General features: G+C 37.4%; 13 protein-coding genes, 3 non-coding genes and 2 pseudogenes across 20 annotated transcripts; 7 read left to right on the plus strand and 11 right to left on the minus strand.

The window, feature by feature from the left end:
* Nucleotides 1–1,454: 1,454 nt before the first annotated feature.
* LOC113052127 (apoptotic chromatin condensation inducer in the nucleus-like) lies at nt 1,455–20,432 on the minus strand. Its single transcript, XM_026216470.1, has 17 exons — nt 20,260–20,432; nt 19,309–19,374; nt 17,494–17,605; nt 16,995–17,071; nt 14,914–16,446; nt 14,593–14,651; nt 8,150–8,285; nt 5,693–5,738; nt 5,172–5,299; nt 4,748–4,903; nt 4,053–4,212; nt 3,796–3,941; nt 3,137–3,244; nt 2,673–2,780; nt 2,196–2,553; nt 2,008–2,105; nt 1,455–1,927 (listed from the first exon to the last, which is right to left on the minus strand). The coding sequence occupies exons 1-17, from the start codon at nt 20,395–20,397 to the stop codon at nt 1,604–1,606; spliced, it is 3,753 nt and encodes a 1,250-aa protein (XP_026072255.1). The 5' UTR covers nt 20,398–20,432; the 3' UTR covers nt 1,455–1,603.
* Nucleotides 14,749–14,849, minus strand: LOC113052564 (small nucleolar RNA U6-53/MBII-28). The gene has a single exon (XR_003277068.1). It is a non-coding gene; the product is annotated as a small nucleolar RNA U6-53/MBII-28 (small nucleolar RNA).
* Nucleotides 16,607–16,709, minus strand: LOC113052566 (small nucleolar RNA U6-53/MBII-28). The gene has a single exon (XR_003277070.1). It is a non-coding gene; the product is annotated as a small nucleolar RNA U6-53/MBII-28 (small nucleolar RNA).
* LOC113052565 (small nucleolar RNA U6-53/MBII-28) lies at nt 17,271–17,370 on the minus strand. The gene has a single exon (XR_003277069.1). It is a non-coding gene; the product is annotated as a small nucleolar RNA U6-53/MBII-28 (small nucleolar RNA).
* Nucleotides 20,433–21,116: 684 nt separating the features above from the next.
* Nucleotides 21,117–33,007, minus strand: LOC113052128 (embryonal Fyn-associated substrate-like). The gene is made up of 8 exons (XM_026216471.1): nt 32,840–33,007; nt 31,840–32,110; nt 28,492–29,853; nt 28,235–28,357; nt 25,051–25,938; nt 24,639–24,713; nt 23,775–24,026; nt 21,117–23,529 (listed from the first exon to the last, which is right to left on the minus strand). The coding sequence occupies exons 2-8, from the start codon at nt 31,849–31,851 to the stop codon at nt 23,347–23,349; spliced, it is 2,895 nt and encodes a 964-aa protein (XP_026072256.1). The 5' UTR covers nt 31,852–32,110; nt 32,840–33,007; the 3' UTR covers nt 21,117–23,346.
* A 1,957-nt stretch (nt 33,008–34,964) lies between these two features.
* On the plus strand, nt 34,965–39,506 carry LOC113052129 (dehydrogenase/reductase SDR family member 4-like). The gene is made up of 9 exons (XM_026216472.1): nt 34,965–35,409; nt 35,717–35,841; nt 36,034–36,211; nt 36,668–36,769; nt 38,045–38,115; nt 38,213–38,264; nt 38,371–38,505; nt 38,830–38,885; nt 39,242–39,506. The coding sequence occupies exons 2-9, from the start codon at nt 35,774–35,776 to the stop codon at nt 39,354–39,356; spliced, it is 777 nt and encodes a 258-aa protein (XP_026072257.1). The 5' UTR covers nt 34,965–35,409; nt 35,717–35,773; the 3' UTR covers nt 39,357–39,506.
* A 240-nt stretch (nt 39,507–39,746) lies between these two features.
* On the minus strand, nt 39,747–44,574 carry LOC113052131 (TERF1-interacting nuclear factor 2). Its single transcript, XM_026216474.1, has 7 exons — nt 44,261–44,574; nt 43,628–43,830; nt 43,280–43,378; nt 43,026–43,121; nt 42,651–42,761; nt 41,255–41,375; nt 39,747–41,134 (listed from the first exon to the last, which is right to left on the minus strand). Exons 1-7 carry the CDS (start codon nt 44,289–44,291, stop codon nt 40,863–40,865), a joined length of 933 nt encoding a protein of 310 aa, XP_026072259.1. The 5' UTR covers nt 44,292–44,574; the 3' UTR covers nt 39,747–40,862.
* A 309-nt stretch (nt 44,575–44,883) lies between these two features.
* LOC113052132 (cell death activator CIDE-B-like) lies at nt 44,884–47,756 on the plus strand. Its single transcript, XM_026216475.1, has 5 exons — nt 44,884–45,072; nt 46,054–46,168; nt 46,438–46,587; nt 46,816–47,009; nt 47,117–47,756. Exons 1-5 carry the CDS (start codon nt 45,047–45,049, stop codon nt 47,256–47,258), a joined length of 627 nt encoding a protein of 208 aa, XP_026072260.1. The 5' UTR covers nt 44,884–45,046; the 3' UTR covers nt 47,259–47,756.
* LOC113052130 (zinc fingers and homeoboxes protein 1-like) lies at nt 47,387–53,192 on the minus strand. Its single transcript, XM_026216473.1, has 2 exons — nt 52,430–53,192; nt 47,387–50,620 (listed from the first exon to the last, which is right to left on the minus strand). Exons 1-2 carry the CDS (start codon nt 52,718–52,720, stop codon nt 48,761–48,763), a joined length of 2,151 nt encoding a protein of 716 aa, XP_026072258.1. The 5' UTR covers nt 52,721–53,192; the 3' UTR covers nt 47,387–48,760.
* Nucleotides 53,193–67,938: 14,746 nt separating this feature from the next.
* On the minus strand, nt 67,939–69,668 carry LOC113052133 (urea transporter 2-like; annotated as a pseudogene).
* Nucleotides 69,669–79,391: 9,723 nt separating this feature from the next.
* On the minus strand, nt 79,392–84,715 carry LOC113052134 (synaptotagmin-4-like). 3 transcript variants are annotated; one of them, XM_026216477.1, is made up of 5 exons: nt 84,607–84,715; nt 84,363–84,490; nt 82,837–83,699; nt 81,640–81,760; nt 79,392–80,735 (listed from the first exon to the last, which is right to left on the minus strand). In XM_026216477.1, the coding sequence occupies exons 2-5, from the start codon at nt 84,394–84,396 to the stop codon at nt 80,425–80,427; spliced, it is 1,329 nt and encodes a 442-aa protein (XP_026072262.1). In that variant the 5' UTR covers nt 84,397–84,490; nt 84,607–84,715; the 3' UTR covers nt 79,392–80,424. The 3 variants fall into 3 exon arrangements, with proteins under 3 accessions (XP_026072262.1, XP_026072263.1, XP_026072261.1); XM_026216478.1 differs by having other exon boundaries at nt 84,363–84,514; nt 84,607–84,674; XM_026216476.1 differs by having other exon boundaries at nt 84,363–84,673.
* A 2,984-nt stretch (nt 84,716–87,699) lies between these two features.
* LOC113052136 (prefoldin subunit 3-like) lies at nt 87,700–93,551 on the plus strand. Its single transcript, XM_026216480.1, has 6 exons — nt 87,700–87,828; nt 88,121–88,245; nt 88,499–88,565; nt 88,767–88,865; nt 91,578–91,716; nt 92,776–93,551. Exons 1-6 carry the CDS (start codon nt 87,748–87,750, stop codon nt 92,850–92,852), a joined length of 588 nt encoding a protein of 195 aa, XP_026072265.1. The 5' UTR covers nt 87,700–87,747; the 3' UTR covers nt 92,853–93,551.
* A 594-nt stretch (nt 93,552–94,145) lies between these two features.
* LOC113052135 (ras-related protein Rab-39B-like) lies at nt 94,146–99,534 on the minus strand. The gene is made up of 3 exons (XM_026216479.1): nt 99,140–99,534; nt 98,194–98,420; nt 94,146–95,758 (listed from the first exon to the last, which is right to left on the minus strand). The coding sequence occupies exons 2-3, from the start codon at nt 98,406–98,408 to the stop codon at nt 95,332–95,334; spliced, it is 642 nt and encodes a 213-aa protein (XP_026072264.1). The 5' UTR covers nt 98,409–98,420; nt 99,140–99,534; the 3' UTR covers nt 94,146–95,331.
* A 1,235-nt stretch (nt 99,535–100,769) lies between these two features.
* LOC113052137 (ras-related protein Rab-38-like) lies at nt 100,770–108,840 on the plus strand. Of its 2 annotated transcripts, XM_026216482.1 has the most exons (4): nt 100,770–101,314; nt 103,920–104,200; nt 104,316–104,509; nt 107,470–108,840. In XM_026216482.1, the coding sequence occupies exons 1-3, from the start codon at nt 101,122–101,124 to the stop codon at nt 104,499–104,501; spliced, it is 660 nt and encodes a 219-aa protein (XP_026072267.1). In that variant the 5' UTR covers nt 100,770–101,121; the 3' UTR covers nt 104,502–104,509; nt 107,470–108,840. The 2 variants fall into 2 exon arrangements, with proteins under 2 accessions (XP_026072267.1, XP_026072266.1); XM_026216481.1 differs by lacking the exon at nt 107,470–108,840 and having other exon boundaries at nt 104,316–104,726.
* A 1,535-nt stretch (nt 108,841–110,375) lies between these two features.
* LOC113052138 (phosphatidylinositol-binding clathrin assembly protein-like) lies at nt 110,376–152,342 on the plus strand (annotated as a pseudogene).
* A 5,613-nt stretch (nt 152,343–157,955) lies between these two features.
* LOC113052140 (cysteine and histidine-rich domain-containing protein 1-like) lies at nt 157,956–163,491 on the plus strand. The gene is made up of 11 exons (XM_026216483.1): nt 157,956–158,269; nt 158,934–158,983; nt 159,136–159,192; nt 159,628–159,782; nt 159,925–160,028; nt 160,813–160,865; nt 161,992–162,062; nt 162,268–162,370; nt 162,456–162,575; nt 162,694–162,756; nt 162,939–163,491. The coding sequence occupies exons 1-11, from the start codon at nt 157,990–157,992 to the stop codon at nt 163,251–163,253; spliced, it is 1,371 nt and encodes a 456-aa protein (XP_026072268.1). The 5' UTR covers nt 157,956–157,989; the 3' UTR covers nt 163,254–163,491.
* Nucleotides 163,492–164,111: 620 nt separating this feature from the next.
* On the minus strand, nt 164,112–219,544 carry LOC113052141 (diacylglycerol kinase delta-like). Of its 2 annotated transcripts, XM_026216484.1 has the most exons (29): nt 219,192–219,544; nt 217,282–217,517; nt 180,111–180,221; nt 179,942–180,022; nt 179,648–179,752; nt 178,720–178,852; nt 178,368–178,474; nt 178,082–178,207; nt 177,737–177,839; nt 176,998–177,157; nt 176,650–176,758; nt 175,842–175,981; nt 175,679–175,763; nt 175,425–175,510; nt 175,212–175,311; nt 174,805–175,009; nt 174,368–174,466; nt 173,396–173,492; nt 172,523–172,630; nt 172,271–172,367; nt 171,895–172,002; nt 170,950–171,063; nt 170,397–170,531; nt 169,412–169,572; nt 169,106–169,220; nt 167,201–167,290; nt 166,969–167,085; nt 166,092–166,206; nt 164,112–165,867 (listed from the first exon to the last, which is right to left on the minus strand). In XM_026216484.1, exons 2-29 carry the CDS (start codon nt 217,456–217,458, stop codon nt 165,815–165,817), a joined length of 3,237 nt encoding a protein of 1,078 aa, XP_026072269.1. In that variant the 5' UTR covers nt 217,459–217,517; nt 219,192–219,544; the 3' UTR covers nt 164,112–165,814. The 2 variants fall into 2 exon arrangements, with proteins under 2 accessions (XP_026072269.1, XP_026072270.1); XM_026216485.1 differs by lacking the exons at nt 217,282–217,517; nt 219,192–219,544 and adding an exon at nt 187,329–187,608.
* A 9,475-nt stretch (nt 219,545–229,019) lies between these two features.
* LOC113052540 (G-protein coupled receptor 12-like) lies at nt 229,020–231,584 on the plus strand. The gene is made up of 2 exons (XM_026216951.1): nt 229,020–229,493; nt 230,302–231,584. Exon 2 carries the CDS (start codon nt 230,304–230,306, stop codon nt 231,300–231,302), a length of 999 nt encoding a protein of 332 aa, XP_026072736.1. The 5' UTR covers nt 229,020–229,493; nt 230,302–230,303; the 3' UTR covers nt 231,303–231,584.
* Nucleotides 231,585–238,460: the final 6,876 nt, after the last annotated feature.

The following is a 238,460-nucleotide window of genomic DNA, read 5'->3' on the forward strand; positions in this document are numbered from 1 at the left end:
CACGTTCAACATCATTCGGCTGCACAGATCGATCGGTGTATGACATCAAAGTACCGCGAAAGCAGACGGATCTGCTTGCTTTTAAACGCCGATTGATCTGCGCGCGCGCCACTTCAAGCCGAACAAACCTTATGAAAAAAAAAATGAAAAAAATGAAAGCATATCTCAATCTATCTATACACATATATATTGCGGGCCTGTGAAAACAATCAAAATAGGTCTTCCATAACCTCCCTGTCTTAAAATACATTTTCCACACCTGCACCTGGATTTCACTGCTGACATGACAATCTTCAGTGTAGCATTCACTCAAACTGCTGCAATTATTCTTAGCATTTCAAGAAAACACATCACAAAAATAGAAACAATTTCCTTCTTATTGTTTTATTATTCTTTGTACATTCTGCACATTCATAAAGAAAATAATCCAAAAAGAGAATCTTTTGAAATGGATCTTCAAAACTACAACATTAAAATAATATTAAAAGGCCTCTTGCTATCTTCTCTATAAAGGTCAATTTTATACCTTGTCTGATTCAGAGTTGAACAGTAAACTTCATAAGACCAGGGAAAAGAACAGAGGAGGGTGGAGAAGAGAATCTAACAAATGAATCTACAGTGTGGTTCATAGCATTGGAAATTCAGTAGTCATTTTAATAAACTCAGACCTTATGAAAAAACCTTCAGTGAGATCAGCGTCAACGGCAGGACTGACTCCATTAACTCACAACAGTGGTCCAAACATGTGGATAGGGGACTTTTAATTTAGAATTAAATATATTTGGAAATATATTAATTGAATCTGAATACAGTGGCTAAAAAGAAAAAGAAATCCCATAATTACACAATGAATTAATGACCCTATAGCCTTAAGTGGCACTAGTTAAACTATGAATAAAAGACGACTCCGGAATGGAGAGAGGGAAAATATGACTCATATTCTCATAGTTTCTTTTGACTTTGTGAGCTTTAGACAGCACACTAAAACACACACATCCATAAGATTATTTTTTTACTTTGAACATAACTTTCAGCAGTCCCTCTATTGGGATAAGTTCCGCTTCAGTTGAGATTTATGGAAAGACCAAAAAAAAAAAAAAAAGTTTAAAACTGAGTGACTGAGACGTGTGCAGGTGCTGTGAAACACTGATGACATAATTAGGAAAAATAAATGTTAAAGGGATATAAAAAACAAATAGGTTGTCTTTCGCCCTCATGTTATTCCAAACCCATTTCTTCTATGAAACAGGTAAATATTTTATTTTTTCAGCAAAATTACTTTTTATTTTTGGCAATACAAATAAAGTGTTATTCCGACTTCATTGTATGGACAAAAAAAGCTGAATCATACACATTATATATATATATATATATATATATATATATATATATATATATATATATATATATATATATATATATATATATATATTTTTTTTTTTTTTTTTTTTTTAAATACCTTATTTTCCATAAAAAACATGGGTGAATAGATGACAAAACGTAATTTTTTTTTAGGGTGACCAATCCATCATGCATTCATCATCCTTGGAGCTGTCACCATGCTGACGACTCTGATCTTACAAACCCATCCACGCTCGTGCACTCAGTGTCGTCTGTCTCTGGAGGTGTTGCTACGGCTCTGTGAGCGTCTGCTCCCCACTACAGGTTTGGAGTCGCTACCGTGGCCTCTGTGGCCGTCTCTCCTCTTTTCTGCCTCTCTGCCCCCTTCTCTCTCTCTTTCCTTCCCTCTGTCTCGCTCTCCCTCAGTTGAACGTCTCACAACACCTGCATTACCACCCTCTCTATCGCGACCTTTTGCTCGCTCTTTCTGTTCTTCTTGTTTTTTGTCTTCTTCCTCCTGGAGTTCCTTCCTCCTCTTCTCTCGCTCCTTTATGCGCTCAGCACGCTCTAGAGCTCTTTGTGTCGCCTGGGAAAACAGCAAGGACTTAAATTAAAAGGAAAAAAAGAGGGTTCTGTGTGATTTCGACTAGAGGAAGTAATCCTAACCTGTTCATCTGTGAGGGGTAACCAGTATATACAGGGAGCTGCTTTAGTTTTGTGGAACAGGTCATCAAGAAGCTTTACAGGTGGCTCTTCTGGTTTATCTGGAAAACAAAGTGGGAGACAATGTAAAATAAAGTCAAGACAGAAGAAAAAGTGACATTAAACACTCCAAAAGATTTAGTTTTCCTCACCCTTCTTCTCTGTTCTCTTCTCTTTGCTCTTGCCTCTCTCTCTGCGTCTTCGCTCTCGCGATCGTGACCTTCTCGTTCGGTCTCGGTCTTCCTTCCCGAAGTCCTTGATTTTATCCCGGTCCCACTCCCGCTCAGAACGGGTCCTCTCTCTCCTCTCCATCGCTCTTTCCCTCTCTGCCCACTGGTCTCTCACAGCTAAGGCTCCTCCGTCTCGCTCTCTTTCTCGTTCCTTCTCTTTTTCGTGATTTGCAGGTGGAAGTGGGTGATGGGCGGCAGGGCGAGCTGAAGTTCCTGAGGCGTGAGGGTCATGACCTTCAACTGCACGGTCACTGGACACGATACCTTTATGGAAGTCCAACTGAAGATCGAACAAAATACAAATTGACAAGGGTGCAGAGTTTAATTAAAATACTGGAACATGAGAATGCCAGACAGCAAAGAAAGCAAATGAGGTAGATTTGTGCAAATTTTTCAGACCTCATCCTGCTCGCAAAAATCCACACGTAGTACTTTGGGATTACTTGTAGGCCATTTCACACCATGCAGTGCTTCTCGAGTGGCCACAGCTTCCTCTACAGTGGAGTACTGAGAGAGAACATGACAGAATGGAGGTTAAAAGAAAACTAAAGGCACAATATAATATCTCTAATGAACAATGAGATTATATCAGAAGAGGATAAGCAATACAAAATGAATAAAATTCACTACTGGTCAAAAGTTTGGGGTCAGTAGGATTTTTTTATTCAAGTCTTAGATGCTCACCAATGCTGCATTCAAACAAACATACAGAAGAAAACAAAGTAATAGTGAAATATTTTTATATATATTTTTAAATATTTTTCACAATTTTCTGCTATTACAAAAAAAAGTCTTTCAAAAACAAAATTTTACAGACTCCAAACTTTTGAATCACAGAAATAATAATAACAATTATAACTTACTGTGACACAGCAGTGAGACTTGATCTTATCAATCCAGAAACCCTCCTCCACCAATTTACCTGTCCGATTTAACAACTCCTTCAACTGCCCTAAGGTGAAAGGTCGCACCTAAAGAGGAAACGTTCAGATCAGGGGTCAAAAGAGCAGTAAATCCTCTAGACTCAATCTCAAAACAAAACATATCTGATCTCAAGTAGATCTCAAGGCCTGCCACAAAAAGATTTTCCAAAAGGCATCGACTTTATTGAATAAATGAGCGCTGTACGTTTCAGTCAAAACGCCACATGGGTGTTTTTATATGAATGTATCTTCGAAGGGAACCGATTGTCTTCAGAAGTTTCGATGACATTTTCATTTAATCTTTCTTATGAAGCCTGATAAAATAGCAGTTGTTTACAGCCTTTACAGGAAGCTGCTAATTCCGCCACTCCTAAAGTGCCTCCTGCTGGCAGATAATGAATCTGCATTTTAATCAGCCCGTCTGCTGTTTTATAATTACATTATATACACTTATATTTTTTCAGGGGGAAGTGCTGCCACACATTTGGTTCATTCAAGTGCTGTCATTCATATGGTCATATTATTTTACATAGAAATTACATCCCAACATTATAGTAAGACAGTGAACAGTGAAATGAGCAACCTGATCTAGTGCTTACCAGATTGTGGACGTGTATGATGTTGGAAGTTTTTCCGCGAGGAGGAGAGAGCTGGCGACCCGTCCGTATGGGATCATCAATAGTTATGGACACGCCGGAGTTCTGCTGACTGATGGAGCGGCGAACCAAAGAATCACTGGGAGTGACTGAGAGAGAAAAAAAACAGTTATAATCCTGCTTGAAGAAAAACAAAAAACAAAAAAAAAAACCAATGTTAAGATTACTTAAAATGAAACTAGCAAATCATGGCCGGTCACCTTTCTTGGACTCGCCGTCATGTATTTCCATGGAAGCGTCAGGGGAGCTCTCCTGTTTCCTTTGTTTTTCTGTCTCTCCTTTAGTCCACTTCTGCTCTTCTTCATCCTCCTCCTCCTCCATGTCTTTCTGCCCATTCTCCTGTCCATCAGATGGAACAATCTAGACCAAAGTTTATTGATACAAAAACATTCACTGAATATCAGAGTGCTTTCCTACAAAAATATTCACTCTTCAATTAATAAGCCATTTAACTTTTTAAAAGGATTAAAAGCATGTTTAAGGTATTTCTGCTATACTGTGCAGCAGTCTGCACTGTTGTTCATAGTACCAAAGACAAACCTTAAAGGGATAGTTCACCCAACAATCAACATTCTGTCATCATTTATTCAGCCATTAGTTATTCCAAACCATTAAGAGTTTCTTTCTTTTGTTAAACATAAAAGATGACATTTTGAAGGATGCGGATAACCAAACCAGTGGAAGGTTTCCACTGTATTTTCACAGTATGGATTTATTATTATTTTTATAAATACTATGGAAGTAAATCAGGCCTAGCAAATTATCATTTGTTTTAAGGAGAAGAAATACATTCATATAGGTCTGAAACTTGAGCGTAAGTGACAAAATGATCATTATTGGGTGAACTATCCCTTTAATATTTGTTTTGTCAGCTACAAGCCATTGTCCTGCTCACCTGTGTCACTGTGCGTCTGATCTTGAGTCCCTGATCCTCCTCTGGTTCCTCTCGCTCACGAGGCCCGGATGAGTCCTCATCCACAGAGAGACGCCCCTCATCTGGGTGCAGCTCGACCACCAACTCCTGTAGGGGCTTGATGTCTGGAATTAGAGTCTGTAACAGAGTTTTGTAGTTAAGTAAAAGAGCAAAGTTATGTAAAAATACTCTTATGCAGTACTATTAAACATAAAACTGACAATTAAATTCAGTTATCAATTTTGTCCATACTATACAAAGTCCATATATTTAAGATTTCCGCTCAATTAAACTTGAGAATACTGCAACACTGAACCTGTAACACTGAATTTTAGGCTGTCAAAAACAGGTAGTGATTCACCATGTATCTGTTAAGGTAATGTGGGAGCGGTCTTGGATAACTTACCTTCAGCGATTCAGTGGTGATGCTGATTGACGGCTTCTTGGCAGTGACTGCTGTACTAGAACCCCATCTTCTTTTCCTGCTGGCTCCACCCACTGGCTCTGCCTCAGACGACGCTATTTCTGTTTTACCTAGTGCCAAGGAAAATTAATTACAAAATCGCAAAACCTAGAAACAGATACAGCTGTAAATGACTGGTAAAGGAGCATAGCAAAGCATATAATTCCTAACTGACCCTGTAAGCACCTTTTTCAGTGGAATGGTCTTACAAATTAATTCAGCTTCAAGCATACTTGAGCGAGCGTTATGCATTATGTACATCACAAGACGTTGCAATAGACTGGTTTCAATAAAGCCACATGAAGGAACGGACAGATTTTGGTGGAATTGAATTTATTTTCACTTTATTTAACACTTTGTAAACTACTTGAAGTCAGCATCCTGCCTAAGTTACTGGTTACTGTTTTAAATCAAGGGTAAAAGGGTAAAAGGGTAAAAAAAGGTAACATTTTGAAGACACTTACTGCTGAGGGAGATCTTGCGGGCAGCAAATGATTTTACGGTGGAGCTCTGAAATGAAATAGAAAGAAGGAGAAACAAGATCCCAGTGGATGTGTGGAGGAAGAGACACACACACACACACAGAAACATTGGGAAAAGGAGGGGAACGAGAGAAAGGAGAGGGGGAAGAACAGATGCACAGCTATCAGTTACACCAATAATGTACAGATGCTTTGACAAACAGACGCTTTGAGAATCCCATCATTATTATAAACGGTTTCTGAATTTTAAAATCCCTTATATTTGCTATTGCTTTAGTTTTTACTTTAACATGACTTCAACTTACACATGCTTGACCAAATTCCCTACTTTCCCATATATGCTGTAAAATATATGATAACTAACACCCTCTAACCTCACTGTTAATAAAGCAATAAACCTTCTTTCCATTTTAAGTTATTTAAAAACAAATACATCTTGGGAAAAAGGGTTTTCCTGGTACCATTGACACCTGATTCCTCTCTGGCTTGGCTATGGCCCAACCGCACAGCAGTGTGCACTGTATCTAGGCAACAAAGGTCCAATCAGAGGAGTCTGCGGAGTGAGGGCGAGATACGATCACAATTGAGCATGCTGATTGGCCGGCTGACTGGAACTGCACTTTTTCAATGTTTCAATAGCTGTTTCTGGCTGTTGTGGTTGGAATTGTGATTCAAATGGTCTTTGAAAAAGTCTTTAAAGTTTTTGTTGAATGTTCAGGAAGCAACGGAAGTCTGTGGCAAAAAAAAAAAAAAAACTCCCAGTGTCCACGCTGGCTGGGGAGACAGCATCCACACTATGAACCAATAAGAAACACATGAAGTTTGACCAGCCAAAAGTCTGGTAATAATCTGTCATAGCATTTTATCATCTGCATCAAGTCCTTTGTACACACAGTGTGCCATCCACAAGTTAATCTGGGTAACAGCAGAAACAGGAAGGCTGTTTTTTGTTTGTTTTCAATTAGCCTGGAGCATAAAGTTCTCTGAAATATCCAATGAAGTCCATTTGTATTTAAAGTGTCAAGAGAAGTCCTTTAAAAAAATACAAAAAGGCTGTTGACAAACAGATGAGACTCAAAACGAAAGGAAAAATTGTTTGTAGTAAATGAATCCATAAGTCTCGCTTCATTATCTCAGACTGTTCGACTCACTGAGACCAGCCTACAGGCATGTGAGAAACAGCAGATGTCTGTGTAATCAGTTCATATCAGTTCAATCGAGTACTGAAGTGTGAGCAAAAACAGCAGGAGGCATCAAGACAGCTGTGTTCCCATCATTCTGGCAGGAGAAGTCCATCTGATGCTTGCGTCTGACCAGTGTAAACGCTCTGAAAAATGTCTCTGTTGGTGAGCATCACTCTTTCTCTGGCATACTACGATTGACGACTGACGCCTCCCGCGTCTCACCAGCTGTTTCAGCTTCTCTTAAGCAGTCCCATCAGGAGGCCACATCAGTTTTGTATGACGAGGCAGTAGCCAATGATCCTGCAGGTTCCGTCAGGCTAAGTGTGCAGTGGCGACTCTGGGGGCCTAGTTCAGGTACAGCTGAGATGCTTGGGCATAGCGGGGCAGGTGATGGAGGTGGCAGAGGAGAAGAGGTGGTGGCAGTATGCAGGTACCAGTATGAGCAATGGAAGAGGGGAGGGCACCTTCACAACAAAGCAATCAATGGGATTTTAAACCACAAAACAGTCATACTACCAGATCCAGAGATAAAAAGAGAAAGGGAACAAGAGTGAGAGACACGGGCAGAGAGAGAGAGAGAGAGAAATAGCTGGAAAAAGAGAGGACAGAGAGAGACTAAAGCCTACATCTTAAACTACATGTTGCCAGGCTCTATCATTCTGCTCACTACAACTCAAATACACACTGCACTGTTTAACTAAACACTTATGGCAAAATATATGATAAGGAATTGTTTTATAAAGGGGTGACTTTAGATATGCAACTTCTCAAATAAGGGTTATTAGTCTGAGAATGTCCCGAAAATCAGTTGTCTCTCTAAACTTTTATAAAGCACCACAATTAAAAATATTTGTTGAAATAAAATTTGTTTGTCTCTATCACTTAGGTGGTTGATGGATGGCCATTTTAACTCGTCTCAGCAGGATTTACGTACAAAAAGGCTTAAAATCAAACTGTTAAACAGCACTTTAAAAATTAGCACTGATTCATCCACGCACAATGACCTCAACAGTATCTAATTTCACACATTATTAGGCAAACGCATCCCCCAGACACTGCTGCTATGGAGTAAAAGGAAAAAGAGAAGAGGATAATGGAAACAGAAGTCTTCTATCCAATCCTGAATTAGATCTAAAGACAGACAATACATTTGAAAAATCACTTGAGCTAGAACTGCCTTATAGACTTCAGTTACCCCTGCCCATATTTCAGGGTTATAGTTTCCACTGGTTCTTTGTTCTGTGGGCCTTCTTACCTCCTCTGGGCGGGTGTTGCTGGTCTCTGTTCCCTGGTGGTCAGACTGCTGTATAGCGCGCTCTGAAAGAGAGCGGCCCTCCAGTTCCATCGCAACTTGGCCTGCAGGCTCAGAGAGAGCTTCCTGCTTTACCTCCCTAGAGAAAGTCACCGAACAAGAGAAAGAGACAGAAAGAGAGTGAGGGGTGAGGTGGCTGAGGCTGGGGGATTTGGGTCACTCTATAAATAACTGCTGGGTTAAATGACTCTCACTGCCAGCGTAACGCACACATACATAAACAAGATGGTATATGCCATGGTAATAAAACTTGAAATCATTGAGGAAAAAAATCTAATACATATGTATCTTTTTAAATTTGTAACCAAGGTCTGTATACACCAGGGCTAGTCAACTCCAGTCCTAGAGGGCCAGTGATCTGCATAGTTGACTTCCAACCCTTATCCAACACACCTGTTCATCATTTTTAAATAGTCCTGAATATTAGCTTGGTCTTGTGTGTTTGATGCTAGACTCTGCAGGAGCCAAGTATTAAGGCTGTGACGGTTAACGCGAAAAATATAATTTATGCATACAGCAAATAATTTTGTGTTGGGCAGTGGACCTTTTTGGGTCTGAGCATGGCTGATGCCTTTGACGAGAAGTCGCATATCTTGTATTCTTATTATCATCAGGCTAGTAATACCATCTAATATCAGAGCTTATTAGCGCCATAGATCTTTTTCTGTGTTTTTACTGTGTTGTGTGTTATGAGTTCATGAATGCTGTTGCCAATCAGAATTGTTCAGATGAGTTATCGCTGAAACCAGTTGTTGTTGTTCAGTGTGTGCACTCGCTGATTGAATTCTGCTCTCTCATGCAGATGTATGTTCAATGCAAGTATAAGAGATCCATTCATCATGAAGTGTTGATAGCTTCACTGATTATAACAGGAGTGTTTTTGTACATAAACTTGTGCTAGACTGAAGTCAGTGATGTTTTTTTTCTGATGGTAATGTTCTCATTTTAACTGAGGAAATATAAGCATTATTAGTAGTAACATTTATAGTAGTAACATATTAATTCAATTATGTTAAATAGAAATTCAGTCATATTAACCCTCTCAAGGCAGGTGTTGCTGATTTGCAACAGTTAAAAACTAACTACCTTATTACTCCAGATACATATTATCTGGAGTACTAAAAACTTGTTACTAAAACTTAATTTGAGCTTGAGAAGGTTAAAAACATTTTATGACACCACATCCCAACATTAGGCTGCTTTTAGCCTTACCCTGGAGTTGTTTCACTCTCACGCTATGAAACTAAGTAAATAATTTAATTAGCATGATAATATTGTGTGTCAGTGAATGGAGCACATCGCCCAACACTAGTAACAAATAACTGCAAAAATATGAATTAAAAGACCGGAATATAAATGCAGTGCATTTATGAATCACAATACCACCAATATGTAGTACAATATATACAGTAAAATCACAACAGGTTAATAATGTATTCAATGCATGTCTTTAATACATAAGTTAAATTATAAAAATCAACCAAATGCCCCCTTGATATTACAGAGGTTCTGCTTTGCAGCCCTTGAGCTTTTCACCAACTAAACTTCCATGACGGAGGAGCATCACAGTCTTAATACACTACAGTTCAGTTTGGGATCAACAAGATTTAAGAAATTAAGACTTTTATTCAACAAAGATGCATTAAATTGATCAAAATTGAAAGTAAAGACATTAACAATGTTACAAAAGATTTCCATTTCAAATAAAAGCTGTTCTTTAACTTTGTTTAAAAATCCTTAAAAAAAAAACTTGCACAATTTTCAATATAAGAAAAGTTTGAGCATTAAAGGATCAGAATAATTTCTTAATTATCATGTGACACTGAAGACTGGAGAAATGACTGCTGAAAATGCAGCTATTCCATCATAGGAATAAATGACTAAGTTATTTAAACTTCTTAAAAAATAAACAACCTTGTCAATGCCAAACCTGTGAAAAAAATAGTGTTCATCCGATGACCTTCACCAGCTCTCAAAATAATAAAACTGTTTAAACACATAACAGACTTATCTGAATTGTATGCAACACTTTTGATTTAATTTTAAACCATGGCACACAAAGTGCTGACAGGGGAAAGGTTTCTCTGGCTCGTGACATTCCCGTACCTACAGGTGATTCAATCGCATTCATTGTTCTGTAGATAACCAATCTCTCTCACACATAAACAAACACCTGTGCACCGCACCTAGGCACCGTGGTCTCTACAGAGACATCAGCCATGGTGCCATTTGCTCTGAGGAGGGAAAAACTGCCTCTGGGTTCTCAGAGCACAAGGCTTTCCCTTTGTAAAAAAGCAGTCAACACATGCTGAGGGAAAGGGGGACGGGTAGCCAGATCCCCCACGGATAGAAAAGCCAAGCTCTTACAATACTTAACATTTACACATGAATGCAAAGTTGGCAAGCACCAAGAGGAAAACCTGAAAGACAAACTCAAACTGAACTACAGCAGGCTCAGAGTTCATTTTCCACGCATTAAGATGCTTTGTAACAGTTAATGAAGAATACTGTATTCGGACCGACTTTGTCAGACTGGCATTTTCAAAGTTTGATCTCTTAAAACACATTTCTGTTATTTTCCATCACTGATGTCATTGGTCACATCCCCTTTTCCCCTTGAGGACTTTCAATGCCTAGCATATAAATACCATATGATTTGCTTTCCTTCAAGAGAAAATAGTTGAAACCTAATACACAGCTCTATGCAGATCATGAAACTTACCTTACCAGGCTATTAATTTCAGCATTAAGTGACAGGTATACTACGCCTAACAGCTTGCATACCTTTTTACACAGTTGAATCGGCTTAGATGAAATGCAACCGGAGTTAACATTGTTTTATTCATAATTTGAGATGTTGCAATCTTTCTCAAACAGGCCATCGTGGACAAGGTTTCTCTAATAATAATTTAAGACTAAAGATACATAACTCTCTCATGACTAAAAACGCCCGAGAATCGCCCACATCTTTAATGAACCCAAGAGCCTGAACACTATCCCCTGCCCCCAACATCATGACGAAAACGCCTGCATTTCAAAATCTACCGAGATACAATATCAAAAGCATTTTTCTGTGCACCATATGCGCCGTCTGATTAAATTCGATCATTTTGAGGGCAAAAATTTAGCGTTAGGCATCTCACTGGGCCTTAAATAGCGAAGAGCGCTTTATAAACACCATCTAAAATGAAATAAAACTATATTTCGTTTCACATTTAACTAAAGTCAACACAAGGACCACCGTATAAACACAATCGCTCTATCGATTAAGCTCATATTAGAAATGTCTATCACCTAAACGATGTGCCGAACCAGCGACGGAGGGTATTTCTAGAAACCGCCTCTCCTTCTCTCAACCCTTACCCGTTTTTGTTGCCGTCCGACAGCATTATGTCAGGCTTTAACCGGGACCGCGACGGCCGTTTATACCGGTTCTACCTGTCAAAGATGCGTAGCAAGAAATGTGAGAAGCGGACGCGCAGTGTTTTTTTTTTCTCTCTCCCTCTCTCTCTTGTGCAATGCGTCGGCACAGTCACGGCGTCGCTCACAGAGCAGCCATATTGAGCAGCACTAGGGGAAGTATGAGAAGTACGAACAGGACCCCCTCCTATGAACAGGCTGTCGTATAGAACGCCTGAGTAAAAATACAACCGCCCTCATATTCCATATTTCGAAAAGTCAAATTAACTATTACGTGGATGGGTTTTAAAGTGTGTTAAAATTACAGATAAAATAATAATTTTCTAATTAATTAAAGTTTCTTACGTTTAAAATAAACATTCAATTTGGTTTAGTTTTTTAGGAAAAACTAAAATTGTCATTATTTTTATATACTCCGTCATTTATAATTTTCTCACCTTCGCGTGGTTCCAAACCTATACACATTATTATTATTATTTATTTATTTTTGAGAAGGAACATTTATATTTCTTCTGCAAAAAATATTGGTAAACAAACCGTTCTCTCTATTGCATGGGCAAAAAAAAAAAAAAAATGCACAGAGACATTTCTTAAAATACATATTTTTTTATGATGTACTTTAGAAAGAAAACCATACAGGTTTGGAATGTCAAACGTCTGAGCAAATCAGACTATATCAATTTTGTGGGTGAATAATCCCCTTTTGTCCAATTTCTGCATACATTTACATTACTTGTGATCACTTTTTTTTTTTTTTCAAACTGATAACTGATCCACACTTACTGGAAACATTTGGTTGTTTGTTCTGCTGCTAAAAGGGAGGGATACACCAGGTACCGAAAAGCAGTGGTTCAAATACTTCTCCCATTGCCTGATCATTTTGCTTAATACATTATATATACATTTTTTTATCAGGTTCTCTTTATTTGGTCACGTCTTTAAGAACTGATCACAGTGTGTGAATCACTTCAGAAATCATGTTATATAAACCCTGGAATCTATAAACATCACTAGTATATAAAATAAGGATAAATTTATTAGGATGCTGTTGGTTTTTATTTCTAATTATTCATCAGAATTGGTGGCCAATGCCATAGTCAGGATCACAGGTATAAAGAAAAAAAAGGTCAGGTAAGTGCGTCATAAAATCTAACGGCTCTTCACACTGCATTGTTAACATTGCTGAAAGCATTAACCAATATACTGTAGCATTATCTCTCCTACAGAATAAAGAAAAGACGACCAAGAGTGACTTCCATCTGCTGGATGTCCTGGTGAGAAGGCCTGAATGAGTCCAAATGGGCAATTTCACTAAACTATGCATGATAACAGACGGCAGTTTTAGCTCATGCATTTCTGAGCTTGCATATGCTGGGTGGTCCTGCATTTAGACTATGAATCCAACGATGGTAAATGGGAGACAATGGTTCTGAAAATGTGTGAGGTGTGAAAGACAGAAACGTGTGTGAATTGAATGGCAAGCATCCCACACATTGACCAATGAACTTCTGTGACTGTTCCAGTTATTTGAGCTTAATAGAAATTAATTTAAAAAACATTACACAGATTAAATATCTACAGAGCATACACATACATAAACATTTCTCATAAAAGTTTTTTTGCATGATCATTGAAAGCATAGTTTTTGTTTTGTTTTTTGCATTACATAAATACTTCAAAATACATATGTAGTAGGAACAGAAAGACATTCAATTATTTTCCTAAATCACAGATGACCAGAAAAAAAGTCAAAAATTATTTATTCACAGCTTATTTATAAATAAGCTGCATGGTTGAACTGAAACACACTGAAAGTGTTGTGTTTTTGTACTTGTATAATGCAATGTAACTAGAGTTCAATCGATAATGGGATTTACCAATACCAAACAGGTTGGAACCACACTGGCAGATACAGATGAATCAACTAATTCTATTAATCAACTTTTTAAAATTGATACTGAATGAAAACTATAATAGTGCTTCACTATTAAAACACACACAAAAAAACATACGGTGTAAATAAATAAAAATATGAATATTAAATATCATATAGTGATCATTATGGTTTATAGTTCATTAACTAATGTTAACAGACGCTAACATGTAAAAATATATTAGTAGATTTTTGAAATTAACACTAACTAAATGGCAATCTTTAAATCTATACACAAAGGCCATTGCATTGAAATGACATGCATATGACTAAGAGTTAACTTGAAAAATGATCAAAAAAGCAGCACAGGAGTTTGAAGTCCAATGTAAAAAAAAAAAAAAAAAAAAAAAAAATGGAAAGAGAAGGTGCAATCTATATTAAAACTCTCTATATGAATCATACAGGTTTTATTAGAGCCACAGAAAGACATACGTTTAGCTGAAAAACGTAATACACAATTTTACTCCCTTGGGTGAAGTCATTATGTACATTAACAACGATTTGTGACTAATAAAATGTAATTTAATAGAAAACTTTGTGAATGGTGCTCTGTGGCGTGACATGGTCATTATTCAAATCAACACATCACCAGCCCATGAGAACGCAGATACACAATATTATCATGCACGGGTGTGTGGGGCAATCTTCTTTGCCTTGATAGCAAACATACTACTGTTCTTTTTCCACTAATGCAGCATCTAGTCAACAAATTATTTTCTTAGCAATGTCATGAAAACGTACTATAGCATAGTTTTATACACACTGTTTTGATGTCTAAATCTTAAGATTTAAATCTGGTGTCTGAAGTGTCTTGGTCTCTGCAGTGTCACGTGTCAAATCAAACAGCACCAGCTCCCGTACTGAATAACGCAAGAGACCGTTTCAGCCTTTCCAGCCGCGGATGCAACTCAGAAAAACTATCGGCATGAATTTTTTCCGTTAGCTGCATGAATCCCCTATCGGTGCCGATTAATCTGCAAAACCGATATATAGGTCGACCTCGAAATGTAACTGTATGAAAGACTTTACTGACCTTGAAGATTGAGCCTTTTTTTCTTCTTGAATATCTTCTCTTCTGTTCTCTTTTTCGTCCTGGTTGGAGTAAAGCAAGACAACTTCATCAAAATTCATATTAACAGTGACTTCATTCCATTAAAGTACTTTTTTGTTTCTATGAACTCTCTCTGTTTGTCCTCAGATCACACTTCCAGTGTGAGAAGTTGTGCTGAACTCATGTACACCCAGTCAGACTGGTGCATCAGTATTAGCATGGCAGGCTCATCATCAGAACACAGCAAAGGCAGAAGTAACCAACAGAATTAAAATACATGGATTTGATTAGCCAGTTACATACCTTTTTTTTGCTGGGTGGGCTGGGTTTATTCTGTGAAGGACAGCTTGAAGAACGAGAGGATGATGATTCTGAATCAGAGTCAGATGATGATGCCTGCTTTGGCGTTGAAGAGCGTCGTTCACTAACTTTTTCTCTCAGTGAACGGTCCCTTGTTTCATCCGTTTCTCTTTCTGCAGATGTAGAGTGAGGAGATTTTAGGGCCTTTCCACTTTCCTCTGCTGGTTTAGGTGGCTTTTTCTCTACAACTTTCACTTCTGTGTCTTCCTCGTGTTTTTTTGAATCAGACGTCGTTGCAGAGGCTTCTGTCTCCATACCAGTATCTTCAGAGGACTTCGGCCCTGATGTGAGGACTGACATCTGCTCAGGTTTGGAGGATGATGCAAGTGAATCAGGTGGTGGAACCTCTGAGAAAATGTGTGGACTTCTAGGTGGGAGAGTGGTGGGTGACGTCAAATGGAATGGTGCAGAGGTCTCATCCACTTTCTCCCTTTCCTCACTTTTTTGCTTACCTCTCCTCTGCTCCAAGAGTCCAGAGTCTTGAGCATCTTGTTGAGCAGGGGGCATTGTGGGTGCTGACACAGACACCCCTGGCCCGACAAGCTGCTGAGCGGAGTCTTGCACTTCTGCTTCACCATCTTGCTGCTTTTCAACTTCCATCTCTCCTTCTTCCTCGAGCTCTACCCTCTGTGCGCCAAACACACCTTCAGATTCCATTTTGCGGACCAGCAGGCTAAGTGGTCCAGGTCTGCGTGTGCGTGGTTCTGGGCTGCTGGATCTAGAACTGGAGCTGGACTCCTGTCTGTTGAGGGATGGAGGAGAGGCCACGCCTGCCCCTGGGGCAGCACCTTCTGCTAGGCCTGCTGGCTCATCTTGGTCATTTGGGCTCTGTTTGGGAGTGTCGGGGAGTGGGAAAGAGAGCTCTGGAGGTGGGGATGGGGGAGGAGTAGGCTGACGGAGCTGCAGAGGCGGCTGGTGGACCGGTTGAGGCTGGGGAGGGATGTGCTGTGGTGGCTGAAGCTTTCTGCGGGATCGTTGGGGGGCTGCAGCTGGTGGAGTGTGAACAGGAGGAGTCCGGATGCTCTTTTTTACATGAGAGGTAGGACCCCACTCATTATTATCATCACTGTCATCATCATCCTCATCACTGTCATCACTATCAACTTGTGCATAAGCTGCGGCCCTCGCAGAACGGCTGAGCTGCAACACTGAGTGGGCAGGACCTGCTTCGACCGGGGCCGTTCCCTCTCTCTCTTGAGAACGGGGCATCATGAGAGGCAGGCCTTGACGCTCAGGTTGTCCAACCACGCGCACAGACAAGGAGGCGACTGCACGTGGAGGAGAGGGTGTTGCGACCTCTTCGTGCCCAGGAGGGAAAGAAGGATGCCGTATCCTTCCAGCTTTGGAGTCAGCTGACTCTTGAGACACTGGAACAGGGCCTGTATCCAACCTGTGTGATCCCATTAACCCAGGGTCCTGTGGCAACCCTCCACCACCCGATTGGGTTGCAGACAGATGAGAGTGTATGATGTGATGCTGAAAACAATGTAAATGAAAGATCAAACACATATATAAAAGCTGAGCAGATGTTCCTACACATTCCATCTCCAATGATTTATTCAGTAGTTATAATGTAATGTAATATAATAAGCAATCGGATTATGACAGTTTAACAGTCCATGAAAACTGCCTAAGATTTGTTTAGAACCCCTGCAAGTTTAGTTGAAATGACTGACACCCAGAGTGACACAGTCAAATTCTGGTGCATCAGTATTAGCATGGAAAGCTCATCATTAGAAATACAACATGAGAATATAAGACTATCTACTGTTTCAACATGATTGCATATATGTGGTTTGAATTCTGACTGCTTGCAAAGAAAACCAATGTCGTCATAAAAGGTAATGTTTGTTCTGGGCATCTGATCTATACTAAAGCAAATTACATTCCACAAATTAAATCAGCCTGTGTATTTGCTGATCAAATAAATCTGATAGGGCGCACAACTGTACTTCTCCAACTTATACATTTCTTTGAGCAAATATTAAGATAATATAAGTCAGTTTTATACAAATTATGCTTACTTTATCTGGCAGAAAAGAAGTGCCATCTTTGGTTGTCGTGTGTTCATCCGTCTCAGGGCCAGCAGGACTCTGTGTCTCTGAAAGCAGCATATTGAAATGGTCATGCTTTTTTTGAAGGTGAAACAATGTGCACCTACAATCTAAAGTGTCCAAAAATTGAAAGCATACACTCACGAGAAAGCCAGCATCGTTAATGCACAGGCACAATAATGCACAGGTAAAGAAAATTAATTTAAAAAACATGACTGTTTGACAGCCATTGAAAACCACCTAGTATTTCCTCAGAGCACACTGCAAGTGTGAGAAGATAAGCTAACTCACGTACACCCAGACAGGCTGGTGCATCGGTATTAGCATGGCAGGCTCATCACTGGAAACACTGAATTAGCATAGGCAACTTCAAACATAATGCTGTATCACTATATGTTAAGAATCCCAGCACAGATGGTGTAGTCAAGTCCGTGTTATAACCTGTATATGTACATGTGAGTCTGCTTACCATCTGCCTCGGTGGCCTCTCGAGCTTCTCTCTCCAGTCTCTGTCGGAGGAGCTCCTGCTGTTTGGCCAGGTACTGCTTTATAAAGCTGTTCTGACTCATCTCCTCTCCAATCTGATACACACACACAGAAGCACACTCCAGTCAAGGTCATCTCATTTACAATTCCTGAAGCCAATAAGCATGACAAGCTTGCAGTTAGCATGTAATAGATGTTCAGAGGCTACGTGACATTTGTGGGATTAATTTATGATATAAAGGGAAAGCAATGTCTTCATAAAAGTTTTGATGGCGGTTTCATTTTATCTGAAAAAGTAGCATTCGTGAACAGAGATTTATCTTCTGCTCACCAAGCCTTCATTTATTTTATCCAAAGCACAACAAAAACAGTAACAAAAGAAAAAAAAAACATTTTTTTACTATTTAAAATAATTGCTTTCTATTTGAATTTATTTTAAAATGTAATTTATTTCTGTGATCAAAGCTGAATTTTCAGCATCATTACTCTAGTCTTCAGTGTCACATGATTCAGAAATCATTCTTATATGCTGATTATCATTATTTAAAAGAGTTGAGTAATTTTTTTCAGGATTCTTTGATGAATATAAAGATCCAAAGATCAGCATTTATATGAAATAAAAAGCTTTTATAACATTATACAGTATAACATTTAAAAGCTTGGAGTTAGTATGATTTTTTTCCTTCTTTTTTGGAAAGAAATCATAGAAATGAATACTTTTATTTATCAATGATGCTTTAAAGTGATTATAAAGACATGTATAATGTTACAAGATTTCTATTTCAGATAAATGCTGTTCTTCTGAACCTTTTATTTATCAAAGAAACCTGAAAACATTATACTTCAACATTCAACACAATATTAAATGATTTTTGAGCAGCAAATGATAATATTAGAGTGATTTCTGAAGGATCACATGACTGCACTAATGATGCAAAAAAATATAGCTTTAAAAAAAAATCACAGGATTACATTTTTTATATTTTCAAATAGAAAACAGTTATTTTAAATAGTAAAAATGATTAAAAAACAATGGTAAAAATAGTAAAAAAACAACAACATGTTATTGTTTTTGCTGCATTTTGGATCAAATAAATGCAGGCTTGGTGATCAGAATAAATTCTTTAAAAACATCAAAAATATTTGACTGTTAGGGTACATTAGCCTATAGTTTGAAGTTAAAGATATTAATATTAATCAGGGCAGTCTGAGACGATTATTTGACAGTGATTTCATATTTCTTGTTCGCATGAAAGCTAAATAAAAAAAAAGTGAACATTCGTTTATTTGTGCCGGTTTTTATTATATAGTTTTAAATGAGGTGTCAGACTTGGCAAATTAATGTTTCATAAGTTTGTATGCACAGACATCTGTTGTGGGCGTTCTTGGCAGTTTTTACTAGGCTTTTTTATGTGTGTGGTTATATCGATATCGGAATATCGGTTTCATATCGACCGAAAATAAGAAATATATTGTTATATAAATTTTGGCCATATTTTCCAGCACTAATTCATCAGATGCCAGCCCTACTAAATCCATTATGCAAATATGTATTTTATCATTTTGGCCATTTTTAATCGTACTTAAAGGCCTTTTACACACTAAAAAGTATCCACTATCAGTAATATAATACAGGCAACAACTTATGTGCAACAAGTCTTAACAACGTTGATAATTTGCAAGTACGTTTTTTTATGAGGGCTGAATTTACAATCTAGTACAGTTCTATATTTGACTAAAAACGATAACTCTATAAAAGACACAAATGGGAAAAAAAGGGTTTATATGTCTTTCTTACCTGAGAGTTGGGCTGAAGACCAATGTTTTGAGTAGATGTTCGTTGGAGATTCTCCAACATAAGAGCCTTCAAACAAAGCAGATGATGCACGTCAAAAATACAGCTACAGAAAATATGCCTGTAACACCTCAAACTCAGTAAACAGTCATTTTCGTAAAACTATCGAAAAACTAACGAAAACTATCTCACTTAAATTACCCGAGCAGCACAGCATGACTGCTTGCGTCTCGATAAAAGAGTCAGCGTGTAGAAGGGTCTCTGAATAAAGTGTTTATATCAGAAGTGGGCGGGGCATTAGCCTTTCAAATTATTCACATCGATAGCACATACTTAGCAGATGACTCTGTTAATCTGACAATTTACCGGTCGTTATGCTAATCGTCGATGGAAAATAGGAGCTGAAAGAAAAACACTCTCTTGCTTGATTTGATTTTGAACGAGTGAAAGAAGTGTGAAAGACTCCGACCCCCTAAAACGCAGCATTTAAAACCAAATTAGTTGAGTGATTTAGTTAAAATAGCCCATAGGAATTGCCCAAACTTGATTATCGAGCGTGAGTATCATTTGTAAATTGTAGAAACAGACGATAATTTCTACCATGTTTATAAACGTTGTGCGAGTGTCAGGCGCGCGTGCGTCACACTGACAAGCGCGCGCCCCTACTGCAAACACACGACGCGCGGGCACGATGCCAACTCTCGGCTTCTCATGACCCTCAGACTGTTTAAAAAGCATCCATATTGCTGCATTGTTTAAATTACGTGTTATAATTGCATACGTAGTGGGAAACAATTGCTTTGCGACGCGGTAAATGATTCAAACTAGCCGCATGGACTCGACAAACATTCCCGCTCTCGAAGCGGCGATACTTGGCCTGTCGGTCGGATCTCGTCTCTTAGTCAACTTGACAGCAAGCGCACGATTTTAAGCGCACCCTTTGACCAAACTTACCCCTTTCAGCCGTTTGATAAGTGCATTTTTCTGTCCACTTTTGGCGAGCCCTCTCTGCTCCAGGGCGGTTTTTAAATCCGCCACACGGAGCGAATGAAGCGGTTTGCCGTCTAACGTAACATCCTCGAGCTCCGCCATTTTGCTTCACTCGGGTGCTGCGCTCGAACTTCTGGGGTTGTGGCTACTAGACGGGATACCGCACAGACCGGAAGCTAACAGTACATTTAATTTTCTACTTATTAGATTGTGTTTTATTAACGTCTACACCAATCCCAACCCTAAACCTACCCATTACAAGAATGCAAAATTAGTAATTATTGTTGTACAGTGTAAGAAAAAATACGTTATATTGATGTGCGCATGCCCAGTAGTTTCTGCTGTAAACCATCGAGTCTTAACTTCTGGGGTCGTGCACGAGCGCGTCACCACGTCCTGATCTCTAGAAGGAAGGGCCGGTAGAATACACAAAAACAAATACAAGTGGCCGCACGTTCATGAACGAAGCCTTCTGCTAGGTTTCTTGTGAACTGCATCCATTTTATTTACAGCAACAGTTTAAAATTGCACTACATAGTCCTTTAATGTTGTGACCCCTGTGTCCTTTATAAGTCATTCCAAGAAGCACGCCTAATTCAGTTTCTAAAACCTCCCTAAATGGTTTTACTGACTTTTTTTTATCTGGTTGGTCTGGAAAACCAGTCGGTAGAAGAGCTGAACCTCAACTTGGCCCGACTGTTGAAGTAGCAAAACCAGCAAAGGCTGATTATCCCCGAATCATACTAAAGCATAAACATTTTAAACAAGAAAAATAAAACAATTTAACACAAGACAACTCAACTCAAATAACCACAACTTTGTTCTGTAACAAAAATGTATTTTCAAGAATCATCTCACCATTTGACAAGTACCAAAGACTCCCTCTATGCCACCTGTGGAGTGTGTCTTACAAACAAAATCTCAAAATGAATATAGACATACTGTAAATAAGCACAAACTATGCATGTCAAAATACATTCTGGTACCAATGAAAAGAAAAATCACATTCTTAAAGCAAACTTTGAATTATTAATGCAAAGTTGCATGAAAATCCCTGTTATGTGTGCATATTATTTCTGTAATAAACAACTTAAAGCCATGCAGGCATTTGATTAACAAAATATAATTATAAAGGGCCATCAATTGAAAGCATTACTGCAAGCACTTAATTTAAGAGCTTGAGACGAACAAGATAAGTGAGTCTTCTGATAGGAACGCTTGCTTGAATATTTGTAATGTAGTTATTTTGTACACACGGACAGGAGAGCTTTGTGTAGCAATACTGATGAAGTCCTCCAGATGGCGCCTCGAGTTAACGAACACCCCAGCACCAGAGTAAACCAAAAGAAACACATTTCACAAGACAGTATGATTTTCAGCATCGTAAATCCTTAAAAGTTTTTCCACATTTGTATTTTTTTTTATCACTATTATTTGAGTCATATCACATTTGCATCAGGTTTTTTCTCTTCTTACTGCTGTTATCAGTCTCTCTCGATTTATTTTCTTTTATTGAAAGTCATAAAAACATTATCGCAGAGTTTTTCTTTTGCCATTTGAGAAAATGTGAATGCAAAAAATATTTGTGGTATTCTACCTTTGTTCAGGGTTAACCGAACTATGACGGCTTACGCTTCTGAGAAGCCCGGAAATGTGAAAAAGGTCAGTTTAATTAACTTAATTGGACTTTTTAGTCAAAATTCCACTGCATCCATTGAAATAAGACTGCCAATTTTTTTTAAAAGGTCACTTTTTCAAAAAGGCAGTAATAAAGGGAAGGCTACTTGAGATGTAAACTATGACTTTTTTATAGCTAAATTATTAAATTGCAAGAGTCAGTAACTGCAAATATGCAAGGAACCAGTCAAACCGAACCGAAGAGGAACAGCAAGAATAACACAACAGCATTGCACTGGTGGCCAGCATGTCGATCCTGAATATAAAAAGAGATGAGGGTATTTCCAGACAAAGAGGGGGGAAGGAGACAGAAAAAGAGAGCAGATGGAGGAATTAACAGATGCAGGAATGGGCTCTGAGATACAGACTATGAGGGCGTCCTGTAAACACGACAGTACATTTATGACACCGACTTGATTTTTCATGACAGGTGGGAAACAGGTGCATGTTTCAACCTGTGTTAGCACTGTTCAATGGGTAAGATACACAAGGTTCATTCTAATTAGAACCAAGCCTGTTTTGAGTACAAGATATTGTAAGCACTGGGATTTCAATGCCCACTATGGAAGCTACTAGATATATATTGCCATTTTCAGAAATGCTGCATAGCTTATTTAAAAATAGCATGTGAAGGAAAAGTGGGAGTGTGAGAATTACGGGAAGAAAAAATAAGGGAGTGAAACAGAGTGTGAAGAAAGAGGCTGAGTGGACCTGACAGACAGGTTTATCTTTAAATAAGCATTGTGAAAAAAAAAAAAGATATCTCTCCCAAAAATTCAATACATCGTTGAATCTCTCATTTAAAAAGTAGTGTTTTTCTTCATGTCTGTTTAAATAATCAAGTATTCCTTCTTTGTTAAACGTTTGAGACTAGGTTAGTCTGATCTCTTTTGGTTACATGTGCAGCACAACTGAAACCTCCTGGGCTGTCAAATTAGTCACTTCAATCTCTATAACATCAAGGCCACTTCACATTTACTAACAAACTGAAAAATTAGAGCAGTTTACGAGAGCACCCTTAAATACAGAAGACCACTTTTACCGAATTGTTGTCAATATGATTAAGGGGACAAAATAAAGCTATTCAAATGTGCCTGAGGTTGCAAACATCTTCAACAAAACATCCATCAATAAGTTATTTAAATGCATAAGTGTGCTTGGCACCAAAAAACAAGAAAAAAAGACAGACATGTCTAAAGTGTTAAACCCAAAAGATACACTCCAACGTATACTCACCGACCATTTTTGATAATTTCATCACTGTTGAACTAATACAAGCAGTGACATGCTTTTGATGCATCCTCAAAAAAACAAAAAAATTATTAAGGCATTCCACTGTGAAAACAATAAAGGTTCACACGCCCACAAATAACATCAAGATATCTCAGCTAATCGCTGCAAAAGCCCAGAGAAGCCAGCTGCATGCTGGAATAGATCGGCTACTCTGTCCACCATTTCTTGCGTAGCAGGGACCGAAGGATAATTTTGGGCTGCACCCTTAGTTGCCATGACAACAGCCTTCAGAGCTTGGCAGAGGCGTCCACTGCAGCTGGTGACCTGAGGACACAAGCAGTGTGTGAATGTGTTTAAATAATTTCATCTGTTTTGCTGGAAACTGACTCGTCAACATGTTTACCAAAAGCTTGTTCACTTCCCAGACTGTTCATGTTTACTACTGCCCTTGGGTTCTCGACTATGACTCACAATTTGATTGGTTTTGGCGTGAATCATTAAGTACATTCACTTTTGAACAGAACAGAAACGTTCAATAACTTTTATAACCAGAGTATCTATGTTCTAACCTTTGCTCTGAGGTCTGAAGAGCTGAGAAGCCTTGCAAGTGTATCCCCAATAAAGACAAGTTTGTGCGCAGTCACAATGAGACTTTTCCCCCTGGACACGAAGACTCGGGGTGGTTGGTTCCCTTGGACACTTGTGAACAGGGAATCGATGGCATCGGATAGGCAAGTAAGATGAGAGAGACTTTGGTTGGAGTAGAAGGAGAGCAGCTCTGAATCTTCCAGAGACAGAGAGACTGAAGGGGAAGGACTCAGCTGGAGAGAAACAGAGAACATAATTCATGTAAACATACAAAACACTGTCTATAAAGATACCTAAAAATCCATAATTAGAGAATTACACTCTTTTCATTAGGCTTGGAGTAGTTCAACTATGATTTATGATTTATTTGTGTTCCTGTAGCTCAACTGGTAGAGCACTGCGCTAGCAAGCAAGCAAGCGCAAGGTTGGGGGTTCAATTCCCCGGGAACACATGATATGTAAAAATTAATAGCCTGAATGCACTGTAAGTCGCTTTGGATAAAAGTGTCTGGTAAATGCTTAAATTTAATTTTAATTTAATTTTTTTTTAATTTATGAGCTCGGTTGTAGGTTGAATTCTTCCAAAATTTAGAAAAGATATCTTCTATCTACACAGGTTTATAGGTTTTTTTAAATATAATAAATATTGGCTTTTTTATATCACTGAACATGCTGAAAAAATAGTGAGCAAAGTACAGATCAAATGTACATACATTTATGTCCAAAAGTTTTTTTTAAGTGTTTTTGAAAGTTGCTTATGATCAAGAAGTCTGTATTTATTGAGTCATTAAATGAATATCGATTTGTGTGAGTTTTGGGAGTATAACAAACAATCAAAGACTTACTTTATTATCAGTTGTGGTGATACGCTGTGAAGAACTGTGCTCTGTATGGGTGTCTGCTAGAGGCTCTGGCTTCCCCTAAAACAACAACAAAAATGTAAATGTCCACAAAAAGAGAACTGCAGACCACAGAAATGTTTCAACAAAAGTGAATACAGGCACCAAAACATGAACAGATAGTCAAAACAGAAGAAAATGAATGAATATGACAGAATGATAAATCCTGAGAAAATTTTAAATGTTTGGCATTAAAGTTACTGTTGTTAACCAATGTTTTTTTATCTGACAAGTAAAGTGCTTCGGCTCTTTGCCTGATGAACTCGTGTGTTAATACTTGAATAAAAACTGATGTAAAAAGTGGGAATATTTACTCTTTTTTTTGGCATTATATCCATGCATAAGACAGGTGTCTAACCTGCAGTTTGACGTATCCCACACTATCACCTACAGGATATGAAGGCAGGGCTGTAGGAGTCAGGCCAATTCCTGCATACACATTCCCTTGTTCCTCATCCTCCATTCTTCCCACAGTCGGGGCTAAAGAAACTGATGTCGGGGGCAAAGGGAAGGCTGCGGGTGGTGGAGGCGGCAGGGGTCGTTCCTGGATCCAGCTGCTCTTCCGTGATCCCATGTCCCCTGTGATCGGTTTGACCTCTGCCACCGGCAAAGCAGGTAGAGGTCTCCGGGACAGAGGCTCCTGGGAAGGTAAACGAGGTCGCACTTGACTCTGTAAAAGGGACACGGAGTCTTCAAGGGCACAGCGGACCATCGGGAGCAGACCGTCGGCTGGAGGGGCAGTGCCACACACCGAAAGGGCAGGAAGGAGGTCAGAGAGACGGGACCATGCCTGCTGGAGAACTAAAGGAATATCACCAACATGCCCAGCCTTCCAGACAGAGAGGATCTCAGTCAATGCAGAGGCGAGGTCACTTGATGGGGTGGTGGTGACAGAGGCAGAGGTCAGGGCTGATTGGACAAGAGCAGAGAGAGACGCTTTCCACTGGATGTCCCCAGAGCCGGTGCTTGACACAGATAAACGGCATGTCGGGATTTCTAGAGTGAGGGCAGGCATGTCATAGATGCCTCCATCAGGTTCTGACACATCTGCAGAAGTTAAGTCTGGCTTTCTAGGACTGGAAATTGAATAGGTACATCCATTTACAGCAGTTTCTGCAGTTAATCCCGGCAACTCGCTTGCCTCCAATGGTAAACCATGAAGACTGGGAACACTGTACACATCCTCATCCTCTGCATCTCCAGCCAAAGAGGAGGAATTCAGGGCCAGAGAGGGAACATCATAAATCTGAAAAATATGAAAGAGTTACTCACTGTTTACTAATTTTAAAGAGTTTTAATTTTTAGAGTTAAAACTGATTTTGGATCCAGAACAGACATACATATATATATATATATATATATATATATATATATATTGATTAAGAGTAAAAAATCCCTTATTAAACAATTATACAGACACTACATGTATTTACTTTACTTTTACTGATTCTCTGCACAAGCACAAAAATCCATTGCTAAGGATTCAGTAAGGATTAGTAAGACAAATGACAGAGGGAAAGGAGAGAGGAAGACGGTGGGTGGAGGACTGAGTAGAGCCACATGGGTCTGGCTGATCTGGGCAACGCGACAGGCGGCTGTGACTTGTGTGAACAAGAGAAAAAGTGTTACATGGGATTAGCTCATAGCAGAAAAAAGGTGTGGTTTAAAAGCAAAGGAACAGTAGAGGAGTGAGAGAATGACAAACAGCGAGAGGAAAAACAAAGGAGAGATTCTGTGAATATGTGGAGATTATGTGTAAATGTGCACAAACTCTGATACTTAAAAAGTAGATTTTTTTTATGCAAATGAATTTCAAATACACATTCTTTTGAACTTTATATTCATCAAATAATTCTGAACCGTGAAAATGTATTTAGCATCAAAAAAGCCTGTTAAAATGATTCCTTAAAGATCATATGACACTGAAGACTGGTTGCTAAAAATTAAGCTTTGCATACAGGGTTTCTGCAGGATTTTTAAGCTCAAATGTAAGATCTTTTTAAGACCTGCTCAAATAAAATGAATACCATATGAGCGGGGTTGGGCAATGTCTATAGTACCATATTAAACTGTAAAATGCACAATTAACAGTTCAGATACAAGTTTTCACAATAAGTTTTATAAAATGCTAAACTTTACATTTCAGCCTTTAAAGTCAAAAGTATTAATTTTTATATTAATTTTAACAATTATTATCAATAAAATATTATATCAATTAAATAATGTAAATTAGGGGCTATGCGATATCGACAAGAAAATTATATCGCGATCATTTTCTGGGATTTTATAGATAACAGTAATTAGATAATATTTTGCTATAGAGTGTGTATCTTATCTCTGATTGTGCTCCTGAATTTTTTTATATTATTCATCTTCTGTGTGGTAAGTTCACAGCGATAATAGAAATTAATCATTTCCAACTAGTTTTATGGCCATTTTTACCTTTAAGCCATTTTTCTAAAAGTGTGCACCATCTTTTGAGTCAAATTCTTGCATTTGGGCTTTTACCAAGCAAATGAAATCACTATCAACAAAACTGATCTTTGCAATGCAGAGGAAACACCGAAGAGGCATTACAAGTGTCATTTAGATGCATTTACACACTGTTTAATGCAGTTCTGAGGAACATGAAGTACTTTAACTTTTAATATATAAATAATGTTTAGATATTTTAAACATTAAACATTGAAAACTGACGTTTGAAATTGTAAAATTGTAAGTTTGTAAGACCGAGTTGAAACTCTGCATGTTTGCAGTTTGAAAACATGGGTCGATTGTCGCATTGGTCTGAACTCTGAACAAAACAAGTTTTATTGAAAATGCTCATTCATTCTGCCAGCAGGTGGAGCATTTGGTAGAATATAACTGTTTCAATGGTAACAGCAGAACACAAAGTAGCACAGCACCGAACTTCAAACGTGCAACACTCATGTTTAGTTAAGAAAATCATAAGGTTAGCCTTTTGAAGTTTAATCGTCACATTCAGCCATATCGCAATTCTGCTCTTTCCATCCCCAAATTTAAGACTTCTTGAAATCATAATTAAGACTTTCCTGTACAATTTAAGACTTTTAAGACCTTAAATTTGATACAACTAAATTTAAGACTTTTTTTTAAGACCCGCGGAAACCCTGATATAACATAAAATATTTTTAAAAAATTATTTCAATTTAAAAAATATTTCACAATATTAATGTTCTGATTCTATATTTTTATCAAATAAATGCAGCCATACTCATATGGTACATATGAGACTCCAATACTTTTATACACCATCAGCTAATGAACACTGCTAAATGAGTGGCTCACAGTCAGTCTCAATGTACCACTTTTAAATGTGTGGCAGTCCAAAAGATAAATGAGAGCTTGGTAACAAATCTATCGTATGGCTTGAAAAGTCATTGTATGAATACTTCTATGGTGTTTATTGCCTGTTTTTTTGCAGCTAGACAACCCCTATCCTCAGTCACTTTTATTGTATGGATAAGAGCAAGATCAACATTCTGCCTAGCATTTCCCTTCAGTGTTTGATTTCTTCTTACCTCTGAGGCTTGGTCAGTGTGTAGGGGTACAGCGCGAGGGGTGTTATAGATCCCATCATCCTCCTCGGAAGGCACTTTAGGTACTGGATGCTGCCACCTATTTGTTGGAGGTGTATCATATACCTGAAGAACACAAGAATAAGCATCAAAATCTTATCTCACCATCTATTTCATCATCTCTACTATCTCTTTAAAGAAAACTCATCCATAATCTACAAAACTACACCTCTTTCCAATCAAGTTCTAATTTAGCTCACCTCCTCACTGAGTTTCTCATCCTGAGAACTTGCACTCTCCCTCTTGGTCACTATTTCACTGTTCTTCTTCATCTCGTCCACTTGCATGTGTCCATTTATACTTCCCTGTCTCTCTTCCTCTGGTACGTTTGTCTGTGGGGGTGCAGGGTTGGCCAGGAGAACAGGTTTGGTAGTTGGAACTGAGTTAGATTGAGGTAAATCCTTCCTGGTCACACTTCTAACAGGAGGTGTTGGCGGAGGGGGTTTGCGGCCAAAGTTTGGGGACCCTGGTACTCCAGACTTTCCTTGACCAACAAGAGGAGTTGAAGTAGTACCCTTTTGGGATCTTTGGGCAGAGGGAGGTGTCTGCTTAAGATACTGGCCTGGTGTCGAAGCTCCAGACACTCCTACAGTTCCAGCGGGATGTTTGCGGTCAGATTGAGGAGTCCTTGATATAGCATCCCGAGGTGGAGTTGGGGTTTGGTACTTCCCTGGGGCATCCAGGCCAGTCTTATTCTGAGAAGGACTAGCAGAAGAAGATGGGCTGCTTTTGTGTGCAATCCCATTCGTAAGTTTTGAAGTCATTCTTGGCACACACTGTCCTGCAACTGGGGCACCACTTGTAGGACTCTGATATAAATTCTCACTGGCCAATGCAGCAACAGCTGCTCTAGGCACTAAGTAGCATCCATCAGAGCTACTGGCCCCTGCATCTCGTGGACTTAAATACCTCGCCTCTTCCGCTGTTTCAGCAGCAGACCTGGGAACAGCACTTGGAGTCAGGTACACTGAATCGGATGTCAGTGCACCTTGTGATCTGTGTTGTGCTGCCACTGGCGCAGGGGAGGTGGGAGTCTGGAAGAGGGTCCCTGACTCGCCACCCTGTTCTCTAAGTGAGGGTGAACGGGGTCGTCCCGCCACACCCACATCGCCCCAATCTGGACAAGGCCTGGTTCCGGAACTAGAATGTGATTGTGGCCTTCCTCCATCAAGGTGACATATCTCCCCAGACCTGGCAGGGGCAGGAGCAGCCCCAGGGCTCTGGTACACCCCTTCAGCTAAGCTGGGTGGTGTGAGATACACCCCCTCTGAATCTTCAGTGCTCAGTCCATTTACTCTGTCCTGCTGGCTAGTCGATAGATGGACCGAGTCCACACTAGGAGCTCGCCGGGTGTCTGTAGCTGTGCTTGATGCTGGAGTCTGTGCAGTTCGGAGGAGGCATAATCGGTTGGCAGGGGCAATTCCTTGACGGCCATGTAGTGAGCAAAGCCACCACCCCGGTCCACCGTCCTGGTCTAGTACCATCAGGATATCACCTTTGCGGAACGCTAACTCCTCTGGGCTTTCAGCGGCATTGTCAAAAAGTGCCTTTGCAAGCACTGTCTACAAGACCAAAAAAAAAGAAAAGAGGAGGAGGAGGAGGAAGATAAGAAACCAAGACAAAACTTTAAATAAATCCTACCAAGACAAAAATCACCTCTGGACTAGCTGCTTAGTCTAGGTTTCTAATGAACATGGCATTGTACTCTATGAATATTGCTGGCTCTGTGACAAATTGCTCATGTTCCTCTATTGTAAATTGCTCTGGATTAAAGCGTCTGTTTAATGCATGAATGTAAACATAAAACCATGGAAGCAAAACATAATAAAATCCTGCATAAATAAAAAAGTGAGACAGACAGAAGAAAGGCTTTAAACAAGTCCTTCAATGGGAACAGGAAAGGACAGCAATTGAGAAGGAGAAATTATTATTTCACTAGACTGCAAACAATATAATTCAATTATTGTTTTTATTCAATGTACTCAGTTGAATATATCTGAGCCTTTAGCTGACTCTACTTCCACAGTATTTGAGCTGCATTGTGTTAATAAGGCAAGTCAAAAACAGGAAACAACATAGAGCAGTAGACCCAATGTCCTGCAGAGTTAAGCTAAGACCCTAATTAACCACACGAGGAGCAGCAAATCAAGCTCTTCACGAATGCATGATTGGGAATAAGGGTTGAAGACCTATGATGTAGAGGATCTAACCTGGCCACATCAACCAGGTTCATCAACCTGTGTAACCAAATCAATTTGTCTTCTCTTTTACTTAAACAGAACTAGCACATCATCATGACAACATAAGGGAAGTTTAAGGCCATGGTCAACACTAAAAAAAAACCTAATGAGTCTCATAGTTGACTTAAAAAAGATGGTCAGTACATAGCAATTTAATTGCTGACCTAAATTCTCAGCATACATAAAGTCTACAGAAGAACTGCTCACTTAAAGGCTTCAGAAAGGGCAACGCATATGATCTGTACAGTTAGAGTGACATTACAAAAGCAATGGGTTGCCTCAAGGTCTTTTGTATTCAGAACACCACACTACTGCCTTCATGGGTAAATCAATATTGATAGAGAGAATGCATAAGTAAGGGCAGAGGTCTGTGATTATGGGAAAGAGAGAATTAGTGATTAAGAGAAAGAGGAGCTGAGTTGATGAAAATGAGGAAGTCTCGTGGGGGTGGGGCTCAACATCTTGCCCCCAGTGTTAGGTCCTTTTGTCATCCCCTTTTATACCTCTAAATCTTCCTCTCATTGCCCCCAGGGGATGTGGTGCTCTGAGGCAAGCTGAGCCCCAGTTCCCCCTTCTACATACTAGCAGGGGATATGAATATTAAAGGGATAGTTCACCCAAAAATGAACGAGTCAATCTTTTGTTCGTTATCTGGCTGGGCTCGGTGTTCATCTTCAGTTCTCTCTTCACAGCAGGTCAGTCAATGTACTGTTTGAGTTCATGCATTACTCTGGGAATTTGGTTTGTTTGAACTTAGAGGGAGTGTCAGCCACATTAAAAAAGTTAACAGCTTAAGTCATTTGTGGATTAATGCTTATTGGAGAGGCGAACCATTTCAAACGATTCAGTTTGATTTGGTGAACTGGTTCAAGTAGAACTGGTTAAATTGAATGATTCGTTCGCAAACCTGATATCAGTACATTGCAGTGAACTCTCTCACAACAGACATGGAAAAGAGAATACAATGCTGTTGTAGTTGTAGTTTTTGTTATTTTTGGGCAAAATGTATTTTCGATGCTTCAACAAATTCTAGCTGACCCTCTGATGTCACATGGACTACTTTGATTATGTTTTTCTTACCTTTCTGGACATGGACATTATACCGTTCACTCACTTTCAATGGAGTGACTGAGAGCTCTCGGACTAAATCTAAAATATCTTAAACTGTGTTCTGAAGATGAACGGAGGAGGTCTTATGGGTTTGGAACGACATGAGGGTGAGTTATTAATTACATATTTTTCATTTTTGGGTGAACTATCCCTTTAAGGACTGAACAGTTTTACAGTGGTGACTTAAAACAAACTTACTGATAGAGACATGACTGAAGCTGGGTCTCTGCCGTTTTAGGATGCGTTAACTCCACATGTGCTCTCCACAGAGGCTGTGTCCCGTTTACATGTGCACTGTGTGACTCATCTGTGTGTTTTGCAGATCTGGTTTTCCATTAACCTGAACCGTGCAGTGGTGGTAAATAGGTCTTTTCTATCCAGAAAGATCAATTTCTCAAAAACATGACTGTTGTCCTTTGCAGTTTGTGACTTTCAACACATATGACAATTGCCGCCGCACACATTGAACCTGGAGGATCAGAATAAATGATTTTAGATCAATAGCACAGTAGTGTGTTAGTAACACAGAGTTCACTTTAAGAAACAGTCAGCTGCAGCAGCTAAACTAGTCAGACCAGCTGTGGGGCTCCACCAATGAAGTTCAGAAAAAAAAAGATCTTATTTCATGGGAATTTGTCTGTTAACTTTTAAGTACAGCTGTAATGTGGTATTTAAATTTACCCACCCTGATTGGACAGAGTATTAAGGGGCTATATGATATCATAACTTAGTAATTATTAGTTAATATAACTGGAAATATTTTACCATATTTGGTCATTAATGTTTGTTTATACATATAAGTAATGAAACCTAAATAAAATCACTTAAGCAGCTGGTTTTAAAAACATATTTTTTTATTAAAAAGAGGAATAGTAATTTTAATAGATTAAGCTGCACTAGGCTGCAACAGAAAAACATAAATCAAAGTCCTGAGCCACGTTTCGTTTTCCATTCAAGACGTCTCAGTGTTTCTCAGTGTTTTTGCAGGACAACCCCAATGAAACAAACAGAGGACTAAAATAAAGAAAACAAGAAAAGCTCCCATTCTCCGGCTTAGCCAGTGCCAAATGCATTAGGCATATAAATAAACGTTCTTTCAAAAAACGACATGCATTTTAATTCAGTCGCAAGGACGCAAACAAGCGGCGATCATACAGCCAGTGTAAAATTTTTACTAAATAAACAATGATCGTCTTACCGTTCACATTTCTAGAAATATCATCTGGAAATACAAAAGTAGAGTCAAAAACCATATCTTCTCAAAAGACTGTAATGCACGGCTGTTGTTGTTCTTTTCTTTCTTTGGGGATTGGCGTCTCGCTTCGCCCTACCCTGGCCTTCTTGGTTTTGAATTACAGTTGAGCGCATGTGTTCACTCCCCCTACAGTGAGCACAACACAGCACGATTCCTGCAGTGCTTCACGCCCTCTAGTGGAGGACTATCTATCTATCTATCTATCTATCTATCTATCTATCTATCTATCTATCTATCTATCTATCTATCTATCTATCTATCTATCTATCTATCTATCTATCTATCTATCTATCTATCTATCTATCTATCTATCTATCTATCTATCTATCTGGTCTTGTTATTTTTGTCCACTTATGGTAGTTGTCATAATGTAAATTTTATTTGTTTTACCAACATTGCCAAGTGCTGCTTCTGAAGGTTACAGCTGCCTCTAATGTAAACTTCTGTCCAGAATTACATCAAACAAGTATAAATATTTTTCTAACTAGGATGTCCTAGGAATGTCCTCTTGATGGCTCCTTAGGATGCTTCTGTCACACCATAATAAAATAAAATAAAAATAATAAAATAAAATCGAATGCAATGTAAAGACGTGTTGTGCATTAGCTGGTATTCAATTACCTGCATGTAAAATAAAAACTGAAAATGTATAATAAAGCGAATATGAAAATGTATAGGCCTACTAACCATGATGAATACAAGCCTTTTTGAAAACTTTTTTTTCACATTTCTAAAAGATGTATTATGTTATGTGATTTGACTTTCACTGGCTGTGCGGTATACATGCTCTGATTCAATGTGCTGGGCAACTGTTTAAAAACATTAGATAACAAAGAGGACATCAGAGGAATTTAAATAAGAATTTAAGTTTTTAGTGTCTAAAGAAAAAAATGGCCACAAAACCCAGAAAGCCATTTAGATGATCTAATCTGAACATGTTCAGCATAATAAGTGTCATTATCTGAGATGGGTTCCTGTGGGCTGTAACCACATTTCTTTATGCTGCTTAGTAAGATTTACAATTTATAATAAAAACAATTCTAAAATACCTTGACCAACAGGATTTAACAACAGGAACTGCATGTTGAACAAACACAAAGTTTTTTTACAGAACAAATGGGCAGGGTCGTTGCCAAGGTATTTAGTGCTGTTTAAATATTTGTTGACCTCATGACGTGCAACTGATCAAGAAAGACGACGCTCTTCTGTTCAGCTCCAACCATATCTTATTTTTTACTAAAAGGACCACTGCAGTGATAAATGTAAAAATTGTACAGGATAAATGCTGGACAAATGCTGGTTTTGCACCTGCACATGTGCATACAATTTTAACAATAAACAATGTGATCATATAAATCTAGTGCAATCTACAATCTACATTTAGTGAGCTATTATAAGTTTACTTGAATTGAAATAAAATACTTTACTAATATAATATCAATATTAGATGGATTAAAAAAAAAACGAAGGAGTAATTTCATTTTAATCAATAAAGATTCATTGAGACTACCATCTTCCTCAAGAGGGCGCGTGAGGGCTGATTCCTCCACTGACCTTATTCTGTTTTTTGTAAACTAAAATGTGAACCATTTAATCCCAACTTTTAATACGTTATTTTACATATCAATACAAATATCGCTTATAAATTTATATAATATTAACATACAAATACATACATACATACATACATACATACATATACATATATATATATATCCAGTCAACCATCCAGTAATCACACTTAGCTGTGACCAGCGCTGTAAAAAGTTACAGGCACCACGCAAGCAATTGACTCATATTGACATATACACGCAGCTCCTTTAGCGGTCTGTGCAATAGCAACACAATAACACCAGATTAATGATACCAGAGAAACATTAGTAGCCATCGAATTGCAGATTGTCAGGGATTGTAAGAGGCGAAGACTCAAGTGCAGACAGATGAATATTCTTTATTTATAAATGATTAAAATAAACAAAAACACAACTGAAACCACCCCGAAGGGGAAAAAAACACATGGACTTACAACTAGACATAACACAGGACAGCCAAATATAAAAGCCATGAACCTACGCGAGACATCTAAACGAGCACAGAACAGAAAACACAGGAAGCTTTTAAAGGAAAGGCAATCAGTTTTGGGGAAATGGAGTCCAGAGGAAAGGGAAAACACAGGTGGAGCAACTAAACAATAATGAGGTAACAGGGTGGGCGGGGTCAGAAAAAGACAGGAGAGAGCACATGGCACCAAACAAACACAACACTTACAGAGACAGAAAGACAGAAGACTGTGACACACATACGCTGAAGAATGAAATAGGATAATCACTATTCAGAAGCATCTTTCCAGACCAATAATAGACAACTTCCGGACTGTTTATCACCGCCCTTTCTCAGAGTCACTATACGTATTCTACCAGTTTGTAATATTTCTATGGTACTGACGTAAGAGAGGCGTGGATTTTTATTACTTGCGAAGGTCCACCGGAACAACAGAGCTTCTCATCTCGCAGGTAATGCTCTATTTCTTCTTACTAACCTATACGTCACAATTATTTTTCATAATTTAGGAAGATTTTGTGCAGTTAGCTCATTAGTGCAGTTTAAATACTGTTAACGTTGAGCAGCATAACTTACTGGTTTCTGAAGTACTTCACCTAAGCACTTTCTCACCTCAACTGCCTGTCACTGAATGTAATTAATGTTAACGGGAAAACTGTTCTGTCCACCTATAACTTTTTCTCAGTATGACCTTTAACCCACTTTCCTTCATAGTGCTGTAGCAATTATTATTCAGACTCTCTCTCGGTCTGTCCCAAGGCAACGTTGAATTCTGCAACCAGGTGCCTTTGGTCAAATCCTGTTGCTGGCAGAAGAATGATGTCCCATCACATATCACCTAATTTGTCAGGAAGAGTTGCTATAGTAACTGCATCCACAGATGGGTATGATGCTTTATTTCCATTCTTAATTCAACTGTTCTTTAGTTTCAGATCCTTTAAACAAAAGGGTGTATAGCTGTCACAGCAATGTAATAACTGACAATGCAACTACTAAAACATATGTAAATATAAATTATGCATCCTAAATACTTATATAACATGCTGACAGACCCTTGTACCCACTGATCGTGTCAGGATTGGGCTCGCAGCGGCGGAGGCTTTGGGTCAGAGGGGAGCACATGTGGTCGTGAGCAGTCGACGTCAGGCCAACGTTGACAAGGCTGTGTCACTCCTGCGCAGCAAAAATATAAAAGTTATAGGCACCACATGTAATGTGGGGAAAGCAGAAGATAGAGACAAGCTCATTAATTTGGTGAGGAGTTTCTTTATCACTCTTTTTAGCAAATATTTAGTTAAAACTTCATGCATAGGAATATCTGTTATAATCAACCCAAAAGGACTGTGGAAACTTGCAAATGTATAATATGTACATGATTAGTAATATGCATTGCTAGGAACTTCATTTGGATAACTTTAAAGGTGATTTTCTATATATATATATATATATATATATATATATATATATATATATATATATATAAACTTTTGTTTTTTTGCACCCTCAGATTTTCAAATAGCTGTATCTTGAACAAATATTGTCATATTCCAACAAATCATACATGATTGGAAAGCTTATTTATTCAGCTTTCATGTGATGTATATACATTTCAATTTAGAAAAATTGAGTCTCGGGTTTGTGGGTTTTGTGGTCCAGGGTCACATATATTGTGAATAAATTGTATTTAAATGCTGTTACTTTTTATTGCAGACAGTTGAACAGTGTGGTGGTGTGGACATACTGGTGTCTAATGCAGCTGTGAACCCATTTTTTGGGAACATATTAGAATCCACAGAAGAAGTCTGGGACAAAGTAAGTTATTAGCCTTGATAAACTTTTTTTTTCTATAATATGTATACACACACTCACGGGTCACTTTATTATGTACATCTGTTCAATTGCTTGGTAACACAAATTGCTAATCAGCCAATCACATGACAGCAACTCAATGGTTGTTGGTGCCAGACGGGCTGGTCTGAGTTTTTTTTTAAACTGCTGATTTACTGGGATTTACACGCACAACCCTCTCTAGGGTTTACACAGAATGGTCCAAAAAATATAAACTATCCAGTGAGCATCAGTTGTGTGGATGAAAATGATAGAAAGGCAACAGTAACTTAAATAATAACTCGTTAATACCATCTCTGAAAACACAACACGTTGAACCCTGAAGCAGATGGGCTACAGCAACAGATGACCACATTGGGTGCCGCACCAGTCAGCTAAGAATAGGAAACAGAGGCTACAATTCACACAGGCTCACCAAAATTGGACAATAGAAGATTGGAAAAACGTTGCCTGGTCTGATGAGTCTTGATTTCTGCTGCAACATTCAGATGGTTGGGTCAGAATTTGGTGTAAAGAACATGAAAGCATGGATCCATCCTGCCTTGTCTCAACGGTTCAGGCTAGTGGTGGTGTAATGATGTGTGGGATATATTTTCTCGGCACACTTAGGGTCCCTTAGTACCAACTGAGCATCGTTTAAACACCACAGCCGAGCTGAGTATTGTTGCTGACCATGTCCTTCCCTTTATGTCTACATCTTCTGATGGCTACTTCCAGCAGGATAACGAACCATGTCACAAAGCTCAAATCATCTCAGTCTGGTTTCTTGAACTTGACAATGAGTTCACTTTACGCAAATGTCCTCCACAGTCACCAGATCTCAACCCAATAGAGCAGATTTGGGAAATGGTGGAATGGGAGATTCACATCCGGTACAGCCGACAAATCTGCAGAAACTGCGTGACACTTACGTCAATATGAACCAAAATCTCTGAGTAATGTTTCCAACACCTTGATGAATCTATGCCATGAAGAGTTAAAGTAGTTCTGAAGACAAAAGGGGGTCCAACCCAGGTACTAGCAATGTGTACCTAATAAACTGGCCAGTGACTGTGTGTGTGTGTGTATGTGTGTGTGTGTGTGTATGTGTGTGTGTGTGTGTGTGTATGTATATATATATATATATATATATATATATATATATATATATATATATATATATATGTGTGTGTGTGTGTGTATATATGTACGTGTATATGTATATATGTGTCAGCACTGACATTTGATTTATGTCCACAGATACTTGGAGTAAATGTGAAAGCTTCTTTCCTTCTGACCAAACAGGTTGTGCCTCACATGGAGAAAAGAGGGTGAGACAAGTGAAAAATGTGAGGGGGGAATAGAAAACATAAGTATTTCAAAATAAACTTTATATCGGAGTCTAACTTTGGACCTTTTAATTTTCAGGGGTGGGTCAGTTGTGATCGTGTCTTCAGTCGCAGGGTACCAGCCAATGCAAGTATGATGTTTACTTGCTCTAAAGTTAATAGCACTAAAGTGGTTTTCATTAATTGGGTTTCAGCACTAGTTGTGCGCTCACCTTACTGTCACTCTTTGACTCTTAGGGTCTGGGCCCCTATAGTGTGAGTAAGACCGCCCTGCTCGGTTTAACCAAAGCACTTGCTCCTGATCTCGCCCACAGTAACATCCGGATCAACTGTGTTGCTCCTGGCATCATCAAGACGCGTTTTAGTGCCGCTGTAAGGATTTCCTACACATTTCACTTTCAAAGCTTCTTGGAAACTCAGGTTACACTTTATTTTAAGGTGTCCTTGTTACAGTGTAATTATACGTATAAGTACTGATTAATAAAACAATTAAAAACATGTACTTATTATATGGATAGGGTTTGGCTTAGGGTTACTTGCATGTAATTATGCAGAATTCATTCTTATTTTAATAGTTAACACATGCAACAAGGACACCTTAAAATAAAGTGCTACCGAAACTTGTCTTTGATTTATAACATCAATTAGTCTTTACAATATTCATCTGTATAACCCTGTGCTTCTGTTCTTCTGTAGCTGTGGGAAAATGAGAGTGTGCTTAAAGATGTCTTGAAACAGACAAGCATAAAAAGGTTTGTCAGTTTGCGGTCAAGACAATGAATGAAACTAATACTTTAAACTAATAGTACCGTGGCATAATCACAACTATAATGTCATGTCTGAGAATTGCATTATCAAGAGTAGGAAACTAAATTTTGCCACTAGCATTATGTACCACAAAAATATTATATATTTAATATTATGCACCACTGTTGTTCGTTTATACAGTTGACTGCATGATTAATAATGTCTTAAAAAACATCCCATTATCTGTAAGGTAGCATTCAAGTAATTGTACACAAGCTATTCCTTCATTTTCATAAGCTTTCATTTGTTTGTTGCTTTCTGGTGCAGGAAACCTGATTCTTATGTAATGTTTGTCTCTTAGACTTGGGCAGCCAGAAGATATAGGTGGTGTGATTGCCTTCCTGTGCTCAGACGAAGCCTCATACATCACCGGAGAGACTATCACTGTAACCGGAGGCATGAACTGCAGACTGTAAGACGAGTGGCACAGAGGCAGGAACAATAATCATGTACTTGTACATCTGAATGAAACCTTATAATTCAGTGACCCACCACATTTGTAACAGCTGATGCAGAAATTCATGTTTACTTTTAAATGTAATAAAATGATTTGTTTTTTGTGCTAATTTTGTCACATTCATTTAGTTTTCTGAAGTATAGTTTCCAACATATTTCCACCAGTGAATTGAATTTTCCAGTCGTTTGGGTTTACTGCCATTATTATTTTAATAATAATTTTTAGATTAGCTTAAAAAGGAATTAGAAATAGGAACTAGCATGACTGAAGATATTTTCAAATTTTCTCTAATGGAGGGCACCTTGTTCAGAATGATTAATTTCCCTCAAAATTAACAAACATCTAGCAGCAAAACAAAATTCTTTATTAAAATATTACATATAACAACAACAAAAACAACATCATTCTACATGATACAGATAAAATAAAAATAAAACAAATGTTTATTATTATTAATGCACACTTCCTAAAAGCAGGTAGGTTTCATTGGTTACAATTGTACTTCATGACAAGTAACTTCAGATTTGTAAATAAAATCTAAGACTTATGACTAATACAAGTATTGTCTATAAAAGCAAACTGCATCAAAGTCTAAGCAAGAATGATGTTCCAATACAACTGCAATGTGGAACAAAACACAGGATTCCAGAACTCCAGCAGTGTGGGCACATATGTACCATTCTTTGAATGAATAAAAGTAGTCAGATCCAAACAGTTCAGGGACAGATTAAACCTAACCCCTACATAAAAAGGGTTTGGAAAAGATTAATATTGAAAAGCCTTTTTGTAAATGATCACTTTCATGTTGTTTAGGAGTTAATTTATCAGCCTAGTGCTTATAAATAGCATTTTTTAAATGCAATACAGACTATGCAAATTTGTTTTTAACATAATATAGGGCCACAAATGATTTATATTTTGTGTGTGTGAACAAAATATTTGTGAACTTGCTGTAGCTGTGATATTAGCTTGGTTAAGTTATATTAGTGACTAGAGACATTTATCACACAAAAATCTACCTGTAATCTACCACAGAGCTGGTGGAGCAAATAGAAGTTCTTAGGGAACCAAAAATTTGGATAAGAATGAATTAGAAAATACTGCACAAAGAACTACACATTTTTAAAATAATAGCTAATTATAATAATTATTTCAAATAAACTTCAAAATTCCTCTGCTCGATGGTTTCTCGTAGTGAAATATTTCCTTGTAAAATCTTTCCCTCTTTTTTCATCTCACATCAGTCTTTTTGGGAACTTTGTTGGCTCTCACTATTCCCCTTCTTACTGTTTATTTGTTCTTAGCTGCCCCCCTCCTCCTCTTCTTCTTCTTCTACTTCACTTCCGGATGAATGACTGATCACTGTGACCAGCATATTCCTGACAAAATACTCCTCATCAGGATCCTTCTCAAAACCTGTTTTTTAGAACATGATCTTTGTTTCGCTTCTGGTATTTCTGGACATTTAAGAAGCTGTTTCAACTTCTTGTCCTAAACTTGCTACCCTCTCCCTTTTTTTGGGGAGATTGTCATTGGAAATGGACCCAATAACTGGTGCGACCTGTGACTGGGCTTTCTTCTCTGCTCTGTGAGAGGTACTGGGTGTTGACGGGGCAGGATTTGTGACCCTGTTGCATAAGGAAGTGGATTCTGATTGGATTGTCTGCAACACTCTACCAGAAAGACGGAGGGAAAGGGAAGACAGGATCACATCCCCAGAAGATGACAGAAGAGATGCTGAAACAGAGAAGGAAAGAAAAACAGAGGATGACAAGACCGATGCTTACAGGCATAAAAAAAAAGAATTCAAGCTTTTGTTTCCAGACAAGCAATGACTTGATGATCTCCCAGGCAGACCTGAGCCGAGGTGTCCAAGGCATCTTTCATGCTGCAGCAGGGTCCTGAGGAGCTGGGGCTGCGATGCAGAGCGCGCACACTCCTCCAGAACAGCAGGGGAACTACTGAGCCACGAGACTGTCTGAATAAGACATCACAATACTAAAATGGTGAGCATGGAGCATAAACAAAACCGTGGCAGCAGCATTAGCTCTAGCAATCAGCATTTGACAAAGCAGGGCACTAGTCAGCAAGTGCACACTTGAATACTTTAATCAGGCAATTCACTTCTTTAATTTGGCAAATTATAAGCAAATATGTGTAAAGGACCATACGTGGAACTCACGCTTTAAAATCTCATTTTTTATTATTGAACATTAATTACATGATATATAAAGCATTAAAACATTTATCAAAAGTTCACATGTAAAAAAAAAAATGTATATTAAGGCAGTGTGCCAGAAAGTGTTTCAAACTTTCTAAATATTTTAGACAATTTTAAAAAAATAAAAAAGTAAACAATATTCGCATGTGACCCCCCCCCCCCCCCTTACTATTATGCCATGACAGCACCAAAAGTTAATTTCATGGCATGAACAGAGCATCTTAAATTACAAACACAAACAACAAACAACTACAACCAACTCTAACAGCAATGGAAGAAAAAAAAAGATCTGATATAGACGGTTTCAACGGCATCAACATAAACAAACGTTAATGCGCGTGAGCGCTTTTGTGGACCTAACTTAACTTCCTGTAGACTCCAAATAGTATCAATAACAACAGCCAAGTCCCTCTAGAGTAGATATTTTTTGATAACAAACAAAATGTGTTTTTTGTGTGGATCAGGCGGACTTAATGAAAATGATAATTCATTCTTTGCCAGCAGAAGATGTTTTAAAGCATAGACATAAAGCGCTAGAAATAGAGGTTTCCCCAGTAACAGCTGTAAACGAAGCAGAGCTACGCTCACACGCTGCTTTATCACGCATATAACATGCAAGTCTTCCTTCAGAAATACAGCGATATAAAAACACCCGTACTTCGTTTTGATATTTAAACAAATGTAAGGAATTATTATTATTAAACGTGCAGTACGTTACGTAACGTTATGTTACTCATGTTTATTTAACGAAGCCTTTTTGAAAATCGATCAGTTTTAAAATTGTGGTGAGTCTCCAAAAATAAATAAATGTATGGGAAACACATCCCGCGGCACAGCCACCTGAGCCCAAATTCAGTCTACTCATCACCTTGCCTTTAACTGCGTTTGTAGATGTCACCGCAGCCAGACCGATATACACAACACAGACCGGAAGTTAACTTAGGTCCAGGCGCGTGCGCCCGATGAAACGGTCTATACATAAAGCCAAAAAAAAAAAAAGGGTTTTGTTCTGAACCTTATAATGAATTATACCTGAGCAAGATCTGGAACTGGTAATAGTTTATCCAGTCGAATTAGAAACTCCAACAATAATTTCTGTAGATTGGCCACATAGTTTCCTCCATAGTGAAGATGGAATTCCTCCTGGAGTTAAAGACAAAACTATGTTTGTGTACATGAATAAAAGTTTGCATTAATTGAAATGTCTAGGCTTTTACCAACAAGTGACAGATAATTTAGAAATGCCCTCTGTCACTGACAGACATTTTATACTATATCCAAGAAAAAAAAATATATAAATGAAAAAAAAAAAAGTTTTAAAGCACTCTCATGAAAACATATCAGGTGAAAGATGTGAATGAGTATTTGTGGAGCAGTTCTCAGAGTTTTTGTGTTTGTTTGTTTTACCGTGAAAAACTGTTTTCTGGCTGCTGCATTCTTCAAGAGAGAGTACACCAGGGTCTGGAAATTGCGTTTAGCTTCTTCCACCTTTTGATCCTTCATCTGAGGATAAAAGAAAGGTACAGTACTTGTTGTCACGTAACTCTTGTGAAATTATATCCAAAAACACTATTTAACTTCTAAAGAAGCTAGATGAGAATAAAACTGGAAAACATGATGAGACAAACAAGACACTGCACCAGTGTCAGGGCCAAACTCACCTTTCCGATGGGAATGGAGGATTCTAGCAGCTTGTGCAGCTCCTGGAGGACACGCTGAGCATCAGGAGGATCTGACTGACGAAGCTCTTCCAAGATCATCTTAGGTTAGCAGGATAAAAAGCAAAGAAATCTCTTTACCATTCACAGACTAAAAACCTTTGAAAACAACAAAGTTTCAATTTATGACGGAGACTACTTCACTGAACCACATGTAGCTTTAACAGTAATGGACAATGTACAGTGCATGTGTACATAACTGAGAATAACAAAGATTGCAGCATAAAAAAAAGTACATGCTACTGGTGTTTTTTCATATTTGATGCAGGCAGTACTTTTCCGTAATCTCACCAGTGCCCGCAAACCAATTGTCAGCCTGGCCTGATGTCTGTAATAGAGCAGCCCCGGGACAGTCTCGCAAAGTGTTGTTATGGTCTCCTCCAGTTTCCCATAATGCACTGTGTCTCTCTGCAGCATCACTTTCCACATGGCTGCGGACATCAGGCGTAAAGATGGAGCGATGAGCTGCAGTGCTGACAGGGGTAGAGGGGCGTCTGTTGAAAATAAGATCTGAAACAATTAGAATAAGAAATCTGTACTGCAACTCATTATCATGATTCATTATCATCATGTTATCGTGTATATATATATATATATAGAGAGAGAGAGAGAGAGAGAGAGAGAGAGAGAGAGAGAGAGAGAGAGAGAGAGAAAGAGAGAATTATTTTATATTTCAGCATGACAGTTCTCAAAATGTCAAGTCAACTACCCATATAGACATTAATTCTAGATATTAACTGCTCTGATATTCACTTCTATAACTAACGTTAGATGTGTGCTTTACAGTTAACATGTTAGCTGGACTAAATCTGCATACAAATTCCCTTACATCTAAAAACAAACCCACTACAGAGAAACGCATAACATACGATAATTCTTCGTTTAATAGATTTTTACCAACTAAGTTACACTGCACAGACCCACCTTCATTCATTGTGTTAGTCGCTGTTTTCATTGCCTCTCTGTCCAGAAAATAAACAACTCTGGTGTTCTGGGAATCGCTTAACGTTATTTGATACAGCTCGAACTAGAAGTCATCAGCAACATTTGTTTGAACAGATTTCTGTCCTTTGATCTATATTTACATCCAATACGCCACGATTATAAAAACAACTGATGATTCATAAGAACGTAATGATGGTCGCGATAGGAATACATTTCTCGCGCCAAAATGACGAAATGCTGTTTCCGGTCTGAAGAATGTAAAAAGGAGAGCATCTTCTTCTTCTTTTTTTTTTTCTTTTTTCAACTTCTTAGGGACAAATTTATTTATTTATTTATTTGTATTATTATTAAAACAATGCCTGGTTTCTTTTGCATTTTATTATAAGGTGTAGACAAAAAAAAAATGGCTTTCAAAATAAAGGTCTTCCGATTTTAAGTACTGTAGAATCCCAAGGAAAATTTACTTTTACAACGCTAACCAGCCTCCCTACCTACATCATTCCACATAATTCAAACTTTGGCTCCTAAACACACAAGTGCAATCTGCGAAGAGACCTTGCCCAATGACAAAGGCAATCATGATAAATCATCCAGCAAAGTCAAAGTCCACTTGGCTAGCATCACACAACACATTATTGTCAAAAAGATATTCTCCAACACCTCTTACTCAGTATCACTAGTTTACCTCAAACGGTCAAACAGAGGCAGAAAGGACTGTACACAACTCAAACAGAGGTGACAGGCAGAAGACCTCAACCACAGATCATGGAAACAACAGCCTCCCTGTTCAAGTGAGTTTAGTAATATTATTTTGTTGTTTATTCAATATACTGTTGTTTACAATATGTCTATTTATCTTCTGAAGTATGCTTTGAGTAAGACAGCCAGATTTACATTTGATCGAAGTTCTTAGTAAATATAAAAAAATACAAACTGACATATTTAGTTTAATTAGTCTTATCAGTCTCTGTCCTAAGCTTTAACATTGGACTTTAACAGTTGGTCTCTCTCAGGACATTTGTTTAATTCCATTAACAGCTCTTTAGATAAGACAGAGTCTGATTACAGCCACGTGCTGTATGTGCTTGTCCCACTTTTAAAGCAGTCATTGATTATTCTAGGAAAATCATTATTTACACATCCTCATGTTGTTCCAAACCTCCATGGGTTTCTTTCTCTCTTGGAATACACACACTCACAAAAAAAAAAAAAAAAAAAAAAAGGATTTTGAAGAATCATCTTGGTCACTTTTATCAGGTACTTTTGTTTTCAAACTTCAAAATATGTTTTTAGATTATTTTATATCATTATTCAAGTAATATGTTAGTGGTAATCTTTCGTTTTAGTGAGCAGTGATCAGATCAGTCTGATTTGTCACTTTATGCAATGCTTCCAATTGTTTACCAATTTAGCCATAATTATTTTCCCCTTGAAAATGGCAAGAACAGCCATGTGATTTACAAGGAAGTCAGTAAATATCAAATTTAGATTTTTTTCTTTACAAAGCTTTCACATGGCTTCATAAGACTTGACATTTAGTATATACAGTAAGCCATATGAACCAAGACCAACAATACAATTCTTCAAAATCCTTCCAAGGATGAAAGCCATACAACATGAGGGTGAGTAATTAATGAAGCATTATCGTTCTAACTTTTCCTTTAAGTGGAGTTCTTTTCTAAATTGACTCTTGACAAAACCACCATTTTTTGAACTCTATTTTGTCTTTGACATTTTGTCTCCCCCTCATTGCCCACGGCTCTTTCTCTCAGGACAGTGTCCCGGCGGGTATGGTCGCCCCCTCAGCGTCCATTCAGAGTCTGTTCCTGGAACAGAGAAGTCAAAAAAGGAGTCACTGCTGGAACTCTAGAGGAGCTCAAAGAGAAGGTTGGAAATAAACATCATTCAACTGGAAGTTTTGCCGCTTACCTAAATGGGCTTTAATGTAGACACATTGGTTAAACTCACCTCTAGGGCTTTGGAGTGGTTTTGTCTGTGTGTAGCGCCCCCTGCCCTATGTTAAACAGAAACTCAACCAGTTTTCTAGATGTCCTACAATGTCCAAGATACAGACATTGATCATAAACATTTGATTTGATTGATTTTTGGTGCATTTGAACATTGTGGGGCATTTTGTACTGTGATTCTTACCACAGGCAGCCCAGGCTCTCTTGATATCTACTGAGCTGACTTTGGTGTGTGAAGAGGATGGGACAGAGGTTGACTCTGAAGAGTTCCTCTTAGCCCTGCCAGACAACATCGTTTTCATGGCCTTGACACCTGAAGAGATCTGGAAACCTCACCCTGTATGTGTATTTGTTTTTTTTCATCTTTATACTGCTTATCTGATTGACTTCTTTAACATTAGAAAGGTGGTAGTGTGCATCACATGTATTCTTATCACACATCTTATTATGAGGCAAAAATGAAACTAAATCAAAGACTTTCTTAAGGTTTCAGTCACTTATGAATGTTGTGTCATTTGTATTATTCAGGACCTTATCTTAACTTCTTCCAACCCTCCTATCTCCTAGTTACGTCAAAGGGGTGGAAACAATCCAGGTGATAGTAAACCAAGGACAGGAAAAGACATTGCTCAGATCACCTTTGATCTTTACCGTACGAACCCCAAAGATGTATTCGGCTCGCTGAATGTGAAAGCCACATTCAAAGGGCTCTACTCTGTCAGTGCAGATTTCCAATGTATGGGGCCAAAGAAAGTCCTGAGGTAAACAGACTACAGATGGAAACGCTTAAGCACTTTAATGGTTTGTTTTAACATTTATTTGTAAAGAAAAATACTGAATTGTATCCTACATTACTGTTGTATCTCAGGGAGGCCCTCAGAGTCATGTCCACTCTCCTCCATGCTGCTGGACACTTACTGATCTCATCTGCTGCTGTGATTCGCCGTATCATCCAAGGGGCGGATCTTCTTCAAGCCCAGCATGACAAAACTATCAAGTATTGGGAATAACTAGAGAAACTTGGAATTTATAGGACATGAATCTGAGATCAGGAAAGTAACTGAGGGATGATTTTTTTTTCTGGAGGTTTTTTTCTAAAATATTTCCTAGAACATTTTATATGATAACTCGATGGTTCTTTTTTTTTTTTACATTAATGCATTAGGTATAATGAATGAACAACAATTTTGTAATATTAATTAATCTAGGTAAATGTTAATTTATACACCACACTTGGTGATAATTTATTCCTCTGATGGTAAACTGAATTTTTAGCAGCCATTAATCCAGTCTGCAACATGACATCTTTTTCACAAATGATTCCAATATTTCTTATTAATGGGAATCACGAATGGAGGTTCAGAAGAACAGCATTTATTTGTTAGTTGATACCTAATACATTAAATTGTTAATGGTGTTTATTGTAAATTGTACATTGTTGGTTTAACGGTAAATTGCTCCAGGAAAATGCTTGTTTCTATGAAAACTGCTCTTTAGGAGTGATTTTTTTTTTAATTCTTAGTCTAGGACCACCCAGTGTTACTTCTGTGTTTGACCTTCTTTATAAATGTTTATTTCAACTTTCCCATTCAATATTTTTATGTAATAGACTGTATAATTTCATCTTCCTCATTTTGTAAGTCGCTTTGGATAAAAGCATAAGCTAAATGATTAAATGTAAATATTATGTAAATACAAAATTGTCATAATAGTGAATGTTTAAGAAAAAAAGAAAGATTAAATATTAAAATGTTTTAAGATCAATTTATTAAGTAAAACCAAACTGGTACAAAAAGCTTCAGCACAAAAAAAGGTAAGTCTCTCTAGCCAGCTTACTCAATGCATAGACTAAGAAACTCCATATAGTGACTACTCAAGATTTTAATTAGTCTACAAATTATATTATTAATAATAAAATCACAAGTAATGAAATTGATGGGGGATGTGTTGGAGGAAATAAAGCACATAAATTATGTAGTATTATGTCAGCACTATGTTTCCATCAAAGAAACATTTCTGTAGCACACTGTGGATCTAAAAGATTGCAGTTATGTTTATAACCTTAAATACAATTGACTTTTGTAAAAGCAAAAATCTACATATCTAAGCTCGAAGTGCAACTTAAACATGAAAATGGCAACACTCATGCATTCGCTCTGTTGAGTCACACTGAACAGACCTCTGATAAAACAAGCTACATAAAATGCATTGTACAGTCATTCAGTGCCTTGTCACATACAATTTAGTTTGTTACTTTAAAGGTAGATATTCTAATACTAAATATTTTTGATTCAAGTAAGATGCTTAGTTTTGGAGTTACATATTGCATAACAATGTTGTGAGAGGTTCTACAAGGCCCTGGATCATAGCATTAAACTGGGATGGAAATATCCAGACAGGTTAAAGGAGAGAAAAAAGGTTTTGTGTAACATCTTTGGCAGTGATGTGGAATTCAGTTTCCGTTTATCTGCACAGCTACAAATGCCATCTCAAAATGACTTTGTTTCTGAGGTCAGAGTTCACCCTCAGGCAAAACTGGGGTACTTCCCGTTAAAAGTTCATTCCATGTTGCGGCTTTGCCCCCTCCACCTTGGTTAATTAATGTAGAATCACCCAAACTCAACCCAGAGCCCATCTTCTCAAATGAAACTTTCCCCCTCGAATAATTCCCACCCCTTTTCTGCTGTTCCATTATAACTTCGATGATACGTTCCCTCTCCTCTGACGTCATCCAGCGCATCTGATTGTGTTTGATATGATAACGTGTGTCTCCGTACCACTGGATAATCTCTGTCCGCGTCAAACCAGTCTTCTTCTGGAGCATCAGGTAATCGTCGCTTGTGGGCCACTGGCAGCGTAGGAAGTTCTGCCGCAACATTTCCAACTGTTCCCTCGTCTTCTTACGAAGTCGCACGTTCGGTTCTACCCGGCCACGGAGGAATGACGGAGAAGGCGAAGGAGAGGGAGAGACGTCTGCAGAATATTGTTGAACGGAAGCACTGCCGTTATCAAACTCACCTTCATCACTTACTTCCTCCTTGGTCTCATTTGATTGGCTTACTGGTCCCTCATCGTCAGCCAAATCTACATCAACCTCAAACCCTGCCTCTGTGTCGTCAGCCTCGTCGTTGTTGTAAAAATCATCACTAGGTAGAACATCGTTCTCCTGCTCAGTGTGAGAGTTCTGTTGCACCAGCTGGGAAGACCGATTTTGGCCTGCAAGCTTGACTAGCCATGCCCTTCCATTTTTGCGAAGCTGGTAACGGCTGTCTGCGAACCATTTGCGAATTTCTCGCCGATTTAGTCCAGTCATTTTCTGGAGCCGCTGAATTTCGCCGTCAGAGGGCCAAGACTTCTGTACAAAACTGCGGCGCAGGGCCATCAGCTGTGCTTTAGTTTTTTTCCCTGGTAAGCAGGGTATAGACTGTGAAAGCTCAGGAAACTCAGGGTACGACATTGCAGCGTGTTGGACGTTCAATGTTGGACGTCCAAAGGAATCGCGCAGTTGGACTCCAGTATTGTGAGGCGTTAGGTTTCTACTATCATTTTGGAATTGAAGATTAACTTGAGGAACTTGGGATGCAGGTCCATGACCGTTTTTGTACACAACATTAACACTGTGCAACTGCTGCACACCGTTATTGGATTGCGAAGTATTATTCTGGCTAAAATGCAAGCGGTTTCGGACATTGGTTATGTGCTGAGGAACAGTCTGGCTGGGTTTAGGCATATGGTCTCTCTGACCTACATGGGCATTTGCCGCAGATGGCGGTATAAAAACCTGTTGAGATTCATCACGTCTTACACAATCCTCCTCGTCGTTTATTTCCACACACTCCTCGGCAAATGCTCCTTTCTGAATGCGCCACAGCTTGCGCCGTGTCTCTTGGATGTCGTCGTCAGCCCAGCTGATCCCATAACGTACCCGCTGCATCATGAACCAGGCTTTAACACGCTCTGGCGGTAATGCACACTTTCGAGCTAGAGCGCTTGCCTCCTGCGATGTGGGGTATGGGAATGCATTAAATGCTTCTACAAGATCTGACATGGCATCCAGCTCGTGGACCTGCTCCGCGCGCACCCAGATAAGCTTTAACCCCTCGGATACCAATGGAAGACAAACCAGGTTAGTCTGGTTGTGGGTAGATGTGCCAGAGGAGACCGTTTGCCTCTTTTGGCAGGACTCCTTAGACCCTGAAGAGCAGGGTGACTTCTCCTGAGGTAACTCGGGGGATGAGATCTGTGATTCTTCAGGAGCAGGTGAGTCGTCCATCTTCTCTTCCTGTTCTTTGGGATCCATGGAGGATGAGGTCTCATTTGAGTCCTCGGGAGTGTGAAGAGAAGCAGATTCTGTTCCCTCAGTGGTGACTGGCTGAAAGGAATGAGATCAAGAAATATGAATACAAATGTTACTTTTGGAGAACCTCCAAATGTACAAAAATTAACTGGTTATTTGTGAGTAATTAATGACCAAATCACATATGCATAACAGGGGAGAAAAACGATTGCGATTTCTGTTTTATGTCTACTTTAAAACTAGACAAAGATATGTGAGAGTGTGCTATATTATAAATATTGACATCTAAAGAGCAGGCAATGTGCAGTTTGATGTGCAGTCCTAACACGAGTAGAAGGGCAGTTTTTTTAAAGCACATTTCAAAAGCACAGTATAATTTATTTATTTTTTATTAGATATTTGAAAAATAACAATGATCAAAATTAGAGTGCACTTACAGATACCTCATACGCCACATCCACATGAAGCCAGAGCTTTTGCTATCCAATCTTTTTTTTTTCTTGTTCTCTTGTCTCAAAAAATGTTTCCGTACATATGAAACAGACTTAAAACTATGTATTATACATGTCAGAGCGGTGCTATAATTCTGCCACAGAGATACACTAAAAACGGTAAGAAGACTTGAAGCATGCACATAAACCTTGCACGCTGTATACAAACATTTTTGCTAAAGTAAAGCGAATAGGCTCAGTTGTTTCTGTAGCATTAACACAAGCATGTAGTCCGCTGTTGTTGTTGTTACGTGACTAGGGAAGGGTTAAGGCCAAGACGTGGGTTGATGACATCATCGTTTCACAGAATATACGGCCTGGGTGTACACATGAAAGTGCAAGGGTGTCATTTTCAGATTTATTCACTCTGGGAGAAGAAAGTGTCATGGTTTGGGGGAAGTTTTCTGCCGCAGGAGTTGGGCCTCTTATAAAGCTACATGGCAGGGTGAAAGCAAATGTTAAGCAGGACTTCCTTCAGCCACATGCAGTTCCTTCCCTGCAAGCATCTCCCAAACACCCTGCAATTTCCATGCAAGACAATGACCCGTCACATTGCAAAAATGGGTAAAGCTGTAGTGTGAGAAACTAGTGATGTCCTGCTGCCTGAGATGTGTTAGGTCACTCAAAGCAGGGGCCTCTACACTTCCTACTACTTTCTGACAGCTGTAACCCTCCAAAACGTTTATAATTTTGATCTCTGTGTTTTCCACAAAATAAAGTTTTTCCTGAACAGCCTTGGTTATGCCAAACATGTTGGTGGAACAGAGGTATACAGCTACGGGTGGAGTCATGGCCTAGTGGTTAGAGAGTTTGACTCTTAACCCTAAAGTTGTGGGTTCGGGTCTCGGGTCGGCAATACAACAAGTTTGGGGCCCTTGAGCAAGGCACAAAACCCCAACTGCTCCCCCGGCACCACAGCATAAATGGCTGCCCACTGCTCCGGGTGTGTGCACTCTGGATGGGTTAAATGCAGAGCATGAATGTCACACTGAGCAACGAAGATTAAAAAAAAAATCTTGTTCTAATAACATCTCCACTGTATGTATATATAAACTGCTAATTTTGTTCCAGGTTTTACAGCTATAAATTGAACAGCTCAAAAAATGCCATTCCTTTGCCAGAAACAATAATCAATCACAGTACAATAGTTAAGGTAACCTAAATATCCCATACACATTAGCACTTTAATAAGTAAACTTAAAACCCATAGGAGAGATGGGGCTATTGCATTTACCAAGTTTAAATAATTTATAATAAACACTAACATTCCATTTTTTTTAAAAAAAGGAACTGGGTAAGGTCTATATTTTTGGACAGTAATGTTGATCCTGGCGACCCAAACTCATGACATGCACATCGTTAAATACTGACAAGAAAACAACAATTTACTTACTTTATCCTGAACAGTGCTCTTGTCCAGGTCACCATTCAAGCATTCCAGATCATCCTCTGGCGCATCACCGCACGCGCTCCTTGCCGAGTCAGAGAGACTGGTGACCGGATGAGCGGCGTGCAGGTGCTGACTGAGACATTTCACGTCTCGCGCTTTATAACTACAAATCCGGCACTCGTATGTATCCTTAACCGTCTTCTCCCCGGCATCTCCTCCATGATTTTCCGCTGAGTCTGGAGGTGAAGATAGCGTACTTGTGCTCTCGAGCTGCGGAGCTGCACAATGCTCCATGGCAACCTATGCACGAGCGAGCCAAGACGCAATTCATACAAGCGGACACACACTAGACAGCTAAAATCCTCCCGCAACAAAGTCGGTGTGCAATACCCCCAAGGATGCAACGTGTTTTATTTTGAATAAAACAATCGTACACGGACTCAACATGCAAGAGTTGAAGGCTGAATCCTAGTTTATGGTCACACTGGTCTGAATATGGAACAAAGGCTGGCTAGCCAGCGAGCTAGCACATGAGCTTTCGTGCTGCCTTCACAGATGCATAAAAAGTATAAAATAAAAATAATAATTAGGCAGCTCAAATGCAAACCGGTATATTTATTATTTTTCTGATGTAGTTACTTAAGAAATAAGGGAATTAAAAGCGTCATTCCCTGCTGATCGCACTAGTCTTCGGGTCGCACCACAGTAGCCCAGAAAGTAGCCTTGAGGTTTGGTTTGTCGCATCCTCCGAGTGTGAAGCCAGAGCGGCTTCAAAATAAAAGTTCATTGACAGCCGCTCTCTTTTCTGTTTTTGCGATGGTAAAATAGCTTTGCATTAACCAAACACTAGTAACTGTATATATACATACACATTTGCACACATACATACACGAATAAATAATACTAATTATTAATTAATTAGTAATTATAAATGTTACTTTTTTTAAATTAATTTAAAAAAAGAACAGGTTATATCTACTCAAGAACAATTCTAACACGGATGTCCTCATCTCGGAAAAAAAATACATTAATTAGAGGTTAGTCTAGCATTTATAATTTGCCTTACGAGAAAACCACAGCATAGACAATGTGTGTGTGTGTGTGTGTGTGTCAGTGTGATTGTACATAGGTATACACGTGATTTGTTACTGAATGGCATTTTGATCTATCGATCTATCTATCCATCTATCCATCCATCCATCCATCCATAGTTAAATAATTACACACACATACATAATTACACACACATACATACATATATATATATACACACACACACACACACACACACACACACACACATAATATTTTTGGCTAATGTATAACTTTATTCTAAATATACATATTTAAAATGTCAATATTTTAGATTTTCTGTTTTACACTATGGAATTTACTCCACATTGACATGTTGGTTGCCAATTATGATAACTTTTTGTATTTTTAAAGGGAAAATTGCAGAAAAATTGCAAAGAGATTTTTATCTAGGGCAAAAATAAAACAATAAAACAATAAAACCATTTTTTTTAAATCACAGAAATAAAATATAAAAGCATGGTAAGAAGTTCTCAAGACAGTTTTAATGTGAACTTTATATCACAAAATCATCAAAAAAATCATCCCATGGGACATGAAAGTTCAAGTTAAAAGTCTTTATTGGTAATAGTGCATATTTTGTGCAGTATTCATAATCTTTATTATCTTTATTATCTAAATCTTTATTTAATATTTAAACAAAAATTAACTGCTTTTATTTATAAATAAATTTAAATTCATATCACATCATATCTGCATGGTCCTAAAGATGATCTGAAGCACAGGTTACTATGGAGGGAGGTTTATTGTTCATTGTTTATTGTTCTTCTCATAGTGGTCACTGATTCCCTGAGATAACATGACAATAAAGACATTCATAATATTACAAAAAAATTATGTGACACTGAAGACTGGAATAATGGCTGCTGAATATTCAGCAGGAATAAATTTTATTTCAAAGTATATAAAAATAACATACATTTTTCATATATATATATATATATATATATATATATATATATATATCAGAGGGGTTACAAGGATGTCATGTTTGGGGGGGCATTTGGCTTGTTTGGGGGGGCAACATAGACAATTGAAAATATCGGCACAAAATTAAGCTATATTACACACAATCTTTTTTAATGCATATCTTTTTCTAAGCCAGGAACCCAGAGATAGGCACAGGGCCCCTATTAGACTATAGGGCTATCACATAAAAGTTAAACCAGGTCAACAGATATGACAGATTCATATATATAACAGATCACGGTGTTTGCCTGATAATGAGTGACAGGTGTTTGCTTGTGAGAAGCGTGTTACACGAGTAGGTTACCGAGAAGGACAAGAGAGTTCTTTAAATGAATCTTCACGTTTGTATAGACAGGAGGTTAATTAATTTGTTTCTTCTTTTAAGCTGGTCCAGAAGTAGATGCTACTTTTAGGGCTGAAATGCTTCGTGAATTACTCTTAGTAAAACACATTAGCAGTCATTATTTGTAGGAGTTTCTCTTAAATTCACCAGTTAGGAGCTACTTGTAGCCTCTTATAAGTTTCTTTGTGAATGCGGCCCCAGGTAAAAATTTTTTTTTGATATGCTCATTTAAACAGTATGAGAACAGTATTTGAATATTATTCTCTGGTTGTAAGTGGCTTTGGATAAAAGTGTCTGCTAAATGAATAAATGTAAACACGTAGGCCTAGAAATATATTAGGCTACAGGGTGTCAGGAGATTTAGAGAGTTGAAATAAAAGCTATTTTTGTAAAACTATAAGAATTTCAATTATGATATGATTAGCAGAGGCAACATAACTTTTTTTAAATATAGTTTCATTTTTTTTTTTTTTTATTATTAGTGGTGCTTGCCATAGGCAAATATTATTATTATTTTATGGGGGGTTGGAGTCTATGGGTTTGGTCTCCCACAGGGCTGGGTGATATGATAAAAATCGAACAATTTATTTATTTATTTTTTTCAGAAAATACCATGATTTTATCCTGATTCTTTGTCATGTTGGTTTTTCTATTTTGCAAGCTGTTTGAGCATCACAGCCAAACTAATTTCCCTATTATAAAGCCTTTTAAGGTAACAAAATATGAAAGAGTGTGGCAGATATTTAGGCCAAAGTGCATGGATGAAAATCTTTGTCATTATTTTATCTTTGTTATTAAAAAATGAGAACAAAGATACACATTACAAATACAGATATTATACAAATAAAGTGCTTCATTTTCAGGTACAAGGGGTGTATTTAGCAGGAGCATTAAAAAAATGTAATGAACAGATATAAAAATAAAAACTATATACACTGATTCCTATTAAAGCAACTGAATTAAAGTTTTTCAGTCAAGAGTATAGAGTATTGATTTTTCTCTGTTTGTTGTTTCATTAACATATAATTCACCCAAAAATTTAAATAGTGAAGAAAAAAAATCTGAATGAGTTTCCTTCTTCTACTAAACATAAACTATATTTTGAAGAAGGTGGGAAACCAAACAGTTGCTGGTTCACAGTGATTTCCACAGTAATTTTCCCCCTACTATAAAAGTCAATGTGGACCAGCAACTGTTTGGTTATCCTAATTTTTCAAAATATCTTCTTTTGCTTTCAGCACAAGAAAGAAGTTAATGTAGGTTTTGGACAACATGTGAGTGTATAAACAGAAATAGAAATAGAACAGAAATGATAGAAATAAAATTTTAGGGTGATCTATCCCTTTAATTCACACGGCAGCATGTAGCCTACTGTCCCTTTAAGACCTGCGCGCCTCTAATATTCAGAAAATGCATCTGTTTCTTTCAGTTGTTTACTTTCGTTTTAAACATATGAGTCTATACATAAACCTTGTGTGTTTTGACAGTATTAGCACACAACATAACTTAGTAATCAGGCACAGTTCGAAGGGCTTTTTCGTTTTCGGGCCGCACTTTGTGCTCAGAAAAACCGCAAGTCAGAAAAGGACACGAATTAAACGTTTAAATAACCAGTAAGGATTTAAACAGATGAAAAAAATGTGAATGAGTTAACTGTGATGTTAATATATGTCGCAGTATATTAATCCCGCTGGGCCAGAACTGCAGCTGATAGAATGTGCGCAGCACACAATGCAACGATATTTCTTCGAAAGCAGATTGTAGAGACATTTTTATCGCCCACAACCAAAACTATTAACATCCTACCCTCGGCAGAAATCGAGGACAAAATCAGGCTGTTCAGCTGTCAATGCACTTCGATCCCAAACGCTGTTTTGGGTTGGCAAATCTAATTTTCTTGCCACCCTTTGGCTTCTGGACACGCCACTGCTTTAAAGCTCTGCCAGGTAAACAGCGCGTACCCCCCAAACGCGCGCACTGTCAAACAGCGCCAAACTGGATTTTTGTTGGATCAGACCCATCTGCAAGCTATGGAAAAATATGCACAAAACAATCCACTTTAAAGTTTTAATTTATCATCAGAGGGACAGATCATTTCTCAGGGGAGGCAGGGCTTATCCTAGGGGAGGCATTGCCTCCCCCAGCCTCCCCCTAGACACGCCCCTGATATATATATATATATATATCACAATATTACAGCTTAACTGTATTTTTGTTTCTTTCTAAAACATATACATACAATTTGTATATAGCAATCGAGTAAGGGAAGAGTCCCCCTCCCAACAACACGTATCGTTACGATCTGTAGTAGCCCGTGCAACCTGGCCGATTTTGGACATTAGCCAACTTGGCATTTGGCCAACTTTCCCTCCCACATGAACCACCGTAAATTCAGGTAGGGTTTGACAATTAACAGTCCACATGGGTTACCTTTTTTCGTCCTTGGGAAATGAGAAATAGGACAACACTTGCCCACTATTAGAACAATTTATCATTGCACACCTGTGAGGCATTTTTTTCCGTTTTAAATTTTTACTGATATTTAGCACTATTGAGCGTGACATTTGTTTGTGTTTTTTAAAGTGGCAATACTATACCATATGTATCTGGTATTTCCTAACACAAGAATAAAAAAAAAAGTACTCAAATTCAATTAATTTTCCTTTAAATTTCACAGTACATACATAACAATAGGCAGATAAAAGTGCCAGCAACCAAAAAAAAAAGTTGCTGAGTTGAAAAGAAAAACTTAGGCGAAAAAGTCCGCCTTAACATTCTGATCCCGCTGATTCTGATTCGGATGCCATCAATCAGTATCTCTTGTCATAGTCAGTCCTTCACTGACCAATCAGCATTCATTAGTAGAATGCTAGCGTTGTTATGGGCAACAACAACTCAACCTGTAAGAAATCGAAAGCACATAAGTAGGCCTACTTTTTCTTTCAACTTTCGACCTATAAGCCATGTTGAACTTGCAAAACCCACAATCAGATCTGAGATTTCTCGACGGCAATCGGGTGAAAGGGACAAATTTAGCCCCATAGACTCCCAGTCATTTTGCACTCATGGCGATCGCCCCCAGTGGAACTCTGATGGAACTGCAACCAAAATTCGGTACAATAGGACTTAATAGGGAGTGGGAAGGCTCTCCGTAGACGGGCTCAAATCCAAAATCAAATCCAAGATCAGATTAAACAAAAATATTGCACTATGATGATCTGCAATTTTAGAAGGTTCTTTAAGCATTTTCATTTAGGAGAATAACATAAAATTGCACTTGGACTGATTTGTTTTATTGTTAAATTATTTTGTTTGTAAATATTTTATTTAGAATAGCACAAGCCACAGTAAAAATTGTTAAAATACATATTACAAAACAAACGATGATGTTGGACAACAGGATGGGGCTTCAGTGAAATGTAGGTACTCTATGTATTTACCCTGAGAGTAGGCTATCAGAGATTGTCTGTAGGCATTTTCTGTGATTATTTTATCATTTCCTGACATCTAGTCACATTGGACTTGGTATAAACTGGTCTTTTGGCTTCCTGGCTAAGGCTGAAGTTATGACAAAACATTAGAGACAAAATGAGAATTTAATCAGTATTCAGTTTGCTTTTCTTACTGCACCATGCATGTGGAGCTTTTATTGGTTCACATAAACCTTTGGCTCTGCTTTTGGGGATAATAAAACTTGCTCTTTTTATTGAGAGTGTCTGTGTTGCAGCTACTTCTGGAGCAAAAAGCACAATATTTCTCTTTTGTATTCAATACGCACACTCAAGCTATGGACAGACTCACAAAGCAGAATCCTGAATATTGTCATGTCTCCTCCAGTGTGCTGAAGGGGCCCTGACCTTCACTAGGCCTCCTATATGATTAATGAATCATGGTGCATCTCGCAAGCCTTTTTATAGCTCTTTCTTTGAATTAACTCTCTTTTTCGCACACATACTGACAAATCTTTTGAGAGGCTAAATTACTGTAAGCTCTAGCTTTTACACACACACACACACTCTGTACGCACGTCTGTCCACACATTTAAATAATATGCCTTCTGATCTTTAACCAGTAGCTTTTTTTAATCGCCATGGCAATCATAAAAGAAACATAAATTAAATCTGCTTTGCTATTGTTTGAGACTATTTCATTGATTTGAGATTGTTTGCTATAGTTTTTGTATGTTTATGGTAAAAGACATTTGATTTTGAATGCTTTACTTTTCATACATTTTAGAGCACTTTCACTATTTTTGCAGGTTTTCTTGTTGGAATAGTTATATGTGTGTCGAAAGATCTCAGTTTTTTAATATTTAATGTTAAATAGATTTTATTTAATGTTTTTAAGGATTATGGTACAGTACAACTGCAGTTTTTGTAATAAGGGAATAAAATGTGTTTACAGCATCAATAAACCCTTTCCTTTCTCATTCTTGGTCTCCTTTGTGTTTATGTTCCATAAGCATTTACATTAAATTAATTTCACTGCTTTAGTAATTTCTGATATACACAATTTATGAGACCTCTATACATCGGTTGCATTCGTTCTGCCCACAGACCATTGCTTGTATGAGCGCAATTTCTGTTCTGGTGAGGTTACTTTTTCAGTAGCGATTCTGTATTCTTTCAGGATTTTCCACTCTGAGCAACAGCATCAGCGTGCCTGTAAGAGTAGCAGCCCAACTCGTGCCTGTAAGAGTAGCAGCCCAACTGCTTGCTGGGAGACCCTCCTGCACAGAAGAGAGGGAAACAAACAAAAACTGTCCAAATACAGAGGGTGTGCTAGACAGAGAGAGAGATAGTGTGTGTGTGTCTACTCATAACTCCTAGCAGGTTGCTCAAGGCGATGTCTGTGTAAGCTGAAAGCAAGGCTGCAGAGAGAATTAATAATTTAGTCGCAGAAAAAATAACTCTACAAAAGACCTGTGTCTGTGCATTACTCACTGCTTGCAATAAATAAGAGATGTGCTCAGGCTTTTTAGGAGTTTGGTTAAATCCCCTAAAATAATGTTTGTGCCCTGATGAAAAAAAAAATGCATATCCTGGTTAGGTATGTTATGGTACGGTATTTTTGGGATGCCAGTTGGATCTGGTTTAAGTTGGTCCTTAACTGGTCATGTGCTGGTCCTAAACTGGCCAACCATTTTTTCAACAGATTCATACAAGCTCAAGATACTTTCACGTTGTATTCTACAACATAAAACACACCAGTTACACCCCACTCATGATTTTTTTAACTGTTAAGTCAGTTGCTAAAAAAGACAGTTGCTAACAAGTTTCTAAATGGGACTACAGTAAATACATTAAATGCCATCATGCCGAACAGCTTATCAACTTACAGTATTTTCCAATCGTAGTGTATAATTCATAGTACAATTAATTTTAGAATAACCAATCAATAGTTTCACACATTTTATATTGTTGTTCGATAATTTGTTATTTTGTAGTTTTTTTTAAACATTATTTTCGAGTTTGTAGTTCTGAACCAAGTCATTTGTCAAAGAGCAATGTATTGTGGGTAATTTCAGCCATCAGAATGTGCAAGGATCCACACTTCAAAATCGAACTGAAATAGTAGAACATCTTCAGATTAAATAATCTTTAACAGATCTTGCTGATGTTCATGTGCTATCTGGTTATTTTTGTAACCCAAACCCAGAAACAAGTTATCCTTTTAGCATTTTCAGCTTCATTGTACTTTTTTTTAATGGGTTTTTGGCTGAATGCCTGAAAAAAAGGTCAGAATTTTTTTTTTCATATGTTCTGTGACATAAAATACATCAGTTACCATTTTCTAAGCTTTTATATCCCTAAAAAAGACGTTGCTAACAAATGTCTGAATGGGACTACAGAGGTTGCCTTGGACTTTTATAATTTCACTTTTGCTAACTATTCCTGCTCAATCTTTCAGGGATTGTTTTAAAATAAAGACTGAAAGGGTTAATGGTGGTGATCTTGAAGTCATGTGACCATGGTGTAGTTTGTTTATAGCCTATGTTTAAGTTTTTACTTCTTGTAATTGTATTTAGACCTCAGATTCATAAAAGATGTGCTCATTTGAGAAGAGTTTCATGATCAACAAAACATGTAAGTGATTACACACTAAATCCCCGATCAGGCATTTAGGAAGGGGGCTTTGGTTTGTCTGGTTAGCAGTTAACCCCTGCTGGTAGAGCTATGGTCTACTGCACTATTATGCTAGCAAAATCCATGGCTCTGGTGATCAGCTAAAACTAGTTTGTCTCTGAAACAGAGTGGCTAGTGAGTGACTACAGCATCACCTTCTCCATGACTGCATGTGCTGTCTGAGCAACTGCCATTGAGATGAATATGAATAGGAATGCTACCGGATAGCTCTCTTCAGGTATTTTGACTTCCTTACCATGGTTGTGTTCAGACTGAAATAATAGCATACTGCTAACTCTGTCTTGCATGGGCCGTGTTGCCTACTTTTATGTGAACCTGTGAGTAATGTGCAGCAATAAAGGTTTCAACTTGTATTACACTACACTTCATTATTATGTGTCTTATATGATGTACTGGTATTTTGTAAAATAATTTTTGCTGGTGTACACAAATGTATTTAAGTGGTTCTTGATTGTAGTTCTGATAGTGAACTGAAGGTGGCAATGTATATTCATTACTGAATATAGTTTTTGGTCTACAGTAGCTGCCCTCATGTTCCTGTCCAAGCCTTCAGACTTCACTAAACGCCCACCCTTCCCTAGAGCTTTCTTGTATTGTAGCACGTCTTCTTTCTCTCTGTTTCTCTTTGCATTTTTCACAGCATGAATCTATTCAATAAAACCCAAGAACCCGCCTTTAATGGTATATGATATTTTTTTTATTTGCATGGCCACATGCTCACATTTGATAACTTCTTTGCCTTATTAGCAGGCAGGGCTCTGGAATTAATATTATTCAACAGTATTATTTTGGAAAAATAAATTTGCTTATATATGTCATCATGAGCATTTTTAGCACCCTTTTCCATTTTGATATGGTTTTTCTGTCTGGATCCACATACTGAACAAGCAAATTTCACCCGATTCTCACTGACAGAAGATTAAAATGCACACATGTTATTCAGCAGTTAACCTTCAAAAAGAAAGCCGTGTTCACCTTCCCCTCAATTTACCCTGTTTTTTATTTGAACAGCAGCATTCAGAACATGGATTGGCTTTCAAGAGCTCTTGCTCTCTCAGATGATACATGGAATAACACATATACCATTCGTTTTTCTTGCCCATAGCGCAGCTATACAGAACTGGCTCCTTTCAGTAAATGAGGTTTAGTCTGAATCATTCATTTGCTAAAGAATTCTATCTATCTCTCTGTATGTCTGTCTGTCTGTTTGTCTACGTTCTAACTGAATACATTTCATTTAATTTGGATCCTTGACCATTTCATTTAATTTGGTGTATAGTGTAATAAAGATTTGACATGAATATAGAGATGTTCAGCATATAAAATATACACAATTGTACTAACAGTACATTATTTAGCAAGGACACTTTCAATTTATCAAAAGTGACAGGAAAGACATTTATAATGTTAAAATGCTATTCATAAAAGAATTCTGAAAGAACCGATATTGTTTCCACAAATATAGTCTTCAGAACAACTGTTTTCAACACTGATAATAATAAGAAATGTTTCCTGAGCAGCAAATCAAAATATTAGAATGATTTTGGAAGGATCATGTGATAGTTGGGGTCACTTCATCTACAGCGATATCGTTGACCTGATTGCAAATAAATGCACAGACACTGTTTAAAATGAACAGAGATGACATAACTGAATTCAATGATGAACTGCCTTTAACTATCATTTTGCATTATTGACACACTGTTTTCCTAATGAATGTTGTTCAGTTGCTTTGACGCAATGTATTTTGTTTAAAGCACTGTATAAATAAAAGTGACTTGACTTGACTATTGAAGACTGGAATAATGGCTGCTGAAAAAATAGCTCTACCACAGGAATAAATTACATTTTAAAATATATTCAAAAGTTATTTTTACATTGTAATAATATTTCACATTATCACTGTTTACACTGTATTTATGTCTTATGAGACTAGCAATCCCCATACATCTCCCTTACACAAATCTTACCATCCCCAAACTTGTGTATATAAACGGCAGTGTATATAAAATTAATGAAGTGTAAGTGTGTGTAATGTATGTATTCTTTAGTCTTTAGTTTCAACAAGGTTAATGAAATATATATATATATATATAGTTAAAAAATAAAAAAAATATATTTTACTATTTTATAAAAGGCCAACTTACTTATGTATGCATTGAAATGAAAAAAAAAAAAAAAAAAGCTCCAGTGGGAAACATTTGAATGCATCCTTCTGACTGTACTTCTGGGACTCTTTGTTTCATTGTTCTGTACTGAAGCACTCCCAGTAAAAGGACTGCTGATAAAAGAGCTCGGAGATGAAAACCTAGCATCAGCAGCAGAAGGAAGGACACACCCAGAATACTCTTTCCCATCTGAACAGGAAAGCAATGTCACCCAGGAGGCTCATACCGTCTGTTCACTCTCCTTTTCTCTCAGATATTTGCCTCCTTTTTATAAATAAATGTGTTTTTTTGTTGTTTTTTTAGCATGACATTAATCAGTTTGCATGCTTTTTACATTCTCACACAAGCAGCCTGTTGACAGGTTTACAGATCTCAAGCTGTTACAAATTGGTAAACATCCATAGACGACATACTAATTATAAAACAGATTGTGTTGTGTGGAAAATTTCAATTTCTACTGCGATTGAGTGTCACTTTAGATTTGAAAGATTGCTTCTCAACCACACACAGACACAATCTTGAGTGCAGCAGAGGATCTGGTCTTCATTTCCAACACAAATGCTGTGAATCACAAAGCATGCAATATATATTTTTTAATGTTTTCATAACTAATCTCTGATCCAGTTATATAACGCTTACAATGTACTGATATGTGCTTTCTATGCAATTCTATCACCTATATTCAACATCTGTGACCCAGAATGGATTCATTGTATTCCTAGTTTCAGTATCACCATGGTTACAGGTTGGTTTTTGTGCATCCGTGTGTGCAGGATCATCAGTAGTGCGCCCGTGCTGTAACTTCAGTGGATTTATACTATGAGTCATGTAGAGAGGACAGCATGAACAGCTTGTCTCATTATCAGTGCACCACACCTCATGCTGCGAGTCCCTAGTCAGTTTCGATTTAGTGAAATCTCTAGATAAACAAACATGTAAACCACTTTTAGTCTATTGCACTTCCTTACGACTCTTCCTACAATTAAACCAAAACCACTAAAGTTAATATGTTTGCTGTGAAGGGTCTTGAGAATTAATTGTAGACTTAATTAATTGTAGATTAGAGGTTTTTATGTATGGTACAAAAGGAGTGACATGATACATAATTCAAGTTTGATCAGGTCTGCTGCCAGGTTCCTGAGCATCACATTCTTTAAAGTGATGACACTTAATGTTCTCTAATTGTGAATGATACATCAGTTATTCCATTTCAAACCGCTCAAAAAATTTACTTTCAGCTCATGAGGTGGCCAATCACATGACCAGCAATCAGCACAGCAGAAAATCTCTGGAAATCTTGTAAAGAGTGTCCATTTCTCTGTAGGCTTCTGACTGGTAAAATACAGATGTAATCTCATACTGCAGTAAGAGAGAAATTCTACACCAGGGAATCATTAATCAATAAAAAAAAGAGGAGAATGGGATGGTAAGATGAGTGGAGGAATAAGTATTGATTAAATGGTGAGGATGTTTAAAGTGTGTCTTCAGATCTTTGTGAAGTTCCCACAAGGCTCGTTGGCACGTCTACCCCCCATTTCCCACCCCCTGCTGCCCAAATAATACAACTTTTGAAAGTGTGATTTTGCCCAAATAAAATAAGAAAATCAATGGGCATTCAAAAATGAATTGAGAATGTCTTTTAATTTCAATTCCTGAATTTGCAGGTATCGTATAGGATACAGAAATTTCAATCTAATTCATTGAAACAGTACTTTTAGTCTAGAGAAGTAAACTGTGGATGTGAGAGAGACCTGTGGTGGGTACGCTCTTTACACTACTGTGTGGGATTTGTTTTTTCAAAAATATTTTTCAGGCTCACTAAGGCTGCATGTATTTGATCAAAAATCCAAAAATCCAAAACAGTATTTTCAGCAGCCATTACCTCAGTCTTCAGAGTTACATGATTCTTCAAATCATTCTGATTTGCTGCTCTTGAAACATTTCACATTATAACATGAGACCTAATAAAACAGTTATGCTGCTTAATGTTTTTGGAAACCATGATACATTTTTATCAGGATTCTTTGCTAAATGAAATTAAATGTAAACAAAACAAATTAACTTTGAAAAGAAATATTTAATAAGATCATACATGCCTTCTGATCAATGTAAAGCAGCCTTGCGGAATGAGAGTATTAATTTCTCTCAATCAATCAATAAAATGATATAAATAAATAATTCAGATCCCAGATTTTGAACAGCAGTGTATGCACCGAGGGCCCTGATGTTCAGCTTCCTTTATCAGTCTCAGAACGTCCGGTCAGAGACTTTAGAGGCCCCTGACAGTCTGAGGCACTGGCTCCGTTGGCCCCATCCATAATCCAGCACTGCTTTCTCTCCTTCTGTCCAACTGTCTTTTACGGTTCAAATCTCTAGCAATCTGAACCCTTTCCAAATTAAATGTAAATGTTCTGCTAACACACAAACAGGGCAAGAGAGAAGGAAAAAGTCAGAAAAGGGTTTTTTCCTTTCTAAGATCAACCCCCTCATTACTACAGGGCATAATAAACAGCTATCGGACATACATGGATAACCACAGGGTCCCTGATAAGCCCAGACACTTCCTGCGCCTTTATGGAAGATTACATGAGAGCTTTGAAGTTTGTGAGTGTGAAACACACTGCAGGGGATGAAATGAAAGTGTGTATTGCGTGTTTGTGGGTGTTGTGCTGGGGATGAGGTACCTTACATCAGTCTCTTCTACCTACTCCACACACACACACACACACACACAGTCTATTCAACCTCTTTAGTGTCTTCGATGACTCATATGTCTCTGTACAGCTGTGTATAAAAAATAAAAGAGAAAGAAAGACTGTGTCTGTGTATACAAGAGAGTAGATGAGTGAAAGGGTAAAAACACTGTCCATGGTCTGGTAAACGCAACAGTAAAACTGGACAATTACCTTGCGATATGTGCAACTAATCATCTTCTGCAATGTAGGCCTTTGAGGAAATCTGTTTGCAGGCTGCTTTAGCAGAGTAAATCACAGCTACCCAACCAGAATAATCAGCACAAAGCCCTAGATAACCCAATATTTACACAACAATGTTTGACTCATTCTGTTCATGCATTTATCTCAATTCCACATCATCACAAACCATCATGCACATGCTCCAAAAAAATAATTGACTATATATTGCTCAGATGTGTCTCTTTCATAGCTCAAAATCGTTATCATATTATGTTTATAATTAACTTAGGTTACTTGTTAAATCAGATTTCCATTCAATCTCTTTGGGGTCAAGGTGAAACGTTTGAGATATTATTTCTGCAAAACACTGTTCTGCTGACATTCGATCCAGTACGATTTTATTGTTTTTGAAAGCCGCTTATACTCACCAAGGCTGCATTTATTTGACCAATATAAAAACAATATTGTAAATGATTTCAAATAACGGTTTTCTATATTTTAAAAAAATGTAATTTATTCCTGTGATAGAGCTTATATTTTCATTCTAACATGCTGACCTGCTGCTCAAGAATTTTTTTTATCAGTATTGAAAACAGCTGTGCTGCTTAATACTTTCCTTTGCCATTACATTAATAAATTACATTTAATAAAATATATTAAAACAGAAGACAGCTTTTTTTATTGTAATAGTCTTTCACAGTTTTACTGTTTTAATAATATTTGTGATCAAATAAAATGAAGCAATGGTGAACATAACTAACATCTTTCGAAAACAATTTTTGATTAAAAAAAAGAATCTGAATTTTTTTGATAAATAGAAAGTTAAAGAACAGCATTTATTTGAAACAGAAATATTCTGTGACATTATAAATGTCTTCTGATCAATTTAAATCATCCATGCTGAATACAAATATTAATAAAAAAGATTACGTTAAAAGATTGTTTTGGCAACTTTTACAAGTACACAAGCATATAAATTAAAGTCTTGCACATTTACTGATATATATATTAATACTGCTATTATACCCGTTATAATGTTGTGCATGAATCATTTGCGGACTCAAGCTAGATATAATATGATCCAATATTAAAAGCCTATTTTAATGTGCTTTTAACTTTGCTGCTTTCACATTGAATATTCATGACAGTGAGTGATAAAAACAGATACAATATAACCAAATTATCTTCCATTATCTCTTTCAGCCCTGTGCACCCATCATTACCAGATCAAGCTGTCACCATGAAGACGTGGTAAAAGCACAGATGCTATTTAGTGCATAAATATGTACGCTATAAACAGACCATAACAGTCAGTTGCTTGCTATCTATCTATCTATCCGTGTCAAATATATGTCAAAGAAAGCGGACCAGCCAAATGCGACCTAATGTAATGCCATAAATAAGCAAGAATAAAGCATCAAAACACACACCACTTTGTTTTTGTGAATTGTAGAGACATTCAATTGGCATAATGGTTTTTAGCTGTACAAACCATATTTTACACCAACCCTACAACTAAACCTCACAGGAAACGGTGCACATTTTTACTTTCTCAAATAAACTCATTCTGTATGATTTAGAAGCCTATTGAAAAATGGGGACATGATGTAATTTCCTCATAAGTCACCCTCTGCTTGTAATACCCATGTCATTATAAAAATTTGTGTCCTGAGGTCACAAAAACACACGCAGGAGAGACGTGAAATGGCAGGATGAAGAAGATGGATGGAGGAAGGAATGGACCACTGTGTGTGAAGATAAATGTTTAAGATAAAACCTAATCAATAAGATGACAGGATAGATATTGCATGAATGGAAAGTAATTTGAGTTTTGTATGCGTCAATGCTCATATTTTTTCTGTCATTCTGTTTCTTCCTCTCACTTGCGTGGAACATGGAGCTGGGTGTGGTTGGTGCTCTCTGGCGCCTCTGGTGGCTGTGCAGGATAGTTTGGAATAAATGGGGTTTGAAGTGCAAGTACAGACCAGATACAGCAGGACGACGGTGTTAAAGGGGAAGATACTCACTGGTAAATCCCAGTGGGCCAAAAATGAAGCCAAGCTGCTGTAAAGAAAGGCTCTAAGACAGGTAAGAAAAAGGTTGTTTGGATTTGAGTGTGTCAGCAGTTATTTTGTGTTTGTTCTTGTGAATGTGAGAAGTGACAGAATAAGGCGTTTGATATCAATTAATTGGCTTGTGTGTATCTTACGTTGCAGCAGAAGCCAGCAGTGCCATTCTCCAGCAGAGCTCAACAGTTCCATCAGCATTCCATTGAAACCATGAATGCCACTGGAGACTTCACTGCACACACACGCATGTGAGATCAGAATCAGCATGAGCTTCTCTTCTAGCCACTCGTGTCTTGTGCTTAGATAACATGGGCTTTTCACAACACCAGGGGTATCCTTAGATTCAAACTTAAATGCAGATACAGCTACCGTATGTGTTTTCTGTATGCATGACAATGTTTTGTGTGTGTGTAATAATATTAAATTGAAGACAAATTAAGATTTCAGCATGAGCACTGTAGTCCAATTCCTGAAGAATGGCTCTCGAGCCAGTTCTTTTTTTTGTTTGTTAATAGCAAACTGCAATAATAAATCTGATTCCCGCACAAAAGACTGATTCTCTTCAGTAAATCAGTAACATACAGTGTTGCAAAGTACTCTAACTCTTCAACGAATGACTCTTATATTGTTCTTTTTAACAAAAACAAACTGTGTTATCAACAAAGTCTAATTCCCACATGAATGGCTCTTATGAGGTGGTTTGGTCTTCTGAGCCAGTTGTTTAACTAATCAGTAACATTGATTTACTGCAGAATAAACTGTATTCTGACTCATGTATCCATTCTTTTTTAACACAAGCAAACAGCACATCCAATGATGTTACTTTTATGAGCCATTCTTTTTATTGAATCAAATGCACAGCAAAACCAGTGAAGTTCAGTTCAAGAAGGAGTGAATCCGTCAAGGAATTGACCAGTTATTTTTAGAGAATCAATCGACAAAATTAGGTCACAAAAATTCTGTGAAATGTACTGACTCGTACTGCTTAGGAATTGTATAAAATGTATTTTTTAGTTTGTTAAATGTGCTTTGTTAAAAATCATCTCATCATCAGTTGAAAATTGTTACACTGCTGCTTGTCAAGACTGCAGCTGTAAAAGCAGTTTGTGTCCTCGAGGTTTGTTTTTGTAGGTTTGCACCTTGTGTTTTGGTGTATTCTGTAATAAATAATATATGGAACATGTTTTTTGCTTGTTTGTTTTTGTTATAAGTATGTTTTTTGGTTCATGCTTGGATGCCTGAGTATACATTTACTTTTGCATGTTTTGGTCGTTGTACTCCTGTGCAAATATGGGGGGTGTAATTTCTCACCAGTCCTGACCCAGGATCATAGCTGTGAAGGTGGAGGTCTAAAGGCCGAGCATCCCCAGCAGAGCCTGCCAGGGGCTCTCCAGCAGCAATGCGGCCAGAAACAGACCTCCACTCGGGGGTTGTTTAGCAGAATCACACGCAAGATCCCACGCAAATAGCACTCAGCCAGCTGTAGTGGGTAGGATTTATCTGGGAGAGAGAACATAAGAGAGAGTTCACCAAAAATTATGTAAACATTTATACTCCTGTAGTTTCAAAACTACATACATTTTCTTTCTTCTGTGGAAAACAAAAGATGGTTAGCAGAATACGTCAATAACAGAGACTGATAACATCTTCACATAGAAGGTGCTGGGAACTAGGACTTGTCATCATCATCTCTGTGGATTCCCAGTCTGTCCATTGTCTGAGGTGTGTGCAGTCCTCGGTCTCTCTTATGATCTCCTGTGAACCCAAGCTATGGTTTTACTCTCCTCATCTTCACTAAAGACTGATATATTGACTTTAATACTCACCTACCAGTACTATCTACTACACTTGCTGGGAATAAACTACTGTTGTGTTTTTCTTTTCCTCTGTGTGAGTCTCTTCCCGTAACATTTCCCTTTTTTTTGTGCACTTAAGGGTTGTTCTGTATTGCGATTAATTGCAGCGTGAAAGAACATCTTTACTTTTTTTAACACTTCAGTTCAAATTTTCTCCTTTATTTAAATCAAATTGCCTACAAAGCCCCATCTTTTTAAGATCTAAAAACTAATGATATAATACACAACACAGCCCCTAGCTCTTAAAAAATGAATAGACATTTACTTCATTCATGTGTTTGTATTCTGTGAATTGAGTGTATCATTTGTGAGCCCAGACTGCACCTGCAGTTGCATTATGTAATCAGCAGTCATTGCTGAAAGAAGGACCCACAGTTCAGTGTCTTCGACACATCTGTTACATAATAAAAGAGAGCTGTCAGAAAGAGGTTTACATCTTTCAAGGGGTGAGTTAGCAATTTGTAGTCTTAGTAAGTCTATCAACAAAATGACAAACTTGTTTTTGAATTCTATAGATAGATAAAAACTATCAATTATTTTACATAAAATTTTTTCACTCTCCTAAATCTCCAGTGTTCAATCAGAGGTTTAATTATTGACTGCTGTCATGCTGATTTACTGAGTGCAAGCAGAAACCAGACAGAAATACAAAGATGCCTACACAAGCACACAGAGAGAAATAATAAAGAGGTAACTGTCCAACTTCTCACTTCTGATCCTGTTTAGGGATATTGAATAACATAAAAATACAGTCGCCTTGACAATCACAGTCTGTCTGATTCACCTAAAGAAAACCAACTATTCACGTTCAGGTCTACATGAAAATAAAATAGATGTGTCAGTGACTCTAGGCATGCGTGAGTATCTGAATTATATGTTTTCCCCAAAATGCTTTCATTCCTGTCTATATAATATCAAAAGAGCAGATGAGAGCAAAAGAGTTGTTTTCCAGTCTCACTCTCATCCCTGTTCACTTTTTTAAAACTCTTTTTTTCGGTCATCAATTTCTCAGTAAGTTCATCTGTATGTGTGTGAGGGTTGAGGCAACCCAGAAGTAAATACGCCCTTCCATTGATCGATAGTCACTCTGACTCAAAGTCTCTGAGGTTCTGACTGATGAAGAGATGGAAGGAGTGAGGCAGCATGATATGTTGTGTAGAAAGTGTTAGATAAAAAGATTAAATTAAGGGTTCAGAAGAGACTAACTCATTTACAAATGCATTACAAACTGATAAGCAGTTATAAATGCATGAATAAAAAGGGTGATTTCAATACCTGCCAAATAGTGAGCATTTTTTTTACTTGCATGTTATGAATGCTTAACATATTTGTTCATACCCAGGACCCATTAAACTCAAAACCAGTTCCTGATTTATTTCATGATGCAGCAAAAACACACTATTATATTGATAGTGAGACTAAAGGGTGTTGAATTGATGGTTTTCAAATTTATACATTTACTATGTTGCTTACCAGAAGCTACTTAGTCTTACCAATGACCAGTTCATGATGCCCATTCACAGCAATGAGAAAAAAGTATATCTTTTGTTTATCAAGATGAAATGATCTAATGTTTTTATTTTATTTTTTATTGGGTCAATATTGGTTACCTGTGAACCTTAATGTGGAATGAACACCTTTGAGTCATTAATGAGAAATCATGCATTAAATGTGAACTTTTGTTGTTTTGAGGTTAGTATACATTTTTCACATGCTAATGATGGCTTAATATATATAACAGATTCAGTGTATATGTTTGGGTGTGTGAGGTCTCTGTGAGTGACACAGAGGACACTGTGATCTTGCCATTAGTGTGACATTCTCCTTGTGTGGAAAAAACTGGTCGATGCTCGCTCATTTACAGTGTCTCACGCACATTCACAGAGGCTCTAATTAAGGATGCACAGACTGTCTGGCCAGTTGTAGATCATTAGCCCTGCATGTGCTGGAGTCAGAACACAATTATCTGGCTGTGTAGTGCACTGGTCTCATAATTTGTGCTCCAGTTCACCCCATCCTCAAAGATCTGGGTAAAGCTGCCATGCATGGGAGGCCTCCCTAAATGTACAAAGATCAAAGAAATCCACACTTACATTTGTTGCTTGGAGGTCACAAAAATACGTGGAAAGAAGTGCACATGCAGAACGCTTTCGGATATTAACCCTTTCTCAATGCCATGTGCTACCAAACAACATTAAAACATGTATTACTGTAATACCCCTATCATCACAAAGTTCTTTTAAACAAATACATAAATCTCAAATCTATAACAAAGTACAGCAAGTACATTTATAAGTCATCCCAAATTATCCAAATACAACTATATCAACTAAATATACATATATAGCCTACCAATAATGATCTCATGACTCCAACAATAATTCTTAACATCAGTTTTTGTGTATACTAGGGCTGGGCGATATATCTAACGATACGATCATGCGCATCTAGTCAGTAAATCTGGTTCAGTGATCAACACTAAATCGCCATCACCTGCTTTCAAATGGAGTGGCATTTAATAGACCGAGCCATAGATCACTGACAAGCTACGATATATCGCATTCCTTAGGCGATTAATCTGGGATAATGAACATTTTAGGTTTAGGTTTTTTGCTTGACTGCAGAACAACTCATAGGAGCTGGTTTAGTGAATCAAAACATTCCCCAATTCTCAACCAAATCCAACAAGTTTTTATTAATATGTTAACACATTTTCCAGTTGTTTAGCAATGTTGTTTAATATATAGTTCTTAAGTGTACTAAAAGATACAGTAAGGAAACAGATCCAGGGCTGGAAACATTCTCTCTGATCCCAACTCACAGATCAGTTACAAAACACATTGCAGATGAGGCTTGGAGGGCAGCCTGGGGTTTAGAGTGTTTATGTGAATAGAGAGGAAGTAAATAATCCCTGGGTGAGTCTTGTTGATTTGCCCTAGCTCTCTCTTTCTCTGCTTCTTCATCCTCTCATATTTCTGTTGACTGATAATGTGCTTTCCTTGGAAGCATTGCTGCCTGGTATTCAAATCACACACTATTATTATTATAGCAAGACTTATTTACCATTTTATATGTGTGTGTGCTCAGCTGTTTGTGTGCTGGTGTATCATCCATCATGTCTCCCTGCGTTTTGTGGGTGCAGTAACAATTTGTCATGTCACACTCCTGCCAGTTTGATTTTGGCCCACCAGGCATACTTTCTCCCAGTCACGACTGCTCCCTCCTTTTCTCCCTCCTTCCATCCATCCATCCTCCCTCCTTCGTTCATTCACCCTCTCCGTCTCCATAACAACCAAAGGAGTTTAGCCTTGACAGTTCGGTGGAATGGGATCTTTTCTGAGCTGTGTTCAGTAATTCCTACTTACGCACACACACACTCTCTCAAGTGCAATGGCTCTGTCTCGCATTCACTGAGACTCTGAGGCAAAAGCCCTTGTAATTCCTCACCACTTCTCTGCAGCCTGTATTCCTCATCCATACCGCCTCTTTCACACACACAAACACAGAGTTTATGTATTTTAGATTATATTTGTGCTGACACCTGCTGAAGTGTTTGATCCGTGAGTGGGATGAGTTCATCTCTGAATACTGGGTCAGCATAATTCATACTTCTCCCGCTGAGACATGACACTACTGTTCCTGGTCTGCAGTGGTCAGTATCTATCTAAATCTTCTGTATCTTAAATTGCTAAAGAAATTCATGCTGGTTCTGATGGAAACGTGTCAGATTACAGTGTATTGCAGTTTTTATTTTTTTTTGCATATGGGGCTGCATAGCTGCATACCAGTCAGGGTGCCCATACTGACCCCTGTACACCTCTGAATGCGCCGACAGTGGGCACTTTTGGATGTTACACACTGGATGTTACTTTGACACGTACCACCTACCTATATTGTTGCAAACCATGTACACCTTTGACCAGCAGGATATTGCACCTTGCCTGCCACAAGGCAAAAATGGTTCAGGAATTGTTTGAGGAGAATAACAACAAGTTTGAGGTGTTGACTTGGCCTCTAAATTGCCAACATATCAATCCAATTGAACATTTGTGGATGTGCTGAACAAACAAGTCCGATCCGTGGAGGCTCCACCTCACATCTTACAGGACTTAAAGGATTTGCCAGATACCAGAGCACACCTTCAGGGGTCCAGTCCAACACAATATTAGGAAGGTGGTGATAATGTTATATATGTATACACAGGTACTTCTCAATAAATTAGAACATCGAGGAAAAGTTCATTTATTTCAACAATTCAACTCAAATTGCAAAAGGAGCCCCTACCAAGTACTGAGTACATGTACTTTCCAGAAGGCCAGATTTTTTTTTTACATTTGTTTTATGAAGTATTCTAATTAGTTGATATTGTGAATTGGTTTGTTAAATGTGAGCCAATATCATCACAATTAAAAGAATAAAAGACTTTGAATTTATTTAATACAGGAGTTTCACAATTTGAGTTGAATTACTGAAATAAATGGACTTTTCCTCGACATTCTAATTTGAGAAGCACCTGTGTGTGTGTGTGTGTGTGTGTATATATATATACAGGTCAAACTATTGGCCAAAAGATTGAATTTATACTTTTACAACTATTTATACTTTTTACAACTATCTGTTAAGTCTCTTATGCTCACAAGGTTGCATTTATTTGCTCAAAAATAGCAAAACAGTAATATTGGGAAATATTATTATAATAAAAAAAATATATATTTTTACTTGAATATACTTTAATAGATTACTTACTTCAGTATAACATGATCTTTCATGTAAAACTTTTCTAATATGCTGATTTGGTGCTTAGTTATTAATAATTTTTGGTGCTCGTGGTTTTGATTAATTAACTTTTGGGGCGGACAGTTGTAAGGGAAACAGGTTAGTTTTGCTCAAAGGGAATCATTTAAGATTTTAAAGGTAATTTGGACAGCATCACTGTTTTATGGCTGATCACGGAGTTGGCCAGCGATTCACTGAACGAGCCGTATAACGGAATCTGCACTGGATATTAACATCCAAAATATAGTGAAAACACTTAATTAGCACAGTAACAAGATCGGCAGTTTAAGACATTAACATTGAAAAATCGATTAACTAATCAAACACATAAACTCTCATAAATCATACACACTCATACATTCATACAAGTTAAAGAAAGAGAGAACGTGAGGAAAAAATTAGTTTAGTCTACACAGTCATTGCCAAATGGTTAGGGAGTCTGATTCATAACCCAAATGTCATGGATTACAGCAAGGTTCCTCAAATCTTGCCCGGAGAGCCAAAGCACTGCAGAGTTTATTTCCAGCCCCGATCAAACTCTACCACCCTCTGAATTTCTAATGATCCTGTGGACAATGATTATATGCTCAGGTGTATTTGATTATATTAAGAGCTAAACTCTGGGTTAAATGCAGAGTACACATTCTGAGAATGGGACACTTGACTACATACATTTCACATAATATTTTTGATTCTTTGATGAAGGATTTTTTTTTTTTTTTTATCTCACACACACCAAATATTTGAATATAATGTATCATGGTTTCAATAAAAATATGCAGCAAAACTGTTTTCAAATTGAATAATAATAAGAAATGTTTTTTGAGCACCAAATCAACATATTAAAATGATTTCTGAAGTATCATGTGATACTAAAGACTAGAGTAATGGCTGCTGAAAATATCCTATATTATTTTGTAAAATGGTTCAGGTTTCATCTAGCCAAAAGCTACAAGGATTCATCATAAGGAATTCATAAGTTATCTACTGAATTCATATCCAGACACTCTTGTGAAAGGGCTCGAATTAAAGGTGTTATTTATGTATTTCCTTTGGGTTTGTATGCTGGGAGAGAAGAATGAGAGCCCTTTCAAAGGTTCTGCGGTTGTTTTATTGCCATTGCTGTTGAAGGTCATGTAGTTTCAGCAGTATGAGTCAGCATTCTGCTCCTCCAGTGGCCCATCATGCACCTGGACACGTTCACCTTTAGTTAAGGAAATTCTGAACAAAAAATGGCAAATCAGTTTCATTCGGTTTTCATTCATGATTTTCCATTCATCTAATTTGTCTGTAAAATCATGGAGGCAACGAGAGACAATGCAGGGACACAAACTTCCAACAAAAGTGATTTATCATACAAAGTGAAAAATATTGACTTTATCAACATCATAATATGCATTAAGACAGGGTTACCCAAACTGGGGTAAATTAAAGTACTGCAGGGGGTTTATAAATAAAATAAAGATAAGACAAGATAAAAACAAAATAAAACACCTAACATCTGAAATATTTTATTAGTCTCATAAGTGGCATAGAGATGCTTTTGTCCCCAAATTCAGAAGCATAGATTATAAGTTTATTTACATGACCATTCTATATTGTGCTTTCTGTATTCAATATGACACACAGTAGATTTTTTTTTTTAGAAAAGAAAACTTTAAAAAGAAAAAGGAATTAGGGAAAATCAATAGATTATTAGAATAATTTACTGCCATTGTTTCATTTAAAGTAACTGCAATCTGATGAAAAGCATTTTACAATATGTTATATAATCTAATTACAAGTACTTCATTTTTGGAATCTGGTTGTGTAATCCAGATTACATGTAAAACACTGTATGTAATTAAGTAGATACACCTTGAAAATACAAGTCTGCATCTCTCAAGTAAAAATACACCCCTGGCTCTCTCTGCTCTCTGGTTCATTTCTGCTGATCTGAGACCAGTTTTCCTTTTTCATTCATTTATCTGAATGGATGACACAGTACCTTAATTAGCATTTTTAGGTCCTACTCAAATGAATCTCCTGAGCTTGTGATGACAGTCTCTGGGGAAACACGCCTGTGAATGAGAGGCTGTGTTGTGTGTCAAAAAACATCAAAAACGTGTAGTTTTTGTGCACAAATGCAACATGACTATCATGCAAAGTGTGTCATCAGCGAGTTTTATTTAATACCTCAAGGCACAGCTGTGTGTGTGTGTGTGTGGCCTTAGCCTGGTTTCATCTTATTTTCATCCATTTAATAATTTATTTCTTTGTCGAGACAGTCATCGGCTGCTTGGAATACCAAAAAGTCAGAGAGCTGACCTCACGTTCTTCAGGTCTCGTACATCTCACATCACCCTAATATTTCATCAGCTTCCTCCATCAAATAAACTGCTGACAGACTCAGTGTTCTCTCATTTTCTTTATCTCTTTTTAGTCCTTTCCCTTTGCCTTTATCTCTCTCTCTCTCTTTCATTTACACCGGTTTATGACCATGTCAGTTCCAAAGGTTCTCCAGTCAGACAATCTTCCAATTCTACCTGCACTTATATATACTTTTTCTGTTTCTTTCCTGTTTTTTCTCACTTTTAAATTCTCCACTCCCCAGTTTCATTCAAGCTTTATTGGTAAGACAAATGACAGCAATTTTGTACTGCCAAAGATGTAGCAGTTAAGACAATAACCTCCCTGCTTTATTCACTTGCTCTCTTTCTCAGCAAGGACACAGCAATCCTTCATTCGTCGTTTCATGATATACTGCCGCATTTAAAATGCATTTCCCTTACATCTGAGAACTATATAAAAAAAAATCCCAGCGTGCACACACACACACACACACACACACATACAATCTGAGCTGATCCACAGCTTGATCTCACAGTTCCCACAGAGCTGGACGGGACAGGGTGGGGACTTGTGTCTGACTGCAGGAGGTGCTCTCTTATGTGGACGTGACTTGTCTTTTCAGATACTAGCTTTGTTCCAAAACCCAATGAGTTGCCCACATATATAGCATTTAATGGATTGATCCACCTTAAAAATGTATATTTCATCAACATTGTTTTACAGTCATATTGTTAACCTGTATCCTGTTATTTTCTGTATCATGTATTTTTTAAAGATGAACTGGAAGGAATAGATGGAAAAAAGCATTCCTCTTCTTTGCATTTCGCCTCTGTTCTAACTAGCTTGTTTTAGTTGTCTTTAAAGCCTTTAAAACCTTCATGCTTTAAAACACTTAAATCTATAGCATTTTACACTTTCAAACAAGTTAACATTCAATGTCTTGACAGACACTGGTTAAAAATGACAGTAGAATTTCTTAAAATATCAATTGATTTTATTTCTACTTAAATTCTAATCATTTTAAATGAGTTATTCATTTGATTGTTTTTATTTTATTGTCAATGAAATATGAAGAATATTTTGCTTTTGAGTATTTAGATGCAAGTTACAGTCCAATATAATATTTATGTGTTCAATCCATTTAATCAAATAGCATGTTGCATTTAAACTTATATATAGTTTACCTAATACTTGTATATGTGTGTACTTTTATGCTTAAAAAAACTGTTGATAGATTCTTGTCTTAGCTCTTTTTTGACAATATTCTTTCCTTTTTTTGCGCAGACAGGTGTGAAGACAGATCTGTCTGATGGGTTTACACACACACACACACACACACACAGACTTTTCACAATTCCTGTCACTTTGATTTCCCACTCTCATACCTGTCCTCTCACTTTTGACATTTCTCTCTTTGCCTCAGGATGACATTTTCTTTAACTGTCACACGTGTATATCTCTACATTTCCTTTGCGTTCCAAATATCTTTTTAATGATCAATTATTAATCTTCAATACATTCAATGTATCTTGTACATAAATTTGACTAATTTACTAAACACGACTGCCTCTTTGCATCTTTATTTTGAGTGCATGTGTGAGTGACCATTTTTTCCACTCTTGAGTCTCATAAGGCTACATGAACCCTATAACGAGGTAATTTAGTATTTATAGTACGTGTGGGTGTACTACACGTTGTTACTAACACATGTTCTGAGAAACCTGGAGCACTGACACATCCGTGTTGTATTCAGTGGACTGATGTTGATGCTAGGAATAGAGCTTTCACTCATTTTGCCACCAGTCCAAAAGAAACAGAACATTCTGGGCCTTTTTGACATTCCAAGCCTTGGCAGCCCCCCCCACAGGTTTTGTGAGGATAGAGTTCTTTTGATGTCATTAACCAATGGACTTTAACTTTGATGACTGCCTTCAATTAAGAAAAAAGGAGGGAGGAAAATATAGCATTAAATGAAATCTTCTGTTCACCAAAAACAGTTTAAAGTAATTGTTTATATACTTTAGTTGATTCATGCAATGCTGAATTTTCAGTAGCCTTTGTTGCAGTCTTTAGTGCCACATGATACTTCAGAGACCATTCTAGTACGCTGATTTGGTGCTCAAGAAACATTTATTATTATAATCAGAGCAATGAAAATGGTTGTGCTGCTTAATATTATTATAAAACTTTTTTCAGGATTCTATTCTAAGAAATCTCTTGTAATATTATAAATGGCTTTACTGCTAATTGTGATCCCTTTAATGCATTCTTGTGGAATAAAAGTATTTTAATTTATTAAAAACAAACCAAAAAAAGTAGATTGGCAGCTTGTTTCCCGAGAAAATATTACATGTATGTACATTACATCATCGCTCTCTTTTTCACTAATGCTAATCACTAGCATTGATTTGACTGTGACGTAAAACCTCTGACTCAGACTTCCTAACACAGTAAATAACATTAAAATGGACATTGCTCCATCAGATGTAATGAATAAAGATTAGCTAATTGACATAGGAGACATACTATATTTCTTTCTCTGAATTGGATGTTTTATAGTAATACACAAATACATCACTTCCACCGTTGTGCTCACAGTGAAGAAAACAACATTCTGTCTCATACTCCACTGGAACTGAACTAACACACATACACATTTATATAGACACACAGACAGACACATGCACACACGCTCACATTCACACACACGCTGCATGCGGTCCTGGTCAGTTTGTGCAGTCGTCCTGCATTAACACATCTGTCTCTGCATGTTTGTGCCTAATTTAGGCTGCTTCCACACCTTGTTAACATTCAAAAACCTCAGGCAAAAAACACAACAACGAACCAATGTCGAGAAATCAAGTATAAAAGGAAGAAAATAAATGAATTTTAACATCTGAATAAACATAAGATAAAAGCATCTTTTAAAAAATAAAACAGATCATTCGGTTAATTTACATCATCATCACATTACCAGGATTTTCTTTAATTTTATCGCATAATGGATTATTATTATCAGTGGGTAGAGAAGAACAGCAATAGCAACATGACATTCGGTACTGCACAAAGTGGTGATCGATCAGGTTTTGAATGAAGCATGAAGAAAAAGCGGCATCGGGCATCTGAGACAGTCTTTGGAATCATTAATTGGCAGGGTTCAGATGGTGCCTCCCCCTTTAGAAGAAGCCCCGCCCCAATGATATGAATTGTATGAGATCAGCTGATTGACAGAAGACATTACTCGCGTTAAGTCCACAGTTCAAATCCTGCACACTCAACTATGAATTTCTGATTACAGTTCCTGGGCATCTGTGGGCATGGGACCCAACAGAGCTAGTCTTCGGACAGCGCGTGCCACTTCGCGATCTGTCGCCGCGGGTGGTCACAGATCTCGCGCCAGTGCTCGCCAGCAGTGCCAGGGGACGAGGTGCCCAAGAGGAGCCGGCCAATGACAGGTGTACGGGACATCCTGTCGGAGTCCAGCAGGAGGAGCTCCACGCTGGTGTCTCGCAGGCCACCTTCCGAGGGCAGGTCGAAAACGAAGAGCTCGTTGAAGACGGGGTTGGGGGTGCACTTTTTCACGTGTGTCTTCTTCTTACACACTCGCTTCTTCCCCTGGAACAGGTTTACCTTTACATAAGGGTCTAAAAAAAAAGACGGGAGGAAGAGAAATATACAGAGTGAGACAGAAATCAATACTTCAGGAAAAGATACATTATGCAGTGGGAGATCACACCCCTGCTGGACAAATTGTTTTGTGAATGGACAATACAGCTTAAGAAATGTTAATCATGGTTATTATGTTTGACCAAACTGAAACCATAAAAAAACAACGATTACTTGAAATTAAATAAATGTAAAATTAAACAAATGTGTAAAAATATATTATTAATTTAAAAATGTATCACTTTTATTTAGTTTTACTTGACGTATTAAAATAACTGATAAACTGAAATAATTATATGTAGACAGAAAATGAATAAAAATGATAAAACAATAAAATTACAAAAACAAATACAATTAAAATGGAAAATATAAAAAATTAAAAAGGCTAAATATGAATGAAAACTTTGGCAGTACCTCAGTGGTGCTAAAATAATACTGGTACTAATAATATATAATATATAATAATAATAAAAAAAAGATCAGAGGTTCTCAACCAAGGGTAGGGTCCTTGGCAAATTTTCAAGGAGAACACAGGATGATCTAATATTATTTAAATGTATATATGTCACAGTCATGGACTTTCTGTTCCTGTTCTGTTCCTAATGTTTGAAGATTTGTGTTGGATGTGCCCTTTTTCTCCCGTGATCATTAAAAGAACTCTTTAGATATATATTCTTCCTCATACGTTTCATTTACACACCAACATGTGTGACAATATATTATTATTACTTGAATTAATATGAATTGGTATTGTTATTGATATATTAAAACAATCTAACTTCATTCAAATGAAACAATCAAAATGTAAACTGCAGTTATTATTATTATTTCCCTCCATAAGTATTGTTTTTCCAAAAAAAGACAGCTTCTATCTGATCTCACCTGAGGGTCCATTGGAGTCAGTCTTGGGCAGATGGCGGGCTTTCAGTACCACCACAGTCAGAGTACTTGTGGTTGACTGATAACACAGGGACAGAAGTAGCTCTCCTCGACCAGCACTCCTCTAACATTACAGATAAAGATGAAAAAAGAAAGACATTTATTTATGTTTTTGTCTGGTCTGGACACAATTAACATCACAAAGCCCAAAACTTTTTCTTTTTTTAAATTTCTTTTATAATTTCACATTTGGGAAACTAACCCTGAGCAAGTAAGAGAAGACAACTTCTAAGTGCATTAATGTTACGAGAAACTGACTGTGAATCATTCCCTTGGCACAACACCAATGCATGACTCCAGTTATGTGTGAACACGGCAACATGTTGCCTTGGCAACACATCAGCGGGGTTCTGCTGCTGCCACGGCGATGACTTGGAACGTCTCTCAACCAATGAGGCATAATTATGTGTGTTTAACTATATGCAGCCGCAGTCACCAGTGAAAGATAATAGCTTCCCTTTCAGCTCAAATGGAGTGAATTCTTACTGTATGTGCATCACAGTAAATTGTGTTGCCAAAACAAGATTTTGTCAAAGATTATGACTTACTGTTACTATTCTGTTCACTATTCTTTTAATAAGGTAAGTGGGCTTTCAGTTTGTATCAAAGTTTTTGTTTATACATTTAGAAGGGCATTAAATGTGACAAGAAAATTGCTAAAAGGTTAGTTCTATCAGCCTAAATATATGGAGTCAGTCTGTAAAAGCAGAAAAAATAGAGTCATGTGTGGTCCATTAGTGGGTCAATTAAAAATTTACAACCTTTGGGCCTTAAGATGGATGGCAAAGATTATTGACCCAGTGGATAAACCGATACCATTAATTGTCTCTTTTTCCAGGCCTGGGAATGTCATTGACTGTCCGCAGTAAGCACGACCAACTACTGACTGTCTATACAGTCGCATGAGCTGGGACGGGTGTGTTAAGACCAAAAAAAAAAAAAAACTAAATTCTGCCAACTCTTCCAAAGGTACATGCATTTGCTTCCATATTATACTCATGTATATATATATATATATATATATATAAAACTTGGTTGTTATAAACAGTTCTTATATATACATGTATATGTATGCATATTTTGTAGTATGTATTGTGTGAAACATTTCATCAAAAGACATATAATTAAAGCTATTCTTACCTTGACGTTCCTTTTAATAATGTCTCGACTCATGAGGATGCGCCCCTCAGACAGGTTAATGTCCGTCAGAGGAACGAGGGTCTCTCCGATCACTTCATCTCGTGAAAAGCGGTCGAAACTCAGCACCATGAAATGCAAAGCCAGTTGGGAAACCCGTGCATATGGGATTCCATAGAAGCTGAAGGTCTCGTCGAAGACTGGGTCAAGAGTCTTCCTCAAAACACGTGTCTTCACCTTGTGCTTCTTCTCAGGCAGCAAGGTCAGCTTGATATAGGGGTCAGAGGTCAATGATTGTTCATCCGTGGGAGACAATCCATGTGCCTCCTTAATGTGAACCATGAAAGCCTTCTTCTCAAAGTTGTACTCAACCGAAAAGTGGAGGGTTCCGAGGCCACCCTCTTTGTCCTGAGATTTCTCCACAGCCGGTGTTGGTGTCTGACTGGACAGAATGCTTTCTGGAGTGCTAGCCTCCTGATTATCACCTGGCCCAGAACCAGCCTGAAGAGATGGGATGTCCAGGTCTGGGGAACTACGCACTTTGAGTTGGAGGGTTGGTGGCTTGGAAGTGAAGTTCCCATTAAGATCTCGTTTCTCCAGGTCCAGATGGAGCTCTGGCCGTCCACTGCTGGGACTGAGGGTCTGTTTTCCATTGGCTTCTGATGTCTTTTCTCCTCCGAAATTCTTCTTTCCATTCAGACTCTCAGGATAGATGTCAACCCCCTTCAGCATGTGGACAAACTTATAGGGTGGGGTCTTGTTGCTAGCCTTGTTGGCTTTGCGCTGACAGCAAATCCATGCAAAGATGGAGACGCTGAAGACCAGGCCAAACACACTCACCACCGCCACGCTCACAGGAACCTCCACTAATGAATAAAACAGGACAATTGAGAAAGAAAATCAATCATTTATTTACTTCTTTTATAGATGTATGTAGACTTACTTTTGCCGTGACATATTAAAATACCTTCAACCAGGAAAATATTACATAGATCTTATAAAGTTATTTGCATCTGTGTTGATGATGTCAGCAGCTATAACATAACAATGTGACACCCAAAATAAAAATAATGGCAGTCTTTCGTTCCCAAACAAGGTCTCAGAGGGCACTTTCTGATAAATCGTGTCAGAGATTACTATTATATCATTTACATAGAACTGTATATTTCGAGTGCAGTTCAGTAGTGTCTGTGAATCCGAAAATGTCCGTTTTCGTGGTGGGTGCAGCACCTCTCCAGTCAATAAGCTAAGGTGCCCTGTCAGCGTTTTGTCTTCCTCTCAGAAAACAAATCAAATACTCTTCTATGACTAACGTTATCACCGAAAGCTTCAGACAAACATTCTAACGCGTTTCAAACATTTTCATACACTAGTGATGTCATAAGCTAGACTAGAGCACGCGCCTGTTATGCTCGCGCATCAGGGAAACGCTGCGATACTGTTGCTGAGCCACGTTTCCAAAAATATAACAACAATTCACAAATACGATTTGTTCACCGAAAACGATCAAAAAACTATTATTTACTCACCTATATGTGCTTCTTCTGTCGTCAGTGGTGCCATTGTGCACGCGCTCTGTCCAAGGTCCTGAAAAGATGCTTTGGCTCGCGCTGCCTCTCACGATTCTTCACTGCGCGTTAAACTCGCCCGTCTTTGGCTTCAGGCGGAGAGAGACACAAGACTGAATAATTTAATGGTTGTAGTAGATTAAAAATTTAAGCCTGTTTCTTGTTTTTATCTAAAATAAAACAGAATAAGCAAGATTTTCCTCACCCGCCCAGTGCTGATACTCTCTGCGCTATAAGTCTGACAAGCGACGCCTCTCCAGTCCCCTCCCCTCCGGTGAGTTCATCGCTTCTGACGCACTTCTGACCAACTGCCCTGAGCACTGATACCGAACACACTCCTGTTAATCATTGTGAATGCCCAGGGTTTATGGTGTCTGTGCTATCTGAAGAGGTCCAGGTGATATGGTCTTTGTTGTGGTTTTGTTAACGGGAAGGACTGAGCTGATGACTCTTAATTTTATTTGTTAAAGTGCACACAGGTTCACAAATCACAGGCCCATCACACTATTTGAAACGATTAGTAAATTAACTTTTTTATGTTTCCTGGAAGTGACATTTGATCATAATAACGTGGGTAATAAAAAGCTTTCATTATTAATCTGAAGTTGTATTTTATATGCAGGGAGTCTGTGTTTAATCAACAAAGATTGTAATCTCTGCTTTTTTATTGAAGCACACAAACATTAAAACATATGGAATCACAAATTTGATTTTATTATTTTAATCTACTGACTCTCTTAGTTCCTATTCATATATATAAAAAATACAATTTAAAACAATCAACAGAAGCTCCAGCTACTCTATTAGCAACCAAACTATTTTGCAGGTAAGCAGATTGGTTGAACACAGTCTTCCATGTTGCAGAATTTATAGTAATTTTAGCCTGAAGCAATATATGCTCAAGGGCAAGGCTCATAGCTCACTCTCTGACTCAATCAGTAGCCTTTTGATTAGCAAAACTACCATTGACTTTAGTCAGGGTACACATTCTATTTCATTTTTGTGCAAGAAAACCAGGCTGTGAGGGACAGATGTAAAATCTGGTGTTATTGTAACAACATATGTTTTCCAGAATTTTTTACATTTTTATTTTTGTATTTTCAGTGTTGCATTAGCTGAGCATTAAAAAAAAAATATTAACAGCATTCAAAAAAAAAAAAAAAAAAAAAAAAACACTAATTAGCAAAAATATTTGGCGTGTACACTGACTCCACATCAGACACATCTACTTCATTTTAGAATGGTATCAGTTTTATTGTGGTGTGGGAAATGTATCAATGAAACTGTTCTTTTACAGATAAAAGCACTTTCATGTTTATGCAATAATTTGCTTATATCTTGATAGTGTTTTAGACAGAGATATTTTTTTAGATCTGTGGTCAATATCTCAAGTGTGGTCTATCAATACCAGGTAGTATATTGTACAAATGTAGAATGACTTCAGTATAATTTCACTTTGAACATAAGTTCCACATTGTTACATTCGACTCCACCAGTTGGGATGAAAGTAACACATAGGTGGGTCAGAAGTAAGTGTTACTCTTGGTTTTATATACAACACATGACTATGACTTTGTTTATATGTAACTGCAACCATACTGACATATTTTTTTCCTTTATCTTTGCAAAAAATTATTAAATTACATTTTCATTTGAAATTTCAGTTTAATCAAATGTTTCAAAAGTAACCCGGGAGTACAAATTTTTATTGTTTAGAATATTTGATTTATTGGCAATGTCAGTCCATTTTATAAAACATTTTTTCAACAATATGAACATTTAAATGTAGTTAAATTAGCATAATATAAATTCTCAACATCATGTAACAGTAGTTTCCATCCAGTTGTTTTTATGTGTAAATTCAAAACGTGCATAAAAACATCTGGATGGAAACTCTTCAAATTCATAGGTGGAGGTGGAAAAGCTATATGTCTAAAACCTAAATGGTACTAAGGTAAATGGAAACAGATTGAGTGAATAAATGTTGACATATTCCTGACTGTTATGTCCAGAAACGCCCTTTCATAAACATCTGGCTGATTCAGACCTCTGTCTATGATTCTGATCCTCCATCTTGGCATATTCTGTTGGTATAATATGACATAAACATTTTAATTTGAGCCGCAACACACAGAAACTCATCTCATTAGCAGTGGGACAAAAGAAACACTTGTCACTGTAGCGAGACTAAAGTAACAAGTGTTACTTTCGTCCTCAAAGAAACTCTTGACATTTAAACATGATTTACTTTTATACTGAAATATAAACTTTAGGATGTGTTACAGCTTTAATTTACCTTTAGACATGCAGAGCACATGTAATCTGTATTACATAATTATTCCAAAAATGAATTAAATTACATTTTAAAATTCTCTGAATCAGACTATAGTTACTTTTTTACTGATTACATGTAATTCACACAATAGCAATAAATTATTTATAATTTATTATAATTTATTGATTTTCCCTAATTTCTCTTTTTCGTCTTTTACATTTGGGTTTCTTAGCATATCAACATTAACCAACATCAGCTTCTGATGAACACGTGAATTTTTTTTTTTTTATTTAATCATGTATTATTTTGTCTTTGGAAGACTTTTTTGTTTTTGTTTGTCAGCCAAACCCCTCTCACCTAATATATTTACTTAAATTAGCACTGAGATTTTAAAATAAATATTTTAATAATAAAATGAAAGCTCACATCTGCATATTAGCCTACAGTTAATGGTCACATGACGACATGCAGGCAAACATTTAAAAAACGTAAATTTTTTACTACGTATTTTATTTTGACTGATGCTATTTTAAAATGATTTGTTTTAATTTTACATTTTTACGATTTAATTAATGATTTACATTTTCATTTTTCACATATCTTGCTTTCGTCCTCGCTCCCCCATCATTAAACACTCGTTTCTGACGTTCTGTTGAATTGCATCGTTTATGTATGCAGAACAGAGGGATGACTCAATATAATTTAAAATCAAACCATTTTATTTATCTACTTTTTCATGCCAACCCTAAATTTATGAGATCACATCATCAACTGCATGCGTCATGGCCAGCGCCTCGCGCTTTTTCTCTGGCTCGTTTGGGCGACACTGACATCTGCTGGGTGATTTGCTAACTCAAGTTCTACAAAATCATCAGAATTTGAACTTACATAACATTAAAACACATTTAATGAGATAATAACCAGAATAAAACATCGGTTGACCCTCAAAAGACATCAGTGGCTCAGCGTTAGAGAGTGAGAGATGCCTTTCACTTTTATTATGCATGCAGCGCTCGTGCGTAAGAGCAGCGGGCGCGTGCGTAAAGAGGAAGAGCCGTAAGTCTCTCCAAAATGGCGACGACCATAGAGACTGGCAATGCAGGAGCTGCAAATAAGAAAAAACACCTCGGAATCCCAGAAGCAATATTTGTGGTCAGTGGGAATATGGAATATAGCTAATTTTCTCATCTGTGTTTTCGATAGTTTCTCGTAAAAACAGTTTGTTGTTGTGTTGGTCTTTAAACGGCTTTCTTAAGTAGAGAGCCCTGCTCTTCTCCTTATAAGGCTGCAGGCTTTGCTTGCTCATGTCTTGAATGTGCACTGAGCGTTGGGTGACAGATAACACACGATTAACCAGTATTTAAGTACTTCATATGATGTAATTAATTAAGGAAGCCCATAAGATGTCGTTAATGAGATGTGAACTGTAACTGTGGTTCTGTAGGAAGATGTGGATGCCTTCATGAAGCAGCCGGGCAATGACACAGCAGACGCCGTGCTGAGGAAGCTGGATGAACAGTATCAGAAATATAAATATATGGAGCTCAATCTGGCTCAGAAGAAACTCAGGTTTGGTTATGATCTGTTCTATGCTGTAGAATTCTGTTCTATAATCCGTTCCTGTGTCAATGCTAAAGGATGCTCCTCCTATACATATGTCTCTACCGGTTTCCTTGCACCATTGTCGACTAGGGTTGTTCTTTTGTTATAAGGAACAAATAAACAGCGATTTGCTGCTTCATTTTTTCATAACCCAGAGTACACAAAATATCGTCGCTAATTCTACTTGACTGATATTTTTTTTTTATTCTGTTTTGCTAAGGTTGAAAAGCCAGATCCCACAAATCAAACAGACATTAGAAATCCTACGGCACATGCAGAAAAAGAAGGTGAGCCTTTCACAATTCTTTACTTCCCATATATTCATATAAGCAAATGGCTGGATAGAAGCAAATCAGATATCGACTCTCTAATGCCTTAAAATGTTGCTTTTAAATTAGTGTACTTTTTAATTATTGTTACCTCTCACACTTTGTCTCATCTCTTAATTTTCTGTTTTCCTGTTCTTATTTATGCACGTCCAATCACAGGACACTACAGATCCCATGGAGACACACTTTCTTTTGGCTGATAACGTCTATTGCAAGGCCTCTGTCCCACCCACAGATAAAGTGTGTTTGTGGCTTGGGGTAAGTGTTGACTACTGTGTTTCATTGTATTAATAGTTAACATGAAAAACAAAAAAATGATCACATTTACTCTCTTAACCACCTGTTACATCTACAGAAACAGATGATTTGCAGACAGATAAAATCAAGTGCTTTTCTAGGCTTTATTGTAGTACAATATAGTGAAAAGTTTGGACACATGTCCCATTTGTTTGTCCAAACTTTTGGCTGCAATCAGCTCTGGTGGCTGTAATACCAGCTTTAATGCGGTGCAGACATGTGCCTTTCTAACGTCACTGAATCTGCTTTTAAAAATGAGCCATCCATTCATCCATATCATCAAGCAAAACTAATGCTGGGTACACACCAAAAGATTTTTTACATCTTATAAGATTTTCAAAATGTGAAAGACCCCAGACATGAGGATAAAAAAACAAAAAAAAACGTTTTGCTCCTATAGTGTGTGGTGTGCCATGATGTGAAAAAGACAGCACACAACACACAAACAGATTTTCAACAAGAGTCTCGACTGTGAACACAAGAAATCTCGCAAAATCCTGCGAGACTTCAGAATAAGCATGACGGATGATATGCAGGAAGAAACTGCAATGATAGTGTTTGGAATGATTTTGTACACGACACGTTGTTTAAAATTCGTGCTGTTGCCACAAATGAACAAGCTGATCCTCCATCTCTGCTGCCAACATCAATTTCACTTTGTACTGCGCCATGACTGCTTCAGTCTTCCATCATCTCGCTTTCTGATTGGATATTGTTTGCGTGGGTTTGTCTTCAGGGTTACCCCCACACATCAGGATTTCTGATCGTAAATATTAAACATTGAATATTTATTATTCACGATCGGTGCGGCTCCGACATTCTTCCGATCAGGTTCAGACGCTCTTAACACATCTCACACCAAGGGAACATCTGATAAAAAATCTCTAGAACCATCAAGATAATCGGGACATAACTAGGATTGTTAGAAGGGGGAAATTGGCCCAAAATTAGCCCGATTATCTTTTGGTGTGTACCCAGCATAAGAATTAGACAATCAAATATTGGTGCGGTTGAGTGGTGGGCAGATCATTTGAAGCAGCAGACTCGGATGAAGTTTGAGCTCATCCGCGCATCTCTACACTACAGTGGGTCACCAGTAGCAAACATACTCGACGTGGAGCGTACTCTGCTGGACAAACTAAGTAATTATACCATTCAGAAGCATTTAATCTGCGTTATATGTTTGGTAAAAAAAAAATATATATATATTCAGCATATTCGCCGATACCAATAATATCAGCTGAACGATATATCGGAAAGGCCTCTAATTCTAATTGTTGTATTTTTATTTTTTTATTCACCGGCCTGATTCAATGAGAAACACTTCTAACTTTGAAAATATTACTGTTTTGGCATTTTAAATGTTCAAAGCATTGCTTTTTACTGCCTGTAGTTTTTGCAATTTTGCTAACTTTTGCTAAATACAAACAAGATACGATCAATAATTGGATAGCTAACAAATATAAAATTCTAATGTTGACAAATCGGAGTACTATTTAACCAATTTTTCAACTGAATCCTACATAAAGCATACGTGTCTGCACAACTATTGTGCAGCTCAGTTGTGTTGTAGGAGGGTAGGTAGGGGATTGTACAGCTTGTGCTCCTCTTGAACTGATGAAAGTGTTTGCATGATTAGCCGTGTATCACATACCTGTCTATAGTTAGTCTGTACTTTTGAATTACATTTGGTTTTGTAACACCTTAGTTGGAAATTGGAAATTCAGTCCAAATTGAACTTGAGAACTAAAGAGTCACACAAAAGCGGATACCACACAGCGCGTGAATAGAGCTGTGTCCAGAAAAGGAAACCCAGATAAAAGATCACCAGAAAGTAGAACGGAGATATTAGAGATTAAGGATGTTTGTTAAGTACATTCAAGTAATTAATATAATGTTAAACTTTCAGTATCCATGCCTGTATAGTGGATGTGCAAGAGCTGATAAGCATTGCATGTGGCGGCAAAGATGCGCAAGCTTGTCGAGTGAATATCTCTGGAAAGTTTGTAGTTCGATCGGCTATTTCAATGAAGTAAAATGCGCAAGTTACTAAAGTTATTTTATGGTAAGGAGAGGCAGGATGTGAGAGTGAGTCAGAGAGCGCGCACTTCTGTTGCATGAACCTGATTGCCGTTGCTCCATTAGCGTATGCATTTGCGCGCTTTAAAGGCCACGTACAGTGCACATGACGCAAATTACATCACCAAAATAGTATACATACTCGTATAATGTATAACAAGTGGTTCCCTGCATTATTTTAGGAAAACGTTGTGTGATTACAGTAATGAGCTGCTGCAATGGAGCAAATTAAAAATTTACCTTTAAAATTAACAGTGAAAGTAATGAAAGCTTATACAATACATTTTAACAGGTATAATTAAGAAATATGTGTTTGCTTAACATGATTCATATTATTATTATTTAGTTTCTCTACCCAATATATATAAAAAAAATAATACTGTGAAAATATTCGTATCGGCAAGTATCAAAACTGAAAGTATCGGACTCATTCTGTGGAAAAAAAAAAAGAAAGAAAGAAAAAATTGGTCCCTAAAAGTCCCTAGCTTGGATACAATATTTATGCTAAATGACAAACACTCAAATAGCTTATTGAGCTTAATTGATATAAAGACAAACTATCTTACAGCTGTGGTTTTTGTGTTTGTGTGCCAGGCTAATGTCATGTTGGAGTATGATATTGATGAGGCCCAGGCGCTGTTGGAGAAAAACTTTGCTACAGCTTCCCGGAATCTGGACTCTCTGGAAGAGGACCTGGACTTCCTTAGAGACCAGTTCACAACCACCGAAGTCAGTATCCTTAAACCATGGCAAGTGTGTGTGTGTGTGTGTTATATATACACGCATACATACATATAATCCTTTTTTATTTATTTATTTATTTTTTTCAAATAATTGTCTTTGTTGAAAATGAGTTTGTCAAACATATATTCTACCATTAAAAAAAATTGGGGGCTGGCAAGATTTTTTAATATATAAATAAAAAATACATTGAAAGTGTTTTTGAAAAATATAATTACAATTTAAAGTTTTTTTTTTTTTTTTTATATAATCTATTGATGACAAATCTGATTTTTCAGCAGCCATTACTACAATCTTCTCTGTTACATGATCTGGCTCAAAATCATTTCCAATCATCATCAATGTTGAAAACAGTAGTGCTGCTTAATAATATTTTTGTGGAAACATTCTTTGATTAATAGAACAGCACTGATTTGAAATTAATTGAATTTTTTGTAGCATTATAAATGTATTTTTGTTAGTTTTTCTCAAATGAACACGTAATATATTATTCTTTTAAAAAAAAAAGCTTACTGACCCCAAACTTTTGAACGGTAATGTATCTGAAAGAGATTAAAATGGTCAGTATTTCAATTTTTTGATGTGGAGAGCATTGAGACATTTCCTTTTGTTGCTTGTTATTGACTCTGTATTAATGAATCTTGTTTAGATTTAACATTAAAGCCAGTTGTGAGAGAGATGAAGTTATGCTCCGGCTCCAACACCAGCACTATTTTGGTGGAAAAGTGCAGATATTTATGTATGTGTGTTTATGCGATCAACGAGTGAATCATGTGGAACATTCCTCATCAAAATTCAGATCACATTCACTGCCTCTGCAAACTGTTGTGTATTTTAATGGTTAGTCAGACATTTGTTCGGCATCTGTAGATTTCCTTCAAGGAAGGACTCTTTGGTTAAATCAGATACAGACCATTCCACCTATTCGGATCTGTTTGTGAAAGATTTCTTGAAGACTCTTGTGTCATCAAAGTGTAATGTTCTTTTTAATTTCAGTGTAAGGAAATACTTGCCAACTTTTTCAGATCCACCTTAACCACTACTCTCACAGATATGGCACGTGTTTACAATTGGGATGTCAAAAGAAGGAGCAAAGACAACCTCCTTAAATCTGCTGAGCGGTCCTAGAAGAGGAGGCCTAGTTTGGTCCCACCCGAATTCCTTCCGCATCAGAAAATTCACCCCCCATGTATCTGTTTGTACCAACACCAACTGTTATCTATTGATTTATTACTTTTTAAAGTATTTTTTCAAGTAAAAAGGTGAAAAACATCAAACAAAATTAATAATGGTAGTTTTCTTTTTTTATGATGGATTATTATCTGTTTCAGAGGGGGCTTCTCTCCACTGGTTCTACACATTTGTCTTCCTCTGTGCTCTTTTTTTCCTCTGATTTGTTGTTTGGGAAACATATGAAATTTCAGTTCTGTTAAATCAAAACTGTTTAAACTACTATGGGCCTCAAATTTCTTTCTGTGTAATTTTTCTTGCCAGACCTTGCAGAGATCGTTGTCAAAATCCAGCATGCACAATATCAGGGGGACATCCGGTTTAATTTATCACCCTCTCTTCTCCTTTACTTCCCTTTTCTTAACACTTCCTTCTCTGATGTCAGTTTTTTCATCTCTTGTCCTTCATCTGTACTTATTTGTCACATTGTAGCCATTAAACACTGAACAGATAATGAAGCAATTTGGGAAAAGGCACAAAATCGATGAAATGGTCTGTGTTTTTAATCTGCGTTTAATCAGCTTTTTATAATTCCTGATCTGATTGAGCTTCTGACAGTGATTGAGATTAATACAACTAATTAAATATGTGCCTGCAGTTCCATCAATTTCTTTCTTTCTATGACAATCACTTGTGCACTACTGAAACTACTAATGGTGTCTTGATCTTCTATTGCCTTTCAATTATATTTTCTTGCAGCAACGCAACTGCTGTACTGATAATATCATAATTTAACTGTAAAATGACCCTTAATTCCAACAGGTCAGGGGTGGAATGTTAATCAAGTTATAATAAGCAACCAGAACATTTTTAACATGTTACTTTAATCTTTAGTACATTTCATGTTCCCTTGATAAAGAGGTACAGGGTGTCTCAAAATCACTGAAACAGAATCAGTAGTGTTTGTACAGCCAGTCTTTGCAAATCCACATCAGCCACAAAAAGCTTACATAGCGAGCAAGTGGTCAACCCAATCCAAAATCCTCTGGTTCTTCCCTGAGACCCTGTCTCAGCCATGTTTTGAAATGGCTTCATGTTATCCAATAATGTAAAAGATTAACAACTCAGCCAGTTTTGCACTGTTATGAACTGTATAGACACATATTCTCCGATTTGATTTTGAGAAACATAGTGGATATATATATATATATATATATATATATATATATATATATATATATATATATATATTTTGTAGAAGTAAAAGTGAAGAGCAAGTCATTTAAAAAAGTAAAGATGTTATAGATGAATAAAGTTAGGGTTAAATATGTGGCGATACAAGCTCTATAGATGGAGATGTCTTATGTGAACGTGTGAAAGGTCAATGGCCCTCACTTCAGTTAGAAAACCTATGGGAAGAGCTTTCTTTTTCACATTAGATAGTACAATCTCAGGCTGTAACACTCAGAAACACTCTTTGGGATAAAAGGTGTAAAAGATGTACATAACTACAACAGGTTAAGGTTTCTTTGTAATTCTGGTGAGCACCAGAGGCGTTTTGTGGCAATGTGTGATAAGTGAAATTATAATATTTTTAAAATGATGCACAAATGTATTAATCCATCTGGGGCTCATGGATGTGCTTCCAGTAATCCCTTATGAATCTTTCCGTTAGATCATAAAAAATTACCATCTGGGTGATATGCATTATCATACCATGTGTCATCCGTATCTCACCATTTCAATTACAATTGAAAACCCTTTTTTACATTTTTTTGTTCATATGGGATTCATTACAGATCATGTGTTTTTCCACTCTTGGAATTCTTCATGTAGTATATTGCAGTATATCTCCTTGCCTTTGTCTTTCATTTTACTAAACTAATCAAACACTTCACACCTTCAGCGATCAAATGTTTCTGAAGTCTGAAGTTTTTGAGTCGACAGAAATGTGTATCCCAGCTTTGAAGACAGCAAGCAAAACTTGTGTTAGTCAGTTATCTCTCCCATGAGACAACCAATAGAAGATACTTGGAACAAGCTTATTCTCGATATTGGAGACGTCCAAAGCCAGAACATCTTTATTTGGGAAGTCAAACTTTTGTGGCTCAATAGAAAGAATTACAGATGTGCAGATATAGTTTTTGAATGGCCTTTCAGCAGGAGTTCTGCAAAAGTATTTATTTTTTAACTAAGCTTCCATTCTTATCAGTTCAAGTTGGCCATATACAAGATTGTGTGATTGAGGAAAATTAGCAAAGTAGTATAGAAAAGTGAAACAATGTGGTATAGTGGGACTCATTTAGGCAATCAGCAGGCAGGAAAGGGGTGATGTCATTATCAGTGAGTTGAAGACTGACCCTGTGATTGGAAGAAGCGTTTCTTTTGTCCACCAGGGCCCAAATGTTTGATAGGTACCAGGGTGTTGATTACAGACTCAACAGAAACACCGACGATCGCCCTTTGTCACTTCTTCTGATGAATGCACTACGTTTGGTACAAATCCACTCTTCACTCCCTCCCAACCCTCCTGGATGGTAATCTCCCCACTCTTCACCAGCTCAAATATATCCCGTGTTAGCTCTGTAAAAGCCCTCTCCACGTTTATGGCGTCGCGTGCTGAAGTCTCCACGTAGCGCATGCCATATGCAGCTGCTAGCTTCTCGGCCTCTTGCCGGCTGACCTGACGCTGTGGCTCCAGATCACATTTGTGACCGACCAGCAAGAAGACAATGCTGTGGGGCTGCACGTGGCTGCGTGCCTCCTCTAGCCACTCGTGAACGTTCTGGAAGGAGCGACGGTTGGTTATGTCGAAGAGCAGCAGACCTCCCACTGAGTTACGATAATAGGCTCTGGTAATAGACCTGAAGATAAAAAATAAATAATGTTCCTGAATTTAAAATGACATAGTTCACAGAAGGCAATATTGCAATTCAAATTTGAATGTGAGAAAGTAGCATTTCATAGGCATGAAATGTATTTTCTGAAAGCATACTATTGAACTGATTGTGAACAATTCATCCATGTATATGTAAAAACAAAAAAAAGTTAAATTTTTAATCAAATGGTCAATGATCTTTCAACAGAATTTTTCTTAGAATTGTCTGCAAGCTCAGATCTGCCTCCATCCAAAGTGATTTTGTGTTTTGCAGATTGCTGCTTTAGTATTGTAGATTATTTCTATACTGAAAAACATAATGAGCATATTGTAAGTTTTAAAGGGTTTTCTTGCCAAAAAAATATAAGAAATCAATATTTACTGTACAGTGTTCACCCTTGTTCTTCATAATCTCTGTAATTCGCTCTGGTATGCTGGATATTAGCTTCTGGGCCAAATCCTGACTGATGACGATCCATTCTTGCCTTATTAGTTCTCAGGGTTGATCACAATTTGTGGACTTTTGCTTGTCCAGTCACCTTTTGAGAACCAACATGGGACTGAGATCCGGGGATTGCCTGGACACTGATAAAAATTTCAATGTAATGATCTTCTTTATCACTCTTGCTTTGTGACATGGTGCTCCATCATGCTGGAAAATGCACGGATCATCACCAAATTGCTCATGGATCGTTGGAAGAAATCGCTCTTGCAGGACATTTTGATACCATTTTTTATTCATGACAATGTTTTTGAGCAGAATTATGACAGAGCCCTATCCCTTGGTTGAAAAGCAACCCCACACATGGTCTCAGGATGCTTCACTGTTAGCACAACACAGGACTCATCTTTTCTTCTCCAAACAACTGATTTTCCAGATGTCCCAAACAGTCAGAAGGGAGCTTCAACAGAGAAAATAACTTTCACCAGTCTTCTGCTGTCCAATCCTTATAGTTCCTGCAAAACCAGTCTGTCCTTTACGTTTTTCTTGAAGAGAAGTGGCTTCTTCGGTGCCCTTCTTGACACCAGGCCATTGTCCAAAAGTCTTCGCCTCACTGTGTGCAGATGCTCTTAAACCAACCTGCTGCCATTCCTGAGCAAGCTCTGCACTGGTGCTGACACGATTCTGTAGCTCACTGCTCTGGAGAAGATGGTCCTGGCGCTTGCTGGACACTCTGGGACGTCCTGAAGGCTTCTTCACTGCACTGCAGTCGAACCTCTCTCCTTGAAGTTCTTGATGATCTGGTAAATGATTCTTTCAGATGCAATATTCTTTGTAGCAATTTCCTTGCACGTGAGGCCATTTAGATGCAAAAGTTTTCAGCTCCGTTTGGCTTATTGGTTAGAGAGTTTGACTCATAACCCTAAGGTTGTGGGTTTGAGTCTCGGGCCGGCAATACCATGACTGAGGTGTCCCTGAGCAAGGCACTTAACCCCCAACTGCTCCCTGGGCGCTGTAGCATAAATGGCTGCCCACTGCTCCGGGTGTGTGTTCACTGCTGTGTGTGTGGCACTTTGGATGGGTTAAATGCAGAGCATGTATTCTGAGTATGGGTCACCATACTTGGCTGTATGTCACGTCACTTTCACCTTTTCAGTTTAGAAACAATGTGAATGAAAACAGCTTAAACAGCAAACTTTGCAAAATGCTAAATTTATATCACTGACACAACTTTTGGCCATGAGTGTAGATAGAAAGACAGATATATATGATATTTGAAAGTGCTGAGAAATAAACAAATGATGTGTGTATGACAGGAAAGGAGACAACAGGAAATGTAAAACTGCAACAGGAGGCAGAGATGAAAACAAGGTAGATGAAATATGTGTAAAAAGGCATCAGAGTGAGACTGTAAGAAAGGTCTGAGCTTGTGTAGGTGTACTGCTGGGAACGCACTGAGCTGTGAAAGATGCCTAAGGGCCTCTAGAGTTACTGACATCACTTTTAAGTCAGACATTTGTGACATTGTAGATGGCAGTGCTTCACCAATATTTATATTTCCTGTAAGAGTTTTGTAAAATCTTTTTTTGGTAAAGAAACCTTTGAGCTACATTCATTAGTAAATAAATATAGACAGTATCTCTGAATCACCTATAGGGCGAAAAAAAGAAAAATCAGTGACGCGTGAATCAGTCTGTCATCAAGTCTGGGAGAAATACATCAGCATGGATACCATGGAAACACCTATCATGGTCATATTTGACACTGTAAAATCAATAATTAAATATGTAAAATAATGTGCCAATCTGCATAAAAATCTTTCTGAGCTAAACAGTGATATAATTTACATAGACAAACATCTTTATGGAATAAAAATCATCCACCCTATGAACAATTAATACATTATTGGACATTTACAGTGATGCAGAATCATGAGAAAGGTCTAATATAACATAACCCAAGACAAAGATTTACAATACCTGAAGCGTTCCTGTCCTGCAGTGTCCCAAATCTGCAGTTTAATGCGTTTTCCAGGTTCGATCTCCACCAGGCGGGAGAAGAAATCCACCCCTACCGTCGGGTCTGACACCTGTGCGAAGCGGCCTTCCGTGAATCGTCTAATTAAACACGATTTTCCAACAGTGGAGTCCCCAATAACAATCAGTCGAAATTGGTAAAGCCAAATTGCCTCCATGTTTACTCAGGTCTGTCAAAGCAAAAAGGAGAGAAGTAAATTAGATGCTTCCAAATCTCATGATTTCCAAGGACAGAAAAAAAACAAAAAAACATTCTTTATTTTATTCACCCACATTTTATGTCAGCTTGCTTTAAAAGTTTACTAAAAGGAGTTAATAGAGCAAATTTATCTTTAAAATGATTGAAACCTCTTCTGAGAATGTGTTGTGCAGGTTACAGTATCTCTGTACTTGTTTTGTGTGGGAAGGAAGTTGAATCATCCATTCAAGTTTGATCATAACGCCTACATCAGTTATGATAAGGATCTGGTGTTTATTCTTTATCCACCACTAAACTTTTGTAAAATATAACAAATATATACAGCCAATTCTATATAACTGGCATACTATTTTAGAATTAAATTAATGCTGTTTATCGGTAATGGAAATATATACACATAATAATTTGTTTTAATGCAATGTTTTAATGTTTATATATTCTAAGTCATGTGCAGGTTAATGAATGCAACCTCTTTAACAGTTAACATGACCTGTACTGACAGTGTGTGATCCTGTTAGATTACTGAGATTTCACTGAGGCTCGTCTGATAGCTGGACTAGCTGACTATCGTTGGCCTTGTCAAAATAACGACTAGCCAATACTCTCTGTTCTATATCTATAAAACAGACAACTGTTAAAAATAGCGTTGTCTTTGTGTAGAGGATCCCTTATTAGGTGCTCTTTACTTACGTTTTTTATTTGGTCGGTTCAAAGCTACCAAACGGCAGATTCCATAATCTTTAAAGGATTAAAGCCTCTTTAGAAACCGCTGGATGAAATGACGGAGATAAACTATTCACACATGCCGATTAATAAACAAAACATTCGTCTCTACATAAAACAAAACAAACAGGTGCAAACCACACTGCGCGTGTAGGCGGTCTATTTTGCTTGGATGTTGCTAAAGATCAGTCGGCGTGTTGTTGAAATGATCCCTGCCTGCATCAAAGTCGCGTAAAGTCAAAGATTTTTGATCCACGTCATTTTTTGAACCACGCTTGGAAGATGGAGAAATGTTTGGATGTTTTTTTGCTGATGAAATGGAAGCGACAGCAGAAGCATCATATAGCCTGACTCATCCCGCATCAGCACCAGTACCACAATCCTCCTAATAGCAGCCACAGGCAAATCCGTTCATAGCCAAAGGGCGCCTTAAGATAAACAGAGGCCCCTGGCATTATTAACATTTATTTATTTATATTGGATGTCTTGTTATAATTGTATATGTTTTTGTTTTGTATATATATACAAATATATAAAATAATAATATATTATTATAATATATAATCACATATATTAGAAATAATATAATATATGTGATTATGCAAATTGACTCAAATTCACTCTTGGCGCTTGTGGAGCAGCAGAATTATAGTCTTTTACATCAAGTAAACATTACGTTTTTACAGGCATTATACGAAGGTAATAATAAAATAAAATGCAATCTTTCCTGGTTGAAATTTTTGTTTACAGGTATGATTTAAACACCATAAGTTACACAAAAGACGAATTTTAGTAGACCGAAATATCACTTCGGAAGTTGGCACAAATGTGGACTCACATTGGTGGTTGTTAAATACGTTTTTATTTTGAAACATGCCGTGCTCACGTTTAATTAATTAAATCATAGCATAAACTACACAGAATAGCTCTCGTGCTAGGTTTCTTTACTAGCAAGCATTCTGCTCACAGCATATCGGTGTAAACTGTAGGTTATTACAAGCAGGGTGTCGCTGAAAATGAGTGTGTGAGTTTGTTTACAGAATGCTTTTGTCACTGCTGCAAATTCCCATATACACAAAATAATTATTCGAAAAGTATAATTTACCTGGAGCCAGTAGGCATATCCATAGACATTCAATATTTTAATGCCTTTCCTTGACTCACTCATGTTGTTTCATAAATAATTTTATGATTATCTCTTGGAACATATGAATTTTTTCATTTGATATATTTTCAAATAGATCGATGATCATATGGTTTGAATTAGACTTCCTAGATTTCAATGTTTAACCAACCTTGCTTTTAACTGAAAAGAAAACTGTCCCACTTTTCCTGTTGATCTACCCCACTTCTAAAAAAGAACATCTAAACGAAACTTTCAGTATTACATTGAAATTATTTTAGATATAAATTTACATTTAGGGCGGTTGAAATATCACAAAAAGTAAGCTTAGTCTAGTCTTCTCCGTCTTGAGTCTACTATGTTCCTTTAGGTTTAATTCAATGTCTTTCTTATGCGCCATCTATTTCAGGTTTTACGAGCAGAAGTAAACCAGTAGCCTATGACGGGAAATGTAGTTTACAGGTGATTCTCGATACTAAACGCTGGACCTTCTGGAGTTCTTTCCTAGTCTTAAAGTTCTTGAACGGATCAGCGCTACTGGATATTTGGCTCGAAAGACTCGACCACGGATCCGCACGTAGCTACACTACGAAAAGTTGTCGACAGGCGAATAAAGTGTGAAACTTCTCACCTCTCGAAGAAACGCTTTTTTGACAGCTGTTAGGCGTGCGTGCGTCTTCAGCTCCAGCGAAATATTACGATCTTCGAAAACCTAGACGTGGAGAGTACTTCGACCAACACGACTTTAATTTTACGTTAATAATAACAATATAAAAAAGCTTTCTTTCTTTTGGACAGAATTTGTCATGTAGTTTAGACCGCTGAAATGCAGCAGGAGCGGCTTCTCAAAGTCCTAGTCATTGGAGATTTGGGTGTGGGGAAGACTTCCATCATAAAGCGATATGTGCATCAGGTTTTTTCTCAACATTACCGCGCGACAATCGGTGTTGATTTTGCTCTAAAAGTCCTGAATTGGGATCACCAGACAGTCATTCGACTGCAGTTGTGGGACATTGCAGGTCAGTTACTGAAGTTATGTATAGTTGTCTTTACCTGCAATGTTAATGTTTGTCACTTAATCTAAAATGTCAATAGGCTTATGCAAATAAATGAGCATATGGGAAGTTGAGAGGAGCCTTCAAGTGATATGACGTGCCATACCGCGTCAAAAACTATTCTATATCCTACATTTTCTGAATTTTGTAGGCTATCTATATTAGGCTATCCTTGCAATTTTGTACCTTAAACTAAAAGATCATGCCCGTGGTATCTGTCAGCTATACATTTATACATAAAAGGCAGCTATTTCAGTCAGTTAAGTTTAATTGCTTGTCTTAAATGTAAAAGCAAAGTGAAATCTGCAGTGATTAGTTCATTGTAGTTTTTAATACACTCTGACTTAATATTTACTTTTAAAGAAAATTGAGCAAAACTCACAAAATACAGTGGAAATTATATTTTTGTGAATTGGACCGAACCAAAACTGTTTAGATAAAAAGGTGAGATTTAAATTTAGAAGTTTCAGACCTTTGACCATAAGTTTCCAAGTACTGATGTTTTATTGACCATCCAAAGTGGAAATGCACTACTTATTCAGATAGTATACAGAAAGACAGATAGCGATACATAACTAGAGTTATGCTAGAGTAATGCTTTTAACTCTTAGCTCGAACAATGTCATTACATGCAGTCCAAAACATGCCTTGTTTGAGATTTTCCTGCTCTCTGCTGGAGTATGTGACCTCACAGTGGTATGAATCCCTCTCTGTGTCTATATACTCAGAATAAACTGAAGCACAGGGTCAGGAATGTGTGTATCATCTCTCAAGTTCATATTCACTGGTCTTATTGACTAGTGACTCATGGGCTCACTGGTATTGGTCTCATGTGAAGGTCTTCACATCACCTATTAGTGAAAAACACTGTAAGTACTTTACCTCTCTCTCACGCATAAAGAAAAAAAATCACACCAGCTCCAGGACAAAACATTCCCACAGTGCATTTAATTCAACATGGCTGACATATTGGAAAACTCAGTCAGGTTTACATAACTCTAAAATCTCTCTCTCTCTCTCTCTCTCTCTCTCTCTATCTATATTTAGGTTAAAGGTAACAACAATAATGTTAAATTCACAAAAACTGATAAGATTTAAATAAAGGTTTCTATCAGCATAGTCACAGACTGAAATTGAATTTAACTCTGGATGTGTGTATGACAGTCATCCCTAATTGAACACATTAGTTTTCTGACCTCACACAAGACCTCATACAAGTCAAACTTCAAGGTACTCCACTGTGAAACCTGAATATTAACTGTGAAAGTCTCGCTGCCTCAGTTCGCCTTCATTTTTAACATGATAATGCATTAATACAGATTAGGTACATTTAATATCTTCCACAAAAGAATGGTTCTCCTTGTAAAGCCTTTCCAATCCATTCATGTTCACAATTTTTTCTATGTGGTGCTATGAGATCAGGATTAAAATGTATGTAACTTCGATGATGCAAGAGTTGGAAAAAATCTGGAAACATTGGAGCTAGCGCACCGTGGATTGTGTCATAAAGAAATGTAAAAGTTACCAGACTAACTACAAAGACCATTTATTGACATAATATTGAATGATTTGATTCAGTTTGTTTCAATTCGATTAAAGATACAGTTAAGCAGACATAATAAACGTTTATGATTACAGATTGTGTTTGTAATGATTACAGTATAGGGATGTATGTATGATATGTAGGGATAATAATGTATGCTGACAAAAATGTGTGTAGAAAAATCATCACATCACTATAGGCCTCCCACCAACACGCTTGGGCACAATTAGTTAACTGTTTCCAATTATGAACAGGTCAAATTGTGAACCGTGTTTAAATGGAAATGCATCTGTCTGCTTTGACAGATTTTTTAAAAGAGCATAAGGATTTTGCTTTTCCAGTGTGGTCAAGCACATGTGATATGTGAAATGGATGGATAGATGATTATGTTGTCTGCAGTCAAGGAATCCATGCACATTTGAGTAGTCTGGTGGAGGAGTGTGTTCAAGTTAATGTCTAGGGTTAGGCAGTTTAAGAAAATGAAAAATATTGTGAATATATTGTGAGATAGCTCTTCTAGACCACTATAAAAATACAAATAAATAAACAAAATAAAACATTTTAAATTAAACCTTGAAGGTATAGCACACAAATAAATTAATATTTGCTGAAAATATACTCAGCCTCAGGCCATCCAAGGTGTCGATGTGGTTGTCTCTTCATAGGAACAGATTTTGCTCACCAATGGATCCTCTTGTAGTTTAAACATCTGCTAAAAACATGACAAAAATACACAATCCACATGGCTCCAGTCCATCAACTAACATTTTTTAATTTCAAAACACTGCTTCGGGCCTCTATCCATAATTTTGCTTTCTCCAGTGAAAAAAATCATCTTGTCTAAATAAAGACGAAAATATGCACAGATCGAGCACCATATACAGAGTCACAAGTGAAAATAGTTCTAAATAAATCAGTTGGATTTGTTGAGAGGACAACAGGGGATAGACTTTTGGGGTGAATTATTCCTTTAAATATCATACACAGAAACTAACTTAAAACACTTTTTTTCTGATTTATTCTCAGGGCAGGAGAGGTATGGCAACATGACACGTGTGTACTACCGAGAGGCCGTGGGGGCACTGGTGGTTTTTGACCAGACCCGCGCCTCCACCTTCCAAGCAGTGCTGAAATGGAAAAAAGATCTTGATTCTAAAGTTGCCCATGGAAATGGGCGTCCCCTACCAGCTGTCCTGCTGGCCAACAAGTGTGACCAACAGAAATATGGTTTGTGTTCCCAACTGCCCAAACTCGAAAGTTTCTCTAGGGACCATGGATTTGTGGGGTGGTATGAGACTTCTGCGAAGGTACTGGTTATAGGTTATATATTTGATTATATTACCCTTGCTAGTCCCTCGATGCTTGTTTGAAAAGACACTTCTTATTATTACAATTCATATCATTCCTTCTTATTTTTAACAGGACAACACGAACATTGATGCAGCCATCATGTGCCTTGTAGAAAATATAATGGCCATTGAGGATGTTCCTGTGGAAACGGACCCTGGTGTACTGATCCTGCCTGCTTTTGATTATAATCTAAAAGAGCGCAGTGACTCTAAATGTTCTGTCTGCACAACATTCCAGTCCAGCAAAAACCCACAGTGAATTATAGGGTGAGATGATGAAAAGAACACAGAACAGAGTGGGAAGGAAAAATATAAAGAGAAAAAGAGAGAAAACGGTCACACCCTTTTTTGGTTCTTCAGATAGTGCTGAAGTAAGCCTTTGTGGGAAAGAAAAGACCATGAAGCCTTAACACTTACATGCACTAACATTTACACATACCAAAAACTATAATGTCATCAATAAAACATGCAGCGTTTACACAGAGTTTTCTCTGATAAATACTTAACGCTATAGACTCACAACTAAATAAGGCTCTTGTGGTTATACTGCAGCAGAAGAGCAGCGTGCGCACATTTGCCTCTACTTTGTGTCTGTTTAAGACTTAAAAGACTTTAAGTCTGCATCCTCAAAATGTGTGCATGCATTTGCGATTACATAGCATAGGGGTGGGCTGTTTCTAACACAGTCTACAACAAGCGTGTACACTGAACGGTACTTGAGGTTCTAAAAACACAGTTAAGTAACTAGACCGTTGCTGCTCATCAACCTGAGATAAACTTGGAAATTTAGGCAAGATGCAGACCATATATGGCAAGACCATGTAAACCGAGAGCAACTAGACAAAATACTCTCTGTAGTGCTTTCTTTAGAGATATGAGTGCACAAATCATTATGATAGATGAAATTATTATTTATGTTGTATGAAGGTTTATATCAGAGATCACGGGTGATGTAAGATCTTCAAATGATAGTGAATTAAATTCAGAGTTAAGCAGTCATGTGCCAGCAAGCATGCAAAATGAAATCCATTAGTGTGAATAATCAGCAGTGGATTCACACAGTCAAGTGTGTGTGTGTGTGTGTGTGCACATAAGCACATGAAAGCATTAGCATCAGACAATTAATTGCACTGAAGTATCTCAGCAGAAACCGAGGAGGCGCGTGACTAGTGTTTAAATGTGTGACTGGATGTTTGAGTGTTTTTTATGTCATGACATACATGCTTACTCTCTGCTCACAGCAGTTTGTTTACCATGTATGTTTTGTCTGACATGCAGAGGTTTTTCTTCAGCTCCTATCATCAATGCTTCATTGCATAATGTGATGCCCACAGCTCACTTACTAAATATGTATTACTTTTTGACATTTTGTTTGAGGAAGTGTTTTGGATTGTGCAATTATCTGTATAATGTCACATCTCACAAAACAGTAATCAAATGTACGTTTTCTCACTCTCTCTCTGCTCTGCTAGTCCTCTTTGCCACATAACAGTCTGCCACATGGTACATGTATCTAACAGTGACCTTTACTAAACCTACTTTTTATTCAGCATACAGGATGATGACTGATTTTAAGGCAATTTATATGTGACAGTTAAATATTTCTGGAAAAAAAAACTATATACATAAACTTAAATGAGAAGCTTTAACCATTCTTTACTATGTTTTTTTCTCACTTTGTTTTCTATGTCCCCAGCCTTGCTGTATTAGCATATTTAACAATTTTGATATAATAATAAATATTACAGTACATAAAAGGTATGTAATTACTTTGGATATTTAGATTTTACTGGACATAATATTAAAAACATTAGAAACTTTGTGACCAGATTAGCCTGTGCAGAAACCGTGTTAACCATAATTCATTTTAAAAGGATGTACATTTCTATGAATGATAATATAAATAATAGGCTTGTCAGCGGGAGACGATTTTAAATAGTCAGCCCACCTACCATTTTATAGCCTACAGCAAAGAACTGATAAATGAAAACTGGTTATATCAGAGCCATGTCAATTATTATACAGCCTGTTATATTATGATTATAAAAACACTTGACTCATTAAAAAGAAAGAGCATATCTAACGCCTGAAGAAGTGCTGTATTTCCAGCCTTGGCCAATAACTGTATCTGAGAGCATCCTCGGCGAATGTGTATTGATCGCTTCACATGTGGTTTAGTTGTAGCGGTGAGGATTCAGCTCCTTCGACTCTCCAGCAGAAGGATGCGATAGAGTCACGGCGCGTGCTCGTTCATGATATAAGGGAATTCCGTACAAGTGCTTTGGACAGTCAGCAAACTGTTACCGGCTTTCGTGCTCATCGAAAGGTTAACGACTTTCGGGACCAAATCACCTTTGAAAAACCACCGGGAAGAGAGGCTGTGAAAGATGTTTTCCTGAAATCAAGTTTGAGCAGATATTTTGGTAAGCAGCACACTTAAAAGGGGCATTATGTCAGAAAGGGTTCATTAAAAGTAAACTGCAATTTGTAATAATAATAATAATAATAATAATAATAATTAAATGGATTTAAAAAGCTAGATGTTTTTCTGTTTTCCAAGGATGATACAGCCCGGCGGTAAAGTCTCCATAATGCTGTGGATGAAGACAGAATCGGTTCTTCTTTTTATTTTTCCATTGATTACAGGTATGATAGGCTAATGCCTGACAGGATCCCGCTTAACATGTTGTTGCGTTTATTACTGCCTTTTATTAGGTTGCCAGCTGTCTTGCTCTCTGTTTATTAATATTAAATAGTTAATTAATAATACGTGGTATTTAAAAAAATAAAAGTTGTAGCATGCTGTTTATTAACTAAAGTGTTAATTCCCCAAGTATTTCAGCTACAATGACAATGACACGAAAGACCAAACATCAAAATTAAAGCAAAAAATTAATCTCTCCATTATTACATCTCTAAAATAATATAATCTGAATCCTACTCTACAGTAAGCTACACACTGAGGGGCATGAATAGCCTACAATACAATATGCAAAAAAGATGACCTTAGCCTTTTAAGGTATATTAATTAGATACTTTATTGTGATATGACTGGGACTGATTATATAAATATACAATGTGCAATATAAAATACAGTACAAAAACTAAAGGTAAAGGTGGTTTCAATGCATTAGGTAAAATATTGCTAATAGACTGTGATGCTATGATTTGACTAATGAATAAATTGCTAAATAAAACTAACAGCTTGTCTCTTCTCAATTTACCAGCCCAGAACTCTGAACTACCTGCAGTAATGGACAGTGACATGCTCAGTGAATTTGCTTACCAACCGGGGCCATCGTACCTGAGTCTGATCCTGTTGGCTCTGACCGTGGGACTGTCTGGCAGTGTTTACGTCTGCGTGCTGCGGTACATTTGCACTGGCTGCTTCCAGCCTGTAGTTGTTGGACCTGAAGACGAGAGCATGTCAGGAGTGGTGTGATAACAGCTTTTGTTTGAAATAGTGTGTGTGTTCATGACTGTGAGTTTAGTTTTTGTGCTGGAGCACTTATGTTGGTCATCTTGAGTAGTTTGAGCAGACGTTCATTTTCAGTGCAAGGCTTTGCTGTAATTGGCACAACCTTCATTTTTTCCCTTTATTTTCAAACTAAAACAGCAATGTTTCATTTAGACATCTCGGAGAATCTCTGATTGATGAAATGTTGCAGTTTTATTTGAAAATAAAGGGAATGGGCCTTGTTGAACAGTGTGCAGTTTTTCCCTCATTTCCTTTCATGTCTGTTTTGGATGTGCATATTTTTGCCTTTTGTATGATTACACATTGGTTGAGAAAAATCCCTGAATACGATGTTTTTATGTTCCCATATTTCTTATGAAACACTTATAAATCATTATTTTTCATTATGTATATAAAGAGTTTAACACATCTTAAGGACATCAGAATTTTAAAAGTGTAAGATAATAAATGGCTTGTCACTTGAGATAAAAGCATCTGGCAAATGCAGGCTCTAAAGCCTGACTGTATGTTGGCAGTAAAAGCTTTCATTTAGCATCCACGGAGTCATGCATTTGACTATACTAATGACGCAAATGTTGACTGAATGAGAGGGAGAAGTACACCATTTTAGCAGGCTTTCCATGCTCTCTCAGTCAAGAGATCTCACTCACAAATCCTCTCCTTGTGTTTTTTATGACACAATCTGCAGTACCACACACTGAACCTTAAATGAATGTATAAAGAGCTTTTGTAAAATCAATTCTGAAGCAATTTGGAAACCAAATTTTCTAATTTCTTGGTTCAGATATTTTAGTTATTTTTAAAGATTTATAAGGTGATGCAGAACAGTTCTAAGAATAAAAAATTCAGTGCAATTTTCTATTACATTTATAAGCAGAACCATATTGTGTTTTTTTCCATGTCAACATCTCTTGTTTAAATAAGTAGGATGCTCCCTGAGGAAGTGATCAGTTGCAGAAACCGTTGCCAAGGGCTACTGCTGGATCCAGTTGCCATGGAAATAGTTCCATCTGTTTTCCTCTAGATGGGGCTGTCACATCATCTGCTGTCACATAAGCAGACTAGATGTTAATTCTGCAGACCAGTTTAACGTTTTGTGTTTTTCCAGTGTCAAAAATATTAATGTTCATTGAAAATGCATTGTCTTTGTTCATATGAATATCACACCATTTATATGTTCTTAGTAAATTTATAGTAATTTTGTTTTAATAGTAGCTTTGTCAGTGATGTAAAAACCTAAAACACCTATTTAAAAACAGGTTTACCTTGTTAAATGTTTTTATCTTTGTTAAGCATAGCCTAAGAGCTTGCCCTGACATCTAGATAGAGTGTCATCAATTTTTAAAGTGTACTATATATAGCCATTTGTGACACAAGTGAGCTATTTTGATGTTAGAATAAGACTTGTTTTCATGCTTCTCCCAAATGAAGTCAAGGTTTGACACCATTGTGGTTTCATTTTTTCAACCACTTCCTCATAGAGAGAGGTGTGTTTTAACTGTTGTACTTCCCTTCTGAAACCTTTTCTTTTGCTTACCTCATTTTTGACACACTTGGTTTTAATGCTTTAGAAAAGGTCACAGGTCATCACTTTTTTTTTAAATTCATGGTCATGGGACATGTGTTTTAAAATTTCAACACACTCTTTCTGATCTTCATTTTGCTTCATTTGGATGTCATAATACGGTGAATAGCACAACACAGTCAGTCAGCCATTCACATGTGAATAGACATGGACAAAGTGATCTGAAAGCTTTGTTGTGCTTCTGAAACAGTTGGATGTCGTTTCCAGAGAGAGACACAGACAAAGTCACATAAAAAGGTTGACTGAGTCATAATCTTTTGAAACATTCCGAACATATTTATACTTCAAAAGATCAGAATGCAAAATTCAAACATCAAAACTTTTACAGTTAATTGCAGCATAGCCTATAAATTTGTTAATACTAATCTAATACAGTAATACATAATCACCTTTAAATTCCCTTACGTGATTTATAAATTAATATAATTTCGATATCTGAATAATTTAGAATATTTATACAAATACAAGAATATTTCAATTAGTGCTGTCAATTTATTTGTGTCCTGTGCATATTATATATATATATATATATATATATATATATATATATATATATATATATATATATATATATATATATATATATATATATACATATATATATATATTATACAAATTTGTATCATATACAATTATAACATTTTTCTTTAATATATATGTGCTTGGTGTGTATTTGTATTTATATATACATAATAAATATACACACTTTTATTTTTGGATGCAATTAATCGCTATTATTCACTTGACAGCACTATGACCAAATCTGATTGGCTGATTGATCTCATTGAATGATTTTGATCCTTGCAAAAAATATTAAATGCCGTCCAAAAAGGAATAATATTGTGCTTAAATTACATTACTTTAAATGCACGTAAAAAAACGTTTAATAAAAATGTGTAACCTAATATAATATATATTATATAATAATATATAATATATACTTGGAATCTCCAGGGGCATTTTAGGCAAATGGATCAGCTGTCAAGAAAGGATCACCACAAGAGTGCAAGTAAAGAGTGGCGACGCTATTTCCCACGAGCTCGTGAACGCCGCTCGCTCCCGCCCAATCAGACTCCAGCTCGTCGTTCACCTGATCACAGCGAAGCCATTTTGTTCTGAGCTGCTCCGCCAGCGCATTCTTCAGCAAACCGGAATAACGTAGAGCTGACAGTTCGAACCACAGACACCGCGTCAGACAGGGGTTTTACAGCTACACCACCCCTCATTCAGTCCCGAACAGCTCAACGTCTCTCGGTCTCACCGTAGGCGGAACCGTGTCGTATTCGCGGATTAAGGGAGACTTTAAGCGGGACGGAAGGGAAGAGAACCAGGCATCCGGTTAAAGACGCGCTGGCTCACCGAGCTGGAGTCCAACTTGAGCCGGACACTTTCAGCTGTCCGCGTCGGGATGCGTGCTGGACTTGTTTTTAACAATATTTACCAGTCTTTTTGAAGATTTTGTGTCATCTAGGAATAGCTTAGGCTCGCACGGGATTGTTTTTTTTTGTTACTAGGGTCTAACATAAGGAAACTGGAGCACTAGTTCAAGTTCAGATGTGATATATCTACTCAGCTGGCTGGGCAGATAGTTTAGGTTGTCGATTAGATAAGTCGCCTACATAATACTTTGGTTTATTTACCGGTATAGTTGCAATGTTTTGAGTTGATTCAGCTTTCTTAAAGTCTCTCGTAGGATTTGGTTTATATGTCTATGCATATTTCTCGCAAGGAAACCTGTCGGAGTTACTGACTGGTTAGGTCTCGGTGCCAATATAATTATTAGGTTGATAAAGACAGGAAAAACCACAGAGCAGATTTGCCTATCTAATCTCAAACTAGTCTGCTGTGCTTCTCATATTCACTTTGTTTTCTTTTACAAGGTCTGTATTGTCGAGGCTCAAGCTGGCTGACAGGTGATATTTTCTGCCTGAATCCTCTGAGCTGGCCTCACTGATAGCTATGACATTTTCCAACAGTTGTTTTGTATCTTCAGACTTCAATATTACAAGTATCTGCTCGTGGTGCCAACGCTGTAGGAGTAATTTTAGCTAACAAAAGCTCAGATCGCCCCTCCATATCAGTCACGGCTTATCTAGTTGTGACAGTTTTACTAGTTAGGTCACGTTTTCCCTTCATTTTTTGCTACAAGTGTATGAATTAGTGCCAGTTGACTTTGTGGCTGGTCCGAAACTTACCAAACTCATCAGTTTGTATCAAGTGTATTTTTTGTAAAATCGTCAACTAGATCTTAGTGGAAAATACACCTTTGCGGCCAAACCAGGTCAAGTGTAGTTGTCATTTTTCGTATCTCAAGAGTTGAATAACAATGTCAGGACAGTCCATCACAGACCGCATCGCCGCGGCCCAGCACAGCATGACTGGATCAGCCATCAGCAAAGCCGTCTGCAAGGCCACAACGCATGAAGTCAGTGGACCCAAAAAGAAACACCTCGATTGTGAGTATACCAAAAACACACAGTCTCTTCACAGGTAGTCTTGGGTGCTTTTTAAAAGCTCAAAGTCTTACCGTGTCCCTGGCATGCAGTTCAACATCCTCAGCTGTCTGGACACCGGTGATGAATTGAAACGTGCTTGTGATGGGAATGCTGATCTGTCTTTAGACACGTCAGTTCGAGGAGCTGATGCCACTGTAAAGTGGTTGTATACACTCATTCATTGGATTTGTGACTCATTTTAATTTAATACAATGATCTATGTCTTATTTCGGAAGTGTTGTGGAGGTTGTCATCATGCAATCAGCCTCGATCTATTAATATCTGCTTCATAATAAGCAGCCGCTCCGGCTTGAATCAGTGAAAGTAGCTGTCGGGGATTCTTATGCATCGTGTTTGAAGTCATGTGTGCGTAATATCTTCACGTCTTGTTTGATCTCTCTTTAGCAGTAATCGTCGAGACATTGTTGGAGCGGTGAAGGTTAGGTGTGTGTGCAGTGAAGCATTGACTCAAATGATTCTTTTGACAAAAGCAGAGTTAATGCAGAATGCACGTCAGTTTAATCCTCGCAGTGTTTGCAGAACACAGCTTCATGTTTAGTCTAGATTTGTTTCCTGCGTCAGCCACCTGTTATGCATCCTAGCAGCTAGAGTGTGTTGAGCAGCCTGCTTCGATGCTTCTGTTTTAATCTTGCAAAACTGCATAACACAATGTTTGTCGTAACTAACTCAACAACACAATTACTGAAGGTCATGTGTTGCTTACTTCCTCTTTTTGCTCAAAGCTGAGAAGTATTAATCATCCAGAAACATTACTTGCTTAAGCCGGTTCTTGGTATTGGGTAATTTCGGAAGTCTGACGTATGTTGTTTTGCTTTCACACAATACATCACAACTATGGATTACGGATGGGTTTGGATAAAAACCGGGAGGGTTGTGTCTGTCTCATTGACTGCCAAGTAAAATACACTGTCAAGGTTCAGAAAAGTTTATTATTTTTTTGTTTTGTTCACGTTCAAAAAGTATTCTCGTTACTTCATAACATTAAGGTTGAACTACTGAAGTCAGATGAACTATTCTGACGATGTCTTTGATACTTTTCTGGACCTTGACAGTGTATTTTACTTTGCAGTCAATGGGATAGTCACAGTGCCTTTTATGGGTTTGGAAAAAATTTCATTTTGGGCTGGAGTAGCCCTTTAAAGTTAATCTTTAAAAATATCTTTGAGTAACCCTGTTAAATGTAATTTTTAGACAACCGCAAAAAAAAAAAAAAAAAAAATATATTATATAATTCATATTTATATTTCTAATGTTTCTAAAGTTTTTGCTCAAATTCATTTGATGCATGAGTTAACTTTTTTTATTTAGACAAAATTGGATGCAATTATCAGTTATATTTGCCATAACTGTCTTAACTCAGTAGTTTAAATCTAAATTTGGGGCGTCAGCTTGCACTAGATTTCATTAGTCCACTGGGATACAGTGTTGAAAGAGCAATAACTAATAGCTTTGGGAAAAGTGTGCAAGGTTTTTAGCGTTATATTTTTGACAGCTGTTCAGGAGGTTTATTTCAAACTATTAGTAGAAAGTAAACAAAATATCCTCAAGCACATCTGTAGATTTTATTGCAGAGTTGCCCACTCCTTAAAAACGTAATAAAAAAACAAGCTGTATTCTTTTTAGCTAATGATCATTTAGCAGCTTGCCGCCTAAGTGGGTTGAATTTGATAAAAATAAGATACAGTAAACTAGTGGTTACATATATATATATATATATATATATATATATATATATATATATATATATATATATATATATATATATATATAAACGTGTATTTTAGGTAGGTCTTTAAAATTCTCTTCTCGCAAGGCACTGTTTCTTTGGTTATTGCGTTGCATCTTAGATAATTTTTTGAGTGCCTTGTCACAAGTGCTGCTTTCTCATGAAGCAGAGGTTAAAAATAGTAAAAAAAACACACCTTAAAATCTTTGCATTCTTTTCCTTTCTATTGCTTTTAATCTAGTTGTCTTTGAACACAAAAGTATGTCATATAAACGCCCCCAGACTAGTTTAGGAGAAGCCAAAAGCAGCCTTATTATTGTATGGGTCTTCGTTAAGTCTGTCTCTCAGTAAACCCACCACACTGATTGATTTTGAATGTAGTTTTGCATGTCTAAACCAGACTTTACAGCCATAGTCAATAATCATGAGACTATTCCACTAGCAGAAATCTGAGTCTGGAGTGTGTCAGGGTTAAAGGTGAAGTGCTGCTGATTTTGAACCAGACCACTTAAATGATGCTGTGCAGCAAAGACAAAACAGCCATTGTCAAACATGTCTGGGAAAATACCACCCAGCCTTTCAGAATACAGATTAGCCTTCAGGATGCTCGGTCCACTGCTCCACAAGTAGCTTTTACTTATGAACTCATTGTAATTTTGTGGATGATGGATGTAGTATTGCTTGAGAACCAAGTAAGGAGAAATAGACTCAGGAGCTATGGTACTTAAACTGATAAAGAAGGTGGATGCCTTTGAAGCACATATTCAGTATCAGTAATGGAGTTTTTTGGGAAGGAGAAGCAGTTGATCAATGTTTGTTGAGCATCATTCAGCACGAGGACACAACTGCACCACTTTAAGAGAGCTTATATATGCTGCATGACACATTGCTTCTGTTCCCCTCACACTTCTAGTGCTGATGTGGCCTATTTATAGCTGCTGAGGGCCTTTGGTTCTGTTTGATAGCTTGTTTTGTACCTTATAAAAGCCCTTGGCTCCTCTTCTGACATCTCCTCTGCAAAACCCGGGACTTTATTTATGACGCATCTCAGGGGAGTGAATTCTCAAAGCTCTTCTTTTTTTTTTTTCATTTCCATATGTGCAAAACTGCATATTTTCTAATTCGGTTACACAACTATAATCTTTTATTGCATAAAACAATTATTAACAGACAGACCCAAATATATAGCATAATAACAGGACGTTTTAAGTCTGAGGGTATTTATACATGCAAAATCAAATAAAACTATTAGACTTTCTTTATGCTAACCCAAAGGACTTGTGGTCCAAAGGTCGCAGGTTCAAGTCTCTGTACCAGCAGGGTTTGTAGGTGGGGGGGATTGAATGACCATCATGCTCTTCCACCCCCAATACCATGACTGAGGTGAGACCCCTGAGCAAGGGTTCACGGTGTGTGTGTTTGTCTTAACTACTCAATGCTGTGTGTGTGCACTTGGATGGGTTAAACGCAAAGCACAACTTCCAAGTATGGGACAACATATTTTAAATATTTAAAAAAAAGTTTTAAATAAATCTTTAAAAAGATTTCACTAACCAACTAGTTGCCATTCCTAATTTAAATATGCCGTTTTGGACCGTAGATGTTAATGTATCAGCTTTCATGCTTAAAGACATGAATGAAATTTTTTCAAATTTTCGTTGCCTTAACATTTTCTCAGGCTGTGTGAGAAATAGAGTATTGACTGATCTTATATATTTGCGAGGCTTTTTTGTTCTTTTCAATATAGACTAAAGCTTTACAGAATTCTACAAGCTGTGCTCCCAAGTTGCTGATTAGTTGCAAAGCTGTGCTGGTGAAAAAGAGGAAAAAAAGAGAGAGAGAGAGAGAAATATGGGAATGACATGTGAGGAATAGCTGCGGTATTCCACAGGACTGTGCCACTGAACTCACTGTTCAGGAATCCCAAATAGACCCTTTTACAAAAATGTCACCGTCATCACATTTAAGTTCTCCGAGTGCTGATTGAAAACCGACCTCGTCTCACCACATCTCCACTTGAACGTTAGAGGACCATCCGCCAAACCGACCCCAGATAAGCATAATTTCCTTTTCCAGTACTTCGCAATCACAGGAACAAGGCCATCAACACACAGCTGGGAATGAAATGGAGGCAGAGATACAGACATTGCAAACAAGGTCTCAAAAAGGAACCAAGCTATTTTTATTTTGAGGAGAATTCTCCTTGCTATTCTCCTTGAAGCTAGCTGAAGCGCTCATTAAATTCAAAATGGTTTGCTGTTCTTATCTGCAGGTTACTGAGGTTGGCATTTGTTTTTGAGTATAGAGAAAAATCTCTCTGGAGGTCCTCTAATCTTAGTGATCAGCTTTTCCACCAAGGAAACCATCTTTTTATTTATTCTTATTTTATTTATTTATTTATACATTTTTCTCTGTAATCAAGCTTTTCATGCTAATAAACTTTCATGCTTTTCTATCGGAGTACCATTTTGTCAGTAAACGGCTGCACCCTGCCCAACAAAACTTGCCAAGTGGTCACATTGTTACCTAATTATTGTTCTGAATTTGAAACCCGTTTCTTGTGGTTCCTACAGATTCAGAACTTGAATCTTAGGGCGGTTTTTGCTTTTAAAGCAAGGACAATAGTTCTAGGGTGATGGAAGCTCAAATGCTCATTGCTGTTGTGAGAAACAGCTAGTCAATACAAATATTGATGTCTGGGTCACGAATTGATACATTATTTTAATTTTGTTTCTTCTGTTGTGATTATAACTGTGAAATCACAATCTTTTAGTAACAAGTTTGTCATTCATCTTCTTTGGACTTCACTGCTTCGGACAAAATTAGTACTGAACTTGGAGCCATAAAACTAGTGTAGAGAGTTGGTACACAATGTTGTGTGCCGTTGTTCCAGAATGTTTATTGCAGCACAAAAACTCAGTGGACTTGCACTCATTCAATTAAAAATATAGATTTTTTTTGTCTGAGACTATATTGTGCAATAAAACATTGCAATACATTGAAATGTCAATTCCAGCTCCATTTTTAGTGCATTATGGGCCATTTCTCCTGGAAGCAGGGGTCATGGAGGACTGACCTGGAGTCAGTGATTAGTACGATTGGAACAGGTAATTAGTATGGCAGCTGTGATGGTTCAGAGGTGAGCACCAGCTACACTCTTCTGGCCGACAGCTGGACAGATTGTCAGGCCACCTGGACAATTTACTTCCCCGTTCACACACACACGCACACACAGGAGAGGCGTCCTGCCAAACTTCCTGTGCCTCATCAAGGCTCAGTCCTGATTAATTTGTAAGCCTGGGCACTGCAGAGAATAATCATGCTGTGAATCAAAAGCACTTTAAGTTGTAATTTCGCTCATTTTTCATTCTTGCATGGAGTTGGTTTTAAATCCAAAGCAGTCTCTGCCTGCCAATTATGTCAGTAATATGTGTGCTGGAAACCCAAGGATGTTTTGAGCCTCTGTTATCTCCAACTGGTGGCAGGCTCAGCCTGGTATGGATGTTTCCAAAGGGTTTCATTGTCTGTCAGTTTAACAAATAAGACTTTGACACATGCAGAGTGAAGATGGGTGATCTCATCACTCATAGCCTCTTCATTTACTGCCCTGCAGTGACATCACTGGGCTACGATTTTCTTCCACCTCTTTTCTTGGATTTGATTCTCACTGCCGCACCTCATTTCGTGCACCGGTGCACACATCTCAGCATGGAGCCATGCAGGTGTGTGTGTTCGTAAGGGATAACGTGGAGATGTGATTGTCTGTTTTAGTGCAAGGCTATCAGAAAGTCTATTTAAAGGCTGCGGTGTGAAACACTACATTTTCTCGGTTACTCTTGGAATCTACTTTTTTGATCATAGTGTGTGATACTCAGAAGCTTTTGTAAATGAGAAAACTGGAGATATGTATTTAATTTGATTGCGGTTAAACAAGGACCAAATCTGTGGTTTTAGTTACTCTTGAAAGCAAAACAAAGCAAAACCAATATATTGTGCCATATTATTTCAGTGATTTTTATTGATTTTGATTTTGGTTATATAAGTTTATTATTACATTAATGAAATGTATCAAAGTATTTATAATTAAACTTTAAATAATTAAAGTATTTCACAATTACCAGAGCTGCTTGTCTTTGGGGAAATATTTTTGGGACCAATGTCACATGACTGCTCACTTTGGTGTAATGGTAAAGGCAGATGCCATTCATGCCAAACCAGGTGTTCGACTTTGAGCTGTATACTCTGAAATATGCATGTCTATAGCAACACTTTTAACCTCAAAATGAAAATGAATCAAAGGACAAAACCACAATACAACAAGCAACAGTCACCTTCTTTAGCAAGACTTTATTTATCCAACTCTTTGCTAGCTACATTAGAATATTGAATGTCTTATTTTCAGTTAATCTTTCATTTTTATGGAATTAACACTAATCAATAGTAAACAGAAATATAACATAACTACATTTGAAGCTGGTCAGGTCGGAGCTCGTTTATAAATGTACCATGCACATTTTTGACATTTTATTGGCATCTTGGTTTTTCATCTAGAATCTTTTTATGCTGCTATTGCAAAATTCATATGTAGATGGTAATCTGACCAAAGAATGATCTCTAAATGGACTGGGAAAAGTTTATTTGATAGTTTTTGCTGATTTAGGCAACCTATTATGTTGGTTTATGTGAAAGCACACTTAAAAAAAAAAAGTATTGATACAATATAGTGGATACAAGATTTCCCTTAAATATGCAATGTCTCAAATCTCAGGTCCATATGTGCATACAACCACATACATTCCCTGCATCAAAGGAAGGTTTTTTTTAAGCTCCTTTTTTAATCTGTTATTTGTGTCTTTCTCAGTCAGTCTTTCTCTGTTTAAGATGATGAACTTTGCGATCAATATCACCAAATGTGTTCTGTTTTAACTGATTAGATCAGCACGTATCCTCAATTCAAAGAGTTTTTCACTCTTTCTCTTTCTCTTTCTCTTTCTCTTTCCCTTCCCCTCCCTCCCAAAGGAGCCTATCAGCTCGCAGGCTCTCCTCCTGACCATCATAGAAAACGAGCAAGAAAGTGAACGAGAGCGAGTTCAGGATTGGAGAGAGTGTGAGTGAAATGGGTGAAAACAGTGTTGAACCAGCAGTCATCTCGAAACTCATACCCCAACAGGCTGCAGTGTGGTTTTAATAATAGTCACAGTGTATGAATATGCATTAATCTTGGGAAGAGAGGCTGAATAACTCAGTGTAGTTGACTTGAATCTTCAGGATTGCACACACTTATTAATGCTGTTTGCAGTACTATTACTACTGCTCACTGGAAGTACTAAACTTTGGCACATTACTCGTTTGGTAACCTTCTAATTTGGTCTATTACGAAAATGTTAATTTTAAAAATGAACAACAGGGCTCAAACTACACTGTTGATTCATGTTTATTACATTATGCATTTGGCACTGTTATAGAGTCCCCACAGGTCCATAATTTTTTTTAAAATTGCATAAATTTGTTTTTATCTAATTTGAGGTCATAGAAAAGGTATAACAAAGTCTCATCTTAAATCTTATAAAGTCTCTATTAGGAGGTTTTATGCAAAAACGGAATTACAATCCGTTCTAATGAGATGATTAAAGTTCAAACTAATATGATGGGTTGTGCAGGAATAAAATATTAAAGCATTAATTATAATCAATTGTATAGATTGTTATCTGTAAAATAATCGATTTATTGCCTTTTATTTAAACACGTTATTACCATGCGAGCAAAATCCTATTTTGATCAACCTCTAATTCATAGTAGGTATTGGTATATTGTTATTATATGAACCAGTTTTAGTTACAAGATAAAACATGTCTTGTGTATTTTAAACTTGCAGTAATCCTGTTTTGCAGTTGAATGTGTGTCCTAGCATGTTTAAGTAAAATAATTTGAGATGCATGGTTTATTTTGAGATTGAATGGGTTAGTTTTGTAGGGACACGGTTTTAATTTTATTTTGTGTAGCTCTTAAAGTGCCTTAAATTTGGTTTTAAAATCCGTGGAAACCCTGTGTTATCCAAAGTGACTGTGTTATATTGCATTCAAGGTGTACGTTTTAAGAGTTCATGCATTTCCTGGAAATCAGTGTTTAATAGATATATTAAGAGTTCTAATCATCTCAACCAGTAACTGCTCTGTCAATGCTAACTGAAGTAAATGTTAAATTAGATTCTGTGTTTCACAGAATTCTATGAAAATTATTGTAAAGTGCCTCTATGTAAATATGAGTTACACCACAGGCTTATCTACATACACTCCACAGGCCGTTTGTACCTCACTGGCATCCTGTAAGTGTGTTTTGTTGATGTATATCCCATACTAGTGTACCATCTCTTTTGCCAGATCCTTGTGATTCATCATCAGTCTCCAATTGGGAGCTGCACAACTTACTACTAGAACTTCCTGTTAGAACAACAGATGGGCCTAGGGCCGACATCTAACAGATATGGAGGTGTATGGAGGTGTCATCTCCCTCATTACCTGCTCTGTGTGTGAAAAGATGTTTCTCTCAAGGGACGGGGGCAAAGAGATTTGCCTTTGAAGAAGAAAAAGAACACTATGGGCTGTAGGAGGAATGTCTTCATTATGCAAACAGGACAGAACAGAAACCAGTGTTTCGAGCCTCTGATGGGGTTCAAGAGATGCTGCTTTCGGATGCTAGTATGCAAAGCAAAACTGGGATGCTGATGAATATTTAAAGACGTGACGCTCTTTGGATCTTCTCTTGTCTGTGAGTGTTGCATAACAGAATGACTAGGTTAGAAACCTGTCTAACCCTTGGTGTAGCATACAGGGAGAGAGATTATGAGAGTGCGCTGAGATCTGCCCTGCCGTGTTTGTGTCCGTGCCGTGTTTACTGGAACCATTAGAGATGTGAATCAGTGATGTGTGTTGCTCTAACATGTGCCCCATGTGTGTTTTCAGACTTGATCCACTGCACCAATGAGATGAATGTGAACGTGCCGCAGCTGGCCGACAGTATGTTTGAAAGAACCACCAACAGCAGCTGGGTTGTGGTCTTCAAAGCGCTCATCACCACACACCACCTAATGATGTACGGAAATGAGGTGAGAGATTCTGCAGTGGTGCTTCATATGTTTTTTTTTTTTGTTGGCCCATATCAGACACCCTTCTGTGCTGTTACTGTTGAAGATACAGCTTGGTTAAATTGACCCTACATGACAAATCACACCTCGGCACTCACACTTTTGCTGTTTGTGACAGAGCTTGTATGACACATGATTCTAATATGCTGATATGGTGCTCAAGAATCGTTTTTATCGTCATCAGTGTTGCTGTTATGCATTATTTTGATGATTTCTTTGAGGAACAAAAAGTTCAGCATTTACTTGAAATGGAAGTCTTTTGTAACATATCTTATTACTGTTACTTATTTTCATTTTAATTCATCCCTTTTAAATCAGATGCAGTTTCTGATTTGAGCCACATTTATCTGTGATGTCAGTGTATCCTGTTTTGGTACATAAATAACTTAATGTATTTGTTTTCATTTATTAGTTTTTGTATTACGTAGTCATGGAGGACTGGTAAACAGAATATCTAACTGCTGTTGGACATTTCTGTAGATAATGAATGCATTTGGAATCTGCAATGAAAAACGCTATCAAGCATGTTCTGTTCGTGTTGTGGTGGAGTTAGAAAGTGCATGGTTTATGTACAAAAACAAGAATTAGTTCTATACAGGCACAAACACAGTCCACTAATGATTAACAGTAGGTAGGTGAGAATAGGACACACACAAACACACATGATATATACAGTTAGGATGTGACCTAGATGTGCACATGGACCCCTTAATGTATTGCTCCTACATGAGCTCCTCTAGAAACGCACACGTTTACCTAGCTATAGTATCTAATTGAGGACGTACCAAATACTTGTTCTCTTTCGGTGTAAAGCTAATTGTAATAATTTTATGCTTTACTATTAAAGTTTTCACATTCACTTTTCTCAAAAGGACATTTTTGTCAGTTTAGGTAACTTTAACTTGAAGTTAATTCAGCTCTAAGAGATTAAGTCCAGTGTAGGATTCGTCTGCTTGATTCAGATCGCCACTTGCATGATACTTTTTAAAAGAACTGACTCATTTCTTTGTGAAGTGGTCCACACCAGTCATAATACATGTTTGTTTTAAAGTGCAGCCAGTGAAGAAAACACGTCTATTGTATCATACCATTGTTCTTTCACAGTAAACAGTCATTTTTAACTCATCACATTGAATTTAGACTGTAGGCTCACAATTTGGGTAAAATATAATTACATTTTCTGTGGCGCTGAAGATTCTGCAGGAAACCGTGGCAAAGACACACAAAAACAATGGCAGCGCTAGTGACTCTCACACGCGTCCTTGATCAGTCACTTAGGCTATAAAATAAAAAGTCCTTCACTATATGTCCTGAGCTCGCCAGTGTCAGAGATAGATAAAGCGTGCAGGACTGTCCTTCAGCACACCCTGCTCTGCGGCATGATGAGGCAATTATCAGCCAGGGGTGGTTTTTGTTATCGGAGCTGAACGTCTGGTCCAGGTCGAGTCTGGTCTTAATCCTTGACCACGTAATGGCTTGAAAAACACACGTTTGGTTATCACTGTCTGTTGACGAGCGAAGACGTTTGGAGGACATTTGTCTTGTCAGCAGTAGCCCTGTGAGAGGGCACAGAAAATGCCATAGATACGGTGTAGTTGATAAGGGAGTTTCCATATGCGTTTGTGCAAATAAGAGAGAAAAAGGGCGATGTCACTAAATGGTGGGACAGATAGAGAATGCACAATTTTCTGTAGTGACGTCATTGGAAATGTATGTTGTGTAGGGTAGAGATAGAGAGAAGAGTGGGTTGAAGAAACATCTGGGATAAGGACCTTTAAGAGAGAGATAGAGAGAGCGAGAGGGGCAAGGGACAGAAAGAAAATGAGTTGGAATTTGAATCAGCTGGTTCATGTTGGGTCACACAGTGGACAAATTGATTAACCTTATATGGAGACACCTCTGACACCACTGTCCATCTAGAATGGTTCATTTTGGACACAGAGGGAAGACAGAGTGGGCGAGTGAGCTAATAAATGAGAGAGAGTCTCTGTGTGTGTGTGTGTGTGTGTGTGTGTGTGTGTGTGTGTGTGTGTGTGTGTGTGTGTGTGTGTGTGTGTGTGTGTGTGAGAAAGGGAAGTTCATTGGATCAGGTTAACGCTGGTGGCTCAGATAAAGCTTTGTTCAATCAAGATAAATAACCCCCTGCTGATTGTATGTAAAGAGACCTGTCTCAGTCTGCTGAGAGATGTAAGAACTTATCTTTTTGGCTTCATCATTAACTTCTCTGTTAATACTATTTGAGTTGAATAGACATAGACAAAACAGACATTCAGACGTTCATATTCAGAAAACACTGGCTAGAAGACTGAATCAAATTTAGATTGAATGAGAAAACATTGAAATTAAAAGTTGCATCTTTATTTTTAATAATCGCTGGGATCAGATCATATGTACCCAATGCTGAAAAGGACAGTGCAGAATTACACACAAGTTTAGTTCATAATTTCAAATGAAGGTCCACCACTATGCTCCCCATGCCAGAGTCTAGTATCTAGTATTAAATATGTTTTATTAAATTGTGCCGGTTTAACTTCTCTCAACCTTAAAAAAACACCAGCCAACAATATATAATTTTGCTTTGACAAAATGTCTCATGCAGCTGTGTCTATAGAAAATCTAAATTAACTATTTTCTTTAATAGATGTTTCTGGTCTTATTATGCAGTTCATGTTAATCCAAAGATGAAAAAAAGGACTCAAAATTTAAATATTTAAATAACTTTCACATCTGAAAACGTCTTTCTTGATCAGCTAATGTCTCTCAGACCGCATGGACTCCTGGATAATGTTCATTAATAGCCAAATAGCTGTAGGCATTGTTTCAAGCTATTGCTGTAAGTAATGCAGCCTTTCTGAAATCTTTGCTGATAGTTAACACACAAGATTAATGTTAACACAATACCACCAAAAAGTTTCAGCATTTAAACATGTTTTTAATGAATCCATGTAAATGTTGGTCTTGAAAACGCCTTTTTCTCTGGGAGGAAGAACAGAGATGCTCGGTACATACTCCGGGATTCTGATGTGTTTCTACACAGAACAGCCTCTGATTTATACAGTACTTCTAAAAGCTGAAATATGCTGCAATACAGCCTTGCTGTGTGAGGGTTTAAATTAATTTGATGCTATTTTTAAGACCAGAATGTGCAATGTATAATCCATGGAGTTGTGTAGCGATTGCAAGCAGGAAAACAGGAAAAACAAATGCCGTTCCATGTTGCGTTTCAAGGCTTTTTTGAGACCGCTGTGAAACGGGCTGTTTAACATTCTGGCCATGTGCTGACTCTGAGTTCAGGTCTCTTCTGTGTGGGATCTGTTTGCATAATGGATGCTGTATGTGAGTGATGTGTGCTAGGAAAGGTAATTATTACCTTTATGAAACATTCTCTCGCTCCCCTGATGACTTCTCCTTCTCTACCCTGCAGGCAGGAATGGCAAATCTAGACCGAAAACAAACAGCTGCTGCTCAGCAATCAGTAATTCAGAAGTAGGGGAGTACTAAACTGCACGCGGGAATTGGTGGCTCACCTTGTTGGATTGGACCATTTACTTTTTCGTTTTTAAAGTTTCAGTGACATGAGTCTCCTAAAAACAGTTACCCATGATGCTTTGCCACATTTTTTCATAATAGCTGTTCCCCACACAGGTGTCCTGGAGGGTTGTTTTTATTTTATTTTACGTGTTACGTGTTGTATTTACATTTGTTTTCTGCTGGTGATATTTTGGGAGTGGGAAGCATAGCACTACATCAGCTTTGTATAAATGTTTTTTTGGTCACACATTTCTGTTTTTGTATTTTGGTACGGTAATTTTAGCTCTGAATCAGATGTTATTCCAGCTCTCTACTTTACAAAAAGAATGGGTTTTGTGTTTGAAAATAATCGCTATCGAACAATGTGCCTCCTCTCGCATCCTGTCATCATCTTTTTGTGCTTGCCATTTTTCTTTAAGCCTTTATTTGTTTCTAACCACCATAATTGCTGAGGTGGTATCCATAGAAACCTCAGAGCATGTATGGATCGAGAGAGCGCAGACCAGCAGCCGGTACATTATCAGGGCATCATCATGCATCCTATTTACACACGTTCCCTGCAGGGTTAGCGTTCTTGTGCACCATCCAGCACACATACAGATTACATAGAGGAGATCCAGTGCTGCTTCTGGATCAGTTCCCAAAGGCACAAACAAAATCAGTGGCTAAAACATGAGCAATCTCTGTTCCCGGATTGCTGATATCTTCCCTCAATCTGAGCTGCTGTGTTAATAGAAACTGCTCTCTTTGGGAACGCTCGCTCCCTGTCTTAATAATAAATGATGCTTCACTCTAACACTACTTGAGGTTTGTTCTCACATTAATTATTTGCTCAGCTGAGAATGGCGGACCCTTTCTGGTCTATCAGTCTATATTTGTCGTCCTTCTGACATCCATTTTGTATAACCTCATCTATGTAAAAAAAATGTAGGGAGATTGAGGGTTTCATGCAGAGGAGCAGGCAGGCGATTGTGGATTTGCAGACTCCACTGAATCAGAAATCCGTATTGATCTACGCTCTGGAATGGAGCAGTATTCTCTGCAGTTTGGTACACACTGGCTCGGCCATGCATTTTCCACAAGGTTTCTCTCCAAGGTTAAGCCACAGTGCCAGAGCTGCCATCCTGGGGATTTTCGGTACGCCTCACTCCGCTTCTCATCTGATCCCTAAAGATTTTAGGCTGGTATTTGAGGCACCGGTGCAAATCAAAAGTATGTCAGTAGTTTTCTTTGAGAATGATTGGGAACACACTGTCAGGGAGTTTTGATGCTAAGGACCTCTAAATTTGAAAGGAATCCCCTTCCTAAAATATTAAGATAGCTCCACTAAATATTTTCATTTATAAAGACCCATTTATACTACATAATATTGTAGAGATGCAAAAAAAATTGTCCAAAATAAGCTTTCCAGAGAAAAAATATTATATATAATATATTTTTTCAATAAATATTTCTGGAACTATATGTAGATTTCTCTTAATTTTGTGCTGTTAAAAACTAGAGGCTTTTGTTAATTTATTTTTTGCTGATATTTTCCATGCATCTCAACTGATCAGAAACATTGCTCTGCCTTACGTTCCATCACAAAGTTATGTTCAACTTATATGAATCGGAAAATAAATACACACAACTTTGAAGAAAAGTTTTATGTGGTTTATTGGAACATTCAAGTTAGCCCATGTCTATATTAAATGACTGTTTAACTCTCTTGTCTGTGCTGTTTCTCTCCTATGGGGTACCTGAGGGGTTTAGTTACTTCAGAAACAGAAAGATTATGATAAATCACAGGACAGCGTTGACCATTTTCTGCATTCCTGAATGATTCTGTGTGCACGTGATCTGTATGTTACAGGAGAGCTTGTGTGTTGTGCAGCAATGTAGCAGCACATTAGCAGAGATTAACTCCCTGTACAACAAACGGTTTAAAACATGAAATCACCCAATCAATACTGATTATCCACATGCTACAAACATGCCTGATATATAACCTCCAGCACTCAACCATCGCCATCATTATAACCTTCAGCTTCTTTCTGATTTGAGTGATCCACATATCTGTCAGGCTAGCTGATTATGTTTAATGCATGAATTCTCTAGTATGGGCTGTTTACATTAATTATGCTTGTGATGGAGCGGTCTGGGTGTGAATGAAAGCCATGATGCTCCGGCTTTCAAAAAATCCACTCCTCACTCCAGTCAAAAATCACGCCGCTTCACTCCTCGCCCTGCTCTCACTCCACTCCTCTCAATTACTGTGATCCCCAGTGTTAGATCACTATTCTCCAATCGTCCTTTTTTGTATATTGTTAAAATGCCGCTGAACTTTTACTGTTTGTCTGCACAAATTTTAAAATAGAATGAGGAACCTCACACAAAGCCTCAATCACATTACCAGGGCCACCCCACACCAAGAGCTTCTTAAAGATCCATGATCATTGATCTTTCGGAGAGTGGGTGGCCACTGTCCCTCTATATACACTGCCTACGGTTCAGTGGATCACCACTCTTGATCCTCCAATTTAAGCAGAGCTCTAGGAATGCAGTATTTTCTTTTGCCTCCCATCCCTTCAGATGCGTTTTAGGTACCTTCTGGGATTTCAGTGACTCTTGACCTTTGAATACTTTGGCCACAGGTGAAAAATGGCCCCTGCCAGGACAATTTCATTCCTCTGTGCCAAGCAGATTTTGCCTGACTGCAGGTCCTGTCACCAGGTCCTCATGCTGGTTCCTTCCCTGGGGTGAAACGAGCCTAAGGCTCCATCCCAGTATGTGAAAACCGTTTCCTGCTGACTCTTTTTCTCTGGTGTACTGATTTATGAAATAAGATCAAGGCTACACTTACTGCATTCTGGATTAGACTCAGTGTGGGACTGATAACTTTCTAGTGTCTCGTTAATGGCATTAACAAATACAGCTTCTAAGAAACACAATTTGTTCTATTCAAATGTAATTATTCAGACTATTCATTTGTTGGCGTACCAGCCTATAGTGTGTTGCAAATGGATACAGACTGTTTGCTCTTTAACTGAAGAGTTGCTCCACCCTAAACTGAAAATTCTCTCATCATTTACTCACCTTTATGCTGTCCCAGATGCACCATCCCAGTTACTTTCTTCTGTGGAGCACAAGCAAAGATAAAAAAAAAAAAATGAAATAAAGATATAATTAAATAAAAAGTTGACTCTTCATAACCGTAATCCATACTACCCCAGATGATTAATAAATGTCTGTTGATGCAATGTCTGAACTGTTCAAGATCAATCAGTGAAGTTTAAAGTAAGCATGAAATTAAAAATCACCATCCTATTTTCTAAATGCATGTTATTGATATTACTGTGGATGATTCATCCATCATGCTTTTCTAAAAAAAAAATTGACCACAGGCAGTTTTTTATAAAAAAAATTGTAACTCGAACTTCTGGTGAAACTACTTCTTTCTCTTTGGTGATGTATGCCGGACATCTCCAATTATTTAGTCAGTTTAATTCCTGTCCTTTTCTTTTATTCAACTGCAAGCCTTCAGGTCTGCCTCAGTCCAATCAACAATCGATAGACTTAACCGAGCCCCAATCCTACAAAAGAATGTTTCGCTCACAATTCGGCAGAAAATCTGTCTCTACTTTCATTAGATCAAAAATCTTAACCCTGTAGTTTATTGACAGGTGAGTGGGCAGAACTTTATGTGCGATATACTCACTAAATGAGATGTATTCATTTGTGTAGCCACTTAATTCATTTTCTGATCTCAGAAATTCAGAATATGATTTTTCTGATCAAATCACAAAACAGTTTGGTTGGTTTTGAGGTCGGTGTAAAAGTTCTGTTTTCCTGTCATGTATGTCATGACATGCATGAATGCATCCTAGTAATCTTCTGCATTCCCAAAACTCCCATCATGTCTTTTCTCAGCATCCAGAACACTGTGTGCTTCTCTTTTCTCTGTTTCTCAGCCCATAGGCTGAATGGAGGAGGGGAACAGCAGCAGACATACTTGGCAGCTCAAAGAGAACTCTGAGGAGTCTGGTCTTTTACACAGGTCTAGGTTTCAGCAGCGGGGTGCTTCTGCACGTCAGGAATGGAGTCGCTCCCGCATTCTGACGGATTAAGAGCTGCAGAGTCACATCTAGTGTATGACTTTATATTTTTGTGTCAGCATTTTGATTATCTGTTCTCTGTTCCCGCAGCGTTTCATTCAGTATCTGGCCTCAAGAAACACGCTCTTCAATCTGAACAATTTCCTTGATAAAGGTGCATTGCAAGGTAAGAAACATGAACACCTTTCCTGTCTCTAAAGCTTTGTGTGCGCACACACGCTGATGACAAACCCCTCGATCTTGCCCTCAGGCTATGACATGTCCACGTTCATCAGGCGGTACAGCAGATATCTCAATGAGAAAGCCCTTTCGTATAGGCTGGTGGCTGTAGACTTTACCAAGATGAAGAGAGGGTGGGTAAACCTCACATCTGCCTCTGTAATATTGTCTACATAGTCAAGATTGTGTTCGAACACATCGTCTCAGCAGGACACAATCGAATCAGGCTAGCTCATTACTCCGATAATTAAGTTGTTTGTAAAAGCTGATTTTTTTTTTAAAAGACCTAATTAAGATTGTGGGTAAGTGGCGATTTCTGATTGTTTGTTTATCTGTTTGTGGTGCAGTATTGATGGAGTCATGCGTACCATGAACACCGAGAAGCTGATCAAAACGTTGCCTATCATTCAAAACCAGCTGGATGCACTGCTGGATTTCCAGGTTTGTGATGGAGTTCATGCATGTATGATTTAAAGCTTCCTAATTATTCAGATCCAATCAAAATGTATTTATTTATTTTTATATAATTGATGTTATATTGTCTTCTTTACTGGCTTAACAACCTTCAATTTGAGAAAAAACATCCACATACTATTGCAAGTTTGGGGTCAGAAATGTATTTGAAAGAAGTCTCTTATGCTCACCATGGCTGCATTTATTTAATTAATCAAAAATGCAATAAAAACTGTAATGTTGTGATATTAAAATTGAAAACAACTGCTATCTGTTTTAATGACAGCTACTTTTTTAGCAGTTATTACTTCAGTCTTCAGTGTTGCATGATCTTTACAACATCATTATAACATCTCATCTGTTGCTCAAGTTACATTTCTTTTTATCAGTGTTAAAAACAGCTGAATGTTTTGTGTAAACCTTGATGCAGTTTTATTTTGTGCCTTTTTTTCTGAATACTTTGAAAAATAGAAAGTTCAAAAGAACAGCATTTATGTGAAAACAAATCTTTTTGTTACTTTATAAATGTCCTTATGAATTTGATCAGTTTAATTCGTCCTGGCTATGAAAACAAATATTTATTTCAAAAAAAAAAAAGAAAAAAAAAAAAAAAAAACTTTTAAACAGTAGTGTATATGTAAAGAATTTAAGTAGGTTGATGAAATGCAAGAACATTTACAGTATGAAAAGTCCCTTGTTCTCTTCTTTTAATGAAAGTAATTCAGCTTGGATAGATTTAGTCCAGATTATTTGACTGCGCATTGTGATTGAAGTGATAATCAGTTCCCCTAACATCAAGTAGACTTGGTGACCCCTAAGCCCTAGGTTGGAAAACCCTATATTAACAGAACAACATTGATGTTGATTCACTCCAATCTATTTGGTATAATGTGTACTCTATCCTGTGGATCTGTGTCCATAGGCTAACCCTAATGAGCTGACTAACGGAGTGATCAACGCTGCCTTCATGTTGCTCTTCAAAGACTCCATCCGTCTGTTTGCTGCCTATAATGAGGGTGTTATCAACCTGCTGGGTAAGAGTAATCCACTCCCTCTCTCTCTGGAGAGCATCCTTCTCTCACACTACTTTAGGGGTTAACGCGTGTTGTATGTCATTTTCTCCTGATAACCCCGAAAAGAACTTAAATGACACTTTCATTTTTGATCGTACAGATAAGAGCAATACATCAATCGAATCTGTAAAGGGTCTTTTTTTTGTATACAGACATAATAACAACAAAACTTTGTGCATTTATAAAATAAAAATAACAAACAATCCTCTGTCTGCAATGATCTTCATTTAGACATGCATCATTAAAAATACAAAACAAATATTCTGTGATAAAGTAATCCTTATGAAAACAACGCGATGTCCGTTTTTCACGTCTCCCTTCATCATCTTCTAATGTGACCACACCCCCACGCTGAACGTGCTATTCATATTATAATGTTTCACTGAAGCACGCGGCTTGAATACACCCACACAACTGACAGCAGACAGCACAGCGAGACTGTTCAAGTTTTTTTTTATTTTACTGTTTGCTTTGCGATGAGAGGAATAAGACATAATTCACCCGCCAAAAAAGTGATGAGGATTACCTCAGGATTTGAGATTTGGATTTCCTCAGAAAAAAAAGAATGAAGCACTTTATTCAGCAGAGATCATAAACATGAGTAAGTCTCTTTTTATTTATTTATATTCTTGCACTAGTTTTTACATAACCTGTAAACATTTTACTAGTTAGATTTTTTCCATAGACTTTTTCCAAACAATAATTCCTGACTAAATGTATAATCAAGTGAAACATTATGAAGTTTCAATAACAATATACAATACTATACCATTCAAAAGCTTGATGTAAATAATATAAAATAAATGTAACCGTAACAAATGTAACAAACTTTTTTTTTTCTTTTTTTTTTTTGTTAAAAGGATTTCTGAAGGATTGTGTGACTTGGAGGAATGATGCAAAAAATTCCGTTTAAAAGTCAGCTTTAATTGTTCCTAATAAACTGTTTATCTGCACTCGCAAGTGGATATTCAATTATGTTGTGGGATAATTAAATATATTCTAAATAAACTACAAACATAAAATTAAATACATTTATTTTGTCCTCACATTTTTTCTTGTAACTCTTTCCCTCTCAGTGACACAGCTGACTAAAAGGCTCATTATTGCAGCTCATTATGCGGGGCTTTGTCTTCTCAGGTGTAAATCACAATGTTTTATTGCCTTTTATTCAAGAGTTTTAACATTTTTAGTTTTTCACTAACCACGCAACGCAACCACCAACATTTTTCTCAAAAACACAATCATGTACATACATGGCGCTCACATATTATTAGGGCCCAGTTTGTGCTGATTACAATGAGATTAAACTTTAACCAGTTAGATGTTTATAAGAAACTGAGAAAAGCACAAATGTCAGACAAAACTTCTCCAGGGCCCAAAAATACCCTTAGACCTCAGAGGGTTAATCACTAGTAATTTCATCCAAAATAAACTGCAAATCAGTCCCGTTGTTAGTAGAAAATGTTTCACGTTTTCAAAACGTCTATATCTTGAAAATTGGAGGGACCGTATTTTCTACATCTGCTGTCAAATAGCCCACTCCAGACTAACCCACAGGTTTTTGTTAATGGATCAATCCGTCCATCGCCGATGGCTGATAGACAGAGAGAAATAAGACATAATTAAGTTTGAGCTCTAATTATTTGAGCTCTAATTATGTTGTTTTCCATGATTTCTATTGTTGTATTATTTTGTTTTGTGACAGACGGCCATTTAGGTTGGTGGTCTAAAAATGCATTCTTGCTAGCTGTCCTTGAGCAAACCATTACAGCAGCTTTTATTTGCCCCTGCCTCTGTCAGACAGCCCCAGAGTGTTTTGACAGTCCTCTGATGGGTAATTGCAGTCTTTATCTGTTTGAGCTTCTCTGCTAATCGTGTGTGTCTCTTGTCCTCCTGTTTCAGAGAAATACTTTGATATGAAGAAAAACCAGTGTAAAGATGCTCTGGACATCTATAAGAAGTTTCTGTACAGGATGACCAAGCTGTCAGAGTTTCTTAAAGTGGCTGAGGTACCAGTGCAACACACACACACACACACACACAGTGTTTCGATATGAGAGGTCTGAGATTAGACAGGATCAACGACCCCTCTGCCCCAACAATTTCTCTCTCTCATATTTTTCCATCCTACAATGCTCTGGCATTCATATTCACTGGTATGATTCATGCACAGATGCCATATATTTAGTGTTCTGGCACTGCAATGCATAAACATATACGTGCCTTTTCTGCCAGAAGGGATTCGGATAGCAATAAGTTTCATTCTTTGTTTGAATCGAGGTTAAACTGACCTTTGTTTTAGTTTTTTTTTTTAGTTTTTTTTTAGATTTTACCTATTTGACACTGATGAATTTCTGTGCTGTTGCCTTCTTCCTCTCACTTCCCCTCCATCCATCCTGCCAGGCATTAGTCTGGTTTTATTTCCAGGCTGTTCTTCTGATACATCAGATATCTCAGGGATGGGATTTGATTTGACAATGAGTCTCTAGGTACAAAGTCCATCACCATGTGAGATTCCTGTCTAATTTTTATTTATTTATTTATTTATTTTTACATCCACTGGCTCTCATTTAAAAGTCATCATTTGTAAAAATAGTTTTTGAATGTTAACCACTCCACACGCCACAGTCAGCCGTGTGAGACATTATCAATGTCTTTGTCTGTTCCCATTGGTCCTCCGTGGCTCTCGGCATGCCACAACTCTGTTATTTTTTCTTTCATTTCTAGACACTGCATGACTTAATGATCCTTCATGTTTGTTCTTTTTCTGATTCCTCCTCCCTCACCTCGTTTGTTTGTTTGTTTACCGCTTTTTTGTTTTGTTTATGACACAGCAAGTTGGAATTGATCAGGGTGACATCCCAGATCTCACTCAGGTCAGTGTACATTTCATCTCCACTTTCTGTTTCTCCTCTTCTTCCTCACTACGCTGCTGATGTTGTCCATCGTACCACCGCTCTCCCTTCCTCCTTTTTCTCTGTTTCACCTGTCCTCGTCCTTTCTCTTGTTGTCTTACGTGCTGTTTTTGTACCCATGCTCACTGTTTTTTAAATGTCGTCTCTCCTGTTTGGTTTAAAAAGTCAGACTTAATATTAATAGCTTCAAGACCTAGTGGTAGAGCTTGATAGAAATTGACCAAACACTAGTTCCCTCTCAGATGTGTTTAGTGATGATCAGCATGACTTTGTGAAGTTGCAGTAAGCACAGCTCAAAGTCGATGTCTTTGTTTGAGTGTTGACGTTGAGTGATGAGTTGGGTTAACGACACACTATATTAAATGAGATGTTTATTCCCCTTCCATAACACATTGTTTATTGTTCCTTTCAGACGACTAGAGGATCTTACCTTGTAGGTGATGGGTTATATGCACTGCTTGCATTTGAACATTATAACATTGGCTGCTACTAGTGCTGGGTGAAATATCAAATATTGACAAAATCTAAAAAGTTTTGTGTGTCAGAAAATTAGCCAGAATTGTTAATTTTTGCAAAACAATTATTTGGCCATCCAATTTTTAGAAACCTGTGCAAGTAGGCCAGTTTAATAATCTCTATAAATGAAGTAATGTTTTAAAATTATAACAAATATTTGCTATTTAAACCAGGGACATATAGCAATAAAAACTGATATGTCTGATTAAACACACAAACATAAACTTATAATTAATAATAATAATAATTCATTACATTTATATAGCGCTTTTCTAGGAACTCAAAGCACTTAACACAGTCGGGTGGTATCTCCTCATCCACCATTATACATTTTTCTGTGAAAAATATGCGGGTAAATATTAGAATTTAAAAATATATATTGTTGCATTGTTCTATATAATTATATCACACACACACACACACACACACAGACATAGATATATATATATATATATATATATATATATATATATAGAATCAATGTTCATTTAATGAAAAATGAACTTTATTTTTCATTATTTTTACTATATTTTTTACTACAAGTCATTTTAGAGGAAATGCTGTGTATGTTGAGATCAAATATCAACACATTTCTATTTTTTTTTTTTTTTAGCTATGTCTCTCAGCCCTAGTTTTTTTCTGACTGCATCAGCGGATTCATCTCTTGAAATCCAGGCTAACTGATTGAATGTGGCCCAAACTGCCATCCTCGGCCCCCGTCACTTTGCAGGCATGGCCGTACATTGCTTTTTCTGCTGATCTGAGACCAGATGTGCAGCTGTCTCTTTATAGTTTGATCAAATTGTAAGCTTAGATCAGCATAAAAGCAAATCTCCTGCTGGGTTGCATGAACCCTTGCGATCTCTTGCGAGAGCTATATGTTTTACCCAATACCCTGTTTCTCCTTAATGTGAGAAAACTGCCCCAGCGGCCTTAAATTTGTAGGCTTGAACTATTAATATAACCTCGCTTTGTCCTTTTCCGTATCCGCACGCACATCTATAATGTAGTCATTTAATCAAAAGCCTGTTCATGCCGTGTCTTCTCTGAGGAAATCAAATCAGACAGGAAAGGAGCTAATTAAAAGCTCTTACACTTTCATCTTTCTTTTTTATCTCACTTCTGTGAAAGCCCCAAATTTTCATTTTTAGTTCTATTTGAATTGTAGCCTGCTGCATATGTGTTTTTCCCCCCTCTCTTCTGGCTTCTGTTTTCTGTGGAATGGATGAGACCCAATCTGCCCTCTCAGCGATGTGGAGAAAAAGCCAACCTAGATCAGATCCAGACATGTTGTCTAGCGCTGCCAGCTAGGCTCAGTCGAAGAGCTTACCTTACCTTCAGTCCATAAAAGCAGTTTTTACATGGGTTGTCTGTTTTGGAAACTTGGCACAAAGCACCTGCTCTTTTCACAAACCGTGAGCTCTGAGCTTGTGCTAACATTTGCTCTCATTTGAATGAAGCATCACAGGATGTGTGTGCTCTTAGGTGCTAACATACACATCCCGTGTTTGCTGATCCGGGACCCGTGTAATGCTTCCTCTCGTTGTTGTTCAAATAATTATTTTCAAAAGAAACCAATCTGAGATCGGTATAAACGGCTCAGAGGAAGGTTTTAGCTAGATTTGCGACTCAACGCAAAAAAACTTCACAGAAACCCCAAAGTACTAGTTCCAAAAGCCAGTGTAAATTGTTTAATGTCATGGTCCAATACTGAGATATATCAGTGACCTCATGGGTCTGCCATGCGTTTGAGATTTGGGTCTTCGACTGTGCATGTCACTTCTTCTCTTTCGAATTTGTACTCTTCCTCTCTTGTTTTTTGTGCTTGTTTATCCTTTACCTGTACGCCTCTTACTAAATGCTTAAAGCATGCTCCTGTTATTATTTGCTGAAACTCAGGTGGGTCGGGTGTGTGTATGTTTGACCATGTGAGTGTGTCTTCTTTAAACTGGTGCTGTATGTTCTCAGTGAGGTCTTGACTCGTCTCTTTCTCCTGCAGGCTCCCAGCAGTCTCCTGGAGGCTCTTGAGCAGCACCTAGCCTCTCTGGAGGGAAAGAAAACCAAGGAGCTCTCCGCTGACAACAGGTTTGAAATCCTACAGATCCAGACAATCCAGCATCACTCTGTACAGCCCTGTTTGGGCATACATCCGTAAAGTCATTTTTCAAATTTTTGTCCATCCATTGAAATTGAGTGGTTTAATCCAAATCTTCAGGAAAAAAAAAGATTGCATTACACGATGAACAAATTTAATTTTAGATGATCAACGCACATACATAGTTCATCAGATATTGTAAACAGACGCTCAGTCAGTGATCAGTAATTGATTTTCCATATTTACAATATTAATAAATGAATGGACAAATTCCATTCCGCATTTCCATCAGTTGTAATGGCGTTGAACAGAGAAACCAACATTGATTTTTATCTATTTAATTTAATTTCTGTCTCTTTCTGTTCATTTCAATCTTTTGTGCAATTATTACTAGGTTTATGCAAGTCAATGCATACATTATTAAAGTGTGTTTGCATTTCTTAAAAGAACAAATGATCCTCTGCTGAAATTCCAAATAAAACAGGAAACAAGAAAAACATATTAAAACTGTAAAACTTACAATTTTCTTTATCTTTATTTTCTTTACCTCTTTTTTGTATCTACTGCCATCACATTGAGTTGTGGGCTGGTTGAAAAATATAACATGATGGTCATTATAGTGGGCAACCCATTATGTGTAATATAAAACAACTTTTATTAGGCTAATGAAATCTCATTCATCTCATGTGAGTGTACTTTTCTATAGCTTTGAAGATTAGACAAAAATATGTGGTCAAATATGCAAGTTGCTGTATATTCTGAATAATACCTCTTAACAGCACTTTACTTCACAAGCCATATGCCGAAGCACTTGATACAGCAACAACAAACCATCGGCAAGAAATGTATATATAGCCACATACTCTGGCTTGTGAACAGTATTAAATTGATCAGCTCTTAAATAAGGAACTGATAGGGAAATCTCACTGTGTGTTTCTGTGTTTTTGTTTGTAGAGCCAACACTCTGTCCAATGCGGTGTCGTCTCTGTCCAACACGGGCATGTCCTTCTCCTTCTCATCCAGCAGGATGGACGAGAAGGAGAAACAGCTGGCCCTGGAGGAGGAGCAAGCCCGTCTGCAAGCTCTCAAGGTGGGTTAAAATCGATCCCATTGCGTTCTGTGAATGAACATGTTCGGATTGCTAATTAAGTTTGAAGTGTAGACAGGAAGTGATGTTAGCACTTGGTTCTGTGTAGAATATAAAGAGCGTACCCAGAGAGGTTTGTTGCAACTGATATTTGGCAGATTTGAAGCTGCTGTTCTGGGAACATTTTGTTCTACACATACAAGCGGATGTGTGTTTACAGAATACGCCCTTGTACCTTCAATGATTAGTCTCCAGCAGTAAGTGGTCAACGGGGTTAATCAAACTTCTCTGTTCCAGTCAGGATGTACTGTCATACCTTGTGGGACACAAACACTCACACCAACATGCACACAAACTGGATGACACACACGTCCGTTGTGTGGAATGTGTTGTCAGATGCACCGTGGCTCTGTATCTGAACAGTTCAAACATTCAAAGCAATTTCAAAAGTCCAACATCAAAGTATTTACACAGCTCATGTTTAGTTTGTGTGAGATTGAACTGGTGTTTCTTTGTGATTGTGTTACTCCAGGAGTTTTACGGCATTATCACTTTCTTTTTCTGTGGATTCTTTTCTTCCCACATTTTCTTTTTGATGTAAAGGGATTAAAAAAGGCATAGAACCTTGCCATGTCGCAACCTACTTTCTCTCACTTTAAAAACTAGAAACTAGAAAAAAAAAGCTTTAGGTTTGCTTGTTAATAGGGCTGCACAATTTGGCCCGAAATGGTCTATAATAATAATAGTATTAATAATAGTTTACAGATTTAATAATATAAAAATTATATCTAAAAATAATTATATACAGTAATAATTATTGTTGTTATGATTCCAAATAAAAATAATAAAATAAGATTTGACTGTTTAAATATTTTTTTGTAAAGTAGAATATAGGAAAAAATTATATAATCACTTTAGAATGCAACTGTAAAATTTATGACTAATACTTAATACTCAAATAGTAAAGTTTTCTTTTTTTTCTATAGTGCTTGTAGATTTTCTTTTGTTGAGAAAAATCTGTTTAAGAGTGCTTCTCAGTAAAAGTTTGGGAAATGGTTGATACACGTTGTATTCCCAGATGCATGTTCTAAGCAACCCAAACTCAGTGCGTATTTAGAGACAAGCTTGTGTGGAGCAGCATTTACTGTGAACCGTGTCGCAGCAATACCAAAAACACAAGATCATGAGCTGCTCACGTGTAAAAGAACACAGTACACAGTCTAAGTTTAGGTCTAAACCTAGTGGCCAGACTTTAGACCAGACATGACTCTGGTCTAACTCTGATGGTTTCTGTTGGTCTGATGTCAAGTAGTTTGCTCTAGTGACTTTCTTGGCTTGAAGTAGCTCTACATGTTGATGATTTATTGGCTTTTCTTGCTCTTTTCTTATAGTTGGTTTAGGCTGCTCTAGTAGTTTCTGAGCTAGTCTGCTAGTTTTTGTCCAAGGAAGTGTGACCTGAGAGATCTTCTCTGACTTCAGGCATCTCTTATACACCGACAGTTCACACACACGGACAGCAGATCTGAGCTGACTGGCACTTGAGCTGCCTGAGTGGATGTAATCTGTCTGATTTCACAGAGCTCAGCTGAAGGAAATGTTCTGTGCTGTCATTCTCTACGGTCACCTTTGCAGGAGGAAGAAGCAGAGCAGCCCAGTTTATACATGTTTACATTCTCTTTAAATGTTTTCTTCCTGTGTTTTTTTATTGTATAGAACCAGCGTCTAAAGGAGATCAACATGCAGACGCCCTCCACCTCGCCCAGCACACAGTCTATGGGTAGTGTCAACAACCACACTGCGGGCATGGACCTGTTCACCAACACCACAAGCCCACCCTCAACAAACAGGTCACTAACACACTGTACTTGATAGCAGTACATATTATACCATACAGTAATATAAAGCTCAGTAAATCTACAATATATGCTTAATTGCTCAATTCCAGTCTTCGTGTGCTACCGCTTTGCATATTTTGCATGTCTCTCTTATTAAACACACCTGATTCATATAACCAGCTCATTAGAAGAGAGCTCCATGCATGAAACTGTGTTCTGGTGCTAAGAGATACATACTAAATGTGTACAGCGGTGGTACGCGAGGACTATTGTGCATACGCCAGTCTGAGATTTTGGGATCCAGAATCATTTAAACTGGAAATAAAGCTTATGTCAGATAAATTAAGAGATATCTAAGATTCAGTATACTTTATGGTTCACTGATCAAATAACAAAATTGTGACTGATAATATGAAGAGATTGGCACCTTCAAATTAATATTTAGAAATTAATATTTCAGCATCTTATATACACGGTAAAACTTTGCAACAGTACTTGATGTATTTGACAACAGTTTTTGTTGTTTGCCTGTTTTAAACCGCTGCTGGCATCATGAATCTCATGATTCGCTTCTTTCGACAATCAACCTGTTGTGGGAGTTGCATCATCAGCGAGCAAGCTCCCACAACAGGTTGATTGTCGAAAGAAGTGAACGGACGGTCACGACCCAGTCTTTTCTCCCTGCCAGGCTTTTAATGCAATTTTTTTTTAGGTGTTTGCCCTTTTTTGGCTCTGGACTCTGAGCTGCTCAGTGATTATACTCCAAATTAGTTTTCAAAGCCTTTACAGAACACACAAAGACTGAAAAACAGCATATTTAGACTGTGCTGTACACTATGTGAGGACGGGGAGTACTAGATGTGGACATCAACAGAAAAATAACTGACACATTAATACCTGCTGTTTTCATTCGCTCCCTTTCTCAAAGGCTGTTGATGAAGTCACTTGAAAACAATGAAAATCAGTCCAGTTGCTTTTGACTAAGTTCTACCAGACATTGTATAATGATCTAGAAATGTATGATTTTGTATTATATATTTAAGATATTTAAAAATGTAAATTAATTTTGTGAAAAGAGTTAACATTTTTTTCATGATCCCTCGAAAAACAAATTCTAAATAACAGCATTTATTGGAATATTTTTTTTTTATGTAATAGACTTTACTTTTAATCAGTTGAATTTTATTGCTAAATAAAAGTATTAATAGCTTTAAAAAATCTTATTGTCTTCAAATATTTTTAATTTAGTCCAATGTTTTGTAATTTTACTTAAATTTATTAAACTTGTAGTTTGTACTGTGTTAAATATACACAAGTCTGTGTGGTAGAATTTAAATGTGTTACTTTTGCACTAAACTTCGTTTCTCTTGTACAGCATGCCAAACCTCACCAGTGACTTGTTTGACCTCCAGCCTGCCTTCGTTCCTGCTGTGCAGAGCACTCCTATCTCCACCGCCAGCAATGCCTGGGGAGGTGCGTTCCACTCCACCCACATACATACATCTGATCACTGATGCCATGTCTATTGCTTTACCACTTAAGATCACTGACCTTTAATTTAGACATGACGTGTAGCCAAGTATGGTGTCCCATACTCAGAATTTGTGCTCTGCATTTAACCCATTCAAGCGCACACATGCAGCAAGGAGTAGTGTACAAACACACACACATACACACCATGAACATTCCTTCCCCCCACCTACAATCCCAGCTGCTACCGAGACTCGGACCCACAACCTTTGGGTTACAAGTATGACTCTCTAACAATTAGGCCACGATTGCCCCCAAGAAAGCTAATAGGTGCGCCCAATGTGGGGCTCAAACCCACGACCCTGAGATTAAAAGTCTCATGCTCTACCAACTAATAAAGCTAATAAAGACAAAGGCTGGTAGCATCTGCCGAAACCTGGGAGCAAATTGCAGTAAATGTTAATGCAGTTATTTGTTTGTTCACTTGCTAGTTCACCCATGTACATTGTCTGTTTCAAATCCTCACAAGCTGTTTGTAAGCCCTGTCCCAAAAGCTCCCAACAGCCCTTGGTGTTCACACTTTGGTGACATAATGGCTGTAGACTGTTGAGAAGTAGTTTGCCGTGGTGTTCGCTTTTGCAAAAATGTGCTTTAATGGCATCATGATTGCAAGAGGAACACTCTTCTAAAACACCCAGCGATTTTATGGACTTCACAGACTCACTCTAGAGGAATCCTGACCAAGCAGCTTGCTAGGTTTTGCAACCCAACCAATGTTTTGTTGTGTTTGTGTTCTCCATACCCATCCATCCCGTTGTGTAGATTTACAACAGTGTTTTAGATATTCCGAAGTTTGACCTATTTGGGTGCCTTTCCACTCAGGGATTATGGCTCTGCTTGGGAGCTGTGCTGAGGGTCAGAGGTTCATTTTCAGCAGTTCAGCGCACCTGCTGTGCTAGTGTGAATTGAGGACAAAGGGTGCAGAGTGTAGACACACTCCCAGATTCTCAACTATGCCAGAATTTGTAGGTCACCGTATGCACTTGGAGAGCCTAGCCAGACTCCAGACTCGGGTCTTCTGGGATCCACATATACTACTAACAGTGCAAAGATACACCAATGCAGACGGAGGGATAAAGTGTTTAAAAAAAAAAAGGGAAAGACTGCTGAATAATGAGGAGAGCAGTGAATAAAGAGCCACAGGCACAGATTTAAACTGTAAATTATTATTTACATTAGAAATCATGCAATAATAATAGGAATCCACCAGCATTTCAGCTGTTTCAAGTGCTTTGGCTGAAATGGTATTTAATGACAATTTCAGATAAAAATTCATGTAATGCCATTCTCAACTGGATGATAACTGTTATCAGAAACATTATTGTGGAGGAAAAATATGCATGTAAAATGGTCCAGGTTTAACTGGGTTGCAAAAAATATATACTATGATTATTTAGACACATTGAGATTGACAATTGTGATATGATGAACATTTAACAATTTCATTTCAGGCAAAAAGACAAAATCACATTTGAAATAGCATGTGCAAGACCATAAACTAACTAGATTAATTAGCCTTTTTACATGAATAAGCTTTATTGTTACTTAGTTTTTATTTTGATGAATTGTGCAGCACTGGAATCAATCTAAAATCTTAATAGTTAAAAAAGTATTAAAAAAAACTCTTTCTGACCCCAAACTTTTCAAAAGTAGTATCCATTTGAGACGCACACATGCTGGCTGCACAATATGTTATTATATAATTTATAATTATTATAATTTATAATTTCGATGCATCACTGTTTGTTCCAGGAATTTCAGTGGCCAAAAGATGAGGCAACACTTTCATATTTTTTTTCCCACAGAGCTACAATCATGTTGTTTGACATCTTTCCATGTTTTGTATGCGTGTGTGTTACTCTCAGGTCTAGAAAGCAGCACTCTTCATCCCATGGCCTCCATGACTTCCATGTCCTCCATGAATGTAGATTTTGATGCTGTATTTGGGAGTAATGCTTCCAATACTGATGTGAAGCCATCAGCTGGTAAAATGTCTCACAAGTGTGATTATTAATAACTGTGCTTATTAATCTCTGAAGATTTGACCCTTGTCAGGGTGCTTAATAACTGCAAAACTACATAACCCTCATCCTAAAAAAACCCTCTTCTGCTGGTTTTGCTGTATTTTGTGTTTGTGGAGCTTTGCTGCTGGAACGCTGAAACAAACTGTACAGCTGACTGCAGCACCTGCCCGCCTGACTTGGTTCTAGAGAGATTGGGAATGTTCTTTTGGGAGTCGCTCAGCGTATTTTTCTTTTTTTTTCTTTTCACTTACACGCTCATGTCGCTGCTCTCTGGTTGTGGACAGCCTGTTATCCTCCCTTCATCCATCTACTGTGTGTGTGTGTGTGTGTGTGGAGGCTGGGTGCTGACTGGCATTTTTCTCCATCTGTTAATCGTCTGCCGTTACACTCTTTATCTGAACACAGACAAGATGCGCACAGATTTCCACTCACCACTACACTCACTCACTCTCTGCCCCTTTACTTTGCTTCCTTCCTTTTCTTTTCTTGGCCCCTTTTTCTTACCTTATGCTTTTTCCCGTTCCCTCTCTTATGCTCTCTTTCCTGGGTTGTGATGGCTGATCTGATGATGATTTTTGTTGTTGTTGTTGGTCTCCTTGTTCCTGCTGGCGAAGCAGGAAGTAGAACCGTAGAAATGTATGGCATGTGGCAGCAGACTGTCTCTCTCGCTTTTTCTCTCATTTACTAAAAGAATTAGCAAAATGCCCTATGCTATTAACCATTTGAAAACCAGATGTCAGCAATTAATGAAACCCATCAGCTGTTTGAAATTCAGCATTAAATTGCATTCACAAGTGTTATTTTTGTTGTATTTATATACATGTTAGTATTTTTAATTAGATTTTATTTTTAGTATAAGTTGAATGTTTTTTGTAATTGAGCTTTTTATTTTTATTAGTTTTTTATATTTCTATATAAAATCATTTTATTCAGTTTTTTATATTTCTATATATTTAATATTTCTGTTTTTATTTTAATACTTTTTATTACAAGCATAAACTTATTTTAATTAGTTGCTAAGGGTAAACAAAAAAAACGAAAGTTTTTTTCCTCTGATATGTTTTATTTTATTTCAGCTTTATTACAGTTACCAAAAACTAGTTTTAATAATTTGTTACAAATAAATACCCTGATTCAAAACATTTTACTTGTATAATGTGATATATTTTTGAATTATTGGAATTATTAATTTTTGAATTATTTGCATTGTGATTGGAAAGTGGGCAATCCTTAAAAAATGGAGACAACACTGAGGTTGCAGTTATTTGTCGAAAAGATTTCAAAAACTGTGTACACACAGTATTGTGATAACTATTGGCTAGATTTTTAAAAAGTCTGTGTTCATATAAAACAACGTCTGAATAGCTGTTGGTTAACATTTAATCAGTAGCCTGTGTGGCCTACTGTGTATGTCAGCAAAATAAAAAGGAAAGGAAAGTGTTTCTGAGAGTTCATACATTTTATTTGAAGACTACGAAGACATTTTTCCTCTTTGAAATAACATGCACTGATTAATCATCAACAATAGGCCTAAAAACATGTATTAAGAAAACAAAAAGAACCAGTATTTTGTGTTCATGTTGACTTTATTGTGCTCATAAGGAGAAGAATGAGACCAAAAGGAGATGACAGATTTCCATTTTATATAACGTTTCTTTAAGGACCCCTGTTGTGTTAGTCCCTCTTAGATCTCAGGGTGGTTCCTCTCTTTCTGACCTGTTCTGACCTGTGTTCTGCTTTAGATCTGTATGGGTCTTTTGTCATGTCATGAGTGGGCTCACAGAGGCTCATCCCTGCTACTCGCATCATTCTAAACATCAGCAGGACTGCAGAACGCTTTCTCTTCTCTCACACTTGTCTCTCTGATCTATAATAATTTGCCCTAACCAGGCCTGATGCCACAAGTTTCCAGCGACAAGCAATTTGAGTGTCCACACTGAAAGCGTGACTGCTACACGATATGACACCCATTGAGAGCGTATTTGATGTTTAATGTAGTTATATTGAGTTGTGATTTGCTGATATGTATATAAATATATATAACACAATTTTTTTTTTTTTTTTTAAGACTTATATCTCCACTTATCAATACAGAGTAATGATCTTATACCGCTGTCCATTTGTACAGATTAATATTTATCCTTTCAGCTAACCTTAATAACCATGACCAACACATAGTAGGGAATTTGGTTTAATCAAGTCTAACTGATACACAATTCATTTAAATAAATACTGTAGAAAAACAAATCTAAAAAGCTTTAATCGCTGGATGCTTGTGTCGCTTCTTGTTAGGTGTCAGTCTGCAGCAAAAATAAGTGGTTTGTCACTCTCATAATACTTAATCAGTGGAATGATATTCTATCTGTTTCTCTATCCCTCTTTCTCAGGTCATGATGCGTTAGGAGACTTGTTGAAGCCCACGGTGAACGTTCAGAGTCAAGCACCAGTCATGCCCCCTCATACAGGCAGTAAACTGTTGGCCAATGACCTGGACTCATCCCTGGCCAACCTCGTAGGCAGTGAGTCCCTCTCCCTTGCACCATTATTGGTCTCTTTGTGTGCCTTTCGTTATTTACTTGTTCATAAGTCCCTGACCTTCAAATTGCATTGGTGCTACTCTACTGAACAGCGAAGCAGCAGCCATATGGTGCTGTGTGTGTGTGTGTTGGACAGAGATGAATTAAACCCAGCTTAGGGGAAATGAATAGGTCTGTGATGCCTCAAATGTTGTAAGTCTTCCAGTATTACGCTGATGTGGGGCTGTTCTAACAGTCTATTACTTTTTCCCGCTCTCTTTTTTAGACCTGCACTTTGGGGAATACCAGGCAAAAAGTGAGGATTTACATTTAATTATCTAAATCATTACTGCTTGTGAGCTTCACGGTGTAAATAGAGGCAGTGTGTTTACATGCAGGTCTGATATGCAGTGGACTCAGCCTGGAGAGAGGAAGCTGACCGGTGGCACTAACTGGCAGTCAAAGACAATGAGCAGCACCACCGCCTGGAGCCCCGCCCCCATGCCACCTGCTGCCATGCCACCTGCCGCCATGCCCGTGCCACACATGGTGAGCACACAAACACTTAGATGCACACTCTCACTTACACACTGTGATACAGGCATCTAAATATACCTGAACTACCTTTCAAAACGTTGGGGTTGGTAAGTCACCAAGGCTGCATTTATTTGATGTTGTAAAATATTATTGGAATTTAAAAAAAAAATGTTTTCTTTTTTAATGAAGTAAAAAATGTGTGTTATTTATGTGATGGCCAAGCTGAATTTTCAGTAGGCATTACTTCAGGTTTCAGGATCAGATGATCCTTTAGAAATCATTCTGATATGCTGATTTGGTGTTTGAGTAACACTTCTTATTACTATTTATGCTGAAAACAGTTGTTCTGTTCAATATTTATATGGAAACATCATATTTCTTAGTGTTTACTCAAACAGTAATACTTTATTTACAATACACTTGATTCTGTTTGGTCACTAAACTTTATAATTGACCAGGCAGCTGAAGTCATGCATCTCTGTGCTATTTTTATCATCTCTCATATCACTCTGCAGACTCTTTCTTCTTACGTAACAATAATGTGCACTTAATATTTCATTACCATTTATTTATTAGTACTTAAATGATTCAGGTTAATGATCAGTCAGCTGGGCATTGTAGCAAAATAAACAACTTTAGGGTATGAAGGGGCTTTCACTTTGTTCATCCAGTGACCCCTTATATTATATACAGACATTCTTGTATATCTAAACCTTTTTATTCACACACAAACATCAATTTAAATATTCTTAAACTTATAAACCCAAAGCAATCCATCTGTTGTAAAGCTCAATTCACAACAAATATCCAGATTTCATACACTAGATGGCAAAAAAAATAATTCATGAGTTCATCTTTATTATTGTTATGTATTGTGTAGCTGCAGGAAATATGAGAAGTGCATGAGCCTTCTGCTTTGCGATTCTCTGCTAAGCTTCACAGACTTGATTTAGAATGCGCGGCAGACTGAGTGTAATGCAGTAGAAGCGCAAAAATTTAATTTATAATTTATAATATAAATTTATATTTTGCTGAAATATTTCTAAATGTGACATGTAGATTTTTAAACCAAAAAGGAATGTATTTGTATGATATACAGTATTATAATATAAAATATATTTAACAGTCGACAAACTGTTAGTGGACCAGAAGATTTTATTAGTTGTTAGTCGCAGAAAAAAAAAAAAAAAAAATCCAAAGGCGAACTCACGCAGTCTGTGACTAACAGATTGTTAATGGCTGGTGTATGTGGTACTACATACACCGGGGGGCTGGCGAAGTGCCCTTGAGCTAGACACTGAACCCCCAACTGCACCCCGGCACTGCAGTATAAATGGCTGCCCACTGCTCCGGGTGTGTGTTAACGGTGTGTGTGTGCACTTTGGATGGGTTAAATGCAGAGCATGAATTCTGACTATGGGTTACCATACTTGGCTACCATAATGTCGCTTTCACTTCACTTTCATTATAGGCTAGTTACATCGGGCAGGACATCCAAACACTTGCCTATCATTTATCTACATCAATATATGGCTTATCATCTGAAAAGTATTAGCAACTTTGCATGGCTGCTCAATCTAATGTTAACCCAGAAAAATGTGTGCTGTTTAAGTGTGTGCGGGGAGTGGAAGCTGAACAGCAGCTCACTCGCTGCAGGACAGATGGAGGCACATCAGAAAAGAGAAAATAAGAATCTGTAAAGATGCTACTTTTATTTGTGTGCACTCACTTTTGTAAAATAATGAAGAAAACAGGATGCGCTTTCTGCCATCTTTCTCTATGAAATGGAGCTCGAAACTATGTATATCTTTGCCTTACAGACATTACAAATATATCTAGCGAAATGTATACTTTCAAATGAACCAATTCAAATGGAAAACAAATATTCTCATATTTAGTAATTCTAATGAAACATGCATACAGTCGCATCACTACTGCAGAGATGACAAGTCCGTGTCACCGTCTTCATCTCTTAAACCGAAAAACAAAGAAAGCACTAGTTTATCAGTGAATTTTAAAAAATTGTTCATGCAGCCTCCTTACTGTTTTTCTCTGACACATTCATAATCATTACTTCTGTCGATGCGATGATGCAAGCTTGTTGCTTATTAGGCAATTAAATGGTTGATCCAATGATTTAAAGGGTTAGTTCGCCCAAAAATGAAAATTGTCATTAATAACTCACCCTTATGCTGTTCCAAACATGTAAGACCTCCTTTTATCTTCAGAACACAGTTTAAGATATTTTAGATTTAGTCCGAGAGCTCTCAGTCCCTCCATTGAAGCTGTGTGTACGGTATACTATCCATGTCCAGAAAGGTAAGAAAAACATCATCAAAGTAGTCCATGTGACATCAGAGGGTCCGTTGGAATTTTTTGAAGCATCGAAAATACATTTTGGTCCAAAAATAGCAAAAACGACGACTTTATTCAGCATTGTCTTCTCTTCCGTGTCTGTTGTGAGAGAGAATTCAAATCAAAGCAGCTGGATTTCCGGTTCACGAACAAATCATTCAGTTCACCAAATCGAACTGAATCGTTTTAAACTGTTCGCATCTCTAATATGCATTAATCCACAAATGACTTAAGATGTTAACTTTTTTTAATGTGGCTGACACTCCCTCTGAGTTCAAACAAACCAATATCCCGGAAACCAATATCTTAAGTCATTTGTGGATTAATGCATATTAGAGATGCGAACAGTTTAAAATGATTCAGTTCGATTTGGTGAAGTGAATGATTCGTTCGTGAACTGGAAATCCAGCTGCTTTGATTTGAACTCTCTCTCACACAGACACGGAAGAGAAGACAATGCTGAATAAAGTTGTCGTTTTTGCTATTTTTGGACCAAAATGTATTTTCGATGCTTCAAAAAATTCCAACGGACCCTCTGATGTCACATGGACAACTTTGATGATGTTTTTCTTACCTTTCTGGACATGGACAGTATACCGTACACACAGCTTCAATGGAGGGACTGAGAGCTCTCGGACTAAATCTAAAATATCTTAAACTGTGTTCCGAAGATAAAAGGAGGTCTTACATGTTTGGAACAGCATAAGGGTGAGTTATTAATGACAATTTTCATTTTTGGGCGAACTAACCCTTTAAATGGTTTATTAATAAATGTGTGATTAGTCGACTAATGCTTCAAATGAACAACTACTAGTCAACCAGAAAAATCTGTAGTCGGGGACTGCCATAATTCAAAACTTAGAAAATACCAAGATATATATATATACCATACAGTATATAGCGATTCAGCCAAAGGATACAGAAATATGAATTTTTGCTCATATCGCCCAGCTCTACTGTGAATGACTAACCTTCAATGTCTCTCTTTCTGTCTCTTTCCACCTTTTCTGTGGTCTGCATCGTTCTGGCCTGTTTCTCCTCGTGTCTGATGTCTTCAACTCTGCTCACTCTATCTGCTCTGTATGTTTCTGTCTTTCTCTCTATCTTCTTTCATGTGCTTAACCCAGCAGACTGGAATGTTCTATGCTAGTTATGTAAGTACCTCCAATAAGGTTCTATTAAATTGAGTATCATTAATCGGGATCGATTCGCACATTTCCCTCTCTTTCACACCTTATTTCTTGATTTCTATCTTCACCTATTTGGTCAGTGTGTTAAATTTTCAGTAAATTGAGTTGAATTGTGGGTGAAAATGGGCAGTTATTTACTTGGAAGAGTTGTGCTTTAAAGTCAAATACAAACCATTGTCAAGTTATAATCTTCTGAGGTGTTTTGCATCCTTTTCCTAATAATAATAAAAAAAATAGTAGAGCTGTTATTTTAGCGTGTACTCTTGAGACTAATTAAAAACAATAGTTTGATGTCTCTCTAAACCTCTGGTTCCAGGCCGAATGACCCCAAAAGTTTCCTCACACTGTGTGAATGGGCTAATAATGTATATTCTACTGTACTCTATTTTACTGTAACTTCCAACACCCTCCCTATTGCTGGTAAAACCCAGTAAATGTCATATGTTGATTTCCCTGTGACATATAGATGTTTGTTCAGTCTCTCATGTCCTTTTTGTAGCATTTGATGAATTATTCATCTTTTGGATCTTTGACTTGCAAACCAGACTTGTTCAAATGTGTGCATTTGGGGGCTGCAATTTACATAACCTGTTTACGATTCAAAACAGATCAGTAAGATTGGGATCGGTAAGATTTTTATTTTTATAAAGTTTGCACTGATTCGATAAAAAAAAAAAACAGTAATATTGTGTAATATTAATTGAAAAAGAACTGTTTACTATTTTTATATTTTAAAATGTAATTTATTCCTGTACTGGCAAAGCTGAATTTTCTGCAGCCATTACTCCAGTCTCAAGAAATTTTTCACATTATCATACATTTCGAGAACAGTTCAAAAGAAATTCATTTATTTTAAATTGAAATATTTTGGCACATTAAATCTTTTCACTCTCACTTTTGATCAGTTATATGCATCCTTTTACAGTATAGTAAGACAACAGTGCAATTGAAATGCATCATTTAAATTAACTGAGACCAAATTTATTTAAAAAAAATATTTATTCATTGTTTGGTGAATTTCTCAGTGTCAAATCCTCGAGTCATATTGTTTTGCTTCAGTGTTGTGCATTGTTGCATGTGTTGAATGGACCAGCCTAGAAATCAGTGCAGGAGAGTTTTAAGTACACTTGACCTGTCATGAGTACAAAAGAGTGTAATTAAACAAGCTCTTTCAATGAACCAGACATGATCAGTGAGTACACTAGTGTTTGATGAGTGAGTGTGTCATTGATCACTCGGTCAGTCAGTGCACTGATGGTTGATTTGTTAACCCTATTTCCCCCTCACAGGCTCCTGCTCCCATGGCGTTTCCCATGACAACACCTCAAGTGCCTGTTTATGGAATGGTGAGTATTGTGACCTTACAGTGGCTAGTACGTGGATATTGTGTAAATTAATTTAATTGGTAAAAGCTAAAAGAAAATAACGCTGCTTGTTGTATTTGGGTGATTTTAGGTCCCTCCTCAGCTGGGACAGATGGGAGGGGTTCCAGTAATGACCCAACAACCCATGTTGTACAACCAGCCTGTTCTCAGACCCACTAACCCTTTCACCCCCATCCCTGGAGCCCAGGTAAACACACACACACACACAGTGGCCTCACATGCATTTAATCCATACACTGCTCTAATTTACCAAACCTTTATATTGTAGTTATCTTTCAGTTTCAATAGACTGAAACTTAACATTGAAAGCACAATAGACCACTTACTGTCTATTTATGCCATTAATATTGAACAAAACTACTTAGACAGGATTAAATTGGTCTTAATAATTCCTTAATGTTAATATTGTTTCTAGCAATGCAGTAAAGTTTTTTTTTTTTTTTTTTTTTTGTTTAGTACTGTTACGATTTCAATTCAATATTCTAATTTTCTGAGATACTGAATTTGGGATTTTCCTTAGTTGTCAGTTATAAACATCAAAATTAAAAGAAATAAACATTTGAAATATATCAGTCTTTGAATATAATATACAAGTTTCACTTTTTGAATGGAATTGGTGAAATAAATCAACTTTTTGATGATATTCTAATTATATGACCAGCACCTGTATGTTTGATCATAGATTTTAATGTTAGGTGTTATTTAATAATGATTAATTACAGATGTATACATTACATGTATACGATAAATGGATACATTTATCTTTAAATTGATTGACAGCCTTAGTATTAATATTATATTATTTCACTTTTAAAATTTTGTTATAGCATATTAGTTTTTGCTGTAGTATTGAGAATCATCAAATTTCACTAGTATTCAAATTTCATCAGCAGAGTTCATTGGTATTGTATTTAACTACTGGAATTATAGTATTGAAACATCCCCATCACACACACACACACAAAAAAGTGCAGAGATGCTCCATTTACAAGACATTCTCTACTGCTGTATTCACACGGCCATAGCTTATTAATAACTCTTTGTGTGTTGTTTTACAGATGCAGTTCATGTAAAAGTAGCACTTAAGCAGAGCGCCAAACAAGACGGCTGAAAAGAACAAGCAAGTGAGATGAGGATCCGACTACCACCAAATAAAAGGAGATCAGGACAAAAAGAAAGTGTGCATATTGAAAGGAATGTGTTTGTGTCAAGAATGTTTACCTCACTGTCTGAAACGGCTTACCTAACACACACACACACACACACACACACACACACAGCCCAGACGAGAGCGCATATAGTGTGTCATTTTTCATCTCTTGAGGTTAATTTCTTTCCTGGGGCACAGTGTCTACTGGCAGGTGTGATACATCATAGAAAGCGTAGATTTTACTGCAGATATTAAATTACCTTACACAGAGCACTCTTCCTTTTTTTTACTTCATAATTAATATGAATTAGATCTAAAGCCCAACACTTTGGACTTCCTGTTAATGTCGTTGTTTGCTCTGTTATGAAGATGCCTGTGTTGAGTTCAGGAAAACTGAACAGTACAGGTTACAAGGTTATAAACATGTTTAAATCGCTCGTCATCACAATGTCTTGCCTTCTCATTTCAGAACAAGGAAAGAATTTGACCTCTTATATAAGGTGATCTGAACCCCCAAGCACTTTACACATGTGTTTATGTGTAACGTAGTGTATAACATTGAGCTGGTCTCTTATATCTAGAACATTAGTAGTCTAATGTTAACAATTAATGTGTTACTGATGGATTCTGTTCTAAATGGTTAGTCAGTCCTTCTTTGTTTATACTGGTTAAAGGTTTTCTGTTTCAGACATGCTGGTGCTCTTGCACATACATGCGCACACAAATTAGTGTCCGGTTGAAAAGCCCCTCTCACTGGCCTCCCACCTTGTTTTGTCACTCCAAGGACACTGATAAACATATCTGCTCCTACTCTTCTGTGTTAACCAAACATGTCATGCATTTACAACTACATCTCACACTCTGAGCCCTCTCCCAAATGTGCCACCCATCCAGGGAGCAGGCGACCAGAAGCATTGGAGAAGGGTACAGGGTGTGTGGCCCAATTCAAAAATCAGTTTTTAATGAGGGTTGTGTTCAATACTTTGTTTATAAAATCCTTTTTTTTTTGTTGTCTAGAGCATGTTACATTATATATAAATATTTTTATTATTTCAGAAAATGACATGAATTAAAATGGGTCTGTTTTATGTTGCCAAATTATGTACGTATGTGATTCGAGAGATGCCATAAATTCTTGGAATTGGACGTGAGTATCTGTGTTTGCCAACTCTGGAACCAAAATCAATAGCTAAAATCTACTTTTAGTGTGTTTTTGTGCTGTCCCTTAAGAATACGGGGCACTGTAACAGGGTATCTTTATTTTTGCTTGTGCAGCCAAAGCATTTTTGGTCCTCTTGAAATCCCTTTAACCCTTTCTAGAGCAGGTTTCCACTTCAGCCTTCACATCATCCCACAATTCCTGCTTTGTTTCTTCATGCTAGATTTAGGGTTTATTCTGCATGGACTGATGGAAGAAATGCTGTGGTAACAGTTGTGCCATGATAAATGAGCCATAAGAAGCTATGGTTTACAATGGTTTTAAAATCCTACTGATTTCAGAGTTTCTACTCCTTGTCGTGTCTAACAATGCTTTTCAGCCGTTTTAAAATCACTGTAGACTACAGCTTCATGGGGATTATTGCTTCTTCACTACACATAGCTGGAAAGGTTTCATTATGTAAGCACACACAAATGCAAAGTTTTAATCATTTATTGGTAACATAATAATCCTTCTAAGCAGTCAGTCTTAGACATTTGGAGCTCCATTAGGGTGAATAAGTCTGATTTTGACCGTCCATCAGTTCAAGTGTGCTCTTTGCTTAAGACATCATCACAGCAAGTGTCATGTTGCTTTAATATGTGCTTTGTGATTGCCTGCCCTTCCTTTTGTAGAAACAATGTGCATCATGTTTTTCTGCTTGCTTATTTCTGTGTGAGTGCAAGAGTCTGTTAATAATTCCTTTTTGAGCACATCTTAAAAATCTTGTGGGTTTATTTTCGGAGCACTGTCAGGGGGTCCAGCAGGTTCAGACTGAAAGCTGTTTGCATGCAGGCTCACTGTTGATGCTCTCGCTGGGTTTACAATGGGACCGATGCTGTTTAATTAGGATCTCTTCTATTATCCATTCACAGGAGGCTTTGTGTGTGTGTGTGTGTGTGTGTGTGTGTGAGAGAGAGAGAGAGAGAGCAAGAGAGAGAGAGTAAATGTACATTTGGTGGGCTTCAGTAAGGATGATAGATCTCAAGATGTACAAGGGTGCTATCATGAGCCGGGGTTTCCATGGTAATCTCCAGTTTCTGGTCCTTGGCACAGGTCGATGAGCACAGTGTTTGCTTCTCTTAGTCACATTTAGTCTTTTTTTAAATATATTATTAAAAGCTCTGCATGCATTAGCAGCCCTGCCTGCAGTGGAGACTGTCTGAAGTTTCTTTGGCAGCCTCTGAGAGTCGTGCTTTTGGAGAACCTATAGGCTTGTTGACTTGTTTCTCTGGCTACAGGTCATTAATGCTTTTTCTCTGACACACCAAAGGCTTTTCTTTACTTTGTTTTGCTGAGTTGAGGTGTTCAATAAGCCAACTATCTTTTTTTATTTAGAATCCCTGATATTTGTAGAAACCCAAGTCCCCATGTTCTTTCTCTTACAGCTCCCTCTTGTGGTTGCAGTGTCATCTTTCATATAAACAGCTGCTAGTTGGTCCTTTGTTTGCTGTTTAGGGGCAAATGTCTTCATGTATTGGACTCACCGCTCTACAATCAACCTTTATTTAATTGCACCCGGCCAGACTCCAGTGTACCTCTGAACTACTTAACATGATTTTAAACATTTCGTCTTGGCTCAGCAGGAGCCTTTCAGAACCAGTGTGTCAGCGTGTGCCACACGTCTCAGACCTCTGTTGGGGATGCTTGGTGTTCAGGCCCCTTTCACCATTATGCTGTCATAGAGCTGTCTTAGCTTCTCCTGCTTTAATGGTTTTGTTTTAGGTGAGCTATCTGTCTGCTACATTCTTATTAGCATATCTTTGTCTTTATTTTCCTGTTACAAAGATATATGCAGTATGTTCAGAAATATGTATTCAGTATGTATCAGCCCAGGGCAGCAATGCAGCAACTTTTAAAAATAATCAGTTTATCATCAAATGCCAAAAAAAGAGAACACACAACCTCCATGTTTGTTCGTTTCCCCACTGTGTTTTTTGTAATTTATTTATGCAGACCATAAGGAGTTTATTCGGCATGGTGAAAATAAAAAGCAGAAACTGTGGGATTGTTTAATATATATATATATATATATATATATATATATATATATATATATATATATATATATATATATATATATATATTTTGTCTTCCATTTTTGTTTGCATTTCATTCACATAAATAAAGTCCCTTTTCATTCATGAGTTGTTGGTTATTTTTCCTTGGTTTCATTTTGTCTGTCATTTCATCAGATTGAGGGCCTGTTAAATCCCAAATGATGGTTACCCTCCAGTTAATTTTGGATGACCTGAGGTCTGGTTCTTTTATTTTCTCTTCTCTGGCCTCTTGATGAATTGCACTTCATGTCTGCCTCACGGCCCATAATGCAGGGTTTTTACAGTATGAATGCACGTTTTAAATACCTGGTCAAATTTGTGTAGTGAAGTGTTGTGTTGATTTCGCGTCTGTAAATGTGATTGCTGTTGAATCTTGCACGAGTTTCACTGCAACGGGAACCACCTGATGTTCTTTGTAGCACTTTTTGACAGTGGACTCCGAAACAGGAAAAATTATCCAATGTTTCTGTGTGTATCTTCTGTTTTGAAGTTGTCCAGACAGTTAAACATGTATGTGAAGCTGTACGCTTATAATGGATGGAGATGGACGTACAGCAGCACCTTCCATTTTTTGGTCCTTTCCCAAACTTCACAGCAAGTCTTTGGCTGTTCAGTTCATCTAAATGATAAAATGGTTTTGTGACAGGTCAAATTACTCTCTAGTAGACCGTTTCCCATCATGACATTAAGGTAGTTCCTGGACCATGTTTCCAGGCATTTAGTCTGATTCCATTAGTTACTAAGTAACTAAATCTGGTTAGGATAATTCAACCATTTGCTCTACTCATCTGAAGGTCAACCACACAGTGCAGTCACTATTTTTTCATTATGTACTGTTTGGACATGTCTGGTTGTGCTTGTACATCAACTCTCTCAAGTGTGACAGAATGCTTGTATTGGTTGTCAGTGTAACTAAAACTGAATCAAACTCCCTCTTCATCTGCAACAGCCTTCGGTTTCGCCGTGAGCTTCATGAACCGCACAGCATCGGTAGAAGTCAACGATCTTGTGATACCAGTCTCTCTTGAACTGTCGTTTCTACGCCTGCAATGACCAGAACCAAGAGATGTGATGGATTTAACCCAATTTTCGTTTGATTGCTTTATGATTTGTACCCGTTTTCTTGCATGTTTTTGTATCTGACATACCTGGGAAAGTTTCACAGTTCCATGTAACGTTTGCGAAGTTCTATTAAATTTGGTGCTGTTTTTAGTAAGCAGTTATTGTAGTGATGGACGGGTTCTGTGTATATCTGTTATTTTTATGATTTGTCAGTGGTTAGTTGTGCTGATCTAGTATGTTATATTCCTTCTTGCAATTTCTGCTCGAGTCAGTTTTTGTATGTTCTTTCATTCTTTCTTTCCGTCTCAGTCCCTGGATTTGTTGTCTGTATTTGTGAAGAAAATGTATGGTTGCAAGCCTCTACCCTGAACCACGAGTGAATGCCTTGTGAATAAACGGATGTAACGCTCGCTCTTGCCGGTTTCTTAATAAAGGACATTTTTAACATATTTCATGTTTCCTACTTATTCTGAACATCTATTAATGCCGCAGCATAAATGGCTGTCCACTGTGCCGGGTGTGTGTTCACTGCTGTGTGTGTGCACTTTGGATGGGTTAAATGCAGAGCATAAATTCTGAGTATAGGTCACCATACTTGGCTGAATGTCACATCACATATGTTGACCAAGGGAGTATATGGAAATATGTACAAAGCTTGTGTACAGTCGTGGCCAAAAATATCAACCCCCTTGGTAAATATGATCAAAGGTGAAGGTCAATAGGTGAAAATTGATCTGCATTGTTATCCTTTTGATCTTTTATTAAGAAAATTCACAAAAATGTATACTTTCATTAGATAATAGGAATTTAAAATGGGGGGAAATATCATTATGAAATAAAGGTTTTTCTCTAATACACATTGGCCAAAATTAATGGCCCCCTTTTAATCAATACTTTTTGAAACCTCCATTTTCCAGTTTAACAGGTCTAAGTTTTCTCTTATAATGCCTGATGAGGTTAGAGAACACCTGACAAGAGATCAGAGACCATTCCTTCATCCAGAATCACTCCAGACCCTTCAGATTCCCAGCTTCTCCTCTTCAGTTCACTCCTCTCATTTTCTGTAGGGTTCAGGCCAGAGGACTGGAATGGCTATAGCAGAAGCTTGGTTTCTAGCTCAGTGGCCCATTTCTGTGTTGTTTTTGAGGTTTATGTTTGAATTATTGTACGGTTGGAAGATCCAAACATGGCCCATTATAAGATTTCTAACAGAGTCAGTCACTTACTGATTTTTTTTTTTTTCTGTTGGTTTAATAGAATCCATGATGCTATGTGTCTAAACAAGATGTCCAGGACCTCCAGCAGAAATATAGGCCCACAACATCAAAAATACAGCAGTATATTTCATTGTACACATGGGGCACTTTTTATCTGTGTTCACCAAACCCATCTTAAGTGTTTACAGCTAAAAAGCTCATTTTTTAGTTCCATCTGACCATAGAAGCCAGTCCTATTTTAAGTTCCAGTAATGTCGGATGACTGAATATGCTTTAGTTTGTTTTTGGATGAGCTAGGATAACTTTTCTTGTAACCCTCCCAAACAACATGTGTTGATGGTGCTGTTTGACAATTTTTGAAAGGTTTTCTGAACCAGAGATGTTCTGAAATTCTCCAGCTGTGACCCTTGGAGAGTCTTTAGCCACTCAAACTCTCCTCCTCACCATGCACTCTTCCAGACACACGTCCTCTTCCAGGCAGTTTTGTAACATTTTCTGTTGGTTGGAAATTCGTAATTATTGCCCTGATGGTGGAAATGAGAATTTTCACTGCTTTTCTTAATTTGTGAAGCTCCATTAACTTTTTCTGCACATTAGAAATATATTCTTGGTTTTTCTCATTTTGATGGATGATTAAGGGAATTCGGGCTTTGTTTTCCTTCCTCTTTATATTGAATAAATCCCTCCTCTTGTGTGCTCAAAATTGTAAATATAAAGGGGAATATACTTCAGATATATTTTACTTATAAGAATTTCCCCGCCCCCCGGTTTCAAATTCTTAATATCCAATGAAAGGATACATTTTGGTGAATTTGTTAAATAAAAGATCAAAGGATTAATAATAGAGATGAATTTTCACAGCCTTCTTTGATCATATGTACCAAGGGGGCTGATATTTTATGCTTTTTATGCTTTGATAATCATGCTTTGAAAAACTGTAAATTTTTATGAAACCTATACATTGAAGATATATATAAGAATGCTTTAAGCTAGAATAAAACTTTTTTTTAAGTAGGGGCTCTGATCTTTATTTTGGTGTATTGCATATTAAAATATTCATAAAGAAAAATATACTGGAGGACATCAAATTTGAGTGAAAATCATCAGAATCGCTGGCTTTTTTCAAAAATGCTGGCGGGGAAAGAGAGGTACTATTTTAAACTTTACATAGTACATATATATCCCCTCTCCCTGGACCCCAGGAATGTGTCACACTCTCAGACAGACCCCGACAGCTGTGAGGAGAGGAAGAGCACATGGCTCTGGCTATTTTTAGAGTTCATTCAGACCAGAACGTCTCTTTCCCTGAACGTGTTCCTTCTGGATCTCTCCTCGGCCGAAAGTTCTGGAGAAGTTTGACAGCGGACGTGCGAGTTCATAAGTACCCGAGACGAACGCAGAACAAAGGATATAAACAAAGAAAAGTGACCAGTGATAAAGTGAAAGTCAACCTCAATAACAACCAGGCCAACATGGCTCTACTGTGTTACAACAGAGGCTGCGGGGCTCGATTTGACGCTGACAAAAACTCAGATGGTAAGATTTCTTCTTTATTTCTACTATTTATCAATATATAGCCTATTGTTGCAGTATAATATCATGAACGCATTTTTAATTAAACTGTATTTTTTTCATGAATGATATTACAGTCCGGATGTTACCAATTTACCAACAACATTTAAGGTGTTGATGCACGGGACAACTTTTTGGAGCAATATTGTTTGGGCACTTTCCCATTGACGATGGGCAGCAAATGTCTTTCTGGATACTTTAGATCAGTCGTGGGCCCTGAGTCTCAGCTGGTTGCCCACTGACGGCTACATCGCTCAAAAAGTTGCCCAGTGTATCATTTTCAGAGTTTGACAACTGAAAGAGCAATGTTTGATCACTTTTTGTACTAGACCTGTGAAGCTGTTGTTTTAGAAACTGAATTATATAAATAGATAGTGGTGAGCCGACAGCTGATTGCAGTGTAAATGAGAACCGTTGGCCTCCGTTGGACTTAAAGGGATAGTTCAGCTTAATTTGCTGGTCCCCATTGACTCCCATAGTATGGAGACCCCCCCCCCCCACTATGCTAGTCAATGGGGACCAGCTGTATTGTCCTGATGAGTCCTGTTCATAAAATATAGTAGTGAGGATGGACTTCTGTAGACAAAAGTCTTCTACTAACCCTATTTCCCTCTCTCACCACCTGAAGATGCCTGTCAGTTTCACCCCGGAGTGCCAATCTTCCACGATGCCTTAAAGGTGAGCTAAAATGTGTCTCAGTCTTTTTGTTTAGACTTCACACAGAATGCCGGCTGCTCAGTTCTGTCGTGTTCGCCAGCTTCTTACGGAGCCTAGTATTCCTGCTTTTGATTTATTCTGAACTTGGCTGTCTTTGGGTTTTTTCTCCTCAGGGCTGGTCCTGCTGTAAAAAGAGGACGACAGATTTCTCAGAGTTCTTGTCAATCAAGGTATGCTAATGATATGCTAATTGTGACGGTGTCATCTCACGCTGCTCTTCATGCTCTGGATCTCATGATATAAACTGCGTTAAGTGTTTGAAAATATATCGGTATAATGCAGTAACTCCAAAGTCCGGAACAAATTAATAAATACATAATAAAATAATTAAATTCTATAGCGTGACAGGCTTTCATCTATTTATATATATTTTGATATACCAAATGATCATATAGCAGCCAATATTAGCAGTGCTGTGTCAAGAACTACAAAAGCAGATGTGTAAATTCAAAAATAATTATAGTAGTAATAACTAATCTTTGTGACGGAGAGACATCCACATTGGCACAATCTCAAACATGCCGTTTATCTGCTCTGTGTCTGCTGATAGTTTTCTCAGTCACACGTTGTGAGGCACGTTCTGCTTTCTGTGCTCGTCCTCTCAGGGTTGCACTCGCGGGCGTCATAGTAATGAGAAACCTCAGGAGCCTCTGCAGCCGGAGGTGACGTCTGAGAAGGGAGACGTGAAGCAGAACAGTGGAAAGGAGATTATCTACCAGGGACCCAAATCTGCAGAAGCCCTGGAAAAAGAGAGACCCAGGTATATACAGTAGAGTACATATGCAGCTCACTCACACACCAACTCATTGTTCTGAATACAAAATCCCCTTTCCTTCTCTTTGTCTCTTTCAAAAAGAGAAGTACGGCTCCTTCTGACTGTTTTTCGATTCCCTCCATCCCAGCTCAGATGAGCCACAGACAAAGTTGCGGGTGAAGATCTCTCCCTCTCTGACTCAGATCATGGAGAAGATGGAGATCACTGAGAGAGAGAAGAGAGAGAAGCTAGGTGAGCCATTCTTATTGTTCCTGTAGATCAGGATCAGCACAAGCACAAGCATATGGATACTAGAGCTTTGGAGTTCATCTTTTGCAGCCAGTAATTCACATTTCGGCACAAATGATGTTTATTCATCGAATGATTTATTTATTAGCCTGTATTTAATGCAGTCTGCATCCAAATTATTATCGTTAACTGAAATTAAAACTAAAACCATAAAAAAGGTTACTTGAAACCGACGTTGAAGGAAATAAAAAATTAAAAAACATAAAATATCGATACAAGCGCAATAAAACATATTTTTGTTTTGTTAGCTTAACTTGAAGTACTAAAATAACTAAATAAATGAAAAACCACTGAATAAAAACTATACTGTATAGACAGATCTAAAAAAGCTAAATAAAAATGACAAAAACTATTTACCAAAATTAAAGTGAAAACTGAAAGCATAAATTAAATAACAAAATAAAAATAGGATAAACATATGGCAATACTTGACAATAAGGTTCATTTGTTACGACTTTTTTTTTTTCACATGAACTAAGAATGAACAATATTTCTTCAGCATTTATTAATCTTAATGTTAATATCAAGGCATTATTAAAACCAAAGGTTGTGCTTGTTAATATTAGTTAATGCACTGGGAATTAACATGAACTAACAATTTACATCTGTAATTTGGTTATATATACAGTATAATGTGACATGCACATTTTGAGAAATCAGCTGACTGCTTCATCTCACTGTTGTTTTGCCTTTCTCCCGTCACCTCTTCCCTCTCACTGTCCTGCAGAAAGTCAAGTCATCATAGTTGGGGTTAAGTGCAAGAACCCAGGATGCAAAACAGTAGGTGCTCATTTAATATGTAAATTACACCAAACAAATAAGCTTGCTTAAGGAAATCTACAGTTGCCATCTAGTGGCCATAATAAAGAATGACACTACAGACAGATCCCAGAGACTCGATCCTGGACCTCATCAGCCTCCTTTGGTCCTTACAACTAATTCATGAGAACAGGAGGAGTAGAAACTGATTGTAGTTTAGCTTTTGTTTTACCAGTGTAATGTTAAATGGACGCATAGCAGTAGATGAGTGAGAATGAATGACTAATAAAGCCACAGGTTCAGATCCCCGACTTGGATTTGACCTCAGTGCCTTCTGTTAAAGCTTCCATTCTCTGGGAAAGGATCATCTTTAATGGATTAGTTTGCTGAAATTACAAAGGTTCTTGATGTTAATTACACCGCGGAGCTGTTCTTTAGTCCATATGAGAACTAAACCTGTATCAGCAAAGTTGTGTGTTGTTTGCAATTGAATTAATTACGTTTTTTTTTTAACTGGTGTACGTTTATTATTATTTGCTTTTTTTCCACTATGAATTAGCTATAAACACGTTTTCATAGATGGTCTGAAATGTCACAAGGAATATAATTTGGGGTATTTAATTCATATATTTCATTTAATGTCATGTTATGCCATGTGGTTTCAGACAGTGTAAGCTGCAGTTTAGTAAAATCCTCTTCTTGTTATTCTCATTCAAATTCTATTTCACTCCTGTGGAAACTGAAATGTAATCTTTTGTGGTGAAAGGAAACAATTGTTCAATTCTGAATTGTGCATGGTCCTGTTCATCATGTTAATGGCACAATGTTGGTTCTCTCTTTTGTCAGACTTAATGGTTTTTTCTTTAGCCAGTGAGACAGTACGTATAGCTCAGCTACAGCCTCCTGCTCATTTATCTATCTGGATGAGTAGAAAAATAAGTGTATTTTCAGGTGTGAAGGCAGTAAACCGATGACACCGAGCTTATGCTGATTTCAGGTGCATCAGCACTTTAACTTATTTTTGCTTTTGAGAACATGCTGAGTTGCTGTGATTGTTTCTCCCGAGCAGAAATCTCATTCTTAAGGGTGTAGTCTGTGTGTTGGCTATGAATAGCTGTTTAAACACTTTGATTATTTGTGCATTCAGATTTACCAGGGTCCAGAGACGAATGCAGAGATCTGCACATATCATCCCGGGGTCCCCGTCTTCCATGAAGGGTAAGAAACAAGCAGAATTTGAGTCTTTATTTGGAAATAAGACTCAAGCTTTATACTAGAAAGGCCTATTTTCATTAAGCTTCTCATGTGCAGTCCAATTCAACAATAGATCATGATGTGTTCACACAAGTTCTCTCACTAAAGATATTTTTGTTAGATGAGACACGAGATGCATGATAATTCCCATCTGGCTTTCACTGTCTAGATACAAATACTGGAACTGCTGCTGCATAAGAACCACCGACTTCAACGCCTTCCTGGATCAGAAGGGCTGCACAACAGGAAAGCACTGCTGGATCCCCAAACAGGTGACAGCTAATGCACATTTTTGTTCCGTGGATAGTTATTTGCATGGACACACGATGTATAATCGTGCTTGTGTTGGGTCTGCAGGACAAGAAGAAGGTGGCTTGCAGGCATGATTGGCACCAGACGGGAAACCAGGTCGTGATCACAATCTACGCCAAGAACTCCAGTCCAGAGCAATCCTACGTGGAGGCAAACCGCACAGTGGTGAGTCCAAAACCACACGCAAAAGTCAATTCACATCAGCATCCAGTGACATTTTATAAATGTATTTGTGTCTTTGTCTATAAATCCTGTTTTTTTGTTTATCTCCATTAATCTGCAGTTAACATGCCACATTCAGTTTGAGGGTGACAAAGTGTTTCATAAGGACATCCACTTATGGGGGGTAAGATTGCTGTACAGTCTGTTATGATATATCCTCCTGAAACTTATAAAGTAATGCTTTTAGTTTAGTGCATGGAAACATTTCACAGAAATAGTTTGAACAACTATATACACACACACACACACCATATTTATTTACTCCTAAGTCAAACATTTGTGTCCACTTCTGGGTCCACCTCTTAGGTGATTGATGTGAAGAGCAGTTTTGTGAACATGGTGCCCTCTAAGGTTGAGGTGACCATGCAGAAGGCTGATGCTGTAGCCTGGGGGAAACTTGAGGACCCCAAACACAAACCTGAGCCAGAGGTCACCGACGAGATAAACACAGAACAGGAAGATGTAAAACCCGACTGGTACATCTCAGATGATGACATCAGTGAGTCTGACTTCGAAGACGAAGAGGAGAAAGAAGAGAGTGAGGAGAAAAAAGGAGAAAACCAGGCAGGTGATGGACCACCTGAGCTAGAAGAGCCTGCTGCTGTCCCCCCAGAAAAATGAACATTCATTCTGAGGTGTAATGGTTGTTTTTCTGAGATTATGTTTTTGTTTAAAATATCACATGGGCTTTATAAAAATGTGAGGTTAGCCTTTTTTTGTCTGCTAAAATATATACTGTATTTTCCGGACCATAAGTCACACTTTTTTTCATAGTTTGGCTGGTCCTGAGACTTATAGTCAGGTGCGACTTATTTATCAAAATTTATTTGACATGAACCGAGAGAGATGAACCAAGAGAAAACATTACCGTCTCCAGCCGCCAGAGGGCGCTCTATACTGCTCATTGCTCCTGTAGTCTACACTGAGCAGCATAGAGCGCCCTCTGGCGGCTATAGACGGTAATGTTTTCTCTTGGTTCTTGCTTCTAAATAAATGCGACTTATAGTCCAGTGCGACTTATATACTGTATGTTTTTTTCCTCATCATGACGTATTTTTGGACTGATGCGACTTATAGTCCGAAAAATACGGTAACTGTGTGCTTAAAAGTAAGAGAAGTCTTAAAAATCTCTTCAAACGTTTGGGGTTGGTAAAACTTTTTTTTTTATATTTTTGAAAGAGAGTTCTGTTCTACCTGTTCTGACTTTAAAATGTAGTTTATTCCTTTGATTGTAAAACTGAATTTTCAGCAGCCATTACTCCAGTCTTGTGATCCTTGTGTAAAAATAAAAATGAATTTAAAAACCTTTAATTCCCATTTTTATTGTATTAAAGTGAAATAAAATCGTACTAACCCCAGACTTTTCACCGGTGGCTGAAAATAATGTACATTTTCAGCACTGACAACGCAATGAATGAACAGTTTTAAAATGACAAGCAAACAGCCTGAGCTCTGTTAGGTGAAACCATGACAATGAAGTACAAGTCAAACAGCAATGGCCACACTTTATTTTTGAGTCAAGTTTGACAGCAACAATCCTGAAGTAGGTGTCTGCAGTCAGACAGAGTCCAAGGCCATGGAAGCTTGACTGCAACCCTTATGGCAAAAATGTTTTAAATAAAAAGGATAAATAATACATCTTAAAAGTAAACAGTAGTCTTGACAATGAAGAGGATTGGTACCAGCAAATAAAAAAAAATCAATCTCTTCTGTTTTGGTTCATTTTCTCTGTTCAAAGAAAAATTCAAAAATACATTTTCTGTTCATAAAATCATTGCCTTCCGCTTGTACCCGATTACCACAGTCATAACCGATGTGTTGGTACGCGGAGATGGTCAAAGTAATGTTTTCTATGTCAATCAAAACTAAACAGCACACAGCAACAATTCATCACAAATGAGGACGTTTAAAACAAAGACATGCAAAATAAGAAAAAATACAGTCCAAGTTTTAGAGGCACAATCATCACCTCGACTGTCCATCAAACTGTCATATCAAGACCATATTTGTAACGTCTTTTTCTTTTTTACAGAGCAATACTGTTAGACATTGGCTCACAACTATCAAGAAAATAATGAAATTGTCCAGTATTGTGTATATTATTTCTTTCAATGGAAACGTGTTACTGTTACGTGTCTGTTGATAAATACTGTTTGTGATCCACACATTAGGCAAGTTCAAGTTTCGCTTTCCCTCAGGGTTTCCATGTGCTGACCCCTGAAAAGGGGCCACAGTTTAGTAACATTCAGAAGTTGGATTATATACTGTCTTATATGTAACATATCCCATCATAGGTTTTCCATGAATGGGATACCAGTTTTCTTAAGACAAAAAACACTCAACCTTTTAAGTTTGCATTTTTAAACAGTTGTTTTCTATATTAAAGTGCAAGGCGAGATCAAATACGTTGAAATGTACGACATACAGCATCACTTCCTTTCATCACGTTTTCCTGCAGAAAGGAGTAAAGAAACAGCTCACTTTAAACCACTGCGCTCCATTTACTCACTTGGCACAAGAGTTACGGCACTGAAGCTTCTAGAACAACGGCTCAATTGAGACACTAGCGACACACCATCACGGCTTGGCTGACGATCCGAGAGTTAAAAGAAAAAAATAGACCTTTTGTTCTGCATAAGGGCATTAAAGGCATGCAGAAATGATGATCTTTTGATAGAGAGATACAGAGACTTGATGCTGATGAACTATTCAGCCAGTTTGACGTATAATACAGGTCCACCATACATTCATTCATCAGGATATTCCTTTTTTTTTTTTGCACTTGTTTGTCTTCATTTCAAAACAACTGTTTTGAGTTCATTTGTTCCTTTCTTGTTGTTCAGGCGGCGACAGGATTGGGGCCAAAGAAATGTTTTTTGTTTTTTTCTTTGGAGAGCAAATAAAGTTTTATAGTTTGTGTCTGACAGCTTGAGTGTTAATAAAAAGAGACAAAAAGTAGCAAGATGATAAAATAAGATTAGAAAACAGAACAGATTAGGTAAGGTGATGCACAGGAGTTGCATTGCTGAAAACAGAGAGATGATGGATGATCCACTTCCTGCAGTGCTGTGCCGCTCACAAACACTGGAGTGGGTCTGGCGTCCTCCCTCACTGGCCGTAAAGCAGTGTCCCGTGGCAGAGTGTGTCCTCATGACAGAGGTGCCACAAACCACTTCAGCTCCTCAGTTACCCACAGAATCAAAATCATACATCCCGCCTTTGATATCCCACGAGCCTGAGCGGTGCAAACAAAAGTGTTCACAATAGGGTTGTGTGCTAAAGGGACTGTACAATTAATTGTGAGCATGAGAGACTTCCTTAAAAACATTTACAAATCATAATGCTTCCAAACTTTTGACAGTTGTCCAAGGAGATGATTAGAAATAATTAGTTTACAATAACTGCATTCTTACAGTCCATAATTCAGCATGACGGTGAGATTATGAGGCTGTCTTTTACCTGACAGAGAGCCGCTGGACCGCTGTTTATGTAACCTCTCTCTCTCCTTCTTCCCCTTGGGCATGATTTTCAGCTTCATACTGCTTTTACCTGGCATACGGGACAGGTCCTGGTTCTAATCGAACAACAGGTAGACAGGAAGAAAGCAATGTAATAAGCTGGAATCCAGCAATGCATGTGATGTATATTATTCTTGTCACATGATCAGTTTTATGCCATAATGCAACCTAGCTAGAGATGAACTGCAAAATGATAGTTTATTCAGAACAAAAAATTATAGCATGTATGATAATGCTATTTAAAAGCATATACACTTCCATTCAAATATCTAAAGCTGTTTTTGAAAGAACTCATCAACAGGAACAGTACAGACATATTATAAGATTCATGTTTCTAATAAATGAAATTCTTTTGAAAAAAAAATCTGTTTCCACAAACAAAGTAAGCAGAACAACGGGTTTAAACATTTATAAAAATTGATATTTAGAATGTTTGTTGAGCACCAAATCAGCATATTAGTATTATTTCTGAAGGATCATCTAAGACTTAAGACTGTAATATTTAATAAAAATAATTGTAATATTTCACATCACTATTCATATCACTATAGTACTGTATTTTTTGACTCAGCACAGGAGATTTCTTTCAAAGATAAAAAAATACTTTTCAGTTGTAGTGTAACCATCAACTAGTAAAAACATTTTTTAAGTTGAAATTAGACCATATTTAAATAAAAAATCTATTTGGAGAAAATGAATGTACTTTTGGAATCCTGCTGTTGTGCTCTATAGATAAAGTAATGCTAGCTAAAATGCAACTCCTAAGGGTCACACTCAATGTTAAGCGCTAGAGACAGGAATTTTGGTTTAGGACAAACCTCCTCAGAGCAGTGCATGCTGGGCCAGATCCAGTGAATGTCCTCCAGCTTGTGTAACTCGGTGCTGAGACTGTCCACTGTGGAAAGAAGCTCCTCTTTTTGAGAAGACTCCAACTGCTACACACAAACACACACACACACACATACAAAAAATTTCTTTATCATATTTCTGACTGCATTACTTCTGAACAACAACAGGCAACAGAAAGAGAGAGAGAGAGATGTCACTAACCAGCAGTTTTCCCTCTAGCAGCATCTTGGTCTCTTGCTGGAGAACTTTACTGCTGTTGACAATGTCTACAGCTGTACTGCGACTCAAACCCTGCAGAGAAAACACACACACACGGTCACAGCTCAAGTTTAGTTTGACGTCGTTCTGACAGACTCCTGCTGTTCAGTGATTAACACACAGTGTTGTTCAGCTCCTTCAGTTTTTCTTCTGCTGGCTGGTCAGTGAAGGTCCTGTGGAGAGCAGCATGAGCAGCTCAATAAGAACATGCTGAAAGTCCCAGCAGGAAGAAAGCACCTGCTATTATTCCTACTGGAGACTGAAAGGTGCATTTGTTAACCTTTAAAGCAGAGCTGATCCTCATCACATCCCTCGCTGCATTGAGTTTTGAATATATACTGTGGGGATCACACAGTTATTTAATTCAGTTTAAACATGCAAAATATGCTGAATGTTTCAGGTTTTTTTTACACAATATTTGCGACATTAACTATTTTAAAAGTTTCTTGCTTCCACATCAGGACCTACACTAATTTGTAGAGTTAATGTATCTTACAATAAGTGATGGCATCATTAAAGCAAAAGTGGGACAGACTCCTACAATCATATTCACCAGTGGTGTCTCACGTTTGGACTGAATATATTATCATACTGTTCAAAGATTTGCTTGGAGTTGGTAAGATTATTAAAAGGTTTTAATATATATATATATATATATATATATATATATATATATATATATATATATATATATATATATATATATATATATATTAATATATACAAAATATATATATATTTTATTTTTAAGAAGTCATTACTTCAGCCTTCAGTGATCATTCTTATATGCTGTTCAATAATCATTTCTGATTATTATTAATTTCAAAAACAGTTGCTGCATAAAAGTTTTTTGTAAACTGTGATGCGTTTTTTTTTTTTTTAAGAATAGCATTCATTCAAAATTTTTATGTTTTTGAAATAATTTATTTATTTGATCAAAAATACTGAAAAATTATATTATTACAATTTCAAATAATTGTTTTAAAATGTATTATACTTTCAATGATCATTTATTTCTGTGATGCAAAAGCTGAATTTTTAGGATCATTATCACATGATCCTTTAGAAATTATTCTAATATGATGATTCATTATCAAAGTTGGAAACAGTTCTGCTGCTTAATATTTTTTCAGAACATGTGATACTTTTTTAGGATACTTTGATGAATAAAAAGTAAAAAAAAGTTTTTTGCTATGTTTTTAAAATACAAATATTTTGTAATAACAATATACACTACTGGTCATTATTCTTTTTTTCTTTCTTCTTTTTAAATAAAATCAATACTTTCATTCAGCAAGGATGTGTTAAATTGATAAAAAGTGATAGTAAAGAAAATATATTATTAGAATATACATTATTAGATTTTTTTTTAGTTTGAATAAATGCAGTTCTTTTTAACATTTTATTCATCAAATATATTAGACAGCAGAACTGTTTCCAACAATCATAATAAAGCAGAATATAAGAATGATTTCTAAATGATCATGTGATCATAGACTGGATGTTACATGTGACACTGAAGGCTGGAGTAACGATACTGAAAATTCAGCTTTGCATCACAGGAATACTTTTTTTTTTTTTTAACTATATTCAAATAGAAAACTATTATTTTATGTTGTAATAATATTTCACAATAATACGTTTTTTTCTGTATTTTTGATCAAATAAATGCAGGCTTGATGAGCAGAAGAAACGTCTTTCAAAAACATTAAAAATACTAATGTTTCCAAATATATTATTTTTATTTCCATACAAACAGAATAAAGTAGCTGGAATGGCAAAAATCCCATAACTTTGTTGATTTGATTGTTAAACGTAACAGTCCAGCAACAGAAGTGTTGTGGTCACCTCAGGGCTGGAGGGTTTGGAGGGGAAGGCTTCACTCAGGACCGCAGCGCTGGCATTGACAGAGTGAGCCAATTCCTGCTCCACCACCTTATGAGTCTTAGCCACCTCTCGGATCCTACAAAACACCATCACAACGCATTCAGCTGCAGCATATTACATGTTTTTCCTCCACACAAGCCTTTAATAGATGATTTTAGATCTAATTATGACAGTGAAATTACTTGTGAATGAATACAAGGAAGGATTAGAAGTTACATTAATGGGTGTTGTTTCAGGTAAAACAGAAAGAGCTCACTGCCTAGTTACCTGTTGATGAGTGTGTCGGCCACTAAACCAAGCTGCTGGACCTGCGCACATTCCTCTTCACTCAGATACTCCATGGACTGCTGGGAATTCAGTCGGGGTCGGGCTGGCCGGCTGTCACCTTTCCGCTTGTCCTCCCATGATTTCAGCGTGCTCTCGAACGCCTAGTTGTCACATCAACACACAGATAAACATCTACACTAAAGTTTGAGGTCAGAAGTGTTTGGGGACTGGGAACAAGGGTCTATAATACTTGATGGATGTTTTAAATTGTAATAATATTTCACAATTTTACTGTTTTTGTTGCCTTTTAATCAAATGCAGTAAATGCAGCCTTGGGATTCATTACAGATACAGTATCATGAATGCTACAGTACATTATGGGGTTGGGAATGCCAGTGTGATATACAGTATCCCAATCTACAAGCAGAAGGAGCTAACTGATGTAGCCAGGAATCATAAATTGAGTGTGTTCATTAATTTTTTTTAGAGAAAAGGAGTTTGGGTTCCTTGCTACTGTCACCTTTGACTTAAAAACACTTAATATTCAGTGATCCTGCATTATTGAATTGACTGCATTTACACATTTGTATACAAACAGAACTTAAACTGATTTCAGCTGAATGATGACACAACTGTCTTCTGTAGAGCTGCTTTATTTCTTAATCAACTTTGTTTCATAACTGATGAATTTTACAACATCAACACTGTCATTGAAATGAATTGTATCAACATTGCACTGACTCGAGCTGAATAGTGTCACTATTGCATTTGTAGAGCTGCACAAAGAACTAATTTCCGAACTGATGATTTTTACAGTTATTGAACTGAACTGACATCATTGTAGTTTTACAGAATAATTCTAATTTGTAGAATCCAACACGAGTGAAAATGATCAGGTGATGCTGGTCTGTTCAGACAGTTTAAAGACATTTTTAAAGAAGAGTAAAGAAGATGAGCGCACACACACACACACACACACACTGACCCGGTCTCTGGTGAGCATCTGCGCTCGGTTCTTGTGGACAATTTGGACGATGCCAGGAGGCTGGATCCAGGCCTCACCGTCCACCTGCACTGGCACACCTTCATCACCCAGAATAGTGATCTTCACCTGCCGACACTGAGGAGACAACACATGCCGGCTCATACGACTGTGGAAGATTATTTAAAAAATGTTTCTTTCACCTAAATGATGCATGTTAGTAAATTTTTTATTATAAATTTACCATAAACGTTCTCATACACGAAAAAACATTAGATAATATTAATAATCAATATTTAAAAGTACATCTATCCTTTAAAAAAGTTTAATTTTGCCATGTTGAAAAACGTTTCTCCCCGAAAGCTCCCGAATTTACCCTACTCTCTTAACTGAGTAAATCATTGTGTTGTCACAAAATCAATCACATTTCTCAATTTCTCAAATTGCAATTGCAAGTCTTGTCATTCTAAATGAATTACAATTATGGTGAGTTGAAATCAATTCCTTGAAAGGAAGAACGTTTTTTCAATTCTGAATTGTGTGCCTGGGTTCAGACCTGTGTGATACGGTGATGCTGTAGGTTGATGACTCGAGACATGGCCATCTGCATGCTGCCGAACACAGCCACCACCTCCAACTTCTTATCATCAAAAGATGGAGCCCCAAAATTCTAAAAAAAAAAAAAAAAAAAAAAAAAAAAAAAAAATCATATTTTCCTGAACCACATTTTCAACATCTGATACTTTATTTACACAAGTCTTTAGGCTTTAGCAAGGCTTTAGATAGATCCGATAATGCAAAGTTACTCCAGTTAGGTTATCCTCTTTAATAAACTTTCCCCCCACTTTTTTGGCATCGAATACACTGTATATTTAAGAAATATTGCATGAGCAAGAGCATAAAATATATCTATTTACTAGTCTTGTGTACTGTACTGTATATGTATACTTTATCGTGTTCCTTTGACTCAATGGTCGAGCATTGCGTTAACAGCGCAAATGTTTGTGGGTTCAATTCCCAGGGAAGTCACATACTGGTAAAAAAGAAAAGAAAATGAATAGCCTGAATGCACTGTTAGTCTCTTTGGATAAACGCGTCTGCTAAATATGTAAATGTATATTAGCATATTTATTGCATCTTTTTCTGTTTTCCATCATTTATTATCCACACCTGTTTCATATTGCTTCTTGTTTATACTCTACAATGCAATTTTATCACACTGACAAATTGTACTTGAGAAATGATGATGAAAGGAAATTGAGGGATTGATGAGTGGTTAAAATGTGGTTGATGCATTCTGAAAGTCATATCTGCAAGAAGAAACTCTGGCCAGGAGACACTGTTTATTGACAGCTCGGAACATTAAACAGATGCGCTGCAGATAAATGCATGCCACAGAATCATCTGTTGAGACCATTTTCACTTTGCTGAAGTGAACAGCCCTCCATAAAGTTAAGTTATAGGCTCTGAACTGAAATTCGGTTTCATTTGATGGACTCACGTTGTCCTCTTTGGTGCCACCCCAGAAATTAATTCCTCCTGCATAGCTGGGGATGTTCAAAACAGCAAGACCCTGAAGACTCGGCAAGGACATGGGCACTCCATCACACTGCACACAAAGAGAGAAAGAGAATGGGTACATGATGTACAGATTCTCAGAACAATGTTTGAAACATGAGACCATGACCTCTAACATGGATGAACAGTATACACACATGGACACAAACACACACAGTGGCAGAGCATCATTCATACTGTGTGAAGTGAAGTAAATGGCAAAAAGAGAGCTTTCTCTGTCCAATAAAGGTCAGAAAGGAAGAAATGCATTCAGGCCACATGTCAGCATCTTTCATTCTCTGTCTGACATGTGCTCATACCTCCAGTTGGACTCTTTGTTCCAGGTTCTTGTAGGTTTTTTGCACCAGTTCTTTGGTCCCTAACACTCCGTACCACATCATGTTTTTAGTGCGACTACTGTTAAATACATAGAAGATTTCACAGTTTCAGTCAACATTATATAAACATGGGTTACTGAAAATCTAAAACAAGTAACTAGTAATTCCACTTCTGTGCAAGACATATTCATATAGATTAGGTGAACTCTATTCAGAAATTAACAAGCACTTTACCTGCACTTTTTTGGGTGCACGTCTCTTTTGTTGTTGAACTCTAGAGAGATTTTGGCATCCAGCCCAATGCCAAAATAGTTATTCATCACACACTTTTCCGTGCACTGCCTGTGGAACAAGCAGGATGAGATGAGTGTGTGTAAGCTGAGTCACTTACAGTATGAATCAGACACATTTGTGGAGTGCTAGATGAGCAGCAAAGGTGGACTGTTTTCCTCATACTCACATCGTTCACAATAAACACAGTGAAAATCCATATTTATTTATAGATGAAATTGCTACAATGTCAAGAAGGTGAATGGTTTTGGGATTTTTAAACAAGTATTTTTTTTGATGATGGATATGAGGAGCACTAAATGTCTTATCTTATATTAAGCATTATATAATATTTATACATTACAAAAAAGTTTGGGGTCAGTAAGATTTTTTTATTTACATTTTTTTTAAATAAAGCAAGGACATATTAAACTGATAAAAACTTACAGTTTACATAGATTCAGCTTTGTAATTACGTAAGTAAATTATGCAAACACAGTAAACATGAGACCTACAGCCTGTAGATGGAAAGATGTGGTCAAAAACTTCATGTGCTGCATTTTTTTAAAAGTTCAAAGCACAAATCTGCCTAAGCATGCAGTTCACTAGGTTTTGAAGCAAAGCCACTGAGTATGCAGTAACCAAAGATAAAACAGCTTCGTGCCTGAGAATGGGTTGGACTAGTGTGTCGGTGAGTGCAAGAGCAAACACACTGTGGGATATTACATGGTCAGCATGGTTTTAGAGCTGCTGGAACCTCAGATGTCATTACTGCACTTCACTGGAAAAAGATAAGAGCTCTTAAATGTGTGCATGTGTATGTTTGCCCAGTCTTACACAGACTCTTCTGAGAAAAGCACAGGGCTGAAGCTCTCTGACTTCTCCAGCAAAATAGGGGCTGTAGTAGTTGGATTGAGTAGTTGACTGTTTTGACCTGTCAATGAAATGAAGGGATAGAGAGAGATGCAGCCATAAGAAAAAACATAACACCTCTACAAAAAGTTGCGAAATAATAATATGAGTATCAAACCACTCTGAAAAAGATTGCTTTTGAATTTACCTATTTTTTAGGTAAGAAGTTGAATGAACTAAATTCATCAAATTGTAAGTATTTGAAGTTTTATAACTTCAGGCTATATGATTTTTTTGTTGTTGTTGTTGGTAGTTTCAATTATTTTGTGTACAATGTACCGGTACTCCAGAAAATTACTCGCGTTCATTATAATTATGATTAAATTTAGTAGCATTAAAATGAAAATGTTTGTCTTGATTCAGATTTTTCCTATACAGCATAAGACGCAACTAGTAATCAGTAAACTGATTTCTTTAAATCATGAGTTTAAATAGTTCGGAGTACTGTGAAAATTTAATTTGAGTCTACTAAAAAAAGAGTAACTACATTTCTTAAAACCGAATGAAACTCTGAACTCTATAAAATCTACTTTATTAACCTGTAAACATAACTGAATAGATTAAAACCAATAGCGCATTGCTATTTTAAGGAGCTGAAAAGTAGTCCTTAAAAGATAGTCATTGCGTTTATTAGAATTAAACTACCTATTTGCAATTCAGCCTATTACTACTTATAATGATGAATGAAATTGGCTAATTAATTGAACAATAGTGCCAATACACACACATATATGGACCATTTTTCCGTCATTAAAATAGCAAAAGTGGATTTGGACATGCCCTGAGTGGACCATACGCTTTACACTTTCGTTTAGATCGTTAAAATAGGGCCCTAAGGCTCTAATTGCTATGCATCATCTACAGTATTAATATTCATGAACTGAGTTTGTTACTCACGTGGCTCCGCCTCCTTGAGGTCCTCACTGCTGCCTCTTTTGATTGATGAGGAGGATGATATTCTCTGCACCTGGGTGTGTCTGTTCTGCTCATCCACCACTGAGAGAAAACAGTCAACAACAATCGAATTAAATATCGACTGAAGTGGTCAAGTAGCTGCTGTTACATGCTGTGTCATTCCTGCACTGTACATCTGCACACAACAGATTTTAGTTTTACCTTATTTAAATACAATAAAGATAAACATAGCAGAAACTAAAATCTGAAATGTTTTTCACTAAAGCCTTTTCATGTTTTTCTCTTTTGTTGTCAGTAGTTTTGTCTTACAGTACTCTTGCAATACTTAAATATTGTTCTCTTTATTCTATTATTCTATGTAATCAAACACTGGTCCAAAATCCAGTTACTTTCCACTCATGTGCACACTGAAGAATGACCTTTTTCTGCCTGATCTATGATTTGTCGGAGTGCTTTCTTCAGGCTGTTGGCCCTCAGCATCAGCTGCTCTCTTGATCTGAAGGGTCTGGACTGATCAGAGTTGCTCTCGTCTGGTGAGATTGACCCAGAAGGCACCAGCTGGGCATTGGCGTCTTTACTGAGAGCCTTAACCAGAGAGTCTAGCTTCTCGTTCAACATGGCACACTGAGAGAGACACACCAAGCACAACATTTTTCATTTTTTTCTTCAATTAACTATTTATTTGATAGTCTATTTAGCTTTTCATTTAATTCATCTTTTGACAGTTAATTCATTTTTTTTTGACTGAACTCATCTATCTATTTAAAAATGTACATGGTTTTTAGGCTCATCATTTAACTTTTGAAAAAATAGCCTCCAGATTTACCTTCTTCGCCATAGCATCAGCCTCCTCTTTATTCTCTGTGGCCCGTTCATAAGCTTTGCCGACCTCAGCCACAAAATCATTAACTGTTCCACACAGAAACCTTTGATAGAAAGAAAACTTTTTTTCAAAAGAGCTTTTTTTCTTTTTTTAAAGAGGTTTCAAAAGAATTTGAACTACTATAAACATAACCCTCTTTACCGTCTTTATACTCACTTAGCAGATGATATAATGTCACTGTGTTTGTCAGAGTCCAGGATTTTGGTCAAGTGAGTGGCAACAGAATCAGCATATTGTGTAATCTGGATTTCAAAAACATCACAATTAGACACTTGGATTCAAAAGTTTGGGGTTGGTGATATTTCTAAATGTTTCTGAAATTCTCTTGCACTCACCAAGGCTGCATTTATTTAATAAATGCAGTTTTCATTTTTATAAAACAGCAATATTGTGAAATATTACAAGGTCACCTGTAGGGGACAGTCTGATGGGTCCTCCTCCTTTACGATAGAGGGAGTCTGTTTGGTGGGCACTTCATAGGTCATCACACTCCATCTGTAACAGAGAGTTCGATGAGAGCCATTCATCCACTCATTCATTCATCCACTCATTCATTCTCCCTCTTTCTCTCACCTGTCCAGCATCTTGGTTGTAGCTCTCTCTAGTTTCTCCAGTATCTCCAGCAGCTGAGCATCATCGTCACACAATCCTCCCCATCCCAGCACACGTGCCAGGTCATTTCCTGTGCCCAGCGGCAACACACCCAGCTGGCACTGTTACACACAACACAGCACAGTGAAGATGTGACCCTATGTATTGTGCTACCATTCAGAAATGTTGGGGGCTGAAAGATTTTCAAAGAAGTCTCTTATGGTCACCAAGGCTGCATTTATTTGATAAAAAATACAGCAAAAACAGTAGTATTGTGAAAATTATTAATATTTAAAATAACTTTTTTCTATTTTAATACTGTATTTTAAAATGTATTTTTTCCCTGTAAAGGCAAAACTTAATTTTTTAGCAGTCATTACTCCAGTCACACAAATCTTCAGAAATTATTCTAATATGCTGATTTGGTGCTAAATAAACATTTCTTATTATTAGCAATGGTGAAAACAGTTATGCTGCTAATTTTGTAGAAATTACGATGTTTTTTGTAGGATTCTTTGATAAATAGAAAGCATTTACTGTATATGAAATATAAATCTTTTGTAAAATTATATCTTTACAGACACTTTCGATCAATTTAATGCATTTCTTTCAGAAAAAAAAAAAATGAAAGAGAATGAAAAAAAAAATAACTGACCCAACATTTATGAACGGTAGCATGGATGTCTCTGGTCTATTTTTTACATTCATCAGTGCAGGTTATTCTAAAAGAATGATTGTTTTCATAATCTTTCATTAAAATATAAGAACTCTTTTTCTAGTTATTTTTGACCTGTTTGTGCAAGCTGAGTTTGTCCAGTTCAGACAGAACCCAGCCCACGCTCCCATCTCCCCCACACACCAGGGTACGAAAGGTCTCAAACTTCTGGAAGAGACGAAGCCTGAATGCACAAACAAAAAACATAAAACAACAAATATGGTTCAGAGGGCAAATTCACTTACATGTTAAAAAAATCTAATTTACATGGATTCTATTAAAAGCTGCACTAAGTCTGAAAACACAGTTACAGTAATCAAAAAAAAAAAAAAAGCTACTGAGACTGAATCCTGATTTTTTATTGCCTTATAAAGCCTTTTAATTGATATTGCAGTGTGTGTGAAAAGTGGGCGTTGACCTCACCCCAGCTGTGGGCCGCCATTCATGAGGTCAAAGACCTGTGCAGGGTTTAATAGCTGCTTAAACCTGCGCAGGAACTTCACTCCCTGGTTGTCTCCACTCTTACTGTTCGCTAGCACCAGCAGAGGACTTGAGCAAGATGGACTGGTGGCCTTCCAGAAGCCTGCGGAGAGCAAGGGGTGATGAAGAGGGACAGTGGAGGGATTAGAGAAGGAGGAGAGAAGGAGAGGAGAGGAGAAGAACTTGGGAGGGATGTCATGTTTGGAAAAGTAAGCAGCTTCAAACACATTTTTTTTTAAAGAACATCTCTATTGTGATCGTAGCTGAAGATAATGACAATACTGACTTAAAAATGACATTTTAATATGTATCATGGCAGTATAATGATCCCATAACTGTCACAGTTCTTTTACTGAGTTTTGATAACATTGTCATTTTGATCAATTTAATGCATCCAAGCCAAACAAAAGTATACATTTCTAAAAATAAAATAAAAAATCTTTCCTCAAACTTTTGAATGCTAGTTAAATATTACATATTATATATTAAATAATAAACAACTGTAAACACATTATTTCAGAAAATCTATTTTTCTTCAGATATTTAATAGCATAATTAACTGTCATAGTATTGATTATACTTCAACTAAATAATGTCCTTTGCAAGTCCATACACAAAAACAAAACAATGTACAGGTTTATGGAGACAGCGGAGCTGATGCAGTTGCCTGGGCAACCCTTACCGTCAGAGTCGATGCTGTTAAGTGCAGTGGGCGGAATGATGGAGACCTTACACTGACCCAGAGGACAAACCTTTCCCAACTGCTCCTTACAGCTGTTATGCACCTACACACAGGCAATGTATAGAGAGATGCATTACTGATTATTCACAGAAGGTCTCTTAGAAGGAACACACCTGTATAAATATGATGTCATAGTCTTTCCAGTAAACTCTTAAGTGTTTATGTGTTATTTAATTGTTGTGGTTTCAGAGTGAACTGGGTGTGATGCTATATTGTGGGTGTGGGTGATGTACTGTACACAGCACTATGATCGGTTTCAAAAAAGTGGGCAGGATGGTGACGTACGATGGCTTTGCACCAGAGGCATCTCCAGTCCTGTAGTCGACGTACGCTACCGCAGTTTCGATCACACACCACACACTTAGCACTGACCGGCAGGTTCCCCTCCAACCACTGGTGAGGCATTGACACCTTTACACACAGACACACTGAATTAGGTTCAGTACAGTATACCACTGGCTACGTTTACATGCACACTTTTGCGACTGAATTCATTACAAACGGGTTATTTGGGTGGATGTAAACGTAGCCACTGAGACCACATGCATGTATAATATAAATATTCACTTACTCCGTCCTCATCTTCTATGATGTCATTTCCTATAGATGCCAGAGTGGTCCACTTACAGTTATTTGTGGATCGTATGGCACAGCGCTTGTGGGCTTTGAACTTACACACTAACACACACAGAGAAAAGATGACATTAGACAGAACGTCACTAGAAAGTGATAACAGGCTGAGGGCAATGTTCCTATTCATGACTCATTGATTACGCTATAAACAATCTACATCAATGTTCGTTCTACGAGCAGAATAAACAAAGCACGAAATGGGAAACGTCAAAGAAAGGGGAAATCCAAACAAATTGATCATAAAAAAATGACAGACAACAAAACAGACAGTGCTTTGTGTTTATTTTTACCTTCACAGGAAAGACCATGAGAGGTGACCCCCGGCAGAGCCTCTCGACACACGTTGCAGAAAGTGGGCCGGGCGTGAGAGCAGGCGTACCAGTTATGCATCCCGGAGAAGTGCTCCATGTTAAACTGACTGGCCTGGGATCAGTACAATCATGTCAACATCACAGCACTATAAATAAATAACTAGATAATAAAATCGCAACCAGGGGCTGGGGCTTATTTTGGCATCTCAGGGAACTTCCAATGAGGCCTTGAGACAGCGCTATTTTAGTATAATTGAGACACAATTATAGTTTTTATTAATATTTTGATTTGTTTTAAAGTTGTATATTTTCTGTTTTATTTTTATTTTACTTAAAAATTTAAGAATTGGGTTAATTTTGTTTTAGTTTTTAACATTTTAATGTTTTTTAATCTCTATATAGTTTTTATTTAAGTTTTAGTTTATTTATTTTTAGTTTTATTTTCGGTTACATATAATAATCTTGCCTCAAGATGACTTAAATAATAACATTATGAAAAATTTTATCTTTTTTTAAATATTTAAATATTTTTTATTTATTTTTTTATCAGGAAGAAAAAGGTTGAGAACCACTGGTCTAGGGTTACCAACACACATTACTGTTACAGACAAAAACTGGCTTGGGATCATTTAAAAGTTATTTAAGTTATTAAACTGTGGTTTAAGAAAGGCACTAATGGTTTAAAAATTAAATGGATTGACACGCTAACTCATTTACATCAATATTTCACCTAAACACAATTACAATTATAGCAATTACTTCTGTGGCTTTCGTTTATTGATCACTTAACTGAGAAATCCATGTGAAGGAACATCAAACTGTATTCTGTTACAGTCATTATGGCCATCAGTGCACATTAACTGAGCCTTTGAATGATTTAGGAGAGGTCAAAGGTTTAGACACTGACCTCATAAGTCTCCCATTTCTGTACAGACTTCAAAGCACTGATCCAGTCTTCCATCTCCTTCCTGCTCTCCGCACACAACATCAGCTTACGGAATGGAGTGATAACCTAGGAGAGAGAGCCAGAGACATAAAATAGGTGTGAGCTAGTAAACGGCGGTGAATAATGAAACAAAGAAACAACCTAATGAATGGGGCTTTCTCAAAATCTAGTGCGATTCTTACCTACTGTAGACAGCAACATTCAAAAAGAGTTCACTAGGTTTTGAGAAAGCTATTGAGAAGAGATTCTGCTTACTGTGAAACTGTTGTTGATGTTCTTGGTGCTGGTCTCAGCCACGCTGGCATCTGAGAGGTCGACCTCATCAAATATGAGAGACTGCAACAAGACAGTAGCATGTTTCTGTCACCAACAAACACCAGAGGTTCAGTCTTTACTAGTGGGACACAGAGACCCCTGATTTTACCTTTGAATCTTTGGCATAGTAGAGAGTCCTGCCTCGCAGTTTGAAATACCTCCTCTTCCATCTCTGAAAAGAGCTGGTCTGTTTGAGTAGAAGACCCTCCTTCACACTCTTCTACAAAACAAATGCAGAGAGAGACGAAACAGATGAAAAACTAGCATACAAGACCATTAATGCAAATCCAATGACTTGATTTGTTTTTACAATAGTGTTCATGGGTCAGTGTGTCCAAACTACTACTATCCCTACTGCCACATTTTTCATAATGAAACAATTTCATGCCATACTAGAACTGGCTATTTTTAGAAACTGCTTCATAGCCCGGTGGATTTACTAGTGTTCATAAATTGCTTCTTTTGCACATGCATGAAATTCAGTCTTCTGTTTGCGATACTAAAACGTAATAAGAAATGAACAAACACAAACCCCTGAGGCTCCAACTTGAATTAACAATCCTGCATTTCAATCACAGCGGCTTATCACCAGGACCAGATGGAACTGCATTGGGACTTTTCCCACATTATTTTTGCTGATTGTAAACATGATAAAATGTATTGAACAGATCTTTAAAACATTATACTCTCTGCTGTATATACTCTATAGCTGTATTTGGTAAGTATTTGAATTCTGTGAAAACTTATCACTATAGTATAAGAGATTTTTACACACATTTTGAAGGACTTCAGAGGAAAAGACTGGTATATTAAAACCATCTACAAGCCTCTATCAGATTTACCATAAGAACACTGCTAAAAACCAGTTTGAACACTTTCATTCTCACAAGGTTTTTCTTTTCATCTCTTGCTTAATTGCTTATAAAAACAAACACTGGTTAACTGTAAAGGCGTTACAGTAAGCTTACAGTAAAATCTGCTCTGGCGCCTAGCAACATTCCTGAGTCAAGTGCCTTCAACACTGAAAGAGGAACTGTCACATTTCCATAAAGTACACTGTGGACCTTTAAAACATGGTTTGGACATCAATTCATCTCTAACTTTCATCCATAAACCTTGACGCTTCAGTCTGGTCTGATGGGCAGAGAAGCTATAAAAGTCTTTCAACAAGTCATCAAATACAGCTGAACTTTGTGGCACAGTAAAATGTGTCTATGTCACATATTGTGCCCTCTCATGACGTGAGAAGTGGATTTCATAAGTGGATCATGGCAGAACAAAGCCAGTCGCTCGGACAGCAGTGAGACAGGCTGATGGGACAGAAACCACAGCATATCTGTCTCTTGGTTTGTCTGTCACACTAAAAACAAGGTGACAAGAGTCATGACGTACACATAAAAAAGAGAGAAAAAGAGAGATTGCATGGAGGCTGTATGGTTTGTTCGGAAAGCACGAGTAGGTGTGTGTTCTGTATCTCTCTGGCTATATTCAAAATGAATATCGAGGAGCCTGAATCAGATTCATACACCCCTACCCTTGAGAAAGAGAAGTCTGTTTAATTGTTTTGAATGTGCATTTAGTGTAATTCAAAACTTAAAAGTGTTATAAAAATAACCTATTAATGAAACAAAAAGCCACAAAAGTTTACTTACGCTTAAAGTAAATTTAAAAGTGCACCTGGTAAAATGTCAAAGTTAAAGTTTAATTTTAAAGCACATCTGAAATAACTTCTTTAATAATATTTTGTCATGTTTTAAAGAAATTTGAACTGCTGTAGTGTCTTATTTAAAAATATTTAATTAAATATATTTTAAATTTACTAAATTGCAACTTAATAGAGACATGACATACAAGTTTTAACCAGCAATTCGTAAAGATGGGGAGCAAACTGAGGGTTAGATCTTATGTGAGGGGAGATGAAGCCAGATTCGAGCCATATTCAATGGCAGTGTTAATGTAACCTCAACATCACTTTTGCAGGTGATTATATTCTCTACATGCCATTCAACAAGTGTCTCATTTGTGCCACCATGACTCCCAGCAGAGCTCATAAATGTATGTGTGTGGCTAGTGAATAACTGCCCCCAGAAGGTGGTTTAGTCTGTGAAAATCCTCCTTTTGAGGACATCTGGGGGTCATTTAAAATAGGAAAGAAATATTCATAAATGAATTAAACAATGTTTTTCTTGGAGCAGATTTAGGGATTGTTTTATATGTCAAATTTAAAATCAGTTACATTATGGAAACAAGATATTTTTTTTAATGCAAAAATCTTTGTATTCTAGAAAATATAATTAGCTCAGAAAACAACAAAGTTCAATGAAAAGGTATACAAAGAAAAGTGTGTGTGTTTAATAAAATGAAATGAAATAAGTGTGTGCAAGCTTAGATGTGAGAGTCTAAACTTGTGGATCTCTGCCAGTGAAGCTTCCCTGTACACTGAGACAAGCATCAGACCCAGACATCACTCACTTCATCCTTTCAGAACAGAGCTGGTTCCACATTCATAAAAGATGAGGGCATCTTTGATCTGTCACAGTGTGCAAGCAAACACACACACACACACACACACACACACACACACACACACACACACACAGCGATGTCAGATGATGACTCAGAGAAACTAAGGATAGACATTCTCATACAATGATTGCTATTTTTGTTTAATCTCCTCTTCCTCTCCTAATCTCCCCCTCACTCTCTTTTTAGTTCCTCTCAAATCCTCAGCTTCTGTATTCACCCTGCTGTTCTCTTTTTCTCTTCTTTCTTGCGTCATTCCGACTCACCCTGTTCATTCCCTTCCCTGTTTTCTGTCATTCTATCCTCCTTTCTCTGTTTTATCCCTTCTTCTGTCCTCCCTCTCTCATCTGAAGGGCACAGTGCCTCTGCAATGTCCTACATAGAGCTGGAAATACAAATCCCATGATTCCTTTCACCAAAGCTGATTAGATCCAAGTAATTATAAAACCTGGAGAGGACTATCTGTCAGCATTCCCATTTATATCAATGAGAATTGCTCAGATTCTTTGCAGCTCTGGAAGTACACAATCTGGAGGCTGCCATTTTCATTTATGGGTACTGAGTTGTTTTTTTTTTTGAGCCAGTCATTTTTATAGGGCAAATTTTGAAAGAAAGATATGCATTTTTGGACCCCTGTAATGGTGTTGTTACACCATCTACCAAAAAGAAATGACATCCACACCTAACCCCTTGATTAGATCCACTAGTCTGTTGTGCTGCTGTGGTGTGAATACTAACAATTCAATCTTAGACCTTCAGTCGAATTATATTCCCAGGGTCTTCCCTGCTCTGAAATGAACCTACCTTTTTCTAAAATATGGCTTTTGCTCACAAATCTTCCTGCAGGCTTTGATAATTCAAAGCCTTGAAATAATGCTCAGAGACTTAATTTTGTTGTTAAAAAAAATAAAAATAAAACTACTGGGATGAATTTGTCGTCATCTGACCCTCGAATTACTGTTAAATTGGATCTGAGTGGCTTTTTAAGTCAAAGAAGTACAGCTATTAGGACAATCATGTGTCATTATACTCATAATGTGCCTAAATAACTCATCTCCAATGCAGTTCAGTAACTATGCAATTCATGATAGTGAAAGAGAGAGAGAGAAAGATGATTCCACTAAATATGCAAGGGAACAAAGCAGAAAATGAACAAGAAAGCATAGCATGGGTCATTAACAAATTATACACTCCAAGAAATGTTTTGTCCATTCAGGAAATATCACCATAGATAAACAAAATCAAATGCAATAAATCTTAATTAAGTGTCCATTCAGAAGAAAACAGTGAGTGAGTGAGACACATATGTATATAGCATATGAGACAGTACAGACTTTACATGTTCCTACTGATCTTAATTGAAAAACATAACACTGCTTGTATGTGTCCTACATGGCTGAATATGATCACCTTCAAATCACAGCAATAGCCCAATTTCAGCCAATCAGCCTTATCTATCAGTTGCCATGGAAACACAAATGAGCTGTCAGCAAACACAGCTGTCATTCAAGCAATCAGTGTTCCAAAATATCACGAGGAACTAACAGCATGCAGGGTCATAAGCTACACTACCCAGAAGCACAGGTCAACATTGTTGGTACATTTTTCTATAAAAATGAATGAAGACACTTTCTTTGTTCAGCAACGCTCGGTTAAACACAGCTCTCAATCTTTAAAACAACAGACTGGTTTTTCCCTTAAGACATCCCTTGTTGATTCGGATATAAAACATTATTTTTCCTCCTTCTAGACAGTTCATGAATAATTACAGACAAACAGAACTAGGCTTATGTTGAGCTCTCTAAAGCTGTGTTCAGACAGGCAGGACACGTTTTGGCCGTATCTGGTTCACTCGTCTGCAGCAAAGAATAAAATGAAACCTGATAACACTAAAACATCTATACATAGCCATAAATAGTTTGAAATCCGAATGATGTTTTAGAAAATGTCTCAGTCTGAAAGTTTAGATCATATTTCAAGTATTATTATTTTTGTGAATATAGTGCCTTAACATATGTTTTGCTCTCCACACAAAGCTTGTGTGACCTTTTTGCAATATAATATTATATAAACTGCTCAATATTGTCTGGAGCCGCATCCAAATACACTCATATTCAATTACACTTCTCATATAGCAGTCTTATGCATGAAAGTGTAAATACAGCAATGCCACTGTCAGTTATGTTCTCTCACATATGGAGAGGCACAATTTCCGTTTTTTCATTCTCACTGACAGCAGCTCTCAGTTGTCATATAAGAAAGTCTCTTGGCATCGCACTGATGCTTACATCATCACTATAGCAACTGATGCAGGTCTACCAGATTGGATTGCATCACTTACTGTACAAAATGACACTTCTAAAGATCAGATTGGATTAATGTGCGGTGTCAACAGTGTGTTTAACACTCTGGGTTAGATGGCACAGTCTGGTTAAAGTTGAGTTAGAGCCAGACCAATTATCCAAAGTGCCCACAGAGACTATGAGTCCCTTTCACAGCTAGTAATTAACCTAATGAACTGATTACAGCCCCTGCAGTACAGTGTGTATGTGTGTGTGTGTTTGCATGTGCGATCTAATTAGAGACTACATCACACAGCCTGAGAATTTATTACCACTGAGGTGTCACCCTGAAGAAACCAAGACTCATTCAGTAACAGTGTCAGATCCTGCACATGCTGTGTGCTAACTGCACAAACTGTACGAATTACACACTGTTTAGCATATTAGTTTTATAGTTAATTAATTTAGCATCACATCACTTGCTCATCAGCAGTGAATGGGTGCCGTCAGAGAGTCTGAACAGCTGATAAAAACATTGCAATAATTCACAAGAAATCCACATGGCCCCAGTCCATCAATTAGCATTTTGTGAACCCGTCATTAATTACCTCCAAATCTCCTCCCATGAAGAAATAAAATACATGCTGGATGGCCCGAGGGTGAATACATTTTCAATAAATTTGAATTGTTGGTGTGAACTGCTCTTTTAATTCAAATTTTAGTTGATCTAAAAGGTAAAAATCAGTAAACATCAGAGGCTGAAGAGAGAGAGAGAGAGAGAACACTTTTAAGTACTAAACAGGAGGAATCTAGCCACCAGAGACTGATGAAAATGAAAGAAACAGAGTTCTTTGAATGGCAAAATGGTCAAGTGATAGATGTATCCACCACACACACCAGAGAGCATCTATTGCTGCAACTATGTCAGTCTGATGTTTTAGATATTAGTGTTTTTTTATTTTAATAAATACGTTTAAAAAAATAAAAAAATGAATGCATTTAAATCTGAATGAGCTACAACGTTAGGGTATGTTGCAGACATCAAGAGGAAGTGGTGTTTGAGAGCTATGTACATGTACATATACATCTGATTCCACTATAGATTTCCAGCAGAGATAGCAGAGCTCATTAATGCTAATCCTACATAACATTGTTCATGCTGATCTCTCCATCAACACTCTATCAAAGATGTCTCCTCATTATCTTGTGACAAAAAATGTTTTTACAGATAAATGCTAATTCATAGGTTTAATAAAAGTGTCAGTTTAGCATTGTTTATTCAAATTAATCTTAATTTTTTACCCAGTTTTCATTGTAATTGTACTTCAAGTTTCAATAATTATGAACAAACAGAAAAAAAAACATACTAGGAGGACAGAGCTACAAAATGATTGTGGTTAGCATAGTTAACATAATCTGGTCTTGGAAGAATCTGATAGGAAATGTTTGACAAATGTTTTGGCATTCTTGGAAAACAAGAGCAATGTTTGTGGAATTACTGAAATCTCTTCCATACAAGATACATACAGATATAAGATTACCAAAGTCATTAGCGCTATTAATTTGGGATTAGTCTTTCAAATGAATGTTTCAGTTACAATTATAAACCTAGGTCTCTGTGATTTCATGTACATTATGTACATAATTAAGGAAGTGATTAATTAAGGATCATACTCAGGGCTGACCTGGTCTGTGACTGGATTTTCGTTATGGATTCATTCTCTTTTTACATTTGAATGGGATGTGATCAGAGAGCTGTTATTTTACTAAGAAAGTTGGCAAAAAGATAATGGATGTGTTTTGTACCTTGTTCAACAAAGTCAAAATAAATGAGAATCACTGCAAACAAATTACATATTGTAATTTTACATATTGCTGTAATTTTTCCAGAGGTTGTGTGAAAAGAAAAGCATAGATGTGCATGAATTTACCTGACATGTTCCAATGGAACAAGGCTTTTGACTGAAGAGAATAAACCTGAGAAGCAGAAGCCCTCCATTTAATCTCATATCTGTCTAGAAGAAACAACTGAGATTGAATAAAAACCTGGCATTGTACACTATGAATATTGATGGCCCAAACTGTGTGACATCTCCTAAATGCGTAACTGTAAATGTAAAAGGGTGATTTCCTCATGCAATCTAGAGTAGTACAGTGTCTATGTGTCTTTAACTGTTCAGACAATCCAGTTCTTTTATTCATTACAGGCGTTGCATTAATACTGTGGTAATCATATCAGCACAAGCAAGCATGTCCTGCTTACCCAGATAAACCTTATAATGTGCACATACACCTCTTGCATCATCTCTCATATAAACATAAGCCATTACACATATGCACAAAGCCAATCATGAATCATCTGGTAACAGGAAGAGAACACCAAACGGATGAGACGTTCAGCCTCACAATCCCAAAAAGACAGATAATCACTTATATAACATAATTCAAGCACGGACTGCAGCGCTCATTCCAGTGAAAGTTACACAAAGTCAAGTAGAATTATAGGAGAAGCCTATCCAAACCTGTGAGAAGACGCTATTGCTGACTGTCTGTCCTTCCGTTGTTCTTACTGAACTGCTGGAGGAGGTTTCCAAAAAGTTGTCTTCTCTAAAGCAGCTGATATCTCCCTGTCCACCTCTATCACAGCTGAACAAGAGCGGGGCAAAGCAACACACACTGCCTGGACACAGCCTGGGCATGATGGGTCCCTTCAGCCATCGATATGTGTACACACACACACTTACAGACACACAGGAACACGCTGACTTCCTTTTGGCTGCACCTTAAAAACACGCCTTCTTTTGAAAAAGAACTTCCTCTTACAGGTGAAGTGATAAGACCGCCCACTCTTTTACACCCGGCCCTACCGTCTGAAAATGACAACACACAGAGACGTGTGATGGTATACATTTAGAACTAGATAAATTAGTTTGGTAAGCATCACTATTCACAGAATCACAGAAAATCCCAAGCAGCTATAGGCCAAAGGCAGACGTTCCTTTTGGATCAGGACAGAAAAGAAGACAATGAGGCTATTACAAACATGTATGTTCCACTGTGATGATTAAACAATCTTGTAGGAACTAAATATATATATATATATATATATATATATATATATATATATATATATATATATATATATATATATATATATTACAAATAAACGCCTTCTCCAAAAAAAGCAATGAGATTAACTGGAGAATGGAGAGTGAAAGGAGACTTTTCTGATTTTTCGCCTTATAAAAAAAGAAACAATCACACATTTACTTTCACACATTTATGTCTTAAATTGTGTTCAAATTTACCATGTTACCTTTAAGTTATGTTATACATTCATTTACACTGATTTTTCTATTTATTTAACAATAAAAAAACTGAAAATTTAGGTAAAAAAAAATGAAATAGCATTTTTTTTGTAAGATGTACTTGAAGGATCTTTGGGTTTTTTATTTACAACGTAGATTTTTTTTTCAGTGTATATTTTTGTCTTTTTTTTTTTTTTTTTTGTAAAAAATGCCTCATGCCTTCGTCCAAGGCATGAGTCGCCAAACTTTTTAATGTTCAAATATGATGATTATAGGAACCTGATCCTATAATATATATGCAGTAATATTTACGCATAGAAAGACCCATTTATACTTCTAATTTGAATTAAAAATAGTATATGTTTCAAAAATCATCTGGAAAAAATCTGGAAAATAATTACACTATGTGTATATTATATATATATATATATATATATATATATATATATATATATATATATATATATATATATATATATATATATATATATATTGGATTAGAAACTATGAAATTAAATCACAAATTATTACAATTACAATGACAGGAATACAATAATTAGTGATTAATCTCACGATAATATATTATTATCGTTGGTGTTGTTGTTGGCTGTTAACATTTTTCTCAGACCCCAATTTGAAAACCCCTGCCCTACATCAAAGAAACATCTAAGATGAAGTAAAACTTCACTAAGAACTCCGCTGAGGAATAATTATTTCCTATTTGTCATCCAAAGCACACAAGTCTGTTTCAAAATAAGCCTACATGTGGAACATTCAGAAATACCTAGAAGTGTCAGTTACAGAAGAAACAGGTGGGATGTGGAAGAGATGAGCAAGATGCATCTGGTGAGAGGTGGAAAACGATGGAAATACAGACAGAAATACACAGGGAAGCATGACGGGTGGGCACTGATGCGATTCTTTTGTGAGTGCTGGACAGGAAAACACTGTAATGAGCGATATGTTAAGCTTCTTGACAGCACACACTGACAGACAGAGAGAGATAATTGTTCCTCTATTATGTATATCTGCAAACCTCAGCCCAGTCTCTTTATCTTCTGTTCACATATTAGTGTCGCTGTAAATCTATCGATGTGTCTGCTGTTTTACAGCCTGGTAATGAGATAAAACATCTCCTTCCTACAGCACAAGGCTGACTGGAGGAAGATATAATTCCTTATGGCTCTGTTTATATGGACAGGATGAATGAGAGCATTTGTGGGTTGCAGTTCATTGTCAGGACACTAGGGGGCGGTAGTTGCTGGAGCTAAAGCTGTACTGCAGTTATTTGTAACTGTCTGTTGCTGTCTCTCATCCACTGATGCTGATCACACACACACACATTCCCATATCACAAACACAACATTCACATTGGTGCAATTTGACATGTGAAACACGCATTTACACAGTTGACGTTACATCATATGATGGCATGCTGGGTTGTCATAAAAACTACACTGGCCCACGGTTGGCAGAGAGATGGACTGAAGGGCCACCGGGCCACACACACATACACATTGTAAATCAACACAAATTCCCAATTCAACATGCTGGGGTGCAGGCAACTAACCTGCTGTTAGAGAGGAAATGAAATGCTTTGTCACTTCCTGCAAGAGAGCCAAACAAACGCAGGGGGATTGAAAGAGTCAAACAACATATGGGGCTGAGCCAGCCAATCTGTCCATGGAGAGACAACCCAGTGCCAAAATTAAACCTAATGAACCCGGGTGTCAGATTTAGAATCTGCATCAGAGTCAACACGATTCACTCGATGGATGTAGAACGGAAAGTCTCCTCCGTGTTTAGACTGATTAAACATGACTGGATCCAAACGCAGATTAGTTTACTGCGCTATTATGATGAAAATGAGAAGAGGAAGTTGAAATGCCACTTTGGGAAATTTGATGAACATATGAACATGCACACATACGCTGCTGTGGGAAATCACTCTGATGTCATTGCAGAATTACTGATGACTGCTTCCAGCGTACGCCACAAATCTGATTCCCATAATCCCTCGAGCGAGAGACAATGAGAGGGAGACTGAGATATTCTGCCTTCTTTTTTTCTTCCATTACAATCTAAAGTGAAAATAAAGTTCAAATTGAGGAAGAGAGTCTTATGATAGAGTGTGAATCAAAACGGTTTCATTCAGAATCACAAATTAAAGTAATTAAAAGTAATGTCCTGCCGTGATTGTTTTTACATACAGTATTGGCAACAAAAATCTATGTACACACAAAAAGATACACAAAAAAATTTAAATAAAGAATTAATAGAATATAAATAACATTGTATGTTGGCAGTCACTGAAATATATAACTAATAAAATTAATAAAACATTATTTAATGATTTTAAGAAATAATCCCAGATTAACTTTCAGTAATATTGTAATAATCATTTTGATTTTAAAATGTATACAAATAAAATAAGGTACTAGTAATTATAACACAAAATAAAATACAAGACTTCTATGAAATTAACAATCAATACAATGTAACAGATTAATAATCAATACTATGGTGATACTATGATAAATATAACACTGACAGAAAGAGAAAGAGAATTGTGACTATATAACAAAACAGTAAAGTAAAATAAGTAGCATATAAATAAAATACATTAATGAAAATGGAATAATTAACAATCAATACTACAGTGATGCTATAATAAAATAAATGAAGTAAAAAGATACAATACTTAAAATATAAAAATAAAATAAGGTGTGCGTAATTATAATATATTGTGTAAAAAAACAATAAAAATTCAACAAGACATTAGTGAAAATAAGGAATATCCCAGATTAACAATCCTGAATAACAACATCAGAAACGGCTAAAAAGAAAAAGAAAAGAAGAGATAATGACAGTGCGCATCACACACACACAGTGTGGATGGAGGCTAAGGGAGAGGAAGAAAGAGACTGAGAATCCCACAGAGGTGACAACATGAGCACTGGCCTTGTGATTGAAATCATGTCACTGCTGCTCCCTTATGACACACACTAATGCTGGGCTCAAACCTGAGTGCTCTGCCACTTGTACCGGCTCCGAGGGAACAATCCCTAGCCATTTCTGCGGCACCAGAGTGAGTGGCATTCAGTTAAGAGCCTATTGTCCCTTCATACACTCCTCCACACAAGCTCCCGACCACCTCATCACACATATAAGTGGAATACATCTCCAGCAAAACATACACACAGTCTTAAATGATCAAAATAAAAAAACGAGAAGTAAAAAAAAAATTAACCATGGAAATGTCAAGTCCTATATTTGTATTTTATTTGATGCAATTAACTGAAGAGTTCTAATATACCTGAGGAGAATTTTTCATTAGCATTACCATTTATTTAAATGGCAGTTGTTCACAAGCTGTTGCCACTTTACTTCATGGGCACTAATTTATGCATTTTTTTTGCCAATTACCTGATCCATAAGAGCCATGTGACTCACTCTCTATTAATGCTCTTTGTATCAAAGGGGGAAAACACACAGAAGTATAATTCAGATGCTAAGAGCCTCTCCAAAAATATGTTATAATAAACTTTTTGCAGTTTATATTTTTTAATGCAATTTTGTCAAAAGACAAAAAAACTAAAAAACTTTAGAGTGGCTATTAATTAGAGAAGTGCTACCCTGTCTAAGGTCAATTGCTTATTAGTAATGAAATGAAAGTTGTGACAAACTTTTTCTTGTAACATAGATCTGAGTGAAAAAGATGAAGGAAAAAAATAGGGTGAGGTCATATCCATTACTTGTTGATTGGAATATGAGATGTCACTGGAATATCAAGTTATAAGCATTTTGATAAAGAAGTACAAAATTATATGTATACATCTATAAATAATTTATAGTAAGATTTAAAACATGCATTTACAGTACAATGACATAACAAAGACTTAACCAAGATGGTGCATTAAATTAACTATGAATGGGAAAAAGTGCAACGCGTAATATAGTGGAGTCTCGCCTTCCAAATAAAATAGTCAGTCGCCAATTGAACAGACTTCCCTTGAAAGGGATTTTGCTTTTTAGCTTACAAGCCAAAAATGACCCCCTGTACTCAATTGAATCCAGTTTGATTATTTCCAAGCTAACTGATTCAATGCGACTGAATTCAAGTCAATTTTTTTTTTGTTACTGTCACTAAATAAATTCAAACATTCATAAGTCTGCATGCATAAAATCTTTAAATATGTTTTAACTGAAATATAGAATACAACATGACAGAGTAGAAAGCTGATAATACAATGTGAGCCTAGAACATATGAATAAAGAGAGGATGAAAAAAAAAGACGACAGTACTGCTTGTGGTCATCTATCTCTGTAACAGTTCCATTGTGTGTGTGTGTGTGTGTGTTGTTGGCAGGGTTGCCCAAGCCACAGTCACAAATCGTCTTGAAAGTGAAACTATAAAAAACAACAAGCTAAATCAAGTGTTAATAAATCCGTCCACCACAAATACATAAACACGTTGAACACATCGAGTCCAGTGGGAAAAATATATTACAATCCACATAAAGCTGTTAGTGCAGACACAAAAAGAAAGAAAGAGAGAGAGAGAGTTGTTGCAGACTAGCATAACACTTGACCTTTCCAGTAAACCACACACACACACACACACACACACACAACTGACCCAGCAGCACCTTATCTGTGTGTGCAGGCCGCAGCTGTACACCTGTGTCATCTCCTCTTCTGACTGTGTTCAGAAGTGAATGTTACTATATTACAGCGTGTGAGTGTGCTCTGTGTGTGTTTCGTCAGCAGTTCTTCTCTTCACTGGTAGCGCTCGGCTTCCTCGGGCAGTGAAATATTTTCTGCTGAATTAATCAACTGCAGAACATGATCTCTACCCAGATGAATCTCGCTAGATAAGAACAGAAAGTTTCCAAACATTCAACTGACATCCTCTTAATGTCGATTCACATTATGAGTAAGCTTTATAACAACTGGGTTCTTCACAAGGCGGTACTGTAGGCTAATCACATCACCATCTCACACACACCTCACTCTTCAACCATAATGGTGAGGAAGTGCTTGGACGGGGATCTGAGGACCTGTCCCATATTTGTTCTGCATCCTCACTGACTTCACTTTAGAAAACGTACAATATATTAAGATTCAAAGCAAAATAATGGAAATCTTTACACAGCTGTAAAAGCTTAACAACAGCTACTGTACACTTAAGACGACTGTCTTTGGTTCCTATTGATGTGGGTACTATGATAACTAATTACTGTGCCTAGCTAACCATTGTTACAATTTATTTGGATATCATGTTATATTTTTATTTTCCCCAAAGCAAATCCAACATTACACTACTGTCAAAACGTTTTAGGTTGGTCAGAAGTCTTAATGTTTTTGAAAGAAGTCTCTTTTCTGTGGTGCCAACATATCTGCCAATATGTAACACAATTTGCGTGGTGGAGAAGTACACACAAAGAGTGTGTGTCCAGATTGTGAGATTCCACAGCACCCTGTGATCTCTCCCTCTCCCCAGGAAACCATGTTGCCCAGTGTGACCAGCAGACAGTCCCAGCGGCTCATTAATAGATCAGGCTTTCCATTGATCAGCAAGCTAATTACGACTCACTCTCCATGTCCTTTTCTCTCTCTTGACACCCAGTACACCGCCATGTGATTGTGTGTGATGAATACGTGTGTCGCCTCGCCATTCAAACTACCTATTTACCCAGCCTTACGTCAGAGCGGATCTTCCATCAATCGAGTCTCAGAAGTACTGTAGGATGTGTGTCGATATCATCTTCCACAGGATAATCAGACAGGATCATATAACATGTACCAGTTCAATTACAGTAAACCACTCCAATCAGCAGCTTCCAGCGATAACACACAGCTAGTGACATCCAGTTAGTGTGTGTGTGTGGGCACTGGAAAACAACCTACTCCTCCTCTACTTCAACCACATCATCATTTCTCCATCTATGACTTTTCTTGGCTTTCTCATTCTCGCTCTACTCACAAAAAAGTACCTAAAAGTACAGTGGTATTACCGTGAATTTTAAACATGCACAGTTCCAAAGTACACGAATACAGCAATCATTCATTGTATACCAACTACTGTACTATTATCAGATGATACATCACATCATCAGAGTACCTCCTCTATTTCAGCCCTCTCTCCATGTGATGTCTTACAGTATCTACCTCTGTCTCTATTTATGAGGAATGGGTATGTGGGCGGATCCCTCAATGCCCTAAAGCAGCCCATAATAAAGAGGACAAGCACCTCACCATGGCGACCTTGCTGTGCTTAATAAAGAATTCAAAATCATGTTTTCAAGCACTTTGGGGTCAGTAAAAATGTATTTGTTCAACAAAAGGAATATAAATTAGGCATGCAAAGATACCACTTTTTCCAGAACGAGGCCGATACTTTCTTTCTTGGTACTTGCTGATACTGATACCAGTACCTGTTTTTTCATAGCATTCGCAACTGCATGTGTTTATGGAGCGAACAGCAAAGATCATGCAACAGAAGTATTCCTTGCTCTCTCTTTGTGCATTTCTTAAACAGCTCATTTGCATATAGTCTCAGGTCAAACAGTCACAATGGATATTAATAGGAAACTGTGTTCGTACAAGAGCTTCGACACAGCCGAATCTGTATGTGTCTGTGTACAGATTACAGTACATATGTGCTGGAGAGCATTCAGAGGCTCTCGAAGAAAGAACTCCATCTGTGTGTGTGAGTTTGTGAATAAGTGTGTGTGGGATTATATGGGTGTAGAATGTCTGTTGAATTACAGCTTTAGTTTTATTGATTTTTTTTCTTGTATTATTAATATTTAGTAAATTTTAGACTGCATTAGTGTGTTACCATGAGTATGTGTGTCCAGTGTAGTAGGCGTGAAAGGCTGTCCCCTTCTCTCGCTCTGTCTGCCATGCAAATGAGCCCTATACACAGCTCTCAATAACACTCAACAGATAACCCGACTCACTCTCCCACTCTCCCTGCCCTCTCTACTGTCACTCCAACATTTCTGTCTATTTCAGGTCTGTGCGAATTATTTCATTTCTTTACCCACCTTCCTCCCCCCATATCTTTGTCCTATTTTATGCCTTCCTGTTTTCTTGAGTGTTCTTTATTTAGAATAGCAAGGCCCTAATTTACATAGCCTATGGCCACTGTGAGAGAGCGATAGAAAGAAAGAGGAAAATTCCTTTGGCCTTCTTGATGGTACTGGAGGTTGACTCCACACCTCTCTCACCATCTCTCCCTTCCGCAAACACTCAACACAAGCCAAATAGGGAATCGAAGAAGAAAACAATACTGCTGCCAACTATCTTCCTTTGCATATGATCATGTTGTTGCAGGCAGATATGTTTTCACACCATCTCTCAAATAATCGACCCAAGCCCTACTTTCTCCACACTTCTTTACATTGTGTCTGTTTTTAAAAGAAATCATATTCAAAACATCCATTTTCTGACCAAAAATAGCCAGCATTTAATAGCCCACATCAGTACACATATAATATGTCAAGGGATGAATTGTTTCTCGGGCCCACACGTTCACATTGACATGCAAAGTTTTACAAATCAATTTTAACTATTGATGCCATGCAAGAGACAAGACAGTGGTACATACTAGCATCTTCTCATTTGTGTCTTTTTAATCTAAACTTTATTTTAAATATTTGATTAATAGTGATGCTTGCTATAGTATCACTATAATTACTCTTTTTAATTACACTGCTTTTCAGAAGTTCGGGGTTGGTAAGGCTTTTTTACAAAGAAATTAAAACTTTTATTCAGTGAGGATTATTTAAATTGCTCAAAAGTGACAGTAAAGACTTTAAACCTTCTATTAATCAAAGATTCATGAAAAAAAAGTATCACAGTTTCCACTTTCACCAATTTTTCTTGAGCACCAAATCAGCATAATAGAATGATTTCTGAAAGGATCATGTGACACAGAAGATCAGTAATGGCTGCTAAAAATAAGAATAAATTACATTTTAAAATTTATTAAAACAGTTGTTGAAAATTTGTAATATTCCACAATATTACTTGGTGAGATTTCAATTTTTTTTTAAAGACCCCAGTTTTTGGAGTTTTAGGTAGTATACAGTACTTTTAGGTGTTTGTTAAAATCCCTAAACCCAAGTAATAACGTTTTTTACATTTATGGATGTATGATTGTATATATTACCATTAAATCTCTTTGTAGCATACAGACATGAAGGATGGTGTTTTTTCAAAACAATCAGACTTATGAATTTTGTATATGATACAACCTCATGTAGAATTGTTCTTGGAGTATTTTGGCCGTCAGTGACTTTTTTGTGTTTTTTTTTTTTACTTTTTGTGTGGGGTGTTCTGAGTGGTTTTTAGTGCATTAATATGTGGTTGATATATTAATGCACTAAAAACCACTCAGAAAACCCCACACAGTAAGGCCTCGGCAACACCCTTAACACCCAAGCATTGTGGAGGCGACTTCTGTATGGGCGAAACACCACTCACATTATCTTCAGAAAATGAACATTTACTTCATCACTCTTGTTTGTCAAAGATAAACAAAACTAAATAATTAGAATCTAGTTAGAAACTAGTAAAAAAAAAAAAAAAAAAAAAGTCACTGATGGCCAAAATACTCCAAGATCAATTCTACATGAAGTTGATTTTCTAAGAGAGGGCATGCTCAATGTGAGCACATTTCTAGAAAGTGAATAAAAATAGACATTGCTTGGAGCTATAGTGAGGGAGAGGAAGCAAAACCATGTGTGTGTGTATTCTCCTCCGCAGTTTGTTAGGGTCAGTGTGAGGAGTGCTGGTGTGTAGTGTGTTCTCTCTTGCCGCCCCCTCAGGCCCTGCTGTTGTGTAACCACCGCATTGCAGTCGCACACACAAACGCGTAATGACTGAAGTGGCATATATGTGGGATAACACAAGTGTCTTCATGCATAACTATGTGTGTGGGTCAAGTTTTGCCCATATTGTAAAGACCAGATACCCTTTAGGGCGGCACGATTAATCGGCACAATTAATTCTCCACATGCTTTCAGATGGAGAAGCATTTACTACACAGAGCCGTAGTTCACTGACAAGCTAAGGAAAACCGCGCGGTTATGAAATCAAAGAAATCGTTCTGCCATTATGAAACTATGGCTCTGTGTAGTAAATGCTGCTCCATTTGAAAGCATGTGGAAATACCACATTTATTAACATGTTTTTACTCCAAACTCACTTCATAATGTCAGACAGTTGTTTGAAATAAATCCTTTTGTGAGGTGATGTACCTTCCTACACAGAATAATGTACGTATTTCATAGTATTCTAAGCAGTGATAAAGGCTATGCCGATTAGCATTGTATTATAATATACTTTATTGTAATAAACATTATAATAAGACAAACTCAGATAAACCATATATTGTCATAGCCGTGTGTTTATTAGTCACGTTGAAACAATAAATGCGGTTAAATCTTCTGTTTCTGGAGTTCTTTTGCGAGGCGTATTTGGAGTTTCAGCGTGAGAGCGCCCTCTGGCCTTCAGATGGAGATTTACTACTGATCACAGAACGTGCTTCCCTGACAAGATGCGCATAACAATCACAGCTTCTGCCTAATCACGATTTAACGTCTTTGTGATACAAAATAATAGAAATCAGTGGAAAACTAATTTTTGTGTATGGGTTGGTGTTTGAGGCATTCAATTTCCAACACTCTTAAAAATGAAGCTTCTAATTTAACCTTTTCACGAAACGTTCTTTATAATGAAAAATGGTTCTTTACATTATTAAAGTGTTCTTCACACAAAGAAAAAAAAGTTATTTTAAGAGCCGTTCAATAAAAGGTTCTTTGGGAAACCCAGCACGGTTCTACTATGGTATTACTGCAAAACTTTTCTTTTTGAAGCCTTTATTTTTAAGAGCGTAACTACAATGCTAAATTCATCCCAGAGATAACACCACAGAGAAAGTGGGCTAATATTAGCAGATAAATATAGAAAAAAACAGATTGTAATAGCAGGGGTTATGCGCACAGCAGGAATGTGGAGCCCGGCCTGAATCTTCTGCTAAAGCTCCAACAAGCATTACAAGAACATTTCCCAATGTTTCTTGTTTGTCAATCAACCATAGACAAGATTGAGAGGAGAAAAAAAATCGAACCACGGGAACACACACTCATGGTCCCTGAGGGCACATTGCAACACACACAGCTTGACACGATCATAAACCCAGTGGGAGACAAGTTAAAACAGTACAGAGAGAGAAAGTGTGAAGGGCTAGATAAATGGTACACTGTTTATTTACCAGTGACATCTTTCCAATATCCAACAGCAGGTGATAAACAATGTGAAGACAGAACAAGAGAGAGAGAGCAAATGATCAACAGGTAGAGAGAACGAGGCTGCTAAACTATGTTAGAGTAAATAGAAGAGGAAAACACACTTTCTCTGCCACACGGAGTCATTTCTCAATATTATTTCTTCATCAGTTTCACACAAACACACAGAATGTCAACCCTCTGTGTCACAGTGTGATTGGTACATAGATAGAGGACACAGATAGGGACCAGACTGAGAAAAAATATAACAGAACTAAATTTAACCCACAAATATCTACAGTGAGAACTGATTAGCATCAGAATGAAAGGGAAACCATAGACAACTCCCAATAACCCTTCTTCAGCAAGGTTGAAAAGATGGTTTGTTTCAACAGGCCTCCAGCGTGCCCACTGCAATACCCAGATCTTGCATCGCACTCTTAGGCAAGTTTCTGAAAGTTACAAAATAAGTGAAACAGGTCAAAACATAACTGTGCTGGGTCATTCTAGTGAGCGATGGGGGTTCAGTTATTGCTAAATGTGTTTTCAACAAGACTTTAACTATAAGGAAGCCTGTTTCAGTTTTAGAGGAAAAACTGGTCATTTTTAAAATAGTTACAATTATGAGACACAAAGTCACAACTGAAAGATATTTGCAATTGTAATATAAAGTCACAATTTTGAGAAAGTCACAGATGTACAGTAAAGCCACAATTACGAGAAATAAAGTTGTGATTATGATATAGTCACAATAGTCTTTTTATACATTTTTTTTTTTACACAGGTGAAAACAGACTTCCATTAGACTTACATTAGGGGAGATAAGAGGAATTATGTTGGTTTTTCATTTGTAATGATTTGACATTGACATTGATATAGTTTTGTTTAAAGGGGAAAAGATAAGGGGTTTTTACAGTAAACCTTGATGCAAAGTTCACCCAAAACTCATGGTCACCCCAAGTCATGTTGTTCCAAACCTGCATGACTATTTTTCTGATTTAAACATTCTTTAAAATATCTATGTTAATGATGATTGTTAAAGGGAAGATGGTAAGTAGTCATGCAGGTTTGTAATGACACGAGGATGAGCAAATGATGACAGCATGTTCCTTTTCGGTAAATAAAAAGTTAAAAGTTTGTGACATTTTAAGCAAAGGAAGCACGGATGTGGTTTGTAGTGAAGGACAAAAAAAGACACATGGTGCTTCTGTTTTCTCTCACACATGCACATATACAGATACACATATGTGCAGCGGTGTCTTCCTTTCCTTCATCTTTTTTTGGGTCTGTTTCTGTACTCAGGCATGCTTCTTCCTTCCCAAACCCTCAACACACTTGATTGAGGAGGTGTGTGTGTGGGTGGGTGAAGAGGGTGCTTCAATGCTTTCATCTCAGGGTGACACAGAATCCCTCCCCAGTATTATATAATCTGCACCTGCACTCAGTGTGTGTTTGTATGCGTGCACAAGGGCAACCACACCCGCCTCCTTAATGTAAACCCTTGATGCTGACAATATCTTAAGATGGCAAAACAAGAGGAACCCCCACCCCACTCCCCTCCCCTCCCCTCCACCACAGAGTGTGAATCAACAAAGCTTTATTGTAATGACAGTAAAGGGTAACAATGTTGCTAAAACAGTATTGTACTTCTTTTTTTATTTGACCTCGTAATTTTTTACGGAGCCCCGCACATGACATGCACAATTTACTAATTTGTTCCCTCAGTGTACTTAAATGTGCACACAATTACTGTTGCATTCCCTCGATTTACTATTTCGTTCACTCGATTTATAAATTGTGCGCACGATTTAGCAAATCGAGGGAGCGCAATAGTAATTGTGTGCACGTTTTAGTACATTGAGGGAACTAATTAGTAAATCGAGCGCACAATTTATTTATTTTTTCTTGCATGTCATGTGCGGGGCTCCGTAATTTTTAATGAGAATGTCATAACTATATTTTGAATAAATGAAATACAGACGTATTCCAAACTTGCAATTAGATCTGCCTCCATCCAGTCAACAGCCAATGGATTGAACCAAGTTCCCACCCTACTTTTCTTTTTCAATAATCTGCTTTATCCAGCTGTATATCTCAATACAGAAGAAATTATCTGCATATCTACTTCCATTTCATGGCAACTTTAAATAGAATGGCTTTCTATTGAAGTATTTTTTTATTTGACTTATTTCCAGAAATTAGAGGAATAATTTACCAAAAAGACAAAAAAAATTGCCATTATTTAAGGCTTACTTTTTACATAAGTAAGCATAAGTTAAATGTGTTGAAATGTGAATTACTTGAATGTGTATAATCTTCTCTCTGTAGCTGTAATTGCAACTTTCAAGAGGACTTTTACGATTAAACACCAGAGAAATAATGAGTGCTAAGGTCCTGCCACAGATTTTGAACAGAAGAATTAATTTTCTGATAGGCATGTCACTGAAGCACCAAGGTTTGATTAAGTCCTGACTCCTCTGAAGAGATGCGTGTTCTAGTGAGTCAGATACATGCTGCTCAAGTGTTCAGACAGGATGTACTCTAGCCTTAAGTACAGACCTCAGAGCTGCAGGCTTTTTTCTAAATAACTACACATTCACACATGTAAAACCATAAGTGTTTAGCTGTTAACTTTGATAGCCCAACCCTTACTCTGTGTTATCTTTCTCTCTTAGAGTTTCTTTCTACCCACCTCATTCTCTCTACTGCTCTCCTTTTTTTGTTTAGGTTACCCGAAACCTCTTTTTCACATCTCTCTTTCATAGCTCTAAAAAGGCCTCTTTATTCACAATATCTACATTATACTCAAGCAAACACATACATTGTAAGGCAATGCTCTACTATTTTTGGAAACTTTTTAAAAATATTATTGGGTGATGATATCTTCCTAGCATTATGTGTGTGTGTGTGTGTGTGAGAGAGAGAGAGAGAGAGAGAGGGAAAGAGAGTTACACCTTAAAGATACTTTCGTCCAGTCTATGTACAGCAGGTGTGTGTTGTGTTGTGTGGGTGCGACTGGGTGTGCATGTATGCATGAGAGACCCTAACCCTAACCCTAAACTGAACAAGCTCTCCTTCCTGGAGCTATAGTCATAACAGCATTCAGTAACATTATTTTTCACTATATTTAATCACAGTTAATATAACTCAATCAGAATAAAACTCAATCTAACCAATATATAAACTCAATCCTGTTCTAAATAATACCTGCAGACAAATTTGACCCTGAGAACAGAAGGCAACACCATCTACTTTGTTCGGTTGTAGTCCAGCCCTCTAAACAATGAGAGAAGTTGCTACATTCACAACAGACAAACCTCTATGAATTGATCGTCACTGACCATCTACAGTTACAGACACGAAATACAGCCTGAAGAGAGTAAAATATGGATGAGAGAAACTCTCTCAAGTGCTTTGTGTGGAATAATGTGAAATGAACATGATGAAGGGACTTGTAGAAAACATCTCTGTGAATAAAAGTGAAATATGAGACATCATTCTAGAATCCACCTCACTGCATCAAAAATTGACAGGAGGTTCCACAGAGGGAGAGAGTATGTGTATCCTGTTCTACTAAGATTAGACATCGAGATGGGATTAGTTTCAACCTGGCGACATTCCCATTCCAGGCTGCCCTAAAGACAGGAGCATCTACTTATCTGCACTGTCAACATTTAAACTAATCATCATAAACAGTTTACCCTCACAGATGGTGCTTCATGAGTGCGTGACATCAGAAAAACAGAAAATATTCTTATGTAATTCAAATAACGTATTTCCACCTGATAAAAGATGAATTATTTTAATTTTGGTAGGAAAAAGTGTTCCTGACACACTTAAGAGTGGTGCTAATGCAGATGATACAAATTTGAGCCTGGCCTGCATTGTCTGTATCCTGCTGCAAAATGCAGGTCCATCTAAAAATTATTAAAACTGGTAAGGTCAACTAGCATGGTCTTTGTGATGGTTGGCCAGCTAAGGTAAAGTTAAGGTAAAGAACCAGCACTGGCCGAAGAGACTCTTCCCTGCTAACATTAAGGTTCAAAGGGCAGAAACCCAAAACCCTGCTCATTCAACATTCTTTGATCTGTGATGAAAGGAGACTGGTTTGTTAGGGTAGACTTGAAGGATGCTTACTTGCATGTTCCCACTGCTCCCCACCACATGAAGTTCTTTCAGGGTCAAGTCTATCAGTTCAGAGTCCCGCCATTCTGGGTTTCTCTGGCTCATTGTGTTTTTAAGAGATGCATGAGTGTGGACCGTCTACTCTTTGGTTCAATGGCATGAGGATTCTGCCCTATTTAGACAACTGACTGCTCTTCACCCCAACACAAATGCATGCTTTATGCAATGCCAAAACTGTTCTGGAGCATATACAGAAGCTGGGCCTTACTGGGAATGGCACAAAAAGTGTCAGAGCAGACCATAACCTTCATAGGAATTGTACTGTCAGAATGTCTGCCATGCTACTGTACCTCATACTTGGACAGACAGTTTTATTCAGTTACTGACTTATTTCCATCTGGGGGAAAGGATAACTTATGGTGTCCTTTGACTTGTGTTGGAGCACTGAAACCCTGGAAATGGGTAACATTTCTGAGGTCTGGAGTGCCACTAGGGATGGTGCCTTCTTGTCCACAAGTGATCACAATCGATGCTTCACTAACAGGATTGGGGAGCATGGAACCAGAGGGGGATTGGTGGTTGCTGGTCAACAAAGGAGGCCTTAGAACATATCAACATTCTAGAACTGAAGGCAGTGTATCTAGCACTACAACACTTCCTATCAAATCACGTCAACAGTATTTCATTTCAATTGCCAGGGTGGCACAAGGTCTCTTGTGTCTTTACAACTAATTCACAAGATCCTCAGATGGTCTCAGGGCTGAATGGCTTCATTAAAGCCAGTTTATCTCCCAGGATCAGACAATCAAGTAGTGGATGCTCTGTCCAGGGATCTACTGCTTCCTGGCGAATGGTGGCTTCACCCAGATGTGATGCAGCTGATTTGGCAATGGTTCGGCAAGGCAGAGTTCACAGCAGCTTCCCATCAGAAAGAACCTTGTTTTTCAGCTGAAGGGCCATGTTGGTACCCAGATCTAACTCATCTTCAGCTTTGGGTTTGGCCAGTGGGTCCACTTCTCAGTTAACTGATTGTGAGCCAGCAGTAGTGAACACTATTGGCTCCTTCAACACAACAGCTTTGTGTCAAATGTATTGAATTCTCTTTTTTTCAGTTTTCTGAAGGAAGCAAGGCATTTAAAGCCTGTTCATTCTACTCCTTTTGCTGTTTTAGACTTGCTGCTTGTTCTAGAGTTTATTTGTACACCTCAATTTAAAGGATATTAAGTTGTTGTCCTGGAAAGTGTCTTTTCCGTTAGCCATTGCTTCCATTAAACATGTTTGAGAGCTTCATGCTCTGTCAGAGAGTGAATTGTGCTTACGCTGGTTACCAGAGGATTCGGGGGTCATTCTTCGTCCTAATCCGGCCTTCCTCCCTAAGGTCTTGTCACCACAATTTGTGAATCAGTCTATTCATCTGGCTGCTTTACAACCTCCTTTTTCTCACTGCAATGCAAGAAGCAGGAGGTATCATCTTCTGTGTCTTAAAACGAGCTTTGAGGTGCTATGTTAAGTCTACTGCTTCTTTTAGACAGACAGATCAGTTAATTGTTTGTTATGGTGAGGTATGCAAGGACGCTCTTTTTTCTAAGCAAAGACCGTCATGTTGGATTGTTGAGGTGATAAAGCTAGTGTATAATAATTGTAACCTGCCTTTACCAGTGTGCATTACTTATCACTCTACTAGGTCTTTCTCTTCATCCTGGACCGCTGTCCGCAGAGTTTCCTCGGCAGAGGTCCGTGCAGCTGCTACCTGGTCCTCTCCATGTACAGTACCCTTTACAAGATTCTACAAGGTCAACATGGTTGCTTCCCATGATGTGAATTCTGCAGTCCTTCTGGAGCATTAGATTTTTGCAGGGGGGTGGCATTCCTCACGACTGTTTTGGTATGTGTCATCCACTAGTGCTCAGCACTGCCTCTGGCGGTCAGGAGGAAAGTATTCTGAGAAAGCATTCCAAGACTGGTCATCGAAATGCTATGGTTTTATACCCTTGCATCTCAGTCTATGTCATGACTTGACTCTGTTGGTATTTCTTTCTTGACCTATCTAGCTAGCGTAGTGATTATCCACTAGTACTTAGGCTAGTATTCATTTCGTTAATGAAAATTATGATGAAAAATGAATTGAAAGATGACAATAAGGTCAATAAATGATAACTAAGACTATATCAGCATGCAATATCGTTGAAGAAAAAAGACAAGACTAAAATGTACTTTAAAATTTTTATCTGAAATTCTTACATTTTTTGTCGAAAAAAGGAAACAACATATTATTGCAGACTGCTGTACATGGCTCTACTACACAAGCTTTCATGTGTGTGGTTGCCAGATATCAAGTGTTCAAATCAACAAATCAGAGCTTTTCTGTTAAAAGGATGCATTTTATGCCAAAAAATAAGCAAAACACCGGGCAGAAAATGTATGCATTTTACATTGCGGATGCACCGACGATGATCTGAAAACACGACAAACTAATTAAAGTTTAACTGTCTCAGTGTGAGATCTTCAGTTTAAATGAAATTGTCGTTCAGCCAGTCTGTGTTCTGTCATGAGATCTCAACTATTTTGTTTGCGATCATGGTTGCTGAATAAACTTCCTTACTCAACCTCTGCTGTTAAAAAAAAAAAAAAAAAAAAACAAACCTTCACACATGCCATCAATCTTTTTGATTATAATTTTGAGTATTTTGTATTATACTTTTTTTGTATCAGTGTAGCTATTATACACTAGGATGAAAATGTGCCGAAAGTTTTCATTGACGAAAACTAGACTAAATAAAAAATGGCTGACAACATCAGGGCCGGCCCTACCAATTTTCTGCCCTAGGTAAGATTTTACCTGGCTCCCCATGCATCACAGCCCATTTCACCCTGTCATTGTGTTCATGATTTAGCATATATATATATATATATATATATATATATATATATACACACACACACACACACACACACATTACAGCAGAACTGTTTCCAACACTCATAATAAATCATCATATTAGAATGATTTCTAAAGGATAATGTGATAGACTGGATGTCACATGTGACACTGAAGAATGGAGTAATGATGCTGAAAATTCAGCTTTGCATCACAGAAATAAATGATAATTTAAAGTATAATAAATTGAAAACAAATTATTTTAAATTGTAATAATATATCACAATATTACATTTTTTCTGTATTTTTGATCAAATAAATGCAGGCTTGATGAGCAGAAGAAACTTCTTTCAAAAACTTCTTTACATCTCTTTACCTCTGACTTTATCCTGTTCTCTTCTTTTTGGCTCTTTATCTATCGCAGACTATGCTCATTTATAATGTGTCATGTAAATTCGGCCTTCCGTCACAATCAGGAAACTTTCACCGTGTCTAGAACTGGCGCGAGCTGCCAGGCCCGTTTTTACGAGCTGTGTGTTAACAAAAGCAGTGCTGTCTACATTGGATGCGGCGTCGGGCACGCTACACAACAAATTACTAACAACTGATCGTGCGCGCGCTCTGTTTCTGACGCACTTCAAGCACTCGATGGGCGGGGGAAGATTGAAGAGCCGGACTTTTTTTTTTTTTTTTTGCTTTATTTGGTAGTATTTCGAATTAATGGTTTTTAAATAGTAGCCTATTATAAAAAAAATATGTAAAAAAAAAAAAAAAAAAAAAAATTCACTCGTTCACTCATTCTGGCGCCCCTATGGATGAGTGGCGCCCTTAGCATTTGCCTATACCGCCTATGCCGCGGGCCGGCCCTGGACAACATTAACACTATTTAGCACCGTCTCTGGAAGTCATCTGGAATTCACAGAGCCACAATTACATATTTAACTACCGTTTCACCTGCAAGGTGAATACAGTTAAAGTAGGACAACTAAGTAAAGCAACTGAGCTTAATGTGTACTTATTACTAAACATCTGCGTTAATTTCTAACTATATCATGTAATCGTATTCGCTCTATGCATTAGGACTGATGAGCAAACCCTCTGCTACTTCACACCTCCTGTCAACAGTAGCATTCTGGGAAATCTGACCGCCATGTCACGGCACCCTGCTTGCATTCAGTCTGTTTCTCTTATCTAGCCAAATCTTTCTCTCTTTCTTTCTATGCATCTCTCAGTATGATCATTTTTGGACTTGATTATGATGAACGTCACAGGAAATAACAAGCACACTAAAACCATCTTCCTGCAGACCTGACCACAGCCACAAATAGACCTGCCTCAGCGTAAAAATGACTGACCTGCTAGCAATGCTTACTGGAAGAGAGAGAAAACAAGAGAAACAGAGAAAGAAGAACAATATGAAACTTCTTTACAAATGAAACCAAAAACCACTTCCTTCATGTAGTGATGACAATGGCCCAGATATAGAAATGCTGATCTCCACCTCACAACCAGCTCTATTTTCAATGCTCTACTTTGACACATCACTGACATAGTAAAGGGTGACCTAACATTGCTAAAGCAGTTAGCATTGCTGCATAAGTTTAAATCAGACTCATCTAAACATCAATCAAGAATCTGATGTGGTTCTTTCTGAATCCAGATCATCCGGATCACACATTCAACTTGCATGCTTCTGTACACAAATGTGTGTGTTCAGTCTGAATTTAGGCTTTCAAAGTGATGTGTGTGTGTGTGTGTGTGTTTGTGAGCAAGGCTTGCGTGTGTCCTCTGTTTACACTGCAGGTTGTTTGGTGCAGTGCTGATGCATGTGATCACTTCTAAGAGTTTTTATACTGGACCGCTCCAGATTTGACAAGAGTCGGGCACAGAACAATGGCCTTTGATTAGAGAAAAGGTCTGTCTCTCTCTCCTCTAAAACCCCTCAGTTTGGCCAGAGTGACAGTGTAAAAAAAAAAAAGAATGACTCATTTCCCTGTTTCTACCTCTCTCTCGGCTTTTGGCCTGCATGAATGTGTAGATTCTCACTGCCCACACCCACAAAACTAACAGTTCTGACCCCTAGTTTAAGGTCATTAATCCACATTTCTAACAACTGTGCATATATTTCAGTATAGAAAATTAAGGGTAGACGTTGTTTACAGTAATGTTTGCAATAATGAATGTGAGCAATGCTGACAAACCCAAACCCTTCTAAAGTCAATCTCAAAAAATCATCACAGGAGGTGCTCGTGTGGTTCGCTTTCACATTGTTATATTCCACATAGGATATTTTTAATTGCAAGCTTATGTACAGATACAGTACATCACGCAGATGTTTTTGGCTGTTCATGTTTTTTTGCATTCAACAATACACCAATGAAATTGAAAGTTCATTTTTTTTTTATTCCTGCATTGTGTTTCATTTTGTATATCCTGCATGCAAAAATGCATCACCATTAATCACAGTACTACCATTTGTACTATATACTATAATGTATTAATAATAAATACTATTGTAACTAATTAATGAATACTAAGTGAATTGTAAATACTGTGGCACTGCTGGTATTTTGATGCTTGGGCACAGCAATACAACTTTAGCATTAGTAAACTGTGCAACACCAATGTATACTGTATGGAAACAGTGATGTATACATACTAATAACATTTGAGAAAAATGACTGAGCTACAGTCATAACTGACCTAGGATCAGTTTCACTACAGGAGCCTTAATCATACTGGGAAAATCTGAGATCTGAGAAGATTGAGAGAAAGACAAAGAGGAAGAAAGAAAGAAAGAAAAAGAGATATCCAATGTTGCTAAAAAGGTGACTGATAAAATCTAACTCTGACTACACTAAGTTCTGAGTGAAGTAAACCCCTGGACACTTCCTGTTTTGTAGAGTGTGTAGTGTGAATCAAAACCCTCTGCTGCTATTTTTAGTGGCAAAAAACATGCTCTGAAATGCAAAGTGCCAAAAGAGGAAACACAGAAGTAGACTTCCTTCCTGCTTCGGTTTTCTTCATTGAAACGATGAAAAGAATAGTTGAGAGAACGTGAGTGGGCGGCAACATGGCCTGATGGCTTCCATTTTGTCCTGACTGGAGGTGCTATCTGTTATGACATGTGCTATCCGTCTTCATTAGCAAAGAAAAGAGAGGAAAACTGACACATACTATAATCAATCATACTTACAACCCAGTAGTTCATTACACACGTTAAACATTATGACTGGGCTAATTCATTTCACTCATTTGATGGAGGTTTCTGTCCGGGGAAGCTTTGAGCATATAATATTTTCAGTCAAAAAGTCACTTCATGTTTTATATACAGCCATGTGTTCTGAACCAATGCGATTTCACTCTGGGTGAGACATGACAGAAATAGAAACCAAATAAATGACAAATCACAAACAGGTAGACTGGAGAGATGATTTATAACCTGTCAGTTTATCGCACCTGGTTAAGATAAACGCTCAGTAGACAGCATGTGCTGGGTTGCTCTGGGCAGCTGTGACAACTGGAAAAGAACTAAAAGCTACCTGCTGCATCTGTGCCTCTCATTCACTTGTCCTCTGCTCTCTCTGCCACCTGTCTCTCTCATGCATGTGTTCTCACAATGTGTGAAAGAGAGAGCTCATTACGGTAGACTTTTCTCAAAGGAGGATGAAGGACTGTGTGTGTGTGTGTGTGTGTGTGGATCACTCCCAGCTGAATGAAAACTACATGAAAGGAAGATGAGGGAAAAATAAATGCTAGGGAATAATGCATTTGGTACATGTGCATCAATGTTTAATCTATGTAACATCGCTTTAGCGCAACTCACTAATTCTAGCAAGCAAGCAAGAAAGAAGGAAAGCAAAAAAGAAAGCCTTCGTTTAATTTGAAATAGAATATAATTAAATTGATTGTTAATAGGATTGCACATAGTTACTTTTCTAAAATCAGACAGTCTCAATGACATATGCGGCCAAAAAAATGCAACCCTCGAAATGAGACACAGCTACCACTATGACCATTGTAGAATGATTCACAAACGAACAAATGACTCATATGAGCCTTTTCTTCTTAGTGAATCTATAAAATACACCACAACCAGTGTCCGATTTCCAGAAAGAATTACTCTTATGAGCTGGTTCTTGATAATGAATCAAAAACCTACAGCATGACCAACTGATTTGTGAACAAATAACTCTTAACTGAAGAAAGAAAAAAAAAATCATCACCTGATTCCCAAAATTAAGCAGTCATGAGAATTATTTTTTATATTTAATATATAGCTGTGCCCAATTTTGTGACAGCATATTACGCTTTGAAAAATAAATGTTATGCATGAAAAAGCAGTAAAAGTCTATGTAAACATTTTTGCAATAATCATGCCAATGCGGTTTCATTTTTTTCCTAATTTAGTTTTTATCAATAATACAAAAATAATCTTTACTGGAACTCTTAAGAAATCAAAGGGCAATCATTAAATTCCTTAGGAAATTCATTAGTGCTCTTCAATTTTAGTCATAAAAGATTTACATTAGTAAACAGCTCCTCTGTTTCACACAGTATAACATTGCCATCTTCTTTATCTCACCCTCTCTCTCACACACAGACAAGTTCTGACAGCTAGTCCTGTTATCTAAATGCTCTGCAGTCTTTCTGTCCCCTCTGAACTTTCTGGACAAACCAGATATCCTTCAGGCTTCTCTCTTTTCCTTCCCTGTCTCACTATCTCACTATCTCTCTCTCTCTCCCTGTCTCTCTCTCTCTCTCTCTTCCCTCTATTCACTCCATTGACTTAATGGACTGTCAAGGCAATGATGGACGATGCTTTACTAATTAGGTTTTAACCTAGAAAGAGAGGGAGAGAAAAAGAAAAGGATGAGACAAGAAAAAAGAAAAACAAATTGCGAATAAGAAAGAGAGATGACACAGATACTACAAGGTGAATGCAAAAAGTAAAACAAAAAAGATAAATGATCAAAAGTTTCAAGGGCTTTGGAGTTAGGGTTCAGTTCATCCCAAAAGCGTTAATTTATACTCATAATTTACTAATTATCGTGTCCTTGCAAAATCCTTATGCTTTTATTACTTCTGCTGAACACATTTTTAAAGAACTGTTACTCAGCTCTTGCCAGTTCATAGTGGCTGGGAAAACAACACAGTCCATATGATTTGTAACCTACTATTCCAAGTCTTCTGAATGCTCTGATCCTGTTCTCTCTTTGTCTTTTGCAATAATGTCTTTCTCTACGGGGACCCACAAAATCCACTGGGACAGAACATCAATACAAAAGGGACTTAAAGTCTCCTGGTGAACGGGATGAGAGACAGACATTCAGGCTGTCTTTGCTTCTAATTACTTTTAACTTCTTAAAGACAATCAACTTATCGGACAGCCCATAAAACATAATATGATGTTAATTAGAAAACAAGGTTCTGCAGTTGTTTTAACGTGATTATGACATCCTGTCTATATATCTTAAAGCTAAAAAGCCAGTTTCAACAAAATAAGCTGGGTAAAGACAATGGTTTGATAGTTTCTTGAACCTTCAGTAGTCTGAGAATTCAGTCGCAGCTGTATTTTTCCAGTCTTGGACATACTTGACATAGTTTATCAGGTGATAACAGAAAACAGGCAATCACTAAAAGGCACAGACCTTGGCCGTCCAAAATTATTAAATCTTGTGTTACCCAAACCATTAATGATGGGTTGAGACCAAACTTACTGTGAATTACTCTCTGTCACCACATAAGATCACCTTCTGGGAAACACAACAAAGGGAAAAAACACAGGGTCATTCTAAGACACATCAGACTAACCATTTCCTCATGTAATTCTACAGGGGTTTTGCACACACACAACATGACCCTTGATCTTTTCCTCCCACTGAATACAGTTGGTCTTCAGTATCATCCACATAAATGTTCAAACAGAAACACCCAGGGCCAAAGAAACATTCACAGTGCCCTTCAACAGCCACGTGGTCTGAATTTTTTAGTCTTCTCAGAAGACACCTAGTAAAACTGTCTTGCACTGCTGCAGTGTTCTTGGACGTTTTATAACGCAGACCCACTAAAAACAGTAAGAACATACTGATGTGTCCAAGGATTCACTGATATTAAAATAATATACTATTTTGCCTATAAATTAAAAATAAAATACTTAATATTAAAATCAGTAGTTACAAGTGACAATAGGCATCAAAAATAAGGTACAGCATGAAAAAATAAAATAGTAAGATATTGAAGTGTACAATTAACAGTTTTATTAAATTATTAGTGTTTTTAAAGACTTTTAAGTGAGTGTTAGACGCCGCCAAATGTAAATCTAATCTAAATGTAAAACAGAGGAAATGAGGATGAACAATTAAAAAACACAATATCAACTATGCTGTAAAATTACCCTACACTGTAAAAAGACATAAAAATAGTGTAAAAATAGAAACGGTGATTCCTATGGCAATGACATCACCATAAACAACATTAACCTAAAAATTATTAGTTATATTTACTCTTTCCTCAGTATCACACCCTCCTTCACAGTGAGTGCACTCTTCACTTCTCTTTTTTTTTTTTACTCTTAACTAAGCTTTCTATTAATTAATTAATTTATTATTTAACTAGAAGGTTGTTTTGCTTGGTCCTTGACTAAATTTTTCAGTGCTATCCAGTCTTGCTACTGGCCCTAAAAATGACACCCGGATTTCCTGCTTTTCTAGGGACTTCAGCTCACACATTTACAGATTTTCAAACTGAGAATAGTGAATATATTAAATGTAGGTTTTGTATCAGACCTCTTTCTGTAGAAGACAAAACAGTAAACAGGTAGCAGTTTTCTGTAGGCTGTACTCTGTAGGTCAGACTCATTCCTGTAGTGAAAATGGCAATAATGCTGGACACTGGTCTTGTTGGGTCACAGCCTCATTTAGTCTGCTACCTTGAGGAGAAACTAGTTGTTATGGAATTCTGTCCTTTTCCTCCTTAAACGTCAGCTGAATCTTGTGTCATTCTGCCTTATGGAAGATGGATTGAATGCACACACTGTGTCTCTCAGCTAACTCACACAAAACTCAACAGCACACATACTTTTCCTTCTTGCCTGCCTCCAGTTTCTGCACACAAAATTAATGAGGGCACTAACAAAAAGGGCATAGAGGGAGATAGAGTCTTATGTAATTCTTTACCCCTTGGAGAGGAAGAAGAAGAATAGGGCCATCTAACACAGAGAAAGTATTGACAGTGCGCACTGATAAATGAGACCCTCCGAGGAAACCTGTTACAGGATATAAGTACACACATCACTGTTCCTCTCTTCTTCTTCCTAATTCACAAACACATACGTAAGATCTCTGCATACTTCCTCCTCTGTTTACTGTATCTCATTCGGTCTCTCATTTTTCTGTCTATACAAGTTCAACAATAAGAATTTCAATTTGTGAGCACTGTCTATTTTATACAGCAAGGTAATGCAACCTTGGTGGCATATTTACATCAGCACAATTGGGCAGAATTCGCAAAACATTGTTTGTCGAGCCCTGCACACACTTATTTCTCAAGTCTCCTCTTATGGACTAATCCTGTCACATCAACATAATTATAGACAGAAACACACAGGGCATGTTTGGAATGGCATATTACCTACTGTTTTGTAATGAAAGTAGAATGAAGTGTATATACTGTGCACATTATCTGAAATAGCTAACACTTCGGAATAGGGAACACATATTCACTATTAGAGTTTTCCCTTTAAACTTCTAATTTGCTGCTAATCAATAGTTTGTAGATTTTTAAAAATGTTTCTGAAAAAATATAAAACAATATTATAGTGAAATATTATTACAATTTAAAATAACTATTTTTAACTATAACTATAACTATTAATAGTTAACTAACTATAACTATTTTTGTATCTAAATATACTTTAAATGTCATTTACTTTTTGACATGGCAAAGCTGAATTTTCAGTCACATAATACTTCAGAAATGATTCTAATCTAATCTGGTTTGGTGCTCAAGAAGCATTTCTTCTTATTATCAATGTTGAAAATGTGTGTGTTTCTTCATGTTTTTGTGGAAACTGAATTCATCAAAACACTTATGGGGTAACTGTTGAAGACATGCACAAAACTCACAACACGTTTGATTCTACCCATTTCAATGTCAGTGTGTGCACAGCAACAAGGTAATAAATGAACTCAGTCAGGCTGAAATGACATCCGGGTTTAACAAGTATGCTAATGAAGGGGAAATCACTAATGAGCAAGAGGAAGAAGCATGCAGTGTTTACTGACATCAATCTAAGCACACACAGACACACAATTACTTTTCATCAGGCACATACTGTACTGAATGTCAAATTTTGCTAAGCAGCATTAGCCTGTCATTAGCTGCCCTCAACATCTGATGACCCTCCAACGGACCGTCCACTGTCCGTTTATTGACTGTCTGATGTTGCACACAAAAATAGCAAGCACTGACTAAAATCACCATTTCTAGTCTGATCGACTGGCTTTACATTGTCTCGAAATGTAAGTGCACACAGGTTTTGTGAGTAGTGCAGTTACAACATATGCATCACAGAGAAGATTGAAGTACTGTATTATAATCTACTGCATGCCAATGTACCCCTAAACTCAAATTCTAACTGTGGTTGATTAGATGGTATCTTCCGGTCTTTTTGGTCAGATTAAGCTGCAATATGGATCTCAAGTAATATGGTGAGTGCTTATACAACACCCTTTTTCCCTGTCAAAGCTTACGTGTATACAAATGAAAATCAAAGACGTAATTTTCATAGATTCCTCTAAAGTGACATTTTCTATAAAATTGTAATGAGATAAAACATTTTCTTTGTGATATTATCAAGCATTATATTAAGTATGAAAATTATACTAACATTCAAAAGCTTAGGGTCAGTATGTTTGTTTGGCATTGCCACCATTTTTTTTTTATATTTCAAAAAAATTTGAATATATTATATTTTTGTTGTTGTTGAACAATCTATAAAAAAAGAAAAGAAAAAAAAGAATCACAGAATTTGATTTCTGAAGAATTATGTGACATTGAAGACCGGAGTAATGATGAAAATTCAGCTTTGACATCACATTAAAAAATTACACTTTAAAATGAATTAAAAGAGAAATATAACAGACCCCAAACTCTTGAACAGTAGTGTTCATGAAAATTATTTAAACTTTTCCAGATTGCAATAATCTAATTCCCAAAGAATTTCTACATTAAGTATTAGAAAAATGTTAGCATTGTTTGACAAAATGAAAACATTAACTTAATCTGTGTGATCGCCTGATTCAACTAATAATCTGTTAATTTCATCAACCCCACTGTCAAGATAAATATGACTGATGTGCTTATCTGGGATCATGTCCATCTTATTACAACTATGATCTAAATGTTCATGTACACAAAGCCATTGCTTATTTGAGATCTGCTTACACTAAGCAGTTCAAATGGTTAAACTGATCTGAGGTCAATTTTCAGCTGTTTAACAGAGAGGAACTAAAGGCATTCAAGGCCTGATCTGAGATCTGGTTTAAAGGAAGTTATGGTGGCAGTGGCATAAACCTTTGCACTCTGTAAGTAGCACTAAGTGTTAAATGTAAAAAGTTGTTCGCTGGGCCAAGTCCAAACAGTGTCAGAGAAATACATAGCTAGTTACTAAGTGACTGCTTAAGCCCATCTGTAGATGAAAGAGAGATCTATAATCTTACATTGTCCTGTTATAATGACAGCCAACTCCCAAGCTAACAAAACAGGTGGCCTTCTCTGTTGCAGGCACATGTCACATGGGTCAAAGGAGAAAGGTCACCTGATACATGAATACACTTTTTTTTCCTGCAGGGTCTGTCTTCCAGTCTCATTACTGTATGGAGGCTTACCACCATCGGCGTAGGTTTATGGGGGAACGCTAGGTACTAGTCCCTATCAATATTTTGAGATGACAAATTTGTCCCCACCAATATTTAGCAAGCTCCTTTGAACTGCTATTTGTATCTTTGCACTGCTATTTGGATCGATTCTAATGGCCAGGACGACGATAGTACAAGAAATGCTGTAATTTGATTGGCGGCGGGGTATCTGACAGGCTACACGCCTGGGCCGGGACTACTTTTGTCCTTGCACTAGCACTAGTATGTGTTACCCAGGATGATAGAATGCTACGTTAGCAAGTAACTGAATGTCAATTAGCCTGTACCTTAACTTAGAATCTTGCAGTCAACATAAACGTGAGTGTACTGGAGGGTAAATAGTGTTTATAATAGAAAATTAAATTTATTTAGATTTGTTTCCTTGTGGCAGAGTATTGTTTGTTAGTGTAAATACTAATGTATTTACTTTTATTTTTTGAGAGTGCATTTTTGAGATTATACAGTTATACTAGCTCTTTAGGGACAGTATACAGGATGGTATATCAGGGTCAGGATACAATATAATGAGATGAAGTAGATTCACTTCTGTATTGTGATATTCTGGGGGGGGGGGATTCCCGGGGTGTCCCCACCAAAGCTGAGACCAAACCTACGCCCATGCTTACCACAGAATAAAAAATAAAAAAGTAAGTTGCAATTAGCCTTTCGCTGAGCCCCGCCCCACTTAGTTACTGTTGCTACCTCCGACAAACAAATGGTCAAACACGACCAGCGTGACATATTGCCATGATGGGAAGAGGTATACCAGTGCATGTCAGTGACCTTTTTTGGAGCAATACCTCCGCGATATCCTCCAGATCGAGGCAAAATGGGTTACAGTATGCAGTGGAGGGATACATTCAAAATATAAAAATACGCAATGAAGGAGACACAGCTACTATCGAGGCTAATGCTTACCGGTCTCAAGCTAAATCTGAGAAAATCCCCTTCCACACTGTTTTATCCATTGTAGGCACCGCTCACGTTGTGTTTTCGGCTTTGGGAATGGAAAGAACACAACACCTCCAGACAATCTCTCTGGGTATCTAGTGTCCGATTTACAAACGCAGTGGGCGCACCGCTTCACCATCTTGCTTGGAGTCAATGTTTGTCGGAGCTGCTCACATATTAACGGTTGCTCTGATGTGTGATTGGACAATGACCGTTCTGGAGGAGGGGCCAGCGAAAGGCTATTTCCGAGTTTATATCTCACAATTCTGACTTTTCCCCTCTCAGAATTGCAAGATATAAAGTCACAATTGCAAGTTAACATCTGATCTCGCAATTCTTAGAGGAAAAGCTAGAACTGTGAGATATAAATTCGAAATTAGGAGAAAAAAAGGAAACAAGCTTCCAAATTCTTCCCACACGGATAGCTGTACATACACATTTATATAAGAAATTTTACATACTGTCTGCTCAACAATTCAAAAAATTCTACTGTTCTCATCTTATCAAAATGCAACACAATTCTGACACAATAAACAGGTATGTGTGAGGGGTCAAGGGTAAGGGTAGCCCTCAGTAGGTTTAATTAACAGACTGACCTCTACACCAAATTTCCCTCTTTGACAGGAAAAAAAAATCAATCAGCAAGAAGCTGCTTCAAATTAATTTTAAACTGAGCTCAATTAATCAACAACATTTGGTCCTTTGATTAACAAAAAACATCTGCATATAGACTAGATGCTGTCTTGTGTATAATAGTAAGCATTATAATGACCGTCTCATATCCTTTTGTCATTTCAGGACTAAACATTAGTCCAACACTGACACTGATACTGTACATAAACTTGAACTAGGCATAGCATGCCAAGTATTTACTGATTCTGAGCCATCAGTGACTGTCCAATATGCACTACAGCTACAACTATACAGTGTGTGTGTGTGTGTGTGTGAGTGTGTGAGAGAGAGAGAGAGAGAGATTTTATTCTGTTAAATCCTACCTTGGCTCGAATCTGCCCAGAAGTGGATACTTTTCGGATGAGTTTGTGCGAGGTCTCCTCTGGCTCCCCGTCACTGTCCGATGACTCGTCACCTGCCTCGGGTTGAGGGTCCAGAGAGGTCAGGGACTGCCGGGGCTCCCGGACATAAAGTACATTTGGATTGAGCTTCGAGGCCATGACTGTGCAGGGGACACAATTTTCACAGGACTCGCCTCCTCCTCTGTGCCAAGTCAGCTCTGAAACCGAGAAAGCTAACGGTATTGATTCCCAAAGGGACTTCTTCTGCTTTCGTTTAAAAGCCCTATATAGCTCTATTAACTACAGTGTTCATACTGTAGCAAATTCGGTTCCTCTATTTTGATTGTGCTTAGTATTGAAGCCAACAAAAGAAACCAGTGTACTAACCAAAAGACATTTAACAACAACAGGGGATTATTTAGTCTATTGCACAACAGCAATAAGGGTAATGGCAAAAATTTGAGGTGATAAAAAGGAGAAATATTTTAGAACACAAGATCTTGTGATCATGTTGGTTTCATGCATAAAAAGTGGTGTAACAAACAAGGAAAGTGCTAAAATATTTAAAACTTGAGTACCTTGAATTTAATTATTCAATAAAAAAAACGACCTAAATGTCTGTCTAAAGTGATTTTTTAAAACAAAATTTCAACAGAAATAATATAAAAACATTGGGCTAAACTCATTTATACCCCCCTTTTTAAATTCAGCCTATATATTTATATATATATATATATATATATATATATATATATATATATATATATATATATATATATATATATATATATAGTGAGAGAGAGTGAGAGCTTAATACTTTTTATATTTTTTTATTATTACTATTACTCTTATTCTTTTTCTTTCTGTTAATACATATGTGCAACTGCTTTGGCTATACAAATGTACAGTTTTTGTCATGCCAATAAAGCTCACCTAGATAAAAATAATAATAAAATGAAATTGAGAGAGAGTTACCATCTGAATTTTTACCTTAAGCCCCACAAAACCTCATATCCAAACGCATTTAAATTCATGGAGTGAAAACGTATTCATCATACAAAATACATCCAGGTTATTTTTCTGAATTGCTTTTTTCGCATTACATTAGATTCAGACAAAATAATGAGCGACACGCCATTGACCCTTATGCAGACGGTGAAGCCCATTAGCGCTTAGAATCGATCCAAACCCATCTGACATAATCCACAGACGGTCGCTGTCAGTGCTTTGAGAGATGCATGAACTCGCCGAGTGTTGCGAGCGCGTTCACAGCTGCGCATTCACAATCATTCGACTCGGCGACACTCCGTTATCACCTTTCTCGCGGTTAATCTAATTAAGTCTCCTCTTGTCCCACAATATTGCATTAACGTGTCCCCATGCGTGACAAAACACAACGCTTTCTGCATCGGACTTCAGTTTATGGCACACACAAACATCTCCAGTAAACACAAAATAACTACCTGTTATGATGTCGCGAGTCGGCGGTCTACATGTGAAAAACGAGCCAGTCGCTTTGCAGACCAATAAAGAGACGTTCGAGTGAATAATGATGCCATTACTGATATTTAAACGCAGGCGTCTAATGGGCTTTTTGGATTTGACGCGATTATATTTACACAGACATCTCTTACTCAGTAGCACCAGCTGTGTTTTCACGTCTTTCGAGCCAAAAACAGTAACGTTACATACACAATTTAGTGTTCTAACGAGAACAGTTTTCTCCGGCTTCGTCATTTGAATAAATCCGTTAACGGTTTGATTCACTGAATGCTCGCGGCTTTCGGCCATCACTTTCTGATTTGACAAACAGACTCAACTGTCACTCTCGCGCACGATTCCGCCTGCAGCGGTTGCGCCGACGAAATGAAAAGGTGGACGTGGTGTTTTACCTCTGTGGTGCGTTGTCGGTTCCCGTTGACCCTCGTATACGTGTGTTCTCGTTGCTCTCGGGCAGCGCGGTTAGATACTGTCAAATCTGCTCCTGTCGCGCACATACGCGCGTGGACGCATAGCATCGAATAAGGTTTGAATCGAAAGGGAGGGGTGGACTACAGCGCGAGAGCGTCTGTGTGTCAGCGCATCTGGATGGCTTGACAACAGACATCTAAGAATGTGTGAGAGATTAATCCATCACATACAGTATTATCGTTTAACTGCAGTTCTCAATGCAGCTAGGCTATAGAATGCTTTGTAGGATAGCTTCAGGATCTTCAGACGGGAGACTGATGATCAGGAAGAGAAATCTTCGCTTACGAAATATGTGACTTGTTGCTACATGTTGAGTTGCATGACAATGTTCTGACGGTTGAAGAGATCACTTGGGTAGGCTAATAATGGGCAGATAGTCACAGCACCACTGGATAAAAATGTTTAGCGTGCTATCAAGGATACCCTTTTCTAAAGACATTTAATTCCTTAAATCAATGATGATAATGAGTTTTCTTAACAAACTGCTGTAGTGGAAACCTAACTGACTTTAGGAGCTGAATGTCAAAGTAATGCAGTCAACAGCATACTTCAGCATACACCAAATGTCATTTATTTTGTGTAGCAGGAAGTGCAAAAGAGAAGAGACTAGTTACACCAACGGCACATGCACCGCAAGACTACAACTCATGTCCTGTAACTATCAGTCTAAGCACAAAGCTCAACTCTTTACCAACCAAATCCATTAAAACGCCATCACAACTCATCTAAGTCCCAATGTAACTGATCATTAAACACTTGTATCTCTCTCAATTCTCTCATTTTGTTCCAAAAAAAATCATTAAACAATCAATGCAACTTATGACTAAATCAACGTCTATTACCTTTTTTGTAAATATATATATATATATATATATATATATATATATATATATATATATATATATATATATATATATATATATATATATATATATATATTAGTGCTGTCAATCGATTAAAAAAAATTAACTAATTAATCGCACAATTTTTTAAAATTAATCGCGATTAATCGCGATTAATCACAATTAAAAGACTGAAACTTTTTGGATATGTAAATGTAAAATGTAAATAATTAATGTAAACTCAAGACAAAGAAACTATTTAAATTCAAAATATGATTGTTTATTGGAATTTTTGTTTAACTTGTAACACAGATTTTCTCATGTAAACAACATACCTGCAATAAACCATCAATATCCTCCAAATTAACTGTTGGCTTGAAAGCCATATTTATTACAGAAATAAAAACACAGGCATGTAAGTACCATTTGAATTTCAAAACAATCAATGCCAATAAAAAACAAAAATGATTTCCATGTTGAGTTCTAAGTGGACTGCAAAAAAAAATTCCAAAGTATAGTCATTGCCAGTGCTTTAAGTGGGCCAGTATGCACCCATACTCAGTACTGCCACTTCCAAATATAGCTCTTGAGCGTACAGCCACCTCTCCGTGCGCCCAGAACGTGCTTGTAGCGTACCGGTACGCTCATTTGGACATCTGTTTTAATAGAGGTTTTAATCGTTTACCTGCACTGCCGATTTTCAGAGCGCCCTTCACAATGCAAGCTTCCTAATTCATCCCACCCAGAGCAGAAACTACATTACCCATTCACCCTTAAGTTATACAAGTGAATAGCGCATGTGTTGCTTTTCCCACTGTTAAGTGTCAACAACTCAACGTGGCCGGAGAAGGTGTGTGAAACTCGTTGTGAGTTATACTAAAGCAAAATCTTGAGTATTTATTGTCTGATAAACATTAAAAACTGTCTGCGGAGGTTGAGTCGTCCTGCAGCCCCCGCTGGCTGTTCATTGGCTGCAGCATCTTTTTTCTAAGTTCTAAAAAAATACCATAGACGGCAAGGCACAAATTTAGATATTCATTTATCTAATTAATCTATAGCCTATGCACAAAGACAATATGATCTTTTTGTCCCCTTTTTGTTTTAAAGCTTGATGAAGAGAGAGAGAGCGCAAGTTGCTGCAGCTGAGGAGGACAGTGATGCACGCGTACAGGAGTGATTGACAGTTCGCGGCACTGTGTACAAAAAATACTCCGCTACACAATTATTTCGTTATTTTCATTTAAGCTTATTAACGTTAGCGTTATAGAAAGGTCTGATTTACGCACTGTTACAGTCATTGTTTTTTTGTTTTTTTTTAAACAATGACATTTGAGTTCATGATTTTAATGTTGCTGTTTCTTGTGGCAGACTAAATGAAGAGTAATGTTTCTTGTGGCAGACTGAAGAGTAATCCGGCAGAGTTTTATACTGAAACTTTCCGTCTAAAAGTCCTTCCTTGGTCTTATCCATATTTCTTTGCACGTTGAACACACATAGGCCACAACTGGAAATAAAAAAAAAAAACTGCAACCGCGTTAATTGCGTTATTTTTTTTTAACGCGTTAAATATTTCAAATTAATCGAATGCGTTAACGCGCTAATTTTGACAGCACTAATATATATATATATATATATATATATATATATATATATATATATATATATATATATATATATATATATATATATATATAAAATAAAATAAAAGATATATATATACATGTCATGGTTATATTTTCAACTTGGATGTCATAAGTTGCACTGAATAAATAAAGACTTCATTTCAGGCTGCAAAGCAACAAAATGTGATTGTTTTATATATATATATCAGAAAAAGGATCACCATTCTGTACTAGTATTTTGTCGAACCACCTTTTGCTTTAATTACAGCCTTTAGTCTGTTGGGATACTTCTGTCACACTTCAAAATATTTGCAGATTCTTCTTTGCAGGACCGCTCAAGTGCAGTTTAATTTGATGGTGTCTGTTTGTGGACTGCAGTCTACAAGTCATTCGACAGAGTTTCAATGGGGTTTCAGTCTGGGCTCTGACTAGGCCATGCAAGGACATACATTTTTTTCTCTTTTAACCACGGTGTGCTCAGTTTTGCGGTGTGCTTTGGGTCATTGTCATGTTGGAAGGTAAATTTTCTTCCTATTGACAACTTTGTTGAGGCCAAATAATTCAATTTCAGTCTAATCTGCCTCAGAATCTTCAAGGTACATTTTGGCAAAACTCAGTCGTGACTGCATGTGGCCTTTCTTGAGGAGTGTTTTTTTTTTCTTGCATTTGCTTTTGTATACAACTTGTGTTGTGCCAAATACCTTCCACTTAATAACAGACTTCACTCCTTCTAGGCATTGTGATGAAGCCCTTGAAAAATGTTTTGCATCCCTTACTTGTGTCTTTCCACAACTTTATCCCTGAGATTTTTTGACAGTGCCTGGTTACTCATACTTGATTGTTTGATTTGCTTCATGCTTTTAGTTTAATACATAATCTGAGTTACATCTGACGGCTGGCCTGAGTCCATTTACATTCACATGTTACAGCCACTATATCAAAACCATGGACATAATTTTTAGTTAAAACTCAAACTTAAAACGAAAAAGAAGAACATAATTTATTATATGCACCAATATAAAAAAAAAACATTCCACTGATGATCTGGATAGCTAATGCTTGTAGACTTTATGAATCCAGAAAAAGTGATCAAATGTTTGTTGCTTTTTTGTTTACAAAGATATTCAATCAGAAATTGAACGGCCATGTCAATACAATGTATTTAAAGCATATAAAAATAAAAAGAGCCATTCCCTCCTTCCATAATCAGTTCTATCAAATGTAGACTTAAGAGGAAACAGGAATAAAATGGGTCAATGCTTGTGACAGTGAAACTGCAATGCGTGCAATTTTTATTTCAGTTCTAATATTAAAGGGAATTATCAAAAATGATAATTGCTCATTTCCAAATAACCAACCTACAAATGCTTCAGTTTTAAGTCACATGGTCTATTTCTTAAAATATGTATAAAGATATTTACAAGTAATAAGGGACACCCCTGGCCCACGAACTACCGACAGAGTCATTATTTTGGATGTAGCTTTCTGCTGCCACCCAGCGGTGTACATTAAAACTGATGCCACTGGTCCCAATTAAATAATCAAGGCCACTGAATAATTATATCAGAAGCATTAAAACACCACTACCAGAGTATTTAATTTGTTTTGCTCCACATCTAAAATCTAACTTTAGTTTAAGTAGGGCTGTATGCACTCATCCAGTGAAAAGTCAAGAACTGAGATCAAGGAGATGCATCAGGCTCGATGTTTCAAAATGCCTCAGAACCTGTAGCTCACGGAGAAAGACATTTGTGATCCCCCGGAAGCTTTCGTAACCCTTCCTTTGTCATCCTTTGTTTAAATCCCTCCAGAGGAAAAACAGCCAAAAACGTACAGGGCTTAAAGAGGTCAAATGATGCAATTTCAAGCTTTCCTTTCTCTTTGGAGTGTTACAAGCTGTCCGTGCATAGATGAGATCCCTAAAGTTGCAAAGTCTAAAATCTCAAACCGAAAGAGATATTCTTTATAAAAGTCATGACTCATACATGGCCTCCACAAACACCTTGTTTAAACATGCCCCTATATGTCTAAATCACTGTGTGGGAAGAGTTGCATAATATTATAAGTCATTATAATCCAGAATTATGTCCCCATTGGATGCAAGAAATGCCTTGTTTGTAATGGGTTTTATTGGTTATGTCTCAAAGTGCTGGGAGACAGCATCACAGTATGTTAAGGGGTGTAACATTTCCGTCACACGCTTGAAGTATTCGGCCAATCACAATGCACTGGATAGCTGGCCAATCAGTGTACACCTAGCTTCTCAGACCGATGAACTTTGTAAAAATCGATGCCTTTCAGAAAGGCCTGGCATAAAGGAGCAACGATAATGTACATTTTGGGGAAAATAAAGCAGTATCGTTGTCATGCTTGTTGCTTATACAGAATGTGCAATCATCTGATGGTTCTCACAAAAGAATCGTTCCACAGTTTAACGGTTGCCATGAGAACGCATCCAGTGAGATGAGGTTTGCCTCAGTGGGCTGAGGAACAGATGGATGGATGGACAGACAAAAAGAAAGAACGATATTTCACATTTCGACCGACGAACGACCGGCAGACAGACAGACAGACAGATTTTTGGGCATTAGACATTTGGGAGCCTCTCTTTGAGCTTCAGTGAATGAAGCAGGTTTGTTTATGTTTATGCTGGACTCTGAGTGTATCTTTGATTTAAATGTGATTATACATGTAACCTACAATTATTGATGCAGACATGTCTGTATCTTGCAGATTCCCAGTAATATATGCACCTCTACTGTTTTTGACCTTTTTTTGTATTTTCTTCACAAGGTGGGTGTGAATAAATATTTAAAATATGGGGATTTCGGTCTCAAAGGATCTGATTACTAATCATGCAAAAGAGCACAACTGGAACAGGATTATAATTTTAACAGCAATGCACAGGGGAAGTGCGCAGGCAGAAACTGCTAATTGGTTTAACAGTTGAGAAATATTATCTAAAGATCAGTGAATCATTTAGAACAATCCCAACAGACTCCTCAACAGAGTGAACAACAGCCATTGCCCTTTTGCATTGACTAGATATCAGCTTTGCCATTTCTTCAGTAATTGTAGGATAAGGATGAGGTGCTAATTCCAAAGCAAAATATCAAGTGGTAGCTGGAGCTGTTTTAGAGAATTAATACCAGAGCACTCTGATGGAAGTTATTAACAGAAAAACCAATAGACTTCCAAATGGGGCAACAAAAATTAAACAGCAGAAAGTTCCTAAAATGTTCTATTTAGAGCAAAGCAAAGCAAAATGTGGGATAACAGAAATAATTCTGCCAAAATCAGCTCCAAAATATGTAGACAAATCCTGTCAGTGGATAAAGCAAAGTTTCAGTTTTAAAATAATTATTTTTTTTATTTATTAAATATTTCGGTAAAAAAAAAAACTAAATTCATTGGTTATTAAAGAGAGAAATTGAAGAACAACCTTGACATCGCAATGTTGTTGAAATGTTCTACTCAAAGCAAACAGCTGTTATTGCCGGAATTTTACAATAAAAAATACAGTTACAATATTTTAGGTTTTACAGTTTTAATGTAAATTTACAGTTCAATAACATAAATTCTTTAACTGATATAATGTTAATATACCTACCTATTGAAGTACTTAATAGTTAAAAAATGATTAATTATTGGGGTATTAATAAAAATTGAAATATTAAAAAGTATTAAAATAATTAAAAATATAAAACATATATTAAATATTAAAATGAAAACAAAGAAAGAAAAATCCCTTTCACCTTCACTAAGTAAACCACTTCAAAATATTTTACTGTAAATTCTGAAAGGTAAAACCTTACCCATTTCATTGTAACATTTGAAACATGATTAGTAATGTTTAAATAAATAAAGAAGAATTCTAAATCACTTAATCTACTCCCTACTATCCCTTCTTTCTGGCTGGCCTTTGCCTCATTTGACCTCGTATTTTCACACATCTCCTGCCTTCCTCTCTCATCTTCACACAATCCATAAATACACAAATGCCCAAACCCCTGCTGTCTCCCTCTTAGGGCTAATATGAAATGACATGTTCTCATCATCAGTCAGAGAGACTGTGGGAGAAAGCTATGGAGAAGTCTTCCCTGAGTGGATGCTAACACTTTTCTCTGACCCTCTTGGGATTCCTCTTCACACATGGGCAACTGCTGCTCACGCAAGCCAGCCAGAACCCCACTGTGCACGAATTAACTGCTGCAGACTAATCCCCCATCGAGTGAAGAAGGGATCTTGACAAAAGCAAGAAAGACTGGATGAAAAAAGAAAGTGGAGTGATAAACCGCAATCTGTGCTTACAGGTATAATGCTGCCATTATTAGATGGAAAAACTGATCCAGTTAGACCCTTGGTATCACCAGCTCCAGCTTTAGGCAGATATTAATAGACATCACACACACACACACACATACACAAAATAGTGTTTAAAATGGCATGAAATGAAAATTGACATAATTATAATATGTATTATAGATCTTTTGGTGAACAAATCATGTTTCATTTTCCTTTTTTTTTTTTACTTATTTAATCTGTTGACTTCAAAATGTCATAACCTTCTGGTAAAATGACAGACCTCTTGACATATGCAGGTAAACCCCATCCTGCAGGCTTGCGTTCATCTGTCTCCACATCTTAAAATCCAGTCAACTCTTAGAACCAAGTCCCCATCCACTTTTCACACCTTTGCTTCATTGATAATCTGTTCCACTCAGATGTAAGTCACAATATAGAAATAAGACCCATAGCTACTTGTTGTTTTATCACAACTTTAAAAACTTTTTAGGTCTGAGGTTTAAGGGTCAAGCATTTAAATCGTCCTTGAGGTTAAAGGGTTTTCTCATAGTGTGAAATTTAATTAAATTCTCATCTTTGCTCTTCCTCTGTCTGCCGCACTTTCACTTTTCTCTGAAACGGGAAACGATTATAGTTTGACACACAGAGATGAAGGAAAAATGAAGTTAAAGGGACACAAAAAAGGGCAAATTAGGAGGAAAAAAGATAGAGCCTCTATCTAGCAGACTGTCACCTTCTGAAGATGACGGCTGCCGAAAAGCCTGAGTGGAAGCAGTTCTCCAGCTTTCTTTCCACCTTTCTTGCATGTAATGTTTTAGACAAAATTCACCCAGGATTACTCCATAACCCATCCATAAATCAATATGCACTTCAATTAACTGCTATTATTCAATCAATACACCATTACAAACCTTTTAATTGCAGCATTTTGTATCAACTAAGCTAAATTATGACATTTCTCAGTCATTCTTATATAACTGAACTTTCTAATCAGCCATCAATAGTTTTGCATCACAGACTCCAAACTATAATGTTGATTACTGAATTGAGATTATATTATCTTGTGAAAATGGCAGTGCCATTGCTTAGCCCAGTGTAACAGTAAAACAAAAACTGCAAACCACCAAACAGACTGAATCTAGAAATCACTAACAAAGATTCGTAAGAGACTACTAAAGGTCATAATAGGCTGCACTTATTATAGCTCTGTACACAAACCCAGCTGGCACAGGAGACTCTGGTTATGTTAAAATGATTCTCACTCACATTGATTTTGAGTATTAAAACCTAAACCATGAGTACTGCACAATTGCCTTCAAAATGTGTAAACTTTTTTTACTTTGTGGTGGTGTAGTTTGCTCCTCTTAAAGGCACACAAAAAAGGCAGCAGAAAGAAGCCGGAACGAAACAGAGTGCTGCATTAAAGAGCCTCTCTTGCTGGAGAATGAAAACCATTTTAAATTGGAGAAGACAGGGACTGAGAAAACCACAGTAAATAAAAGCTTCATATGAGAGTGTTTAAGCTGCTGCTGTCAAACAGACAGTGAACAGAAGTACACAGGCTTGCTCACAGCAGATAAATACATTTGATGAGGCAGTCACATGCACACACATACTCATGCACACAATGCTACAGCATCTGCTGACGAGCAAGTTCCAGCGTTTGGGAAGCGTCAGCAGGTTTTGCGTGGTCGACGTGAGTTCAGTAATAGACTTCTAAGCTGAATGGAGGAATTGCAATGCATTTATTTAATCATCAATACAGTATCTCAGGACAACTTAAACACTAGATTGACATGCACTTGTTCACTTAGATGGTCTATAGCTGCATAACACTAAGATAAACAGAGCTAAGAAACATACAAGAACAAAGCTGTGGGGTAATAAATTAATTTAAATGAGCGGATTTTAATAAATAGTTCTGTGTTTATTCAGCTAACAACATTTTACCTCATTTGTTGTGTGTAACTGCATTTCCAAATGACATTGTGCATCAAAGACTTTTAAACATGCTTTTCAAGTTATATGTGCAGACGCACAAATGTGATAATGTAGGATTGTGATGGAGATTATTGCTGTAACAGTTCATGCAAACTTTTGAGAAAGGGATGAGAGTGTGATGATGTAATAGCTTACCCACAATGCTGTGCACAGAAGATGAATGGGGGAGTGAGAGTGAAGATGATTGGTGGGAGCTCCCATCAATGAATAGCCATTTCTGGGCCAATGCTCAAGCAATGTTAAGACTTATTGTAATTCTGATCATGGCTACTTATTCATAAGATTTTCCGTCAGGGAAAATGCAATGAAAAAAAAGCAGCATTCCTTTAAACAGTTCACTGTCCTCCCTTCTCTCTCTCCGTCTCTATTTTCAGTACACAAACAAAACCCAATTTCAGAGCATTGCTCGTTTGAAACTATACAGCTCCTTGTCCATTTTTTTTTGTTTTGCAAAAAAAAAAAAAAGAGCAGTCCCAAGTGTCACAGCAGGTAAAATCTGAATGCTATATACTGCTACAAAACTCTCACGATCGTCTGCCAGTATTTGCTAGCAGATGCACAACTGAAGGAAATGTGACTTTCCAACAATAAAGAGCCTAAGACATCTGCTATTGGAAGTATTAGTGGGAGACGCACGCGCCACCGAACACTCATCCAGCTCTTGAATGAAACACACACTTTTCATCACATACAATCGGTCTTAAAAACTAAATAAATATTACATTAGATATACAGTTCGATATACTAGATAATTATCACGATTTTAGATATTTTTATAGGATTTTCGGGTGTCCATGTTTTGCGTAATATCACGTAGAAGACCCATGAATGTCTTAAAAGGGACACGTGAGATGTAACAATAAAGACGCGAAAAGTAGACATAAAACAAGTGACAGTGGCCGTCTGGCTTTGTGTAAGCAAGACAGTTTGCTGTTGTGGGTAATCAAACAAAAAAAGAAGAAAGAATCGTGTTGTTTTGCGCAAAGCGCGGCAGCGGCCGGCGACACTGGGTCCGGTACCGTGAGGAACGACACGACACGAGTGAGACGCGCTCGTCTCTTGTACCTTATAGTTGGATTCGTGTTGTCTGAGCGTGTTTTATGATTAATATTCCGTCCACAGCATCTCACAGACTCGATCATGACTGTTGTGAGGACTCTTGACGTCAGAGGGGAGAATCATCGTTGAGGTCCAGCGGGGGGAATATCAAGCGAGGCAGCGCTATCGTCCTACCAACAGTATTAGCCATGCTAACCGAGGAGCACCTCGCCTTTCCACGGGACTTAACCCGCCAAAGATGACTGTTTTACTCAACTACGTGAAACAAATGGCATTTTAGTTCTTTTATGTTGTTCTCCGTCTCTTTCCGGGTCCTCCATCTCCTCTCGTATGACAGGCACGGACTGCGCGCGAGCTCGGGGGAGAAAAGGCATTGCAGCTTCATGGCACTGAGGTACCGTCCACTGATGCGCAATTGTGTTACCTTTTGTGAGACAATGCCTTGGTTAAACGTGTCATTAAATTGAGATGATTGTTTTTCAACGGACACGGGTCTATTTGAACGAATTGCCGGAGGCGTGACCTCTCCGAGTCCTTTGCAGTCTTTTTTTTGGTCAGTTTATATATAGCTAGGTCTGTGAGGTGGAAATTTATGAATGAATGAGATAAAATGTGTCTGCTTCTATGGCGTCAGGCTAAAGCGCATCATTGTAGATTCTGGAGGCATATAAACGATGCCTTCAGAAGAGACCCGTGCACTGAGGTGGCGCGTCTTATTTTTAGACAATTACTAAAAATAGAAGCAAAGTGAAGTGCGTGCTTTTTGTCGGGACTGGTGCTTAATTAATAGCCTTTTTGAGGTGAAATGCACATGCATTAGTAAACTAAGCCAAAATATTGTGTATTTACAGCTAGTCTGAATGCAATTTGCTACATTGTTTTGCTGCTTCAAAATGTGCTTATTAAGTGCTCCACGACTATTCAATTTCTGATTAACCACAAATCAACACTTTACCAGCTATCTGAAAATTATAGCTAATGACAAAATTGTTAAATACATATCCTACTTAAACTAATAATTTAATTCTTGACTGCCAAAAAATAAGAGACTGTTTTGTCAGGTTTGGGGGCTTCAGGCATATTTCTTTTGACAGATACTCTATTCCCACTGCCTTTCCACTGACATACACATTCTCTTTTATCTTCACTACCGCACCCCTCTCTCTCTCTTTCAACCACCCTCCTCCCCACCCCACCATCAGCTATGATTCACTCTCTTGCAGCAACAATGAGCAACCAACTTCAAAACACCTCTTCCCTCTCCACGGCGGGCACGTGGAATCTCCTGGATGTGCGTAACTCATCACCGGTACGAACGGCAGAGCTGAGGCCGCTTCCCGTTAGCCCATGGGACATTGCGCTGTGTGTGACGGGCACGCTCATCTCCTGCGAGAATGCAATCGTGATCGCCATCCTGTTCTACACGCCCACCTTGAGAGCCCCCATGTTTATTCTGATAGGGAGCCTCGCATTTGCTGACCTGCTCGCAGGACTCGGCCTCATTCTCAACTTCATCTTCATCTATATGCTGAACATGGAGTTTGTAACTCTGATCTCCGTTGGCTTGCTGATCGCCGCCTTCTCTGCATCTGTGCTCAACATCCTGGCCATCACAGTGGATCGCTACTTGTCCCTCTACAACGCTCTGACCTATCACACGGAGCGCATGGTGACATTCACCTATGTCATGGTGGTTCTCATTTGGCTCGTGTGCATCATCCTGGGCCTACTGCCAGTGCTCGGCTGGAACTGCCTCCGAGATGAGACCAGCTGCAGTATCTGCCGGCCAGTCACCAAGAACAATGCTGTGGTACTCGCTGTGACGTTCTTGCTGGTGTTTGCCCTCATGATGCAGCTTTACCTACAGATCTGTAAGATTGCCTTCCGCCACGCGCAGCAAATCGCTGTTCAGCACCAATTCATGGCCATTTCCACCACAAAAGGTGTATCCACGCTCTCCGTCATCCTCTGCACCTTTGCTGCATGTTGGATGCCTTTCGCCATGTATTCGATTGTGGCAGACTCCCGCTACCCGATGATCTACACGTATGCAACAGTGCTGCCGGCAACATGCAACTCGGTCATAAACCCAATCATATACGCTTACAGAAATCCGGACATCCAGAAATCCCTGTGGCTAGCCTGCTGTGGATGCGTGCCGTCCAACTTTTCCTTGCGGCCAAGGACATCGAGCGATGTATAGGTCTCACATAATTAGTTTGTACTGTGTCAGTGTCAATGATATGATGTACTTCCTTGATGGGATCCCAGTCAAACATTGCTGGTTGTGCAGTAGGTGTTGCGATCCAAGATGACAACCTGCAATATATAATTAGACGTATTTAATGCATAGCAAACCTCCATGCACAAATTTTCAAGTTGTATCAGACATAAGACAGTTCAAACTGAACATGACCTGAATAATCCTGATATTCTGAGATGTGTAGTACAGACCCAGTGACACAAATCGATATATTATATGTGACCCTGGAGCAAAAAATTATACTTATGACTGTTTTTTTGGTCCAAGGTCACATATATCTAATCTAAATATATATATATATATATATATAGAAAGGTATATCAATTTAAAATTATATATAATATTTTGTAAACAAAATTATTACAAATCTGACCAAATTTGTGTGAAGACCGCTTTCATGTACATGTTCATGCTATACGGATTTCTTTCAGCACCACGGACAGCAGCAGGTACAATGAGGCTATTCCCTTGCAAACTCGCCTGAAACACTTAAATCTGTGTTCACTTAAAAATGTATGAATGACAGAGAGAAAACACGGTCCCATGAGCGTCTGTCGCTTTCCAGCTAATTTTATCAAAAATGACCTCTTTCATTTAAGCCGAATTTATTTGTTGTCATTTGCAGTGAAATTCAATATAATAGATGTAAAAATCCCTGGGAAAATCCAATTTGTTTAGACATGCTGAATTGGTTTATTATTATCTAACGTCCCTAATGACAGTGAAATATCTTCTGCCACAAAGTTGTAAAGCAAATCATATTTTCACACTTTTTTTTTCTTCTGGAATCCATTGAGCACACATTTTGGTTTTAGTGCGAAATGCTGGGTTAATGAAGGTCTGAGTGCGAAATGAGGTGCCAGCCACAACGCTTTAAATTTAACGTCAGGCAGCATCTTTCAAGACAGTTTTGCAAAAGGCCAACTGAGACATCAACGCTTAAATAAGATACATGCTTCTGGGTCTGTACAGAAAAATTATCTGGGTGATTATTAGATATAACTGAGTGTGTAGACTGTACAATTAGTCCATCGGATCAGGGATCAATGTTAGGGGCAGGCTATTGTGTAAATAGATCTGCATGAAGGCTTATTAAATGATCAGATAACTAGGCCAAAATGGGACAGAAAGTACTAAAGTTAAGATTCAGCCAAAAAGACTGGATTTATATTTTGCTGTACAACCAAAAAAAAAAAAAAAGAAAAAAAAGGACGACACAGAGAAACACTATGCTTTTCAAAATGGCGCAAAAGAAACATCATTAAATGCTAATGAATTAGTTGTAGAAATATTTTATATGCACAGATATTGGTGGAGCTTGAAATATGACCATAACAAAGCCTTGTGTTTATTGAGAGTGTGTGAAATGTCACAGCTGTTCTTTGATGACCCCTCATTTGGGGCAAAGTATCTTAATTTTGGCCTTACCTTTTCTCTTCTGCAATAATGAATGAAAGTGCAACGTTCATTGATAGAGCTACAATCACAATGAGGCCATCAACAGAGCTAATTTTACTTTGTGACTTTAATATAATAAAAACAGACTGAGAATAGGTTAGTGAGAAGAGGGTGTTTTAACACTTAAAATCAATTGTACTGTTTTCTAGGATGTGCTTTTACATCGTAGTACAAGTTTTCAAAGTTGGCCTTGAGAGCCGTCCAGGTGCCCTCTGACTAACCTCAAAACTCTTAGTGACCTGTACGAAACCTGATGGACTTTTATGTGGAGTTATTTCACAGTCTGGACACTGTGAAACAATTCTCCAGTCTTTTTTTGCACGATTGTGCGATACGCCTGATTGTTTGTGGTTGTGTGTGCGCGAGTGACCATTTGTTTATATACCACTCACTTATGTCAGGAGTGGGGTTCAGTGACATGTAACACTGTGCCCACTTATAAAAAAATGAAAAAATAAATAACCCAACCAACGTAATACACGACACTTAGCAAATATCAGTTTTTTTCAGCAAATCTCTACCGTTACGTAATGTATCTCCACTACAATGTACTCAAGGGGATGCCATAAATTCAGTTTGTTCAGGGTTGCAGCGGTTATTTTTCTTATGCAATGCTGTATGGAAATGTATATTTTTATACACATCAGGGCATGAGTTTTATGATGTTGTTTTTGTGTTTGTGTGTATATATGTGTGTGTTCAGTACCTGGATTATTATTGATGGTTTCCTAGAAAAAAGCAAACACAGAAAGAAAAAAACAAAACAAAAAACTAATGAAACTAAAATTATGGCAAGGAGGAAAGTGCCATAATTTCACATGCTAGTGTCTTATTGATTTCATGTGTTTATCAGATCAGTAAAAACTTTGTAATTTGTAACATCACCTGAATGTGTCGAAAGTACCGTTCACCTTCAAATTTGCAGCAGGTGAAGCACAGCTTTGTGTCCAGATAGTTGATTTCTAGTGAGCTTGACTACTGAACACAGACAGGACATAGTCGGTTTACTAGTGGTTAGATTTAACAGATGGGTCTAAAAGTTAAAACTCAAAAATAGGCCCTGAGAACCAGGTGGTGTGCACTTTCTATGTCAGGGAAATGGTTGCATTCCACCCTTTCTTTTGGACATTAGAGCTCACTACGGCTACCGGCAGAGCAATGCTGTCCTCTCTTTAGCGTTCTGTTGGACTGGGACAGCCCTTTTGTGTGCCAGACTACAGTCAGATGGTCCACCCCCAGCCTCATGCTCAAAAGTGACCTATCTAATTACTAACTCAACAGATATCATCACAGAATTGAAGTGTGCCAGGCAGGCAGCCATCTAGAATTTCACACATCTTTAGTCAGTATTTGATCAAATACGAGCAGACTGCATTCCTCTGGAGCTACAGTATACGTGATGGAGGCTACTTTTTGCAAGTAACAAATAGAGAAAAAAAGACTAATCTAGCGTGGGACCAGCGTACCTTAGTCTTCTGTCGTGATGTCAGTGCTGGCGTACATAAATGGAAAGAGGTCGTCTAAATGACAGCACTTAAATGCATGGAAGCTCTATTATCACTAAATCTGGCCCTGCTAAAAATAACCTTGAAGAGCATGAAATGTTACATTTATCTGGGGTATTTGAAATCCGTTTTCTGGGCCATTAAGCAGAGCTCTGTGTTTCCCATCAAAAGCTACATTAGAGCGAGAAGGCGCCTTTCTAAAATAAGGGAGGGGAGAGACACAGTAAGCCTTTAGAAGAGCCTCTGGGGTTATGTAACCACTGCAACCAAATGTTGTCCATTCTTTAAAATCAAAATCTCTGTTGCGCTACTGATGGCGTCTCAGTATGATCTACAATCACTTTTGCAATCATCTATAGATCTAAAGGAACGTTTTTGTGTGGGTAAATGGTCAGCATAAAGATGTGGCCCTTATTAACAAGGGGTCAGAGATGTGGATGGGTGCTCTGATACTGTGATGTAATCGTTGTTGATCATTTTCTTGCTTTGTTTGTTTCTCTTTGTATTGTGACCTGAAATCTGACAAGTACGATGCACTTTATAAAAGGAACATGCTACACGTTGCAATGTAAGTGTGGAATGTAATCCTTCTTAAAAATTATTTATTTTTTATTACTGTAAAGATCACAAACCTGAGACAAAAAGAGAGTGAGTGAAACAACAAAAAAAAAAAAAAAAAAAAAAAAAACACTACGAGAATACTTTGTCAAATAAAATTAAGCAAACTCGATCACAGTCTATGCTTGTTTGGTGCCTTTATCTTGTGTGTGTGTGTATGTGTGTGTGTGTGAGAAAGAGAGAGGGGGGGGGGGTAAGCAGAACAGGACAGACTTAAACTGGTACAGGTCATCATAAGAAGGCGGCCCAGCTTTAAAAGGCTTGCGTATGAATTATAGAGCTTTTCTATTTTACATAACGTGTGCTGACAGGATCACTTGAGTGTGGGATCTGAATGCCGAGCCCATGCTGTGAGGTGATGGACAATTCATGCCTTTTTGAAGGGGTGATCGAAGCGCCTGCTGCATAAAATAGTTTCAGCAGTAAACTATTTAGTTGTTATCGTCACTGCTATAAAACCATAATCGATTAAAAAGGGAGCTCCTCATAAACACTAATATTTTAGAATATAAAATTATTTAAGTGATGCCTATGTACTCAATTAAACTGCTAAATATGATATAATAATACATTTTTTGCACAAATAAAATTAATACCATATGAGCGGGCTAGGGCAATATAATAGGCTTCCATATTAAATTTTAAAATGATGTAAAAAGCATAATTTACCGTTTTCACAAAAACAAAGTTTTATAAAATTTTAGACTTTACATTCCAGCCATTATTAAGAAAATGGATTAGTCAAAAGTATTAATTATTATATTAATTTAAATAATTATTTTCAATAAATGATTATATCAATTTAATAACAAATTAGGTGTGTGTGATATTGACAAAAAAAATGAAATCTTGATAATATTCTGGGAATTTAACGATAACGTTAATTAGACAATATTTTGCTTTGAGTGTGTTATTGTGCTGATAGTGTGGTCAGTTCACAGCAGTAATAGAAATGTATAATTTCCAACAAGTTTTATGGGCATTTTTACCTTTAAGACTTTTTCTAAAAGTGTGCACCATCTTTTGAGACAAATTCTTGCATTTGGGTTGTTACCAAGCAAATTAAATCAGTTTCAACAAAATGTATCTTTGCAATGCAGAGGAAAGACAGAAGCTGCATTACAAGTGTCATTTAGATGGATTTACACACTGCAGCTCTGAGGGACATTTAATACTTTAACCTGCAATTACAAATGCATGAATAATGTTTTGATATTTTAAACATAAAACTGAAAAAAAAAACACATACACACACACACACACACACACACACAGATATATATATATATATATATATATATATATATATATATATGTGTGTGTGTGTATATATATATACACACACACACACACACATACATACATACATACATACATATATATATATATATATATATATATATATATATATACACACACATACATACATACATATATTGAAATATATATATTATATATATGTATATATATATATATATATATATATATATGTATATATATATATATATATATATATATATATATATATATATATATATATATATATATATATATATATATATGAAAAGGTACCTTAAATGTGAAATTGAAACCGCCAGTAGGCAGGAAGTAACTGTTAATAAGTTAGTCTTTGCGTTTGAACTAAATAATTTAAACAGTTGATTAATTCTGGAACAAAACAGCATTCTGTTGCTCAGAGATGCAAAACAGCACTGTGGCTGTGTTTGAAAAGGCATTTGCTGGAGAAATAGAGCAAAAAGGAAATATGGTGTCTTAAACCAAGTCTCTTAATATTAACTACTTGTTTATTGAACTGTTGGTTTTCCAAACGGGCTTTGTGAGTTTGATGAAAAGTGAATTATTAATTAAATCGGGGAAGTCGTGGCCTAATGGTTAGAGAGTCGGACTCCCAATCGAAAGGTTGTGAGTTGGAGTCCCGGGCCGGCAGGGATTGTGGGTGGGGGGAGTGCATGTACAGTTCTCTCTCCACCTTCAATACCACGACTTAGGTGCCCTTGAACCGAACTCCCAACTACTCCCCAGGCACCGCAGCATAAATGGCTGCCCACTGCTCCGGGTGTGTGTTCACAGTGTGTGTTCACTGCTCTGTGTGTGTGCACTTTGGATGGGTTAAATGCAGAGCACAAATTCTGAGTATGGGTCACCATACTTGGCTGAATGTCATGTCACCTCACCTCATATAGATCATATATATAGATCAGTGATTAAATCATAAAAAATGTAAATTAAATAACATGAATCAAAACAAAACACTTACTAAACAATTAAATATTTAATTTAATTTGTTTTACTTTTTAGGCTATATCAGCGTTAAGCTATTTTAGAAACAAATATTTAAAAGATGAAAAAGAGGAATTAGGGAAAATCAAATAATGATTTATTTATTGCTGTTGTGTGAATATTTAATCATGTAATCAATAAAAAAGTAACTGTAGTCTGATTACGAGTATTTAAAAAAAAAATGCAATTACAAATAAGTTACATCAAAGACTTTAGTTACATTAAGTACTTAATTTTTGGAATCTGATTACAGTAATCCAGATTACATGCAATCAGTCAGCCTACTACCCAGCTCTGCTCACACAGATTCAAGCACACAAGGGAGAGAACTAAAAGTTTGGTGGACAGTGGTTAATGGAGTTCACCTGGTTATTAGACAGAAGGAAAAGACTGAAATTGATGAATCGAAACGAATGAACTCACCCGCTCTTGGTAGACTAATAAGTGAGAAATGGCGCATCCTGCTGGTAATTTGGATGAATCACAACTAATTAATGCGCGCGAGGAGGCAGGACAGTAAGTTTCACCCACATAACCTGCCTACTCATTCACTCGTTTTCTCACGAACACTCAAACGGTGAAAAACATTGATGAGTCACCGGGCGCGTGCACCCACGCATGCGGACAGGAAGTGCCTGAGAAGTGACAGTATCACCGCCTTAACAGCAATGAGTCACACTACAGCACTACTGAGCCAGTCACCACCACTTTTAAAGAACTGCAACTAAGAGAATAAAAAGACAAACAAAACAGATTAATAACACTCTTCGAGCTAGTGCATCTGGCGTATGACTACAAGCTCATCTGTTACTGTTTTGGCCCGTAATCGTCCCTGGGTCATGAGTCTCCCAGCGCTCCTTCTTAATGGTCTTTCTCCATTAGGCGTGTTCACAAGCAAACTTAAAACGGGAAAGAAGACCTTCTAAACTCAATAGTAACCATTTCCTGCATCCCTGTTGAGATTAAAAAAATAAATCAAATTCAGCTCACTCTAAAAATCCATTTTGGCAGCTCTACAAATACCTGAAGGAGAGACACCGAGGGCAGTGAAACAGGAGGGAAATGTGTCCGTTTTACCCAGCTGATCATTCCTGCTGTAAGTCACGACTATGACCTTTCTCAAAGTTAAGATCAGGCGAAGTTAAGACTCCGGTCGCCCTCAGTTCTCTGCCAATTTTTGAGGGATGAGAAAACATAAATAGGGAAACTGAAATGA

This window comes from Carassius auratus, chromosome 32, assembly GCF_003368295.1.
Source record: "Carassius auratus strain Wakin chromosome 32, ASM336829v1, whole genome shotgun sequence".
Classification (NCBI taxonomy): domain Eukaryota; kingdom Metazoa; phylum Chordata; class Actinopteri; order Cypriniformes; family Cyprinidae; genus Carassius; species Carassius auratus.

Bases quoted from the DNA above. Each gene is read 5' to 3' on its own strand.
- LOC113052127 (XM_026216470.1), bottom strand. From the start codon at position 20,397: ATGGCGGAGCTCGAGGATGTTACGTTAGACGGCAAACCGCTTCATTCG. The intron at 5,300-5,692 runs GTAAGTGTCTTC...CCTTGGCACTAG, and splicing joins CCGCAAGATCTCCCTCAGCA to GTAAAACAGAAATAGCGTCG. The intron at 2,781-3,136 runs GTAAGTTATAAT...GTTCTCTCTCAG, and splicing joins AGTCTCACTGCTGTGTCACA to TACTCCACTGTAGAGGAAGC.
- LOC113052128 (XM_026216471.1), bottom strand. The intron at 25,939-28,234 runs GTAAGAAGAAAT...CATATTTTTCAG, and splicing joins ACACTGACCAAGCCTCAGAG to ATTTATGATGTTCCCTCTCT. The intron at 23,530-23,774 runs GTTAGAACATAG...TTGTGTCCTCAG, and splicing joins CTTCAGACCTCAGAGCAAAG to GTCACCAGCTGCAGTGGACG.
- LOC113052129 (XM_026216472.1), top strand. From the start codon at position 35,774: ATGATGTCCCATCACATATCACCTAATTTGTCAGGAAGAGTTGCTATA. The intron at 38,265-38,370 runs GTATGATGTTTA...TTTGACTCTTAG, and splicing joins CAGGGTACCAGCCAATGCAA to GGTCTGGGCCCCTATAGTGT. The intron at 38,886-39,241 runs GTTTGTCAGTTT...TTTGTCTCTTAG, and splicing joins AAACAGACAAGCATAAAAAG to ACTTGGGCAGCCAGAAGATA.
- LOC113052131 (XM_026216474.1), bottom strand. From the start codon at position 44,291: ATGAAAACAGCGACTAACACAATGAATGAAG. The intron at 42,762-43,025 runs GTAAAACAAACA...CTTTAACTCCAG, and splicing joins CCAGAAAACAGTTTTTCACG to GAGGAATTCCATCTTCACTA. The intron at 41,376-42,650 runs GTATAATTCATT...TGTCTTATTCAG, and splicing joins CAGTTCCAGATCTTGCTCAG to ACAGTCTCGTGGCTCAGTAG.
- LOC113052132 (XM_026216475.1), top strand. From the start codon at position 45,047: ATGGAAACAACAGCCTCCCTGTTCAA. The intron at 46,169-46,437 runs GTTGGAAATAAA...TTCTTACCACAG, and splicing joins TAGAGGAGCTCAAAGAGAAG to GCAGCCCAGGCTCTCTTGAT. The intron at 47,010-47,116 runs GTAAACAGACTA...GTTGTATCTCAG, and splicing joins GGGCCAAAGAAAGTCCTGAG to GGAGGCCCTCAGAGTCATGT.
- LOC113052130 (XM_026216473.1), bottom strand. From the start codon at position 52,720: ATGGAGCATTGTGCAGCTCCGCAGCTCGAGAGCACAAGTACGCTATCT. The intron at 50,621-52,429 runs GTAAGTAAATTG...CATTCCTTTCAG, and splicing joins AGAGCACTGTTCAGGATAAA to CCAGTCACCACTGAGGGAAC.
- LOC113052134 (XM_026216477.1), bottom strand. From the start codon at position 84,396: ATGGCACCACTGACGACAGAAGAAGCACATATAG. The intron at 83,700-84,362 runs GTGAGTAAATAA...TTTATTCATTAG, and splicing joins GACAGAAGAAGCACATATAG to TGGAGGTTCCTGTGAGCGTG. The intron at 81,761-82,836 runs GTAAGAATAGCT...CTGTAATGTTAG, and splicing joins TTATTAAAAGGAACGTCAAG to AGGAGTGCTGGTCGAGGAGA.
- LOC113052136 (XM_026216480.1), top strand. From the start codon at position 87,748: ATGGCGACGACCATAGAGACTGGCAATGCAGGAGCTGCAAATAAGAAA. The intron at 88,566-88,766 runs GTGAGCCTTTCA...GTCCAATCACAG, and splicing joins GGCACATGCAGAAAAAGAAG to GACACTACAGATCCCATGGA. The intron at 88,866-91,577 runs GTAAGTGTTGAC...TTTGTGTGCCAG, and splicing joins AAGTGTGTTTGTGGCTTGGG to GCTAATGTCATGTTGGAGTA.
- LOC113052135 (XM_026216479.1), bottom strand. From the start codon at position 98,408: ATGGAGGCAATTTGGCTTTACCAATTTCGACTGATTGTTATTGGGGAC. The intron at 95,759-98,193 runs GTATTGTAAATC...TTTTATCTTCAG, and splicing joins GCAGGACAGGAACGCTTCAG to GTCTATTACCAGAGCCTATT.
- LOC113052137 (XM_026216482.1), top strand. From the start codon at position 101,122: ATGCAGCAGGAGCGGCTTCTCAAAGTCCTAGTCATTGGAGATTTGGGT. The intron at 101,315-103,919 runs GTCAGTTACTGA...ATTTATTCTCAG, and splicing joins GCAGTTGTGGGACATTGCAG to GGCAGGAGAGGTATGGCAAC. The intron at 104,201-104,315 runs GTACTGGTTATA...TATTTTTAACAG, and splicing joins GGTATGAGACTTCTGCGAAG to GACAACACGAACATTGATGC.
- LOC113052140 (XM_026216483.1), top strand. From the start codon at position 157,990: ATGGCTCTGGCTATTTTTAGAGTTCATTCAGACCAGAACGTCTCTTTC. The intron at 158,270-158,933 runs GTAAGATTTCTT...CACCACCTGAAG, and splicing joins CGCTGACAAAAACTCAGATG to ATGCCTGTCAGTTTCACCCC. The intron at 162,757-162,938 runs GTAAGATTGCTG...TCCACCTCTTAG, and splicing joins AGGACATCCACTTATGGGGG to GTGATTGATGTGAAGAGCAG.
- LOC113052141 (XM_026216484.1), bottom strand. From the start codon at position 217,458: ATGGCCTCGAAGCTCAATCCAAATGTACTTTATGTCCGGGAGCCCCGG. The intron at 172,368-172,522 runs GTAAAGTGCTTG...TGTATTTAACAG, and splicing joins GTGCACCCAAAAAAGTGCAG to TAGTCGCACTAAAAACATGA. The intron at 167,086-167,200 runs GTTAGTGACATC...GTTTGTGTGTAG, and splicing joins TGCTAGAGGGAAAACTGCTG to CAGTTGGAGTCTTCTCAAAA.
- LOC113052540 (XM_026216951.1), top strand. From the start codon at position 230,304: ATGATTCACTCTCTTGCAGCAACAATGAGCAACCAACTTCAAAACACC.